Raw genomic sequence first — 288,358 nt, 5'->3', positions numbered from 1 at the left:
ATATTAAAACTGGTATAAATATAAGAAAATATTTTAAAATCCTGTATTATAATTAAAGACTATAGTATGCCTATAAGAAATCAACAGTAGACAAAATATTAAAAATATAGAGGCTTTAAACAACACAATTAACAATTCTTATTTAATAGATAATAAAGAAATGTGTTTACTAAAATCAAAGAATTCACACTTCTAAAGAACATAAATTCAAAAATTCACAATTTAGAAGGCCCCAAATAACAGAGGAAGTAGAATTAACTCTTCCCAAAAGGAAGAATATTCAAGATAGACCAGAGTATTCCAGGCAGAAGGAATAGTATGTGAAAAGATTATCCTTCAGTTTCTGCCCAGCCCAAGTCTCTAAGCACACTGTATCTGCCACACCTGCCTTTATGGTTCTTCAGTTACCTCCATGAAATGTGTTAGATGTTGGAAAATCTAAGTTTGCAGTATTAAAATTGTACTAATGGAAGGAGGATAGACAAAAGGTAAGCATTCATATTTAACTTTTCTATCTCAGCTATCACCAGTGCCCTGCAATACTCATTAAACAATTTCATTTTGACTTTTTTTTTTTTTAATTTATTTTTGGCTGTGTTGGGTCTTCAGTGCTGCATGCAGGCTTTCTCTAGTTGCGGTGAGTGGGGGCTACTCTTCATTGTGGTGCGCGGGCTTCTCATTGCAGTGGCTTCTCTTGTTGGGGAGCACGGGCTCTAGGCACGTGAGCTTCAGTGGTTGCAGCACGCGGGCTCAGTAGTTGTGGCTCACGGGCTCTAGAGCGCAGGCTCAGTAGTTGCAGTGCACAGGCTTAGTTGCTCTGCGGCATGTGGGATCTTCCCAGACCAAGGCTTAAACCCGTGTTCCCTGCATTGGCAGGCGAATTCTTAACCACTGCACCACTAGGGAAGTCCTTGATTCTTTTTATTTTTAAACACCTTTAGTGTTCTGTCTCTCTCTCACCAAGGAAAGGCCATGTGAGCACACAAAGCGATGACCATCTCCAAGGCAGGGAGAGGTCTCTCATCAGAACCCAGCCAGACTGACACCCTGATTCTCAGACTTCCAGCTGCCTGAACTGTGAGAAAAAAAATTTCTGTTGTTTAAGCCACCCTATCTATGGTATTTTGTTATGGCATCCTGAGCTGACTAAGACAGGTGGTATCATAAACCTGTTAAGAATGAGAAAAATATTCTGGGTTAGCTGCTTTACTTATATGAGGATGAACTCACCCAGATGTACATTATTCTACCAAATATATTTTATAACTCATCAGATACCAATAAAAGCCCCAATAGGATAGAGTCACATAACACCAATAGAGGTCTTTAAATGTTAAGCTCTTCGGTAACCTCCTGGATTGCTCTAATCAAGCGGAATAGCATAGGTCCTGTGTCATGTACTGGAGCTTCATAAACTCTGCTCTTGGCCAAATTCCCAGCAGCTCCTTTCACCCAGTTTTCTGTGTAAGACCCCAGAACCAGCTCTCTTAACCTACACACACCCATAAGAAGCACACAGCTCTAAGAAGTTGCTGCCAAAATTTTTTTTTTCATTTTCTAGCTTTTGCACAGATATGAAAGAGGCAAAGTATGTCCAGAGGTGCAGCAAGCCTATTAATTCTGCTTCTGTGGCCAACTAAATAGAATGGACTAGAATGGAATCTTCCTAACAGGGTGTCAGATATCACCAAGTCCACAGTCATCCAGCTCTCTTGCACCCACAGAAACAAACTTTTAAACCTAGATGCTTATGACTGAAAATATGCCCTTTCTACCTGAATCTTTTGTGCTGCACTTCTTATCCTCTCTCCCATCTCTTCTCACGTTTCCATGGTTCTATATTTAATCATCTTGTAGTACTTCTCCCCTCTGTTACCCATGATCCATCTGTTCATTTTTTTCTTTTAAAATCCATTTTAACTAACCCACATTTATGGCTTAACATTTTTTTTTCTTTCCACTCACCCACTGATTTCAAAACATCCTACATTGTTAGTTGAAAAAAATATAAGTGGTTACATCCCATTCTTAATAAAAATGGCCTACTTCTCTTTCTGTCTCACCAAGAATGCCCATTTCCAGTCTTTATGATGCCATGACCCACAAAGGTCCAATTGTTTTCTTGGACTTTGACTAACAGAGATGACTTGCCTTACCCAGATAGAACAAGATTAAGGACTAGAAGTGAAGTGGGATGAATAACCCAATGAAGTTGAAAGAGGAAGTAAGAAGGAAGGGGGAGATACTCTTCATCCCAGAAAGGGTGGCCACTCCTTGGGTACCAGACAAGACTTGACAAATGGTGCTGCTCCACTCCCACTGCCACTCTGCTAAAGCCCACATCGCTTGGGTACCAAAATTAAAGATGTGTGACTTATACTATTCTTCATAGGAATGATATTTGGTTTAAGGATGTTTCCTAAATACGGACAGTACCATAGAGTGCTTAGCTGCAATAACATTAAAGAAAACATAGCTCAGAAAAAAAAAAAAAAAGCAGAACACCTGTAGTCTCTTGATCTGTGGTTCACTCTAAAAGAAAGAAAAAATGTAGACTCTTTAAACTCTTATTCTTACCAAAACTCAAAGCTTTGTGTTTTAGCATCTAGAATCTCCTGCAAGATTGTATAAACTTTGGTTGCTTGCCATTGTGATACTAGGACCTTGGCAGTTACTCTAGAGAATAGAGTCCTAGATTCTGAGATATCACTTTGGTCATTTGTCTAATGAATTAAATCTCTTGGACAAATAATTAAATATCACATTGGCTGAATTTTTCTGACTACAAAAAGTTGATAATCAAGCATAATGAAGCAGTGTGTATAGTGACTGGAGCAAAGCCTGTCCTGTTCCAGTCTTGGTCCTGACTTCTCCATTTATTTGCTAAGCAAAGCCTATCCTATTCCAGTCTTGGTCCTGACTTCTGCATTTATTTGCTATGTGACTTTGAGCAACATACTTATCTTAGCCTTAGTTTCCTCATCTGTAAAATGAGGATAACACTCGTAGGTACTTAGAATTTTCAGAAGATTTAACGAGTTAATGCATAAAAAACACTTAGAACAGTTCCTGGTATATAAGAAGCACTCAATATAATTGAGCTACTATTCTTAAGAATATTTTAGTCATCTCCTTTAAAACTACACTGGATCCCTCAGGCATCATTCTATAACTCTGCTCAGTCATTTGAAGTTACAAAATTCTTCAGTATTTACATTAAAGATCTTAGCACCTGTACAGAAGTCAAACAACATTAAAGCAAAAGTCCTGAAATACACTTTTGTGACTGTGAAGAAAGAGAAATTAAGAATCAGAAATTCTGGTATTTTATTTCAACTTTTTTTTTTAAAGAAACCAAGTTGTGCCCATTAATCAAGCATTTTTGTTCCTTAATTTCAACATTTATAAAATATGAAGCATAGAAGCTGGCCAAGTTCAGAAATCATGTAACATAAGCTTTAAGTTATGAACACTGGTTATATATACATAGATTGTTATTCTAGAAAATCAAAATCACAGTAGCTTATTTCGTACCTACACAATGATGTGTTAGTTATGATAGGTATTTATGCTGCTAGGTAGTGATGCATAAGTAATAAATTACTTTTATAAAATTGCTTTTATAAAATCATATCAAAATTTAGCTTTTTGTTAATATTTAGAAAGAACTGCGTGGATTTAAGATGGCAGACTCTGGAGACTGCTAGCTTTTGGAACACATCTCTACTGCCTGCCAACTAGCATAAGCTTGAGCAACTTACTGAACCCTGCTTTCTACCTCAGTTTCCCCATTGCAAAATGGAGAAATAACTAATCTTCTTCAGAAGACTGTGATGAGAACTAAATTATATCGTATATGCAAAGCACCTAGAATAGTGCCAGGCACCATAGTAAACACTCAAAACTTGTTAGCTTGAAATAAAATTTTTCTATTTCCCACTTTTTTTTCTGGTCAACATTCAATATCAATTATCGAAGGTTTATTCTAAAACTGCACGGCATTTGGTCATCTTTGCATCACCATCACATCATTTACATAGAAAATCCATGACTGCATTTCCTGGTCACCATTTCTGTCCACCCTGTCTTCTCAGTGAGATTCACTGAGTTCATACTCTGTGCTCACTATTCTAGAGTCAAGTATTTGGGGGTAGGAGGGCTCGGGGTACCAGATTCTTAGATTCCCGGAACTTTGAGTCTATCAATTTTCTTCCATGGGCTATCTGCAAATTTAAACATGATGAGAAGACAGAAGAAAGGGTCCAGAGATCTGAGACAAGGAAAAAAAGGATAGACACTAGGACTAGGAGAAGAGAGAAATGGTTACCAGGATGAAAATGACATGATTCCTGACTTCAAAGGGTTTGTAATCTGGTGGAAGAAACTGATAAAGGCACAGAATCACTGCAGTAGAGCCCTGAGTTAATGAATATAAGTACTAGTGGCACACAGAAGGAGGAATGACAAGTCTGCCTGGGGAATTAGGGATGTTTTCACAGAGGATTTAACACTTGAGTAAGTCCCTAAGGACAACTAGGTATTCCCTGGCTTGAGACAAACCATATTTTGCAGAGCATGAGGCCTGCAGAAGCACGATGTGTTCGGGAAGTAGTCACTCACTGTGGCTATAATAGAGAGAGTGTGGGTGGAAGCAGAAGACATAGAGGAAGAGGTGGGGGAGTTGAGAAATCATGTGCCCAAATAGGTTTAATATGTCTCTTTCATCTTTCTTCTCCTCCTCCCACCATCCTCCCTAGTGTGACTAAATGAGAGACGCTTGGAAGTTCCTGTTTCTGGTTCTGGGGAAGGCAGTGAATCCATGCAACTCTGAGAAGAGTGGCCCGGGGTGACCTGAGCATCTGGAAGGGCCATTTTCAGTCTTTAAGCTGGGACAGCTCAGTGGCTAGTGGTGTCACCAAGTGACTCAGCAGGACTGGGGACTGTTACTGAATTTTATCATGTCACAGCTAATAGTGTCAGCAAAACATAAAGCATTGCTCGAAAATTATTGTCAGATGGAATTTCTTTGGTTGCTTTGTTGAAAATTACATGCATGCTGTGTTGGTATAGATAGCCAGCCCTGTGTGTGTGTGCGTGTGTGTGTGTGTGTGTGTGTGTTGGTTTTTATAGCGTGCAGGCCCCAGGAATCCTGAATAACAAACATGTCCTTTTAATATTATTTGTACACATATCTGTGTATTCAGGTCAAGGGTACAATGGAGGCTTTTTATGCCTGTGGAAGTGTCAGAACAGGGATGAGAGGACAGAGCGTTGCTAAAAATCTAACAAGACGCGACCAGTTGTTTCTCTTCTAGTGACAGAGTGTCAGCTTTCCTCTGGCCAATCCTCTTCCTAGCCCAGGCCTTTATGAATGGTGAAACAAACACTCCTTTTTCTTGTATGTTCTAGTCTAGATGGTGCAAAATCCTTCAATCTGGCATAAAAGGGCAGTTCACCCCAGAAAATACTTTGCCTATGTTTTCCTGGGACTCTCCTCAGTAACATTCTCTGCAAATTCTGCCTGCCAAGGCAGTATGAGAACACAGGATAGCTTTACTGCGAAGAAAACTGATATGAAAAGTGGGCAAGAAGTTGACAAAAGAGGTCTCTTTAGAGTATAAGCATAAAAATGCAAAAAAACACAATTCGCTAACTAGTTTTGTAACATATTAGGAAATAACTCAATCTCTGGCTACCTGAAATTGCATTAAATTAGGAGAAAAAAAGTCAACACATTCATTTGCATAATATGAGGTGCTTATTAAGTCTACTGGATGGTGATGCTACACAAAATATACTTTCCATATTTCACTGTGATTTGCTCTTAAGGTATCAGAAGCTAAAACTGGATACACTTTCTCTTGGCATCTCATAAAAATGTTCTTACAGAGTCAGTCTAATAGTTCAGCACCAGCAGCACCAATCTTGTTCAGTTCTCCTGAAAGTTTTCAGCAATAAATCTCTAGAAATGTCCACTTAAGCAGTAGAGGACATAAATACTTCACGACAGCAATAAAATAGAACAGAATTTTGGAAGTTATAATTTTAGTGGATATAACTGCACTATAAAAGGAAGTCCTCTGGGACCCAGAATAAATGCAAAACTCCACCCAAGTGAACTGCAGTGCTAACCCATCTGCAGGTGGTAAATTATCCCCAGTCCCAGGTGTGGTGCATTATCCTAAGTGTGTCCAGTGATTAAAGGTAAGAACGTGGCTAAAATCCAAGGGAGCAGTGAACATTAATGATGGCTGGAAATTGTCAACAATTTCTCTAGAAGTTTGATTCGTTCCTATTTGCTCACATTAGCCATGTCCAAAGTTCAGTGGGTTGTCTATGATCAGTATAGGTACTCTAGTGAGAGAGGCCCAGAGGGTGAAAAAGAGACTTTGGCTCTTCATTTGCCCCGAAAGGAGTTCATACCGGATGAAAGTAGAGCCATAATCCTATTATCTGTAAGCCCTTCAGGTTTCCACAAAGAATAGACACTTACTGTGGTCTTTGTCCTAAAATTCAACTGATGATTGCAAAGCAACATAAAAGTTGCATTACATTTGTGCTCTCTCTGGTACATCACTTATCCCATTTAGTACAGATTTGCATAGCTGTTGTTTTTCATTTAAATCTGTGTTGGGGTCTTAGAAACTACCAAAGGGTCAAGGATATGTTTAATTGGTTTCCTAAGCTCTTCCCCCACTCCCCGCACCCATACACGTGTAAAGAACACTATGCATTGGTGAATGCAAGTGATTATTCTTTCATGATTACGTCCATAACTTTTTTGTAGTGTTTGGGGTCAAAAAGTTCCCATCTTTTATTCTTTTTCACCAAGTTCTTGAATTGTCCCCTATGCCCCAATCTAATTTTGATTGGTGCCATCTAGAAAACTGATGAGAACAATATTGAATGAAGGTGGCAGGGATAAGGCAGTTACATCTGAAGAGCAGATGAAGAAAATTTTTACGCAAGGAAGCCCAAGCTTCCAATTTTTAATCACCATTCGAATGTGGCCTATTAAAATGCCAAATCACTTTGCAATATTGTGTTATGTCTTCAGAGCTTAAAATAGTCACTGTGAAATAGTCATTCCACTCTAGTTTTCGCATCTGAAAATAATAATATATTGCACCTTTCGCTGTTGCTTCTAATTTTTTGGTTTTTATTATTGTGTAACTGAAATGTCAGCCTCCTGCATCTAAGGGTCACCATCTAGTTTATTTGGAAAATAAAGGAACAAAAGGATTTGTCTCATGTCAACTCTTGAGTCACCGATCTGGCAGCTATTGTCTATGTCATGTGCTCCTCTTAGCTTTGCTTTCTGCATGGCCTTTGGTCACTGTTCTGTTCACTGCTGTTTACCACCTGAAACTTGGGTCTTCTAGGTGATATAGTGCCAATTCAAGAGGTTCACACTTTCCATCACTAACCTGTCACTTTGCTCCCATTAATACCCAACCACGAAGTTTATGGGTGTTGCAGCTTTTGATGTAGCTTGGGGATCATTCCAAGTAAAACCCGCTAGTTTCCTCCCAGAAAAAAATTGCCTGATACTTTATGTGGATTGGTTTTACCCATGGCCTTTTCTCAATCTGGACACTCCTGGGATGCGGTAATCATCACCTGGGGCATTTCCCTAAGACTAAGGTTGCAAGTCCAAAATAAAATCATGACAACAGTGGGTGAGACTTGGATGTGGGAGGAGGAGAGCCTCCAGAAAATAATCTATAATGGGTTCTGCAGTTTAAAGTTTGGTTACTACTCAGGTTTGTCAGTCAGTGTGAAGTGAAGCCAGCCTATACTGCTGGGTGGACATGTGTTGTTTCATAACCAGTATCCTTCCCCTTATTCCTTTAATAGCATCTTTACTTTCCTTGGGTATCAACTCCACCCACTTTCATTCCATGTGGTTTAGGTGGGGCTAGCCCAACCTCTGGAATTAGAGGTGAGCTCATGATCCAGATCTGGGCAATCAGTATTGTGGTATGGCCATGGTGATTGGTTAATCACTCTTTGCTCTAATCAAAGTAATCCCAGGAATATTTCTGGGGCAACTAGGAAAGACAAGATTTTTGTTTTTGTTTTTGTTTTTGTTTTTTTTCCTAAGACTGCTAGCAGAGAGGATGAAGTAAATCTGACTTTCCATCAGGCACCATAAAAGCATAAAAATAAGGCCAACCAAGAGGAAAACAGGGCTGACATGTAAAGAGAAATTGGCTCTGATGAAGACACTTGAGACTCTTAGATCCAGCCATGATAAAAGCTGGTACGGCTGGAATTTTCAGTATGGAAACTAAGATTTTTTTTTTTTAACTTAAGCCAATTTGGGTTGATTTCCTGTCACAATCTGAAGTTCCTTGAATAATATATTCTTGAACTTATCCTATGGCACCAGATGTTTCATGGATTCCAGCATAAACATACACACACCTATACACTCTTCCCTGGATAAACGATAATCTCAAAAATATTGCCGTCTAAATCCATATTAAAAGAGAGAAGCACTTTTTTGTGAATATAATATAATCTGCACAGATAGCTGTCTGAACAATGACTATAGTGCTTTATACTATTATGTAAGAAGTTTTCGTTTCCATCTATTGTTTCTAGGCAATAATCTTAAATCTTAGTGATGCAAAAGAAATGAACTCCGTCAGATTTTCATGATAAATAACAGACCTACGTATTTCTTTAGTTGTGCAAACAGTTAGCTGGAATTGAAACTAACATGTTTAAAATTCAAGGTCAGATTTTTAGGCATGCATTCCCCCTACCTCATTATATCTCTATAAACAGGTTATAACAGTATAGAATTTATTTCCCTGTTCAAATTCCTGAATTAAAGGATGAAGGAGAGGCAGGGCAGAGGCTGGTTCTTCTAGTAACATTTGAATTTAGGCAACTTTAGTCAATGTTTATAAAGAACACAAAATCTATTTACATTTTTCCAAATTCATTTATGGTCTTTCTCAGCATGCATATATTCATTTTCATTTATGAGAAGAGAGTAGTTTATATCAGATAGGAATAGAGCAATGGAAGGAAGAAAATTCGAGGGATCACTATACTCCCCTAGAACAAATGGCATGCATTTGTTGGGAAGTCTTTATCACTGGGTTCAAGGCATGACTTAATTATGCTCAACTTGAAGAACAAAGAATTCTAAATGTCTTTATGTAGAGAATATTCATCCAAAGGCTAAATATTTCAATAAACCAGAGCTTAGATACCCATACTTCTATTAACTTGTTCCTGATGTATTGTGTTTGTGTGTGTGTGGTGAAGGCAGAGGAGGAGAGGCAAGACCATTCTATTATCTTTCCATTTGTCCCGGCAAAAATGAATGAGGTTGTTGAATAAGAGATGGAATCCTAGTTTGAGTATCAGAATTTTTTTTTAATTTTTTTAAAGAAATTATTCCCATTCAAAAAGACTCCAGTCTATTTTTCACATTTATATGATACCAAATGGCATGGAGTTTTTTTCATGGTCAGTGACAATTAAGTACACCGCCCACCCTCCAGCATCCTGGTATCAGTATGAAAATTTGCTTGCCTAATCAATAGTTGGCCCTCAGTCCAGTGCATATTCTGATTCAGCATATATATTTAGTTTTTCTTAAGTATATCAAAGTTTTGAAGTATCAGGAACAATAAATTTTGTGTCTTCTTAAATATCCCTTCTGCTCTCTGACACCCCATTTCAGCAATTCTTTTAGCCAGTCTAAAGCGAATACAAGACTTTTAATTTGATAGCAGTAGAATAAAAGTTATTTACTTATTTTAGGCATTTTTTAACTGCCTAGATCTTTTTTTTTAAACATCTTTATTGGAGTATAATTGTTTTACAATGGTGTGTTAGTTTCTGCTTTATACAAAGTGAATCACTTATACATATACATATGTCCCCATATCTCTTCCCTCTTGCATGTCCCTCCCTCACACCCTCCCTATCCCACCCCTCTAGGTGGTCACAAAGCACTGAGCTGATCTCCCTGTGCTCTGCGGCTGCTTCCCACTAGCTATCTATTTTACGTTTGGTAGTGTATATATGTCCATGCCACTCTCTCACTTTGTCCCAGCTTACCGTTCCCCCTCCCCGTATCCTCAAGTCCATTCTCTAGTAGGTCTGCATCTTTATTCCCGTCTTGCCCCTAGTTTCTTCATGACCAATCTTTTTTTTTTTTTTTTTAGATTCCATATATATGTGTTAGCATACAGTATGTGTTTTTCTCTTTCTGACTTACCTCACTCTGTATGACAGTCTCTAGGTCCATCCACCTCACTACAAATAACTCAGTTTCGTTCCTCTTTATGGCTGAGTAATATTCCATTGTATATACGTGCCACATCTTCTTTATCCATTCATCTGTTGATGGACACTTAGGTTGCTTCCATGTCCTGGCTATTGTAAATACAGCTGCAATGAACATTTTGGTACATGAGTCTTTTTGAATTATGGTTTTCTCAGGTTATATGCCCAGTAGTGGGATTGCTGGGTCATATGGTAGTTCTATTTTTAGTTTTTTAAGGAACCTCCATACTGTTCTCCATAGTGGCTGTATCAATTTACGTTCCCACCAACACTGCTAGCGGGTTCCCTTTTCTCCACACCGTCTCCAGCATTTATTGTTTGTAGATTTTTTGATGATGGCCATTCTGACTGGTATGAGGTGATACCTCATTGTAGTTTTGATTTGCATTTCTCTAATGATTAATGATGTTGAGCATTCTTTCATGTGTTTGTTGGCAATCTGTATATCTTCTTTAGAGAAATGTCTATTTAGGTCTTCTGCCCATTTTTGGACTGGGTTGTTTTTTTTTTTTTTTTAATTATTCCATGGCATTTTTTTTTTCCTTCATCTGTTTATTTATTTATTTTTGGCTGTGTTGGGTCTTTGTCTCTGTGCGAGGGCTTTCTCTAGTTGTGGCAAGCGGGGGCTACTCTTCATCGCGGTGCGCGGGCCTCTCACTATCGCGGCCTCTCCTGTTGCGGAGCACAGGCTCCAGAAGTGCAGGCTCAGCAATTGTGGCTCACGGGCCTAGTTGCTCTGCGGCATGTGGGATCTTCCCAGACCAGGTCTCGAACCCGTGTCCCCTGCATTGGCAGGCAGATTCTCAACCGCTGCGCCACCAGGGAAGCCCCGGTTTGTTTTTTTGATATTGAGTTGCATGAGCTGCTTGTAAATTTTGGAATTTAATCCTTTGTCAGTTGCTTCATTTGCAAATATTTTCTCCCACTCTGAGGGTTGTCTTTTCATCTTGTTTATGGTTTCCTTTGCTGTGCAAAAGATTCTAAGTTTCATTAGGTCCCATTTGTTTATTTTTGTTTTTATTTCCATTACTCTAGGAGGTGGGTCAAAAAGGGTCTTGCTGTGATTTATGTCATAGAGTGTTCTGCCAATGTTTTCCTCTAAGAGTTTGATGGTGTCTGGCCTTACATTTAGGTCTTTAATTCATTTTGAGTTTATTTTTGTGTATGGTGTTACGGAGTGTTTTAATTTCATTCTTTTACATGTAGCTGTCCAGTTTTCCCAGCACCACTTATTGAAGACGCTGTCTTTTCTCTACTGTATATTCTTCCCTCCTTTATCAAAGATAAGGTGACCATGTGTGTGTGGGATTATCTCTGGGCTTTCTATCCTGTTCCATTGATCTATATTTCTGTTTCTGTGCCAGTACTATACTGTCTTGATTACTGTAGCTTTGTAGTTTGGTCTGAAATCTGGGAGCCTGATTCCTCCAGCTCCGTTTTTCTGTCTCAAGATTGCTTTGGCTATTCGGGGTCTTTTGTGTTTCCATACCAATTGTGAAATTTTTTGTTCTAGTTCTGTGAAAAATGCCATTGGTAGTTTGATAGGGATTGCATTGAATCTGTAGATTGCTTTGGGTAGTAGAGTTATTTTCACAATGCTGATTCTTCCCGACCAAGAACGTGCTATATCTCTACATCTATTTATATCATCTTTAATTTCTTTCATCAGTGTCTTATATTTTTCTGAATACAGGTCTTTTGTCTCCCTAGGTAGGTTTATTCCTAGGTATTTTATTCTTTTTGTTGCAACGGTAAGTGGGAGTGTTTTCTTAATTTCACTTTCAGATTGTTCATTATTAGTGTATAGGAATGCAGGAGATTTCTGTGCATTAATTTTGTATCCTGCTACTTTACCAAATTCATTGATTAGCTCTAGGAGTTTTCTGGTAGCATCTTTAGGATTCTCTACGTACAGTATCATGTCATCTGCAAACAGTGACAGTTTTACTTCTTCTTTTCTGATTTGGATTCCATTTATTTCTTTTTCTTCTCTGATTGCTGTGGCTAAAACTTCCGAAACTATGTTGAATAATAGTGGTGAGAGTGGGCAACCTTGTCTTGTTCCTGATCTTAGTGGAAATGGTTTCAGTTTTTCACCATTGAGAACGATATTGGCTGTGGGTTTGTCATATATGGCCTTTATTATGTTTAGGAAAGTTCCCTCTATGCCTACTTTCTGGAGGGTTTTTATCATAAATGGGTGTTGAATTTTGTCGAAAGCTTTCTCTGCATCTATTGAGATGATCATATGGTTTTTCTCCTTCAATTTGTTAATATGGTGTATCACGTTGATTGATTTGCATATATTGAAGAATCCTTGCATTCCTGGGATAAACCCCACTTGATCATAGTGCATGATCCTTTTAATGTGCTGTTGGATTCTGTTTGCTAGTATTTTGTTGAGGATTTTTTCATCTATGTTCATCAGTGATATTGGCCTGTAGTTTTCTTTCTTTGTGACATCTTTGTCTGGTTTTGGTATCAGAGTGATGGTGGCCTCGTAGAATGAGTTTGGGAGTGTTCCTCCCTCTGCTATATTTTGGAAGAGTTTGAGAAGGATAGGTGTTAGCTCTTCTCTAAATGTTTGATAGAATCCACCTGTGAAGCCATCTGGTCCTGGGCTTTTGTGTGTTGGAAGATTTTTAATCACAGTTTCAATTTCAGTGCTTGTGATTAGTCTGTTCATATTTTCTATTTCTTCCTGGTTCAGTCTCGGAAGGTTGTGCTTTTCTAAGAATTTGTCCATTTCTTCCAGGTTGTCCATTTTATTGGCATAGAGTTGCTTGTAGTAATCTCTCATGATCCTTTGTATTTCTGCTAACTGCCTAGATCGTAATCTCTAGAAGATTGTTGACTTTAGCCTAAGCTATTATACCATTCTGTGTGATAAAAACCCTCCCCCTGGGACTTCCCTGGTGGCACCGTGGTTAAGAATCCGCCTGCCAATGCCGGGGACATGGGTTTGATCCTTGGTCCCGGAAGATCCCACGTGCTGTGGAACAACTAAGCCCTTGCGCCACAACTACTGAAGCCCGGGCACCTAAAGCCTGTGCTCTGCAACAAGAGAAGCCACCGCAATGAGAAGCCCATACACCGCAATGAAAAGTAGCCTCCACTCGCCACAACTAGAGAAAGCCCGCACATAGCAAAGAAGAGCCAACATAGCCAGAAATAAATAAATAAATTAATTAATTAAAAAAAAAAAACCCTCCCCCTTCTCAGCTAAGCAGGTCTGTTCCAGTCCCATGACTGTTCAGTTTGACTGCTCACTGAGGACTATTCCTTCTTCCTTTAGGCCTCCCTCCCTGCTTATAATAGAGCGCTTCTTTACCTCCCAGAGAAAAATCCAAAGTCTTTAGCATAGCATTTGAGAACTTCCATAGCATGGATTCTCCATTTTTATTAGATTGAACCATCTACGTTTCCCACCCATGCAGACTTCCATCTTCCTGGTTTTAAAAGTTGAGGAAATTCTCTATTTATATAATATCATATACAAATATGTGATCATCTTAGCTTTTTAATCAACGATTGTTGTCTAATAACATGTTTATTATTTTTCCTGCTAATACATTGGATTCTGCTGTTTTTTCTCATGTTATACGTGTTTGCCTGTTAGAAAAAAAAAAAACCTATGGTCACAATGGATAATTATTTCAATGTGATATATTCTGTTTTAAAATCTTATATAGAGTTTTCATTAAAATATCTGTAAGTAAACTTAAATTATATAATCTTTGGCCATTTTGAGTTTTGTGCTAAAACTAAATACAAACTGTCTGTGATGTTTCAACTTATGATTTTTTGACTTTACAATGGTGAGAAAGAGAAATGCATTCAGTAGAAACAATACTTTGAACTTTGATCTTTTCCTGGGCTAGCAATATGCAGCAGGATACTCTTATGATCTGGGCACCCGCAGTGAGTTGCAGCTCCCAGTCAGCTGCAGAATCACAAGGGTGAACAACTGATACACTTATGACTATTCTGTACCCATGCAACCATTCTGTTCTTCACTTTCAGTACAGTTTTCAAATTATATGAGATATTCAATACTTTATTATAAAATAGGTTTGTGTTAGATGAGTTTGCCCAACTGTAGGCTAATGTAAGTGTTCTGAGCATGTTTATGGTAGGCTAGGTTAAATTATGATGCTCAATAGGTTAGGTGAATTAAAAGAATTTTTGACTTAACAATATTTTCAAATTACAATGGGTTTATCAGGATGTAATCCCATCATAAGTCAAGGAAGATCTGTATGTTTCCTAATGTGAATGGAATAGTAAAATATTTTACTTTTCTATATTTTTCAAGTCCATATAACATAAGAGCATTGATTCCATAACAGTTTTTGGAGAAAAGTCTTTAGGGAATCAGAATAATTTTAGGAATAATTCAATTTTTTAAATAATGAATCACTTTGGTAATTTTCTATTTTTTGCTAGAGGATTGCTTCTGTCTATAAAATTGTCACATTTACTAGCCTATTTTCTAATAAAAAGAATAGCATTTCCCTTTCCCCAATGCCTGGTTGGCATATTCATCTGAAAGGAAATAAGTCACAGTGTTTAAAAGCACAGACTCCTGAAACCAGACCACTCGCCACTTATTATTGACTCCTTAGGTAAGCATTAAACTTTACATTAGTATTAAACTTAAAAATGAGGATGATGATAATAATAATACTTCTATTGCAAAGTCGATGTGAAGATTGAGTTACTATATAGAGAACACTTAAAAATGCCTAGGGTGTAGAAAATGTTAGCGATTTCTTTATCTACTGGTTGTTTAATAAGCTCCTCAAGCTTAAGAGGTCCAAAACAAAATTTTGATCTACTCCTGATCCCCAAATCTGCTCCTTCTTCTATAATCTCCTTCGAAATAAAATGTACCACACTTTCACCAATTCACTTAGTCCAAAAAACTACTACCTATCACTGGTTCCTCTGTCTCTCTCATCTCTCACATCTAATTCATCAGTCTTATCTTCTCTAAATTTAAATATCTTCTAAATTGGACAACTTTTCACTACTTCCATCACTGCTGTCCAAGTCTACAACATTGTCACGTGATTCCTGCCTTGGTCTCTTAAATGATCTCTCTGCCTCCCCTCCCATTCCACTTCATTCTCTTCTCTACACAGCAGCCAGCATCTCCTCCTTAAAAGACAAATCAGATCCAATTATCTCCCAGCTAAAAATTGCTCGGGTCTTCCTATAACACTTAGAATAAAACCCGAACACTTTATCCTGACCTAAAAGACCTGCATACACTGGCCCCTTGTCTTTCTGACCTCATCCCCTATCAGATCCTGCTTGCTCCATGCATAGAATCTTCCAGCCAGTGGGTGTCTTCAAACACAACAAGCTGCTTCCTATCTTGGAAGTGGTACTTCCAAGTGAACTTCACTCATGCTTCTCAGGTTTTCTTTTCTCCCCTTAAGTGAGACAGGAGGGCTAGAGGGGCCTGGGGTTGTGTATTTCCTGTTTCCCACATGGAAGGCTGGAGGGAGCTGGTGTTCGGTATTTCCCTTCTCCCATGTGGAAGGCTATTGCTGCCTAGAGCTGGATATTTCTCTTCCCCCAAGTAAATTAGGCTCTAGTAAAACCCCAGCATGTTTTAGGCTTTGGCAAAATAGTTTCTCCTGAGGGAATGTCTTGTTAAGAAGAACAGAATGCTCTGGCACATTTCAAAATGCTTTCTTTTTCTCTCTTTCTGCTGGAAGCATGAGGACATTTTTCTTGATACTCACTGTGAGGACCTGGTGGAGCACCTGGAGGTAAAAGTAACAAAAAGTGTGGGACCCCTCAGATGACTGGGTCCCCCTGGAGTTCTCAACCTGCAAGCTTGTCCACATTGAGCCTCTGGCAACTTGTCAGTTATTTTGGGTGGGCCAAAATGTTCTTTCGGTTTTTTCCATAAGATGGCTCTAGTAGCACTTAGTTGTCTTTAACTTCATTCGAAACAATTTTGTTAGATTATTTGTGACAGCTGTCATATCAGCGTGCGTTTAAAAAAAGACTTATCAAAATTGGTGAATTTTTGTGTAGCCATTTTAGTATTGAAGATGGAAGGGAAAAAGCAGCATTTTCGGCTTATTACGCTTTATTATTTCAAGAAAGGTAAAAACACAACTGAAACGCACAAAAAGACTTGTGCAGTGTATGGAGAATGTGCTGTGAATGATCGAACGTGTCAAAAGTGGTTTGCGAAGTTTCGTGCTGGAGATTTCTCACTGGACGATGCTCCACAGTCGGGTAGACCAGTTTAAGTTGATAGTGATCAAATCGAAACAGTAACTGACAACAATCAACGTTATAGCACACGGGAGATAGCCGACATATTCAGAATATCCAAACCAAGCGTTGAAAATCATTTGCACCAGCTTGGTTATGTGAATCGCTTTGATGTTTGGGTTCCACATAAGTTAAGCAAAAAAAACCTTCTTGACCATATTTCAGCATGCGATTCTCTACTGAAACATAATGAAAACAAATTCCGTTTTTAAAACAAATTGTGATGGGCAATGAAAAGTGGATACTGTACAATAATGTGGAACAGAAGAGACTGTGGGGCAAGCAAAATGAACCACCACCAACCACACCAAAGGCCAGTCTTCATCCAAAGAAGGTGATGTTGTGTATACGGTGGGGTTAGAAGGGACTCCTCTATTATGAGCTCCTTCTGGAAAACCAAACGCTTAATTCCAACAAGTACTGCTCCCAATTAGACCAACTGAAAGCAGCACTCGATGAAAAGCATCCGGAATTAGTCAACAGAAAACACATAATCTTCCATCAGGATAACGCAAGACCGCATGTTTCTTTGAGGACCAGGCAAAAACTGTTACAGCTTGGATGGGAAGTTCTGATTCATCCACCGTATTCACCAGACATTGCACCTTTGGATTTCCATTTATTTCAGTCTTTACAAAATTCTCTTCATGGAAAAAATTTCAGTTCCCTGGAAGACTGTAAGAGGCACCTGGAAGAGTTCTTTGCTCAAAAAGATAAAAAGTTTTGGGAAGACGGAATTATGAAGTTGCCTGGAAAATGGAAGAAGGTAGTGAAACAAAAGGGTGAATACATTGTTCAATAAAGTTCTTGGTGAAAATGAAAAATGTCTTTTATTTTTACTTAAAAAACCCAGAGCACTTCGGTTTTGGCCCACCCAATAGTTCAGGTTTTCCAACCTGACACTGGTTTCCATGGAGGTTTCTGCTCGTAGGTTTCTACACTGGTAAGTTGAGATTCTTTGTATCTTTCTGTCTGTCTCTCCAATTTGGGGGGCAGCAGTTTGCCCTGTGATCTCAATTATCTGACAGATCTAAGAAGAGTTGCTGATTTTTCAGTTTGTTCAAATTCTACTTGTTTAAGGTAAATGGACTCTTTTACACTCCTTACATGCTGGACTGGAAACTGGAAGTTCCCCTTCGTTGGGTGTGTGGGGAGCGCTTTTTCCAAATCAGAATTTCTTTTATGTTCTTCGTTCAACTTATAAAATGGGGGAAAGGGTTGGGGTAGCAAATGTTACTAATCATTAAAAATAAATAAAAGCATTTAAAGAATTGCACTGAGTTGGTGCTTAACTCTGGCTGTAGAAATATTAGGCACAGAGAAGATCTTCTAGAGGGTTAAATTCTATAATAATATATATGAGCAGTGGGCTTACAAAATATTCCAACTAATATTTGCATAGCATTTGTCCCTTGTTTAAGTGAGAGATTTATTGATCATAAACACAGGCTATCTATTATCCCCATAATATGGATGAGAAACCCTGGGCATAGGAAAATTTAGTAACCATCCAAGGTCACCCTCTGATCACCTGGTATACACTATAATAAGCCTGAAAATCTAAATTTATTAGTATTTTTGGCTCCTCCATGAAAATGGGCTTAGAAATATTCCTTTTTTGATTGCTTCCCCACAGAATTTATCTCCTATCGATAGGTACAAGATGAGTTAGGGAGCATGGAGGTAAAGTTAATTTTCTTGCATCTCAGGCATATTACTCATATATTTCTAGATTCATAAACACAACCAACATTGGCAATCCCCCAACTACCATATTTATCAACATACTCATTCAGGGGATGCAAATAAAGGTGTCGAATACATAACTAAGTTCCATAATATAGGGCAAATTATTGTAATTATTTCATAAAAAGTAATTTGAATGAATAAACATATATCTATGTCTATGCCTGTATCTATCTATATCCATTCTAAAACTTCACATTAAAACATTAAATATCACATTAAAACATGCCCTAAAGGAGGGCAAAGATCCAAAGCATTTTGAGACCATGATAATTCTCCTATTGAATTATGAAGGAGAAACAGGCCCCATAAGTGACATTTCTCATTGATAATTTTAAAAAAAGAGTACACAAAATTGAGCCTCCTCCTTTTGTTGCTAAGTGTTTTATTTAACTCATTCCTCCTCCTATCATGAAAATAGAGTCAGTTCATAACACAGGGAAGACAAGAGGTGTTGAGAATCAATCATTTTGCTTGTTGCCAAAATATAAAGGCATCACTGGGAGAAATATGATTCCTTACTCAAAAATGCTTGCTTTACACCACATTAGATATTCTCTAATCATTGACATTACACAGATATCAATCTTGAAAATGCTATGGGAGAATACCAATGGACCTAGTTACTATAGTGGAAAGACAAGCCAAGAGCTCCAAAATGATGGTTTAACATAAGAATATCTCGCTTTAAAGGGACAGACATAACCTTAACATACATACAGTTTTTAAGCACTCATCTTCCTTTATTGCAATTGCCTTTGCATCAATGTGTCTTTCTCCCTGTGGGCATTTTTCATGGCTTGGATCATGGCTTGTTTATCTTTGACCCCCCAATTCCAACAAATTGTTTGCCCTCAAATTTGTAATCACAAAAAATGTACTAAATGAGTAAATGAAGGAATACCTGCATTTGTAAGTCTAAGAAGTATTTTTTCTTCTTTCTCTGGTAAAAATGATTAAACATTTCTTAATAGTTTTCAGAATTTCTTATTCTTTTATTGTATATAGAAGAGTTGCTATCCTCATTTATAAATGGAAATATCGTACATAATTCATAAAATGTAACCACTTAAACTTATTTTAGACAAATAAAACATGCTAGAAAGAAAACATTGGTGTTGGAGAAAAGGAAAAAATATTGTTGAGGTTTGATATAGAAGTTGCTTTTCTCCCCAAGCACAGTTACACAAATCCATGAATTTACTATTGCTTTCTACTCTCAAGGAAACACAAATTAGTTAAGGATAATAAAACCGACACTCAGTTTCATGTTTGTGGGTTGACTTGCTACATGAAATCAGAATGTATTTTCTGTGGCATAATATTTTTATAGTGAAGCAGCCAAAATACCACAAACGCATAGCACGAGCAAGGAGCATTGTGGTCCTTCCAGGCGTTTCTGTGGCTTGGTGTTGATAAATGCAGGTGAGATATGGGTTGCAGTCAGGATCAAATTACAACAAACAGGGACTTTTCCAAAAATATGAGTTGCTAAAACAGCTTCCCTATTACCTTGGGAGAGGTTGCCTATCCATCAGCAAGCTGGGACTTTAGAGCAAGTTCTCACAGTTGGATCTTTTGAGTGAGCAAAAATTCAGGCCCAGAAAAATAAAAACAATAATAAAAGACACTTCACTCACATTTCCACAGTAGCCTTGTGTGGCAAACACCGATGTAGAGTGTGACTTCGTTTTCTCTTTCCTTCTTCTCATTTCCTAATTGTATATTTTTGCCTGCTATTGAATTTAAAAAGGTAAGGTGATTGATTTCTTAATTTGAGAAATGATCAAAAAGTAATGAGTCTAGTTTATGTATTTATCTTATAGAATCATTCTCACTACCTTTCTAGGCCCACCTAAAAATTATGTTTATCACTTAGTTGATTCCCTAATATATAAATCATCATTTATAAGCATGCAACTTGTCCACGAGGGTTCTTTCCTTTGTATTTTTTCCCACTAATTTCTTCTTAATTTGGTTACATCAGATAATAGCATAATGTACCTTGGAAAACACAGTGTGTGGCACATAAGATATGCTCAGTACCTTGTGGTTATTAATAGGTCATCTAAAGATCCTTCTAAAGATTAAGAAAAAGCAGAGCCTCTGATTTTTTATACTCATGTGATTTTAATTTGTTATTCTATAATAAATGTGAAATATATTCTATAGTTATCTAATGCTAATACTATATTCACACTACATTTTCACTTATTCTTTGTGATTGATAGTCTAAGGTAAAATTTGTGTTTTGAGATAATGTGGCTTTTCTGAAGTTGATAAGCCTTAACACCATTTCTCATGTGGATCAATTTCTCAGTATTTTCTAGCATATATCTTGAGAATAAGTATTTATGTGGCTCTTGACATAGCAACTATGGCTCTTGTTTCATTTCAAACAGTCAACCAAGTAGTATGGGGTCCACACATCTGGATCCACACAAATTTAAACAGTGTTGTACCATAGTTCTACTTTATATGAAAACCACTTTAACACAGTGCTGAAAACAATACTAAAACTTTTAGATTATCCTCACAGAATGAAGCTCTCAACACATCATCAATCATTTTCCTTTGTTTCACTTCCCTGTGACGTCCCTTCATACTACTCTCAACAAACTCCCTGTGGATATTTTGACCTTAAGATAACTGCCACCATTCTTATAGCTACACAAAAAGACATTTATTACAGTCAGATCAATGCAAAACTGATGCAGTTAAACCATTTTCAAATTAGTTCCCTCTCCAATTAATCTCTGATGAGAGCTTTCCACTACCTCAAAGGTTCCAACCAACTGATGTTTTGTTCTTTTGTTTTTATTTTGACAAGGACAAATTGAATTTCTCATTGTCCAGGAATGCACTGGCAATGATTACAATTATTCGTACTTGCATTGGTAAAAATTTCATTCCTCCAGAACATTTAGTAATAGAGAACCACTCATGCTGGAAACAGTAGAAAGGCAGTTACCACGTAATCTAATTTCAGCCTTTGTATTGATTATTTCCATTAGCAATGTAGAAAGTAGTATAAGTTGATTGTAATCAAAGTGAAAATGTGAATCAAATGGGACAGGATAGATATTAGGCAATGAAACAACTTTCAAACTTCTACACAACTTACATAGCCCTTTGAAGTCTGATAGATCCTAATGATTCACTGCCACCGATAATGGAACCAAGCACTTGGGTTCTGAAGTTAGGAAGGACTCTGGGTGGCTCAGACATAGTTCTGACAATGCCTAAACAAGCTTGGAAAGGGAAGCAGTAAGACTAACCATTGATTTGGCAGCATAAAAACCCAATGAATATGTTAATCGATGTTTGTTTTAATATTGAATATAGTCAAATCCTTTTAATATAAATCCAACCCATTAAAGAAGACACCCTCTGAAGGAGAACAGTTGAGCAATAGAGGTCAAGTGTGAACTGAGCCATTCTTCCTTAGAAGTAACAAGAGGCTGAACTTTTTTGATGAGTTTTCAAAATGAGATGGAAGGGAGAAGTGTATGAAAACTATGCTTCTCTTTAGGTTGTATATGCCAGCATTATTTAGCATTTGCAGAGTAAGAAAAATTTTCCTCACAAAATTTTGGTGCTCAAAGGTTGTAAAATATGAAGGTTATTAGCTAAGCATTTGCAAAAGACCTTTGAAATATTAAAATCTTAACATTTTATTTCAACAATGATGGTCCCTGTAGTTGTGAAGTGTTATGCACTGAGATTCCAATATTTGGTTTTGGGAATTTGTCTGCATTAAAATATATTCCGAATGAATTTTATTTTTCTCTTAAAACTTTCTCTGGGTTATAGTTGCTAACATGTTGCAAGATGTATAAATTCAGTTGATATAACAAAGATGTGTATAGGTACCCTGCTAATTCCTAAGCATATCCTTCATACTCAAAAGAAACAAATGAAAAAACATTATGCTTGATTCCTGACAGGGTATAGCTCATTCTACTGTGAGTTCTACTAATCAGTGTCTCCTGATAAAACAAGATGAAAGTCATACATTGGAAAATACAAGTCAAGGCTAATAGTGCTTTCACTTAACTAGGAATGAAGTGGAACATAGTTATGATAATAATAATGATAATAACAACCTTATATTGAGAACACACATAGTACCTGGTTCACAATATGGCAATTTGGATATTCTCTTTTATTTAATCATTAAACAGATCGTAAGGTCAGTATTATCATTCCCATTTTATAGATAAGGAAACATAACCAGCCCATCCTAAAATAATCACATAGGTGGTTATGTGAAACTGGAATCCAGATCTGACTGTACTAAAAGCCTATTCTCTTTTCACTCAGCAACCTTGCCTAAAAAACTAATAATAAAGTGAAACACCAGGGCTAAGGAGAGAATATGATATCTCACATCAAGCCTATGTGCTTTCATGCTTTGAGGTCATACTCCCCAATCCCTACCCCATTGAAAACCCAGCAGTTATAAAAAAGAAATTTCAGAGAAAACAATTAAATGATAGAGCCAAATTAAAGACAATTGAGACAGAGCTTTCTGTGGACCTGAAGTGGAAGAGAAACCACCGTGGACTGGTGAGTGTGTGTGTGTGTGTGTGTGTGTGTGTGTGTGTGTACAGGGCGGAATGGCAGGAGGAGGCATGGCTGTCATTTGTCTGTTTGCACTCAAATCCATTCCCTGCTTTCTCCTGTCTATATTGCAGGTAGCCTCATTTCCCAGGCCCCCTTGATAGCTGGCTTTGGCAAGGTTGGGTCAATGAGAAGCGATGGCAAGAAATTACAGAGCAGGAGAAAAGAACATCCATGTTACCTTGCTCCCCCTCTCTGCCTCACTGGCATCTGGCTGTGACTGTGTCCCTCTGGCGGATTCCACTCCTTCCAGACCCATTTCCTCCATGGTCCCACCTCTCCCAGGATGGTTTTTGTTTTGGCCAGTGGTGCTGGTGGTTAGTCTCTGATCACAGCAGCTTGTCCTCAAGTCTCTCCAGTCATAGGGACAGTGTCATCTTCTCACTGTTGATAATCTCTAGGATGACTTACTGTCCCCTGTTTGTCTTTTCAACTCATTGTGTAAACAATTATCTGAATTAAATACCCTTTCTGAAATAACTGGAGTGATTTCTGTTTTCTAGACTCTGACTGATAGTATGAGGTTGTTGAGTGTGGTGGGGAGAATAAAAGCTAAAGTCATATGTCCATTGGTTTATGAGTTCAGAAACCATGGAAAATTTAAGTCCTACATATTACACAGATAATAGTATTGTATATTCAGTGGGAAGATTGAAGAGACTCTGTAGGACGCTGACTTGGGGACAACATTAGCAAAATCCCTAATCAATCATGATATGGGAACCCAGAGCCAACAATATAAGACATGGTGCTTGAGCAAAGGAGCCAAGATGGAGGAGGGACTAAGCAGAGGAAGCTGTAAGCCATGTGGGGTTAAACAGAAAGAGAGAGACAGAGACAGAGACAGTGACAGAGAAACAAGCTTATCCAGATGACCATCAAAACTAAAATTTCAAACTATTAAAACTAAATAACCCTAAGAAAGGGTGTCTGTAAATTCAGGATGTTAATCCAATATAGATAAAATGGAAAAAAAAACCCCAAAACAACAACAACCTCAAAGGGACTATTCTAAAATTATAAAACTAAGATCATCAAAGAGATTAAATTATAATAAGATCAGTTAAAAAGAGAAAATTATGGGAAAAGAACAGGATTGCAAAACTAGAACTGATGGTTATAAAAAATAACAATCAGTAGAAACGGCAGATATTATATACTTCATCTCCCCCAAATCTTGAAATATCAAAATTATTGAACATGTATTACAAAACAAATGTAGTGACTCTGTTTGAGTCTACTCCATTGGGTAAATCTAGACAAATTTAGCATATTGTCATGGTCTCTCCTTCTGATTATACCATGTGGAAATTCAATTCATTAAGTCACTGAAAGCAGCCAACTCATATTGGTGGAATCTCCCTCAAGTCTACTTATTTGACCAAACTAAATGTGGTATAAGTACATTTTTTAAGATTTTCAGTGGCCATGGATGGCATATCATGGCTTCTGCTCTAAAAAATGTGTAAGTGGAAATCAACTCAACTATGCTTTAAGTTGTCAACATTTGAGGATTTATTATTTATTCATATGCTGTAGAGGGTGATGGATTGATTGATTGATTGATTGATGCCTTAAGAGATCCTGGAACTGCCTAGGAATGCTAATGTGGCTGGCCTCTTTGCCAAGAGGCTTGGCTGGCTATTTACACAAGAGTCCTGGTTAGGATCCTCATTTTTCACAATTAATGTGTCATTTACTTCATTTAAGTAAATAAATAGAATTTCTATTGATAAGCAACACACAATACCTGGATTGCAAGCCTATGCCAGAGGATAAATCTTCAAGTATTTGTTGTCCTGTATTTGTCAAAACCAATTGAGAGAAAATATATTTGTGGAAGGAAACATTAAAGATAAATAATCCTCTAGTCTAACTGCTATATATCCTTAGTTCAATCTGCACCATCAGAAAGCCATAAACACCAGGGTACACTATTATCATAGCTCTCTAGAGACCTATTTTTACTGAATTGTACTTTGGTATTGGATCCTAGACTTGTACTGAGAGCTGCAATAAGATAAACAAAATAAAAATAAACTCTTCAGTTAGGTAGGCTAAAGTGCTTTAACAAAGAGACCCAAACATCTATATGTGCCTCAAACATAATAGAAGTTTATTTCTCATTCATATAACAGTCTAAAATGGGTGCTCCCTGTAGGTGCACAATTCTCATCCATGTGATGATTTGGGAATATTTTGATGAAGCCCTAGGCCTTCATCATCATGTGTGTCTAATGGTAGAAGATGATGGAGATCCTGGAGGGGCACACCCCTTCTTAAAAGGCTTAGCCAGAAAATAGCACTCATATCTTACGATCACTTTCCATTCACAGGAGTTCCATTCACACATGAATGGTCACATCTCACTGAAAGGAGTATTGGGGTATATGTGGCCCCTAACTAGGCAGCATCTTCCCATTGATGATTCTACAGTGGAAAGCAGAACAGAATTCGGTGGACGGGGGCACAGTCTCTGCCACACTGTACTTGTTACGTGTAGAGGACATTGATTATGACTTGGAAAAGATAAAGGTGTAAAATTTCTTTCAAATATAAGCCAGAGTAAGCTTTTCTTTTCTTAAGAAATTGATGTACCTTCCGTTTTGAATAATGTAAATCATGTAAATGTGCATGACTTTGTTGGTTGGTTGTTCAATTACTATTTTCTTAATTTTTCTCTTTTGCTTTGAGCAAAGGGAATCTTAAATCAAATTGTGAATGAAATTTAATAACTGGGCAGGATCTTAAGACTTGTATAAAATAAAAATTATATATTTATTGTGTATGAACAAGATAAAGCATTCAAAAGGACAAAATGATGTCAACATTTTGACTCCTTTTTCCAGATTCAACAACTTTTATAAGAGTCTTCAGTACACTTCCAGAGCTATTCCATGCATATATAAGCAAATGCATTTTTTCATTTTCCTAAAACATGGTTTTCTCTGTCTATATACATATTTCTTACATGTTTCTTGTTAACTTTATACTTCTAATTATTTTATCTTTTTATTGCTGTTGTAAATAGGGTCATGGGGCCTTTCTTTTATAATATATTCCAATTGTTTATTATATAATATGTGAATGCTACTAGTTTTTTAGCTGCTTCTTTTAGATTTTACAAGTATACTATACCATCAAATCTTCTATAATAATTACAATATTACTCCAACCTCAACAATGTTATTCCTATTATTTATTTATCTTATTTAGCTAATACTTCAAGAACAATCTTAAATAATAGCTATGATAGTATATTTGTCTTGTCCTAACATTACTGGGAGTGTTCCTAAAGTTCCCCTTTTAGCATTTTCCCCTTAAAATAAGATTTTTTTTCTCTTTTATGGTAGAATTTATTTAATTTATATTCAATGAATTTAAATTTATTTTTAGTGCTATTTGTTGTCAGGTTTGGTTATAAAAGTTATGCTAAGCTGAGTAAAACAATTCAGAAATTTATTTTCTTTTTTTATGCCATAGAGCACTTAAATAAATGAGTTTTCCACTCCATACACTAAAACATACTCTTGGCCAGATGCTTTAGCGTGGCAGGGGAAGACATTAACACAATACAAATTCTTTCCTTGCTTTTATGACATTTGAACTATTTACTCGGGGGTGTGTGTTGTTTTGGAAATTTATCTTTCCTAGAAAATCTCCCATTTTGTCAAGATGTGCTAAGTTTTTGAATGAGATTAAAAGACATTATGTGGACCTTTTAGATTCCTCCCAATCTATAGTTATTTCCCCCTTCTCAATTCTTATCTGTGTATTTGTGCTTTCTCCTCTTGTTTTTCCTTGAGTAAGTTATTTGCTTACCTAATTTTTAAGGAACTTGGTCTTGGATTTATTCAGCAGCTCTAATTTTTTTCTGTTTTCTAATTTATTAATTTCTGCTTTTCTCTTGCTACTATATTCTTTCTCCTTTCCTTAAGACTATTTGTTGTTCCTTTCTACCTTCCTGGAAATGCTCAATCCACTTCTTTTTATTATTTCTTCTTTATGAATATAAATATTTAGGCTGAGAATTTTCCTAGATTCTGATATGGGTGTTTTAATTTCATTTTCTAAGTATTTTTTTATTTTGATTTTCGTTTGTTGTTTAAGGAAGAAGTTTTGTTTGGTTTTAATTTCTAAATGGAAGCATCTGTTACTTTCTTATTTGGTCATTATTTCTGCTTGTATTACATTGTGATCAGACAATGTTGTTTGTACTATTTCTCCTGTTTTACATGTATTTAGATATTTTTAATGTCCTGTATGTAATTAAATTTTGTGAATGGTCATTGAACTTGTAAAAAAGCCACATATTTTGTTTCCAAGCTACATACAAAGTTTGTCATATCAGTTAGCACTATCATATCTTTTGTTTTGTTTTGTCTATGTCTTCAGTACCCTTAAAAATCTTTATCCACTAAATCTATCAAGGGCTAAGAGGGTGAATAAAAATCAGGTACCAATGTTGTCTCTCTATTTTTGTGTGCGTTTAAGTTTGTTTTTGCTCTAAGAATGGCAATGCTACATTTTTGGCAAATAGTTATCCACGTATGTCATATTTTCATTGCAGAGTACAATCTTTATCATCACTGAGGACTCTTCTAGGTCTTTTAGTGTTTGTGCCTGGTTTTCAACCATTTTTGATATAATGATATGTGTCCCTTTATTTTATTTTCTTTTGTCTGGTATGTTGTTATCTATCATTTAATTTTCAATCTTCCTGAGTCACTTTGAGTTAAATAAATCTCTTTTTTTTTTTGCTGGTTTTGCTTTGTGATCCAATTTGAGAATTCTATTCTACTAATAGATGAGTCCAATTCATTTGTATTTATTAATATGGCTTGTATGTTTATTTTCAGTCATGTCACCACACTTTATATTATGTTTTCTGTTTTATAGTATATTTTAATCTTCCCAGTGTTTTATCGTTCTGATCAAACTGTATTTTCTTTGACTCTGGTATATTATTTATTTCTACTTTATTAGATGCATTGTTAAACAATGCTTAAAAATGTATTGTTCTACAAGATGGAGGAAAATAGATACTTATGTGGATAAATGTATGCATGTAGAATATATATTTATTTATGTACATGTGTCCATTTATAAATTTCTAGGTCGATCAAAAAATTTTACATTGTTCATATCACATATGGCCAGAGAGGCAATTCTACAAGAGAAAGAACACTGGAATAAGACTCAAAAGACCTGGATTCTTGTTCTGGTTCCAAATTGTACTAGCCAGAAAACTCTGGGCATATTATTAATCTTCTCTATAATATTGATAATATTTCTTTTATGGTAAAAGTTCTTTAAAAGATAAAGTATTTTAAAGTGTTCTTCTAGAAATACCAGCTCTCAGTCTATTTTTTAAATTTCTCATATAATCACCCAAACAATAAAATTAAAAGTCAAAACTTTAACCTTAACATTAGGAGCGAATCTGACTTGGAAATCCTCACGTACACAGATTCAGAAACATAAATAGTTTATAACCCCATTGAATTTTATCAGATCAGTAACCCTCTGCAATGATTTTGACATTTGTCCATTCAGAGGTCACCCTGACAGGGCATATAATCGGCATAAGCACTTCTGGTGACTTTTAAGTACCAGGGACAGAAGGCACCTGATGATGACCACAATGAGAACACGTCACTGCGTCTGTTATCAATGGCAGCAGGTGCCTTTGGACCTGGAAAGTAATAGGGTGGGAGTCCTTCAGTCATTTAGAATTAGTCATGAGGTGGCTACATATTCACAACGTGAAAATAAAATAGCAAAACTCCTCACACAAAAAAGAAATCAGAAGATGAGCCAGAGTGTGAAATGTAATGTGAGCTTAGCTGGTGTCTGGGCTACTACGTCATCCCTCTGTCCTTTGTTGTGCCTCAAAATAGAAAACAAAGGCCACTGGCACCTCCTGTGTGACAATCTAAATCTACATTAATTTACAATCTCAGTTCCCGTGTCACCTAGGAACCTCACGGATGTAAACCATGGCTGTAATGTTACTGTAAATAACGGCTCACTGGGCTGTTGTTGATTCATTAACTTCTCACTGTTTCTAACAACACTTCATTTCATGACACGGGATATCTACAGGCATAAAGAAAAAGACTCTAAGGATCTTTAGCAGCACACATCACTGTACGTTACATGTAAGGCTGTTCTTTTAGAAGAGAATAGCACACTATGGCTTTTAGAGGTAAATTAAACTAATTGGCTATTATAACCGGAAAAGCGATTCTATCTTGTAAGTTAGTATGTGTACAAGACAAACATATACCTTAAAAGGCACAAGATACTTCTTTAGAATTAAAAATTGAAATTCTACTAAAGAGTAGAAAGAAAGTTGCAACTATTTACTGCCTTCTAAGTGCACTTAGATATGCTCTCTTTTGGGATCCTTACAGAAAATCTGTACGGTGTATGTTAATGTTCTTATTTCACAGGTGAGAAAGCTGAGGTACAGAGAGGTTAAGTATGTTTTCTAAAGCCATTCAGCTTAGGAAATAGTAAATACAGGTATCAAACCCTGGTGTGTCTGATTCCTAAGCCCTCTTTCTTTCCAGTACACCACACTATTTCCTCTAGGGCCTATTAAATAAGAGGTACCCATCTATGCAGCGCAGGATATTTAAAACAGATAATGCAGAGTCTGTAACACTAATTATTTTAAAAGTTAACTGATTAAAGTTCATGAGTAAGTACAAGACAGAAGTATGAGGAGAGGTTTAAGATAGTAGTAAGGGATTTAAATAAAATTGATTTACAAAATTCACAAAAGATTTCATTAGAAATGGCATTTCAAACAGTTTTTAAAGAACTGGAAGAATTTTGTAAGAAGAATCTATAGCATTAAACATACCTTATAAACTGTGAAATTGGATGCGCTGTTTACTTGCTTTTTGTAGACACGTGGCAAACAATTTGCATTTTACCTGGTGTGTTTGTGAAAGAAGTTAAGCCTTTGGCAGATAAGAGATTCTTGAAGGTAAGATTTACTAAGTCTACACTGAGAATGTGCCTGGAAAAAATTTGCAGGCATTTTTCTAAAAATCTAGATTATCATATTTGTACCTTAGCCAAATTTAAAGTAATGAATCTGTTCTTGTTTATAAATGAACACTCCAAAAGTTTCAACAAACCACCGTCGACAAAGAAGAATTTAGCATCAAGGTATGCCAATTAAAGCTCTGAGGTATATATTACAACGTGTATATATTTAACACCTGGATAACTTGTTGACATGTGTTGTTGGGAAATGTCTCCAGCAGTCTGAAATTCAACTGTGTCAAGGTTCTGGGGTTAAAATTGGACTCAAAAGACCTCAACAAACCTGGTGATCTTTAGGACAGTGGGCCAAATTCTTACACACAACTGCTACTGACATCAGGGAAAGGGATCAGACTTCAGTGAAAGATGACCTTGAGTGATTTGGAGTAGCACTTGTCTTCAGATCTACTATTTAATTCATTTAAAGCTAACTGAGCCCATGTAAGAAGGCAAAAGTTGTGTTTCAGCATCATGAATGAATAATTTTTTTTGCATCTATAGAAATCCCCCAACAAAAACATGCATAAATGGAGGTACAGTCATCTGCTTGATTTCTTCTCATGACAATGACCACAGCACTCTCCAAGGAAGTCCATAACAAGGTGGGATACTTCTGCTTGCTGGAGAATGATTTCTTCTTTTTAACTTTTTTTAAAATCAAAATTTCTTACCTGCTTTAGGTTTAAGCTAAACTATATTTTCACTTTTTCTCAGAGTAGCTTTGTTTTTAGTTTAGTTTGTAATTTATGTTCCTCATGCGTTACATGTTTTTATAAATCTCTTTTTCATCGATGTAACAGTGACATGTCCTCTTTCTCAACTGCAAAAGAAGATAGCCAGTTTTTCAATGGGATAGGAAAACATTTACTTACTGCTTGTTTCTTTGTTTCTCTATTTCAGTCACTTTCACATATGCTGGAAGCTAAACACAATGGTAGCTGAAAGTGGCATTTAGTGTTTCAAAGCACACTGGAAAGGTGACGTCCATCTCTGTAGGAATCAGGAAGCTCCACTATCAGGGTCTAGGAACAGTGGTGTGCATCAGAAGTTCCTGGCCAAGTTCACATCTACAATCATCCTGCTTCCTTTAGAAATCTTCACTCTTGTTCTTCTCTCCCCATCCTTGATGCTCCAAACAGACAGAACTGCCCTCACTTCCTATCTATCACATCCATTCTCACTTTTAATCTTTTTTATGTGCCTTTACTCAGATACCATCTATTGTAAATGACTAACAAGGCTCAGTTAGAAGACCTTTATTTCATTATAGCTCATTTCCTATCCTTACTGAGCACTTACATTGCAAATGCCTGCTTACTGGTCTGAATCTCATCCCTTATTGAAAGCTCACTGAGAAGGACATACTTTGTTGGTCTTGTTCACAATTATATATCTCACAGTGTCTGGCGCATGGTAGGCATTCAGTAAATATCTACTAAATGAATAAATGAGTGAATGAATGACTTTCATACCTGTATGAGGAACACTAGAGTAATACTTGCTGACTTTATACATAATTGATATTATTGCTCAAATCTAATGTTACTGTAGTAAAAGATCAGAGAAAGAAAATATAACAGTATTACAACTTTTCAATAAGCTAGATAATAGATCTAAGCAATTTGGGCATAGGTGGAATTTCCTATACAGCCAGAATTTAAAAAATCAGCTTTCTTGATATTTCTGGATTTATCTAATTATTCTAGAGTCCATCTGGTCTAGTCTTTCTTAAGTTATTAAACATTCCAGAGAAGTTCAACAGGAGATAAAGTCCACTGAGCATTCATGCTGATTCCTTACCCTGGCCTGAAGAGCTGGATAGAAAAGTGACAGCTTTAGGACCACACACCTGACATAGTATTCTTTCTCAATACTCACCTGTAACTACACCTAGCCAGAACGTGTGTGACTGCTTCTCATTGGTAGAGTTATGTCAGGCATCCAGCCATATAGATCACTTTTAAAAGCTCCAGTGCACTCCTTGCTAAATACTGATGGATTGAATGAGACATCTTTAACCTTTCCTCTGCTTTCTACTTTCTGACATCTGTTAATGACACATTCACAAATTTAATGCAATTTCAACTCTGAGATAGACTGGAATGTAGAATATTTTGGGATCTTGGGGCTAGGGAAGGGGAAGAAACAAAATGTTGGAGTTTAAAAAAAAAAAAAGGACTGTGAATGGAAAGGGACCAGGACGGCAGGGGAGTAAGGTTGTCATGTATAATGAAGATTTAGTGCTTCAGCAATAAATCTAATTCAGCTAGAAGAGCACGCTGCCAAAACACCGTGCAAGAAATACCCCCAAGGTATCCAAAGGGGTCTCTTTAAACCCTGTTCACTTCACATTGCATATTTGAACACAGACAGTTGGAGTTCAGAGAGCACACATCTGGGTCACCGTGCAAATCCCCACTCTCCTTTAAAAAAATAAAATACACGCACTCCACCTACTCTAGACTTATTCTACTGCTGAATCTGCCAAGGAAAACTAATTCATTTTGGAATACAAAAGCCAAAACACAAAGTGGAACGAACCCGCACAGAGTCATGCTCTGCTACTTTATGTATCCAAAGAAAGAAAAGTATTCAAAGCCCCAGTTCTCAGATTACTACTCCATCAGGCAACTGTACCTAAGATTTTTTTTATTATCCTTGTTTTCTGCGATGAGGACCAGAAGTCTCCAAGAAATCATGAGCTTTAACAAAGCAATATCCAGCACCATTCACTTCTCTTGCATTTAATGTAGAATTAAGCGCCATACTCACAGTTTGACATGGTATGCTTTTTGTACGTTTTTTGGTTCATCGTGATAATTTAAGGAGAACGGTTTTGTAAACTTTAAAATGCTATCTCTAAAGAGAAAGGTTTTATGATTATAAATCGCTCTCCTCTCATTTTTATTTTACACCTTGATATTTTAGTATAGGAAAGCAAATATGTGTAATTGTCTCATTATTTGGATTCTGAAGACCAATTCTTTATATTGAAGTTGCTGTATGGAAAAAATGTCCTCTGAGTTTTCCAAAATCATTCAATTAAAAAAGAAATAGTATCTAAGTAGGTGCTTACTAAGAGAGTTCCATCACAATCATTATAGTAATAGAGAAAACCAAGGTAAAACAACTCAATTTTTGCTTCTAGTAGGGGTGATCCAGGCAATCTTCAATAAACTATTCTCCCTTCAACCTTTATTTCAGATGGCTAATACAAACATCAAAACAATAGGCTAAGAAGAGAAAAGGCCCCCCACCTTCATTTATCTTACTTTTATTTTATTTAAGATCATGTTTTCTTTTAGTGAGAGGGCAAGATAATCAAGAAGTCTAAATTATGGTCCCCACCCTCAAGTTGCTTTCTATCTAGTTGGGAGACAAGTATAAGCACTTGATGAGTTAAATAGCAATACATCTTAGATGTAGCACCCAACAATGTAGAGATATCACAACAGAAATTCAGACAATAATTACTGAAATGGCAGATCATTGTAAACCACAGTGGTTTACACAGTTTCTCTGTGAAATACTGCTGATTCTACAACTTGCACAGAACTGTTCAAACTATTTGATTGATGCAGTTGATGTGAAAAAATGTCCTAAACAATTCTATAATGACTCTACAAATATTTATATATGTAATGAGAACTTGAATCAATAGAAGAGTTGTTGATAGTAACAATACTATTGCTTAAAAAAATGGAGTTTACAAAATATTTTTTACATAATTTATTGCATCTTATCCCTCCCTATAAAGCATCAAGTATCCTTATTTGATGAAAGCTAAGGTTGGGAGAAAATGAAGAGACTGCCTAAATTTACATTTGTTCATGGTGGTTTTGATTCAATTTTTATCTTTTGATTACTAGTTAAATGTCATTTCCCCTATAGAATTATAAAAATTATCATAAGGAAAACAATATTTATATGACTCAATGACATTTTAAGCTTGATGATAACTAAGGACTGACCATATAATTTCTGAATTGTAATAATTAACATTTACAGGGTACTAAGTTAGAGCTAAGAATATTTACATATACTACCTCATTAAATCCTTATAGTAATTTTCTGTTTGGGACACATTTATTATTCCCATTTAGCATATGGAAAAACTGAGTTAGAGTCAAAATTCTAACCCTGGCCTATGCAGGGTCCAGAGGTTTCCTCCATGGTCACCTATGCACAATCTTGGCATGTTGGTTTATATTAATAGGAAAAGGCTCTTCATAGCAAAAAATTTTTCTTTAGCAGCTGTACATTAGATTGAATTTGAACCCACAACATCATAATTATGCTGAATAACTTGATGGCTTACCACACTTCGGAAGTTAGCCTATAATCACTTTACATTCAACCTCAGAATAAAAGAAATCATGTTAATATAAAATATTGGAAAAGCTTTAGAAGAAAAGATTTCAGTTATGCATAGAGTTCACAGGTATATTCAATCTCTAAGTTAGGTGAAGCAAAGCTAGAATGGCATCTAGTAAGATAAAACAAAATAAGCCTCCAGGTATTAAACAATTTTATGACTGTTGGAGAATACTTTCTAAGTCTATCAGCTGTGAATTTCTAGTATCAATCCAAATGTTTTTAAAATGTCAGGAACCATATTTAAAATTCTTCTCAGTTCAATTAAAATGAAATTAACTATGGAAAACATTGTACTTTTCCTATACTTCTAACAAATATTACTATGTTTAATTAATGATTATCAGATTTACAGTTGGTAAAATAAGAAAGCAATCAATGTACACCTGAAAGAGAATTCCGGTCCCAGATTCCATATACTCTAAACCATAGCTTTCTGTGCCCTAGAGAGTTTTCAATTAACTTCAAAATAATTAAAAATATTCCTTAGTTATAATAGAGGTCTATGAGCCAAAAGTTCTTTGAAACCACACAGATCCTTAGTTGTACTAGTAGAAATTCTTATTCAGTAGTTTTGGGGTGGCACTGGAGTATTCAGGTTTTTTAAAATTTTCTCTTATTTAATAATCCAGCATCAATGAGGGAATCTGCATCTGGAAACTCTTGGGATAGAACATTTCATTACCTGACCATACTGATGCACCAGGTGTTATATTTATAGTGAAAATAAATTTAATATGAGCAGTTTAGAGATAGAATTTTATGGTGGGTTAGTTTATGGAAAAAGTGGCATAAATCAGATCTTATCTTAATATGGTAAATTTTGGGATTATTATTACATTCCTGGTCCTCCACTCAGTATTAACAGAATTGACCACAAACACCACATTAATTCAACTACAATGTAATTGTCTCTATACTGTAAAAAATATTTTTTGCCTCACTTTTAGTTATTTTGTTAGTAATCAATATAGCATAACAGGCACAGATAAAAACATAAATGAATCAAAGTAATATATAAAGAGAGAAAATTAGACAGGCCTTAAATAACTAAACCAAGAAGTTTAGACTTAAATGTAACTAGTAAAGATTCAATGCAATATATATTTTTAAGCCTATAGCACCCAGTATTCCCAGGCAGTCTCCCATCCAAGTACTAACCAGTCATTGCAATATTTTAAACAGGGAACTAACATGATTGAACTTGCGTTTTAGAAAAGCACTCAAGAGGCAATTGTGGAGGATGGACTTGAGGAGGAGGAGATTAGCAGCAATAGGAACCGTTAAGAAGTAACATGATGAGAGTTGAAAGCCATGGCAGTGTACATAGAGAGGCAAAGAATAATAATAACTAACATTTAAATAACGTTTACTCTGTGCCAGACCACATTCTAAGCAATTTACACATACTAACTCATTTAATCTTCACTACAACCCTATGAAATAGTGTTATCAATTGGCCTTTTTGGGGTAATAACTCAAAACATAGTGCCTTAAAATAACAACCATTTGTTTAGCACAACAGTCCATAGGCTGGCAGTTCTTCTGATCTTGGCTAGCATCACACATTCTCTGTGGTCAATGTCCAGGTTGGTTGAGGTCTGGCTGGTCTAAGGTGGCTTCATTTGGGAAGGTTTTTCTCTGAACCACATGGCCTCTCCTTCCCCAGAAAGTTGGCTCAAATTTTGAGAGAACATAAGTATTCAAGGCCTTTTAAGACCTAGGTTTAGAATTTACACACTATCGTACCTTCTTCATTCTATTGACCAAAGCAGTTCACAGTCCAGCCCTGATTCAAAGGTGGAAAAATTAACTATCTTTTTAAATTTTTTATATTAAATGTAGTTGGCATACAACATTATGTTAGTTTCAGGTTTACTACTCAATGATTTGACATTTGTATACATTATGAAATGATTACTACAGTAAGTCTAGTAACCATCTGCCTCAAATAATAAGTTTCCTTTGCTGTGCAAAAAATCTGTAGTTTGATGTATCCCATTTGTTCATTTTTGCTTTTGTTTCCCTTGTCTGAGGAGACATATCCAAAAACAACTGCTAAGACTGATGTCAAAGAGCATACTGCTTATGTTTTCTCCTAGGAGCTTTATGGTTGTAGGTCTTACATTTAAGTCTTTAATCTATTTTGACTTAATTTTTGTATACAATGTGAGAAAGTAGTCTTGTCTGATACTTTTGCATGTAACTGTCCAGTTTTCCCAACACCATTTATTGAAGAGACTGTCTTTTCTCCATTGCATATTCCTGCCACTTTTGTCATAGATTAATTGACCATATAAGTATGGGTTTCTTTTTGGGTTCTCTATTCTGTTTCATGGATCTATGTGTATGTTTTTGTGCCAGTACTATACTGTTTCAAATACTGTAGCTTTGTAATGTAGTCTGAAATCAGGCTGTGTGATACATATACCTTTGTTCTTTCTCAAACTTATTTTGGCTATTTGGGGTCTTTTGTGTTTCACAAATTTTATTTATTTTTTAATTAATTTTTATTGAAGTGTAGTTGATTTACAATGCTGTGTTATTTTCTGCTGTACAGCAAAGTGAATCAGTTATACATATACATATATCCACTCTTTTGTAGATTCTTTTCCCATGTTAGACATTACAGAGTATTGAGTAGAGTTCCCTGTGTTATACAGTAGATTCTTATTAGTTATCTACTTTATATATAGTAGTATGTGTATGTCAATCCCAATCTCCCAATTTATCCCTCCCCCCTTTCCCCCTTGGTAACCATAAGTTTGTTTTCTACATCTGTGACTCTATTTCTGTCATGTAAATAGGTTCTTTTGTACCATTTTTTTAGATTCCACATATAAGTGATTATCATATGATATTTGTCTTTGTCTGACTCTTCACTCAGTATGACAATCTCTAGGTCCATCCATGTCACTGCAAATGGCATTATTTGATTCTTTTTTATGGCTGAGTAATATTCTATTGTATATAAATTTTAGAATTATTTGTTCTAGGTCTGTGAAAAATGCCATTGGTATTTTGATAGGGATTGCATTGAATCTGTAGATTGCCTTGGGTAGTATGGTCATTTTAACAATATACATTCTTCCAATCTATGAGCATTGTATATCTTTTCATTTGTTTGTATCGTCTTCAATTTCTTTCATCATTGTCTTGTAATTTTACAAGTACAAGTCTTTTACCTCGTTGGTTAGGTTTATTCTGAGGTATTTTATTCTATTTGATGCGGTTGTATATGTGATTGTTTCTTAATTTCTCTTTTTGATAGTTTGTTAGTGTATAGAAATGCAACAAATATCTGCATACTAACTTTGTATCCTGCAACTTTACTGAATTCATTTATTAGTTCTAATAGTTTTTTGGTGGTGTCTTTTGGATTTTCTTTATACAGTATCATGTCGTATGCAAACAATGACCGTTTTACTTCTTCTTTTCCAATTTGGATTCCTTTTATTTTCTTTTTCTTGTCTGATTGCTGTTGCTAAGACTTCCAATACTATGTTGAATAAAAGTGGTGAGAGTGGGCATCCTTGTCTTGTTCCTGATCTTAGAGGAAATTCTTTCAGCTCTTCACCATTGAGTATGATGCTGACTGTAGGTTTATCATTTATGAACTTTATTAGGTTGAAGTATGTTCCCTCTATACCACTTTGTTGAGAATTTTAATCATAAACGAATGTTGAATTTTGTCAAAAGATTTTTTGCACCTATTGAGACATTCATTATTTTTATTCTTCAATTTGTTAATGTAATATATAGCATTGATTGATTTGTGAATACTGAACCATCCTTGCATCTCTGGGATAAATTGCTCTTGATTATGGTGTATGACCTTTTCAGTGCGTTGTTGAATTTGGTTTGCTAACATTTTGTTGAGGATTTTTGCATCTATGTTTCTCAGTGATACAGTGATATTGGCTTGTAATCTTTTTTTTCCTGTGGCATCCTTATCTGGTTTTGTTATCAGGGTAAGGCTGGCTTTGTAGAATGAGTTTGGAAGCATTTCCCCCTCTTCATTTTTTTTTTTGGATGGGGGGAATAGTTTGAGAAGAATTTTTCTTTAAATGTTTGGTAGAATTCACCTGTGAAACCTCTGGTCCTGAACTTTATTTGTTGGGAGTTTTTTATTATTATTACTGATTCAAATTCATTGCTGATTATCAGTCTGTTCATATTTTCTATTTCTTACTGATTCAAACATAGAAAACTGTACATTGCTAGGAAATTATGCATTTCTCCTAGGTTGTCCATTTTATTGCCATATAATCATTCATAGCAATCTCTTATGATCCTTTGTATTTCTGTGGTGTCAGTTGTAATTTCTCCTCTTTTATTTGTAACTTTATTTATTTGGGCCCTCTTTTTTTTTTTTTTTTTGAGGAGTCTGGCTAAAGGTTTATCAATTTTGTTTATCTTTTCAATGAACCAGCTCTTAGTTTCACTGATCTTTTTTATTATTTTTTAGTCTCTATTTCATTTACTTCTGCTTTGATCTTTATTATTTCTTTCCTCTTACTAATATTGCTCTTCTTTTTCTAGTTCCTTTAGGTGTAATATTAGATTGTTTACTTGACATTTTTCTTGTTTCCTAAGGTAGGCTTGTATCACTATAAACTTCCCTCCTAGAATACTTTTGCTGTGTCTCATGGATTTTGGGTTGTTGTGTTTCCATTTTCATTGGTCCAGGTATTTTTTATTTCCTCTTTGATTTCTTCAGTGACCCATTGGTTGTTTAGTAGCATATTGCTTAGCTTCCATGTGTTAGTATTTTTACAATTTTTTTCTTGTAGTTGATTTCTAGTCTCATACATTTGTAATTGGAAAAGATGCTTGATATGATTTCAGTCTTCTTAAATTTATTGAGACTTCTTTTGTGGCCTAGCATGTGATCTATTCTGGAGAATATTCCTTGTTCACTTGAAAAGAATATGTATTCTGGGCTTTCGTAAGGAATGTTCTATATATATACATGTTAAGTACATCTGGTCTAATGTGTCATTTATGGCTTTTGTTGCCTTATTTTCTGTCTGAATGAGCTGTCCATTGAGGCAAGTGGGGTGTTAATGTCCTCTACTATTATTGTGTTATTCTCAATTTCTCCCTTTATGTTTGTCAAGACTTGCTTTATGTGTAAGTGCTCCTATGTCAGGTGCTTATATATTCATAATTGTTATATCTTCTTGTTGAATTGATCCCTTTATCATTATGTAATGTACAATTTTGTATCTTGTTACACTCTTTGTTTTAAAATCTATTTTGTCTGATGTAAGTATTGCTACCCCAGCTTTCTTTTGTTTCCATTTACATGGATATATTTTCCATCACCTCACTTTCAATCTATTTGTGTCTTTAGATCTGAAGTGAGTCTCTTATAGGCAGCATACATATGGGTCATGTTTTTTAATCCATTCAGCCACTCTATGTCTTTTGATTGGAGAATTTGGTCTATTTACATTTAAAGTAATAATGGATAGGTGTATACTTATTGCCATCTTGTTAACTATTTTCAGGTTGCTTTTATATTTGTTTTTTTCCCCTTTTTCTCTTCTTTTGAATTGATGTCTATCTTTAGTGATCTCTTTTAATTTCTGTCTTTTCTGTGTGTATCTAATATAGGTTTTTGGTTTGTGGTTACTGTGAAGTTTGTATATAAAGTTGATAATCTATTAATTTTGAATGCATTATAGCAACCCTGCATTTTACTCCCCCTACCCATGTTTAATGTTTTTTTCACACCATATTTTACATCTTTGTGTTTTCTGTATCCCTTAACTTCTTATTGTGGGTATAGATGATTTTTTTTACTTTTGCCTTTTAACATTCCTACCAGCTTTTTATGTGGTTGATCTCTTACCTTTACTGTATGTTTTCTTTTAGCAATGAGAAATTTTCCTTCTGTAATTTTCATATTTCTGGTTGTGGTTTTTTCTTTTCTGCTTAGAGAAGTGCCTTTAACATTTCTTGTAAAGCTGGTTTAGTACTGCCAAACTCTTTTAGCTTTTGTGTGTTTGTAAAACTCTCTCTCCTTCAAATCTGAATGATAGTCACGGTGGGTAGAGTATTCTTGGTTGTAGGTTTTTTCCTTTCATCACTTGGAATATATCATGCCACTTTCTTCTGGCCTTAAATATTTCTGCTGAAAAGTCAGCTGATGGTCTTATGAAGTTCCCAGGTATATAACTAGTTGCTTTTCTCTTGCTTCTCTCTTCTCTTTTAATATTCTCTCTTTACATTTAATTTTTGCCATTTTAATTATAAGGTGTCTTGGTGAGGACAGCTTTGGGTCCATCTTGTTTGGGGCTCCCTGTCCTTTCTGAAGCTGAATATCTGTTTCCTTGCCCAGGTTAGGAAAATTTCCAGCTATTATTTCTTCAGAAAAAAGCTTTATCCCCTTTCTCTCCCTTTTCTCCTTCTGGAACTCCTATAATGTGAGTGTTAGTGTGCTTGATGTTGTCCCAAAGTTCTCTTAAACTGTCCTCATTATTTTAATTCTTTTTTACTGTTCAGCTTGGATGATTTTGACTACTCTTTCTTCCAGTTTCTAAATCTATCCCTCTGTATCATCTAATCTACTGTTGATTCCTTCTAGTGTATTTTCAATTTCAGTTATTGTATTCTTCAGCTCAATTCGGTTCTTCTTTATATTTTCTAACTTAAAATTCTCACTGTGTTCATCTATTCTTCTCCCAGGTTTGTTGAGCATCTTTATAATCATCACCTTGAACTCTTTATGGGGTATACTGCTCATCTCCACTTTGTTTAGTTCTTTTTCTGAAGTTTTGTCTTGTTCCTTCATTCAGAATATATTTCTCCATTTAATCATTTTGCCTAAATCTCTGTTTATTTCCATGTATTAGGTAGGTCTGGTGACCAGAGGAGAGTGTGCTGCTGGGTTCTATAGGATGTGTATGTAGATTTAACTATGTAATTAGTTATGTAACTATGTAATTTAACTATGTAATATTAGTTAAATTTCTAGATTTTGAAAAAGTGGCCTTATGTAGGGCACATCCTATAGAACCCAGCAGCACACTCTCCTCTGGTCACCAGAGCTATATACTCTAGGGGTGCCCCTACATGAGCTGTGAGGACCCTTCTTATGGTGGGGCCAACCACTATAGGCATGCTGGTAGGTGGGCTGGCCCCAAGCCCACAGTGGCTGCCAGCCTGGTGGTAGGCAGGGCATAGTCCCAGTGCAACTGGCTGCAAGGCTTGAGGTGGGGAAGGGTTGGCTGGCACTGGCCCACTGGCAGGTGGGGTTGGGTACTAGGGTAGCTGGCTGTGGAATCCAGGGGGCCCAGGGCTGGTGCTATCAACTTCATCTCTTGATGATAGGAGCTTCAAAATCACATTGTCAGGGGAAGAGTAGAGAGAGGAGGAAAAGATTGTGGTGATGGTTGATGTCTACCTTTGGTAGGTATTATTACCATGCCTCTTTTGCAGATGGGGAAACAGAAACACAGATTTGTTAGCTAATTTACCTTAAGTTATTCCCCAAACAGTATAGCTTCAGTGTCTGTTGTCAAAGGAATTTTCTTATATGTCTCTACAGTTTTAATGAATGGAAGATGGTTAGGAAAGTATTAGCAAGAAAAATCAATATAATTTAATGAGTGATTAGATTTGGGAACAGTCAGAGAAGGAAAAAGAGAGGATTCAAATTTTGAAATGTGACACTATTAAGAGGAGTCAGCATTTATTGATTACATTAACCACGAATTAAGTAATATAGAAGTATAAAACATTCAAGACTGAGATACCCTCAGGTTATTCAGGTGGATATGTTTATTGGGCTGCTGGACGTGGAGTGTTTCACTCAAAAGAAAGAGATCTGGATAGAGATACAGATTTCAGCTTCACATAGTTGGCTTGGTAATTGAAAACATGAGACTGGATGAAGAGACCCAGAAAGAGCTTAAAGAAGGCCAAGGACAAAATCTAAAGAAGTATAGAGGCAATGCAGAGGAAGAGGAGCCTTCCAAGGAACTTTCAGATGATAAAAACAGTGCACAAGCTCCTGGCAGAAACACGTAAATTTAAATCCATTTGTGATATGATAACATCATTCTAAGATGCAAATTATTTCTATAAAATATTTAAATATGAGATCCTACACATAATCAGGCATACTAGAAGACAAGGCAACATGAGCAAAAGCAAACCAGCAACAACAATAAAAATTAGACAATAGAAAAAAGACCAGTAGGGGCTTCAGATATTGTCATCCACTGATCGACATTTTTAAATAACTGCAAATGCTGTGCAAGGAAATAAGAGACAAAATAGAAATTGATGAAAGAAATGGAAAATACTAAAAACATCCAGATGGAAATTCTGAAACTCAAAAATACAATAAACAAAATTAAAAATTCAATCAGTGGGTTTAAAAACAGGTTAACACAATTAAAGAGACAATTAGTAACCTGAAAGAAAAATCAGGGAAAAAAGTAGCCAGAATAAGAACTGAAAGTGTGTAAAATACAAAAGAGTACAGAGGACACAGTGAAAAGGACTACCTATAAACTTTTGTAATATCAGACAGAGAAAACAGAGAAAGATACTTGAACAGGTACTTGAAAAAAATAATATCTAAGTGGCCAATAGACATTGTAAAAATGTGTTTAACTTCATTAGTATTCAGGGAAATGCAAAATGCAAATTGAAAACACATTGATAGGGAGGGTGGGAGGGAGGGAGACACAAGAGGGAAGAGATATGGGAACATATGTATATGTATAACTGATTCACTTTGTTATAAGGCAGAAACTAACACACCATTGTAAAGCAATTATACTCCAATAAAGATGTTAAAAAAAAAACACACACACATTGAGATACCACCACATACAAAAACAACTAAAATTTTAAAAGACAAAAGTTGCCAAGTTTTGCAAGGATGTGAAGTAAGAGGAATTCACATACACATCTAGCCATGTAGGAAAAATAGGAAGCCAATGATGAAAAAGACCTAGGAATGGGAAAGAAGCAAGTATACAACTGGAAGTTTACCTTTACAGAGATGAAACCTACTTTTCTTTGAGAGGACGGAATGATGGATGGATAGATTTGTTTGGGGCTAAAATTTTGAGGAAGCTTTATCTGAGGAAGTTCTGAGTGGCTCTATGTTTTTTGTCCATGAGAGTGAGGTCCCTGATGAAGGGGAGGAAAGCAGGGCTGGGTAGTTGAATTTCCAAATGTTGAAGAAAATTTTGGAATAGCTGTTGTGAAGAATGGAAGTGAGACCTGACTAGGCATGTGTAGAAGGGTGGCTGAGAATACTGTTAATGAAAATGATGCAATTTAGGTGAGTCCTATGGTACTGTTTTAGTGATTTCTCTGGTCTTAGTGGTACAGTAACCATCTCAATTTATGAAGTATGTCATAGGTCTTATTCCAGTTGTCTCTGAGGCCCAATTCATTCATTTACTAAGAAGGGTTTCTACACAATACTCACTGTAAAAGGGCATTTATATCTGTTTAGAAACAATTATACTTAGTTATATACAAAAATGTGCAAAGGAAGTGAAGACAAAGCACTTACATTGAATCTAGAATACAGTGGTGAGCTTGACCATGGAAAGCCATTTCATCCACATACTTGGCTAGAGACAGTCAGCATTGAAAGTATCTTAGGCCCTCTAGCATCTGTGTCCCTGAAGCCATTTCAAGCAAAATGATGTAGGCCCTCAAATGTCACTAAACCTCAGCAAGAGATTCAGCCAAATTCTTCTGTAGACCATTCTAGTTTCTCCCAATTCTCATGGCCCAGACATACTTTCTTATATATTTCATGGTCTATTTAACTTTCCCTGAAATCTGGAAAACCTCAAAAGCCTGTTGACAGCAAGGATTTTAAAAAGTCTTTCCTAAGACAGCCAAAACTGTAGTTCATGGCCTGCATAGAAACCTTGATTTTTACAAGCAGACCAGTGATATAGGTTTTCCCCACTACACTCAATTATTATATATTCCCTCATTTCAGTTCCGCTTTGCATATGAGTTTTACAAAGCTGAGTTTGATGAGATGAAATGTTGTTAGGAACTAAAAAGCGAGTTCACGGCAACATCCCACCAGAAATATATTTAATTAAAATGACTCACCCTAACATAGCAAAAGAGCAGGTAATTTTGTAAATTGTCCCCCAAATTTTCTCCTTGCCTTACCACCAAAACTCATGTGGTCTTTAAAAAAAAAGTCTTAAGAAAAGGTCCAGAGTAGATAGAATCTGCAAGGGAATACATGTTTACTTCGTACGCTTTTGCATTTCGTTATCCCACCAAAGATCAGAACAGTCAGGACCAAGTTTGAAAACCCAGGAGAGACTTTCAACAGCAATCTTATCTTGTTTGAAAGTTTGCTCTGAGGTCACATGGGGCGAGCCAGAACCCAGCTGACAGTGTGTCAAAAGGCCTCGAGCTCGCAAAAGAAAGCATCGTGAGTGCACAAAGGTCGAGCATCTTTAGAAATGGGTAAATTGGAACAATATGATATGCCATGTCTAAAAACATATCCCATTCTCTAACTTTGCAAAAGCAGTTTGTGGCCTAGATTCTTGGAAGCAAAGGAAATGAAAATGAATAAAGGTAAGTTAATGTCAGAAGTGCTGGACTTTTTGTTGCTATTGGTGGTAGTGGTGTAAAAAATAAAAATAACACCAATACATGCCTAAATATATAGACAGAAATTCCTTCAAAAGCCTGATAATTTTGGGCAAGCCCAAACAGCGCGCACCTATCGTCCAATTCGAGGGAATCAGGACAGCATTGGATTTCACAGATAGCACCACAGACAGCTATTAAGGCCTAATCCAGTGTCACCTTTCTGCCCAGTGCTGACTAACTACCAGTCCAATTTGCTGGCTTCACTCTCTCTGTGTTTCTTCATTGTTTCAAGCCGGGGGAGACTTATCTTAATAATGGGTCAATCCTCAGCCAAATGTGCTCAATTGAAGGCCACCATGGAAGAATGGCAGGATATTGTCTTTCCAACAGCAAGTGAATTGCAGGCAGCTTAAGGCAATATCCATTTCACTATAATGCTGGTTTATGTTACAGCTCTTTTCAAACTTCTAATTGCTCTATATTGCTGACATTTATAGACATGCCCTATTTTAAATGAAAACACAACACTGAGGTCAGGAGGAGGTGCTGGGACAGCAGAGACCCCAGGTGAAGCCAAAGGGGGAAATTACTTTAAAACTTCTAAATGCCAAACATGTTTGAGAAAAGGAAGAAAAGAAATAAAGTCTTAGGGCAGAAAAAACATTAATCACGGCCCCATGGTATAAATTAATAATAACTATATTTAATTCTCCTATGTAAACATTCTATGGTTGGATTATATAATTTTTAAATGAAAGTAAATATTATTCATTTGGCTTGGTAAGTCTGGTAAGTCTCAGCTTATATGGAATAACTTTGAATATGATTTTTTTTCTTCCAATTTCACTTTTATTTTTTAAAAGCAAACATACCAAGCTAACCAGGTTTGTCAGCTGCTTTTGGCAATCACGATATGTTATGAGTCTTTCAGATCATTCTAAAAGTCACAATGAATAAAATAATATTTCACATTTATATAGGGCTTTTCACCTAGTATCTTATATGGTTTTATAAGCAATAAATCATTCATTCCAGAATTGAAACTAAAGAGCCTCGAGTGCAGTTCCAGTAAGTAAATCTTCCTAGTTAGCTCCAGAAGAATATAGACTATAATCATTCTCATTTGTTTACTCATGCATTCATTCACAGAGTTACTGAGTCATTGATCCATATACTGAACATATATTTATGTCATGTTCATATGTGTCTAAAACTGTGTAGATTTCAGGTTATATAAAGAAGTATTAAAGAGCTTACACTTTAGTTGAGTTCTGGTTAGGAAATTAATTGTTTAAGATACTATTCTGAATAACCAGAACAAATTCTTTTCAACGCTATATTCTCCTAATCTCTCTGTGAATGTCTAATTGAGGAATAAGAAATTATTAAGGAATAGTCAACACTAGTGTTTTTCTTTTTATACATCATATATATTCATAGAAAAATTTTGGAGAAAAAGAAGAAGTCACCATTTAAAATTTTAAAATCACCATTAATTCCACTACAGGAAGATAAACATTGTTAACAATTTGGCATACAAATTTCTTGTTTTTAATTTTTCTTTGTGTGTATAAAATATATCCACTTTTTATGTAAATAAGATACATAAATATGTATGTTGATTTATAACTGATATTTCAGTTATTGATATATTATGAATATTTCCCATATGATTAAATTTGAGCTTTGAGTATTATGAAGTCAGACATAATGACCAAATGATTTTTGTTTTTAATTCCACTTCAAGTTGTGAAAGGACACTGGACCACAACTCAAATTCACATGAAGAAATAAAGAACACAAGTAAAGTTAACTACAGAACCCGGCAACAACTAAAAATGATTATGCAATATGACCAAGTTGGATTTATCCTAGGGATGCAAGGCTAGTTCATATAATGAAAATTAATCAATATAATATGCCATGTTAATAGAATAAAAGTAGAAAACACATAATCATCTCAATAGATAGTTTGACAAAACCCAATACTCTATAATGATTTACAAAATTGCTCAACAACCTACAAATAATGTATAAGTTTTGAATTCCTTTTGTTAAATTTATTCATATAAAAATTATAAAACATTATTGAAAGAAATTAAAGAAGATCTAAATAAATAGAACAACATTCTGTGCTCTTAAATTGGAAGACAATATTGTTAAGACCACAATACTCCCCAAACTGGTCCTTAGATTCACAGAGATCCCTTTCAAAATTTCAATTGCTTTTCTTAAAGAAATGGACAAGCTGATCCTAGAATTCATACAGAAATGCAAGGGACCGGGATAGTCAAAATAATCTTGGAAAGAAACAAAACTGAAGAACTCACAATTCCTAATTTCAAACTATTATAAAGCTACAGTAATCAAGAAAGTGTGATACTGGCCGAAGGCTAGACAATAGGTCAGTGTTATAGAACTGAGAGAACAGAAATAAACCTAGTGTCTGTGGCCAACTAATTTTCAGTGAGGATGCCAAGACTATTCAGTGGAGGGGGGGCGGGTGGGAATCATCTTTTTAACAAATGGTACTGTGAAAACTGCATGTCTCCATGCAAAAGGATAAATTTAGACCCTTAATTCATATCATATGCAAAAATTAACTCAAAATCAATCAAAGACCTAAATGTAAGAGTTAAAGCTATAAAACTCTTAGAAGAAGGCATAGGTATAAATCTTTGCATTCTTGGATTAGGGAATGAATTCTTAGATATGACGTCAATAAAACTTTCCAAACATAAAATAGATAAGTTAAACTTCATCAAAATTAAAAAAACTCTTTTTGTTAAAGATACTACAAGGAAAGTAAAAATACAACCCACAAATTAGGAGGTTACTAAATAGTGGTGATGGTTGCACAACTTTGTAAATATTCTAAAAGCCAAAGCATTGTATACTTTAAAGTGGTGAATTTTGTTGTAATGAATTATATCTAAATTATTAAAAATTGAGACTACAAGATATTGGCAAACACGTTAGAAGTACATGGCTTATTGAAATGAGAAGGTAAAACGTGGGAAAATGTGTAGAAATAACAGGAAAACAGGAAAATAAAATGCATGAAATAATACATTTTCCTAAAGAAAAGATATCACAGATAATAATGAGGTAACACAATCAAGTCAACAGGGAAAAAATAATCCATTGTATTTTCAGTGCATTTTGTCCACTGAAAGAATAGACCTGCTAGGGTATCCATTTGTGTGTGTGTCTGAGTATTAGCAAAACATAAGGCATGAATTTCCATCTATTTTTTTTTTTTTTGGTGACTTTCACTTTTTATAGGTAGGGAAACTGAGGCATCAAAAGGTTAATGTTGATGTCACACACCTAGTAAGTGATAGAGTGAGGCTGAACCCAGGTAGGTCTGGCTCTAGAGACCCTCCTCTGAACCCCACACACCACCACCACTCCCATCTATTTTAAAAAAAAATTTTTGGAGTATAGTTGATTTACAATGTTGTGTTAGTTTCAGATGTACAGCAAAGTGAATCATATACGTATATCCACTCTTTCTTAGATTCTTTTCTCATATAGGCCATTACAGAGTATTGACTAGTGTTTCCTGTATTTTTGAAACCCAGGTAATCCTAGAAATACAATCCACTCACTGAATTTTTACCTTCTGATTATGCTTACAATTTTTCTCTTTATAAGTAACAAAGTGATAACTTGGGAATGTTGAGGGACCAATTGCTTAATTAATAAAATGAACTACTGTGTATTTATTAAGAAAATGCTACAGACACAGCATTCTGAATAGTTTTAAAATTTGCTCCTCAATCTAGTCTGCTAAAGTCACTGATCAGAGTAAGGAACTCTACTATGTGTACATGATTTTACCACAGGACACAGAATAGTGTCCCTATTTTGGAAAATTAAGGATAGCTATATCCATAGTTATTAAATATTAGACACATACAATACTAATTAAATATTGGACATATCTTATATCCTCACCTTTCTCTCTCCTCTTAAAATGTGTTTAAGTCCTTGAACTATGACATATACATCGTGTCCATTAGATTTAAGGTTCTCTGTTGCCAGCAATATGTATTATTCATTTCTGTTGCATTTCAGTAACTTGTGGTAAAATTTAATACACAGCAGTTTTATAGTACACATTAAAGAAGAAGAAAGGAAGGAGGAAGGAAGGGAGAGGTGGGAAGGAAGAGGCAGAAGGGGAGAGGAGGGAAGGGAAGGGAAGAAAGATGGAAAAAAGGAAAGGAAGCTTAGTTGGCTTATAGACTGAGTAGTATATTGAGGTCTCTACTCTCTGGAGAGCTTAGGGCAGTCGTCCTCAAACTTATGAGACCTAATGACCCCTTTAAGAAGTAAATGTTTAATAGTATCCTCCTTTCTATCCTGAAAAGTAATTCTGAGGTAATATAACATTTAAACAAATATGTTCAGGAAAATATAATATGAAATCTTATTTTTAACATAATGGAGAAATAAAATAAAAGAAATTTTAGCAAATGAATATAGGGTTCAATATGTAAATGCTCAGGTGTGACTATACTACAAGACAAAATGAGTTCATCAGATGCTTCACCTACTTGTAATGAATAAGTTTTTATTTAAAAGAACAAGGGAGATCAGAAGTCAGTCTATAAAAGAAGTAAAGGAAAATGAAATGTTGATGGTATTGGTGACATTAGAATAAAAATTACAGTTATGAAAAGTATTGACAAACCCGACTTTTGTACTTATGATAAGAAAAAGGAGGAATTACTAAATAGGTAAGACCAAATTACATCTTGTCAAAATGGAGAGAAAAAGTAAGTACAACATACCTTTGTTAACTTGCTACTGTCTATCTGTAAAATGTTCATTTGGTTTCTTGTTTTCTCTACTTGCTTCATTATTTAAAAAAGAATGTTGTCACAGAACATTGATAACTTTTCAACTGTGAGCAGAATTATAAAACTCAGTTGCAAATGTTCAGCTGAATGTTCTCAGCATTTCTGTGTTCATCATTAAAGAAAACCTCAAAGTAAATGTGTGTGTGTGTGTGTGTGTGTGTGTGCATGCATGCACATGTGTGTATTAGAATCACCATGATTATGAGAGGAACTGGTAAGGGATATGTTGTATTGGCAACTCAAATACTAAAGTGGCACTGCCACTGGTGATTTGATTTTCCAAAATGATAAATTTTTAAAAATCGTATTTCAATTTAAATCTTATGATTTCTGAAAAATTCAGTACATGTAAAAATGTTCCAAAATTCTTGTGTTTACGTATTAAATGATTGTATTAAGGCTCAGATGTTTACAAATTGGTTTTTCACTTATGCGTTTGTCTGATAGAGTGTTCAAAAGCCACGCAGGATGGGAGCCAATTCCCTTTTGTGTGGGATTGCCCCACTCATTGCAGGACATCAAACATCCCTGTCTCCTGTCAAATAAATGTAAATAGCAATAAATATAAAGATGTGGTTTGTATTTGTTTGCCTGCTTCTTGAGAAGATCAATGAAATATGACTCTGGAGACACGGTTTCTAGTATAAATTGATTTGGAACATTCCAAGGGCTGCTCATGTCTCAGATTAAAATCTCATCAATTTAAGATAAAAGGGCTTAAATACAGGATTTTAAAATTAATAGTGCACTGTTATTGAGGAGGAGTAGCTGAAGAATAACAGCTACTTACCAATATTGACTTAATTATAGTCTATTATAATCAATTCTGGCACTAGCAGCTTATAAAACCTTCTATTGACAACTTTTAAGAAGAACAATGAAAATCCTAAAGGGCTATTTTTCTCCTTAAATCAAATTGTCCAAGGTAAATATTGACTAAAGTAAAATGTACTTAATATGTAAATGCTTTATTTCTTCCCACAACTACTATATTGTTCTTTTCCAAATTATTTAAAATGTAAATAAAAATCTGTAGCCTACATTATGATTTCCCAGTGTTCTTTGAAATATTAAGAGAGTCATTGTTAGCTTGGAGGAGATTGGAGCCCAGTAATGTAATTTACCATATATTAATTTTAGGAAAGAATGTTTCTTGTTATTTGGAAAAGACAATGTTATTAGTTCTGTTCTTAACATTGACAAAAAGGTCTCAATTGTTTTGATGTCAGCATCTTAATAGAAAAATCTGCCAAAAACTCATGAGTGAAATAATTCATTCATTTATAGCAAGATCTACCATTTTTAAATCAACAATACAAGAAATGCCAGAAGGACTTATATCTAATTGATTTCTATTCAAACTGTGACATAATAAGAAGAGCAAGATTGTGAAGGGAATCTGATTATCAGGACAAAATAATGGTTCAGTGCAAGGATTGAGCCTAAAGCAGATGGCCCAGAAGACTTTTTTTAGGATGATGGAAATGTTCTAAATCTTTATTGCAGTGATGCTTACGTGACTATACACATCTGGAAAAATCATAGAACTATACATCTAAAAAGGGTCAGTTTTACTTTATAAAATTTTAGCTTAAAAAAAAAAAGCAATTTGGGGGGAAGGGTGTAGTTGCTGGTGTTTGCTCAGTAACTCAGCATTATCAGGGCCAGTGTTGTGTTACGATTTATTTTTGTTATCATTCAATAAAAGTCTCATACAACTTATGAGATGCAGCTAAAGCACTGCTTCGGGAGAAATACACAGCCCCAAATGTGTCCTTTAAAGAAGAAGAAATACTGAAAATTAATAAGTCAATTATTTCTCTCAAGGGATTAGCAAAATAAATGTAAAAATAGTAGAAGTAAATAATAAAGAAGAGATTAATCAAAAGAATCAGCAAAGCCAAAATTGGTTACTTGAAAACAAAAATAAAATTGATAAATTTCTACTGAGATTAATTTTTTTAGAAAGAAAAGGTGCAAATACCTAATATCAGATTCTCCAAACATTATAAACAATTTTAGGCCAATAATTTTGAAAATTTAGAAGAAATGGAAAAATTCCTAAATAAGACAACCTATCAAAATGGATAGAAGAAGAAATAGAAAAACTGAAAAGGCTTAAAGCAATCTTTAGGATTTATTAGTAAATCTTTAGTACAATTTTAGTGAAGTAATTGAATATTTAAATTAAAACATTCCCACAAGGAGAACTCTCAGCCCATACAGGTAAAATTCCATCAAACAAAGAAGAATTAATGTCAACATTATACAAATTCTTGTAGAGATTAACGAAATTGAGAATACTAGGTCTATCAATCAGGGGAGGCTAGTTCTTGACTAAGTTGTTGACAACAAGCAACCTCAGAAATCTCAATAAAATATACAGCATTATTTTATACATACCATATATATATATATATATATATATATATATATATATATATATATATATACACGTGTATTTATATATAGATAGATGCTATATATGCTACATACAGATAATATATATATTATACTATGATATAATAAAGTGCAAACCACAGAAATCTCAATATACAATACCATCAATACTATATATACTATATGCATACTATACAAATAGTATTATATTATAGTATAATAAAATATATATTAAGTATTCTTCTTGGTCTTAATATTTTTATATTTAGGCAATACAAGTAAGTGAAAATTATAAGAATTGAGATGTACTAGGATATTTAACAAAAATTCCTTGTATAAAATATGTGTTAGACTGTGTTATTGTTCCTCAATATTTTTTTCCTCATTGGGGAAAGATTATATTTCCCTGCGTAATTGAAGTTAGGCTTTACTTCAATTCAAAAGTGATTTGTGTTGGCTAATAAAAAATGGGTTATAATGTTCTCTGTGACTTCCAGGCTGCAGCCTTAAGAAACCATTCTTCCTGTACTGTACTCTTTTCCCTCTACCACTATGATAAGGAGTCCTCTAGCCAGGAGCTACTTTTTCAGCCTGGGTTCTAGATTGAGGACAATGACAGATAACATGAACAAGAAATAAACCTTTGGTGTTTTAACCCACTGAAACTGTGGTTGTTATTACAGCATTACTTAGCTTGTTCTGCCACAGCACATTGGAAAGATGGGGAGACTACCCAAATCTTTGGGTATTCAGAGGGACAAACAGCTATCTGATTTAGGAGGAGATATACCTCCTCATAGTTTAACCATCCAACTGCTCTTTCCTTTCATCCTTTCAGAACTCTATACAGACTGCTATCAAAGAACTTATATTTCATTTCTCACATTGGCTCTGCGACTGGGTCATGAGCTTCCCGAGGTCAAGGATTCTAACTCTTCCATCTTTGTATCCCCGACGTCTGTTACCTGGCAGGCCTTCAATTATCAGGTACTGAAGAGTCATGCATGAATGGATGAGTGGATGGATAGAAGGGTAGATGTGTGGAGAAACAAGTATTTAAGTGCTAAGACAATCTGGGTGCATAATTTTCCCTCTAAATTTGGGTAAATAAATTTCTTAAGTAAGTAATTGAAATTAAAATTTCTCTTTTGACAGTAAATACACATTTCCTAAAAGTATTTACCTTATTACTGACATACGACATTAACTAGGTCTTGATTTGGTAAGAGTTAAATTTTGCCGTTAACCACAAAGTGCAGGTAAAGAGAGCCTTAAAGTAATATAAATGGAAAACAGAGGCTGAACCACATTAATCCATCCTCCCTCCAGGAAGGAGGAGCTGGGGTGAGAATAAAAACTGTTGGGTGGAGAAGTCCATGGAAAACATCTGCAGGAGTGTTTCAAAGAGTGAGGAAGACACTTATTGTGTGTGCTATTGCCAAAGCCCCCCAAAACACAACATCAATGAGTGCTGTTTGTTTTTTCTATAGTCAATAGATCAAAAGCCTGAGAGGCAGTGCGATCTGCTCTTTGTAAGGAGAAAAGTTCTATGCAGAGAAATGGGGGAACACATCTGGAAATATCTGTCTATGAAACTGCTTGAAAAATCACCATGTAGCAGCAATAGGAGAAACATCTGTGCAGTGTGCAGCAGCCCAGCAGAGGAAGGGAGCTGCTGGGAAGAGAAGCACATAATCAAGACAAAGATTGGGGTGGAGACAGGCACCCCTTGAATGACAAAGCTTTCCAGATTTCATTTTTAGCCACATGTAGTCAATAAGAACAGTTTTCCTTTCTAAAGAATTTAGATTAGCAGCACCTGCTCCAAACGTAGCAGGGCAAAGGCAGAATACAATATGTTAAGGTAATTTCTCAAAGACACTGTCAAATGTCAATAAAGAGCAGAATCTGTGAGTTACGTGTTCACTGTGAAGTTCTAAACACTAATGTATTATTTTAGAATAAAGTATTGAAGCAGCTCATAGGCATAAATTTTAAACCCAAAATACCTTCAACACAGTTTCTTACACAACTTATGTGCATGAGTTTTTAAACAAATGTATTTTGAAAATATTATTTTTCATCAAAACTAACAAAAATTCAATAATTTTCTTAGAGACCTTCAAGATGGCAGAGGACTAAGACGTGGAGATCACCCTCCTCCCCACAAATACATCTACATGTGGAACAACTCCTACAGAACACCTACTGAGCGCTGGCAGAAGACCTCAGACTTCCCAAAAGGTAAGAAACTCCCCATGTACCTGGGTAGGGCAAAAGAAAAAAGAAAAAACAGAGACAAAAGAATACGGATAGGACCTGCACCTCTGGGAGGGAGCTGTGAAGGGGGAAATGTTTCCACACACTAGGAAGCCCCTTCGCGGGCGGAGACGGGGGGTGGCGGGGGGAGAAGCTTTGGAGCCACAGAGGAGAGCGCAGCAACAGGGGTGCAGAGGGCAAAGCGGAGAGATTCCCACACAGAGGATCGGTGTCGACCAGCACTCACCAGCCCGAGAGGCTTGTCTGCTCACCTGCCGGGATGGGCGGGGGCTGGGAGCTGAGGCTTGGACTTCGGAGGTCGGATCCCAGGGAGAGGACTGGGGTTGGCGGCATGAACACAGCCTGAAGGGGGCTAGTGCGCCACCGCTAGCCGGAAGGGAGTCTGGGGAAAAGTCTGGACCTGCTTAAGAGGCAAGAGACCATTGTTTTGGGATGAGGGGATTCAGAGCGCCGCCTAAACAAGCTCTGCGGCTATCAGCACAGACCCCAGAGACGGGCATGAAATGCTAAGGCTGCTGCTGCAGCCACCAAGAAGCCTGTGTGCGAGCACAGGTCACTATCCACACCTCCCCTGCTGGGAGCCTGTGCAGCCCGCCACTGCCAGGGTCCAGTGATCCAGGGACAACTTCCTCGGGAGAACACACGGTGCGCCTCAGGCTGGTGCAAAGTCACGCCGGCCTCTGCCACTGCAGGCTCTCCCCACATTCCATACCCCTCTCTCCCCCCGGCCTGAGTGAGCCAGAGCCCCCTAATCAGCTGCTACTTTAACCCCATCCTGCCTGGGTGGGAAAAGACACCCTCAGGCGACCTACATGCAGAGGCAGGGCCAATCCAAAGCTGAACCCCGGGAGCTGTGTGAACAAAGAAGAGAAAGGGAAATCTCTCCCAGCAGCTTCAGGAGCAGTGGATTAAATCTCCACGATCAACTTGATGTACCCTGCATCTCTGGAACACCTGAATAGGCAATGAATCATCCCCAAATTGAGGCGGTGGTCTTTGGGAGCAACTGTAGACTTGGGGTTTGCTTTCTGCATCTAATTTGTCTCTGGTCTTATGTTTATCTTAGTTTAGTATTTAGAGTTCATTATCATTGGCAGATTTGCCTGTTGATTTGGTTGCTCTCTTCCTTTTTTAAATATATATATAAATATATATATTTTTTCTTTTTCTCTTTTTCTGAGTGTGTATGTATATTCTTCTTTGTGTAATTTTGTCTGTATAGTTTTGCTTTTACCATTTGTCTTAGGGTTCTGTCTATTCGGGGTTTTTTTTAGTATAGTTTTTAGCGCTTGTTATCATTGGTGGATTTGTTTTTTGGTTTGGTTGCTCTCTTCTTTCTTTTTTTCTATTTTCCATTACTTTTAATTTTTTTTATTTTGAGTAATAATTTTTATTTTAATAAATTTATTTTATTTTTTCTTTTTCCCTCCCTTTTCTTCTGAGCTGTGTGTCTGACAGGGTTTTGGTGCTCTGGGAAGGTGTCAGGCCTGTACCTCTGAGGTGGGAGAGCCAAGTTCAGGACATTGGTCCACCAGAGACCTCCCGGCTCCACGTAATATCAAATGGTGAAAGCTCTCCCAGAGATCTCCATCTCAATGCTAAGACCCAGCTCCATTCAACGACCAGCAAGCTACAGTGCTGGACACCCTATGCCAAACAACTAGCAAGAAGGGAACACAACCCCACCCATTAGCAAAGAGGCTGCGTAAAATCATAATAAGATCACAGGCACCCCAAAACACACCACCAGATGCAGTACTGCCCACCAGAAAGCAAAGATCCAGCCTTATCCACTAGAACACAGGCACCAGTCCCCTCCACTAGGAAGCCTACACAACCCACTGAACCAATCTTAGCCACTGGGGGCAGACACCAAAAACAACAGGAACAACGAACCTGCAGCCTGTGAAAAGGAGACTTTAAACACAGTAAGTTAAGCAAAATGAGAAGACAGAGGAACACACAGCAGATGAAGGAGCAAGGTGAAAACCCAGCAGACCAAACAAATGAAGAGGAAATAGGCAGTCTACCTGAAAAAGAATTCAGAGTAATGATAGTAAGGATGATCCAAAATCTTGGAAACAGAATGGAGAAAATACAAGAAATGTTTAACAAGGACCTAGAAGAACTAAAGAGCAAACAAACAATGATCAACAACACAATAAATGAAATTAAAAATTCTCTAGAAGGAATCAATAGCAGAATAACTGAGGCAGAAGAATGGATAAGTGACCTGGAAGATGAAATAGCAGAAATAACTACCAAAGAGCAGAATAAAGAAAAAAGAATGAAAAGAATTGAGGGCAGTCTAGAGACATCTGGGACAACATTAAATGCACCAAAATTCGAATTATAGGTGTACCAGAAGAAGAAGAGAAAAAGAAAGGGACTGAGAAAATATTTGAAGAGATTATAGTTGAAAATTTCCCTAATGTGGGAAAGGAAATAGTCAATCAAGTCAAGGAAGCGCAGAGAGTCCCATACAGGATAAACCCAAGATGAAACATGCCAAGACACATATTAATCAAACTATCAAAAATTAAATACAAAGAAAAAGTATTAAAAGCAGCAAGGGAAAACCAACAAATAACATACAAGGGAATCCCCATACGGTTAACAGCTGATCTTTCAGCAGAAACTCTGCAAGCCAGAAGGGAGTGTCAGGACATATTTAAAGTGATGAAAGGGAAAAAACTACAACCAAGATTACTCTATGCAGCAAGGATCTCATTCAGACTCAACAGAGAGATTAAAACCTTTACAGACAAGCAAAAGCTAAGAGAATTCAGCACCACCACACCAGCTTTACAACAAATGCTAAAGGCAATTTTCTAGACAGGAAACAAAAGAGAAGGAAAAGGCCTACAATAACAAACCAAAAACAATTAGAATATGGTAATAGGAACATACATATCGACAATTACCTTACATGTAAATGGATTAAATGCTCCAACCAAAAGTCATAGACTGGCTAAATGGATACAAAAACAAGACCCATATATATGCTGTGTACAAGAGAACCACTTCAGACATAGGGACACATACAGACTGAAAGTGAGGGGATGGAAAAACATATTCCATGCAAATGGAAATCAAAAGAAAGCTGGAGTAGCAATTCTCATATCAGACAAAATAGACTTTAAAATAAAGACTCTTACAAGAGACAAAGAAGGAAACCACATAATGATCAAGGGATCAATCCAAGAAGAAGATATAACAATTGTAAATATTTATGCACCCAACATAGGAGCACCTCAATACATAAGGCAAATGCTAACAGCCATATAAGGGGAAATCGACAGTAATACAATCATAGTAGGGGACTTTAACACCCCACCTTCACGAATGGACGGATCATCCAAAATGAAAATAAATAAGAAAACACACGCTTTAAATAATACTTTAAACAAGATGGACTTAATTGATATTTATAGGACATTCCATCCAAAAAAAAACAGAATACACTTTCTTCTCAAGTGCTCACGGAACATTCCCCAGGATAGATTATATCTTGGGGCACAAATCAACCCTTGGTAAATTTAAGAAAACTTAAATCGTATTAAGTATCTTTTCCAACCACAATGCTATGAGGCTAGATATCAATTACAGGAAAAAATCTGTAAAAAATACAAACACATGGAGGCTAAACAATACACTATGAAATAACCAAGAGATCACTAAAGAAATCAAAGAGGAAATCAAAAAATACCTAGAAACAAATGACAAGGAAAAACTGACAACCCAAAACCTATAGGATGCAGCAAAAGCAGTTCTAAGAGGGAAGTTTATAGCAATACAGTCCTACCTCAAGAAACAAGAAACATCTGAAATAAACAACCTAACCTTACACCTAAAGCAATTAGAGAAAGAAGAACAAAAAAACCCCAAAGTTAGCAGAAGGAAAGAAATAAAGATCAGATCAGAAATAAATGAAAAAGAAATGAAGGAAACAATAGCAAAGATCAATAAAACTAAAAGCTGCTTCTTTGAGAAGATAAACACAATTGATAAACCATTAGCTAGACTCATCAGAAAAAAAGGTAGAAGATTCAAATCAATAGAATTAGAAATGAAAAAGGAGAAATAACAACTGACACTGCAGAAATACAAAGGATCATGAAAAATTACTACAAGCAACTATATGCCAATAAAGTGGTCCACCTGGAAGAAATGGACAAATTCTTACAAAAGCACAACTTTCCAAGACTGAACCAGGAAGAAATAGAAAATATAAACAGGTCAATCACAAGCACTGAAATTGAGACTTTGATTAAAAATCTTTCAACAAACAAAAGCCCAGGACCAGATAGCTTTACAGGCAAATTCTATCAAACATTTAGAGAAGAGCTATCACCTATCCTCCTCAAACTCTTCCAAAATATAGCAGAGGGAGGAACACTCCCAAATTCATTCCATGAGGCCAATATCACCATGATACCAAAACCAGACAAAGATGCCACAAAAAAAGAAAACTACAGGCCAATATCACTGATGAACATAGATGCAAAAATCCTCAACAAAATGCTAGCAAACAGAATCCAACAGCACATTAAAAGGGTCATACAATATGATCAAGGAGGTTTATCCCAGGAATGCAAAGATTCTTTAATATACGCAAATCAATCAATGTGATACACCATATTAACACATTGAAGGAGAAAAGCCATATGATCATCTCATTAGATGCAGAAAAAGCTTCTGACAAAATTCAACACCCATTTATGATAAAAACCCTCTAGAAAGTAGGCACAGAGGGAACTTACCTCAACATAATAAAGGCCGTATATGACAAACCTACAGCCAACATCATTCTCAATGGTGAAAAACGGAAACCATTTCCTCTAAGATCAGGAAAAAGACAAGGATGCCCACTCTCACCACAATTATTCAACATAGTTTTGGAAGTTTTAGCCACATCAATCAGAGAAGAAAAAGAAATAAAAGGAATCCAAATCAGAAAAGAAGAAATAAAACTGTCAAGGTTTGCAGATGACATGATACTATACATAGACAATCCTATAGATACTTCCAGAAAACTACTAGAGCTAATCAATTAATTTGGTAAAGTAGCAGGATACAAAATTAATGCACAGAAATCTCTTGCACTCCTATACACTAATGATGAAAAAGCTGAATGAGAATTTAAGGAAACACTCCCATTTACCATTGCAACAAAAAGAATAAAACATCTAGGAATAAACCTACCTAAGGAGACAAATACCTGTATGCAGAAAACTATAAGACACTGATGAAAGAAATTAAAGATGATACAAACAGATGGAGGGATATACCATGTTCTTGCATTGGAAGAATCAACATTGTGAAAATGACTATCCTACCCAAAGCATTCTATAGATTCAATGCAATCCCTATCAAAATACCAGTGGCATTTTTCACAGAACTAGAACAAAAAATTACACAATTTGTATGGAAATACAAAAGACCCCGAATAGCCAAAGCAATCTTGAGAAAGAAAAACGGAGTTGGAGGAACCATGCTCCCAGATTTCAGACTATACTACAAAGCTACAGTAATCAAGATAGTATGGTACTGGCACAAAAACAGAAATATAGATCAGTGGAACAGGATAGAAAGCCCAGAGATAAATCCACAAACATATGGTCACCTTATTTTTGATAAAGGAGGCAAGAATATACAATGGAGAAAAGCAGTCCTTTCAATAAGTGGTGCTGAGAAAACTGGACAGTTACATGTAAAAGAATGAAATTAGAACACTTCCTAACACCATACACAAAAATAAACTCAAAATGGATTAAAGATCTAAATGTAAGGCCAGGAAAACATAGGCAGAACACTCTATGACATAAATCACAGCAAGATCCTTTTGGACCCACCTCCTAGAGTAAGGGAAATAAAAACAAAAATAAACAAATGGGGCCTAATGAAACTTAAAAGCTTCTGCACAGCAAAGGAAACCATAAACAAGACAAAAAGACAACCCTCAGAGTGGGAGAAAATATTTGTAAATGAAGCAACTGACAAAGGATTAGTCTCCAAAATATACAAGCAGCTCATGCAGCTCAATATCAAAACAACAAACAACTCAATCCAAAAATGGGCAGAAAACCTAAGTAGACATTTCTCCAAAGAAGATATACAGATTGCCAACAAACACATGAAAGGATGCTCAACGTCACTAATCATTATAGAAATGCAAATCAAAACTTCAATGAGGTATCAACTCACACCAGTCAGAATGGCCATCATCAAAAAGTCTACTAACAGTAAATGCTGGAGACGGTGTGGAGCAAAGGGAACCCTCTTGCACTGTTGATGGGAATGGAAGTTGATACAGCCACTATGGAGAACAGTATGGAGGTTCCTTAAAGAACTAAAAATAGAATGACCATATGACCCAGCAATCCCACTACTGCGCATATACCCTGAGAAAACCATAATTCAAAAAGAGTCATGTACCACAATGTTCATTGCAGCACTATTTACAATAGCCAGGACATGGAAGCAACCTAAGTGTCCATCGACAGATGAATGGATAAAGAAGATGTGGCACATATATACAGTGGAATATTACTCAGCCATAAAAGGAAACGAAATTGAGTTATTTGTAGTGAGGTGGATGGACCTAGAGACTGTTATACAGAGTGAAGTAAGTCATGAGAACCTAGGGGCAGGAGAGGAATAGATGCAGACATAGAGAATGAACTTGAGGACATGGGGAATGGGAAGGGTAAGCTGGGACGAAGTGAGAGAGTTGCATGGACATAGATACACCACCAAATGGAAAATAGATAGCTAGTGGGAAGCAGCTGCATAGCACAGGGAGATCAGCTCGGTGCTTTGTGACCACCTAGAGGGGTGGGATAGGGAGGGTGGGAGGGAGATGCAAGAGGGAGGAGATATGGGGATATATGTATATGTATAGCTGATTCACTTTGTTATAAAGCACAAACTAACACACCATTGTAAAGCAATTATACTCCAACAAAGATGTAAAAAAATTTTTTTAAATAAAAAATAATTTTCTTAAATGTGTTTGTTTTGTTATATTTTGAGTAATGCCATCACATAACTTTTTAAAAATAAATATGCAAGTAATGAATATTCAGTTGCATGCCCTTTAAAAAACAAAATCATTAAATTATTTCCCACATGCTTAACGGGGCAGCTCTATCATCTTTTGATAAATTAACTCTGTTATTCAACTAAAATATAAAGTTAGAGAGAATCTCTAGAGATGTAAACTTAATTTACATCTACATTTAATAAATACTGTACAGCTGTGCAACTAGATTAAAAGTACATTCAATGTTTTTGTTATTTATGAAATTTGGTCTATAAACATGGTGTTTCCAATATTGGTGTTAATTAGCAAGTTGTCACTTTATATTAGGCTGGAGTTGTCTAATGCTTTCATTGCATCTTGAGACTCTGTTTACATTCCCCATGAAATCATTTTGCTATAATATTGCTCAATTCTTTTCATTTTTCTCAGTCCTTGTTGCCAGAATTTAAAAAGGAAAAAAAATTGATAAATTTTAACTATCAAGAAAGTGTTTAAACAGAATATCTTATACATATAATTTATAAACTAGCTTTATTCTTTGGCTCATTTAATCCTTTCTACACCCCTGTATTAAGGTTTTATTAACCTTATTTGCGAATGAAAAGATTAAAGCACTGAAGAGTGATTTAACTTGCTTCAAGTTACATAACTGATAAATGGTAGAGCTAATCTTTGAATGCAGGTATTCTGATTATAAGTCCAATACTTTAAAAGAAAAATACTTTTGAAGAACCTGAAAATTTCTCAAAAAAATGCTTTTGAAGTACCTGAAGGATCTGGGGAGCTCACAATAATGGTCTCTATGTGTCAGCTCTACAGTCAGTGGTTTATGTGTTATTTAAATTAATATTTTCTAAAATCATGTGAGGTAGGTATTTACTTTCTCTCTTTTAGATGGATAGATTTAGAGAGGATGAGTCATTTGCCTAAGATGACACACTTGATGAATGGCATTCAAATGCCAGCCTGACAGAGTATCCTAACTCTTGCCAGTCAATCCATGGTTGGTCCTCAGACAAGCAACATGGGCACGACCTGGGAACTTAGATACGGAGAATCTTGGATCCCACTTTCAACCTAATGGGTATTTTTAACAAGATCCCCAGGAGATTTGTAAGCACATAAAAGTTTGAAAAAGCATTTCTATGTGCTACATTAGTCTGATACCAAAATTTAATCTATTAAACAGCATCACAGAAAAGAGACCACATTTTTTACATCTGGCTCTCCTCACCAGACTAAAAGCTCCTCAAGACTAAAGTCTAAAACTGCTCCCAGAAACGGCACAAGATTTGGTGCTTGTAGCTGCCTAATATATGTTGAAGTCTTTAATTAATTGCATATATGTAACAGGTATTTGGGCAACAACTGTATATAAATAAGATGTTCTTTGTTACATGTATCAGGGGATGTTAGGTGGGGAGCAGGTTATTTTACTTCTGCTGTCTATGATTAAATGAAATATAAAACTATCTTAATAAAAAGTGATTTTGTTTCAAAATACTGTTTGTGTGGCTTAGGTATTTTTTAGTTGGGTTTGCTTCTTGTGTTTTAGTAAAGAGCATTTATGGTAGGAACTAAAGAGCTGCTCTAATATATGGTTATGACAGCATTTATATTCTGCTATCTAACCCAACAGAAAGGAAGGAATATATGCAGGCAGGCTCATACACAGAGTGACAGAGTTGAAGAAAGGAAGTAGGACTGACAATGGGAAGTGGTGACAATGGTGCAGGTCACTCTAGTGATGGATTCTCAGGGACTGCATGACAGAGGGGCCAGCAGAAATAAAAAAGATATAGACTAGGACTCAGGAAAGCTTTGAAAGACATCCTAAGAAAAGAAGAAAATATTACATTAATATAATACTTCTATTATGTATACCAATATATAAATAAATTATATATTATAGCATGGTATAATATGCGATATAGTATATATTATACACACAATATATAATATAACATATATATTAATGTAATAATTGGTATATATTATATCTAAAATATTTTAATAATTATTGTATTTTGAGAAATTAAAGAATGGAGAAAGAAATTAACATCTATTAATTGCTTACCATGTGCTAGAAACTATGCAAGGTGCTTTCCACATAATAACCTGTTTTAAATTTTATGGTAAGGTAGAGATGCTTCTATTTTTCAGAGGAGGTAATGGAGACTCAAAGAGGTGAAACAATTTGTCTAAACCAAAATTTAACTCCTGCTATTTTCACAATTCCAATCCTGGCTGAGGATCAGAATCATCCAATGGGATTTTTAAATTATAAATACATGAGCTCCTCATCTGTAAATCTCAGTAGTATCTATATATTTGTTTAAAATTCCACAAATGTTTATAAAGTAGAGGAACATTGCATCATAGAATACTTCCTTTGACTTATTATATGCAAAGCACTGTACTAGGAGAAATAGGAAAGAAAAATCAGATAGACATTCTGTCCTCAAAGAGCATCCAGTTTATTTGGCCAGACAAGTCAGGTTCAAAAATAGCACAATATACGGGAAAACTGCTTAGTAACATACTTAAAATGTTATGAGAATCAAGACAGTGTGGTATTGGTGAAAGATTAGACAAATAGATCAATGGAACAGAGTAGAGAGCCCAGAAATACACCCACACAAATATAGTCAACTGATCTCTGACAAAGGAACAAAGGCAATTCAGTGGAGGAAGGATAGTTTTTTCAATAAATGTTTCTGAAACAACTGAATGTTCTGATGTTAAAACAAAAAATGAATCTAGGCAAAGACTTTACACCTTTCACAAAAATTAACTCAAAATGGATCATAGACTGAAAAGTAAAACTCAAAACTATAAAACTTTTTAAAATATGAAGTAGGAGAAAATCCAGGTGACCTAGAGTTTGGCAATGACTTTTTATATACAATACCAAAAGTACAATTCATGAAAAAAAATTGATAAATTGGACTTCCTTAAAATTTAAAAATGTCTGCTCTATAAAAGACACTGTTAAGAGAATGAGAAGACAAGGTACTGGCTGGGAGAAAAGATATTTGCTGAACACCTATCTGATAAAGAACTTGTATCCAATATATAGGAAGAACTCTTAAAACTCAACAATAAGGGGCTTCCCTGGTGGCGCAGTGGTTGAGAATCTGCCTGCTAATGCAGGGGACACAGGTTCGAGCCCTGGTCTGGGAAGATCCCACATGCCTCGGAGCAACTGGGCCCGTGAACCACAGCTACTGAGCCTGCGCGTCTGGAGCCTGTGCTCCGCAACAAGAGAGGCCGCGATAGTGAGAGGCCCGCGCACCGCGATGAAGAGTGGCCCCCGCTTGCCGCAACTAGAGAAAGCCCTCACAGAGAAACGAAGACCCAACACAGCCAAAAATAAATAAACAAATAAATAAATTTATTTAAAAAAAAAAAAAAAACTCAACAATAAGAAAACAAGCAACCCAATTTAAAAATGGGCAAAAGATCTGACAGACACTTCACCAAAGATGATATACAAATGGAAAATATGCATATGAAAAGTCATTCAACATCATATGTCATTAAGGAATTGAACATTAAAACAACAGTGAGATACCACTGCACATTTAAAATGCCTACAATCCAAAACACGGGTAATGTCAAATGCTGAGAAGGATGTGGAGCAACAGGAACTCTCATCCATCGCTGGTGGGAATGTAAAATGGTACAGGCACTTTGAAAGACACATCGGCAGGTTCTTAACAAAACTAAAGATACTCTTGCCATATGAACCAGCAATTGCTCTCCTTGGTATTTAACCAAATGAATTGAAAACTTATGCCCACACAAAAACTCGCACATGGATATTCACAGCAACTTTATTCACAACTGCCAAAACTTGGAAGCAACAAAGATGTTCTTCAGTAGGTAAATGGATAAACTGTGGTAATACAGGCAATGGAATATTATTTAGCACTAAAATAACTATTAAGCCATGAAAAGACGTGGAGGAACCTTAAATGCACATTACTGAGTGAAAGAAGCCAATCTAAAAAAGCTGCATACTGTATGATTCCAATTACATGACATTCTGGAAAAGGTAAAACTACGGAGGAGAGGGAGGGACTAATCAGCAGAGCATAGAGGATTTTCAGGGCAGTGAAAAAATTCTGTCTGATCCTGTTGGTGTATATATAATTTCATGCATTTGTCAAAAGCCATAGAAGGCAGCAAACAAAGAAGGAACCCTAATGTAAAGTATGCATTTAGTTAATAATAACGTATTAATTAATATTATTTCATCAGTTCTAACAAATTTACCACACTAATGCAAGATGTTAATATTATGGAATACTATATGTGGGGAAAGAGGGAATACATGGGAACTCTGTGTTTTCTGCTCAATTTTTTTGTAAACTTAAAACTATTCTAAACAATAAAGCCTATTAGTAGTTTTTTAAAATGCTACGGGAGTTCAGAGGGAAAAAAATGTTTCCAGTCAGAAAAATCAAGGAAAATAAAACTACTCAGAAGAGATGGCATTCCAAATAGACATTGACAGATGATTAAGATTTAGATAATACGATATCCTTGCGTAGGGTAAAGACATTCTGACAGAAGAAAGAGAATGGGTAAAGACAGAGGTAACATTCTCAAAACAACAATTAAGCAAATGTGTAAATCAGTTATATGTGGCTCCTCTGTGCATTATATACCAGTAATCTTTACTATTTAACCTATGTGAGCCTCAGTTTCTTTATTAGTAAAGTAGGGATAGTTGTACATCACAAATTTGTTCTTATAATTAAATTATATGATATACATACACACACAATATAACATGAGCATGAAGTAGCCCTAGAAAAATAGTATCACTACTATTCCTATAATTAGTAGGAATACATTCAGTGGGTGTAGGTTGTAATGGATACTGTGACAGCAGAATGGATTTAGAGGGATTGAAAGAACAGTAGGAGAAAGGATTAATAAAATTTTGTAAAAACAACTGTTAGAACATTTGAAGTAAGCTAAGGACTTTGGACAATATTCTGTTTTTAAGGAAGAGAATGGAGAAGACTCTACTTTGGTCAAATGTGATAACATTTGCAATGAATCTAGTACTGTGCCTGTCACATAGTAGATGTTAAGGATGGCAGAATGTTAAGGAAGTCTACAAAGGAAAGAATTCCAATGACGTGATGATTTTCAACATTGTCAAATACTGAGAGATGTTGAAGAATTTGAGGAAGACTCAAAGCCATTGGATCTGTCAACCAGTTGGTTGTACATGACTTTTGAGAAGATGGTTTTCATAGAGCAGGTAGAGCAATAGACAAAAGTATGGTTTTTAAGGAGTATGTAGAAAGGAACTAGAAAAAGCAGTGGAAACAACTCTTTCTAGAAGCTTAGTTGGAAAAGGAAGGAGAGACCTAGGAGAATAACTCAAAGGGGTACCAAAAAGAAAACTTTATTTTAGGATGGAGAATATTAGAACATGCATTATGAGCAAAGAATTTTTCAATGATACTAAAGAAAGAATAGATAGAAGGTATACAATCAAAGCACATATGATAGGTACATAGAGAGCAGTAGGGAGAAAAGATTAATTTTGAAGGAAAGGAAGAATGGAGGAAAGAGGAGAGAGTAATTGAAGAAACAGACATTTTGAAGTAGAGAGGATAAAATTTGAAGAACCTCCTTCATTCGCAAATATTTTTATGCATCTAAGTATCTAACATGGGTAAGGGAGCAGTAGAGCAAGAACAGAAGCATAAGATGCATAAAATTCCAAGATGGCACAGTAAATTCTGTGATAGAGGTGAGTGTGAAATGCCATAGGAGTCAGGGGAGAATCCACAGATAAGGCAATATTTCAACTAGGTCTTTTAAGTTAATGTAACAAGGTAGAGCAGTCAAGGAAAGGCATTTCAGACAGAAGAGACAGAATGTGTAAATATTATAAGTACAGTATAAATTAAGAAACTCATATTAGATGGTCCTTTGTGGGTAAATTCTTGTTTCTTGGCTTCTACAATAACTGACATGAATTTGTTTTCTTCTAAGCAAATTTGTGTAGGCAGTAGAGATCATCTCCATAGTTGACCTTTACCTAATTCCAGTGTTATTCCTTCAACCTCCCAATGAAGATTGCTGTTTTACTGGTCTGTGAGTACATATAATCAATAATCAGATAAGCACAAAACCAATTCTCCCTTTGCCTGTAATTACTAATGGTAATACCATTTTTCCTACACCCACTTTAGCATTTTTTGTCTCTTCACATACCCCTCTGTTGGCACCAAATACTTTAAATTACTTCTGCATAGGGTTTTTCATTTTTAAAATTTTCTATGTCCACTGACTTGGTTTTAGTCTAAATCATCATTAGATCATGCCTAAATGTTTACAACAACCTTCTAGCCTCTATCTATAATTTCTTACTTTTCAAAACTGTCCTGTACCCCACTGCCAGCTTATCTTACCAAACACCACATTCCCTAGGCTATCTTCTAGATCAAACTCCTCAGTGACTCCCAGCTACTTAATTAAGATGGAGCCTTTAGCCACAAAACCTGGTTCCTTCACAACCTAGTCAGTATTTAGTTTTTGCCATTTAGCTTCTGCCTGCCATACTAAATGTTAGCAAGAATATGGAGTAAGCAGGACTTTTATACATTTTTAATGGAAACTGAGAAGAGATATGGAAATTTCTCATAAAACTAAACACACAACTCCCTTATGATACAGCAGTTCCACTATTAGGTATTTTTCCAAGGAAAGAAAACTGTACACAGGAATATTAATAGCATCTTTTATTCATAATAGCCTTAAAATTAAAACAGCCCAGGTGTTCATCAGTAGACAAAAGGACAAACTATTCATACAAGGAAAGTTACTCAGCAGTAAAAATGAATTAACTACTGATACAATAAAATGAATGAATCTCAAAAACAGTATGCTAAGTGAAAAAAAAAAAGGCAAAACAAATCTATGGTCAACAACTATCAGAATATTGGTTGCCTCTGAGGCAGCAGTTACAAAAACTAACCAACAACAGAAACAAGATAATTTTTTGGAGTGATGATAAAATTCTGTATTTTGATAGAGGCTTGTTTTATAAATGTATGTGAGTAGTCAAACTCATTGAATGGTGCATTTAAGTTATGTGTATTCATTGTATATACATTTTACTTAAAAAAATAACTGTAAACAAATACTGAACCCACTTACTCATATACATGATGAAGTATTTAGGGGTGAAGTGTACTGATGTTTGCAACTTAATTTGAAATGAATTAATAAGTAAGATGGGTTGACTTATAGAAAGATGGATATATAGATGAACAGATGTGTGATAAAGCAAATATACTAAAAATAAGTGTAGAATTTAGGTGGTGGTATATGAATGTTCACTGCACAATTCTTTTAATTTCTGTGCATTTGGAAAGATTTATAATAAAATGTTGGCGGGGAGGGACCTAGCTTCCCATTACTTCCCCATGTATATGTATACACTCTGATCTACTTGACCATCCTCACTCTTTCTCACCTCTGTACCTTTAACCTACAAACACCTCCTTCACCTTCTTTCATACTCAAACCCAAGCTTATCCAAGTCATAGGCTAACCTCTTTAACAAAACTTTTGGTGACTGATTCCATCTTAAATGATATCTCCCTCTTAAAATGAAGCTTAATTAACTCGATGCTTCTCACTGTACTTAATTATAAACTGTAATGAGGAGCATTCTAGCAGAGTGATATATTAGCATAGGCCAGGCTCTAGAGAAAAAGCACCTAGTTTTAATGCCAGTTCCACAATTTACTAAACCATGGAGTCTTAGGCTTGAGAAATCTCATTCATAAAACCAGAAAATTTTTATCTCTCTTAGATATTATTGTAAGGAAAAGATACTTTATTGTTAATATCTTCTGCCTGACACATAGAGCTCAATACATGTTAATAATTATTGTCTTTGTGGTACTTATACTAATATCTACACTGCATCTTAATCCTATAAATTCCTTAACAGCAGAGGTTGACATAGACACACTGTTTCACTGCATTCTTCTGCAAAAATGTACCATATTATCAAACACAAAGTAGCCACTAAGAAAAATATTTCATTAATGAATGAATGAGGAAATAAAAAAATTTAGTATGTCTTACTAGGATGCTATGCTGTCTCGGACCCTCTTTTCCAGAAATAACATCTTTAACTAATCTCTTCCAAGCAGCATGTAACAAAATTACTAACAAATGAAAGACTGTTAATCTAATGCATACTCTTCACTGTTGTTTTAGAAGCACAAATATGTTTTGACTGCTTTTAGAATCATGAAAAGAAATATTTGGTATGTACTGCTATTTTGCTAGTATTTTCTTACGTACTAGGATCCAATTAGCCATTCATCTTCTAGATTGGGGAATTCTGGAGTTCCAGAGATGCTGAATTTTGAAAGCCTGTAGTACAGAGCAGAATCAAACAAACATGAGTTTTATGTCTTTGCTGTTTCTTTAGAGAAATATTAAAACATTGCTGGAAACTGTAATTTTATGAACTTCAAAAGCTAGAGGAAATCAAACATCTTACAGGATCATAGTAAGACTAAGCTTTACTCATCAGCACCACAGTGATAACAACACAATTATTTTTCTGGAATATAGAAGTATAAAAAACTTATGATCAATTGAGAAAATTAGCAAGTTATGTGGCAAGTTGGAGGGTCCTACCTTACCACAAAAGCAGAGGAGCCCTATAGAAATTATAAGCAAATGTAAAGATTTTGGGAAGTCTCTCACATGATTAGTTTCCATCTCAAAAACTTTTCTCCGAATTCCAGAACTATGAAGTAGTTAGAAATCATAAGTGCCCATGTGTGAACACTCTCCTTTTTATATGACATAATGAGAATTTAAAGCTTATGCACAGATGGCTTTAAAATGTCAAGATAACTATTATGTACTTTCTACTACCCAGAACATTTAGAGGAGCTTTCACATCTATAATTTATACAGAAAGCCTGGCTAGAACAGGATTCTAAAGAAAGACCAATGTCTTTGTTCTGCTTTAAGGCTAAAGATGCCTTACTGATGCCTTACCCCAGCCTGGTCTCTTAGAAAGAAGGTTCTGAGTCATGAAAAAAACTCATGAGAATGTAGATGTATCCATGAACACACCACTGGAATAGCTCAAGTTAAAGAGACCATAAAGGCCTGTGGGCAAGTCAAAGGATGCATTTGGTGGGAAGGGGTCATCTGTTCCTGCCCACAAACTAACTGGGCACATTTAGCAAGCAGCAGAAATTGCTCATTCTTCCATCAGAGGAGAAAGGTTGGCCTGAGTCGAACTGAGGGCTCTAAGGGCTGATGCTTCAAAGTTCAACAACAGAGGGGCTATCCAACCAGGGGTGTCAATGTTTGGTGCCTTTTACTATTAACAAGTGCCTCCTGCACTGAGTGTTGGCTCTCACAGGTATTCACCAGTTATTTACCTATGTGAGGGCAAGCATGGCTCATTGCTTGCAAAGACGAGAGGGCTTGCATATCAAGGTAACACCAACCCTAGCATTAAAAAAAATTTTTTTTCAATTAATTATTTATTTTTGGCTGCATTTGGGTCTTCGTTGTGGTGTGCGGGCTTCTCATTGCGGTGGCTTCTCTTATTGCACAGCACAGGCTTAGGCATGCGGGCTTCAGTAGTTGTGGCACACGGGCTCAGTAGTTGTGGCCCATGGGCTTAGTTGCTCTGTGGCATGTTGGATCTTCCCAGACCAGGGTTCGAACCCATGTCCCCTGCATTGGCAGGAGGATTCTTAACCACTGCGCCACTAGGGAAGTCCCCCAACCCTAGCATTAATTTATAAATATCATATTTCATTTAACAGTTAAGTCCCCTAGTCCACTTCCCCATCACCCCAGTAGCATCTAGTTGCCTAATCCCACTAAGAAGTCTGTCCCCTGAATAATCGTAATTATTTGCCCTCAATCCCACTGTTTGCTCTCAGAGTGCTCTCCTCAAATTCAGTCGCATCATTTCTTCTCTCAACTTTTACAGACGAGAATTGTTCTTTATGGTGACTGGCCTTTCAAAAGTTTCTCTCATCTTTTAACGTTTGGAAACCCCCTGCAAAATTTAACCACAAGAAATAGCTGGTAATCCCAATAGTGTATATACATTCATATGTTCCTAGACCCAGAAACACTTGGCAAAGAGCAGCTTTAAGAGCATGTAATAGCAAATCTTAAAAGGGTACATTTCTCTTTTTGTTTCCTGTGGCTACTGAAACAAATTATGACAAACTTGGTGGCTTCAAACAATAAAAATTTATTCTGTCACCATTGTGGGAACCAGAACTCCAACATCAGTGTCATTAGGCCAAGATCAAAGACTGACTAGGTGTGCACTCCCTCTGAAGGCTCTAGGGGAGAATCAATACTTTGCCTCTTCCAGTTTCTGGTGGCTGCCAGCATTCCTTGGCTTGTGGCCTCATCATTCCAGTCTCTGCCTCTGTCTTCACATCACCTTCTCTTCTGCATGTGTATCTTCTTCTCTATTGTCTGTATCAAACCTCCCTCTGCCTCTCTCTTATAAGACATTACATTTAAGCTCCACCCTGATTGTCCAGGATAATCTCCCTATCTCAAAATTCTCAACTTAATCACATCTACACAGGCCTTCTTTTTTCCCCCTTATAAGGTAACATTTACAAGTTTCAGAGATTAGAAACTGATACCTTTGGGGGAGCATTATTCAGCTTACTCCACCCTCCAATGACCCTTCCCCTATTCTGAGTGCTTTCTGTGGATATCAGGGGATCATTTTGCTACTATTAATCTATAAATACCATTCTTATTATAATGAATTGTATTTAAATACAGTTATATATTCAGGACTGCAAGAGCCAAGCTCATCTACTACGTATGGGGAATGGGCTAATCTGATAGATGAGGTCATTTCTAGTACTTCTTAGACAAAACAAACAAGCAAAAATAAAGAAAAAAAAACATAAAGTAAAGCAGTGCCTTCCACTAACTGAGGGAAAGCATCAGACTACCTTTGTCTCAATAGTGGGTGTACTAAGGTACGCCATAGAGAAGAGTATATAAACCATTCCCGTTGGGTAGTTTTAAGATGGTACTAAGTGAAACTGGCTAAGAAATAAGTCATAACAGTCCAAGTAAAGTTGTGAGGGCCCCTTGGGGCCATCTGACTCAAAATGGAGAATGAGATGAGACAAGTTCATGAGCCTAGTGTCAAGGCTGCCATAACAGCTCTAGAAAAATACATACTTCTTTGATTGCACTTTTTTTATCTCCTGAACTCCCTGTGCTTTTCCCCCACTGGTTATTCCTTTACCCCCTCATTTACTCAGCCCACAAATATTGATTGAATGCCCAATATGTGCCAGGCACAGCATTATGTCCCAGCGATGCAACCCTCAACAAAACAGACACAGTCTCTATCCTTCTTGGGCTTACAGTTTAAGAGTGTGGCTCCTTGGTTCTCAGTAGTAGAAAATCACTTCCTTCTCATGTCTGTGAAGAAAAGCCCAGGGCCAACGGCTTAATAGGAGCACATCACAAAGGTGGGAATGGGACTAAATCAAATGTAAAACTAAAGGAAGCAGAGACAGAGACACTCAGTAAGCTGTGCTTCTCCACGTGGACATTCTCCTTCCAGGGAAAGCCCATGGTGTTCCTGAATTTTATTTTAATAAGGAAGTTAGAATTGCTATAGAGCAAGGGTCTTCAGAGCCCTCGGAGAAGTGAAAGAGCGACACAGTGAGCCCCCTCAAGCGCCTGCTTCAAACAGAGCAGCTCTGTGTTCATCTGGTTTACATCTTGGGCTTTTAAACAAAGGGTTCTGCAACCAGAACAATGAAGATTGAAAACTCCTGCTTTAGAGGAGCAGGCCCCACAGTGACCAAGAAACTCCTCCTGCTTTGTGGCATGCCTGGGAAACAGCTCAAAATGTATGCACCAGGAACGGTGGGTCAGGAAGCAGCTTCTTCTATGAAGGATGCGCTCTTAAATTAATACTTAACCAATGACAGGAACCAGTGTAGCTGATGATAACCTGAGTCTTTCTGGTGTTTCATTTCTTCCTTATGTGATGGGAAAGATAACCAGGAAAGGAATGAAAAAAGGCAAACTTGTTTCTCACAATGCTCATCACCTATCAAGTGATAATTTGCCTGCTCATGTTCTGAACATTCTCCATCTCTTCTGAAACATTTTACATCTTTATGAATTTCTGAAGAGCTGTCCATGGGGATTGAAAACATAAGGATCTTGGAATTACATGACAATTTTTTTAAAGGAATTGAGTTGAGATCTGGAAGTTTGATGAAAATTCCCTCTTATCCATTGTATATGTACCATTTTTGTCTTATGAATTTTTAGAAAGATGAGTTAAACTCATATTTCACAGACTATACTAACCTCTGAGTAAGATAAGGTAATAACAACAGTAATCATCAATATGATCTGGTTCTATTTCTGCCTGATCTAGCCTTCAAAAAATTCTTCCCAAATGGTTCTGAGTTTTCTTAGGTGGTATCTTATGCTTTGGCACCTAATACAATCAGACCCTTTCATTCTTGTTCACAGTCACAATTTCTTTAGTCACGGTTAATGTCAAAAGTGGCAGCTACACCATAATGATCGCAAAGTCACTTAAAATGAATTGGTTAAGAGTTCTAGCACTTTAACCAGTCCTGTTCAAACCTCAGTTGTGCCAGAATCTGAAGGGACCCTGCAGACAGAAATGAAGATAGTTCAGAGATGTCTGCAAGCTCTAAGGACAAGATGGGACAGTTGGTTCAGTGTTGCATAAATAGACAAACAACAGTAAGGACCAGATTGCTGACCCCTCCTTCCCAATGCCTTAGCTCCACCTTCTCCAATGTTTTAGAATGCAAATACAACTCTGGGGACAGAAGTGCAGTCAGTGTACTGAGAATATTGTCTCTACCTCCACAGGAATCATGTTCAGGTAGACAATAAAGTTTTATGTTCTGATCACCTGAATTCATTGACCAATAACTCTTTCCCTTTATTTAAAATGAGTAAAATGATTAATCATGGTCAATTAGTTATTCATTAAATCTAAATATGAAATTATAATATAACACATTATTATAACAATATAATAATAATGTTGAATGTTATGCATAATTACTATAAAACACTAATAATTTATGTTATATATAATTGAACTGTATATTTTTCTATGCTATTCTTTTTGGATAATTGACTTAATCAACCAATATTCCCCCAAAGATATTTTTCCAATTTTTCAGCTTTTCAATGTTTTATAAATGGCTTATTAAACCAACTGGGATCCTGCACTTGATACTTACGGAGAAAGAACATATATTCTATTCTTGTGAATCAAGAACACAGGCTATGAATGAGGCAGCCGTGGAAGGGGCCAAACTCTTAAGTCTAAGGCTCCTGTGAGGAAAGGCTCTGGGACATGCATGTAACTTGAAAGTTGCCTTTTCTTAAGCATTGTCCTATTTTATTTAAAGAAGTTTCTAGCAAATCCCTTTAGGTACAACTGAAAACTAGATCGGCATCTGCTAAGTATCTGTTAGAGAACTTAAAATTGTATTACCACTTATGCAGCTAGGACAGCGCCCTTGCACCACATCAACAACCACTGTACCTGAAAATTTCGGCCATGTAGGGCAGAATGGGCAACAGAGTAATGTTTCAGGAGAACAATAGACCTTCTTATAGATTCACTGGAGACAAGAGCAGCAAAGCAACTACTGAAAAGTCTGGTAAATCTTTGCATGCATCTGGAATTGATAGGAATAAATGACACAGGACAATTATTTGTCTTATATGAATTCAAAAAGTCATCTTGTTGAGCCCTGTATTTTTTTTTCCCTAAGAATATTTGTACTTCAACGTAGTATAGCTCTTTCTTGTACATAGATGGACATGATGGATGAATAGAGCAAGGGCCCATGGTTTCAATGTTCTCACCCTCCAAAACTGAATTATACCAAGATGCTGCTAATTACACAATAGTTCTTCTAAATGAAAGCTCACAGCAACAAAACTCACAGTAGAGGGTTTTAAAGGATAGTATTATAACAGTGAATAATTTAATCTTTAGCCCCCGAAGAGGTTCTCAGCTTTTAAAGTTAAAGGCAACAAGACCTGGGATGGGAAGGAGCCATACAATTAATATAAAGAAAAAATAGTACCAGAAACCAAAGTAATTTCCTCTTTACCACATTTCCTCCCCCACACATATTTTGTACATTTATTGCCAAAGAGTGTTACTTGTTTACCATCTCATCAAGGCTTAAGTATTATGTTTGTTTTACAGAAGACATTGAATAGAATATCAGTTGGACTCAGATAGTAGGTTTCAATTTTGCTTACTCTGAATAATTACACTATTACTAACATTAATAATTACTTATTATTATTAGCTAGCTACCATTTTTCAAGCACCAATATGCTGTGGTGGGACTTAAGCATTAAACTAATTTTCTCACCAACCCACGTGGTACAATAACACTCCTACGGATAGGAAAATAGAGGTTCAGGAGTAAGCCCATAGGCTAAGGTTACACAGCTAATAAGTGCTGAAGAGGTATTCAAAGATAGAGCTTTCTAAATCTCTTATGAGACAGGGGATTTTCACTAAACGGCACTTACCTCTCAAATGCACTTGTTTTTTTTCCTATTGGACTGGAAAAGTAGAAATGCTCAAAGCCCTCAACAGACTCTGGGTCTAGATCTCCTATTATGATCTCAAGTTCCTAGATGAAATTAATTGTCCCCTTTTATAATAAGGGTCTGGTTCTCAGGCAAATAATATAGAACCATATTTTCTTTCACACAGAATCTCCTTGGGCAAAGAGGCAAGGTGCCTTTAGGTTGCTTCCTGGCTATTCAGGCCAATATTGGGGCAGTTCTAAATCTAACCTGCTTCTCAGTAGAGTCACTATTGGCTTTTGGGGTGAAACAAATCTTTGTGATGCTGAATTGTCCCAAATGTTACAAGACATTTGCATCTCTGGCTACCAAATATCAATGGTGCCAAAAGGCCCCCATACAAATACAAACCCCATCAGGGGTGATACTGCCCCTAGTTAAGAACCACTGAGCCCATTCTTACAACGTTCTATAGTCAGCAGGCAGCTGCTGTATAGCTGCAAAAAGCAGTCCTGAACTTTCCCTGCAGGGTTACATCATTTTGATCCCAGTCCAAGAATGTTAGGAGCAGATAACATGCTGCCATTGGCAGATTTGGACTAAGCCACTGCTCTGGGGCAAAACTGTATTAGAGCAAGGGAGGGGGGTTGGAAGTCAGATCAGAATGTGTGGAAGTGAAAAGTTGGTCAGTCGCCATACTGAGTCATAATCATCAGTAGGAAGGAAAGGAAAGAGAAAACACATTAGGAGATGCGTGTCTCCAGTTCACTGGAAGTAAAGAGCAGTAGTAAAGCCCAGTTTAGTCTCCATCTGACTGGCTGCCAACTTCCCACACACTGTTGGCTCATGACGTGACAATTTTCTGTCTGGAACCCCTTCGCCTTTACAATCACTCCTCAATCACCTATTAACTACTCTTAGGCCCCATGGAAGACAGGCCAACTGTCTACTTTCAGGTCTGTTGTAACTTATTCTGGAAATATGTCACTACGACGACTAAAAAGCTTGTCACCCCGTTCAGCACATTTTGAGTTGTATTTTTGTAAGGGAATGTTTGGGCAATGACACACAAATTACATGCACAAAGCCAAATTAATTATTTGCAGATATGTAGTATAATTATATGGGTTTATGCTATCCATCTGTGAACCTTAGTCTCCCCTGGTGCAAGTACTGCTTACAATACAAAGGGTTTAATAGCTTTAAGAAAAACTTATTATACTTACATTTGCACAAGAGAGAAGTCTTCATTATTTGATGGCATTCATGGGATCCTGCGGGTGGAGAAGACCTAGATGAGCAAACCGGTCCATTCTCCGGCATTCAAGAGGAATCACTGTTAAACAAACTTGGAAAGATGTTATTGAGGAATTGTCACAGCCACTTGGAAGAAATACTTCATTATTTAGTCTCTTTCACCCTCAAGAAATTTTTCTGTTTCTGTATCTACATTTCCTGTGGCAATTTACGCTATTCACAATCATCTGGTGCTCACTGATGCCAGAAAATGCCCAGTTGTCTCCTCTATGTTAAAACACATCATGATTGAGAGTTGTTATTCAATGATTTCTACCTCCTCTTTGGACTGAGTAATATCAGTACAATTAGCCTTTCCTCCTAAGTCTTGTTTTATAAAACATAATAATTTTCAGTCAATCCCATACAAATTTCCCACACTCATTTTTAATGGTAAAGACAACCATGCAAACAATTGGCCAATGCATGATTTCACAATAATGAGAAGATCATTTCAGAGGTCCTTTTATGCATTTTTCTTTATTTGTATTGGTATCATGGCAGCTTTTAAGAATAGCATTACGTGACTGGCTATGTACCCATCATGCCCAAGTGCCTCATTATTACGGCACAGTGACATAAGAGCTGACTTGGCAACTGGACAAGATATGGAAAGAGGTTTTAAAAAGAGAATGGAGTGTTTACGTTTGTCTTGGGTGTTAGGGGGTGCTTTGCAGAAGTGACCCTGCAGCCTTGTCTTCTAGAATGAGAAGTAACTTTCCAGCAGGAAAGAGGGAGTTACTCTTAGAGAGAATATTATATGACATAAATGGATAGAACCAAAAAATAGATTCAAGGTATTTCATGCATACCAGCATGCTGCCACATAAGGTAAAGGAATAAAATGAGGGAAGGAGGAAAGGAAAATGTATTGAGCATTGTCTATGTGCTGATGCATCACATACATGGTTCCATTTAATTTTCACCATGGTTATATACACTGACCCATATTTTGCCCATGAAAAACCCAAAGTTCAGAGGGGTTATTACTTTGCTCATGGTCAGACAGACAGTGAGTAGCAGAGCCAGGATGAGAACCCAGGACTGGATGATGGTAAAGTACATGCTCTGTGTTTGTCATATTACTCTCTTATTCTAAAACTAGTAGATCAACAGTGGTCAGATCATAAGGGCTTTGACTGCACTGCTATGAAATTTGTCATTTCTTTTATAGACCAAAGAGGGTCGGAAGAGTTTTTATAATTTTATTTTTAGAAAAAAGTTATAAAGACGACTCTTGTGATAGCACAGATCCAAAATTTAAAATAATAGAAATGGTTTCAGGAATATGCTGTCGGAGGCTAAGGTAACATCCAGGTCAGACCCACTGAAGACCTAATCTAAGGTAGTAGCAGTGAGGATGACATGGAACAGATAGATTCATGAGGTTTTATCTCCAGGGCTCGGTGATTGCTTTGATGTGGAAATGAAGGTCCATGAGAAGTCTGAGATCATTCCCAGGTTACTGACTTCAGCGGGGGGCGGGGGGGGGGGCGGTCGGGTGATTAATGGTACAATAAATCAAGATAGTAAATTCCAGAAGAAGTAGCCAGTTTGGAAGTAAAAGATGAAGAGTTCAGTTTTGGGACATGTTGAATTTGAAAGAGAGATGTCCTATAGATAAGGAGCTCTCTGGGATTTGAGTTCATAATTGCTGAGGGTTGGCAGAGAAAAGAAAACTCATCCTGGGGAAAGACACAGAGTCAAGAAAGCACGGGCTGAGGAGTAAACCCCAAAGGTCATTAATTTTTTTTTAAAGTTGGGTATAGAAGAGGGAGTGGGTATAAAAGAAGAAGAAGGAGATTCAAAGGACTCATCCAGGAGGTGGAAAGTGAACCAGGAAGCTTTGTATCTTAGAATCTGACCCAGGAGAATATTAAAAAATAAATAATGGTGAGCACAGACAAAAGCTGCAGAGAAAACAAGTGATATTGGGACTTAAAAGAGCTATCAGTTTGCGCAATTATAACATTAGTGGTAATACTAGTCTGAGCAGCTCGAATGAAGTGATTTGAGCTAAAGAATAATGGTGGTGCATGAGGAAGCTATGGGAAGTGAAGAAGTAGAGATAATGGAATAAAGTTCATTTTAAGAGCTTGGAGCATAATCAATGACTTGAAAGTGCAGAAATCTTAAGATACATTTGTGAAGTTAATTTTATTATCTCTTTAAATGTCTTCAGTGAGGATAATCCTTCCATGCCCCTGGATAAAAACTAGGCAGATTCCATGACTCTTCTTTCAGTTAGTAAAAATTCTCATAGATTCTCATAGATATCTATTCTCATAGATAGATTCTCATAATAAATTCTCTTATTTCAGCCTCAGTTCAATATGTAAAATTGTCCCGACAACATAATAAACAAACTTTCAAGGTTTGTTCAAAGATAAATATTTGTTCCTCCTCCCTCCTTGAAGAGGGGGATTTCAGAGAGGCACCTCCTCTTGCCCCACCTGCCTTTGAAACCTCAGCCACTTAGTCGAGGGCAGCCTCAGCAACCTTCATTGTTGCCTCATACCCTGACACCGTGTTAGGTTTTTCAGCTTCTTCATGTCGGCCATGATGTAGTCGCACTGGTTCTGCACTTAATCCCACCTAACTGGACCTGTGGAGACTCTGACTCTCCTCCCACTTCCACATTCATGAGGAAGCCATGCATTGCAAGGCACAAGGTCTGGCTTTCCTAGTGGCTGTCCAGAGGGGCCTGAACACACAACCTGAGTCAAGGGTCAAAAGTAGGGAAGTTAATGCCTCAGGAGTTGAACTTGAACCAAAGAGTGACCAGATATGGGTAAAAACCAGCAGGCGAATGCCTCTCGATTACTTCTATTGAGGGAATATTCTAAGGAACAGTGGCTCCACAATGCCTGTCTGGAAGAGATGCCCTAGGAACAAGCAACCAGCTCTGCGTCCTGGTGAAGCTATAGCATGCTCAGTGATGTGCCACCTGGTATAGGAACTTCCTCTTTCCCTGCCTGCCTTACTTCCCTGTTCCCTTGATCTTGCCATATTGAGATTGCACCTTCCAATACAGTCTTAACATATAAGCTTTCAATAGGACTTTCTTTTTTAGGGAACCCAGGCCAAGACAGAGGTGGTTGCCTTCTCTTCTTTCCACTTGACAGCAGTTTTTTTTTTCCTAATGCCTTGAGAACAGGTCTTGACTGGTACTGTTACACTCTATATGGCTCTACACTCTGTTAACACTGATTCTTTCTTTCCCTGGGCATCTTGTAGAGACTCTTGGGTGGACCCTCTGACAACAACTCCCTTTACCCAGGCAGTGCCTCTTTTTTGGCTGCTTATTGCAAATTTCCCACTACGGTCTCCAATAACACAACTCACAGCCTCTTACTGCCGGACACCACCACCAGCAGGTCACACTTTCTCAGGTGTGAATCAAGCACAAGCTTACAATTTCCTCCAACTGCAGAGAATACATAAGTATATACACACAAATACACATTTATATTATATATGCATACATATTATGAATCATTCATATATATGTTATCATATACATAATATACATATATATTCACACACACACACATATATATACATGTCTAGCTACATATATATCAGATTCCTTAAGTGGTCCCCTTGAAGCCCCTCTTAAAAGATGTAGAGTTAAGAAGTTGCACCCCTCATTCCTGTGGGCAGAAGGAAAGGGGGAGATAGACTCACAGCACTCCAGAAGTTCTCCTCAAATATCTGTCTCAAAAAAAATATTCTCCTTTATTTCTAACCCTGGATAATTTTATATTCTTAATATGTGAGGGGTTCAAAAATCAAGTAATGCACCTTTGGTTATCTATTTCACATAAAATCTAGCATCTTCTCCGATTGTTTTGTCTAGGCAAAATCCAACCTTATGTCTTTATAATGAAAAGTGTGAGAAGTAAGATATAGCTAAAGAGAGGCATAGAATTTAAGTAGTACTTTTAAATTTTATTTAGTTTTGATGGAAAGTGAGAAAGATTAGTATATAGGTTCAAAATGGACCTATTAGAGAAGAAAAGATTTAAAATATACATTAACAAAAGGATATTTATTTTTCACTTGGTTAGATTTCTAATCTGCAGAGTGGAGCTAATAATATCTACTAACATGGAGAGATTGTGAATATTAAATGAAATAAAAATGTTAAAGGTGTTAGATATACCTGGCCTAGAATAAGAGCATAAAGAATCTGGAATCTGACTATTACTCTGGAAAATTTTTTAAGATTTTTCTAGAATCATGATGTAGATCTCTTTTTTTAATTCAACTGCAGATCTATCAGTCTTCAGTGTTTCAGTAACTTGGATGAGAGTAATCTGAAAGGATTTATTCTTTACAAATATAAAACCCTTTTCTTTTCAAGGGGTCTTCAAATTGACTTTAGTATTAATCTTTCTCTTTTATTCCCTGTAATTTTCAATATCATTCATATATATATATGAATATATATGACACTTTAGCCTAAGTTTTCTCCCTTTTTAGGAACATTCTGATCTTTTATGTGATCTCATAATAACTGGTTTGCCTGGGCTGATTTGAGCCAGTTGTTTTATTAAACTGCAAGGAAGTCATCCAGATCTGCTGACTTCACTTTTCTATTGAAGTAACTGTTGTCTTTAACAAATTGTTGATATTAGAAAAATATCTAACAGACACTGAGTGCCCCATGTAAGGTACTGTGCTAAAGAGGTTACTTGCATTAATATACCCAATGATCTTATGAGACAGGTATTTTTACTACCCCCATTCACAGATGAGAAAAATGAGGCCTAGAGAGGTTAGGTTTTCAAAATGATTCTTCCCCCAAATTTGCTAAGATCTTAAAAGCAACAAATTTCCAGCAAGGATGGGAGTCTTAGTGAGGAGACTAAGAGAGAAGTGGGTTGTAGCCCTTTGCTCAAATATGGTGGCTTCCCATGGTGCAGCCTCTGCCCTCACTTCAACCCTGCCCACCCCAGAATCACACCTCACTCATAATGAATTAGCACAAAGAGAGTTTTTATTGAAGAATTCATGTTACAGAAGAATATTTACCTTGAAAAATTGCATAAAATCCTCTTCAGGCTCTTCTTTCTCTAAAGTCACTTCCCCCAGAACCAGGCATTTCATCTCCCTTCTCTTTCCTCCCTTTATCCCCTATGGAAGGGAATCACCTCGGATTGAATATTCCACTGAACAAGCAAAAACTACATAAACAGAAGGCAGTTCAAGGAGTATCAACTGCTACTTAAGCCCGCCCCTTCCTTTGGGTGGGAAAGTGGTATCTTATCCACCCATCCCCAGTAGCCCATCCAATTTATAAATTATGTACTCACGGCTTATTAAGGATGGGAAGTGGCAAGGCAGATTTTGCTACTAAGAAGAGATTTTTCTCATCAGTCCTTGCTGGACAGGGACCAGAACCAATTCCATAACAACGAAGACCAAAACTTAGAATAGAGAATAGGATGGACATGCCCTCTTTGACGTCTCTGAGCCCTATGTACCGTTAAGTATTTGAATTGATCTTTGTAAACCAACATGTAGAATTCTGAAATTTGATAAGCCTTTTAATATTAACCGTCAGTGACATATTTAGGAGTAGGTTACTACAGAAACAGGGTAAAACCAGAGGAAAAGAGAAAAATGATGCTAACCATTTGGGCCATGTTGTCCTCAAGGAGAAACTCAACAGCTTCCTATTCAGAATAAAAGGAAGAAAATAAAGAGCATGAGGAAGGAAGAGGCTATGATTAAAACATTCCAGAAATGTAAAATTGTCTTTACCAAAATGTGTCTTCTAGGACATGTGTTCAAGTTTTGCTGGCCTCTGATGTAGATGGAGATTTTCCTTAAAAAACAGACATTTTAGAGAGGGTGTGAAAGTAACCCCATTTGATAAGTTTTACCTGGGTATCAAATTTTGAAAACATAAGTGACATTTTCTCATGACTAAATATATATTACTAATAATGATGGAATAATCACCAACTTCTCTTCAATTTCCATACAAAGACTCTTGCCCTATATGAGAATTTATTGACTTGAAGTTTAAAGCATAAAATCCTCATTTTAAAAATGTAGTCAGCATTTCTAAGCATGAAAAAGATATTTTGACCAGGGAAAGACAACTCCAAAACAATGAGATGTTTTTCAGTTTGTAAACTTAATCTTGAGCTTCCTTTTAGAGAAAGGGATATTTTTGTAATTTGTACTATTGCCTTGCAAGTTCAGATTCATGTGTAATAGTTAAGGTCAATCTATTATATTTCTGTTTTTTGAATTACAAAGACTATATCTATATTAATGCAAACAATGCAGAAGAAAAAAAATCAACCAGTAATGTCCACAAAAAATACAGATGCAAAAATGTTGAATCACTTTTCACTGAGATATCATAGTACAATGTAACCCAAGTCAAAAATTATATATGCTGCTTTTTATGACTTTGAGGATAGGAGTAATTAGTTTATTAAACTGATATTATTAAATAGACATTTCTGATTCGCTGTTTAAAATAAATTTCTCTTTATTCAGTATCTCTTCAGTATCTCTTATAAGGCTATTTTATTTTACTCATGTCAGTTATACAAAATGCTGTCTTTTTTGCAACACAAAATTTAAATTCCACTGGAAAACCCATACAACTTATATATCTAAATCACAGCTAATTCTTATATATTTCACGATAAGCAAAAATTTCCATTAAAAATCAATACTCTTCAGCAAGCCAATAGTCACTAGTGAAAATAGATGTAATAATTCTCTCCTTTCCCTTCTTTCTTTATCTCAACACTAACATATCCTTCCGCTTCCAGATTTATTTCAGGGTTCTAGATCAAAGAACCATCAGCCACAATCATTCAGATGCCAGCAACTAGAATTCACAGTAATCCACTCCACACTCTACCATAGCTCTCTGAAACCTATAGCACCCTCTGACTACTCAGAGTACAGCCAGGGCAGCCCTAAGTCCTGCCTGGGAACTTGCATTTGCCAAAAGTAAGGCATTTATCTATCCCTTTGTACAGTATATTCAAGTTTTTCACAGAAAGAGAAATTGCCCTTCTTTCCAAATTGTCTGTGTTTCAGTAATTTTGAGAACTCCCTTAAGAATTCTCTCATTAGTTTCATTCTGAGGGGGATTTACAATTTATTAGAAGTTCAGAGCTTAAACCCTGGAAGACCCTCTGTTTCATGACAGAAACTGCGAGGTTCTAGGGAAAAAGGGAATGGTGAAACAAGGTTCACCATACATTCCAAGTTTATTTTACCATACCTCCCAGATTTTAATTCTCTTCTTTAATTTTCCATCCAGCCTTAACTAATGATCTTTGTTCTGTGCTAATGGGAAATCCTGGGCCAGAGCTTGTGCTAAGAAAAGCTACGCCTGTTGTAGAGGCCTAAGGGAAAGCTCAAAGTCCAAAGGATTCAAGATCATGCTGGTCTTGAAGAGAAATCTCGAACATGAAAAGCACACTGAAGAGAAATCTCCAACATGAAACATTTCCTTACTTGTTTCCTCAGAAAACACAAAACTTCATCAGGCTTCAACACAGAGAATATAATTAAGAACTAAGACACAGAGTTTTCACAAGTGTCTTGCTAAGTTATTATTCCTATCTTAAAAAGTAAGAATAAAAATAATAATTGAAAAATTTCTTAATAAAAAGAAATTCTCCATATTTTATAACATTATTAATATGGAATGTTCTTTGGTAAATTAACAAAAAATACTGGATTATCTACAATAAAATCAATAATATTACAAGTTTGAAATTCAAGTAAGTTCTAAAACTCACTATTTTGAACCAGTGATAGAAAAAGTGAATCATAGCATATATATATGTATATATGAGTGTGTTTGTATATGTGTATTTATACACACTTTTAATTTTTTCAATTTATTAAGGAGGTAGAACCTGTGCCATATTACTATTGTGCACATAGCACTTAGCATAGCCACAGACATGACATAGGAACTCAATAAAAATTACATTAATTAGCTAAACTCTATTGCATTCCTAGTCTGTACCTGAAACTATTCTGTACAGAGTGGCAACTAAAATTATGAGTTATTTCCCATTGTCTTTGAAAAGCTTACAGCTAAATAGGAAAGATGAGACCTCCCACACAAAGCTATTAGAGTCCCATTAGAGAATAAATATCCTGAGATAACAATGCAAGATGATAAATATGTGGTTAGGTGTGAACAACTGCACTTAATAACAGAATCAGACAATGGTGTTACATTTCACAAACTGTAGCATCAGAACAGTTACCTTCCTCTTGTATCCAAAACAGAGGTGTCCATATTACACAGCTACTAGTGGAGTTAGGGCAATTCCAACCTTGAAGTAAAGATGACCGAGCCTCCACTCAAGCCCCAACATGCTTCTTTGCTAATGATACCTAAAGTCTTGATTGAGACTAACAGGTGTCACAGTACTTATTTAGTGACTGTCTGCTTCATCTATGAGGCTAAAATGCCTTCTGATATCTTTAATACTGACATAATAGCTAATAATATAAGCAAACTGAAAGACTATCCCATTGTCCTTGCATGGTATTGAGCAGAATTTAGTGAGCCATACAGCTGGCCATAAAAGTCTTTTTCCAAAAAGCAGGGGAAAGTTCTAGAAAGTAAATAATACAGAAAGAAATTACCCAATTTTCATGAGAAGTTTTATAAAAAAAATAAAGAACACATTTATTTGAAATTTGGTGAAACCACAAGTAATTAAAGATAAAATAAGCACAGACTAGAGCATGGAGAATATAATTTTTATACTCAAATGAAATTGCTTTACATCCAAAGTAGTTCTGTTGAAAGCAAAGTGCCTTGAAGATTTCCCTTTGTTTAATCTAAACCAGTAGTTTTCCATAGAAGCCTTTGGAGAAGCTTCAAGAGTCACACGAATGTTTCATAGAAATATAATTTCTAAACATTTTAAACTAATTTCAAAACTAGAAAAATGCATAAGACAATATATAGCATATTTTAACACACAAGAATCTGTGGAACTCATCTTGACTCCCAAGTTAAATTGTTTCTATGCAGATTTTGGAATAAAGCTTCTTTTGCCATCTCTATATATATTTGACCTTCTTACAAACGTGCAATTCATGAGGAAGTTTTAACTTTTCACTGGTCTTTTTAAGTGCCAGCCCTATGCATGTCCAGTTCTGTAGGATTGAACGAGTGAAGGGAGCATCACAGAGCACCTCAATATTGTGCAAAACCAAAATGGTATTCGAATAAATGGGTTGCCAACTTGAAAGAAGACAGTAGCCATTAATTTGGACCACAAGTCCAAATTTCAAATTTTTACTATCTTTAAAATAGCCTTATTCTTCTCGTGCATTTTCTTTATAAGTAAGTTCTATAAATTTAAATTTATAAAATAAATTTATAGACATATTTTATCACTTATAAAATAAATTTAAACACATTTTATTTACAAATTTTATCATTTATAAAATACACTTGTACTAGTGAAATGCACATTAGATTTTTATTTCTTTTCCTTTTAAGAGAGCTTACTTATAGTTGTTAATAATCTAAAGTAACATAATACTATTAAACATTTACCAAAACCAAATCTCATTCTTTACCCATTTTAGTTTCATTATTCACTCTATTAAAATTGCTCTATACAAGATCAATAGGGACCTTAACAAAATAAATTGTCTTCACTGAGCCCATGTTCTCTGGCTACATATATTGTTCCTCACTGCCCCTGTCAACATCTTGGTCTTCAGTGACAATGTTTCCTAATTTAATTCTGATTGCTCCGATTATCTATTTCCTTCACTAACATCTGGGGTATTTTTCCCTTGACCATTAATACTGGTATCTCTCAACCTCAGTCCTTGACTTTTGTATTCTCTAAACTTCACCCTCAGGAACCTCATTTGTTCTCCTGATTTGGTTCTACATCTCCAAACTTTTATAGTACCACATCAAGCGGATAGTATCTGTGACAGGAATCTACTACTGCATTGTCAAACTACCCAACTACATAATGGCATAAAACAACCATTTTATTTAACTAGTGATATGGAGCTAAGGTGCCCAAGAAGGACTCATCTTTGATATTCTTGATATCAGCTTGATACCTAGGGTAACTGGAGAATACACTTCCTCAAAGGTTTCTTCCCTTACATTTTGCACCTAGGTGCTCCTTGTGTGTGTTATCTTTCTCTCTCCTTCTCTTAGGGCCTCTCCAGATGGTTTTGACTTCTCATAGCATGATGGTTTCCAGGTAGTTGCAGTTCTGACATGGCAGTTGGCTTCCAACAGGCTTCCAGGCTATTCAAAGGTCTGGCACAGCATTGCTTCCTCCATATACCATTGTATTGCCACCTCAATGGGAGATCATGTGCCCATTTTTATTCCCCTGACTTAGAATACCTTCCTTCTTTTGCTCTTCCAATTCATGTCTCTCTCTTCCTTTAGAAAACATTCTCCCGTGATTTCTTTCCAGATTAACTCCATATCTCTGAGTTCCTTTCCCTCAGAACTTAGACACCATCTTCATATATTATGTGTAATAGACATTTCTTGCTTTTTGGCTGTTCATTACTGAGCCCCTCCCTTCTTATTAGTAATCCAAATTCATTTGAGTAATGACTCATTTTGTAGAACTCTATGGAGGTTTTAGTCACTTCCTACAAAATAAGCTGTATTAGTCAGGGTTCTCCAGAGAAGTAGAACCAACAGGGTGTCTGAATGTGTGTATGTGAGAGTGAGAGAGAGAGAGATTTATTTTAAGGAATTGGCTCACACTATTGTGTGGTATGGTGAGTCCAAAATCTAATGGAGTAGACCGGCAGGCTGGAGACACAGGAAAAAGTTCAGTTCAAGTCCAAAGGCTGTCTGCTGACAGAATTCCTTCTTGCTGGGAGGAGATCAGTCTTTGTTCTATTAAGGTCTTCACTGAATTGCATGAGGCTCTCCATTTTATGGAGGGTAATCTGCAATACTCAGAATTCACTGATTTAAATGTTCATCTCACCCAAAAAACACCTTCATAAAAACATACAGAATAACATTTGTCCAAATATCTGGGAACTGTGGCCTGGCCAAGTTGACACATAAAATTAACCATCACCTAAGCCAAACAGACTTGTTCTTCCCTTGCTTCTCCACAGAGCAGACACGTAATATAAGTTCAGTACATCAGATGCTCTTTCTTGGTTGTTGAATCTAAGCCATTAACACAATGGTATCAGGAAAGCAGGTGGTCGTATTCATTACAGCAGCAGTAAGAGCAGTGGCATGCCATCAGATTGTAGTGGCATGACTACCACTCTGTTTCTGCTGCCCAGTCTTCTGTAGCTTCCTTGGTTTCTTCTAGTCAATAATCCTGGTCATGTGTCCTCCATTGAGTCTGGAGCCTCTAGATAATTCCAATAAACTCACTGTTTTCTGTAGATAAACAGGATTGGTTTCTGCTGCTTAGAACCAAGTTACACTTAATACTATATCATGCTACTTATGTTCATGAGTTGTACTGAGGATAAATGCATTACTAAATGAAAAGTATATTGAACAAATTCCTAGCATAGTGGGGTGATCAATAAATTATGTTAATATGTTTTTCTTCATCTTCATTTTCTTCTTCCTATTCTTCCTAATTATTATTAACATTATTATAATAATTATTATTGAACTTTCTATATATGTTTTGAACAAGAAATATGACTCCTAGCATAACACTCTGGACAATGTAGTACCCAGCTCAATTCATTAGCCTGGTTGGCTCATACACAATAAGACTAAAATCTTGAGTTGCTAAGGAACTTAGGTAGTTCATACAATAAGCTGTCCAGTTCAGTGCTGAACTCTCTAAACTCTGCTACATTTTACTACATGCTTGAAATATTTTGGTTATCTACAGAAAAGAATCTTAATAGCGTGGAAATTGGAGATGAAAAAAATATCAAAGTTGATTTTTCAGAGCTACAAATGAACCTTTATTCAAATTGGAAGTTAGAAAGAAGGTACCAGTACTCTGAAACCATCAACAAATCCCACAAAAGGCTGCTAACGGGTACAGCATTTCTTTTTAAGGTGATGAAAATGTTCTGGAATTAGATAGAAATGATGGTTGCATGCTTTGTGAATATACTAAAAACTACTTAAATCGTATACTTTGAAAGCATAAATTTTGTGGTAAGTGAATTATATCTCAATAAAAAAAATTTTAAGCAATTAACCACACTGTAAATATCTGATTAGTGATTTAGATTATAGGTGTCTATTTTTTAAAAGTTCATTATTTATTGCACAGCCAGGATTCCTGTATTACTGGAGGAAATTTCTAAATCACTGTTATTTATTTCTTGGGCAGTTTTTAAACCTGTCAACTTATATATTCACTTTAAATGAAAACTTCGTCATTCAGATTTCAGGTGGAATCTCGTTGTGGAATTCAGTCATTCCTAATGGACACATATTTTATTATATCTGGAGATTTATCTGGCAGCTACTTAGTAAAGTAAGGAGATGGATTGATTCCAACAATATTTGAAGTTGTGTGGTGGGTCAAAGCATCCAAAGCACATGAATAAATCAATGACAACTTTCTATTTCATCGTCATAGCTGAAACACTCAACTATGCTTCAGAGTGGTTACATCTAAACATGTTTAAGATGGAGCATTCATTGTTCTTTTGTTCTACTTCCAAGCATATAACTGGGGACACATAAAGGTTACATGATAATGATACTGACGGCTACAAATAGCACACAAGGAACACACTACCTAAATATCATTTGCCTATACTGCTTTGAGAAACAGAGAGGAAAATATTTCAAAGTCCTCAAACACAACCTTAAGAAGAAACATTTTACAATAATTCACCTGCTTCCATTCAGGGAGTCTGATGTAGCTCCCAAGACAATTCTTTAATAGAGAATATATCTGCAGTCTTACTGCAATATGACAAGAAGGAAGATGAGAAGAGGAGGAGGAAGAGGAAGAGGAAAAGGAAGAAGAAGAAATAGTTGTTAAGACTGGCAACATACCAAGACTCATGTTCTGTACTCCATCGCATACAATGGAATTGGGCCATTTTATCTCATGAGTCTCTGTCTGTCTGTCTCTGTCTGTCTGTCTCTCCCCCTTCTCTCAAGCAATCTACTTATCACTGTGCCTAGGCTTGATTAGATTTATAGTTTGTTTATCTGAGAGCTCAATGCTTTATTGCATCCAGAAGCCAAAATATGTGCACCTCCACAACCCAGCTGAATAAAACAAACTCATTTTGATCTTTGTGTACAAAGCCATCAGCACTGGTTCAAAGTGTAGCGCAGCCAGTTCTGGATGGCAGATGCAGAGTTCAGCTCTTCTCCCGGGCCCTTGGTTTCAATTAGGCTGTCTGCCAAGTGGCCCATGTGCCTCTGTGTGCTGAAACATTTCTTTGAGGCAGCTTTTTTAAATTAGGAAATAAAGACTTCCCATGTGATTTGCTATATATACAATTTATGACAATTGATTTTTATAGTTAAAATACATACATTTTAAACATATTTCTCTTTCTACAAAATAGCAGCTTTCTAAGAAGAGAAGAAAATTAGCAAAACGTAAATACTGCATTTCTTTTACTCTTCTGACTAAAATTTACTCAAACATACATTAAAATGATGCTAAAGACCACTAGGTTTCTAAAATAAATAACTTCTTTGTCTTAAAAGGAAAAAAAAAGGACAATAGCATACAAGCAAGCATTTTCTAACTTCTAGGAACTGCAAATAGGGAAAAAATCAATATGAACAAAAAAAGAAGCTGTAATTACTTGAGATTGGCCAGTTCCTCAACCTGAATAAATGATATTTTCTTTGTTTTCACTACTATTTGGGTCTTTTAACTCCTGAACTTTCCAACACGACTTTGTGACCTGGCAGTAGATATAACAAATTCCAAAAGCCAACTTCCAAGGTGTAGCTGATTCCTGGTAGACGCATGAAATAAATGCACAGCAAATGTCTGTGCTCCACAGCCCCAGATGCCCATATATATATGTAAATATAATTCTCACCAAAGACAGATTCTTATGGCAAAAATCTAGAAACTATGGAAAGCAGTTATCTCATTAACAATACCCTCCTGTTGCTACATAGAGAAGGAGACAGCCAAGTCCTAGGAGGCCTGAGTGGGCAGCAACCATCTCGTAAGGAAGGTCCAGGCTGTGTAAAAGCCAGGAAACCATGATGCCTTGCAACCTCTTGCAAGCATTCAGGTCGACTTTGAAGAAGCTCCCACACAGGCCTAGATTATGCCTTACAGTGAATTCAGGGGCGTTTAAATCCTAAAGACCTGGGCCCACAAATTGAGCCATCACTTAGCAGATGTTAGCCGCTGCCGGTGCCAAGACAAACTGAAAATAACTGGGCACCAACACTAGCAACTGAATGGTAACCAGCTGTTAGTGGTGAGTTTAAGCAGGCCCCCATACCATGCTAGGCCACTCACACAGCAGGGACCCATAAGTATGGCATACAGGTTTTGTTTTGTTTTGTTTTTTAGTGACCAGATGGTTTTATTGAGTCACTTTCCTGTTTTCCATAAAGCTGAATTACTACATTCCTAAAAATCTTCTCTATTTCTAAATTAGTACATTGCCCATTGCCATGGTGCCTAATCTTGAAAAGTACTGAAAACGACGGTACTATGCCTTATTGATGTAGGAAATTCCAATAACAGAGAAAGAAGCAACAGAAAAACATAACCTTATTGAAGAAATTTTTGGAAAAAAAAATTTAATGATAGAAATATATGATTCATGTAAGAGCTAAAAATGTTTTAATTTTTTCCCTTTCTCAAGGCATCATCACAATTAGAAGTTTATAAATTATCTATATATATCTTGCTACACTCAATGTAGTACAAAGTAGATGAGATAATCTTTCTCGTTAGCACTTATTATAAAACATACACAGACAGTGCAGCTGAGCTAACATTTAACAGATATCTATAGTATTTGCCTTTTTTTCCCTCTATTTTTTGAACCCCTTCCTCTTACATCCCACCCCCCACTTCTGGCAATCATCAATTTGTTCTCTGTATCTCTGAGCTTGGTTTGTTGTTTTGGGTTTTTTTTTTTTTTTAGATTCCACAGATAAGATAGATCATACAGTATTTGTCATTCTCTGACTTATTTCACTTAGTATAATGCCCCCAAAGTCCATACATGTTGTCACAAATGGCAAGATTTCATTTTTTATGGCTGAATGATATAAATTATATATATATATACATATATATCACAATTTCTTTACCCATTCATTCATCAATCACACTTAGACTGTTTCTATATCTTGGCTATTGTAAATAACACAGCAATTAACATGGGTGTGCATATATCTTTTTGAGTTAGTGTTTTCATTTTCTTTACATAAATACCCAAAAGTAGAATTGCTTGATCTTATGGTAGTTCTATTTTTAATTTTCTGAGGAGCCTCCATACTGTTTTCAATAGTGGCTGAACCAACTTACATTCCCACCAACAGTGCACAAGGTTTTCCTTTTCTCCACATCCTAGCTAACACTTGTTATCTCTTTTCTTCTTCATAGCCATTTTAAAAGATGTGAGGTGATATTTCATTGTGATTTTGATTTTCATTTCTGTAATGATTAATGATATTGAGCATCTTTTCATTTACCCGTTGGCTATCTGTATGTCTTCTATGGAAAAATGTCTCTTCAGATCTTCAGCCCATCCTTTAATTGGCTTGTCTACTATTGACTTTCAGGAATTCTTTACATATTTTGGATATTAGCTCCTTATCAGATGATTTGCAAACATTTTCTCTCATACAGTAAGTTACCTTTTCATTTTGTTAATGGTTTCCTTTGCTATGCAGAAGCTTTTTGGTATAATGCAGTCCCATTTATTTATTTTTGCTTTTGTTTCTTTTACTTTTGGTGTCAGCTTCAAAAAAACCACCACCAAGACCTATGTCAAGAAGCTTACCAACTATGTTTTCTTCTAGGAGTTTTATGGTTTCAAATCTTATATTCAAGTCTTCAATCCATTTTGTGTTGTTTTTGTATATGGTGTAAGATAGTGGTAGATTTTCATTTTTTACATCTAGCTGTTCAGTTTTCCCAATATCATTTATTGAAGAGACTGTCCTTTCCCCGTTGTATATTTTTGGCTGCTTTGTTATAAATTAATTGACCATATATGCATGTGTTTATTTCTGGGCTCTCTATTCTGTTCCATTAATCTGTGTCTGTTTTTATGCCAATATCATACTATTTTGATTACTATAGCTTTGTAATACAGTTAGAAATCAGGGAACATGATACCTCCAATTTTGTTCTTCTTTCTCAAGACTGCTTTGGCTATTCAGGGTTTTTTGTGGTTCCATAGAAATTTGGGGGTTATTTGTCTTGGTTTTGTGAAAAATGCCATTGGAATTTTGATAGGGATTGCACTGAATCTGTAGATTGTTTTGGGTAGTGTGGACATCTTAACAGTATTGATTCTTCCAATCCATGAACATGTACTATCTTTCCATTTATTTGTGTCTCCTTCAATTTTGTTCATTAATGTCATATTTTTCAATATACAGGACTTTCCTTGGTTAAATTTTTTCCTAGGTATTTCCTTTTCCTGATGCAATTGTAAACAAGATGGTTTCCTTTCTCTTTCCGATAGTTCATTATTAGTGTATAGAAATGCAACAGATTTTTGTATATTGATTTTGCATCTTTCAACTTTACTGAATTTGTTTATTAGTTCTAAGTGTTTTAATGGAATATTTAGGATTTTTCTATATGCAGTATCATGTTATCTGCAAACAGTGACAGTTCTACTTCTTCCTTTCTAACTTCGATGCTATTAATTTCTTTCTCTTGCCTAATTGCTCTGGCTAGGACTTCTGAAACTATGTTGAATAAAAGTGGCAAGAGTGCACATCTTTGTCTTGTTCTTGTTCTTAGAGGAAATGCTTTCAGCTTTTCACTGTTGAGTATGATGTTAGCTATGGGCTTGTCATATATGGTCTTTATTATGTTCAGACAGGTTCCCTCTATACCCATTTTGTTGAGAGTGTATCATAAATGGATGTTGAATTTTGTCAAATGCTTTATCTGCATCTATTGAGATGATCATGTGATTTTTATGCTTCATTTTGTTAATGTGGTATATCACATTGACTGATTTGCAGATGTTGAGCCATCCTTGCGTCCTTGGAATACATCCCACTTGTTCATGGTGTGTGATCCTTTTCATGTATTGTTGAAAAGGATCCTTTATTGTTATGTAATGACCATCTTTGTCTCTTATTACAATCTTTGTTTTAAAGTCTATTTTGTCTGATATACTTATAGCTACTTCAGCTTTCTTTTGGTTTCCATTTGCATGGAATATCTTTTTCTACCCCTTCACTTTCAGTCTGTGCCTGTCCTTTCATCTAAAGAGAGTCCCTTGTAGGCAACATATTGGTGGGTTCATTCAGCCACTCTGTGTCTTTGAATTAGTGAATTTAGTCCACTTACATTTAAAGTAATGATTGACAGGTAAGTACTTACTGCCATTTTGTTCATTTTTTTAAGGCTGTTTTTGTAGTTCCTTTCTGTTCCTTTTTTTTTCTCTTGCTCTTTTCCTTTGTGATTTGAAGACTTTCTTTAGTGGTATGCTTATACTCCTTTCTCTTTATTTTTTGTGTATTTACCATAAGTTTTTACTTTTTGGTTATGATGAGACTTACATATAACAACTTGTATCTATAACAGTTTATTTTAGTTGATAACAATGTAAGTTTGATCTCATTTTAAAGTTCAACATTTTTACTGTCTCCCCTACATTTTATGTTTTTCATGACACATTTTACAATTTTTTATCTTGTGTATTCCTTAAATAATTATTGTAATCATAGTTATTGTTACTACTTTTGTATTTTAACCTTTTACTAGCTTTATAAGTGATTAATCCACTAACTTTACCATATATTTACCTTTTCAGTGAGATTTACTCTTTTGTTGTTTTCTTGTTACTAATTAGTACCCTTTCTTTTCAAATTAAAGAAGTCCCTTTATCATTTCTCATAACACTGCTTTGGTGGTAATGAACTCCTTTAGCTTTTGCTTGCTTAGAAACCTCTTTATCTCTCCTTCAACTCTGAATGTTAATTTTACTGGGTAGAGTATTCTTGGTTGGAAGGTTTTTTCTTTCAGTATTTTGTATATATTGTGCCACTCCCTTTTGGCCTGCAAAGTTTCTGCTTAAAAAAATCTGCTAATAGTCTTATGGGGGTTCCCTTGTGTATAACAAGTTGTTTCTCTCTTGTTGCTTATAATATTCTGTCCTTGTCTTTAACTTTTGGTATTTTAAGTACAATGTGTCTTGATGAGGGTCTCTTTGGATTCACCTTTTTTGGAATTCTCTGGGCTTACTAGATCTGGATGTCTATTTCCTTCTCCAGGTTAATAAAGTTTTAAGCCATTATTTCTTCAAACAAGATTTCTGCCCATTTCTCTCTCTCTTCTCTTTTTGGGACCCCAGTAATGTGAATGTTAGTCAGTTTCATGTTGTCCCATAGGTTCGGTAAGTTATTTTCACTTTTTTTTTCATTCTTTTTTCTTTTTGCTGCTCTGATTGGGTGAATTACACTGCCTTTTCTTCGAGTTGACCAATTCCTTTCTTCTGCTTTACTTTGTCTGCTGTTGAACCCCACTAGTGCATTTTTCAGTTTAGTTACTATATTCTTCAGCTCTGTGACTCCTATATGCTTCAGGTTCAAGATGGTAACATAGGAATACCTGGAAATCACCTTTTCCCATGGATACACTAAGTCTACAGCTACATATGGAACAATTTCTTCTTAAAGAAAACTTAAAGGCCGGCTGAGTGATGACTACACATTGGGAAAACAAGAAGATAACCACACTGAAATTGGTAGATGAGGCTGGCACACAATCTCACCATAAATGCCACCCCCACAACCAGGAGAAAACTCCAAGGCCTGAGCTTCTTCCTAAGGAGCGAATAGTTTGAACCCCACATCAGGCACCTCAACTTGTAGGACTTGCACCAGAGAGAAAACCCCCAAAACATCTAACTTTGAAAATCAACAGGACTTGTGTCCTGCGAGCCATAAAATGGTAGCAAACTGAGAGACAGCTCTTAAAGGACCCATGCTTGGACTTACCCACTCCAGAGTCCAGCTCAGAGGCAGCCAATTTCTCCCACACTTAAAGTAGAGGAGGCTCATTTGCTTATATTAAAGCATTTCCCTGAAGGTCAGGCATCTAATTTAACACACACTCTAGGATCATATTGGAACACTCTCCAGGAGCAGAGACTGAAATGTACTATCTTTTCTCTCTCCCTTTGCCACACTTTAGAGCACAAGTATCTCACAGATAGAAACTTTTATATGTGTCTCGTGCCCTGATCTCTGCTGCTGTTGCCCAGAGGACTTTTCTTGGCTGCCTGGCTCTGGAGGCCAGGGGAGCTTGTGTTTTTGGTCCCATAGAACTGTAATAACTGGGGTCACCCACAAAGGAGTTCATACCCCTGTCTGGCACCCTGATTTTTGTGGCTCTGGTGGCCAGTGGAACTTACACTTGTGGTTCCCACAAGACCATAATCAATGGAAAAAGAATTCTTAAACAGCTTCTACCCCCAGGGCACAGCAAGAGGCAAAGGGCCCAGGATCTCAGTCTTTCTATGAAAGAAGCCTGCTAGCTAATCATCAGAGCTGCAGTCTGAAGGTCAGGTTTCTAATTAAGCACATCTAGGAGTTGACTGCACTCCTTTTCAGAGATCATGGAGGGTAGGCGCTATCTTCACTTTCTCCCTCTGCTGCACCCAGACCACCAGTGTCTACTAAAAAAGAGTTTATATGTAATGGTGCCCTGGTTTTCACATCTGGTGTCCCAGTTTTACAGCTACAATCCAAGGGATACACCCTTGATTGCCTGGCTCTTGTGGTGAAGGGAGCTTGCATTGTTGAGTCCCATGGGACTATGGCAATCAGAAAGATGACTCTTGGCAGGCTGCCATCTCCAGGGCCCTGTGCAGACAGTGACTGAAGCACACCACCTAATCTTGTTGTGAAGAAGCCTTCTTTGCTTGTCCTGGAGCTTCAGTCTGGCTTAAGTTTTGGCACACATCTAGTGCCAAAACATAGAAACACAAGAACACCAGTTAAAGGAATGACTTATTATCACCTGCTGCCTTTGGCCCCAAATATCCACATGGAGCCCTAACTTAGCTTGTGAGTTAGGCTGAACTACATGGAACTACATGTCAAACCATAGACCTAAAACCAGGACTCCAGCTTTCTCTGTGTCTTTCTACTACTGCCAAGGTCATACTTCTATCTCTTAACATAAGAAATTTAACCCAAGGTAAGGCAAGCAAAGGAAAGGTTATTCTACTCAACCCACCAAGCTTCCTTAGGATGGAGGTACAATGTGGCTGTGAAGGCCAAACACACATGACATAACTAACAATAAATTTAGAGAACACTATGGTGGCAATTTGTAAACAAGAGTGAAATAATTAAGAGTAGTAAAGTCTGGACTAATCCAGATGTTTTAGAAAATTACCTATTAGTTGAACTTTCCAGATAGCTGAGTGAATTTCTTTCAAAATCCAAAAAATATTTCACTTTAATCATTGTTTTTTCCAAATTATTTATGTAATTCCTTGATTTTTTAAGTGGCATTAACTCACATGATGAAATCTTTTATTTTAATTCACTTTACCTAGAAACACATAAAATTCTCCTTTAATCTCACTAATATAACTACTTTTTAAAAATTTATCAACATATATAGTAATAGTATGTTCTAGGCATTGTTCTTAGTATTTAACATATACATTATATCAGTTTAATCTTTATAAGAGCATATGGAGAAGATAATCTGTGCTTGTTTATAAGATGAGTAAACAAAGCCACATAGGTTTCACAATTTGCTCAAAGTAAGGCAACTAAAAAGTGGCAAATCTGGAAACCAAACGCAGGAAACCTGGTTCCAAGTTTATGCACATGGCCTCTATATTCTGCCATTGCCTTCCCATTTGTGTTATTTCATTCCAGTCTTTATCGACAAATAACCTTCTTTTAAATAGCAGTGATCTGTCAGATGTCTATGTAATTCTATGATCACTTTTTTCACTTAACACTGTTAACATTATTCCATATTTTTATATAGTTTTCATAATTATAGTTTAAATGACTATGTAATATTCTATTGGGTGGAAGGACCATCTTTCAGTAAACCTTTATTGTGGAACACAGATTTCTTCAGTTGTTTTGGTATCACTTATATTTGTTTTAAATGTTTTTGTGTCAAATTTCATGAATTCTTTGACCACATAGATGGTAATGTTTGTCTGGAAAAGTATCCCAAAATATCACTAAATAAATATAAATTATAATTATTTAACTTATTCTAGAAGACTCAAAGCCATTATTGCAAATTTTAATTATTTAACTATGATGTACCACAGGGTTATCTTGGGAACTACTGAAAGGTACAGCTTGTTTTACCTATACAAAATAAACAAAAATCGTGCTGCTTTTTTGAGTTTTGTCTGTTTTATATAGATTCATTTTTAATCTCTTCTTTTGATACAAAGCTGACAGGCCTCACTTTTGTTTTTAGAGTATGTATACTTCCTCTAGTTTGAATTTGTTGAACATATAATTTTGTTATATTGTATAAACAATGACTAAATAAGATCTGAGTAAACACAGTGCTCTTTTATGAATGAAATGTATGGATTTTGCCACAACTATTTCAGCCACTAATAGCTCTTTAACATACTTGCCTCCTTTGTTTCACACAGGCCAGAGTATTAGACCTCAGATCTACTCAAAGTTGAGCTACTATTAAATTTCAACAGTGGGAGAATAGAGAAAATGACATTGAGATAGGAAAAGATAAGAGTGAATTCCCAGAGACTCATTATTGGTGTATAAAACATGCAAGTAAATAAAGATCCATGATCTAAGGAGTTTTCTCTTTAGGAATTTATAATTTAACTTTTGTTTGAGACTTGTGGTTAACTCCATAAGCTAATGTATAAGAATACCATACTAGGAGGGGGACCTTCAAGATGGTGGAGGAGTAAGACATGGAGATCACCTTCCTCCCCACAAATACATCAGAAATACATCTACATGTGGAACAACTCCTACAGAACACCTACTGAACGCTGGCAGAAGACCTCAGACTTCCCAAAAGGCAAGAAACTCCCCACGTACCTGGGTAGGGCAAAAGAAAAAAGAAAAAACAGAGACAAAATAATAGGGACAGGACCTGCACCTCTGGGAGGGAGCTGTGGAGGAGGAAAAGATTCCACACACTAGGAAGCCCCTTCACTGGCACCAGACGGGGTGGTGGGAAGGGGGAAGCTTCACAGCCATGGACGAGAGCGCAACAGGGTGCAGAGGGCAAAGCAAAGAGATTCCCGCACAGAGGTTCGGTGCCGACCAGCACTCACCAGCTCCAGAGGCTTCTCTGCTCACCCGAAGGGGCAGGTGGGGGCTGGGAGCTGAGGCTCAGGCTTTGGAGGTCAGATCCCAGGGAGAGGACTGGTGTTGGCTGCATGAACACAGACTGAAGGGGGCTAGTGCACCACAGCTAGCTGGGAGGGAGTCTAGGAAAAAGTCTGGAACTGCCTAAGAGGCAAGAGACCATTGTTTTGGGGTGCACAAGGAGAGGGGATTCAGAGCACCGCCTAAATGAGCTTCAGAGATGGGCGTGAGATGCGGCTATCAGAACGGACACCAGAGACGGGCATGAAATGCTAAGGCTGCTGCTGCAGCCACCAAGAAGCCTGTGTGCAAGCACAGGTCACTATCCACACCTCCCCTCCCAGGAGCCTGTGCAGCCCACCACTGAGAGGGTCCCGTGATCCAGGGACAACTTCCCCAGGAGAACACACACCTCACCTCAGGCTGTTGCAACATCATGCCAGCCTCTGCCACTGCAGGCTTGCCCCGCATTCCATACCCCTCCCTCTCCCCAGCTTGAGTGAGCCAGAGCCCCCTAATCAGCTGCTACTTTAACCCTGTCCTGTGTGGGCAGGGAACAGACACTCTCAGGCTACCTACACTCAGAGGCAGGGTCAAATCCAAAGCTAAAACCCAGGAGCTGTGCAAACAAAGTAGAGAAAGGGAAATTTCTCCCAGCAGCATCAGGAGCAGCGGATTAAATCTCCACAATCAAATTGATGTACCCTGCATCTCTGGAATACCTGAATAGACAACGAATCAACTCAAAATTGAGGTGGTGGACTTTGGGAGCAACTGTAGACTTGGGGTTTGCTTTCTGCATCTAATTTGTTTCTGGTTTTATGCATATCATAGTTTAGTATTTAGAGCTTATTATCACTAGTAGATTGTTTATTGATATGGTTGCTCTCTTCCTTTTGTTTTCTTATAAATATATATATATATATATTTTTTTCCTTTTTCTCTTTTTGTGAGTGTATGTGTATGCTTCTTTGTGTAATTTTGTCTGCATAGCTTTGCTTTTACCATTTGTCCTAAAGGCTATCGATTTTTTTTTTTTTTTGGTATAGTTATTAGCACTTGTTATCATTGGCGGATTTGTTCTTTTGGTTTGGATGCTCTCTTCTTTCTTTTTTTTACTACTTTATTTAAATAATTTTTTATTTTTCATTTTAATTATTTTATTTTATTTTATTTCTTTTTTTCTTTCCTTTTCTTCTGAGTTGTGTGGCTAACAGGGTCTTGGTGCTCCAGCTGGGTGTCAGGCCTGAGCCTCTGAGGTGGGAGAGCCGAGTTCCAGATATTGGTCCACCAGAGACTTCCTGGCCCCACATAATATCAAATGGTGAAAGCTCTCCCAGAGATCTCCATCTCCACGCTAAGACCTAGCTCCACTCAACGACCAGCAAGCTACAGTGCTGGACACCCTATGCCAAACAACTAGCAAGAAGGGAACACAACCCCACCCAATAGCAGAGAGGCTGCCTAAAATCATATTAAGCTCACAGACACCCCAAAATACACCACTGGAAGTGGTTCTACCCACCAGAAAGACAAGATTCAGCCTTATCCACCAGAACACAGGCACAAGTCCCCCACACCAGGAAGCCTACACAACCCACTTAACCAACCTTACCCACTGGGGGCAGACACCAAAAACAACGGGAACTACAAACCTGCAGCCTGTGAAAAGGAGACCTCAAACACAGTAAATTAAGCAAAATGAGAAGAGAGAGAAATACACAGCAGATGAAGGAACAAGGTAAAAACCCACCAGACCAAACAAATGAAGAGGAACTAGGCAGTCTACCTGAAAAAGAATTCAGAGTAATGATAGTAAGGATGATCCAAAATCTTGGAAACAGAATGGAGAAAATACAAGAAACGTTTAACAAGGACCTAGAAGAACTAAAGAGCCAACAAACAATGATGAACAACACAATGAATGAAATTAAAAATTCTCCAGAAGGAATCAATAGCAGAATAATGGAGGCAGAAGAACGAATAAGTGACCTGGAAGATAAAATAGTGGAAATAACTACCGCAGAGCAGAATAAAGAGAAAAGAATGAAAAGAATTGAGGACAGTCTCAGAGACCTCGGGGACAACATTAAACGCACCAACATTCTAATTATAGGGGTCCCAGAAGAAGAAGAGTAAAAACAAAGGGACTGAGAAAATACTTGAGGAGATTATAGTTGAAAATTTCCCTAATATGGGAAAGGAAATAGTCAATCAAGTCCGGGAAGTGCAGAGTCCCATATATGATAAGTCCAAGGAGAAACACACCAAGATGCATATTAATCAAACTATCAAAAATTAAATATAAAGAAAAAATAATAAAAGCAGCAAGGGAAAAGCAACAAATAATATATAAGGGAATCCCCATAAGGTTAACAACTGATCTTTCAGCAGAAACTCTGCAAGCCAGAAGGGAGTGGCAGGACATATTTAAAGTGATGAAGGAGAAAAACCTACAACCAAGATTACTCTACCCAGTAAGGATCTCATTCAGATCCAGCAGAGAAATTAAAACCTTTGCAGGCAACCAAAAGCTAAGAGAATTCAGCACCACCAAATAAGCTTTACAACAAATGCTAAAGGAACTTCTCTAGGCAGGAAACACAAGAGAAGGAAAAGACCTACAATAACAAACACAAAACAATTAAGAAAGTGGTAATAGGAACATACATATCAATAACTACCTTAAATGTAAATGGATTAAATGCTCCAACCAAAAGACATAGACTGGCTGAATGGATACAAAAACAAGACCCGTATATATGCTGTCTACAAGAGACCCACATCAGACCTAGGGACACATACAGACTGAAAGTGAGGGGATGGAAAAAAGATATACCATGTAAATGGAAATCAAAAGAAAGCTGGAGTAGCAATTCTCATATCAGACAAAATAAACTTTAAAATAAAGACTATTACAAGAGACAAAGAAGGACACTACATAATGATCAAGGGATCAATCCAAGAAGAAGATATAACAATTGTAAATATTTATGCACCCAATATAGGAGCACCTCAATACATAAGGCAAATGCTAACAGCCATAAAAGGGGAAATCGACAGTAACACAATCATAGTAGGGGACTTTCACACCCCACTTTCACCAACTGACAGACCAACCAAAATGAAAATAAATAAGGAAACACAAGCTTTAAACGATACATTAAACAAGATTGACTTAAATGATATTTATAGGACATTCCATCCAAAAACAACAGAATATACTTTCTTCTCAAGTGCTCATGGAACATTCTCCAGGATAGATCATACTTTGGGTCACAAATCAAGCCTCGGTAAATTTAAGAAAATTGAAATCCTATCAAGTATGTTTTCCAACCACAACGCTATGAGGCTCGATATCTATTACAGGAAAAAAATATGTAAAAAATACAAACACATGGAGGTTAAACAATACACTACTCAATAACCAAGAGATCACTGAAGAAATCAAAGAGGAAATCACAAAATACCTAGAAACAAATGACAATGAAGACACACCAATGCAAAACCTATGGAATGCAGCAAAAGCAGTTCTAAGAGGGAAGTTTATAGCAGTACAATCCTACCTCAAGAAACAAGAAGCATCTCAAATAAACAACCTAACCTTACACCTAAACCAATTAGAGAAAGAAGAACAAAAAATCCAAAGTTAGCAGAAGGAAAGAAATCATAAAGCTCAGATCGGAAAGAAATGAAAAAGAAATGAAGGAAACAATAGCAAAGATCAATAAAACTAAAAGCTGGTTCTTTGAGAAGATAAACAAAATTGATAAAGCATTAGCCAGACTCATCAAGAAAAAAAGGGAGAAGACTCAAATCAATAGAATTAGAAATAAAAAAGGAGAAGTGTCTGCAACTGACACTGCAGAAATGCAAAGGATCATGAGCAATTACTACAAGCAGCTATATGCCAATAAAATGGACAACCTGGAAGAAATGGACAAAGTCTTAGGAAAGCACAACCTTCCGAGACTGAACCAGGAAGAAATAGAAAATATAAACAGACCAATCACAAGCAGTGAAATTGAAACTGTGATTAAAAACCTTCCAACAAACAAAAGCCCAGAACCAGATGGCTTCACAGGCAAATTCTATCAAACATTTAGAGAAGAGCTAACACCCATCCTTCTCAAACTCTCCCAAAATATAGCAGAGGGTGGAACACTCACTCCAGAACTCATTCTATGAGGCCACCATCACCCTGATACCAAAACAAGACAAAGATGTCACACAGAAAGAAAACTACAGGCCAATATCACTGATGAACAGAGATGCAAAAATCCTCAACAAAATACTAGCAAACAGAATACAACAGCACATTAAAAGGATCATAAACTATGATCAAGGAGTTTTATCCCAGGAATGCAAGGATTTTTCAATATACGCAAATCAATCAATGTGATAAACCATTTTAACAAATTGAAGGAGAAAAACCATATGATTATCTCAATAGATGCAGAAAAAGCTTTTGAAAAAATTCAACACCAATTTATGATAAAAACCCTCCAGAAAGTAGGCATAGAGGGAACTTACCTCAACATAATAAAGGCCATATGTGATAAAGCCACAGCCAACATCGTTCTCAATGGTGAAAAAATGAAACCATTTCCACTAAGATCAGGAACAAGACAAGGTTGCCCACTCTCACCACTATTGTTCAACATAGTTTTGGAAGTTTTAGCCACAGCAATCAGAGAAGAAAAAGAAATAAAGGGATTGCAAATTGGAAGAGAAGAAGTAAAGCTGTTACTGTGTGCAGATGACATGATACTATACATAGAGAATCCTATAGATACTTCCAGAAAACTACTAGAGCTAATCAATGAATTTGGTAAAGTAGCAGGATACAAAATTAATTCACAGGAATCTCTTGCATTCCTATATACTAATGATGAAAACTCTGAAAGAGAAATTAAGGAAGCACTCCCATTTACCATTGCAACAAAAAGGATAAAATACCTAGGAATAAACCTACCTAAGGAGACAAAAGACCTATATGCAGAAAACTATAAGACACTGATGAAAGAAATTAAAGATGATACAAACAGATGGAGAGATATACCATGTTCTTGGATTGGAAGAATCAACATTGTGAAAATGACTATCATACCCAAAGCAATCTACAGACACACTGCAATCCCTATCAAACTACCACTGGCATTTTCACAGAAGTAGAACAAAAAATTTCACAATTTGTATGGAAACACAAAAGACCCCAAAAAGCCAAAGCAATCTTGAGAAAGAAAAATGGAGCTGGAGGTATCAGGTTCCTGGACTTCAGACTATACTACAAAGCTACAGTAATCAAGACCCTATGGTACTGGCACAAAAATAGAAATACAGATCAATGCGAAAGGATATGAAACCCAGAGTTAAACCCACACACATATGGTCACCTTATCTTTGATAAAGGAGACAAGAATATACAATGGAGAAAATACAGCCTCTTCAATAAGCCGTGCTGGGAAAACTGGACTGCTACATGTAAACGAATGAAATTATAACACTCCCTAACACCCTACACAAAAATAAACTCAAAATGGATTAAAGACCTAAATGTAAGGCCAGACACTATAAACCTCTCAGAGGAAAACATAGGCAGAACAGTCTATGACATAAATCACAGCAAGATCCTTTTTGACCCAACTCCTAGAGAAAGGGAAATAAAAACAAAAATAAACAAATGGGACCTAATGAAACTTAAAGCCTTCTGCAAAGCAAAGGAATCCATAAACAAGATGAAAAGACAACCCTCAGAATGGGTGAGAATATTTGCAAATGAAGCAACTGACAAAGCATTAATCTCCAAAATATACAAGCAGCTCATGCAGCTCAGTATCAAAAAAACAAACAGCCCAATCCAAAAATGGGCAGAAGACCTAAATAGACATTTCTCCAAAGAAGATATACAGATTGCCAATAAACACATGAAAGGATGCTCGACATCATTAATCATTGGAGAAATGCAAATCAAAACTACAATGAGGTATCACCTCACACCGGTCAGAATGGCCATCATCAAAAACTCTACAAACAATAAATGTTGGAGAGGGTGTAGAGAAAAGGGAACCCTCTTGCACTGTTGGTGGGAATGTAAACTGATACAGCCACTATGGAGAACAGTATGGAGGTTCCTTAAAAAACTAAAAATAGAACTACCATACGACCCAGCAATCCCACTGCTGGGCATATACCCTGAGAAACCATAATTCAAAAAAGTCATGTACCACAATGTTCATTGCAGCTCTATTTACAATAGCCAGGACATGGAAGCAACCCAAGTGTCCATCAACAGATGAGTGGATAAAGAAGATGTGGCACATATATACAATGGAATATTACTCAGCCATAAAAAAGAACGAAATTGAGTTATTTGTAGTGAGGTGGATGGACTTAGAGGCTGTTATACAGAGTGAGGTAAGTCAGAAAGAGAAAAACAAACACCGTATGCTAACACATATATATGGAATCTAAATAAATAAATAAATAAATGGTTCTGAAGAACCTAGGGGCAGGACAGGAATAAAGATGCAGACATAGAGAATGGACTTGAGGACACAGGGAGGGGGAAGGGTAAGCTGGGATGACGTGAGAGAATGGCATGGACATATATACGCTACCAAATGTAAAATAGATAGCTAGTGGGAAGCAGCTGCATAGCACAGGGTGATCAGCTCAGTGCTTTGTATCCACCTAGAGGGGTGGGATAGTGAGGGTGGAGGGAGAGGTAAGAGGGAGGAGATATGGGGTTATATGTATATGTGTAGCTGATTCTCTTTGTTATACAGCAGAAACTAACACAACATTTTAAAGCAATTATAGTCCAATAAAGATGTTAAATTAAAAAAAAAGAATACCATACTAACTAATAATAACAACTGTATTTAAAATGTACTTAAATATATTTATTATTAGAATGCATTGTATGCTATAGTATACAAGGTGGTGATATAAGTATTTAAAAGATGTACATAACATGAAACCTGCTTTTTAAAATCCACATCTTTTTAGGGATAGCCATGAGAAGCAATGTAGGAGAGCCTACAAATGCCAACTAATAACAGTATTGGTATGATTTTCAAATGACAAAGCTTAGTGTTAGCAAATGTATTTGTTAGTAGTTACATATTTATATTGAAATGTTACTCTCTGTAAGTTAGTTTTTCAAGTACAGTAGATCCTCTCTTCGAGATTAAAAAAAAAAAAAGAGAGAGCATGGAGTTTCTTAACTGTGCGGAAAAGAGAAAAATCTCAGAAAAGAAAAAAATGCTCATAATTCTCTGGGAACCCAGCAAATGTTAAAGTCTTGGCCATGATGGATTACATTAGAATGTGGGAAGAGAAATACCACACATTGTTCTGTAGAATTTTTCTTTTAACTATCCCTTTCCCATTTCTTTAATGTTTGCCTTATATTAATATTGACTGATATGAAATAATCAACAGATTTGTGCTGTAAATACAAAGAGAAAAGTGCAAAGAATTCAAAGATTTGGTCTCATCTGTAATTCTGGCAGATAAATGGAAAAGAGCCAGAGAAGTGGGATAAAATTAAAGGAATATTGCAGTTAAATTTTATGCATTATGTCCTTATGTTATGTTTTTGCTGAAAGAAATATGAAAATGTATACAAAAAATACACAAACCTTTGCTGTCAGTAAGAGTGAATTACTACTAAATGCCACTGAGAAGCAAAAGAGAAACAACATAAATTATTATAATCATCATCATCATCAAGATTCATGTGTTAAGTTCACATATTTTTATTGCATTGGTTTAGATGTGTTAAAAGCAAATTAAATAGTCATGGTCCCTGTCCGATAGGAACTTATGATTTAAGACAGGCTACATTACCAAGACAAATGTAAGACAAGTATAGACAAGTATATGCACCTAAGAGAAACCTATAAATTAAGTGAATGAAAGAATAAATAAACTGAATCCTTCCTATTGTTTATAAGTTGAGAAAAAGGGGAATGACATATTCCTGGATTTGGAGTTTAACCATCAGTTGGTCTCACAGGAATGACTTTGGGGATGTACTGTTGCAGTAACGGTAGAAAATGATCTGAACATACTGAAAGATTAGAAAGCTAGAACACTGGAGATTCTGAATCTAGAATTAGGAAGCACTGCTTTGCCCACAGACAGATTCTTGAATAAGGATTCCATATATCATGGTCCCATATTTTCACATGATGGAACATCTCTGGACTATTTCTGAGAAAGAAGTAATGAAATGAAAATGATGGATAGAGAATAAACTATAATTTCATTTATGAAATAAACTTTAAAATTGTCACCTATTTCCCCTTTCAGAATTATTCTATCTATACATTATTTTAGAGATCACATTGTAATTATGTGTTTTTCTTTGAGTCTTGTAATAGTCTTCATCCAAAATCCATACTATTCTGATCTGACCAGAACAAAATTTCAGAAAATACCATTTTTAATAATTAAATTAAAATTTAAAGCATCCTCAAATTAGTTCCTTATGTATTTAAAATGCCTTCACCAATAAAAAGAAGACTGAAGTTGTATGATACAAGCTTTCATAATTTAATCCCCTTAATTCAATTATTAAAAAAGTAGGAAAAAATAGCACAACCAATATGGTTCATTAAAATATTGGCAATGTAAAAAGTGGTTATAGTAGTTGCACAATTTTATAATTTTTTAAAACATCCTTGGTGTTATTCAGTGCTTCTTAGTGAAACCCATTTGTGTTGTTTATTTTTCAATTTGCTCTTCATTGCCTGCTTTGCAGTAGAACATGTGTTTGCAATTGTATTTAGCAAAATTCATGATCTTAACATTGTACACCAAAGTCAATGTGCCTTCCTGGCACAAAACAGCCAGTATTCAAACACTTTTCTAATGTTTGGGGTTTCTGTCTCAATTGACAAAATTGAAAAATATGTATTAGCCAAGCAAAACCACTATCTCAAAGCCATGTTGAAAATTACTCCAACCTGTCAAAGCCAATTGAAATTCCCTTCCCAGCCCAATTCCTAGCTTCATTTTGTATGTGAAATAGGAAAAGTTGGATTTGATTATAACCACATGCAGAAGGAATCAAGAAATCACATGTACCTTATATATTTAATACTATAGACAATTTTCCTTTCAAAGAATTTGTCTTTCTTTTTCCACCATTTATCCCATCTCACCTGTTCCGAATAAGGCACTCATTTCTAGTATCTATACATGAGTAGTTTAATTAGAGTTGTATAACACATTTTAAAAATCCTTGCTGCACCACATCATTCTCACCTTGGAGATGGAACAACCCTAATGGAAGAAATCTAAATCTATCCCTCATGCAGATCCAGTAATTTGGGATATTGCTCAATGTCAGGCTATTTTCTATTATTTATTATGTTTATATACCAACTACAGTGGTCTTCTAACTATGGTGCCCAGTTGCTGTTAATCCAATTTTAACAAAAGGGCATGATTCTGTCCTTGAAGTTCACTATAGAAGTAAGTTCCCTTCTTTAAGAAAAAAAATCAACTTTAGTTCACACCAGAACACAGAAGGGCCAACACAAGGTTATACACAAGATGAGAAACATGACTAAAATATTACCCTGCCCCACTATTGATGTCGAGCAGTACAAACTGCTTGAAAATTAGAGCCCATAAAATCCCTGGCAAAACTTAAGAGAACAACAAAAACAAAGTAATGGCATAGGGGAAAATAAAGGCAGGTTGCTTGGAATAAACAATATGATTTCTATCTATAAAATCACCCCAGAGTCCATTGCATTTAACATTTATGAGCATTATCTAAAGGAGAAAGCAGAATGTGTTCAAAGAAGTCTAAGAGACAAATAAACGCTGTGGATCACATCTCAGTTCACTGTTATTTATTGATGAGATAGTCTAGAATTTTCATCAAGGCTTTGATGTAAATATTTCTTCCTCATTTTAGCTAGTATAATTGAGACTCTGGTGGAATAAATGATGTGTGCAGACAAGCCAGTGCATTACTCTCAAGGAATGAAATGAATTGGAAGCTAATTTTCAGGCACTAGAATGATTTGAGATACTCAACCATTTGGGATGAGTGAAGTTTTGAATTATAGGTTGAGATACTTAGGCTTTTCATCGTTTATACTTGCTTATGGTTGAAATATAAATTCAAGGGAGAAAAGTACCTGTAGGACTGAGCAGACTTTCTTCTCCACTGCCATGGCAATCGGGGAAGGACGTGTTATGGAAGTGCCACATGATCAAGCTAGCCTGGGGTTCTGAGCTCCCACATGGAAGACAGCTGCCCTGGAAAGCTGCCTGTACCCTCAGCAGACCTTGAGAGAGCAAATAAATAAACTGTTGTATATTAAGCCACTGGGATTTTCGTATTGTTTGTTTCCAAATTATAATGTAACCTATCTTGACTGATATATCAACCACAGTTAAAAAACTGTTAATATATTTGTATTTAGCTTTCCAGTATTATTTTCTATTTATAGATATATAAAAATTTAGATCATGTTGTACATGTTATTTTGTAAACTATCCTTTACTAAATAATATATAATGAACATTTTCCCGAGTCATTAAATATTTTTTTTCCAAAACACTATTTTCAATAGTTACAGAGCATTGAATTAGCATTGTACCATATTTTATCTAACCTTTCGCTAATATTGGACAATTTTGCTAAATAGTGCTATACTAGCTAACCTATTCCACGTTCTTTGTGTATATTTCTGATTACTTTTCTGGGATAACATTTCCAAAATGAAATTCTGCATCAAAGTTTATTCATATTTTAAAGGCTTTTGATACCCATTGCCAAATTACCCTTCAAAGATTTTGTATGAACTTATAATTTTTCCAAGTGTGTAATATATCATTGTCACTCTACCTTTGATGACCCTGAGAATCACAGTTTCTAAAATTGAAAATTTGGTATATAAAAACTATCTCACTTCTCATTTTAATTTGAAGGCAAAGTTATTAGGAGTAGCTGACTTCAGGGAGAATACCAGGAATTCAGTTCTTTTAAGAATGGAAGAATTTGATGCTATATATTTGACTCTCTATATCTTTTGTCTCATTCTGAAAATGCTATTATGAGATATTTCATTGTCATTATTTTATAATGACATAGGGTCCTACGGATTCAATTTCATATTTGATCCAAAAATTTCACAGGATAATTTTTAATTCCAGTCTTTGAGTTTCTTTTTAATATTTGCTTACATATGTATTATTGATTACTAGTTTTATTAATTCATGGTCTGAGACTAATTTGCATAATTCAGTTTATTAGCATTAAAACATATAATTTGCATACAAATAAACACCCATTATTTTAAAAGTTTTGTTTCAGTCTCATGGATGTGGTAGACATGGTAAATCTGGTACTGAGTATTCATTCTGTCTATTTTCTAAAGAGTTTTTTAGTACTACAGAGGCTGGAAAGCTAAAACTCATATTTCCAAGATTAATTGGCAATTCAAAATGTAGATGTGAAACAGATCACACTGAAAATGCCCCACTCCAAACCTTGAGATTGGGAAGGTGCAGGTGAGGCTGAGGCAGGGGACTACTTCTTGTTTTGATTTCTGCAGCTGGTAAATAAGGACAGAGATGGTATTGCCCCAGTGCCCAGTCACTAACTTCACAAGCGCTTGCAGTGGATACATCGGCAACAGTTTCCTGATGCCTGGATCATAGCTCCAGGGTTGTGCTCTTGAACTTGACAGTTCAGGTGGTGTTCACGTGATTACCCACTTTTCTAATTATGGCAAAGGTGGCAGCAACCCTGCAGGCCTGTGGAGCAGTGTGATTCTGGGAATCATTCCTAGGGATCATCCTACAGTTCAGTTCTCTTGCCTTTTCAGGCATTTTGTATGAACTAAGTTATCTGGGTCAAATGTCTTTTGCTTAAAATAGCCAGAATGATCTCTATTTCCTAACTGAACCACCAACTGACATAAATAAGTATTTAAGACTTAGCCCTTCTTTGTAGTTTCTAAAATTTGATATATAGATATGTCTAAAATAATGTGATTATATTACTTTTATTATCTATATTCTTTTTTCTTTTACTGATACCTACTTGCTTTTAAAAGATAAGAGAGTATTGTATTAAAGTCTTCTTCAACAGTTGTGGAGGTTTTTTTTTTTCATTCTCTCCTTGATTTACAATTTTTTTTCATCAGTTTTGATGTTCTACTTACTTTACAAAAATTTCATTTTGTTTGGTATTTTTCGCCTACTAAAAAATAACCATTTTGTTCACTTTAATGCTCTGCTTTTTCTTTAAATTTTTTCTCATCTGATACCAATATTGAGACCTGGAGCATCATTTTTATTGCATTTATTTGATATCAATTTATTCATTTTTAATTTTTAACCTCTACAAGTGACTGATTTTACACATATAGAAATCCATTTACAATGAAGAATTAGTTGGTTATCTGAGGTGAGATAATAATGTGTGAATAAAGTAAAAAGCATAGTTAAAGCAGGAACTTAAAATGGGTCCAACTACAAATCAGTGTTAGTAACATCAATCTAATTGGTTTATGTAAGTTTTTGGTTTAAGTAAGTTTTCAAAGGTAATATCAACATGTAACTTTTGCCTTTTGCCATGACATGAAATCTAATTCTGCCTTAAGACACAAAGTGCTGGCCACACTTAGTGAGCAAAAATGATCATGGCTCATGACAGGTAACCTTCCACATAGACAATGACTTTTCATATCAATGCTGTTTCATAATACTAACTTTATGAAGACATTTTAAGCAACAATTAAGGATATATGTTTCATTTATAAAGCAATGGCTTGTGTGATCCTGATGCAAACAACTCAAATGAACTGACAATTGTATAAACGTAAAATACCTACAAGGTTAAGTTTGCACAAGTGCAGGCAATGACAGCTAGAAAATAATTCAGTCCTCTGCCTTCTGGGAGCAAGTTTCTTTGACATCAATTTGAAGCATTGCATCCCAATTTCAGAAACAAAGATAAAATAACATATTATAGTCAAGAAAATATGCAAATGCATTGGGGAATTGTTTAATTAATGGCTAATAGTTCATTTTATAAAATCAATCATTTATAAGGATTGTTTTATTTTCACTAGAAATTCTTGGAATAAAGAACTCTTTTAGGAATTTTTAAAAATATTATATCTGAATTAAGAAAACACACAAGTATAAATGTTGAAGTGGCACAGGTAACAGCACTTGTAGAATGCTGCCTTCACACAAGGTAAGTCACCATTGGTAAGCCACGTTTTCATTACAATTACTGTCTTAATAGGCCATTTTGAGATTAGTCATGTAAGGCTTCTGCTGTTCGTTACATCTATTGCAGAAGAGGAGTGAAAGGAATACAGTAAAGGAAGTCAGATTGTACTAGTTTTCTATTGCTACATAACAAATTACCACAAACTTAGTGCTTTAAGACAACATTCACTTATTGTCTCACAGTATCTGTAGGTCAGAAGTCCAGGCACAGTGCAGCTGGGGTCTCTGCTGGGGTCTAACACGGATATAACCAAGATTTTGGCCTAGGCTGCATTCCCATCTGGGGCTCAGGGTCCCCTTCCAAGCTTATTCAGGTTGTTGGCAGAACTCAGTTTCTTGCAGCTGTAGGACTGAGGTCCCCAGGCAGGGACTGATCTCAGCTTCTAGAGGCAACCCTCAGGTCCTAGCCACGTGGCCCTATCACAATATGGCAGCTTCTTTAAAGCCAGCAGGAGAATCTCCCTCGATACAGCACAACCTAATCAAGGGAGTAATAGCCCCTCATATTCTTAGGTCTTGTCCACTCTCCAGGTCGTGCAGGTCGTGTACACCAACAGGAGGAAACTGGGGGGCCATCTTAGGATTCTGCCTACCACACTATGGTTACAGGGAGATTTTTAATATAGTGTCAAAAGCACGGCCAGTTGCCCTCTGTGTATCAGATGAATGCAGAGGAGACAAGGTTTCTGATCTGAAGAACAGGAATTGAGTCTTTATCAAAAATCGATAAGAAACAACTCAGCAAAAATAAACTAAGGCATCAAGAAGTTTAAACTAAAATTTAGCTGCAGTGTAATAAGATAGATTTTTTTTTCTTAAAATCAGGAGTTAATGTTTAAACGATTGTGTTTTAATATTTTTGAAGCAAAATTGCAATGTTATTGATTTTAAATATACTGCACAACTATACAATAAACAGCCAAAGTGGAATGCTTTGTGACGCGCAGGATGGGGAATCCAATCCAGACCACCTCCCCAGCTTCAGTTTCTTGTCCTCCACAAAGACTAAAAACTGGTTGAACTGACCTGCAAGACCGCGGTTTTGACCTATGCTGAAAAGTGCAATGTTAACACTAATCCACTAACAACTCAACTCAGTAATCAGTAAATATCTTGAGTTAAATAATGTAATGTACCCAGTTAAATAATCTTAAGTGATTGTTTCATAAGTATAATTTGTTTACTCTGTCCTACCTGCTTCTTATTTTGAAGTGAAATATCAAAGGTTGTTACCCTGATTCCTATATTACCATAAAGTATTTTTAATAAAAGCCTAAAGGTTAAAGATCACCTTTATTAAACAACCTCGCAATCCCTTTCTGAATGACATAATCTTCTTAATAATCCAAATATTTTCTAGATAATTATTAATTTTCAATATTTAAAGTTTTTCCTAATTTCTAGATATGTGAAAGTATGTTCTAAAGCATGATTTGCTTTAGCTGTCTTTTCCCATATACCCTATTTTCTAAAACCTTACTGCCAAAATAGTTTTAAAGGCTTAAAGAAATTACCTATGCATGACAGTGTAGTATTAGCATATCAAATAACTTCTGCTTTTATTGAAAAGAAAACTAAGATGTTGAAATACAGAGTAATATAAAACTGAACTGATCATATGCATAAAACTTCCACTAGAAAGGATATAAAACAAAATGTTAAATCTGTATGTATAATATGGTGTGTTATGCTTCAGTTTCCATAGCAACTTCCTTGACAGATGTTAACAGGGATATTGCTGTGAAACATAAAATAGCATAAAACAAAGTTATGCACATTTGCAATCAGTGATTAGGTTAATACACACAGAACAGCAGAAGCTAAACCACATGATATTACTGAACTAAATGCAGAAAAGATTGTGACAAGTCTGAGACGTTTATAGTACAGCATTAACAAGTTGTATATTGGAGACAAATTTTTCAAATATCCAGTTGCATAGCTCTTAATAATGGCACTAGTAATCAGGACAAGGAATTTTGATGAAAAAGCAATTCTTTCTGTGAGCAGAGTTTTGTCTATGTTGTAGACCTGTAAAGATTTTTTTCTATGAGCACAGCATCATTGTAACTGTTACCCTGGAAATCAGCTTAATGTCTTCCTTTTAAAATTAATCGAGCTGCTTTTGCTATAACAAGACAGAAACCCAATTCAAAATAGCTTCATTAAAAAGGAATCTTTTCTTAACCAGAAAATTCAGAGATGGGACTGTCTTCAAGTTTCTCTTTCAGTCTCTCTTGGATGTCCATTACTCTACATATATCACTCTATCAAGGTCACAGATGACCTTCACATTGCAAACCAATAACAAATTTTAGGCTTTATGTCACTTATCAGCACCATTTATCACCATCATTCATTATAGCTTGAATCCCTTTCTTTGCTTGTCTGCCTGGATACTGGTACAGAAAATTGTTCTTGGTTTTGTTTCTCAAAATATTCAGATTATTTAACACATTGGACCAAATACTCTAAATGTTTTGCATGTCACTCAGAATAAAATAATGAGCCCACAAGCCCTCCATAGCCAGTGCTCCCCTCTTTCTTACCCACCACTGCCTCCCCACACTCATTCGGCTTTAGCCGTACAGAACACCTTGCTCCACCTCAGGACCTTTGAAGTTGCTGTTTCCTCTGCCAAGATCTCTTCCCTCAAACATCTAAATGACCTCCAGCCTCATTTCACTGAAATTTCTGCTCTAAGTTTTCCTTTGCAATATTGCTTTCCTTGATCATTCCTCCTTTTAAAAAAATCTGTTGTGTTCATTGTTGTAATCTTAGAACCCAGAACAGTGTCTAGAATAACATAGGTGCTCAATAAATAGTTTTTGAATGAAAGAACAATTCAATCCAGGAGATTAGACAGTGTGGCCCTTCTCACTCTCTACCTCTCAGCAATTCTCATTTCTGCTTAGCCTCATTCTGTATTCATGCCTATTTTCTACACAGCCACCCATACTATCTTTAAGATATTGGTATAAACTTACAGCATAAAATTATTGCCAAATAGGTTTCGACAAATGTGTATCTCTGAATAGTACCATGCATCATGTTATGGTGGCAACATGGCAACATCGATGTTTCTATTAGAACAAGGCACTTATTGTGTCCTATAAATACTAATCCTAGAAAATTACTTTCACTAAAGAGATATTTGGGTGCTCATCTTTTTAAAAGAAAATTTAGTGAGCCAATAACAAGTCAAGACTAGAGAAGAAAACTTGCAGAGCTTTTAAGTTATATTTTAAAAAAATAACAGAATCATGGGAATTGAGCTTAAACAAAGATGGGAGAACATATCTTTATATCATGCTGAATACATTGATGTAGTGTACTAAGCGGAAACTCTGGAGCAAATTTGACACCTGGAGCCACTTGGATTCAGTTGACTGAAACATGGATTCTGTGATGGCTCGTGCAAAACAGTTGAGTTGATTAAAAGTCCTTAGCATAACACAGGAGGTAATCCAAGGCCTCTGGAGGTAAGAATACCAGGATAGAACTATGAAGGAAACATATAGGAAGATCAGGAAAATAAATAGCCTACAAAGGAGACTAAGAAGAATCAAACTGAATGGGGCTGAAATCCATGATAGCATGGTATCAAGGAAAACAAACAGGGAGTTCTTTGAAAAGGAAGAAGTTTGAACAGTGTCAAGTGAGATCAGAAATCATGTAAAATAACTGAAAAATGATGCTGGATTTTCAAATTACTGGGTCATTATGACCTTGGCAGAAACAGTTTATATGTGGATGAAGGCAAAGCAAAGTTGGTTGAAAACTTGCTGGGGTGAAAATGGAGTAAAATAGATAATGCTTTCAAACAGTTCTCATAAAGACAAAAACAACTTAATTTAGGATTTAAAAAATATTTTATATAATGTTTTTATATACATCTAAGTTAATGTATAAACACAGCCTGAATAAGTACTTTACATTAAATTTAACATTTTCCTTAAATAGACAAAATTTTGTATAATACAAAGCCATAAACTTTTTTTAAAAGCATTCAGGTATACAGAATTGTATTATGCATAATCTTTGGTTTATGATACACTCTTGCCACTGATCCATTCAGAACCTCTTTTCAGTCTGTTAGCTGGTTATTTTTAATAAGGTAATAAGCATCTATAAAGCCACAACCCAGTACAAAAACTCAGATCTTGACAACTGACATCTAGTCATATGTACTCCGTCCGTCCTCCTTTCCCTCAGCTAGAAGTAACCATCATCCAAAATCTGGGTTCAATATTCCTTTGATGTGCATATATGTATGTATATGTATATGTGTATACAATTTATAGGGACTGTATATACACATATATATTCCTTAAAACTATATATCTTTATATAACATATTTTTTAACTTTTTCACTTTGTAAATAGAACATTGTACCCTGTAATGTTCTAGACTTAGTTACTTAAATATTTTATTTGATATTAATATTATTATTATTATTATTATTATTATTATTATTATTATTATGGCCACACGGCGCAGCATGCGGGATCTTAGTTCCCCAACCAGGGATTGAACCCTTGCCCCCTGCAGTGGAAGTGTGGAGTCTTAACCACTGGACTGCCAGGGAAGTCCCTATTTGATATTATTAAGCTATGGTTCATTCTTATTGTTGAGTGTAGCTTAATTCCTTAATTTTGCTGCTGTCTTAAAATATTTCATTGTCTGACTATACCCCATCTTTTAATCCATTCTCCTGTTGATAAACATGAGAACTGTTTCCAAGTTTTTGCTACTGTGAATAGTGTCACTAAGACATGTGTCCAGTTGTGCACATGCAAGAGTTTCTTTTTGGTGTAGACTTAGAAGTGGTATATACCTAGATCACAGTGTAAGTGAAAACATTTTCAGGATATAACAGCAAATAGCTTTCCAGAGTAGTCCAAACTATTCTCACTGGCACCAACAATGTGTAAGAGAGGCCGTGTTTTCTACATCCTCTTCAACGTTTGACATTCTGAGACTTTTAGATTTTTGCCAACTAAATGAATGTAAATCATGTGGAGGTCTTGATTTACTAATTGCTAATGATGTTGGACAACTCTTAGATTTATGGTCTCATGTGTTTCCACTCCTGAAAAATATTTCTCATACCTTTTACTTGTTTTTTCTTATTGGTTTGTAAGAGTTCTTTATATATTCTTGATACTAATCATTTCCCAATTATGTGTATTGCAACCTACAAATATGCAGTTTGTACCTTGTATTTTCCCATTTTTAAGGTCTTTTTGATGAACAGAAGTTTTTAATTATTTATATACAGTCAAAATTACCAACTTTTAAATATATTCAATACTTTTTATGTCTTATTTAAATATTTTTCTATCACCAATTTACAAGACATTCATCTGTATGTTTTGATATGAGGCTGACAGTTTTGTTTTTAACATGTATGTGATTAATTCATCTGGAGTTAATTTTTGTATATAATGCGTAATAGGGATTTAATTTTATTTTTTTCTTATTAATACCAATTTTTTCTGTCATAAGTTAATGAGTAATGTCTTTTTTTAACATATATATATTTTTTTAATTTTTATTTATTTATTTATTTATTTATTTATTTATTTATGGCTGTGTTGGGTCTTCGTTTCTGTGCGAGGGCTTTCTCTTGTTGCGGCAAGTGGAGGCCACTCTTCATCGTGGTGCGCGGGCCTCTCATTATCGCGGACCCTCTTGTGGGGCACAGGCTCCAAACGCGCAGGCTCAGTAGCTGTGGCTCATGGGCCTAGTTGCTCCGCCGCATGTGGGATCTTCCCAGACCAGGGCTCGAACCCGTGTCCCCTGCATTGGCAGGCAGATTCTCAACCACTGCACCACCAGGGAAGCCCAGCAATGTCTTTTGACTACTGATTTGTCATGCCACTTCTGTCTTTCAATTTATTTAGGCTTTCTTCGATTTCCTTCATTAGTATATTATTTTTAGTATACATATCCTATACATGTTTAGATAAGTTTATACCTATGCATTTCATTTTCTTTGGAGCCATTGTAATGGTATTGTGTTTACTTTTTGTAACTACATTTCATTGTTAATATATAAAAATAAGCTTATTTTATCTGTGATTATTTTGTATCCTGAAATTTTGCTGCATTCACATATTAGCTCTTCATGTTTTTTGTAGATTTCTTGGGATTTTTTTTTTGTACTTAAGCAACTATATCATCTGCAAATCTACAAGAATAAATCTGCAAAATGAAGTTCTATTTATTCTTTTTCTATCTGTGCTTTTTGTTTATTCTTTGTATTGCCTATTCCACTGGATAGAACATCTACTACTATGTTGAATAAAAGTGGCTTAAACAGACATCCATCCCTGTCTTGTTCTAAATCTTAAATGTTTGTTAGAATTCTCCAGTGGGACTGGCTTGACCTGGAAATTCCTTTTTTGGGAGCTGTAAATTATGACTTCAATATATTTAATGGTTACACGACTATTTACATACATTGTCTACCTTGGTTAGGTTTTGGTAGCTTATAGTTTTCAAGGAATCGGTCCTTTTCCTCTAAGTTCTTGAATTTATGAGTGTATTCCCTTATTATCATTTTAATGGCTGCAGGATCTATAGTAAATAACTCCTATGTCATTCCTGATATTGTTTATTTCCATCTTCTCTCTTCCTATCTTTGTCAGTCTTCCTAGAGGTTTATCGATTATGTTGCTATTTTTCAGAGTGAGCTTTCTGTTTTATTGACTTTTTTGTTTTCCTATTTTCAATGTCAATGATTTCTGTTCTTTTCTTTATTATGGCCTTCCTTCTGCTTTCTTTGGTTTTGTTTGGCTCTTCTTCTTCTACTCTTTTTGGGTAAGAATTCAGATTATTGATGAGGACTTTCCTCTTTTCTAACGTAACTATTTAATGCTATAAATTTCCCTTTCCATACAGCTTTAGCTCTATACTACGTTTTTTATTATATTTCATTTCCATACAGTTCTACATACATTTTAAAATCTCCTTTGAGACTTCCTCTTGACGCAGTAAGTATTTGGAAGCATTGCTTAATTTCCAACTCTTTAGATATTTACCTGTGATCTTTTTGCTGTTGATTTCTGTTTTAATTTTATTGTGGTCAGAGAACATATCTGTACATTTTAAATTCTTACAATTTTTTGAGGCTTAAGTTGTCACAAATTGCAAGATCTCCTTCTTCTTAACGGCTAAATAATATTCATCATATATACCACGTTTTCTTTATCTATTCATCATTGATGGACACAGGTTGCTTCCATTAAGTGATATGTTTGATTTCAATTTCTAATTGTTTATCACTAGAGTATAGAAATACAATCGATCTTGTATATTGATCATATATCCCACAGCCTTGACATACTCACTAATTAGTTCTATGAGCATTTTTGTAGATGCTGTCAGATTTACTACATAGACAATTATATCAACTGAGAATAGTGACAAGTTTACTTCTTCCTTTCCAATTTGAATTCCTTTTTTTTTTTTTTTTTTCTTGCCTGAATGCACTGGCTATAACCTCCAATACAGTGTTGAATAGAGCTAGTGAGAACAGACAACCGTTGCTTATTCCTTATCTTTATCTTTGTCAGAAAAGATTCAGTATTTCACCATTAAGCATAATGTTAGCTGTAAGTTTTTCACAGATAATCTTTATCAAATTGAAGTTCTGTTCAATTCCAAATTTTTAAGTGCATTATCAGGAATGGATGTTGAACTTTATCAAATACTTTTTCTGTACTCCTGACATGATCATATTTCTTTTCCTCTTTTGTTTGTTAATGTAGTGAATTACTTTAGCAAAAACTAATCAAAACCTCAGACCTGTCCTCAAACTAGAATATTCTTTTTAGAGTCTTCAAAACTAAGAGTGGTGTAAATTTAGATTAGAATCTCCTTTCCCTGTACCATTTCCTCAGAGAGTTTAGAGACATCCTTATAAGGTTTTTTCTTTTTTTTACTCCATTAAGCATTTCTAAGTGTTTGACTCTGGCAAGGTGTTACTGGTAGGTAGGAAGGCTATGGACAGGACCAGTAAAGATAAAGAAGGATGGTTCTATTTTGAGTGTCATCTTTCTTAAGCTTTAAAGCACTATTATTTAATAAGAGCAAAGGCAGTAAAGATGAGATTTAAGTTAAGTTTTTGAAATAGGTAAAATAACTGAAGCAGTATCACATATGATATGATTAATACCCTCAATATGGTATAGAATCATGTGTGTTGAGATTGATTTCTCTGAAATGGGTAAATGTTTTTGATGCTGAGTATAAGAGTTTTTCAAAAAGAATGATCAGAGGGCATAATAAGCTGCTTCATGAGTAAATTAGTTTTTCTGATGTGGTCTTTAACAGTCAAATAATTATATATTGAAAATGTTAAACAAATTGTCTTTCAGCATGGAAAATCTCACACAGCAGTTGTCTTTACTAGAGAAACAAATAAAAGATAAAATTAATTCAATGATATACTTTAATTCCACACACACACACACCCCCATTCAAAACGTCAAATATAATGTGGTAAAAACTGAAGCGGATATTGTGTAATTTAGGTAGTTTTTAATCTAGTAGCCTAATACGTAATCATTTTTTATTAATCTCTATGTCTAAGTCTACCTTGGAATATGTTTAAGTTTGCCTTTGTTGTTATATATTTGGGGGAGTTCCAATGAAGTCTTAGTAGAATACTGATACCTTATCTGTTCTCTTCAGTAGCAACAGACTGAGTTTTTTTTACACACAGATGCCAGACTATTCTGTCTGGAATCTTTTCTCTTAGGTTATTATTGTTGCTCTCAGATTTTTTTCAATAAGTCCGTATTACCTGCAGAATAAATCCCAAAATGATGAATTGTACATCCAAGGCTCCTCAGAATTTGCTACTAAACTATGTTTCCTATCTTACTTTCCAAGTTTTTTCAATTAATAACTCATCGTTCTAGCCAAATTGGAAGACTTACTGCATCTTCTGAGAACTTTAAATTTTCACAACTTGGTGACTTTGATCCTGTGTTCTCTCTTCCTGGAAAGTACTTATTGTCATCATTTTATGCCAAAAATCTATCTATCTAGATTGCAGATAATAGCTCAAATGACACATCTTCCAAAAGCCTTCAAATTGTAGAATCAAATAAAATCTAATATTTAAAGAAATTCTGAGTAACTCTCAGAGTGACAGGTTAATTTTCATACTTAAGTAGACACTGAATCATTCTATGTGGTTATGATTATCCTTTAAGGTATAAATTGATGAGACCCTGTTTTTGCTATAGTGTGCTTTCTAGTAAGAGACACGCACTCAAGTTTTGTCAAGAAGATTGCAGACACACACACATTGATAGAGGTAGAGTGAAAATTTAAATTTGCTTATTTTCAGTAGTAGTTTAAATTAATAATTAAGAATATTGCTATTTTCTGTACTCTACATATTTTATGCGATATTAGATGGTCTATCTTACAAAATAGGTTTTAGTGTCATTCTTTTAGAGGGTCCAGCAAGAAGGCCTATGTCTGCATCTACAGTGTAAATACCTTTACTGCCATGTTCACAGCTGACTCTTCCAGATGTTATGGAAATCACAATTTAGGCATCCAAGCTTTAGAAAAGGTTAAGTTTTACCCTAACCATTCCCATGGGCCTGTGGCAGTTTGGCTAAACAGGCATGGGTTCGTTCTGGTGATACTGAACCTACAGCTAGCTCAGACACTTCTATTCTCTCACTTTGGCCAACATGGATGATAATATCAACCCTCGTGTTTTCCTGAGACACAAACGTAACATCAATCTTAACACTAACTGGCATTCTAAGAACAAAAATTGTATCTGATCTCAGCTTCCCAAATGTAGGCTTTCCGAAGCACAAAAATGACAGATGGGAAAATCAAGCTTATCCAAATTTGAAATTCTAAATTGTTTTCCATGTTGATGTCTTTGATATATATCACAAAAAAAATAATTCATTTCATATTCACATAATTTGCTGCATTCTGTTTACTATTAAATGGGTCTAATAATGCTGGTTATATCATCTGACCAGAACTTCTAGAAGTTTGATGTCTTTAACTTATATAAAGTGAGGAACTACTCATTATTTAAATAAGGTTTGGTCGACAAGATCTTCAAACACATATAGTTCAATAGTCAGGGAGTGATCAGATACAACTGATTAAAATTTGAGTCATTGTCATTCAAAATAAAGAAACCATAATTCATACTCTGATAATACAGGTATCCTTGATAGACCCCTAATCTGTTCTATAAATGCTACCGCATCCTACAGCCTAGTTGGCAAAGTCTTTACATCTTGGTATTTTCATACCTAAACTTTTTATAAACTTTTCTTGACTATGCACACACACACACACACACACACACACACACACATGCACGTACTTCATTTCGGGATATTTTGCTTCAATTTCATATCTGGTATATAACTCTACCTAGCCAATCACTACACTGATACATAACCCTAATTAGGTGTTTACATCCCACATGCTACTTTATGCTGCTTATCTTTGTGTTCCCAGTGTCTTCTACCTCAGTGTCTGGCACACAATAGATGGTAAATGCTTAGAGAATGAGAGAATCTGTCCCTTTTACATTACTTTTTTAAAAATAATTGACCATCTCACCACTAGTAACTTACCACCTCAGTGCAAAATGAGTGCCTAATCTAACCACTGAAAACTGCAAATCTTTTGTCTTTTTTCACCCTATTCATATTAGCAAATACTCATTTTAAGTTGACAGCACTAACCACCACCTAGTGGCTAGGTTGGGTAACTATATGATTTGATATATGTTACCTGGCACCTTTAAGGAATTTGGGAGGTCCAAATAGTTGGAAATAGAGGTTACCAATGACATCAGAAGCAGCAAGTAAACCCCAGCAGAATCTGATCAAGGCTCTGGATAGTCTTGTTCCTAGACTCCCTTGTCCTAGGTTTAGATCATTTAATCCTCTTTTAAGATGTCTGCATGCAACAGTGAGGGACCCAATACCAGACTTCCCAGGTTCAAGTCTCATATCTCCCATTTACCCTCTGAATGATCTTAGACAAGTTATTTAACCTCCTTATGTCATAGTTTTTTTATCTATAAAATTGGGATAATAATATTACTATATGGGCCTTCATGATGGTACTATCCACATTGAGGTTCTTGTGAGGAATAACTACAATAACTCATGTGAAGAAATTAATACAGTGCCTGGCACTTAATTGGAACTCAATAATTGGGTATGGTTTCTATATTGAGCTAGTTCATCTTCCTGGCTGGGTTTGAAACCACCCTTGATTATACTCATTATACTCAGGCAATCTTTCTCCAGTTCAGGTCCTGGTTTCTATTTTTCTTGTTTGTCTGCACTGGTATCTGCTTCTGGCCTACCTTGGCCTTGTCCCTTTGTAAGTCCGATGTTTGACTCATCATCTCTTCCCCACAATCTACTTCTTTTCTGAGAAGATTTGTGTCTGCAGTGAAATTCCTGTATTTTCATTTCTGTGGCAATAGACATAATTCCATCTTGGATAATTTTTCTCGTTTATAAATATACCACTTTGACCACTTTACCCCTTCTTATATATCTCTCATTGCACTCTCTGTTTCTTCAGAAAAAAGAAATCATCATCTCGTTCTCCTACTCTTTTCTTCTGTTGTATTGTCATAACTAATAACACAGGTGTGGGTCTGTAGAATATTACAGGAACCAAGGAAAGAAGAGAGTTAAAATTTTAAAATAAAATTAGGCCTAAATTATATGAATGTTGTTAATCTTTAAATATCTTGAAAATGCCCATAAATCCACCTAAAATCCTGCACAAACTTGCCATTTTCTAGCTTCTCATATGATTGAAATATACTTTTCTTCAAGCACCCATCTATGAAGAAATATTTTTAAACATTTCTTATATTTTATTGTGAAAAACTGAAAACATCTTCTGTAAATGTTTATACTTCAAGCATATGTTTTATTTTATAAAGTGGGCATTTGTACCCATCCTGGAAACCTAACCACCACCATAAATATTGTTATCATAGGATAATGTAGGCCAAATGAACTTATGGTACACAATTCATTTCTAAGTTAGGAACTGAATAGAAGAAGAATGAATATGATATCCAAGCTGAATTATTCTGCTTAGCATGTCCTCCTGTTATCTAAGTTATTGAGTAATTTGATACTAGTTTTTTTTTCCTCTCCTTGGTGAAACAACTATGCTTTGAAATTTAGAATAATCAGAACAGCACAATCAGATACTTTTCACTCAGATTCCATCGAATATATCCTAAATATATTACTTAGTGATGACAGTCTTTTGTTTGGGCTGTTCACAGTATGTTGGGCACTGGAAACATCACTCGTGGTGATATTATATGTCTCAGTAACAGGTCAGACTCTAGGAATTTCCTGGTTTGTTACCCTCACTCAGGTAAGATAATTTGTTCTCAAACATTTGGATGAAGGGGCAATCTGTCTCTTTTGATAACTGCAGCTGTACAGATATAAGGTCTCATTCAGTTGGTTCCATTCTCAAATTGGACATTCTCTTACAAATCAGGTAAAAAGGTGAGAGAATAGACGCCAGACTCATTTCCTTCTGATTTTGGTCTGTTGTGGTTTCCGCATCTTCTCTTGGTCCTCTCAAAATGCACTGGGAAGTGGTCCCAGAGTAGACACAGAGCAATCAGCCAGAGGTCTGCTCAGATCACAATAGGTAAAACATAGCTACCTACAATGCAGTGTCCTTGGCTTGTGGCTCTTACTTTTGAATATAATACGGAGTTTGAAAATTTTTATTTTGTGATTTAGGCTTATTTATTCTGTGATCCTAGATAAATCATTAAAATCATGATTTATCATCATGATTTCCTTCATGAAAGGAAAGAAATCCTCAATGCTGGAACTAGAATCCTTATGTTATACATGATGGCTATTAGAAATGAGTTTAGTCACAAGGTTTCTGTGATGTTAGATAATTTTTAAGTGTCAGAATTTTGCACCCAAGGTCTCATACTGTAGAAATGAAAGAAGGAAATTGACACTTTAATGACACTTCTACTAATATCTAAAGCAGGGGGTCTCTTCCGAGGTGCTAGTACTAGGTTCTCCAGGTTCTACCAGGTCCTATTCATTCCCTGCCTAGAATTTGAAGATTTTTAAAAAATTGTTCTTCTTTCCTAAAATTACAAAAGGAAATGAGTTCATTTACCTGGACACCTCTCATTACTCTTGGATAAAAATTCTCACTAAATTTACACCTGCCTTAGAAATATTCAAATTCATGCACTCATGACACATATGCATTTATTTAAAGCACTTTTTTCTAAATGTCTGTCAAACCGTGCAAGTTTTAAAAGTAGGCTGTCTCACTCACAGGAAGGGAAATAATGCAAAAACATGTGATGTAGCCAGACAATTATAAATCAACACAGATGTAAGAATAAGATAATATAAAGCAGTGATCTGAACACAGTATTCATTTTCAGAAAACAAACTATAGAAGAACAGTTAAGTGGTATCCAGGTCAACACTGGACCATGTGAGAATTTAAGGACTCTGGGAAAGGGAATCCAAGAAAAGGAGGTCATGAATTGTATGACAGTGCAACTAGGGAGTGAAATACAAAACCATCATGTTATATGCAAGACAAGGATGAAAGAGTAGTTAAGGTAAAATTCCATTAATTAATACGGAGTCCCTCAGAATCAAGTTATTCAGGAAAATTATCACTGGTCTCAGAGTAACTAGAGATATTTTCTTTATAAATCAAGAGAGAAAATATTTCATTACTTGGAATGTTGTAGGTTACTCTAAACAATAGAATGTAAAGAAAATTTCATCTGTTGAATGTTCTGAAAGGTTTAGGTGGGGTTGTTCACTATGAGGGTTCTTTAATATGTTAAAATCTAATACTAAAAAAACTTAGACACAAATATTTAATCCTGGAGATTAAACATTAAGACATAAAACTAAATGTGAGAGAAATATGTTAAGACATTGTGGAAGTTAAGGGAGAAAATGAGGCTTTTGGCCAATAAAGAGCAGTAATCAATCAAACAAACAGAACTCCTACCAAGATGAAGCACACTGCCATCACTTTTGTGAGCGGGGTAATATTAATTGACTAACTTAACAATAAATTTCTTCTACAGAGCTGATGGAAAAATTACTTGGGATTCAGAGTTTTCCAGAACAGAAGCTAGTAAAAACTCTGTTTCAATAGGAAGTGATATAAACATCCAGAGGAGACGTTCTCATTAGAGATAAGGGAAAGGCAACATGTCCTAGGAAAGTTCCCTAATTCTGGCTTTGATCCATTTGATTTAAAGTGCCACTATTTAAAATCTTGATTTCTCAACAAAAGTTGTTATTCCCATGTTCCTTTTTTGTAGAAGGCTTCTTTGAGGACATTTGATCCCCATCACCCTCACCATCTGACATCTAAAAGAATAATTACTTCATCTTTGCTCCACCTTGAATCTATCTCTGTCATAACGTCATTACCCATTATCACATATTAACAACCAACAAACAGCACTTGTAACAGACGGGGAGCTCCTTGGGACCAATGTTCATTATATCACTATTGCCTCACACAGTGCCTGGCATCTACTAGGGATGTAAAAAGCTGTTAATAAAGAAAAGTAGAAGTTTAAAGTTTCCTTAAAATTAATATTAGCTCTTTGGATAGAGTTTATTATCTTCCTTTGTAGCATTTTGAACTTTTTCTTTTTATCCCTTAAAACATTTGTCATGAAATAATTACCAATGCAAACAATTTTTGATGACTGCCTTCCCCATATATTAAGATGCATGGGAGCAGCGATGCGATCTGTCACATTCATTGTTGTGAATCTCTAGTTTCTAGGACAACTTAATAGGAGCGCAATAAATGTGGAAAGTTATGAATAAAGGTATGAATGAAGAGATGAATTCATATAATTTTTTAAACTACCTGCTGGTTTCTCTTAATTAACTCTGATATGTTTACATATATATAAAATACATTATGTCGCCTGGGCCAATGACATAATTTGTAGGGCTCAGCACAAAATGTCAATGCAGAGTCCTTTGTTCATAAAGTGGGAAAAATATTCCATAAAATTAGTCAAATATAAAACTTTTCCCTTTCTTTTGAAGTTTCTTAAATTGTCATGGCATTTTTATTTCCTATTTAATGTCATTCTAAGTAAAGAAAAATTTGAAATTAAATTATTATCATAAGTGTTACTGTTAATTTTATATTGTTCAATGCCAGTTTTAAAGGCAAATATAAAAAATCTAAAAAAAAAAATCTAACTCTTGCAGAATCATTGAAATTACACAATTCCTATTTTGTAGCTTGTACATGCATATGTATTTTGATGTTGTTAGCACAAAAGATGCTCTGCACAAAACTAATTCAACTGTTTTATTTCACTTCTTGATATACATCCTCTACCCACACTATTTGTGGCTTACCCATGAGTAAGGGAGGACTGAAAGGAAAAGGAACTATGGGTTGCCCTACCTTTCCTTTTCCTTCTATAACACAGCAGCTTCCATAATATGCTTGTCTTGTATTTGCTTTGAATCTTTCTGAACTCCAACACATTGTGAATCCAGTGGAATTCTGCATGGATGGGACATCACGAAGGCTACAGGCAAATGGGATGGCGAGGAACGGTGGACATACATACTGCTCATATCTTCTCTGTTCATGTGCATGCTCTATTTTCCCATCAAACTCCACTTACAAACACAAGTCCTAAGATAAAAGTAGTAAGAATTGAAGGCGCACAAGAGGGCATTAAACCAAACACAGGACATTTCTGAGGGCAAAGCCTCGTGTGACCTGCACAGGTCATAAGCCCATGAGGCCAGCCCAATCTGGGGCCCCTGTTGCCCTTTAGACAACAGCTCAACCATCAGAATTGGCCTATAAATGTCACTAGCATCAGAAGGCAAGTGACTGAAGTTTTGCTGTAAGTTGGAACTTGAAGATTTGGATAGTTGATTAGTTTGCGTCAAAAAATAATGTTATCTTTTAGACTGAGGAGAGGAAAGCTAATAAGGTGATTGCCAAAAATCTCATGAAATTTAAACTTATATAGATGTTATTTGTGGGAGTACAATCAGACAAAGGCTCTGTTACAGAGATGCTTCATATCTGAAATAAAAAATGGGCTAGCACTCCATCAGTGGATCTTAAGATCAAATTACTAGGTTATAACCACTATTTCTTAAAATAATGAAATAGACTAGACAGGAGTAGAAAAGAGTAGACGTCTGTACATATGGCAAATATATGTATAATTTTATGAAACTATTTCATATATACATGTAAGTATAATACATATTATATATATATGAATGAAAGTATAGGTTGTAAAATAAGATTATTTCTTACTGTGGGTCATCATTAAAAAAGCCACTGTCCTAAAAATCTGTGTCCTCAGATGAAGTCTATGGTTTTTAAACTCACAAACCATCTTTCTATATTATACTGAACTTAATATCAGAAAAGGAAGAGCAAGTTCATATAAGACAACCTGAAAATTACTTCCTACAAAATGTTGCCTTTCCAAGCTTAGATTTTGTAGATGATTATGTTCTCAAAGATTCATAGACAATGTACCCAGCAATTCTAACATTTGCAGCATCCATCAAAGACTGGGCATTTGGAAGTAAAGAAAGAAAAAAACACATTTATTCATTTTAATTATGTGATTTAATCGTCACAGTAATCTCTCAAGGGAATATTACCTCTCTCTTTTATAGGTGGGGAAGGTGAAACTCTGAGCATTTAAGTAATTTTCCCAGTCACCATACCTTATTAGTGGCAAAATGAGACTTGGAACTAGGCTGTCTGCGTCAAAAAGTCCAGCATTTAAGTCTCCTGAGGTGCTATAATCTTATAAAAATGCTGAAAAATTCAAATTAAAAAGGGAAATAATATAACTGATGCACAAAAATCAAGGTTTGATTGCGTTACAGTCTAGTGAAATATAATTTAATTTTGGACTCCATTTTCCCACTGAACCATACCATAACTAATAGGTAATATTCTTTTGTGAATCAGAGCCTCAGCATTTGCGTTTTCTTGTGGTTACATTATAAGAAATAATGTGCAGTGTTTTGATTTCTTTGTACCCACAATCTAAGCCATTCAAAAACAACAAAATTCCACAAAGGAGGAGGAAAAAATAAATCTTAGAGAATTTCGGAAAGAACAGTATCAACTTTTTATAGCAATCATAAGAAAATCATCTACATTCGTATCAAATATCAGGTTTCCAGCACAGGAAAAGAAAACTGCGGTACCTGCCATTTTAAATTACTCCCTGTCATGTTTTTATTCCTCCTCCTCCCCTGGGATGTTAACGTCTTGAAGAAGTATGTGTGCACTCTGAAAATATTTCCTGAAGTCAGTGGATTCCATATGTTCCTAGGGAAACAAATTATTCACTCCATGGGTCATTCCTGGTGACATTTAGATCATCTAATCAGTAGATTTAGGCCCTATGTACTTTGTATTTTCAGAGCTCTCTTACGTAGACCTACATAGAACTCAAGAAATATTCGTGACTCAAACCCTCACTTAACCTAAAAGAACACACATGAGCATACACATATGCTCTCTTTCATACATACTTACACATACAAGCACATATACAAAGCTACACAAATATATATTCTTTTCAGTGTAACTATATTGGATATTGGTTTTTGAAAATTAAAACAGCTATTTTGAACTAAGTAAATGATAGTCCCAAATGCAAAGAAAAAATTAGAAATGTACAAGAAAATATACTCAATACCTGTAGCTCATAAATAAAATTGATCATAGAGAAGAAGGCAAAAATAATAAATTATAAGGGACTACTTCTGTTTGATTTGTGGGGTTTTTCATTTTTTGTTTTGTTTTGCTTCTTTACAAAACAAAGAGCAAGAATTGGAGTGTGACTTTTGCTTTCCTTTGAACAACAAAAACAAAAGGTGTTGTTCTTGAAATACATTCCACATTTTGTTTCAGGGCCCTGCTCTCTTCCTGTTCTCGAAAATCTATAATGATTCTTCTCTTTTCTAACTCTGATGTTAGAGCTTCCCCAGATTATTTTATTCGTCCTCTTCTTTGTTGTCCTTAGCAATTTCAATACTATCTCAGGTTTCAATTGTCATTAATACGCTATAAACTCCCAAATATATATCTTATTCATTTATTGTACATATATTTGTTGATTGTTTATATATCCCAGAAAGTCGTGTTATTTAGTTGGGACAAAATAGTCATCACCATCTTGCAACTTAAAGTACAGGAGCAATTTATTAAATATGTAAATAACCCCCAAAATGTAATCAAATAACAATAATACCAGGAAGGAAAATAACAGGACAAAAAGTTAGAGAATAAGGTAGGAGGAGGGAAAGTCATAAGGAAGTCACAATTAAGTTGAGATCTAAAGAATAAGAATATCCAGTCTAGCAAAGATCAAGGAGGAAACTATTCCTGGGTTTCTGGCATGGAACCCCTCATATCCTGATTCTCTCTGAGCTCCGAACATGCTCCAAAAATTACCCAATAGACAAACATTGGAATATATAATTCCTTTGATTTTAAGATGTATATAAATTAACTCTCTAATTTCCACACAAATCCAGTTGCTTCTCTTCCAGGCTGTTTCTGTCTTGGTTAATGGCACCACCATTCACCCAAGCTAAATACTTCAGAAGAGACTTGCAAGAATCTTCCTTGTATCTCACTTTTTATATAATCACTCATCAAATTCTATAAATTCCACTCCACATAGAAGGTGCTTAACAAATGTTTTTCGTAAATGAATGAATCAATAAACCAACGAGCGAAAATCTTTGGGCTTCTGCCTACCGATGAGAAGTTTTTAAGTGCTATCACTCAATCTGTCTTAATAACAAAGTACCTGATTCTTCTTCATTTAGAATGTATACTCTGCCTTTCAAAGGAACTTTGAAACTACTTTTTGTTGAACATATCACATTATTGCAAAACGGGGGAGAGAAATTAGTTCTTATCTTGCCACTGATCTCACTCAGTCTAAACTCAGTTCTTGATAAAGGGGATTTGGTACAGGCCACCTCTTTATATTTGGAAGTATTGTTCTTGGGGAAGAGCATCAAAAAAGGGGAAAATAATGCTCATCTTTCCTCGTCTTTTACTATTTATACAGACAGCTCACCAATTTGTATTTCTGCCCATGACTCTTCTCTGAATTACTCATCTATAGATTTATATATCCAACTGCCTACTTGGAATTTCCACTTAGATGTCCAATTAACTTCCTGAACATATATATCCAAAATGAACCCCTGATATTCTCCCTCAAACCCTGCTCCTCCAACAGTCTTCATTATCTGTGGTAATAACAACTCCATCCATCCAGTTGCTCAAGACACAATGTTCTTGACCCTCCATTCTTAACACTTCTCTTTTCTTATATCCCACATCCAATCTTTCAGGAAATCTTGTTGGCTCTGCCTTCTAAGTAGATCCAGAATCTGAAGTTATCACCACCCTCACCCCTACACCTTGTCCTAAATCAATATTGTCTTTCTTGGATTATTGCAAAATCTTCCCAAAGCGTTTCTGTTTTTACACTTGCTCCCCTACAGTCCTTTCTCAAAAGAGCAATCAGAATAATACTTTTTGCTCAGCACTCTTCAATGGCACCATCTCATTTGGAGTAAAATACCCTAATGAGCCCCATGTGACCTGCCCAGTTGCTGCTCACCTCTGATATTTACTCATCTCTGAGGACTGTTCCCCCAATCCCTCTCTTCTTACCACACCAACTATATATCCTTTCTCCATTGTGTGTTCTTGGCACCCTTGTCCAAGATTAGTTGACTGTGTATATGCGTGGATTTATTTCTGATTCTCTATTCTATTCCGTTGTGCCTATTGTTATGCCAGTACCATACTCTTTTGGCTACTATAGCTTTGTAATATAATTTGAAGTCAGGAACTGGTGCCTCTAGCTTTGTTGTTCTTTCTCAAGATCGTTGTGGATATTTGGAGTCTTTTGTGGTTCCATATGAATTTCAAATAGTTTTTGTTTCTGTTTCTGTGAAAAATGTCATTAGAATTTTGATTGGAATTGCATTGAATCTGTAGGCTGATTAGGGTAGTATCAGACCTTTAATTTTCTAATACAGCACATTCTCATTATTCACAGAGTGTATTTGTAAATTTGCCTACTCACTAACATTTATTTGTAACCCCAAAATCAATATCTACATTGCTTTCCCTGTCATTCACATACATATACAGAGCAGCAAAAAATTTGAGTCCCTGTCTGGCATGTTTCCTAGCTACAGTTGAACAAGGAGATGCTCTGCCTTCTTGTTTCAGCTCTCAGAGTGTAAACAAGTGTCTTTTTCACAGTCTATTTGATACCAAATTTGTTGCATTTTTGTTTGGTTGGTGATTCTGCTATTGAAAAGGCCACCAATTGTAGTGTTGACATGCTGTATAGTCTCCCTAAGTGCAAGAGACTGTGATGTGCATTATAAAGAAAATATGTGCACTGGATAAGCCTCATGCCAGGTATGAGTTATCATAAGTTAGAGTGCTGTTGGGTGTGAATTCAATGTTATTCATCAATAATATATATCAAATAAGGTGCCTTTAAACAGAAACATGCATAAATCAAGATTACGTATCGATCAATTGTTAGAAATATTGTGACCAGAGGAACTTAACTAGTGTTAGCAGCAATTTTTTTAGGAGCATTTCTTTTAGGAGCAATGTTCAGTATTCACTAAGTCAGTGTTTGCAGTAACTTTCTAGAACATAACTACCACAAATAATAAGAATCAACTATGTATAGTCAAAGTGTGCAATACAAGCTTTGGAAGAGACTTTTGAACGTAAAGCTTATGCTATTCCACAGAGCTGACTTGCTAGCTATAGTCTATCTAAAAGATCACATAAAATAGCTACATGTTCCATGCTGCTAATCACTGATGTTTCTAAAGAATCAAAGAGAACATGTATATAACTCCTCCTTTGGTTCTGGACACTCCCCTTTATTGGACAGCATGACAGAGGGGACCTTTCTAAGCAAAAGTTGGAGCACTTTTTGAAAATTATGTCTTTGAGAATAAAAATACTAAGCCACTGGTGAAAAATATAGGGGCTGGCCAAAAAGTGCCTTCGGTTTTTAAGTAAAGATAAAAGACGCGTTTTTCATTTTCACCAAGAACTTTATTGAACAACGTGTTCACCGTTTCGTTCCCCTACCTTCTGCCATTTTTCAGGCAACTTCATAATTCCATCTTCCCAAAACTTACCTTTTTCAGCAAAGAACTATTCAGGTGCCTTTTACAGTCTTCCAGGCAATTGAATTTTTCCATTAAGAGAATTTGGGGTTTTTTGTTTTTTGTTTCTTTTCACATCTTTGAGTATAAATGCTTTACAATGCTGTGTTAGTTTCTGCTGTACAAAAAAGTGAATCAGCTATTTGTATACATATATCCCCATATGCCTTCCCTCTTGAGTCTCCCTCCCTCCCTCCCTGTCCCATCCCTCTAGGTCGTCACAAAGCCCCCAGCTGATCTCCCTGTGCTATGCAGCAGCTTCCCACAAGCCATCCATTTTACATTTGGTAGTGTACATACATCAATGCTACTCTCCCACTTCATCCCAGTTTCCCCTTCCCTGCTCCGTGCCCTCAAGTCTGTTCTCTATCTCTGCATCTTTATTCCAGCCCTGCCACTAGGTTCCTCAGTACCGCTTTTTTAAATTCCATATATATGCGTTAGCATATGGTATTTGTTTTTCTCTTTCTGACTTACTTCCCTCTGTATGACAGATTCTAGGTCCATCCACCTCACTACAAATAACTCAATTTCGTTCCTTTTTATGGCTGACTAATATTCCATTGTATACATGTGCCACATCTTCTTTGTGCAGTCATCTGTTGATGGACATTTATGTTGCTTCCATGTCCTGGCTTTTGTAAATAGTGCTGCAATGAACATTGTGGTACATGTCTCTTTTTGAATTATGGTTTTCTCAGGATATATGCCCAGTAGTGGGATTGCTGGGTCATATGGTAGTTCTATTTTTAGTTTTTAAAGGAACCTCCATACTCTTCTCCATAGTGGTTGTATCAATTTACATTCCCACCAAGAGTGCAAGTGGGTTCCCTTTTCTCCACACACTCTCCAGCATTTATTGTTTGTAGATTTCTTTGATGATGGCCATTCTGACCGGTGTGAGGTGATACCTCATTGTGGTTTTGATTTGCATTTCTCTAATGATTAGTGATGTTGAGCATATTTTCATGCATTTATTGGCCATCTGTATGTCTTCTTTGGAGAAATGTCTATTTAGGTCTTCTGCCCATTTGGGGACTGGGTTGTTTGTTTGTTTATGTTTTTTGCTTTAATTTCCACAGCTGCTTCTTTATTTTATTTTTTTAACATCTTTATTGGAGTATAATTGCTTTACAATTTTTTACAATGCTGTGTTAGTTTCTGGATTGTTTGTTTTTGTGATACTGAGCTGCATGAGCTGTTTGTATATTTTGGAGATTAATCCTTTGTCAGTTGCTTCGTTTGCAAATATTTTCTCCTATTCTGAGGGTTGTATTTTCATCTTGTTTATGGTTTTCTTTGCTGTGCAAAAGCTTTAAGTTTCATTAGGCTCATTTGTTTTTATTTCCCTTACTCTAGGAAGTAGGTCAAAAAGGATCTTGCTGTGATTTATGTCATAGAGTGTTCTGCCTATGTTTTCCTCTAAGAGTTTTATAGTGTCTGGCCTTACATTGAGGTCTCTAATCAATTTTGAGTTTATTTTTGTGTATGGTGTTGGGGTCTGTTCTAATTTCATTCTTTTACATGTAGCTGTCCATTTTTCCTAGCATCACTTATTGAAGATGCTGTATTTTCTCCATTGTATATTCTTGCCTCCTTTATCAAAGATAAGGTGACCATTATGTGCGTGGGTTTATCTCTGGGCTTTCTATCCTGTTCCATTGATCTATATTTCTGTTTTTGTTCCAGTACCATACTGTCTTGATTACTGTAGCTTTGTAGTATAGTCTGAAGTCAGGAAGTCTGATTCCTCCAGCTCCGTTTTTCTTTCTCAAGATTGCTTTGGCTATTCAGGGTCTTTTGGGTTTCCATACAACTTGTGAAATTTCTTGTTCTAGTTCTGTGGAAAATGCCATTGGTAGTTTGACAGGGATTGCATTGAACCTGTAGATTGCTTTGGGTAGTATATTCATTTTCACAATGTTGATTCTTCCAATCCAGGAGCATGGTATATCTCTCCATCTGTTTATGTTATCTTTGATGTCTTTCATCAGTGTTTTATAGTTTTCTGAGTACAGGTCTTTTGCCTCCTTAGGTAGGCTTATTCCTAGGTATTTTATTCTTTTTGTTGCAATGGCAAATGGGAGTGTTTCTTTAATTTCTCTTTCAGGTTTTTCATCATTAGTGTATAGGAATGCAAGAGATTTCTGTGCATTAATTTTGTATCTTGCAACCTTACCAAATTCACTGATTAGTCCTAGAAGTTTTCTGGTGGTGTCTTAAGGATTTTCTATGTGTATTATCATGTCATTGGCAAACAGTGTCAGTTTTACTTCTTCTTTTCCAATTTGTCTCCCTTTTATTTCTTTTTCTTCTCTGATTGCTGTGGCTAAGACTTCCAATACTATGTTGAATAATAGTGTTGAGAGTGGACATTCTTGTCTTGCTCCTGATCTTAGAGGAAAAGCTTTCAGTTTTTCACCATTGATCATGATGTTTGCTGTGGGTCTGTTGTATATGGCTTTTATTATGTTGTGGTAGCTTCCCTCTCTGCCCACTTTCTAGAGAGTTTTTATCATAAATGGGTGTTGAATTTTGTCAAAAGCTTTTTCTGCATCTATTGAGATGATCATATGGTTTTTATTCTTTAATGTGTTAATGTGGTGTATCATGTTGATTGTTTTGTGTATAGTGAAGAATCTTTGCATCCCTGAGATAAATCCCACTTGATCATGGTGTATGATCCTTTTAATGTGTTGTTGGATTCTGTTTGCTAGTATTTTGTTGAGGATTTTTGCATCCATGTTCATCAGTGATAGTGGTATATTATTTTCTTTTTTTGTGATATCTTTGTCTGGTTTTGGTATCAAGGTGATGGTGGCCTCGTAGAATGAGTTTGGGAGTGCTCCTCCCTCTGCAATTTTTTAGAAGAGTTTGAGAAGCATAGGTGTTAACTCTTCTCTAAATGTTTGATAGAATTCGCCTGTGAAGCCATGTGGTCCTGGGCTTTTGTTTGTTGGAAGATTTTTAATTACAATTTCAATTTCATTACCTGTGATTGATCTGTTTATATTTTCTAATTCTTCCTGGTTCAGTCTTGGAAGGTTGTACTTTTCCAAGAATTTGTCCATTTCTTTCAGGTTGTCCATTTTATTGGCATATAGTTGCTTGTAGTAGTCTCTTATGATCTTTTGTATTTCTGCGGTGTCAGTTGTAATCTCTCCTTTTTCATTTCTAATTTTATTGATTTGCATCCTCTCCCTTTTTTTCTTGATAAGTCTGGCTAAAGGTTTATCAATTTTGTTTATCTTCTCAAAGAACCAGCTTTTAATTTTATTGATCTTTGCTCTTGTTTTCTTTGTTTCTATTTCATTTATTTCTGCTCTGATCTTTATGATTTCTTTCCTTCTACTAATTTTGGGTTTACTTTGTTCTTTTTCTAGTTGCTTTAGGTGTGAGGTTAGATTGTTTATTTGAGATTTTTCTTGTTTCTTGAGGTGAGCTTGAATTAAGAGAATTTGTAAAGAGAAAAATGTATGGAAACCCGAAGGTGCAATGTCTGGTGAATCAGAACTTCCCAGCCAAGCTGTAACAGTTTTTGCCTGGTCATCAAAGAAGCATGCGGTCTTGCGTTATCCTGATGGAAGATCGTGTTTTCTGTTGACTAATTCAGGATGCTTTTCATGGAGTGCTGCTTTCAGTTGGTCTAATAGGGAGCAGTACTTGTTGGAATTAATCGTTTGGTTTTCCAGAAGGAGCTCACAATAGAGGACTCCCTTCCAGTCCCACCATATACACAACATCACCTTCTTTGGATGGAGACCAGCCTTTGGTGTGGTCAGTGGTGGTTCATTTCACTTGCCCCATGATCTCTTCCATTCCACATTATTGTATAGTATCCACTTTTCATCACCCATCACAATTTGTTTTATAAATGGAACGTTTTTGTTACGTTTAAGTAGAGAATCACATGCAGAAATACAGTCAAGAAGGTTTTTCTCACTTAACTTATGAGGAACCCAAACATCAAAGCAAAGAATATACCCAAGCTGGTGCAAATGATTTTCAATGCTTGATTTGGATATTTTGAGTATGTCAGCTACCTTCCACATGTTATAACATTGATTGTTCTCAATTAATGTCTCAATTTGATCCCTATCAACTTCAACTGGTCTACCTGACCTTGGAGCATCAGCCAGTGAGAAATTTCCAGCATGAAACTTCGTGAACCACTTTTGATATGTTTGATCAGTCACAGCACCTTCTCCATACACTGCACAAATCTTTTTTTGCATTTCAGTTGCGTTTTTACTTTTCTTGAAATAATAAAGTATAATATGCAAAAAATGTTGCTTTTTTCCTTGCATCTTCAATATTAAAATGGCTACACAAAAATTCACCAATTTTGATTTTTTTTTAAATGCACGCTGATAGGACAGCTGTCACAATACAATCTAGCAAAATCGTTTCGAATGAAGTTAAAGACAACTAAGCATCACTAGAGCCATCTTATGGAAAAAACCCCGACTAACTTTTTGGCCAACCCAATATTACATGGGATTCTACAGGCATTAGATCTGCTAGTATAACTGAAATCTTGAAAGATTTTTCTTTATTTGTTTTTATTTTCAGGGATTTTGGAAAGGGAACAGGACTTGAATTCAGAAGACATGTTTGGAAGCCTTGCTCTACCACTTTCTAGCTGTAGTTATTCTATGAATCTGAGTTTCCTCATGCAAGATAGAGAAATATCTTCTTCACAAGCCTGTTATTAACATAAGAGGATATCATATAGAGAGCACTCTGCAGTCTGTAAGGGTTATACAATCCTGCTATATCTGACCTAATCTAGTCTAATGAAACACATCATAGTTAAATGGAAAGGTTTTTCCTTTGTCTTCATTATTCTTGATTTGGCTGAAACATTTTAGTCTGTTGGTCAACTTCTTCCTGAAACAACCTCCTGTGTTTTTTAAAAGAATGCATCATGTCATTTCTATTTCTTTTCTTCATCATGGTACTTTCTTGATCTCCTCTGGATGGATTATGATTTGAAGGAGGAGAGAGGGGGAGAAGGGGAAGGAAGAGGGAGGAAAAAGTATCTGAATCAGAAAACCCACTTTCAAATAAGACTCCACTGCTTGGTACAAGGCCTTATACCAGTTATTACTTTGTTTTTAATTTTCTTCATCTGTATATTTATACTAAAAATATGTATCTGATAGGATTCTTGTGAGTGTTAAATACAACTGATTATCTACATCCCCTATGACATGACTAGGTTTAACATCACCGTGCCCTACATTCTGGTTTAACTCAATATCACCACTCCCTGTGCATCAACTAGACTTATCTCCCAATTTAGATCTTATATCCTTTAGTCTAACTCAAGCTTTCACATCTTGTCAACATCTTGCACTGTGCCCCCTGGAACTCATGGTTTGTCATCATCAATAAACCCAATATTCTCAACCTCTTCTCCACCAGTTCTCTTCATCATCAGATTCAGTGTACCTTGCATATCCCTCAGTTGAGGGTTTTTTCTTCCACCCACAGGGATGCGGTAGATATTCTCTCTGCCTTTTATTGCCACTTCCAACTTCCAAAAAAAGTTCTAGTTACTTCCAAGTACATGCTATCAGACTCTGATATGTGATAACCCTTCCTTATTGCTGATGCCTATCATCATCCAGTTTGCTCCCTCTCCTTCACTGAATATTTTATCATCTTTCTCTTTACCACCAGCTCTGTATTATGGGAATTTCAATATCTACCCAACACTTGGTGACTTGGTTCATTGACCTCCCACTCATTCTATGCTGTTCTTATATCATAACTTTGAAACAAGCTAAACAATGTAATGTTTCCCAAATATACACTGTGTTTTCCAGCCTCAGAATATTTGCTTAAGCTCTTTTTTTCTGTTATAGAGCACCATCCTTTTTCATTTCTACCTAACAAATTTCTACTCATCATTCATTGCCTACCCTTAATAACATTTTCTTCATGCAGCTTTTCTTGATCATTTAATTTGGCTCTGAATTCTCCTTTCTTAAAATCTTGTGTCATTTTTATTAAAGTTAGTTTTTAATTATACTCTTTTGCATTCTTGCCTTATCTGTCTAGTCTTATGCAGATGTTTATTTTATGGTAAGCCCTTAGATAGCAAGAACTACTTCTTACCAACGGTGGCATTACTTGATGAATCTAATACAGACATTTTCCTAAACATATGCTAAAGAATTCTTGTTTAATTGGAGAATTATTGCTTCTTAATTATAGTTAATAATTAAAAAAAATTTTTTTATCTCAATAGACTGCTGGTTTCCATAAAGAATACAGAGTCAGGCAAAGGGCTAGAGTAGCATCTTTTTCAGATTCTGTTTGCCTAAAACAGTGCTTTTATATTCAAATAATTTTTGTTGAATGAATGAATTGTTCTGTTTTTGTAAGTCAGGGTTTCCTATGCCCAATACATTTGAAGCAAGACAGGCCCTTGCAAGAGGCAAACAACCTGCAAAAGTCTTGCAAGAAAAAAATAATCCTGAGTAAAAGTGGTGACAATTCTCTAAAATTGTAATTCAAAAACTTGACCAGTCATAAGAATCATCTGCAGAATATTATAAAAAATGTAAATGCCTAAGCCCCATCCCAGACATACTAATTAAAATCTCAGCAAGTGAAACCAACCATCCAAATAACTTAACGATCTGGGGATGAGACACTTTTGGAAACACCTCTTGTAGGAGACATGGCTGAGATCTGGTTCCATTTCTTACCAGTAAATATAACTTCTGTACTCTATCCAAAGTAATTATATATAACATGTTTTTTAAAATTTGAGTGTTTGTAATCTGTGCATTGAATAAGCATTTAGGAAATATAATTGAGGCAGAATAATTGAATAAATCTGCAGGTCAGTGATAATTACAAGTAAATACTTTAAATGTGGAAAATTTAATGTGACTCTACTTCATTTAAAATAGATTTATATAATATTCATAACCCAATTTTGGCATATGAAAAAGGAATTTCCAATTTAGTGTTTTTCTGGAGATTTGCTGAATACAAAAGACTAAGCAATGTTAGCACGTATTTGATATTGTCTGTTCTTGGCTTGTCATGTATAATTGTGTCATATGAACAGGTCCAAGCCAAGTAGAGATAATTTAGCAATATAACAGTAACATGACAGCTAGGAAAGATTATTTATGATTACGTAAGATAGTCAATTTTAATTTCTGTTTGTGATTCGTGGGGTTAATCACAGTGGGATAACACTAACTTTTACTTAGCTAATCCACATCTCCTCTATTTTCAGAGAAAACTGAGTGCCACACCTTGTTCTCAGAAAAGATTTAATAACTGAGAACTGAAGTGAGATTGAAATGTCAAGTTGTATTTCTCATATTAAAATTAAAAGCATTAGACTAGGAGCAGAAACACTGGACATTGTTGAGTCAACTGATCTAAGTTCTTCTGCTAATTCTACCTACTGAATTGCTGTGGGGAAAATGAGAGGTGTTTTAAATACTGAAACTATATTTTCATTTAAATAGCAATTAATAGGGACTTCCCTGGAGGTCCAGTGGTTAAGAATCCGCCTTCCAATGCAGGGGACGTGGGTTCGATCCCTGGTTGGGGAACTAAGATCCCACATGCTGCGAGGCAACTAAGCCTGCGCACCACAGCTACTGAGCCTGCACACTCTAGAGCCCATGCACCACAAGTAGAGAGCCTGCCTGCCACAACTACTGAGCCCATGTGCCAGAACTAGAGAAGAGCTCACGTGCCACAATGAAGATCCCGTGTGCTGCAACTAAGACCCGATGTGGCCAAATAAATACATTTAAAAAAAAATAGCAATTAATAATAATAATAAAGACAAGAGAAAAACCTTGCTTCATATGTGCTATACATAGGAAACTTTGACCTATAAAGATAGAAGTCATTCATTCAACAAAAATAATTTGAGCATCAAACGATTGTAGTAGACACTAAGAAGCCAAAAAAAAAAAGAAAAAGAAGCCACTCCAGCCCTTTGGATTCATGGTCTAACAAAGAAGCCAAAAATATTAAGAGATAAACAATGAATATATTTATTAAGCATCTATTGCATAGTCATCTAATATGGGATGAGTTCTCCATGGGCTTTTCTAACCATAGGAAACTTTAAGGAAGAGAGAAAATTTAGTTGGGCTTGAATAATAAATGAAAAGATAATCAGGCATCAGAAAGCATTATAAGCAGTGTTCTGAAGTAATAAACACCATATTTGCAATCACAAGACTTTGGTTCCATTGTTAGTCATGTAATTTTTGAAAGCCAGTTAACCTTTCCAAAACTCAGGTTTCTCACCTGAGAAATGGGGAAAATAATAATATCTACCTATCTCTTATCATATAGGAAGGAACAAATAGAATAATACCTGCAGAAGTGCTCTGGAAGATGCAAAGAGCCATGAATACGCTTCGGATGCTTTGAGCTGGGGAAATGATGTGACTGGAAGATCCAGAGGCCCAGTGAGCCTGGTGTGTAGAAGAAGGAATGTCGACAGTAAGAAAGCCAACTTAGCTGAAGTGGAAGACTTACTGGGAGTAATGTAAAGTCAAGTTAAATAGACATAATTAGGGTCAAACGATTTTGTTTGCAATCTTGAGAAGCTGTTTGGAGTCATTTTAGTAAGCAATGTAAAAGCACTCTAAGCTCTTGCAGTTGAGGGGAAAGGGGGCAAGTCAAAGCTGACTTATTTTCTGCCAAAGCTATGCGGATGGCTCAAAAGAGGGAGAACATATCAAAGAGTGAAAAACTGTAGCATTTTAGAAACGACTTCCTAGCAATCTGTGCTAGAACATTGTCTATGATAATGGAAAGGAAGGGCTGTGTAATGACAGAAACAACTTGGCAGAGTACCTGACTTGTTGTTAATGTGAGATATTCCAAAAGGATACCCAAGATTTATATTGTTGTTGGGCCATGAATAGAAATGGAATACAGGAAAATAAAATCAGTTTAAATGTTTATGGGCGTAGAGAGCCAGAGAGGCAGGTAACTGTCAAAATAACAAAGTTTGTTTTAATCACGTTGAGATACTTTGAAAAAAAAGAATGTAAAATTTGGGTAAAATAGAAATACTGAAGTCATGAGTATAGAGTTGATAATGGAAATGTTAAGAAATTTGATTTATATGTATGAGGGAGAGGGGTGTAGGATATGCTCAGAAATAAGGGAGTTGGTAAAAGTGAGAATGCTTAAGAAATAAATAAAGGATGAGAAACAAGGGACAACAAGTAAAGATTACTACTCTTTTTGTTATTTTAGCAATTAAAAATTTTTAATATTAAAATTATTAAAATATTAATAATTAATTAAAAAGAAGCCCTTGCGTGAATCTTTAAAGGTATTGGGACAACAAATTGTAACGGTGTTGGGTGTGTTTGTAGACAAAGGGAAAACAGGAAATTTAAGAAAGAAGTTCCCAAGAGGGACTGAAAGATGAGATCAATTTTTTCTCATTTTGTTTATGATATAAATATTCCCTTTTCCTTTCTCTCTTTCTCACTAAGTAATGCTTATTTTTTCACAATGGCACCTCGAGGTAGGAGGGGGCATTTGAGGAAGAAAAAAAAACAGGCATTGACACTCTCTTTAGCAGAGTGGGACAAATCTCCAATAGGCTTGGGAAGCATTGCTGATAGTGGAGGTCAGAAGACCAAGGGGGAGCTTGGTGAAGTGGATCTCAGGACTCTTTCACAGAGGATCAGGTAGTTAAGTGGGAAGGGAACTAATTTTTATAGAATGCTTATTAGATACCCAGCATCATTCCAGCTGTTTTACATATAATCTAGTGAGCTACGGTGTGCTATTCGCATTCTTTGAATAGCCTCACAGAAGTTAATTTGCCAAAGGTCAAATATCTAGTAAGTAACAAACATAGGGATTTAAATGTAGATATGTCTGACTACAAAGCTTGTGATCTTTCTTTATCCCACTCTTTCCTTATCTGTAAAATGAAATTATCAGACTAGATACTCTCTAAGACTGCTTCCAATTCTAACATTCTCTGCATCTCCATGGTATAACCACTTCACTGGACAACTCACCTTATTCTTTCATTGCTGGCAAAGCAGGGTTTTAGAATGAGCCCTTGGACTGGTACTATGACTGCCTGATCTTCCCCAACTTGCATTTCTTTCATTTAAAAATGCATCCTTAATTTAGTAAATATGTCATATTTAATTTTGAAAAAAAGAAAATCCCTGTCTGAATCCTTGCCTATTCTTTGAAAAGTACTAGTAGAAGTTAGACATTAAATGGGAAATGATCCAGACGGTAATGAATATATGTTCAGGTGATATTACTTCCTCTTTTATTTACTCCAGAGGTATAGAATACTCCAAGTGTGCTTTAAGAATTCTGTATTCTGCAAAAAAATTTTTAAAATATCTACAAAATGATGGAATTTGAATAAAATTGATAAGACTCTACCCTAATGCTTTCACTTTATAGATGAAATAACCAAGGCACAGAAACATGAAGGCAACGGAGTATTCAGTAAACACATGGGCTTTGGAATGAGACTGTCAAGACTAAATCTTGGCTCAGTAGCAATGGTTTCTAGGAATCATTTTTGGTCTGATTCTCAGATAATTATCTGTAAAATGAGGATAATTATAGTACCTACACGATAGAGTAGTTGAGATGATTAAATAATTTAATGTAAATAAAGCACTTACCATAGTGCCTGACCCAGAATAACTGCTCAATAAAAAGTTATTGTTGGGGCTTCCCTGGTGGCGCAGTGGTTGAGAATCTGCCTGCCAATGCAGGGGACACGGGTTCGAGCCCTGGTCTGGGAAGATCCCACATGCCGCGGAGCAACTAGGCCCGTGAGCCACAATTACTGAGCCTGCGCGTTTGGAGCCTGTGCTCCGCAACAAGAGAGGCCGCGACAGTGAGAGGCCTGCGCACCGCGATGAAGAGTGGCCCCCGCTTGCCACAACTAGAGAAAGCCCTCGCACAGAAACGAAGACCAAACACAGCCAAAAATAAATAAATTAATTAATTAATTAAAATTTAAAAAGTTATGGTTAAAAACATACTGTATAACTCATTTACTTTTTCATTCAAAAACAAGCAAAAATAACCCATGGTTATAAGTCAGGAAAGTTATTTCCTTTGGAGAGGAAAAAGTGAGTAGAGATTAAAAATGGGATGTGATAGAAAAAGGTAGAGATGGAGAGATACTGGAAACATTCTGGTTCTAGACTTGTGTGGTGATTACACATGTGTCACTCTGATAATTCATCCAGCTGTATACTTAAAGTTATGTAGTTTTCTGCATGTATTATTTTGATTAAAATGTTTACAGTAAAAAAAAGTTATTGTTACTACTATCATCTTCATCATCAACAGCATAGTCAATATCAGCAGCATCAGCCTTATTCAGGATTAGTCAGAGGCAAAACTCGAACCCAGGTCCTCATGAGTCCTAGTCAGTAGTCTTTCACTTTAGTTTCAAGGTTCTCCACAGAATTTTAAGTTAATAATACTGCACAAAATTCTTTAAAAAGCGCCTTCTTCTTGGGTACCTCTCTCAACACTGGCAACTCTGTTTCAGTAAACGTCACCATATATGTAGTTTCCACAACCCGACCCAGACCACAGTCAATTAGGATGAATGTCCCGATATAAAGCAATACTAACTCTTCATCACAAATGCAAACAGCAATATTACAGAGCTGAGATAATTCAATGCACGATCATTGAAGACAAATTGAAGTTGACATTTTTCATCAGTCTGGCTGTTTGTGGCACAACTATTCTCTAATCCTCCCACATTCTTCAGATGGTAGTAAGGTTAACTCTCATTCGCAAGGAGGTATACAGTTTTTGGAAAAGTTTTCAACTCACATCTTCCTGTTTGATTCTCATTATCTCATTTTATAGGTGAGGACAGTGAAGCTAAGGAGTGACTTGCTTAAGGCGACCCAGTTGGCAAGCAGCTGAGTCTGCGCTGAAACCCAGAAATTCTGTCCCCAAGTATAAATGTGCCCTTCCAGCTAGAAAGCACTCTCCCCTTAGCTTGACTTCTTATGTATACAGACAATTATTTACAAGACTGTTAAAACGAGACTTTTATTTCCAGACCAGGTTCAAGTACAAAAGAGTTGCCAAGTGAGTTCTTAGAGTAACTGCAAGGCACTAGCATCCTACAAAATAAGTTAGTCTTATTCAGACAGAAATATTCATCTGGTTTTCTGGAGCATTACTAGTTGTACTCCTGCCAGAGAGAATTAGATACCTGTGAAGATAAAACTCAGAATCTTTCTTTAAAGCCTGGAAACATACACAGTAAACTTTCCAGTGGAAAAAAGAAACCTAACAGAACAAGCAAGCAAGCAGCGGTCATCTTTCTAAGTTGTTATCAAGACTTCTGTGCAACGTTTGATTCTGTAATCTGTCATTGCCCAAAGCCAAGAAATAGACAGTGGGAGTCAAGTCCTTTGTAGAAAGCAGTGGAGCTGTTGGGGGCTTTGTTCCCTTCCTTCTGCCAAATGGGATGGGACTCTGGCAGCAAAATTTTGAATAAATCGTGAAAACAGTTTTAAGGGCCAAGAAATTACTTCATAAGGGAGAGGGAAGGAGATAGAGAAGGAGGTGCTGGATCCCTGGAGCGATCAATTTATGTGCTGTGATATGAGCACATAAATTATCTTTATCTTTATAAAGATATAAAATATCTTTATCCGATTTTTATAACTTTATCTGATTTTTATAACTTCAAATGCTATTGGTCACCAAATACCCTGCATTTTTAAGATCTCTGACTCATTTTTTAACCTGGTGACCTGTCTCTACATACTGGTTATTAGCTCTATTTTTCCCAAGTAATTCAGTATGCATCACCTCCACATTCCCTGAGGGTATTATCTTGTCTTTTGTTAACTAGCATTGGTTTCCATTTTTCATTCTTCAATTCCAATTCATTTTTCAATATCAAGGTAAAATAATCACAGCAAGTTATAGTGAAAAAAATGTTGAATTTAATATAGGAAGACTTGAATTGAGGTCCTGGCTTCGTCATTAATTGTATGGCTGTATCAAGCTTAATTGTATCAAGCCATTTTTACCCCTGAGGAGCTCAGTTTTCTCCTTCATTCAGAAAAAAAAAATGTTTATTTCTAATTTCTAAGGCTTTAATATCTTCTGTAGTTCTGCAAATTTCTGACTTCCAAACAATCCACAGGAATTCCTATGTTGCCAAACACTGAGGCAGTATTTCTAAGTAAAATACATTCTCCTCCCACTCTGGTAGGAGAGTAAAAGAATCTATAGGCTACAGCACATAGAGCTAAGGTCACATTTTATTCCAAAGTATTTCCGTCCAGGTGAATTAAATGAGCAGATACAAAAACAGTTAAGATTTTATGTATTTGTTCATATCTTGCTTTAATATGCAACTTAAAATATATATATAAAATAATATGGAAAAATTAATATACCAAAAATTAAAATAAGGAAATTGTGAGTCAAATAGAAGATCAAGACCATAAGGGTAGACAGAACAAAGACTTGTGTAGATTGACAAGGTCCTTTACTGTTATTAACGTTGATCTTCATGTCAGTCCTCACATTATGTTTTCCCCATGCTTAAAGATCACAAACTTTTGTATGGGGCAGTGAGGTTATGTTTATTATTTTCAAAGTCAAATATTTTTAAATATTTGTGGTCTTTTCTTACAAAACATCTACCTTATTCAGGAAAAGCCCTGTCTCACACCATATTTCCTAAGTCTCAGATCATATCTGAAGCACTCAGGATTGGGCAATTCTACATGTCTTATGAAAATAATGTATTCTCTATGCTTTTTAATGCATATATATCTGATCCATACTTAAATAGGTTTTAAATCCAAGGTCTGGATCTTTATTGAAATGGTTTTCAAGATATATCTCCCAGTTATATATTACTTTTTGATTCTTTTGACCCCACTGTCAACCCAGAAAATACAAATCAAGTAAAAGCTTGATGACCATCTTGTGGGGATCTTACAGAGGGTGTTCATGTTTGGGGCAGAGTCTGGCTTTTTTTTCATAAAAGCTGGTGAAAACTGGGTGTGGACTTCAACCCTATGGACCAGTTCTCAGGAATGAGATAGAATCCCGGAGGCCTGGCTAGATCAAATTTGCTCTGCAGAGCACTAGACAGCAGATATAAACCAAGGAGCAAGCACTAGTTTTATCACAGGGATTACCAGTCACTATCTGAAGAGTATTATTAAACAGAAGATCCAAGAGAAAAATGTAGAGACGTAGACAGGAAATAAGGCAAAAACTCAGGAGCTACAGAGATCATGAGCAAGTCAGAAATCAGTGTGGATGGTGGCATGTAGTGAAATGTTTATGATATTGCTATCTGGTCCATGAATGAGTGAGGCAACGCTGCCAGGATCTTTTTTTCGGGGGTGGGGAGGGGATGTTGAATGGTACATAGATTAGTCAGCTTAAAGGAGCATTAGGTTGGATATATATACCACCACAGCTATCCAGTAGAAAAGACAAAAGTGTCAAACCCTCTTTAGATGTTCTGGACCCTCTGAGGCCACCTTAGCCCCATTGCTTTGGCAAAGTAATCATAAGAGGCCTCTCAGATCACTCAATAATTTAAGTGTAGAATATCTAGAGGAGAAGCATGTTTTTGTCAAATTTTGTTTTAGGAGACAATTCTCCATGAGCCTCTTCCATTTTTCCACATCTTATGAGCTGAGGCACTTTCTATTATTATTCCAGACTGTCTTTTCAAGGATATTTGTGAAACAAAGAGCCTTTGGAAGATAAAGACAGGTTACACACCAGAGCAAAGGGCAGGCTTGCCTATTGTTTCGTATAACAAAAATTGTGTCCATTTTCAGAGTAAAGGGCAGGAATTGTTACCATCCATTATAAAAGATTCGGGTTTCCTCATCTCAGGACCTCTCTCCTTTAATACAACCCACTGCATGGACAGATATTACCTAATACTTGCACTGTCTTATGAGAATGGGGTGTGGGGAACCAGCACAAGTAAATGCTCAATACTCTGGCTGTTGCTGTTACTGCTAATAAGGTCCTTTGTCTCTGAAGCAGGAGTCCTGTATCTTCTGCCAGCATCTATGAAACTGTGGCAGGTTAACTTAGCTTGCAAGGAGTATAAAATCTCAAAAAGAATAAAGATTAATTTAAAATAACTTGCTTGTAAAAGAAGTATCTTGAGAGACTCATCTCTGTTAACTGCTTCCATGTGAAAAGTGATACTTTACCATAGGCTCTGAAGAATTTAAAAGCTTGAACTTCATGTGATGTTTATCTATTATATTTTATACACCAAAAATATTGGCTTTATATAACTTTACTTCAGAAGCATAGGCATACCTACCCATTCATACCTAAGCAACCCATTCATACCTATAGATACATTGAATACATTATCTCTACCCTAAATGAGATTTCCTCTTAACTGATAAAACTTGGATTTAGAAATCTCACAAACTTTCCCCTTTGACTTTGAGTTTCACCTCAGTTATCCTTGATCTCTACTCCAATTTGCAATGAATTTTTATTTATGCCCTTAAGATATTCAGTACATTTGCAAGTCTCAAATGGTAACCATTTATAATTGAATTATACCAACCTATTGTTTTTCAGTTATCACATCTACAGCATTTATTTGTCCGAGTCAGTACTGTAAGGCTTTCATGAAAAACTGGAGGAAACATGAGCCACATCTACATGGTACTCTTTACAGAGGTCTCTTGTAATTTTTTTAATTCATTTTTTTAATGTTATTGGCATTATAGCTGGATTGGGGATGTCATCCTGGAATACAGTTTGAGAAAGATGCAGAAGGGGAGGATGAAGGATCATAAAATACAGACATGAAAGAAGAAACAAAATGTAGGGTCTTATATTTAATTTTAAGCAAAGAGGTCAGTAAATTCAAGAGGATTCCATGATGGGAGGAAATAGAAGGAGCAGAGGTGACAGGGCAGGTGGTGGCCTGAGGCAGACATGCTAGTACACCCCAAACTTAGATTATTCTATTTTATCACTTTACTGTCCCAAACAACTCCATCAATACAAATGCACCACCCTATTCACTTCAGCAAATCTTGCCAACACTCAGTAAGTTTTAGTTTAAACACATCACACAGATGTTTACATTCAGCAGAGAAATTTGAGAATTTTCATCAGGATATACAAAAATTGAGTCTGGAAGTTTGTGGTCTAACAAGTCCTCCCACTCAAAAGCAAAGGCATTATCGCTGAAAAGGCTGTTGACGAGGGGACAGAAGGACTGAAAGGTTTCCTAGACGATGGGAAATATCACACCCACCCAACTAATCTGTGTTATGAATCAAGTCATATTTCTGGCCACACCAAATTGTCCAAAACCAGATTTTTGTGCTTCCTCGACTTGGTGTCACAAAAAAGAGGAATTGTTTATTTCAATAACTGCACATTGGAATTCATGGTTTTGGTTTTTTCTAGGAATGCATGACAGCGCCCTGAGTAAGCAGGGCTCTTATTTCTATCAATGGAAGTTTCCCCTAGAATATACATTTTAAACTATAATTTTTCTTTTAGTTTCTAATTTTCCACTTTCTGCTATTTATGCAATAAAAGTCATTGATCACCTACTATATTGAAAACATTTTACACAGCACAGAGTACCAAATGATGAATAAAACAAAACCTTTGCCCTAAAGGAACTTAAAGGGGGCAGTTATCTTTGGAAACAGACCATCATAGAAACAAACACATATTGCCACGCCAACAAAAATATTTAGGTTGTTAGTTGGTTTAACTTGCCGCATTTATTAAGTGATTTCACCTACCAGAATGAAAGACATTTTATAAATATTACATATATAACATATATAAAAAATTGTTACTATACTTTTGCAAAGTTGAAAGTGATACAGAATCACAGTGGCTAGGCTCATTCTTGTCATTCATTTTTATTAAACTAGAAATATAAAGGTACTAGAAATACAAAAACTAGCTTGGATTAAACAAATAATAACAATAACAGCTTGTGGTTTTTCTATAACCACTATAAACCCCATTCTCCAGTCATGCATCCAGCACTTGGTCACTCTTTTCTGCCTGTATAAAGGAGCAGCTAAGTCATTCTTATCTTATTGTGAATTTACTGCCATCATGAGGTTTGCATTTTTTAAAAAGTGAATCCAAGGAAAGTAATCCAAGGAAGGTTTCAGACAGCTTGGCCAGGATAGAGATAATATAGGTGTTGAAGACCCATCCTACAGCCATCAAACAGCATCACACAGTCATCTGATAAATTTATTGTTGGGGTTTATCCTTTCGACAGCCACCCTCTGTTGTTGCCCACAGGATAATTATTACAGTGACGTTGCAGGCTGTAGACAAACTGCAATTGAGAAATCTGTATCAGATCTGTTAGGAGACATGGACAAAAATTCAAAGATCATATCCTCGAATGTACCTCTATCCTATCGCCCTCTGCTTCAGACAGTAAAGCCACCTTACGTTCATTCATATATGGTCTGCACTTAATATCTGGAGCAGCCCTAGAGGAGAAGAGAACCAGTAAATGAAATCTAAATACAAGCCTCTAATTTTCACCAGTCATTGTGACTCTTACCTCCTCTAAACTTATTTTACAAAAGCGAAGATACCTCATCTTCAACCAAATTCGGTCTCTGTTCCCTTTACCCATCTTTTCTCTCCTAGAATATTAACTCCCTCTCCCTACCTCCAGCATGCATTGTTTCAGTTGCTTCTGAACACAGCCTATGCGCCCATGGCCTCACCCTTTTGTTTTCGCCCATTCATGGTCCCTAGTCCTCCTGTGGTTCCTAGCTGGAAAACCTCCAAACTTGTATCAAGGCAACAAATCCCCCTTCTTATTTCTTGGCAACAAATCCACCTTCTTATTTCTTAACACCCAGGAAATAAGGAGAAAGCCACTTACTGTGAAAACTGTGGCCTCTACCTATTTCTGGTTTCTGGCCTCATCTGGGCCTGCGATGTTTCACTTGACCCTGGCCTTTGCCTCTCCCTCCTGGTTGCTCGTATTAGGCATCCAAATTTTCACATCTTTCCTTGGCCTTTATGTTTCATCCCACTCGCCCCAGCCCCAGCCGATGGCTTCTTCCTAACTACCGCCCCTCCTTATTCTTAACTGTACATTCACAGTGAGCTTCCTGAAATGTGATCTTTCCTTCCTTTTACTTTGTTGCTGTTCTGAAGAAATCAGTGATCATTTCTTTCCTGGACTAATGCAACTTTCTAACTGCTCCCCCTGCCTGCAGTCTTGCCTTTCCCTAGCATCTGCCCCCTTATATACAACATATTTTCACTCAAATCCTATTTCCATATGCTGGTAACTCTCAAACCCATATCTCCTGTCCTGACTGAGCTTCTAAACTGCAGGTCCATAGTTACAACTACCTTCTGAATATCTCCAAGTGGACATTCAGCAGATTTCACATGCTTAACATGTCAAACAACAAACTTTTAAATTCCCACCCTGTAACCTGCTCTCTCCTGAACTAAGGTATTGAATCACTAGTGCAAGTTAGAATCTGTTACTCATTGTAGGCCCTTTCCTCTCATTTACTAGTCTCCCCCAGACATCACATATAATCGATTACTAAGCATTGTTACTGAACCTCTCAAATACTTTTTGAATCTATTCTCTTCTCTGTAATCCTCTTGCTAATGTTCAAGTTTTGTCATTTTGGGTCAGAATCATGCAAGTATCCAACTAATGACTCTTGCTTCCTCAACCTCACTCCCCATCAATGCACCTGCCATGGTGATGCCAGAGCAATATTTCTAAAACATACATGGGTAATTCAGTATGAAAAGGCTGGAAGTCGCTGACAAATCTTCCCACCCTTCACCATCTAAAAGAAATGAAAAGATGACATACACTGGAACTTAAGACCAACAATGAACTAACACCAGAATTTAGGAAGCATTTGAGAAGAATCCTCACTAAAAGGAAAGTCAGTGGCACTGCCCACCATAAGGAGGAGGAAAGAATATACATTTGTTGAGTACCTACCATGTGTCAAGTCATCTAGTGGGGGCTTTAGACAGGAATCCAATTCATCGCAACTCACTGGATCCAATGTGTACTATCCAGAGGGAACACCTATATATCCCTGGTGGTAGGTGCACGTTTTCAAAGCAGGCAGGGGGCTTCTTCCCAATTCTACTGCCCAATCAACCATTGGGACCTCCCTTTCTACATCTGGTCTAATCCTGAAAATCTAGGAAACTGGGTAGGAAATAGAGTGTGAGCACAGTAGTAACGGCACATTTATTTCTAGAACGGATACTTCTTACAAGTGAGTCATTATAGACATAGGTAGAGACAAGATTTGTGGAAGCAAAGTATATTGAAGATTGTAGTTTTTAATGTACTTATGTGCTCAAAATGACATATAGCAGACAGTGGAATGTAAAGGTAGATTAGATCTTAGATAATGACACTAGATAAACAGTTGCGTAGTGAAAACTAGTCAAGAACTCTCTGTACCAACCAGCCATTATGGCCAGAAGTCTAAGAAGCAACCATCACTAAACCAAACAGACTCTGAGGCCCAAGGGGAATGCACATACCCAGTGTGTTAGCAAACACCAAGAGTAAATAAACAGGAAACTAAAACAAAAATAAAGAAAGCTGGACTTCAGGAAAAAACAATAAAAAGTAATGGTAACCTGAGAGAAGTTACATCAAATTTAACGCCCAATTAAAGAAAGAGAACTTTGAAAGAATAAATTTAAAATGTGTATATTTGGTATTTTAAATTAAGATACAAGAAATTAGAACATTTATGAAATAGAGGAGAAAGCCATAAGGGTGAGATGAAAACCAGCAGAGTAAGAATCATAAAAACAAAGATATAGGTAAGATAAGAGAGGATTGCTTTCTTAAGCTAAAATGCAAAAACGGAATTAAAATTCACATTGGAAGACACAAATTATGATATTAACACTGTGAGAAATAAAACCAGTAATGTAGTGGACATCCTTGAAGCAGTCTTCCAAAATACTATGAAAAAGGAAAAAAACTAAATGGTGGATATGTAAGCAAGGTAACAAATATCTAAACATCCAATAAAAGTTAACACTTACAGAGCAGCTTTCAAAGCACTTTACATGCATTCCATCCACTCAGTTCTCTCAACAATCCATCCCCATATTTACAGATTTAGAAATTGAGAGGAAATGACTAGCCCATGGTCACAAAGCTAGTAAGGAGAGACTTACAACTAAGGACATTTGACATCAAAGTCTGCTGTTTATTCGTTGCTATGCTATAATATCCAGGGAAAAAAACAGTCACATAAAAAAGAGAATTTAACTGATAAGGGATTTAAAAAGTTACATTATGGATTTATTATCCATAAAGATAAACATAACCTAGACAAGAAATTTACATGATGACTACAAAGAAAAAGAATAGCTGACATAGATCTTTTCTGTAATAATAACTGGCAAAAAGAGTTGAGGGAAAACTTTTTGTCCCAATAATTTAATATTCAGCCAAGTTAGTATTCATCTGTGAAGGCAATTGAAGATAGGCAAAGGTTCAGAAACATACCTTCCTTACAACACTTATTAAAAAAATATATAAACATGCTTAAGAAATGTTTACATCATACAGTTAAGTGGGAAAAGTAGATTATAAAACAACAGGTATCATGTGTCTTTTTTTGAAAAAATGTATATCATTACAAACATATTCACGGAAAATATTTAAAAAGTTATATAGCAAAATGAAACATGTATGAAAGGATTTTTTTTCATGTGAATTTCCTATTTGTATTATGTAATTGCTTGTGTCATAAAAGAATAATAAAAGGTAAAATTAAAAAAGGTTTCTGGAAACTAAGGGATGAATCAAAACTTCATAGGTAATCGTATTATTTAAAAAGATGGTAAGTGCTGAACTCTATTAAGCATAATATCAAATTGAAATACTCACTTGATAATAAAACATAATGAGAAACCACATGAAAAAATAATTATTTGCTAATAATAATCTTATATAAAAGTCAATAGTTTTTAAAACATCAGTACCTCAGTAGCAGGAAGGGTTAAAGAGTAAAATATTCCCATAGTTCATAACACATGCGGGTCCAAAAGCTATCATGAGGAAAGAATAAAAACAAGCACTTTTAGAAGAAGAAATTTTAGTGGCTGGGAAACATGGAAAGCTAATTGTCTTCTTCAATTAAGGAAAAATAAATTAAAACAACAATGAAATTTTTTTTCACACATGGGCTTGGCATAAAATAAAGATTTATACTATCCAGTGCTGCTGAGCTTGAAAATTGTTGAAACTGATCACAGTAAAAATGTGTGCAGAAGAGGCTTCCCTGGTGGCGCAGTGGTTGAGAATCTGCCTGCCGGTGCAAGGACACGGGTTCGAGCCCTGGTCTGGGAAGATCCCACATGCCACGGAGCAACTAGGCCCGTGAGCCACAACTACTGAGCCTGCGCGTCTGGAGCCTGTGCTCCACAACAAGAGAGGCCGCGATAGTGAGAGGCCCGCGCACCGCGATGAAGAGTGGCCCCCGCTTGCCGCAACTGGAGAAAGCCCTTGCACAGAAACGAAGACCCAACACACCCAAAAATAAATAAATAAATAATTTTTTTAAAAAAATGCGTGCGGTTGATGGGAGATGTAGGATTTGGGAGTAACCAGTAAAATTTACACTGTGCATAACATTCATCTCCAGCAATCTCACTCAGTACTTCTGTATCGCAGAGAAACATCTGAACATGAGCACATAGCACATAGAAGCACCTGCAAAATATTTATTGCAGCATTATTTGTAATAGCAAAAAATTGGAAGCATGTAAATGTAAGTTAAAAGGGAATGGGTTACAGCAATCCACCACTGGGCATATACCCTGAGAAAACCATAATTCAAAAAGAGTCATGTACCACAGTGTTCATTGCAGCTCTATTTACAAGAGCCAGGACATGGAAGCAACCCAAGTGTCCATCAACAGATGAATGGATAAAGAAGATGTGGCACATATATACAACGGAATATTACTCAGCCATAAAAAGAAATGAAATTGAGTTATTTGTAGTGAGGTGGATGGACTTAGAGACTGTCATACAGAGTGAAGTAAGTCAGAAAGAGAAAATCAAATACCGTATGCTAACACATATATATGGAATCTTAAAAAAAAAATGGTTCTGAAGAACCTAGGGGCAAGACAGGAATAAAGACGCAGATGTAGATAATGGACTTGAGGACACAGGGAGGAGGAAGGGTAGGCTGGGACGAAGTGAGAGAGCGGCATGGACATATATACACTACCAAATGTAAAATAGATAGCTAGTGGGAAGCAGCCGCGAAGCACAGGGAGATCAGCTTGGTGCTTTATGTCCACTTAGAGGGCTGGGATAGGGAGGGTGGGAGGGAGACGCAAGAGGGAGGAGAAATGGGGATATATGTATATGTATAGCTGATTCACTTTGTTATAAAGCAGAAACTAACACACCATTGTAAAGCAATTATACTCTAATAAAAAGATTTTTTTAAAAAAGGGAATGGGTTAGATCTTTATGGTACATCCATACTCTGGAGTACTGTGTTTAAAAGAATGAGATAGAACACTGTGTACTGGCATACAACAATGTCCAAAATCATAGTTTATGAAGAGATCAAATCTCAGAAAGATGTATACAAGATTATTTCATTTATTACAAGACTCCACAGAGCAAAAAATGTGTGTGTGTATATATATATATATATATATATATATATATATATATGATCATCTGTCCTAAATGTATGAAAATGTCTATTAAAAATCTGGAAAAAGGAAAAAAATGTGAATTTTTAAAAATTCCTACATTTTTATAGTTCTATATGGGATTTATTTTAAAATAAATAAATAAATATATATATATATATATATATATATATATGTCAAAACCAAGGTTTCCTATAAAACAGAGGCTACGTTAAAGATTAAATCTTTGGGACTTCCCTGGTGGCACAGTGGTTGAGAATCTGCCTGCCAATGCAGGGGACACGGGTTCAAACCCTGGTCCGGGAAGATCTCACATGCAGCAGAGCAACTAAGCCCGTGCGCCACAACTACTGAAGCCTGCGCGCCTAGAGCCCGTGCTCCGCAGCAGGAGAAGCCACCACAATGAGAAGCCCATGCACTGCAACAAAGAGTAGCCCCTGCTCACCGCAACTAGAGAAAGCCCGCGTACAGCAACGAAGACACAACGCAGCCAAAAATATAATTAATTAATTAATTAATTTTTAAAAAAATCTTAATGCTTCACTTGGGAAAGAGTGTAATCAATGACTGCAAGAGTAAATGAGAGAAACCAGAAAATGAAGCAGAGAAAGCAAAAACAACATGGGCCTGTATGGAGCTGGCACAGTTTCACAGGAAAGCATAGCCAGGGACATGTCCTGGCAGGCCACATGGAACATCCATCCCACATCGGAACAGCTGGGGGTGGGACGAGGAATGAACTAGAGAATCAGCTCTCTCTCATCTCCTATTCCTCATTGGTCAACTTTTCCCTCACAAGTTAACTCTCTGTACCTCTGGGTTGTATTAGTCGTGACATCTGAAGAGCCTTTGGGAAAGGCAAATCTCATGCCCAATGCTCAGTGCTCAACTGAACGCAAAACCAGCGGGAAGAGATAAAATTGTCATGCATTTAGTTGAGTTGAGCCTGGTTTAGATGCTGCTGTAGTTCTGCCTTCATCAGGTGCAGCAAAATCTGACATCTTGCCAGGGGAACCTGAGACAGTAAGGGATATTTGGGGATGAGGTGACTCCACAGTATAATGGCCAAAGATCTCCACTGAGCAAGTAGCCAAGACCCCAGGAAGTACATGACATCAAGTGAATGTGGGAAGATGCATGTATGTTTAATTCTACCACAGATATATTAAATTATGTAAATATACTAATTACAGAAATAAAAATAAATAACTAAACAAAATAGTTATTAATACATTTTTACCTTCAATATAAGGGAAACTAAGAAACTAAAGCATATTTGAAAGTGTTTTAATTTTACTAGTTAACCAGGAGTAAAATTTAAAATGGGATGCTTACTTTCCAAATTCCTAGACAAGTTAAAACCAAAATATAGTTCATCACTAATAAAAGGAGACTCCCAGGAAGCACAAAAATCAGAAAATATAAAACAGAATACTAAAAAGGGAAAATCATACATTTAAATTATGCTAAATGGTCAACTTCCTCATTAGAAGACAAGGATACATAATTTTAAAGCAAACAAACAAACAACCAATATCCAAATATTTGTTGGAAAAACCTTCCTCATCAGTTCTGATACCTCTCAGAGCACAAACTAAGGTATTAACTTCATTTAATGCAAAACATCTCCAACTGTCAATAGAAGAAGAGCCCCCAGATGAGTAGATGAATATAGATGAATAGTCTTAGAGTCTGTGCATGAAATCTAATGGCCAGAACTGAGTAGTTTGGAAGTTTGAATATAAAAGCTTCATTTAATTATTTTAATGGAATTTATCTTATCTATAGTTATGGAAATATGATTCTACTTCCTTGTTTTCTAGTATGAAAAAAATTATTTTATAAATCATGGAAACGACAGTGGCATTGAGATTTTTTTGGTGGGGTGAGGAGAGAAAAAGTGAAGGAAGAGTGTGAATCCTTATGCTTATGGAGAAGATTCTTTGAGAGCTTTACTCCTCTATGTGTTTTGCATTTTTTAAAATCTTGGCACAAAATTGAACAGAAGTATAAAGGCAACAAGAGAAATCTACCAGTAATAATTCAGATAAGACTTTTGAAAGAGTTCATTATGATTAAGATAAGTTCTTTATTTCTGTGCCTCTGCCCCAACATAGCTTTTTCCCCTACAGACGTTTTATATATTTTTCTGCATTATTGTAAATAAAACTTAATCTTTTTTTTCCTCTCTAGTTCAAAGGTCTTCAGTGGGTTTTCCAAAGTCATATCTAAATGTCTGAGATAATTATTGCACTACAGAAATTTACATATGCCATCAAAGTCTTTACCATTTATCCTCAGGATATATTACAGTTAAAAGAAAAGATATTTTTTTCTGTTCCATTATTTCTATCCTTGATATAAACTGCACCCCAAAACATACAAAATATGAAGAATTAAAACCATACATCCAGCATAAAGGCAACAGAGACTCATGAGTATAAGTAGTGTATAGGTTACTATGAAGACTACTCTTCTGGCACTAATTTTTTCCCAAGGAATGGTCTTGGCACTGGCTTTATATGTCTTTATAGATAAACACATTCGCTATGATGTGTTCAGTTCTAGATTCTGAACATTTTTATGGTATTAGTGTCTTTATTCCAAGATATTCAAGCACTAGCTTTATCAGCCATTCATTTTAAGAGCTTCAAAAAAGATTTGAGTTCAGTACACATAAGCACATCAATTTGTCAGTTAATCCATACTTTTCAGACATTAAAAGAAAAAGAAATGAAGAAGGAAGGAAGATGATGACACAATCTAAAATCCTGAAATACTGAAAGTAGGTCAATTCTATAATAACATCATAAAATTTATGTTCACTTTATCAATATTGGCCATAAATATGTTATACTTTACCACTTATATTATTATCAATAGCATAATGTGCCAGCCTGAAATCCAAGTCAGCTCTGAAGCCAAGAGAAAAGAATGATACCAACCACATCATGAGGGCAGAGAGCCAGCTGCTCCTTAGTAGAGTCACAATGGCTTTAATATTCAAAATATTCCTCTATCATTTAAAGGTACACCTCAAACTGTGAAAGGAATCATCAAAGAAGATACAGAAACTGAGACTCTAAAATCATAGATGATACTAATTATCTCTATTATGAAAATCTGTTCAGAGTTTTGAGGTAAGGGATAAAAATATTTTTTGTTTTCTACCATATCAATAGTTTGATTTCATAAATGAAAACATCTTCATTCTACAATGAAGACCTAGAAATTGCACAGGGAGATCAGCTCGGTGCTTAGAGGGGTGGGATAGGGAGGGTGGGAGGGAGGTGCATGAGGGAGGGGATATGGGGATATATGTATACATATAGCTGATTCACTTTGTTACACAGCAGCAACTAACACAACATTGTAAAGCAACTATACTCCAATAAAGATGTTAAAAAAAAAAAAGACTTGGAAATTAACCTGGAAGATAAGTTATCACAAAGCCTCTGCAGTCTATGTGAGACATTGCACACTCCACACTGCTCAGCCTTATAGAACTCCAAAAAAAAGCAGCTGAACAAAACATAAATCCAAAGGACAAAACTGAAATACAGAGTGCCATGAACTCCTACCAGAGCTCATCCTTGCAAATGGCATTTATCCCTCTTTAATAGTGTATTTCAATCTGGCCTTTAACGTCAATCTTTTTGACACTACTGACTCTAGTATACTATAGTACCATTAATATAACAATTTTCAGATATATTTTTAAATGGAGATAAAGTTTTCTTACCCTAGTCATCACATCAGTCCAGAGGAGGCAAAAAGAATTGGGGGGGAGGGGGGAATGGAGGGATTGGAATTAAGCAACTTGGATAAGAACTCTGCCTTCCGCCCTGAGCTGAGCTGAGAGATGAGGAGGCCACCCCTATGAGAAAGAGATTCAGCATCAGGGTAGAAGGAAGAACACTCTGCCCACGGCCATTGGTAAAGCCATATATGTTCATGGCATGATAATATGAAGGACATTATGATACACAAGGCCCTCATGTCCAGAAATCTCAACCCCACCACTTAACATTTTATCATCAGGGATTTATGCCTTTGCAATTACCTAGGGAAGGGATCCCACAGCGTAAGCTGACACCCAAGAGGAAAGAAATGGCAGCCACTTGAAGAAAGAAATACGGAAAAGCTAAAATACAGGATGAAAGGTTTGTGATGAAAAAGGCCACTGAGAGAGCAGGTAATTGTAAGTTACAAAAAAAAAAAAAAAAAAAAAGACAAATTCCACATGTGTCACTCTTTTCCCTGGATAAAAAATTCCATTTCCTGGTAGAGGAAAAGGACCAGTAAGACTCAAAGCAAATAAAATACGTATTGAACACCTAGCATATAAATGTCTTGTTGTAGCTGTGGGCTCTAAGGAAGAAACAAAATGTAGAAATCAAAGTAGGAAGATAAGAAGGAGGCATAATAACAGAAATCAAAGTTACAATAATTAAGAAACTGTGAAGCAAAATTCTAATACACATTTTGTACTAAATGTGAGAATTTCTAATTCCACGTTCAGCTCTATTTAGAGATGTGATCCTGTTGTGATATGGAAATAAATTGGTACCTGATGAGAAAAATGCTGGCTACTCCTCATCTCCAAGGGCTACATCTACAGGAAATTAACTACGTGGAAACGTTATGCAGAGCTTAAAAAACATTCACTCAAAATCTGCTTTGAGTAGATACCAATTTATAGTTGCCAGAGAATAAAATCAAAGCTGTGTGATTTCTTAGAAATAAATATGTAAAGTACAAAGGACAAAGAAATACAAAATAATTTCTCCTCCCTCAATCCCTAAAGAGAAAATTTCCTAAAACTATTTCCTCACAGATACAAGAGCTGTCTCAGCATTCAAGCATGAAGCCTGAAGAATTGCAATTAGTGATACTAAAACATGTCTTTTTAAATAAGTTTTTAAAACTAGGTGTTTTTTATTGAATAGCATTCTTTTATTCATGTTTAAATAAATGTTTGTTGAGCATGTCCCATGAGCAAGCCATGTTGCTTAAAATGAAGAATATAACCAGATCACTTGATCCCTACACTTAGGGAGCTTTAATGTGTGTTGAGGTAAGACATGTCCAAAAAACAACTATAAGGCAAGGTAGAAGATGATAATGCCGAAAGAAAAATGAAAGCAAAATGCCAGGAAAGTTCAGAGGAAGCAGAAATCATTCCCATAATGTTGGAGGGTACAAGACGTTTTTCATGGACCACACACCAGCTGAGTAGGGCCTTGAAGAACATGTAGGATTTCTATAACTGTAGAGAGCACTGGAGGAATTCCAAATGAAAGAAATAGTGCAATAAAAGGAGCAAATGTGAAAAAGCCCAAGAAGTGTTTAAGGGAAGAACATGTAGTCCAGTTGTGTATTTAATGATGGTACAAGTATTTTAAGAACAAAACACTAGACTTCCACAATTCTTCTAGAAGTTCCTGGCTCATACTCAGATTTTCAAGGCATGCTTTTATACAAACGATAAACTATATTCTATTGAAATAATATCATAAAATTTAGATCTGGGCCTTTCTAACTCAACCCTCTATTTTAGCAGAATTGAAAAACTGACTTTCAAAGAAGATAAGTGGCATTTCCAAGTTCATACAGCTAATTAATGGCAGCGTTGAGACTCATAGTGGAGCTTATATTCAGGTCTGGAAGGAAAGATTTTCCCTGGTCCATAAATACTCTCTCACTCCACACCTTACCTCCCCATTCATGCCAAAATATGCACTGGTTCACAGGCTGACCCATGCAATCTGTAAGGAAGGGACAGGGTATTTTCTCTGGAAGATGCTAATTGGCTCACACAAGGAGTCATTCCCTACCTTGGCCTCATTAGCTCCAGGTTCTCACCAACTCCTGGATGGGACCCTTATTAACAAAGAGGGTCAAACAACGATGTCAGCAAGAAAAGAAATTTCTAAAAAGAACCAATAGCAGTTGAAATGCATGAAACATAACTTTCTTAGATTTGACTCCCTCTAGAGTATGTTGGAGGGAAAGACTTGATCCAGGGAATTCTTTTTCAATACACATTTTAAAACATGGAAAGTTCTTGATACAATACTCCCCCTCCTCCACAAAATCTACAAGTTTTCTTTAAAAAGAAAAACCAAAACAATTCAGTCATTCTTAATGGAGAGAGCTAAAATGTTTCTGGCTGAGTAAACTCCTGATTTATATCTCTAACTCATCACCTGCTGACACCAGGACCAGAGACCTCTAAAGTCAAGTCATTAAATACTGGCTCTGTGATTTAAAGCATTAAAATTCCAAATTCACAGTAATAGCTTTAGTGTGAGGCAGGTAGTGGTTTTTTCTAATGGGCTAGCATTTAATAAATGCTATCAAGTAAATCTATCATGAAGCCTTTATTTCTACAACTTAAAGTTCACTAACCAAATTCAAATGATATTCAGCTTCTTCGCATGTATAACGAACATACATTCATTTGTAAAATGTGTAAATGCTATGTGTTGTTTTATGGCAAGATATATATGTATGAGTTCCATACTGCAAAAAGGAAAATCCGGGACTTGCTTAATTCTCCTAAAATCTTAACATCTGAATACATTTAAGAGATTCTTTCACCCGTTTTGCATTCTCAATCTCAGGTAGGCTTATTCAACATAGAAGTTTTCTCAAGGTCATTGAACCATTAAGTATCATACATCAATAACAATGGAGGTATTTATGAAATCCCTCAAGGGAATGATACTTATGCTAGGATAATCAAATTACATCTAATAATTTTTGTTCTTTCTAGCAGAAAACCTACATAAAGTACATATATATATATGTGTACATATATATGTATATATGTATACAGATATAGATGGAGTTATGGATATAGATAGATATTTTAGTGACCTGTTTAATGAGCTTCTGCTATTCTAGGTTGGTAGGCCCTATTAAAGTGTTATTTTAGTATCTACCACCCCAAAATTTAAATAGCATATTTTTGGGAGAGGCATGATATGCAGCTTGTGGGATCTTACTTCCTGGACCAGGGATCGAACCTGGGCCCCAGCAGTGAAAGCGCCGAGTCTCAACCACTGGACTGCCAGGGAATTCCCTAAAAAGAGTATTTCAAGAAACTTGAAAATAACATGAGAGAAGAAACCATAAAATCTTAATTTGAAATACCTTAACAGTATTTACGTAGGAAATTTACTACGAATTTATGTCCGAATTTACGTAGGAATTCTACTCTGCAGGAAAACACGTTCCACTTTAGGCAGCTCTCATGGTCCAAAATGACCCTTATGTCCTTCTCTCTCAAAAATGCTCCTCTCGGTGAAGAAATTTCTCATTAGACCTTGGGTCCCCAGCTATTAGTTGATTAGTAAAGTACTTTGGCTTGTCTACTAATATTAATAATTAACTTGATTGATTAATATACATTAAAGGTGCAGAGGAAAGTCATGCTGGTGGGAACCTGTAACAAATTGGTTATTTATTTGGACACTCTGGTACATTAGAGTTCATTTTGACTTCATTGAATACTGCAAAGCAGATAATTTCTCACTTTCTGCAGGAGTGAGAGAAAAGAACTCCTTTTTCACAAGTTGCAAAATGTAGTGACTAATCTTTATTATATTGTATTACACAGTTGTGTGATGACTCCTGACGTCCATAGACCATTTTCCATTCCACAGACTGGACTCACTTGACTTTCTGTTTATTTAAGTGACACTTTTGTTTGAAATTCTGGGTGCTTCTTATCCCTTTGAGTCACACACTGTGTCTGGGAGCCTCTGCTCTGGCACTTTTAGCACCTCATTAATTACTAACTGTAGCAAAGTCCTGCTGTTTTGCAACTCCTCTGCCTTTGTTGGGAAAATCACAACCCCTTGTTAGAATGAGAAGGCAGGACAATAGTTATCTGCCAAATGTCCAGTTTGGAAGCATATTACAAAGGCTAATTATCTTAAGGTCTTGTAATTTCCCTAGATATTCAAACTTGGTAAGATAACTCATTGTGTCTCTGAAGTACCTTTAAGTTTAGCACCAGGGGAAATCCAGGGAGCTTTTGCATTCAGCTAACTAATCTTAAGAGAAGTTAAATGATTGTTAAAGCTATAAGTGAGAAAAAGTGATGAAATAGAATATAGTCTCCTAGTTCACATAGGCTCTTTTAGAGGGAGAGGCCCAAAGCTCAATACCCACAGGCATAATAGCGCTCCCAACTTCTTTAGCACTTATTGTCTGAATCTCCAATTTGGCTTTCAGTATGTGCTCTGCTTCAATGTTGTTTATTTTTTTGTGCATACAAGTTCTGACCATCCCCCCACATCCTTCAGAGGCAGGGGCTGTATCCTTTAATATTTTTTTTTTTAATCTGTAGCACATAGCAGAGTACTCCACACATTTCTCTGTGTAGGTATTTAAAATACACGGTATTTTCCTACTACAAAACTATAACAAATAAAAATCTAAATAATTATATAAATCAATGCAAGGTCTTAGAAAAGAACAAGGTCTTAGATGACAGCTAACAATTTTATGAAGGATTAATCTGTCAGACCAATTTGGTATTCTATGCCAAGAGGGCAGATATATTGAACAGATGCAATGAGCATAATTCACACCAGTATTAGAAATGTGTGGTTGCCCTTTGCGTCACATATACCAATAAAAAGACTACATATTCTTGAAATCAGTATTCCTCAATTTGGGGGTTAAATAAAAGAAATCCAAAGGATAGCTTTCCACAGTACTGAAGAACACCTACTCATTCCCTTCGTGTTGAACCCTAAGACTCTCAGTCATGTTAACCATTCTGATTTGCTCTCTGTCTTCCCTTAAATACTCTGGTTATCTTCTCTGAAATGTTCCCTTTCAGCACCACCCCTTTCCCAAACAAAGAGATTTAGAGTTGCTGAAAATTATTCACTGATCTAGGTACAGCAGCGGCTCTTGATAAAGTTAAGGGGACACAGACTGATTTGAGCTCTACCCACCTCCACCTCTGCTTAGACCCTATCAGATATTTTGGAACGTATATCTCATCCCACATTCTCTCCTTTCCATGTTTACCTCCCTGCTTTGTGGGTCTATTCCCTCTCGTCATCTGGTAAAAGGATATAGGGGCACTGACTAGAACCTCCTGGGAAATGTTGAAATCATACAGATGCCCAGCAACCAGAGATTCTGCTTTAATTGTGCTGAAATAGAGCTCGTTCATCAGTACTTTGAAAAGGTCCCTCAAATGATTATATTGTGAAGCAGCTTCTCAAACCTTAATGTACACGCAAATCACCCAGGAACATGGTTGAAATGATTCAGTAGATTGATTCAGCAGGTCTAGAGTGGGCCCTGAGATTCTGCATTTCTAGCAAGGTAATCTCTGGGGTGCTGCTCTGTGGACCACATGTGAGCAGCAAGGCTTATTAAACTGACATCTTTGGGAACGGAGCCAGAGCTAGAGCTAACACTTACTCACCCGCCTTCCCTTCCGCTCTCCTTCTCCTCCACATACATTACTTATATATTTTAGATTCCAGTGGTGAGTAAGACTAATAGCATGGAGGGGAAGATTGAGAATAACCTGGCAACCTGCCTCGTTGGAAAAACGATTAGATGAACGAATGTGACAACACGCCATAGTGCCTTGTGTGGACACTGGAACGTGAGCTCTCAGGAATTGCTGCTGAAAGGGAATCTGAATGTTCTGAAGGGGCAGATGCACAGACTGGGTCATTCAATTGGTCTCAAAGGAGAGAGAGAAAAATTCAAGCCTAAGTCTTTCTTTTGAACAGGAAGAACTTCAACACCTGAACTACCCTTTCCCTATATCTTCATCAGATTTGCTTCAGAATCTGGCTTAACACCCAAGTCTTTAAAGACTGATACCTTGACTGCACTGACCTAGTTCTGCTCATTTCTCTGTAGTCTAAAGAGTAACCTTTGTAACCTCTTTCTGTCCTCCTCATAACTGAATTATGAGCTCCTGGAGACCTGTGCCCATCATTTCTTTGGTATAATTTTCACAAAAGTTAATACATTTATGCTTTTTGTCCACGTAGCAGGCATTCATCATTCTCACTAATCGTTAGTCTGGAAGCAGAATCCAAGTGATTTTCATACATTGAAGTAATTTGAAAATAAGTGACAATTTCAGCAGTACAAGTATAGGGTATTACATGGAATAAACACAATGCCGTATTTAATTGAGGAGGGTATAATTTTTTTTCCTTAAGTACAACTGAAAAAAAAAAAAAAACAGGGCCACTTGTATAGCAAATCCATATTGGAATTTTCTATTATAAAAACAAATATGGGCTTCAGTTAGGAAAGTCAATACAAAAATATTAGATCTTCCTTCTATTATATTCAGAATTCATCTGACCCTAGACTTTGCAAATGCAAGTAAATGAAAGTCTATGAGGAATTATTAAAAGAACCAGAATTAAAGTGTTTAACCCAGGGAAATGGGTAAATTCATAATATTTTAAACTGCATTAAGAGTTCTTCCTTTGAAAATGGTAATGAGGAACAAGGGCAATGCCCAAAGAAGGTAGTAAAGGAATGTTGAATAAATGTGAGTGAACAAAAGAATGAACTAGTGAATGAATGAGTTGTTCTCAGACTCCACTGATGTGAAACAAAAGGATACAGATTTCTAAAACAGCACGAGTGATGAAACACTGAATGCTAAATGAAACTGCATTCAGAATCTTGGTGTGGTCAAAAATATCCTAGTAATGAGAGTGACTGGGCTTTAGTCTCAGCTTTGCCAGTGTGACCTTGGGCAGGTCATCTCATCTTTCAGGTCTCAGTTTCCTCATCTACAAAACACAATTATATATATATATATATATATATATATATAACTAAGTGATCTCTAAGAGCCCTTACAGTTCTAGAATTCCATGAATTTGGGGAGTCAAATTAAACTAAAACTTTCATTAAGAACCAGATGTTTTACCAGTTTCTAAGCAAAGATTCTAGTTTGCTTTTGAAATTTCAATTCAGTACAGAAAACTTATGTTGGCATAAGCTGCATTAGAGTGAAATAAAATTTGTTCTGTATTTTTTAAAGCTTGCAAAGAAGATTGTAAGTTCTTCCTTGCAAGGTCTTTAAAAACAATGCAGGGCTTCCCTGGTGGCGCAGTGGTTGAGAATCTGCCTGCCAATGCAGGGCACACGGGTTCGAGCCCTGGTCTGGGAAGATCCCACATGCCACGGAGCAACTGGGCCCGTGAGCCACAACTACTGAGCCTGCGCGTCTGGAGCCTGTGCTCCGCAACAAGAGAGGCCGCGATAGTGAGAGGCCCGCGCACCGCGATGAAGAGTGGCCCCCGCTCGCCGCAACTGGAGAAAGCCCTCGCACAGAAATGAAGACCCAACACAGCCAAAAATAAGTAAATTAATTAATTTAAACAAAAAACAATGCAGACTTTTGCATCTCAAGGATGCCTTATGTGTTCTCCTGCCTCAAGTTCAAGCGGCAAACAGGTTTCCCTATTGTATTCCAGCTCCCATCTAATGGCGGTCACAGCAGAGAGCCCTGTACGTAAAGCACCCTGAAGCCCCTTAGGACTTGGTGTTCCAGGGTGCCACAGTCACAGCAATAAGGTGCGCTTCAGTGGGAGGGAGTCGTAGCACCAGACTGAAACATTGGCCAAGTATGAAAAATTAGATTAACTACCAAACCCTTCAAGTTCTCTAAAACACATATATATTAATTCATCAATAGCAAACATATCTTACTCCAGGGGATTCAACTGTGCCATCTTTCTGTCGATTTTGCCCATTATCAGTAAGAACCTATTGAATCTTACCCTGTAAATTATCCATTATTTTTATTATGATGGAAATTGTCTATTTTAATTCTCTTATTTATTCTCCTTCTGCACACTTATCTTGACTGACATATGCTCGGACCTATATTGACTGAAGGAATCAGAATCTGACTTAAGGGAAATCTCAGTAGCCCAATAACTACAAAGCTGTATTTCTTACTCATGCCGTATGTCCAACAGAGTCAGCAGCGCGTATGGAATGAGAGGGCTGTTCACCATAGTCCCCCAGGGACCTAGTCTGAAGAAGGTTTCATTTTGTCCTGTGCTTCCATGAACATCACAGCACTAGAAAGAAAATGTGGTAAACCTGACTCTGGTTCTTAAAGCTTTTATCTTGAAGTGACTTAGTGTCACTTCTACTCTCATTTCTTTCCACGTATACATTCTATGCCTAACTTTAAAGGGAGGGAGGGCGAGGGATATGAAATCTCTGTACATGTCTAGAAAGCATAGCAAAGGGAGATAAGACTATTTGCTGAATGTTCACGTGGCTACCACATGAAGCCATGCCAGGGCTGGCATTATAATTATTATAGGAAAACTCCTGTGGTCACTTTCAACCCATACTTGACTGCTGTATAAGATGTCTCCGGCCCCCAAGAAGGTCTGTCCTTGAACTATTATGTTAGGTCCCACCAGTATAGGGAGGAATTTTAGTTCATTCTCTGATCTTTGATTATAAGTTCCTTATGAACTTTTAACACAAGGCCCTAAATATCCGTAACAATTGTATCCCTCCTATATGAAAACAGACATGAATGATTGCCTGTCAAGAGGAGACTAGACTGTGACTTCTTTGTCTTACTCTCCTACTGTATTTCTTCCTGTTCCAGAAGAATTCTCCACGTCCTCTTCCTTCTGACAGGGAAATCTTTAGTGACTACACTGTGACTTTCAGTGGAACTCTATATTTGGATCTCCAACCTTGCTTGTATACATAAAGGGAAGTTTTAAAGTATAGAAATATCTTGACTCTCAAAAAATCTATGGCAAGGTGAATATTACTGGGAATTCAAGAAAGGCAACATTGAGACTCAAAGCAGAACAATGAAATTGTGGTCTAGGTGATATCTGCCCTAACCCACAAATAATAAATGGCCTTGATTCAATAGATACAGTAGCCGCAGGGCAACATAATTTTCAAGAGAATGAAAAATTCATGTGCTTAACATTTTCAAAATTGGTATCTTCAAATTAAGCAATGTAGAATATTAAACTTCAGGGCTATAAATTAAAATGTTTTTCATTAGCTGGTACAGTCTTTATTTAAAATGTAGCATGGGTCCTAGTATACAATCAGAAATATCTATGTTGTCATTGAGGGTTCCCCCAGTTAAGCATTTATAAGTTATTCATATCAGAGAAAATCCTTTCATTTAATTCTCACTAAAAAGTATCAACAATAGCAGCAATTTTGATAACAATTAATTTTTAAAAGAAAATGGATAAAACGTAAAAATGGCATAGTATGTTTTGCCTCACCTTTTTGTGTTCAAGAGTATATACTCATCTATTTTCAATCTTCAGAGCACTTTCTGTACAATTTTTCTTCTTTCCTAAGTCATAGGACATGCCTACTCTCAGGTGAAGCTGTATCAGGGAATTTTAAATTACTTTCAGAACAATCCATTGTTCAATCTTTGCCATAATCTCCTCCTATGGTAAGGGAATTGCAATAAGGTGTCTAACTTACATTTTTGTTAATGCTTCATTGGGTCACCCCTAGAAAACTAAGTTCATCCTTGAAACAGTCACACCGCCCCTTCTGCTGCTTTTTCTTTCAGCTTCTGTTTCTGCCCTTACTTTTCAACCTCCCATAGTCACTGAGCGTCCTTATTCAACACAAGTCTCCACATACTCACGTTTCATAATGCCCTGCACATGTTGGACCTTCTTCCCTTGCCACATGTCAGAGATCTGTTAAGAAAAAACAATCTAATTAAAATAATTCACTCATTCTTAACTTTCTTGGGAATATTGCATTTAAATAAATTTTTAATTATGATGATTTCAAGTAGTATACATGTGAACAATTTCAGCAATGGGACTAGACAGATGAAAAATATGTACAGTCATATGCCCACATAGAGAAAAAGTAGCCTTACATCTTCCCTACATCTGGGGCATACCACCCAGGCCAACATGAAATCAAAATCAAAATATGTTTCTAGAAAGAAAGGTTTATGTGAGGGTAGAGAAGAAAGAAAGAATGGCAGAGCTAAGCTAATCCTTTACAGCGGTCCCCAAGCTTTTTGGCACCAGGGACCAGTTTGGTGGAAGACAAGTTTTCCACGGTCGCAGCGGGGGGAGCATGGTTCAGCCAGCAGTGAGAGCGATGCGGAGCGGCAGGTGAAGCTTTGCTTGCTCGCCCTGACTCACCTCCTGCTACTCACCTCCTGCTGTGCGGCCGGTACCTAACAGGCCACAGTTGGGGACCCCTGCCATCACTAACGTGTGAGCTAGGGTTAGGTTTCAGAGTAGGGCGCTTCTAAAGCGGGGAGGGCTAGATTGCCCGATGGACGAGACTCAGCAGGGGACGTTTGGGTAAGATTGGGTGACCAAAACCCTGTCTGGGAGAACATGTTGCAAAGAAATACCAGAATGTGTAGCGGATGGTGGAGCGCTGGGGCTAGGGTGGGAGAATGAGAGCTGCCAGACACCTAGGAAGGCTGACCTTCAGTTTTTTGTTGCTTACTCTAAATATACTCAAACACTTAGAAGAAATTGGAGAAATGACATGTCATTTTTCTCCCATGAGAGGAATCCACCCACAGTGCAGCTACAGTAAACTGGTCAAATCATTAACCCACAAAGACCCCTGCATAGGTATCAGCCATTAACAACACTCCCACGTAGTCAATATTGAGCCACATTGAATTGCCGGAGGAGGAGGAGGCCTGATACCACTCCAGGAGCATGGCTGCCTCCCTAGCAAGCAGGCAGCCAACCTTGACCACCGACCTTCACAAAACAAGATAGAAGGAGAGCTTATCCTTCCACCTTGGAATTAGGGCCAGTCTAAGCAAGGGAAGGAATCCCTCCTTATCCGCATTTTAAGACTCACCATTAGTCCTTTAAATGCTGCCCGTCTTAGACACAGAGTTTATCTCCCCCCCCCTTTCCCCAAAGCATTGTTCCTTTTTTCTCTTCCCACAACATACCACCAGCCTTATCACATAGCATTTATCTCGTGGAAGCTTTAATGGTTTATGTGGCTGTCTCCCTCACTGAGGGTGTTCTACTGGAGGGCAAGGCCCTAGTCCTCATAGTTTTGTATCCCTGGAGCCTAGCGTGGTGCTTGCCACATGTCCAGTGAATGCTGAAATAAGGGTAACCAGCTGACCAAAAGTAGCCACCCAAATGCATTGGTAACAACAAATGTAAACCATAAATGATAGGTAAATATATAGCTAGAGAGAGGTTGTTTTTGTTTTGTTTTGTTCTTTAATAGAGTTGCTTTGATGAATGTTTCCTTAAAGCTTGTTGTTGAACATGCCCTTTTATGCCTCTACATGCCATTTTATTTCTGTCATAAACCATAACATTGTTTTTAACCAGAGCACCAATACAACCTATAAAGTCATCCCTTCCATATTCTTGTCTTAAAGACCGTGCATAAGTCTCTGCTTCTTTGTCCAGCCCAGAGTCACTCATAGCAGGCACCATCAATATACATTTGTGGAATGAAGGGATGACTGATTTACCTTAGCTGCCACCCTTCACTACCCTTTCCAATAAAGTACCCTCACTCACCTATGGATTGTAAAAGACTGGTTTTAGACTTAGCAGGAAAAAATAAATATAAAAAATGACTTATTCAAAACAGCCTTAAAATCAACATTATCTTTTGCTACTGCTGTATCCTGATTACCTTGCTCCTTCCCTTCCTATGTATCACCTTGTTGCTGATGCCTGGCTACAATTTTGAACATGAACTTCGCTTTGCTCCTTGCCATTCTGATTCTAGTTTTTCCCTCTGGTTTAGCCCACAGCCATGCTCTGATGTCTGCTGTATGCCTGCTTCTTTACTTGCGAAGCCTTCCTGGCTTGTAACCCTGCAGCCTCCTCTATTTCCCTCCCCTTCACCCAACTCAGTTTTAATCAGAGTGCATTCCTCTGGAAAGGCCAGACGACATGGTAGAAAAAGCACTGGCTTTAAGTCAGATGACCTTGTTTCAAGACCCAGCTCTGACACTTATGTGTCACTTCAGGACCCCGCAAGAATTTTTGGAAGATACTTTTAAAAAGGACTATTTGTAATAGCACAAAGTGAAGGGAAACAATAGGAGATGTTAAGGCACCCAGGAACTAGCCATTTCCACTCCTAGGTAAAGAGGCAGGGAGAGTCAATGGTGTTATTGAAATCTGGTTAAAAACTAGGGCCACAGATAAGGGGCTGCTTGACGGAGCTGTGGTCACCCCTAGGGATACAGCCATTTCCAGAATGATGCCGAAGAAGGGAGGGAGCAGAATCGCTCTTTCCTCCCATACTCTGATCTCCTGCTGGTGCCCTCACTGACTGAACTCAACCAGGAATCAGAGGAAGAAAGCTCTGGGGATTTGTCCATAGAAATCAACATCCTGGGGGTCAGGGAAGGCAGAGAAAATAGATGTTGGGGTAATATAACCAGAATAGTTTCTATATAAATTTAGGCAAGCAACTTTATCTCTCTGGCTTACGTTGTCTCATCTAGGAAACAATGTGTTTTGAGGCTGTTTTGAGATAACACATGCAAGAGCAACTGCAAAAAAGTTGCTCAATAAAATTATCCCTCATGTAGCCTTGCCCACGACATCTTATCGGACTTGTATGTCGTCGACGACAGTAATCCTTCAGCCTAAGTCTGTGACCACAGCCACTCAAGCTTCACTGTTGACTTTCTGAAGCGTTTCCTGGGACAAAGGAGACATGGATATCAGTCCTCATCCAAAGATATGAGTAGGAAAAAGAAAGGACTAACACAGAATAAAAAGGAAAGGCTGCACTCAGTAAAATCCATGTTCCTTCCTCACTTACAATTCCTAAAAACAAAAGGAGATTGAGTAGTATCTCCATGAGGTGCAAAAGTCCTTTTCCCTAATCTTTATGGGCGTCTGCCCAGAATCCGAGGTTTAAAATGTGTTCTTCCTTGTCCCAAAGTCTAGAGACATCTAGACAGATTAAACTAGTCCTGGACCTAATTTGCCAGGCCAGCGTCATCTAGGATTCTTGTAAGGGTTTAGGCATTTCCAGAAAATCAACGCGTTTACAGGCAGATTTCTAAATCTGGACCTATTCAGTTAAACATAATTCCGTAAGTGAAAGATGTGATGTCACATAACTAGAAATAGCGTTGACATTTGCAGTTACAAGTCTGTCTTTCTTTTTTGGATATATTGCCATTATTTTCAGAGCTGAAAGGACTTTGGAGATGATTTACTTGAATTCCCTCATTTTTCAGATAAAGAAAGCTGAAACACAACAATAAATTCAGAACAAGGACTCACCTTGATCCCTAGATTTCTTGCCCTTCTTACCACAACACACAGCCTCTTTCTGTTAAAACTCTGTAGTCAAACAAAATTTTCTGAGGTAGTAAATAATTTATCTTAAGTACTACCAGATACTCACTTTTTAAATGAGCCCAGCAAAGAACTGATTCGTGAAAGTTTTTAAAAATAGGCACACCAGCCAGTGCTCACCACAATTTTATAAGTGTCCCATAACTTCATCTGGGAGGAAGAACATTCTTTCTTGTTGACAGAAAGTAATTCATCATGGGTCTTGATTTTCTCATGTTCTTAGTGCTATATAACCATTTAGTCATTTTTAAAATTGCTATAATAATTCTGTCTCCTTTATTTCTCTCTCTAAAAATAGTAGTTTCCTTCATCTACTCATTTCAATGGCTTTTAAATACTGCTGTCTGCTCTCTATTTCAGGGATGACTTCTAGCTGCATCAGTTACACAGACACCACCCGGAGGACCCTGCTTGACTTACTCACTCATATGCCTCCGGATCTGAGTAACTGGAGAGTTGAGCATTTTCAGGATCTGCATGTTAGCTCTGTGGTATAATGACTGATGTCAGCCCGAACTTTGCCAAACATCTCTCATCACTACCAGTTATGTACCATTCCAAACTATTGGGCTTGCTCTCTCTTTCTGGAGCACAGCCCCCTCTCACATATTTGCAGTATGGATTCAACAATATGACAATCATTTTCTTTCCTTAAAGTGCCACTGCTGCAAGTGACAAAAATAACTTGTTACTGTTGTCACTGCCTGGTGGGGGAGGTAGAAAAAGGAGAGATGAGAAGTTGCCGTAACTAGTCTGGATGTGTTTAACCCTCTATCTTTGTCCAAAACTATTCTATTCTCCTGGCCCGACTCAAACTCCTGGTTATCTAAACTCCCTGGGACTTTGATGTTTTCTGGAGAAAAATAGCAAGCAAATGTTGACTTCTATGCTGAGCCTATGGTTTTTAACTTGCTTTAGGCTTGGGCCCTGGAATTCATTGGCAGCCACAGGCTTCTGTGAGCGCTGTTTTCTTGATTTAAAAAAAAAAAAAAAAAAAAAAAAGTGCTATGTTGCACAAAATAGGCCATGGCAAGCTTTCCATAAGCTGCAAGGACAGTCGAGGGACGCAAGGCTCAGCCAGGCAAGTAAATACACATTTAATAGAACAGTAACATGGATCAGGAAAAAGTTATTCTAAAGCATAGTGTCAAGAGAGAAAGAATACACTCGCCGTTTATTTAATGTTTTCCTTATGTTTCCTCAGAGCAGCACTTATTCCTTGACAAGCTTTTCCTGCCCACTGCATCTAGTTCTTTTCTGGGATGGCTCAAGAACTGCAGCTTCTCACTGTGTGTGTTTATTTATTTACACGCCCATTCCTGTCCTCATCCAAACTAACATATGTCTGCACAACACACAGTGAAAAAAGTAAATTCTTTCTTCGTGTTTATTTCCCTGAACTTGTTCACCAAATTGCTTTTTTACATCCCCTTTTGCAATCTCATCCCATCCGGCTCAAGTATCCAGGATTAGAAAGGCCGTCTCTGGAGTCCTTTTCAAAGGGAGCCTCCCACAGCCTTTAAATCCCCCACGTTTTATGGTGCAGATATTCAGGATCTGAGGTATTAAGAAGGAAAGCAAAGCTGACTGAGACGGGCATAGAAAAGTAGAGTAGCTTCTTTTTTGGATAATCATTATTGGAATTGTCCTGTTGTCTGCAACTTCTCTGGTTCAAAGTAATAAACTCGGTCATTCTCAACTGGACATTATGCAACAGATAAAGGAAGGGAGTGTGTGTGTGATGTATGGAAAATACAGTTCCACCACAGAAACACAAAGCTTGCAAATGGGAATTTTTAATTAAGCCCCAAATCATAATCTTGATGGGTTGTTGTCTTCCCCATAATAAAGAACCTAAAGAAAACTATTCCTGCCTCCAAAATTCCAATACAGGTATACAAAGTAATAAATGATATTTAATTAAGGAATTCATATGGGAAGACCCAGTCTCTCAGATTCTAATTTTTAGCACTTTGACAGGAGTGCCTATTTCATGTTCCCTTCCTTTTGCTTCCAGGCCATTTCACCTCCTCAATCCTCACTTTTGGGATGTATAACAGCTACACCATTGACGTCTTCACAGACACAACAATTTGAAGCACTGCAAGCTTGAAAATGGAATGGCTAGACGCAATCACCTTTTTCTCTCCTCTCATTTATCAACACAGAAATTAAGGCAATCCGGTAATAGGGGTTACAAATAGATAAAAGAGAGAGAAATACAAATCTTAATTGTTCCTGCAAGGCTTTAGCTATTTTCTAAACCTAAATTATTTGAGCATAAGAATTAGCAAGGTGTCTTTGAATCAGGGACTTTTTTCAAAGCCACCTCTCAGAAGTCTGGGGCTGTGTAAAACTGTAATGCTGTAGAGTGCAGTCCTTGCGACAGTCTGTGTAATAGAACACATAGGACAGATTTACGTTAAAAATCACTTTGGGGGCTTGTGACTTTCAACTAAATACTTCTTCAGAAACTACTGGAAGCTCTTCGACTTGTGCTACTGGCGAAAAGAGGTGGGAAGCTACCACCGACTAATAAGAGCCAGGGTGTGTACCCCGCTCTGAAGGGCCGGCCCTCGGCTTTCCCACCCCGGGGTGGACCAACGAACCTTATTTTTCGCTGCCAAGGGCCCCTACCTGAACTTGGAACAGAAGGAAGTAGTGGACCCTCTCCTCTCCTCCCCAAGCCGGGAAAAATCTTTCCAAATCTCATTCCCAGTCCCCCAGATGAGAAACCAAATTGCACAAGAGATCTCGAGAAGATTTGAGAGACGGAGAGTGAGAGAGAGAGAGAGAGCGGCGCTGGGCGAGGGCAAGCAGACTGCGGAGGGAACTGCCTGAGGGGAGGAGGAATCTTCCAGAGGCTCAGCAAAGACTCCGTTTGGGAGAAAGTCGCAGCACAGTTGGATTTCCAAAGGTGTGTGAGCGCACACACCTCTGAGTCCTACCCGCTCCGGGCAGGTAACGGGCGGCCGACCTGACCACCAGTGCCCACTGAGCTTCCCCCGGACCACCCGCCCGGCGCCCAGCTGCAGCTACTTCTGCTGAAAGAAAGAAAGGAAAGGAGAAAAGCAACAGAGGAGGGGCTCAAGAAAGCTGGGAAGGAGTCCGCAGCCAGAAACCCTGCAGCAATCTGCCAAGGGGGCGAGAAGCGAGCTTCCCTGGGGCAGTGGTTGCGCGCCGGCGCCGGGAGTGGAGGCGCGAGGGAGCCGGGACGCGGGCCCCCGGGAGCGGGGTGCGCCCAGCCTGAGGCGGTTGAGACCGGCCGGCGTCGGGGGCGGGGAGGGGGGAGTCTCGCGGCCGCTGGACCGTCCACCTCCACGGTCTCAGCCCGAGCGCGCCCGCCTCTCCCCGCGACCGCGACCCTTCTGAAGAGGGGCTCTTCTGGGCACGCAGTGCCTCCCCCCACTCCCTCCGGCTCCTGTTCTCCCGCCTTCTTTGCAGTGTCCAGAGATGCTCCGCCGCAGACCTGGGACCCCTTAGGCGCCTCTTCCCGTCCCTCTGCCAAATCGCGACGCCTGTACTTTTCCAGCTCCCTCTTTCCCTCTTGAAATTGAAAGTTATTGAGGTCGCTCAGGGTTGTTGCTCCAGCAGTTTCCTTCCCCGCCCCCGAGCTCCCCCCGCCCCCAGCAGCCATCCCCCTCCCCTCCCCCCTCCCTCGCCCCGTCCCTCCCACCCACCCTCTCGCCCTCCCTCCACCACTGGAGCGGCTCCTGCTCGCGAACAGCAGAAGCAGCTCGGGGTCTCTCCGCCGCCCCTTGGCCATGGCCGCGGTGCTGACGGCGCCCGCTCCCCTCCGCTCCCGGGGCCCCCGCCGCTGCCGCAGCAACCTCTAAGCCCAAGGGGCCGCCACCGTCGCCACCGCCCACCCGGATCCCGCCCGCGGCCGCCGCCGCCGCGCACCATGCTACCTGCGGCCGCCCTGGCGAGGCCGCTCGCTGCTTCTGGAACCCTCACTTGCGGCACTGACAGCCACCGTACGGGAGCCCCCGCAGCTCAGGGCTCGGACAGTTTGAAAGTACAGTAGTTGGTTTCCCTGACCACCCGACCCGCTTCGTTTGCCATCCCAGCTCGCCTATCGGATCTGAGTGGAGGAGTCCGCTGCTTGGATTCTCTCTTGCTCTCCATATACGCCTAACACCTACGTGTATTTCTAAAACATTCAATATTAATTAACAATCAAAAGAAAAAGGAGAAAAGGAAGGGAAATATTACTGGGTTACTATGCACTTGCGACTGATTTCTTGTTTTTTTATCATTTTGAACTTTTTGGAATACATCGGCAGCCAAAACGCCTCCCGGGGAAGGCGCCAGCGAAGAAGTAAGTGCAGGCTTTTTTACGCATTTGCTCCCTCCCGCCGCGTTCACCTGTCGGGTCGCTTTGCCTGTCCTGAGTCGGCTCCCAGAGGCAGCGGTCCTCCCACCCAGCACCCCACGCCTCGAGAGGAGGTAACAGTTTAGGCTCCTGTGTTGGCGTCTTTCACGCCTTTCTCTCCGCGCCCCTCTCTTCCCCCGCATCCTTCTGGGTGCCAGAGTCCGGCGGACCCGGCGCTAAGGTGGCTCCCGCACCCTCATAATTTCAGGTTCGCGGAAAAGTTCGGCCCTTCGTTAGACTAGCTCGAGGGATTTGTGCTTTCCTCCCGAGACTTGGACGGGGGCCTCGAGCCCCCAGGCATCACGGACGCCCGGACGGCTGGACGCCCCTGACCACTGAGTTCCCGCCGGGGAAGGCGCGGCCGCGGCGCCCGCTCACCTTGCGTCGCCGCCTCGCTTGGGGAGACCTCGCAGGGTCCTCCCGCGGCGCTGGGGTCGCGAGGAACTCTCCCGCCCCTCGGGAAATGGCGAGCGAGCGCCTGCGCGGCCGCTCTACCCCCAGCCACGCACGAGTGGAACCGAAGGGCGCGCGGGGCGCTCGGGGTTCGCGTGCCTGCGCGCTTAAGGAGACGCTCGGCGTCCCAGTACGGGGGATGTGAGGGCTGCCGAACCGGCCGCTGGGAGCTGGAGGTGCCAGGTTTCCAGTTACAATCTTGCCTGTCACGCGTGAGCGCTTTTACCGTCTCAGACCCTTTCAAGTGGGTCCCCTGGGGCAGACACACACACTGAGGGGTGGGGTTCCCCTAAAGACTCAGGCTCGCCTCCTTGCTGCCCCTTATCCCGATCCCAGTTACTTGGATGGTTGGCTTGTGAAGACTTCCTAGGACAGTGCCCTAGCTGGGATGAAACGGGCACCGCCCCCCCACCAGGGCACCCTCAACCCGGGTTGGTCTGTTTCAAGGTGGCGTCTCCCGTAGATGAGGAGACAGACCCGAGAAAGGCACCTCTCCCTGCCCCTGGGTAGCCCGGCGCGCTGGCCGCTCCGCTCCGGCGTATGTGCAGGCGTGGGGAGTTCCTTCGCAGATAGAACCGAGGGCGACCCTGGCTCCAGCGTGGGGTCGCTGGCGGGGACTGGGAGGGAGAAAACTTCCCGGGGCGCAGAGAGCGATGCTATTGCCTTGACCGACTCGGACCTCCGCCGCCCAGGAGCCAATGACGCTTGGCGGCGCCTGGTCCCGCGCGCAGAGCCACCTCGGATCGCTGGCCCGCGAAGCCCCTGGGGGCAAGCTCGGGTACAGCGCAGAGGACACAGCACAGTCTTGTGTGAGATGGAGATTTTAGAAATCGCTTCTCCGCCACAGTTTGTGCCCTGTCTCTGGACGTGAGGGACCCCTGAAAGCTCCCTTTGTGCCGCTTGCCTAGGGCAGACAAGGTTTGATTCACCTGAAAACTGCTTCTAAGAAACGCTGTACCAAAGCGCCAGGGGCTCCCGCCCGGCCTCAGCGCCTCTAGGATCGCGTAGCGGGGGGCAGGAGGGCCTAATCTAAGCACGTCGGGGCATCCGATTTATTATGCTTGGCCTCTGGATGGTTGTATTCTTCGAAACTCCTCCACTCACCCTTTCACTCGAGACTTGCGGCCGCCTCCCAAAAGAAGTGGCTTAGAGCTCGAGACTTGCCCTCGCTTCTGGCGGTCCCCAGGTCCCCTTCTCGCAGAGTCCGGCCAGGGGAACTGAATCGCAGGTCGGTGGGGAGAGAGAGGCATGCTGGGCACAAGCGCAGCCTCCTGCTTTCCATCCCTCTTCCAGCCAGTGCCCACCCGGTGCCCATGGCCCACACCCTCCTTCACCCCACTGAGGACCCCGGGGCCAGGAGCCACACAATCGCAGGGGAGGGACGGGGTCCTGAGTGTCAGAGTGGTCTCCGATTGCAGTTTGGGGGCCCCTGTTTCTGATGGAAGACACCGGAAAGAAAGCTGGCCATCCATTCGTTCTCACTTCCCCCCAGCAAGGACAGCGGTGCAGGAAGCTGCCCAGTGGTCCTGCCCCAAGTCTTCTGGGAGCAGAGGGGGGATGGAGCACCCCTAGGCTCCGATTAGAGAGGATTTACAGAGTCCAAAGGCGAGCTGCTTTTTGATCTGCCTTAATCTTCTCAAGGCCAAGTCAAAGGCGCCCTCTTGTTGTGTAGTGGGGATGAGAAAGGGAGTGGGTGGAATTGTGTTGAAATTCCGATTGTTCTGTGGGTGTGGGGCCGGGAGAGAGCTCCCCTAGCAGGGGATGCTCCTTGCTCCTTCACACTTGAGTCTGCCTTTGCTCCTGGGGTTTGCTGATGCAACCCTGGGAGAGGGGCGACCCCTTGCGTTCTCCGAGGAGACAGAGGAGACTCTCTTGGCAGGTGCAGCATGGGGTTTGTTCTTGTTTGTTTGTTAGGTTTTGGTTTTTTTAGAATGGGGAAGGAGTAGAGGGTAAGGTCCAGAAAATCAAGGTCAAATTGCAGGTGTACAAACTCGTTTCTTTGGAAATCTCTGAAAAAAACGTTTTCTCAAATAGGGACTGGGAAAAAGTTGTTTAAATGAAAAATAAGGTAGTAGTCAAAGGTATTCTAGAAAGAAACGGTCTTTCCTATTTTTGCTTCAAGAGACAATTAAAGTATTTAACCTCTTGGCCTATAGATAAATATCTTCACTCTCCTAAACTTTTAAATCTTAACTAATGATAGAAATTTGGGGTGTAAGAACTATTTTTCAGAGTTTTTAAAGTGGTCTCTTGAATGTTTTGGTAGAAAAGTTTCTTGCAAAAACATGTTCATTTGCAGTGTTAAATATTATCAAGTCTAAGGAACCATGGCTAATCCGCAGATAAAGCAGATACAGCTATCTATATCAGTAATCTCCTGTTTCCCTCAAGGAACTGCTATTCCATTTATCTCTACTTTGTTGCAAACTAGTGATCCTGTTTCCTCTTATAGAAAAAATAACATTTTAAACAGGAGTTTTGTACTTTAAAAAAATATCTATTATGTTATGGATGAATAAATACTCAATAACTTTTTTACCTGCTTGGATTCATATACAGCTCCTAGAGTTGACTAAGTTGAATTTACTCAAGATAAAAATGAAATGCAATCCTTATTCAAAAATCCTCAACCAGAAATGTTTTCAGAGGATGTGAAATAAAGAATCCTGAATGGAGTTTTGAACTCATTTCCAGCTCAGCCTTTGCTGCTTGGTACAATCAGCTGCTGAATTCTAGCTTATCTGCTAATAAAAGTAAAGCTTATATGTGCCATAATAACCGCAGTACCGTACAATTGCACCACACTTTCACTTGAGTTATTCACTTGGGTCCCTAAATAGCCACTTGAAGTATAGAAGCAGGTATTAATATCCCCATTTTACAGGGAAAGAACCCAAAAAACAGAGGCTAAGTAACCTATACAAAGCCATACAGCTACTAAATGGAACTTATCTCCTGCTATTTATGCCATATGTTGGCCCACGTCAGAGAGAAGATGTCAGGCGTGTTAAATAATAAATCTGATGGTCTCAAAACCACCATTTATCCTATGTTTGTAGAATAAGCTGTTCTAATTGGAAATTTTTGAACGATATTTATATGTATTATACATTAATGACCAATGTCAAAGAGTTAAATACCTGATAGTGATAATGAAGCTTGCTAAATATAATATTATTTAGTTATTAAGAAGACATTGTAGGATCATATTATGCCAGAAGACTATTGTGAGAAACATCAGATGCCACTGTAGTACCCTTTTTATTTGATGCCATCTATTAATTGGTTTTTAATTGCTTAGATTCCAGATAGATCCAGCTTTTGAAAAGCCATTGTAGGCATAATAATTACCAAGCACTCATTGCACAATCTATAAAACTTTTAAAAATCTTTCATAAAGATGTTTGAAATAAAGGAGTAAGAACATAAGAGAAATCATTTTAATGGTGATAAAATGAAAACCGATTTACTGGAATACAGTGGTCATTGCTCATGATACCATTTTGGATGTTAAGCCATTCTTTGAGATTCTGATACACTCTTGATGATTACACAGCTAACCTGGAAAATAATAGGTTAACTACAAGACAGAAAAATCTTTCATTCTATTATGCATTTTGTCATATTAATTTTGAATGAAAATGTATAGTTTGGATATTGGCTACAACGCATTTTTTCACCTGTCTACTTTTGTCACCAGTCTACCTTGTTTTTGAGTGAAACACTGTTTAATAGATGAAGATATGAGTAAAATTTGCTAGAGAAAGTATATTCTGCAACATATCATGTGATATCTGTATGAATCCAAGCCCCAAATTCAAACTCTTAGGCATTAATGGCAACATCTAAATATAAACAAAAGACACTTATTTTTGTGAATTCTAATTTAATCATCATTACACTATCAAAATTGTTTCTTAAAGTATCTCTTTGTTATACTATTTTAATTCTTTATTACTTCAATAAAAGGATTTTATTAAGAACATTAAGGATGATAATTTTTGAATATTGTCTTTTTAGTCCCAAGTTATTCTATGTAAAGTAATTGAGAATATAATAAGCATAAAATTGATTTAATGGCATTACTTCAATATTTTTAAGGATGAAATATGAACGGTATTTTAACTTGCAAGTAGATAAGTTTTGTTGAATCATTTCTCCATTAAATATTTCCTGGAATTTAATATTCTACAAATTAGTTCCCCAGAAAGTGATGAATGGGAAATTACAGCATGTAGTTAAATTTGATTTTCAAGTTATTATGGGGAAACTCTTGCCACACTACTACAAAACAAGTGTATTAGTCATCTGATCGTTTTAGTCTGTTTTAATCTGGACAGAGATCTCCAGATTGCTACGGAGTATCTCAAATATTTTCTAGTTAAATGGTTAATCTTTTTTAAAAAATGCAATAGTTCTTTTGAATTCTATATATTATTGATAGAATACTGTGTGTTGTCAGAAACCTTTGTAGAGTTAAGACCACATGATCCCTCTGCAATTATAAGAATGAACTATCAAAAAATAAAACTATTCCACATACAGCAGTTTTCTAAATCATCTTTCCCCTCTTTATCTCTATCCAAATGTTTCATTTTGGACGTTGTCCTGACCTCTCTTCCCACTTCCTCACTATTCACTCTCCCCAGCCCCCAAAACATCCTTTTCCAAGCAGTGAATTCTTGAAATGCCATCAGAGTGGGTATTATGTTTCATGAAATGTAAGAATCAACTTTGGTTACCATTAGGAAAACATCATTCAGTTTTGAGAGCATGGTAAGGATCATGTAAGACAGTGTGTTGAAATTATATGTTTTACTTGGTTAAGACTATTTCTTCTCTGAACCGTGCATCATACACTGGCATTCTTTTGAGAATGATCATTTGAAAAAGTGTCGCATCATAAGTTATATAGATATTTTTTGCCTTGCTTTTGATTTTGAGGAAAAACGTGGGTTGCTTTCTTGACTGTGAATTTTTTCTTAAGGTTTAAAATGATTCGATTATCTTAAAATTTACCGTTTGTTGGCCAACCTAGTAAATTTGAAATGCTTTGCAGTTATACCTTAACAAAACATGTAAAGTATAAAATACACATCTGTAAAAGACGCTGCCCATTTTTTCTATTTGTTTAATTCTGTCCATCAGATCTTTCCATTCAGGACTATTACTAGCATTCCGACTAAAGTACTTAACCAGCAATGCTGAAAAGAATGGAATGTTCCATTCTCAAGGATTGTCAGGGTGCTGAGGATGCCATTGAGTGCTAAGAAATCCCATCTTCTGCTCCAAAGATGTTTCAACAACATGCAACTTTTAGGCAAAATACCTGAATTCTTTTTACATATAAAAAGTTTGAATAATTTCAAAAACTCATTTAAAAAAAAACATGGCTGCAGGTGCCTCTTCTCTGATAATATTTCTGCCTTATTTATATTCTTGGCGAGGTAACTAGGTAACTGGGTAACCTAGGTAACTAGGTCTAGTTACCATCTGCTGTCACTAAAACTGTTCTGGAAGTTTTTAGGGAAAATTCAATGGTACTAAAGGAGATGATTGCCCAATTAAATACATATTTAATGGCCTTTAACTGCTTTTATGCTTTATGCCTTATGCAAGTATCTAACCCAGTCTTCAAAATACTACCTTATTAGGTTTCCATCTGACCTTTAAGAATTTGATGGATAGCAGCAAACATCATAAAATCATGGTACAGACTGAGACCTAAGAAGTCACTGAAGGAGAATTCCCAGTGTGTGTTGAGAAAAGTAGGCTAAGAAGTAGAAGACCTGGGTTCTACATCTAGCACTGCTAGTAATATCTGAATAACCCAGACAAGTCCCTTTACCACACTAAGCTGCAGTTCCTCATCTGTGAAGTGAGGTGATTGGTTAAAAATTTAGATCTAAGCAATTCTTATAGGTTCTTCAACTTTTAATCTTTTGGTATAAGAACATGAACCAGGAGTAGCGAGTTAGTTCTTCTAAACTTAGTTGTTTTATTCAACCAAGTTTAGTGGATGAAGATTAAGAATACAAAAAGGGACTTCCCTGGTGGTCCAGTGGTTAAGAATCCACCTTCCAATGCAGGGGATGCCAGTTCAATCCCTGGTCGGGGAACTAAGGTCCCACATGCTGCGGGGCAACTAAGCCCTCAGTCCGCAACTAGAGAAGCCCGTGCACCACAATGAAGAGCCCGTGTACGGCAACGAAAGATCCCATGTGCAGCAAATAAGACACGATGCAGCCATTATTAAATAAATAAATAAATAAATAAAGAGTCAGAGGAGGAAAGAGGTCATCTTAAAAAAAAAAAAAGAATACAAACAAATATAAGTATTCACTTATTATAAGTAAATCCATCATATAAAGATTAATAAGTAACTTATCAACATAGAGACTGAATTAATTATGATATTCCTCACCCATCGCAATATCTAGTGCCTGAAAACCATAGCCATAGCGTAAATCCACATACTCCATTTTTGGCAAGTCCATTTTGTCCTTGGGCTTAGAGTCACAGGGAGCTGGTTTGGAATCCCAGCTAGAAAGATGCATCAGAACTCCCCTACCATGACAGGAGTTTAGAAGTGGCCCTGTGATGGGACGGAAGCGGCAAGTACAAAGGCCCAGGTTTAAGCTTATAAGACCCTGTGCTATGACAGTGACTGATTGAGCACGAGAGTGCATATGAAGGGAAAAGAGGAAGAGAGCCATACTTGGCACTAAACTTTGGCTTATAAGGACTCATGTCTGGGTGAAAAACAATTATGTCTATCTTTTTGATTAGAGATAATCAAAAAGAACAGGAAAGTAAGACAAGCAGATTTGTTAGGAAACTTATTTTCCTTTTGCGCTGTCTTTGAGGGCCAGCAGGGCATTTAGGAACTCTGAATCAAAGTTGCAGAGAGTTTCAGGAGCTGAAGATAAGCATTTTTGAGTTACTCCCATAAAAGGCATAGTTGAATACATGAGATAAAAATCTGGCAGTTTCTTGTTTATTGTTATTAAAATGTTTGCTGTGCTGACATTGAGACTCACTTTTACTGGTAGTATCAAAATAAGATGAATTACATTAAGGTACTTTGTCTATAGAATCTAATATATCATTTTCAACTGTGGTTTCTCATTTTTATAGCCCTTTTTGTGCTACGTAAGAAAATGGTCACTGGTATCAGGAGTGGTAATTTTACGTTGCCAAGTCTTCCACTTGAAGGTCATACTTGGAAGTCTCATCACCTGTGGAACGATATTCCTTTGCCACAGGATCTTAGGTAGACCTGAAAAACTTTATAGTAAGGAAAGATTAGTTTCCTTAAGGTGTAAAAATGATTTTTTATATCGTTCCACTTGGATCTAGCATCTACTCATAGCATTCTACTTTCAAGCAGATTTCTCAACAAAGTGTGCTCTCTTAAAATAAGAAATTCTCAGGATGGAATGAAACTTGAAGGAATTCAGTCCATCTATATAATACGTGAACTACTTCTGCAGCATCCCCACCGAGTAATTGCCTAGCCTCAGTAACAACCAGGTTCCATGCCCTCTCTTGCTTCTTCTAGGCAAGTTGGGTCTTCTGGATCAGGAAGCAGGTTATACTTTCTAGTGGTCTGTTCTCCTACTTCTCTTCTGAGCACTTGGCTGGGGCATGGGATTACATTTAGTCACCTTAAAACATCTTTCTAAAATGAATACATAATAATTCAATGCACTATATTCACTCCCAAAAATTGTCCTTAGAAAACTAGCTGGTAAGCATATTTATAATTATACTCCAATACAAAGCACATTCCTGAGAGTAAGTGGTAAAGCAGCCCCCATTTTATAACCACATAATACAAACCACCACCACACAATATAAAATAACAGAATTTGTGAAATGCTTATTTTAGAACACTATTTTCTTAACATATGCTTGATAAGCTGGTAAGAAAAAGTGCCGCTAGTTTCTCATTGTTAGGTACAATGGGACCTCACATATGTGAACACACAGTCATCTCGACAAAGGCTGTCATATAAGAAGAGACAGTATCAGCCACATTTAGATGATAAGAAAGAGGTACCACAGTTCTCAGAACCACTGTTATATTCACATACATTCTATCTTAATATGCATTTATATTTATATGTTAAAGTGAGTATTGTGATAATGATTATCGTTTAAATAGCTGCTGTGTTTTAATCACCTGTGAGTGCCAGACTCTGTCCTTGATGTTTTTGCAAATATTATCTCAATTAGTCCTCACACTTACCTTGTAAGGCAGGTGCCAGTAGTCCCATATCAGTCGCCTGAGGTCATTCAACAAAGATGTGGTGGACCTAGGATTCCAGCCCAGGACTGACTCCAAAGCCCATGTCCTTCTTTGATTTTTTCATGTCACTTCAACTACTGGGATTGGTACTTGAAGCAATCATGGGAGTGTTTTCTCAAACGCTACCCCACTTTTTCTTTCCTTTACTCTCTTTTCTCATTATCTCTTCCTCCTCATTTAACAAACCACAAGTCTTCTTCAAACATTTACTCTAGAGGTTGCTTCTGGTATTCTAATACTCCTTCCCACATCTCTCTCTTTTCTCTGTCCTTTTTCCTCTCTTTCCTTAAACCTGCCCTATTGATGGTTTTTAAACATAGAAAGTTGCTGATTTTTTTTTCATTAGAAGCAATAGAATAGCACAGTTTATATGAAATAATCTAAGATTATTCTTCCCATCTATGGTGCACAATTCCAAGAGAAGACTAACTAAGGCATGAGAATGTGGGCAAAATCTATAATTTTGCAGTTAAATATCAAAATCCTTCTCTGTAATTTATAACCACAATAGATATTTCACTGGCTAGTTTTTGCTGTCCAGAAAAGTTATCTTTATGGTGCTTCATAAAATCTCTTATTTATATTACTTTTACTATGAGCATTAACAGTAACCTCCACTCCGAATTCTTGCTTTATGGGCCTTGGTACAGTGATTTTTCAACCCTGATTTCCAATTAGAATCACCTAGGGATCTTAAAAAAAAAAAGCCAGACTCTATCTTAGACCAAATGAAGCAATCTCTGGGGATGGGGCCTGAACATCTGCATTTTCAAAAGTAGTCCTGGTGATTCTAAGGTACAGCCAAGACTGAGAAGTACCACTGGATCCTTAATTCAAGGATAACTCTTACAGCTAAGCAACTGTTGAAAACAATGCCAGTTTCATGAGAGTTCGACAGAAAAAATAGGCTTGTGTGGAGTATGATAAGAGATGAGATATGTGTCGTTCGAACAGATAGTAGTTTAAAATATAAAGCAGTCTGATAGCCCCAGATTGTTGATCAGTTGAGTACTGTTTAACTTGTGGCACTGACTGGTGCAGACAAGACCATCTGATTGAGAATTGTCTCAGCCAGAGGGTCTAAGAAGACATAGCAGAGTGCACACAGTAGAACATGATGGTGAGTTTAGCAGATACTGCTGCTGTTTTCACAGATAAGAACCCTGCTGCTAGGAGAGGTGCGATCAGGAGTGAGGGTGCTTGCTGCTGAACTATACCAGGGGTTAGGGAGGCAGTGAATAGAAGATGAGGTATCAGCCATACCCCCAATTTTTTTTTCAAAGCTACATAATCATAAACAACTGTTTTCATGTCTTACCAGATGACGGTGCCCTAGAGTCCTCTTTGTTTTCAGGAAAAATGAAATGGTTAGAGAATGGCCTCTGATAAGAAATAAACATCCTTTTCTTTTATGGTTTCTACAATTACTGACTAACTTTATATTGACTACTGGTGATCAGTAAAACTACTATAAATAGCATAGTTGTAACTCTATCTTAATGGGTTAAGTTTTGCAGTAGGTTGTTTATTCTTGAACTTACTGTTCTTACTTCTCTCCTAATGTGCTCTTCTTTAAGTGGTTATCTTCATTAAATCTTGTTTATTATTCTTTTCTAGTCCATGAACGATGTTCAAACCTTGCCATAAACCAGGGAAAACTCCATGTAAAAGTGAGGTGGACGTCTGGGCTTCCTGTCAGACTTAATTCTGTTCGTTAAGGGGGCTCCTTGGGAGAATTTGGGTTCCAGTGAGTCACTAGGCCAAATCCCAATAACCACAATTGCCAAAAGTAATTAGACTGAGGAAAGCCAGGCTTTTGGGGAGGAGGGTCATCAGAGCACGCTTGAGCCATTGCTCCGTGGTCAGACCTAGTTACTTGTCCCTAGGGAATGGGAGCAATCATGAGTTACAGAGAGCAGGAAACCCACCAGAAAACAATGCTTTTCCACCAATTTTTTTTTTCCTCAATAGGTTATTCATCCTAAGCATGCAAGAGATGGAAATGTGTCGCCAGTATACGTGCGCAGTGCAAATCACCGTCATCTTATAAACCACCTTGTCTGCCTGCATGAGGGCAGACGCACACATACAGAACTCCTGCTGTCATCACTGCAAGTTCTCCTCCTCCCTTCCTGAGTAGATAAAAAGAACCCAAAGAATGTAGTCTGAGTCTTTGTACAAGAGGTGTCTGATTAGGATGGGAAGGGACGGGGGAAAGGATCTTTGTAAACATCCTAAGGTCAATTTAGATATAATATTCCTGACGTAACATTTGGAAATAAGAAAATAGTAGTATATTGCACAGGACAGGAGCTCTAAATCCTGTAGATCTAGGAAAAGGCCAAGAGCAAGCTTAGGATTTCTTTTACTGAAAACAATACCATTTTGAAATATGGTGCTGTAAGCAGCTAAATCAAAATTATTAAGAACTAAGCGGTGCTTTGATTTTAAGTTTTCAATATGCTAGAAATTAGAAGATTGTTAAGACTTTCTATAGGAAAATATTCAAGTAGCACAAATATATCTATGCTTAATAACCTCAGTGAAAGTTCACCTTTGAAACTATTGACACTGCCTCAAATACCCAGCAAGGTTACTCTGTCACCTCATGTGCTGGATCTTTAATTGAACAAAGTCACAGAGTTCCCACTGTCCTTAATGTGGTAAGTTTCCCATTCTCTTATGATTCAGAATGACGTCAGTATATTTTAGTACTCCTATGACCTCAGACCTTAGACGCCTGTGGCCTTAGACTCTCTTTGTTTAAACATGTGGATGGGTGATATTGCTTATTTTAAATCCACAGAAAGGCACGCAGTCAGATTCTTATTCTGGCCAGCCTTCTGTGGCAACTGGCAATCTCCAGGTAACACTGGACAAATAAACCCTGACCTCATGCCCTGTGTACATCAAAGAGTTATAATGATCTGCTATCAATATGATATTACCAGTTTAGTGGAATCATATATTTGATTTTATCTGGTCTTAAATTTGACCATGAGCTGATTTAAGAATTGAAGAATCTTAACTTTTGGAAATTTAGCAGCAAAACGGTGACCTTGCATTTACTTGTATCACTCACTACCTTTTGATGGCATGTAGTTCCTGCCATGCAATACAGAAGATGTAGACAAGTGCTGCTTGGCCACAAACTAAATGAGCACATACTGAGCTGCTGAAGATTTGTTTCGTACAGAATTCAGTCTTGTTTTCCAATTTATGAGCAATTTGTTGATCTAAGTTTAACAGGACCCTCATTACTGTTTGGTAACAAGAAATAAAGCCTGAAGGCGGTATCCTTAGCCCCTCTGACCTCAATTCACAGACTCATTTCATGCCACCCTCAAGATGTTAACTCTTAGCCCTCTCCACAAAGACTAGTATAATTTAAAAGGGGCAGTCTCTCCTATAGCATATTTCTAAGACATCCATCCAGCATTCCATTTCTGTCCAGAGCTTGATGTAAATCCAAACTTTTAACATAGATCAGTGGGATTCCCTTGGAAGCCAATTAGACTTGCAAGATCATGTCGATGCATCCTTGGCCCTAGTACAATCAATAGCATGTGCCATTCTACCTAGCCCTGAGCCTCCAGGGCCCAGCCCTGATTCATGTGTGTTTTCAGACTTGTGAGCATTATGTGCCCATACCTCAACGTTTAATTTCTAATAGAATAAGGGAGATTTCCAGCAAGAGTAGGTCCAGACCATTTCAGGCTACTTCTACCATTTTCAGTACCCATGTGGACACCTCATTGACGTTCTAGGAATTCATCATGAACTGTTTGCCTTTGAACTTAATATCTTGCCCATACTACAAATGGAGAGCTTACAAACCCAGAAATCTTTGTGTAATCATTTCTTAACCAAACTACTTAATTCACAGACTTTGGGGCAGAAGTACCATCGTTCATCAGATAAGAACACATTTCAAATGAAAATTGCCAAGATTTTCCAATGCAGGATATTTTCTCTACCCTTCCTAGCCCAAACTTACTTTCTCATCCACTCCTCAAATTCTAAACCACTACTAAGATGAGTCGAACAGTCTTAATTTTAGGCTCTTCCAAAGAAAAAACAAACACACAGACAGCCGAGTTAATTTATGAAACACTGCTGCATTTATCTTGGCATTTATCTTGGCAGATTTCACGTCTCTCCTGTCTAACTTTTGCATGCTGACTCTCTCACTCAGCAATTCATGGAAGGAACAAGTCATTTCTATATATTAAGCACCTTGAGGGCCACTGCATAGAATGATTGCGGTGTTCCTTCACACTTCCTATACAAGTTTCTTTCCTCATATACAATTTATTTGCTGGGTCTCTGAAACCGAATCCATCCCTTTACTTTAAACCTGAAGCAAATGGAGAGCCATTTTTATAAGAGCAATAAACGAAAGTGGCTGTTCAGATACTTTACTTGAATTTGTCTACACACTGAAGTACCTTTTTGTTAATACAGACCCTTCATATTCTAGCAAGCAGCTTCCTGAAAATCTAGGGCTGCTTAAAATTATACGACCAGGAACCAGGAATCTCCCCTTCCCCCCACACCAGCCCCTGCTCCTGGGAGTATGCCAGCAGTTTTGCAGGATTCATTCTGACAACTGTTCTGGTGTAAATATTTAGAGAAATCCTTTCCATTAGAGATGAAACAAAGTGTAAGTAACTGTTCCCAAAAGATATATCTTATTAATGTTTGCAACAACAGGCCTTATGCTATCTGATGCACAGATTCCAATATTGTACACTGAAGAAAAGACTAAGGGAAAAAAGAATCCAGATAGGAAGTAGATTGAACTCTGTGTAACCTGAACTGAAAAATATTATACGTTATCACCAGAGAGATGACATGTTTTAATGTGCACAGAATGTAGGGGAAATGAGTTAAACTAAATTGAAAATAGTAAAAATTGGCTACTAGTGTTTAATAAAAAGTGAGGGGCAGTTACAGATTTTTCTATCACCCTGTCAGTTCAGTGTAGTTCTTAGCTATTTCTCCATATTCCCAACAAAATGAAGTAATACATCTGAGATCCTATCTGATGTATGTTCTGGTTTCTGTGTTGTTATTCAAGAACTATTAAAAGGGATAATAGCTAAGCTCTAATACTTGTATCAAATATCACTTGTTAAAACAGGGTGGTAACCTAGCCTCAAGGGGTGGAAGCGCACCAGTGTTCCACTTCTGCACGTTACTGTTTGCATGGCATTTTCAAGTGTTTTATATACTAGGGGATTACACAGCTAAGTCATTTAAAACATCGGAGGCTTCATTGACTGAATTTCAAATTAATTCTACTGTATTGATGATTACTGTGATACTTGACTAGAAAAGGTATACACTACTTATTATTTCCTCCTTCGCTTGATGATTTAAGGCCTACACTAAAATATAAAAAGCCAAGAATTTTAATTCAGTTTCTTTATTGATAAGTCACAATCTAAGATTTCTCATTAGTATATGTAGTTTTTTCTTCTTTACAGGAGTAAGATTTTTCTTTTTACTTTACATAGAATCTTTTTTCTGCTGAAAAGCATTTTAGAGAAAAGATGCTATATAAATAATGTTGTTAAAATATCTACAATGGGATTTTATTCCTCCTTGTTTTGCTTCTAACTTATAGTGACAACCATTCACTGCTGAGTCTCCAGTTGGATCCCACTTGAATCCTATATTTGTTGATGATTTTGCAAAGAAAATAAAAAGAGATTTAAGGGAGATGACATGGAAACTTCATAAACTTCATTGTGGGAGAATAACATCTTTCTCGTTGCCTTTTTACAATCTTGATCTTTTTGAGTTTGGACTATAGCTAGAGAAATGCCACATTAGAGGGTAGGTGGGTTGATTTCTCATTAACACTCTGCTGTATAATTTAGACAAGTCATTTAGTCTGTGATTCAGTTGCATCCACTATAAAATCTGACTCTTAATCTTTCATTTATTTGAACAAGCAAGAGACTGATCTTGAAGTCCCTGCAACAGTAAGATCAAAGAGCTTTCCCTTTCCTTCTTGTAGCATGCTCTATCCTTAGACAACTATCTGTCAAAACTTCAAGAATGTGGAGTTAGAGCTTGAATTCAAAAGCATGAGATTTTCTTTATACTTTCATGGAGTTTTTTAGATCATATTTTTAAAAAGCTAACAAATGAAAAAGAAGTTCTGTTGGGGGGGAAAGTACAGGGAAAATTGAAATTAAACTTAGCCTAAAATAACATAAATTCATTCATTCATTCAACAGCTATTTATTGGACATTTAGTATGTGCTGAGATTACAAAAGTGAACAAAACACACGTGATTTGTAGCATGTCACAGTCGTTAAGGAAAAAAACAAACAAACCATGAAACCAGAATTAAACAGTATTTGGCCTAAGATAAGTGAAAACTGTTAGGCACTCTTTCTAAGCTGTATAACTTTTCTTTTTAAGTCTTGTTTAAATAGAACTGGAAATCAGATTGTTCACAAATAAGCTTAATGAACACCCAGATTTTTCTCTGGAAAACAAGGATACTAGACATCATGTGGGGAAGACGCAGGAAGGTAGAGGAAAGATCAACTGAAAACACTGGAATTTATTGGGCCTCCCAGTATTTTCTTGCTTGAAAATTTATGACCGATGAATAGGAGTCATGGCTTAGCATGACGTTTGTGACAATCATAGGAAGTTTGCTATGCAAACTATAAACGTGGTTGGCATTGTTAGGTAACGCTTGTAATGGAGCGGCATGGTTTAGCTGAGCGAATTTCCTTTTTTGGCACTGAATAATTTCTATAGTTGAACTTTCACACTAGTTCATTAACTGGAATCACTTTTATCAAACAAACATTAAAATATTGTATGTTTAAACATTAGTGCATTTTTGTCCATCTCTCAGAGGCATTTTTCAAACCTTTTATGGTAACCCTTGACCACTACATGGAACATACAATCCGATCTACTTAAAGCACCAGTTTGGCAAATGCATGTCAACAAGTTATTTGGATTTCTTATGTGATCTTTCCTAACATCAATTGAAAGCTTTAAATGTCAGTTGCCAGAATTCAGAGTCTTGAAAATAATATGATCCAACTCTTTTCTGTATGTTATTACTAACTTGTGAAGGATTTTGCATAAGGAGAGGTGACTATCAGGTGTTTTTATATATGTTATCTCATGTAGCCTTCACACCAATCTCGTGATATATAGTTAACTATTTTAGAAATGAAGAAACTGAGGCTTAAACTAATTAGGAAACGGATCAAAATGACATAGTCAGAAAGGGTAGAATTAAGTGTATACCCAGATCTTACGGCCTAAAGCACAGCTTTCCCCATTACACTCTGCTTTTCATTAAGCCCATTAACAGAGAAGGCCAAAGGAGGTTTAAATGAGGGAAATTCTCTTTCTGCTACTGAGGCAGAACTACTGATGCCTCCTTAGGCAAGAGAGTAAACTGGGCTAATTGACAGAAGTGGTTAGTTGGGAAGTATAATGAGAAGCCTTTAAACGGTTGTTAAAGCAGGGGCCTGATAAGATCACAACTACTGTTCTTCAAAGTTCACTGTAATTGCTCAATGGGAGCAGAAGTGGGGGTAGGAAATGAAAGATGTGAGCTCTGTTCATAGGAAAGGGTGATTGATGAGGGTGGGGAGGGCACCCGGCTCTCTGGCTTTAGCCAATGAATGGTGCCATTTACTGAAATAGAAAACACTAGAGAAAGAGCCATGTGGATTAGGTGTACAACATGTTTTATTTTATTTTATTTTTTTATAAATTTATTTATTTATTTGTTTTTGGCTGCGTTGGGTCTTCATTGCTGTGCGCGGGCTTTCTCCAGTTACGGCGAGCGGGGGCTACTCTTCGTTGCAGTGCACGGGCTTCTCATTGCAGTGGCTTCTCTCGTTGCGGAGCATGAGCTCTAGGCGCGTGGGCTTCAGTAGTTGTAGCACGAGGGCTCAGTAGTTGTGGCACACGGGCTTAGTTGCTCCGCGGCATGTGGGATCTTCCCAAACCAGGGATCGAACCCGTGTCCCCTGCACTGGCAGGCAGATTCTTAACCACTGCGCCACCAGGGAAGTCCTACAGCATGTTTTAATAGCTAGGAAGATTGCAGGGAATAATGCATGCAGCATAATTCCCTCACGTAACTGAGGAGGAAAAAGAGAGGCAGAGAAGTGAATTACTTGACTGAAGTCACTTTGCAGTGGAGCCAAGAGTAGAAACAACTCCTGTGGCCATTCTGTAACACCAGACACCACATGGCAGATGGTTCCAAGGACGGACGTTCCAGAGAAGTGCTCTGTGGATCTTCTGGCAATCTGATTTCTTATTTGTTTAATTAACGGTCGTTTCAAAGAGAATTATTTGTTCACTGGATATTTATTTCACAATCTCTTCATTTTCTTACTCCATGAGATCTAAACATTAAAAAGTTTCTATAACCTGTTGTCCTAGTCTAACAAGACTCACAATAGGGCACAATTTTTAAAAAACAAACCAATTATACATACTCTCATCAAATACAGTTGTCAGTTTCCTCATCAAATATATTCTTATTCTATTCCTGGGAATGGTTAGGTTCAGATTTGGCCCTGAGATGGTAAAGTACCATTATGCCCATTATTAACAATAACATATCAATATAATTTTGTACAGCTTATAAACACATGCATATTTGTACGCATATTTGTCTTACAAGTTCATGGCCATTCCTGCATTACCAGAATCCCCATTCATCTCCTGTGAAGTTCCTACTATTAGTTTAATTTCTTTGAGTTTGACAATAAAGGCATGCAAATTAGGGGAAATCTTTGTTATGGATGAGATGATTCTTATTGGCTGACAAGGTGAATTGGTGGCTCTTTAAGGTTCTTTCCCATTTAAATACCCATGTGTGAACTCATCCTGGAAGGTGGGGTGGGGGAAATTCCAAGGGGAAAGGGTACCAAATAAGCTATTTTAAAGACAGAACAGAAATGCTTTTAAATCTAAGAATAAAATTCTAAGCCCATGGCTCCCCTGATAGTCCTTATAAGCTAAAATAAATTAAAAATAAAGATTCATAGTGATACATTATTTTATAAAATATTAAGGAAAACAACTTACCCATTTTGCTATTTCACTATAATCATTTATTTTTGTTATATATCGAGTAATGAATTAGGATCTTGAAATTTGCTCCCTGATTAATATTCTGGTGATACAGTATCCAAAGTAACATGCCTATAGAGGGTATGATGGAAGATGAACCAAGTTGGATCTCTTTTTGTTACTAAAGATTTGGCTGTATAGTCTCAATGTAGAGTGATCATTATCACGGACCACAGGAACATTTATTTCATCCAGTGAGGAAGATGGAAAATCAGAGGAATAACAGTCAGGTGTCTCTGCTCCTACTCTGGGCAAGATTCATGACTAACTTTCCAGAACCTGTCTCCACAATGACTAATCACGAGGAAATGAACATCAGGGAATGATCTTAAACACTGGAAATGTAATGGGATATTGATGCTGTAAGAAATCACGCTTAGCTTCAGCATTTTAGTTCTCTTTGGTTTTGGAGAACTCTTAGATTCCATATGTAAATGCGTGCACACTCAGGTGTAATGATTGAACTGCCGGGTTGCAAGCATTCCCCCCAACTTTGTTTTCTGAACTCCTATTACGCATGAACAACTTTTCCTAAAGTCCCATCACCTTTCAAAACCATGACGTTTCCTTGTTACCGGCACAGCCAACTCCTTGGCCCGCTATTCATGCTCCTTATGTTTAGTCTTAACTTTCTCTCCCCTCTAATCCTCTCCATAAATTTCACATTCCAGTCAAACCAAAAAAAAAAAAAAAAAAAAACCCTGAAAAGTGCCACTAATGCTAGGTGATCCTTGTCAAGGCACCAAAACTCCATAAGCCTCAGCTTTTGTTTTTGGGGGGATTTGGGTTTTTTTTTAATACAATGAAGGGGTTTAGGGTTTTATTCTTTATGATGCATTATGAACCTGTTAATGTGCCTTGTCCTGGGCTATGTGTTTGGGATACAGAAGGGAGATAAGACAAGTCCAGGCCCCAGGACCTCAGAATAAAACAATCATTTTCACCTGCTTTTCTCCCTCCCTCAATCACCTATCCTTCTAGTTTGATATCTGAATTCCTTTATCTCAGTTAACCACATCATTTTATGCCTGGTCTCCCAAATTAGAAACCCCCAACTCAATATGTATTACTTTTTCATTTTCCCATTGAAAATTGATTGTCAAATCCTGTCAATCCTGTCCAGTCTTCTTTGAAAATAACTTAAAAATCCATGCTCTCTTTTTGCATTCCATTAATACTATTCTAATTCAGCTAACAGCAATGCCAGGTACAGAACACAACATCCTATTGACTCTCTCAACTTTTAGTCTCTCCTTCCCAGTGATTCTTTTCTCCACCATCATAGAGGATTTACTTAGAACCAAATTAGATCATGTCACTGATTTGTCCATAAACAGTTCATCCAAATTACATGTAAGATTAAATTCAAATCCCCACCCAGTTTCTCCTTATTTCTCAATATCCAGCTCAAATGTCAGGTCTCCCAAGTAGGTGTTTCCAGGTGGTTAGTTGTTTCCTTTCTCCCTGGCCTTGTACACAGTGTTTACCACGCTGGCTTGACCTTGTTTATAGTCTCTAGCCATACTTGGAACTCCTAGGTCTTATCCATCTTTTCATCCAAAGCACCAAGCATTGTTTGACAAACTGTCTGAAGGAAACCAGAAAGCATATTGGGTGTGCTCTATGGTAGTACAACTTTCTGAAAGACAGATTAACGTTCACTGTGGGAGATGTTTTAAGATGTTCAATATGAGGGGATGCAGTAAAATAATTATGTTGGCTGCCCCCAAATATCATAAGATTTGTTTTACTAAACATGATTAAATAGACTGTTCTGGGGAAGCTGTTTGAACTAAATCCCTCTAAAGTTCCAAAGGTTTATGATTCTATCAGCTGGAAGCTAATTAACTGTGTGGATGTCAGTGTTCTCATCTGAAATCTAAGGTCCCATAAAATTCCACAGTTTTATATTCACCATTATCCCAAATGTTCTTTATATATTCCTACATAAACATTCCTGTTCATAACATTCCCTCTCTTTCCATTCGTCTAAGTTCTTCTCTTCCTTCAAGTGCCATAACTATTCCTAATCGTTCTCTACAGTCTTCAGATACCTCAGCCATCAGTTATTGCCCCTACCTTTTAATTTCTGTTGTAAATTTCTAAACTATGTATTTACAGCCCTCAGAATATAAACAGACTATTCTACTAACTGTATTGTAGAATTCTTGAGCCAGGGACCGTGTTTCGTCTCTCAGTCCCTACTAGAGAATTTCCAGTAATCACTGAATAAATACTTAGTTGTGAGGATGGCCATGATGTGATACTGAGAGTGTGGTATTTGTATCACCTGCATCACATTCACCTGGGGTGCTTCTTATAAATGCAGCTACCTAGGCCCACCTCTTCATTCCCAAATCAAAATCTTTTGGAGTAAAACCTATGCATCTGCATTATTAACAAGTACTCCAGGTCATTTTCACATACAGTAAAGTTTGAGAACCACAGGCATAGAACTTCACGTTCTCTATACCATTCTGGTACCATTTCCATGGCATGCCTGACCTCCTTCAGTCTGTTTAAGCAGTTTCTTGTCGTCAGTGTGTTGCTAGAGTCCCAGAGGACTTCTTGCTCAGAATGTTGTTTGAGACCACCATTGATACCCATTAAAAGCTGTGTCTGCAGTCCTTAAAATGTAGCCCCTCTCTATGACTGTTCGTGAATCCTTGGCTCCTCAAGTTTCCCCAAATCTGTGTTAGAAAGAAGCTTCAGCATCTGCCCTCTCTCCTGTCTCCTTGCTTGGAGGCTTTTGAGGAGTTGTTATTGACTAAAGCTTCCAGCTACCTTGAATAAGAGTCGAAATAGTACAAGGATGTGTTTGGTACTTCTTGAGTAAAACAAAATGTCTTACACTTACTGATCTGTAACGAGTGCCTGTAAGAGTGCTAGGTGCTCACACATGGTCTCACTTAATCCCCCCAGTGTCTATCGAGTAGATATTTTCAGGTTGCAGATGAGGAAGCTTAGGCTCAAAGAGGTTAAGCAACTATTGTCTAAATAAATAATCAGACTCTTATTTGTGAACTCTTCGACACAGATTATTGGTTTTTTTCATCTTTGGATGTTCACCAACTAGCCCAGTGTCTGGATGTTAGAAAACTTAATTGTTTAAATGAATAGCTAGATGAAGAGGTACCTTCTGGTTTTTCAGTTAGTAAACGTCAGAACTCTGTTTGAGTCCAGAGCAAGTTCTCCACCGCCCATTTCCTGTGCTCCTCTAGGGAACATGCAAGGCCCGTTTCTGAATGAGGGGGTACCACAGTGAATCATGCACATAAATACAAAAATGCATCATACTCACAAAGGTGCATGTCAGCTCCTGTTCTGTCAGCAATTTTGTGAATCTAGGAGAAAAATCCACTTATTTTTTTCTGCTCAGGACTTTAGATGTCACACATAAAGCTGGATTTATTTAATGGTATACCCACTATTTGCACATCTTGTGCCTGTTAAAATATCACAGGTCCCTTGCCTGCTGTTTGCTTATGCTAAGACTTCGGCCATCAGATATGCTACTTTAGCATGCTATGTGGTGAGAAGATTTAGGTTTATTCAGAATATAACAAAGTGGAGCTTGTTTTTAGCACAAACTGAAGTTTGTTTCGTTCAAGAATGTGAACTTAGTAGTTACAGAATCACACCCATGCAGATTCATTACCATTAAACTATCACATTTTCTGTTTATGTTGATTTCTAATTAATTCTCTCCTTAAAAAAAAAAAAAAAAAAAAAAAAAAAGAATGGCTCTCTCTCAGCCAGACCGGAGCACATAATGATTCCCACTGTTGGATCTGTCTCATGAAAAACGCTGTTATTACCGCCCACTAACTCATCAACAGGTCCTGGCTCTCTACAGAATCTGGGTCTCCATTACCCCTGTCCACGCCTTCTTATCCTCTATTCACCTCCGCTTGGGAACATGGCCACTTGGAGAAGGGGAAGCTTTCCCCCCAATCAGCAACAGCTGGAGATGCTGATTCAGTACCTTACATTTTACACCCGTAGCAGAGTACTTCATGATAGATTTTCTACTTGTAGTTAGGAAAAAACCCCACTATTTTTGGTTCTACAAATGCTTTTTGTTGCAGTTTCAGCAGTAGTATCAACTATAGCTATCTGGTAGCTCATAGGAAAACTAATATGGTTTTCACTACTTTTGAAGAATCAACTTTGGAATTAGCCCTTAGGTTATTTAATTCATTTAATGGAAAAAAAAAAGAACATAATAGTGGGATTCTAAAAGGAAGGTTATAAGTGAAAACTATAATGCTGTTGCTCTAAATTATTTAGACTGTGTCAGTAGGCGTCACTAATGGCAAGAATTCAGAAAAATACAAAAAGGATTATATTCAAGATTGCAAAATGTTTTACTTTTTTACTCTTTTTATTTATTCTTATGACGTCTTACATATTTCATAACTTTCCTGTTTCTTCTCACCACCACCAACGCCCCCTCCCCCTCCACACACACACTCCAGTACAAGAGAATGAAAATTTAAAACCCCAAAGCAAACTAAAATTACTGCTAGAGGGAGGTGGGAGTAACAAAAGAGAAATAACATGTTCCCAAGAGCAAAGTACAGGTAGATCAATGTACAGTCTCTTCCAAGATTGCAATCTGAATGTAAATTCCCAAGTTATGTCTAGTTAGAACATTATCCTCTAATATAAAAATTAATAGGAAAACATGTTTTCGTGGAATACAAGATGCTGGTTCTGTTCCATGACCCATAAAATTAACAAAAATTAAAGTGAATAACTAAATCAGGCAAAAATATGTTCTTTCCTTTCCTTCTGATATCTTCTTACCAATGCAGAGTCTAAAGGTACTCGGTAGATAATCCCAGCTATTTACTTTGGTCGAAAAGGGTCTGTAGGATCTGGCTCTAACCTCCTTCTCTAACCTCATCTCATACCAGTCACAGCACTGCAGCCTCATTGGTGTCCCTTGTGCTGTTCCTCATGCCCTGTTCCTTCCCACAGTCTTTGCACTGGCAAAGGAACATGCCCTGTTCCTTCCCACAGGCTTTGCACCTGGGGTGCTCTCCCACAGGTTTTCATGGCTGAATCCTTCTCACCCTCCAGGTCTCAGCTAAAGGGTAAACTTCTTAAAGGGGCCTTTCCTGACCAGCATATTTAAAATAGCTTCCCAGAGTTATTCTCTGCTTTACCCACCTGTTTATTTCCTGCACAACACTCATCACAGTCTTTAATCATTTAATTTTTTGTTTACTTGCTTATTAGCCGATTAACGTCATGAGATGGGGAACCAGATGTCTTATTCATTCCTACGTTTTCTGCACCATGTGTAGCGTTGGGCACATAGTAGTTACCAGAAATTTTTGTTAAAACCTTAATACTAGTCTCCACTATATATATATATACACATATATATGTACACACATATATATGTGTGTGTATAATATATATATAATCTATGTATATTAAATATATATTATATATAATATTATATATACTATATATAATATTATGTATATAATATACATATATATATATATATACACACAATGCAACCCACTTTCATCTTTCACTTCTAGTTCTGATGCTATAGCCTGTGGATAGACAAAGCACAGCCATTGTCCACCAACTTGGCATCTAGTTCCAAATATTCATCGTATCTTAGATTTCAGGAATTCTATATCTGCCATCATTTGCTAGCCATGTTCTTAATATTTTGAGCTGGCTTGATTTTAGTGGAAAGTCTAGCTAATTGCTACTTAATGTTAGGTCTGTTTTATTGCTGTGGTTTTATTTTAAAGTATTTATAGAATATAAATATTAGACTCCCTTCAGGAAATTATTATTCAGTAAGAGAAAAAGAAAGATTTTCCAAGTTTTCCAAGAAATAGTTTCCATTAAAAACAGTATGTTTCCCACATAATAATGGTGGAGCCCTAACTGGGCTGTATTCAGCAGCTGGTGAATACATTCCTCTCTGAGACTGTTAGGAATTTTGTGAACCCATTGGTCTGGGCACAAACTTTCAGAGTATCAGAAGCTGGTTCACTGGGACAAAAGATGTGGCAGACTCAATGATTTTAACTGCTTCAGGTCAGTTCATGTCTGTACTATTGATTTGACAAAAGACCAAATAGAATGTGTGGGTGTCATGTGTCTAATACGGGCACACACACATACACACACACACACACACACGTGCACGTACATTTATATATTTAAATAGCATAGGTGAATTTTAATTCATTTAATGATTAAAACATTGGTATATGAAGACATTAAAATCATCGGATGATACACAGTACTTCAAAAATAGCAAAATCTATACATGTATATATATAAATATGTTGCTCTTTTAACAAATTATTAGTCAAAAATAATAATAGAGGACTATGATAGACCTCTGTTCATTCAGGTATCATTGTTGAAGAATGTAAAGGAGTATTGTATACCAGTAAGCGATTATATTTATTTAAGCAGCTTTTGATATTTTGCTGTCTATACCTAATACTCCCAAGTTGCCCAGATGGTTCTAGAGATCTTAGCCATTGTCAGTTCTGCCCTAAAAGCTTTAACCTATGAACAAATAAGAAACATTGACTCTCAATATTTTCTGGGGTTGATTCAATAGAATTTGAAAGAGACTGCCAAGTTATACAAGTTTTTAACATTAGATTTTTCTTAAAGTGAATATTGCCAAACATTCCAAAGGAAACATGAAACATCTCTTTCCACGACCAAAAGATTATATTAAACTTAAAAATGATTCTGTAACAATCAAGTCCCAAGATCTGATAGAAATGTGCTGTCCTAACTTAGGCAAGAAAAAAGTCTCCATTTTCACTAGGTGAATGGATAACTGAAGTAAATGGCACCTAGAAAAGCTTTCATTATGTTATTTTGAATGATTTATTTCCTAATTAAGCATCCTCAAAATGTATGTGATTTAAACTTGGTTTCTGTACTATGTGTTCATAGATATAGTTCACTTAAAATCAATTATTATAGGTACTTTCTGTTAAATATTTACTGCTTTAACATTGTTATTTTTTTAAAAAAACACAAATAAATGGCTTATATTTTATATTTTTTGCTTTCATCCATTCAATAATCAAAAACTCTTTAATGAAGGGACTTCCCTGGCGGTCCAGTGGTTGAGACAACGTGCTTCCCCTGCACGGGGTGCGGGTTCGATCCCTAGCCGGGGAATTAAGAGCTGGCATGCTGTATGGCCAAAGGGGAAAAAAAAAAAAAAACAACTCTAATGAGGACCTATTCAGTAAGCAGCTACCCTGTGTAGAAGCTGAGAATTATCCGGAAAATTACGAAGAAATTCTCTAGACCGACTATATTTCTGCCTTCGAGAAGCTTCCAGTCAATGCGAACATCCTTGTAAAAGGAGAGGACATGGAAGAAAGGACAGATGTACAAGTAACTTTGATTATAGAATTTCACCTGTCTCTTCTCCCTAACCTGTCTCCTAAGGCCACTATATGGAGAAGAGCAGACAGTGAATGTTGTGAAGACAAGAATGCTTTAGGGAGAATCTGTATGTTTCATTGGTTAAAAATAAATTTATCAAGTTGGTTAATTTATTAACTTTTGATTATCTGAATTATAAAATCAATGTTACCTTCATGTGTTTAGCACTTCCTTTGAACTTAGTCGAGCCTATTATAAACCTAAAGTCTGTTAAATTTTGTACTTCTGGAAATTCTCTAGCCACAGATAAATGACTCTCAGAGGTAATTGACAGCATGCAATAATGGATTTCTTCTGCATAGCAATTTACAGTAGGTGTTAATATTTGCAGTTGGGCTGTAGAAAGGGATTAAAGTTAGGGAAATCCTTGAAGTTTACACTTAAATTGTTACAGAAACAGAACTTAGATTCCAATGCTGCAGTTGGTTTGGTATATCATAAACATTGGAAATAACAAAGATTGTGTATTTTCCAAATGCTCTAGTACCATTTAAAACTCTATGTTCTGCACATTTTATCAAAAAAGTTGAATTAACTATCATGACAATAGCCTTTAGGAACAGTTGCATCAGTTACACATCACAAGATTCAAACAGAGAAATAGTAGGAAGACTTGCCTAACAGCTAGAGAAATTGAAGTCGCTTACACAGGGAGTATCGACAATTCAGACACTGAAAATTGGTTTAAGTTATGCATTAAGGTATACTCTTTACATTTAACTTTCGTATACAAGTTAAGAAAAGATACTTTCCTCTTTCCCAATTTTAGGAAAAGATATCCAAATTTGACCATGTATTTGAAGCATTTGTAATCAGAAGGTCCCAATTTAAAGTTCGCATGAATTCTGCCCATTTTTTCACTTTATATTTACCCATGTTACACACCTAGAGTTTACTTATATATAAACAGATTGGTACCAGATATCAAAGATCTAGGTTCTAACCTTTGATCTAAGTTCACTATTTGTCCAGCAGTTTACAGCATTTCTTTGAGTCCTCGTTTGGGGTTCCAAAATAAATAATTGTGATAGCTTCTACCCTTACTAACAGCAGTTTCCACGGTTAATTTAGCCTTCTATGAGATGCATGCAAAAGTGGTAAAAATTGAAAGCAGAAGTGGTATAGAAACACAGAGAATCACTAAAATTAGCTGATAATATATCTTTTCCTTATTTGGACTACTATTCCTTCTTCTGGCATCTTCGGCACCTCCCCCCTTCAAGATCTCTTCTCTAATTAAAAGACTCTCACGTACATCTCTAGCAACCATCACGATATTAAACTCCATCTACTAAGCGTCACGTTTTGGACAGTTCACAAAATCTGCAAAATCAGTGATCCCAAACCACGTTTATATTTGTAGACCTTCTTATTCTATGTACCTTGCCACAGCCCTCCAACTGTGGCTTTTATTCAGCCGTCCCTTTCCTTTCTCTTCACTGGCCACAACGTAAAACACAAATCCTCCTACTTATTCAGTCCACATTCTGTTGGTCAGCATATTTGATTGAGTCCACCTCCTAAATATCCTTGGAACATGCACCCCTCTCTCACCACATTGCACTGTCTCTGCTATGTTTTAAGCTCTCATCGTCTTTTTACCTTGATCCTTACGTTAGTCTCCTAGCTTCCATGCCTGCCATGCTGCCAGGGAAACTGCCTTTCTGATACAGATGGGGTCGTATCACTCACCAGATTCAAGTCCTCCAAATCTACAGAATAATTTCTTTGGCAGAGCCCACAAGGGGTTTCATAATCTAGATCTATCCTGTGCTTCCAATTTTCTTGATGTGCCTCATACCTCCATTCACCACTACTTAAGCATCAGTTGCATGGAACTCGTGCCAGTCTCCTTGATGGGGTAATTGTGGTGTTCCTGCTTCCAGCCCCATCATGGCCACTTACATGCTCATAACTTCAACACATTTTCTAAGATTAAGTTCAAACGTTAGATATTCTGTGAAACCTCCCCACCACCAACCCGTCCAATGCTCATATAAAATAGTAGTACAAAACATTGTTTGCAAAAAAAGTGATTCAGAAATAGAAAATGAAGGTATAACTAGAGTGGGGAAAAAAGAAGCAGCATGACAAAGTAGAATTCTATTTTCTCCCTTAGAATTATAAGATTTTAAGACTGAAAGGGCTGTTACAGTCAATCCAGACCAAAGTTTTCTGTGGTTTCCATATAAAAAGTAAAAACTCTTGCCTTAAGATGAAGTTTGGGAAATTTCTATCTAGTTGTGTCATACCAACTGCATAATTTGAGTGATCCTTGTACAGGGTTCAAGAAAGCAAAATGTCATGCTACTCAACTGTAAAAGAATCTAGAATCATGGAATCTGAGCTTCATAGTCTCAATTTTTCTTACTTCCCACAGCATAATACTTAACCCTTCCTGAAGAAATAAAGTTGGCCATTATTTGTACCTGCCCATATTCAAAATTCCCTGATTAAAAACAAACAGAAATTTTCTTTGCCAGTTAGGATAATCATATCTTCTTTAATTTTTCAAAACTCTGCTTTGTCAAAAACTTTTGTCTAAAAAGGCAAAATATGGGGAAAAAAAGAGTGATTGTAGTACCATGTGTGAGTTGAATGTGCTACAGTTCATCAGCAAAAGTTTTAAAGAGGGAATTAAGCAAAACACTTCGGTACATCTCATAATTTGGGGCAAAATTGTTACTAATCCTGGGATCCATACAGAGGTATCTCTGGCAGAAGTTTCCAGACATTCAAAACCCAAATTTTTAAATAAAATTTATTTCAAGATATATCAGTTTTTGAGGCTCAGAATATGTAAGTCATATTTATTTTCATAACTGATCAATTTAAAGTTATAATTGACAAAAGTCTCAAGGTACTTAAACTTACAATTGTGTTCCTTTGAGCAATTGCATTTCAGAGATGAGACAGATTGATGTGGGTCAATCCAGTCCATCTTCATTTAAATTCAGTCACTTACTTTCCTGAGCTTGGAGTGATTTTCTTTCAAACTGAGGTCCTATTTTCCACCAGTAATTCTTATGAAAAGGTTTTACAGGTTTTGACCTACACCTCTCACTTTTTGAAATGGGTTGATTAGATTCCGAACACATGGAGCTCTCCTCACCCCTTTCTTTTTTAGGGTCTTTCCCAGATTAAAATATGTACACATTTTCTGTAAGTCTCCAATGCTGGAGTTCCTGGCATGAAAAATGACCCTGTTCCTTGGAAGGCAGTATTCATTTACAAGTCCCCCAGGTCCTGTAATGTCTAAACCTCCTGTGCCACTTTAGATGTCCGCCCCACCCCGCAGAGGAGCATGTACAGGAAGAGCCGACTGCCCTTCCCCCACACATTTCCTCAGTTTATTTACAAAACGTCTTGGAATGAGAATGAGCTGCTTGTGGTTCCTGTGGCTGATTCAGGGATGGTTTCCTCCAGGCAGAGAATGCTGGGCAACCAAATGACCTTTCTGCAGCTAACCCGTGCGCCCCTGTGGTAAGGCTGATCGGGCTTATGGATACCCCTTTTAACTAAACCTGGTGGGATTTGTTTTTGCAGTAAAGAACTTAGCAATAATCAGACATCACTGTGAAGACAGACTTAGTAATTGCAAGGTCCCTCCCTGCACCAACAGTAGTCAGAGAAGCATGGGGATGCCTTTGCACGCTTGTGCCTCAACCTTGCTTCTCATAGGGTCAGGATTATTCCCTTCTGAATTCCTGAAGGGACAATAAAGCTATTAATATTGTATATGAATAGAGAATACATTAGGAGAAGAAATCATCCCAAACACCAGGTACATGAGAGATGCACCTCAGTCAGCAATTTTCCATCAGCTCACACATAGGTGTCTATGACCAGTTAATAGTCATTAAAAAGGTTTAAAGTTGTGAAGATCTCAAGTAAACATGAATCTTCCAAATGTTTGTATTCGTTCAGACTTGCTAATGAATATTCTCACCACACATATTGGTGACTCTTAGAAACCTTGGGATTCTCAGGGATACGTGTAGTAGTAGCCCTTAGAAAGGACTGGTCGTGTCCTCACCAAATATATATTTCACTTAAGTAAATGAAAGATGAGGGCACAAAAGCTATAAGACTTCTCTCCCAAAAGATCAAATATTGAACATAACTTATAGTAAATATTATTATAAATACTTACATATGATCCACGTGGAACTACTGATAAGATAATTCACATTTTCACCGTTATATCAATTTGAACTGATAAATATTAAACTCATGTGAGAAAAAATGTTTCAGGAAAGCATTGGCAGGGAGTGAGGTGCTGAACAGCTACATAGTTGCAGAATCAGTTTGCTTTGAATCAAAGAGTGAAATGGTGTTCTCAAATAGACCAGAGTTGAAAAAGATACCTTAAAAATTAGTGTCATTACTCAGATTAAGCCCCAGTCTACGTTGTCATCCTTATTTGAAGACATTAGAGACATCCCCCACATAAATGAAAAGCAAAACTAAGATGTATTGATTTCAATGAGTGAGCACAAAATACCCGTCTCTGATCTGCCAGGGTGCTAGCTCAGTGAGGATACTTCCACTAGGTATATACTATCTATAAATATTTTGAGGCAATATATTCTTATTTTTCAAATGCTCAAATTTTAAGAACTTTGAAATTAAAACAATATATGTATGTATTAAAGGGAAATACCAGATCACAGAAAAGAGGGAAAAATTCCCAACTCATTCACCCATTACCACCAAATTGAAAGCTAATAAAAGAAAATGTGTATCCTGCCCAGAGAATGTCATTGAACTTCTATATCTATGATTTAACTTTCATTTTTGTCTTTCTACATTTGTCCCCCTAGTGCATCCTAACGTCAGTCAAGGCTGCCAAGGAGGATGTGCAACGTGTTCAGATTACAATGGATGTTTGTCATGTAAGCCCAAACTATTTTTTGTTCTGGAAAGAATTGGCATGAAGCAGATTGGAGTGTGTCTCTCTTCATGTCCAAGTGGATATTATGGAACTCGATATCCAGATATAAATAAGTGTACAAGTAAGTGTCTACACAAAATTATGTTTTTATCTCATCCTTGGGGGACTTTCCAGATTTGAAATGGCCTCTAGCCATATTTGTAATATTCAGTGTTACGTAAATAATAATATTTACCTGACACTTAGGCTAAACCATACTTGAACTTAGCCCTCAGGGCAGGAAGATTTTCACCGCTATTAAAAAATACTCCAGTTTTGAGGGGTGTTTTTTTGTAAAAACAAAAACTGAGAACGTGGTTATCATTCACTGAACCTGTAGAAAGGTACCGCAAGCACCAGTGCCACCTGAGTTCCCACCACCATCACAAAATCCAAGTATTTAATGACTGAAAGAAGTAATTCAGCTATTTTCACTTCAAGAAGGATTCCAGTACAGCAACTGAGGTATTTATTTATCAGTTGGAATTAAATGTTGGAAACACTCTCAGATCACATCTCATCTGGACTGAAAGTTTACTCTCCACACTGTAGACCCAGTAACCTTTCGAAATGTAAATTAGGAAATATCACTACTCTAGCATACATCACATGTGGCCCTGCCTTCCTCTCCATACTCAGCTCCTACGACTGCCCCTCAACCACTTTGCACTAACCTCACTGGCCTTCTTGCAAGATCTTCCCACTTCAAGGCTTTGGAAATGACTGTTGTATACTCACCGTCCTGGCAGTTTGGAAAACTCTTTGCCCACACCTTTGCTTGGCGGGCTGTCTCCTTTCATTCAAGATTCTGCTCAAATGTCACCTTCTCACAGAGGCACTCCATGACCGTCTTGTCCAAAATAATCAACCTCTTCCCCTCATCAGTCATTTTTTATATCTTTTTCCTACCTTTTGTTTTTGTCGTTATTTTTTCCAGAGCACTTATCACTCTGGAAGTAGACTGCCTAGTTTCAAAGACCACTCTGCTCTGTGGTCCTGAGCTAATTACCTAACCTTTCTGAACCACAGTTTCCTTCTCTGTAAAATGAGAATCATAATAGGGGCTACCTCACTGGGTTATTGTAAGGTTTAAATGACAATATTGTAAAATACTTGTAGCAGTGTATGACATACAGTAATCACCATATAAGGATCAACTATCATTACTGTTTATTGTACCTCCCCTCCTAGAATGTAAACTTTGTGAAGTATGGGCCTTATCTCTCTTTTGTATGCTGCTGTCAATGTACCTAGAATAGGGCTTGGCAGACAGTAGGCAGTCAAATATTTGTTGAATTAACAAATAGACCTCAAGAACAGCATGAAGGCAATACCCTAGTACATTTCATTCAAGTTCTAATGAAACATTTTCACTATCATTTAATATAAATAGATGCTTGGTCTTATAAGCATTCTTGTCAAAATTTTTTTCATAAGGCAATAAATACAATAATTTTGAAATCAATGACTGGTGTACATCAACTAAATGACTATGGAGGAATCTTTAATTTGGTTTGGCAAAATAATTTTGAGCCTAAGTGTTTGTTTGACATATAAGTTGCATGTGCCTGTGTTGTAAGCATACAGAACTGGACCAACAATAAATAGTTAACTGATGCTAATGGAAGCATATTTCTCTTTTCCTTTTTCATTTTCAGAATGCAAAGCTGACTGTGATACCTGTTTCAACAAAAATTTCTGCACAAAGTGTAAAAGTGGATTTTACTTACACCTTGGAAAGTGCCTTGACAATTGCCCAGAAGGGTTGGAAGCCAATAACCATACCATGGAGTGCGTCAGTATTGGTGAGGAGGAGCTCTAAGACTTAGGAGGGATGAGAAACACCAGAGATAATGTCAGTCTCCATGGAAATGCTGCTCAAAGTCCTGTCTCACAAGAGCCTGAGGGACCACCTCTAAGAGGCTCGCTCCCTCCTTCTTTACAAAGATAACATCCTAATGGGCCTTACTATCGTGTATCACAGTAAATTTAACACCCTGAGCGTGCACTGTTATTTCTTAGGGACCATCGATAACTGTTTCGACTATTGTGATCATTACAGATTTATTCTGTATCATTATCTAATGAAGTTTTACTTATAGTAATTTATATGTATACACGCACACTTACATATATATATATATATATACATACACACACACACAAATTTGATCTTGAACTAAATTTCCACCTTAGGTTAAGAGTTTCCACCTAGATCTAATGTCAACCAGTGACCAAACTTATTTTCCAAAAGGAGGAAACATATTCTCTGGATACAGCCCTTTAATACTCAGTAGATGGATCAAAGACTTAGAGAACTGGATCTGATATGGTTAAAAAAAAATCTCACTTTTTTCTCTCACACTGCTTTGCTGAAACGCCCTGCTTGCACAGGTATTCAGAGACAAGGAGAGGATTTTGGACTTAAACTGACAGAAGCACACAGTCCCAGGGCCTGATTAATTGCAGGCTGAGTTTCCTGGAGGGGAGGTTCCTCAGACAAGTTGTTTGTCTAATAACGGATCACTGTCAGGCTATATTTTCCCTGTTTTAAATGGTGTGCAGCTACTACAGCTACGAGCTTGGTGAACAGTTGGGGAGCAGATGCTAAACCAAATGGGGAAACAGCATACTAAATCTCAGAATCCCCTGGGCAAGAGCTGCAAGAACCTTTTGATGCTGTAGTGCTGTTGGCAAATGCACACAATTGTCCCCTTGATTCAGTACAAGATAGTCTCCAGGACACCCCTGGGCTCCCCACAGACAGATCCATTAGAATCTTAAGTACTGGAGTAATAACTCTAAAGTGGTGGTTTAACCATTTCAGGTCCACATGAGACATTTATTTCTAAACAAAGTTTTTGTGAGAAGGAAACAAATAGATGATATTTTAAAGATAATCTCAGAAGCATCTGGAAAACAACTTTCCTGAAACAGCTCATGGCTCAATTTGGTTCAGTCTTATTTTTTCCTCTAGTCAATAAAAACACAGAAAAATAACTTAGAAATAGGGTAAAAGGTACATGAGAAAGCACTTCAAGTTCATCTCTCTGTAGGTCCTGAGGGCTGATGATTAGAGGTGATAACTTCCAAACTGTGGAGAAAATAGGCAACAATTCTGAAAATATTCAAGGACAGAAATTCAGGATAAGTTGCGGAAAGTCTGTGATATTGCTCTACCCAGGAAAGGGGCGAATGTTTAGATTTTCTTAGTTGTTGAAGGTGTAGCATCAGTCCTTCAAAGCCCATTTATTTAAATGTGTTAATGCTTTCCTATCAGAGAGCATTTAACACCTGGCACTGTTGAATTAGCTATTAAGGCTTCCTGCTAATTTATAATACTATTTAGACAAAGACTGTTTGGTTAACACAATTACGTTTAAGAAACTTATATATTTTAGAATAGGGGTTAGCAATCTAAAAGCCATTTAGTGAATCAGGCTCATTGAACAGATAGGTGTAAATGACCTAGGACATAGGAATAGGCAAATCAACAGCTTCAGTTCCCAGCTGGCTCTTGTTGCTTGCTCCATACGGGATGTCTCCCATCACGTGGTGTCTGGCCTGCAAGCACTGTGTGGGCCATGCCCGTGGGCTTGCCTCAGAATTTCACAAAAAATGATGACTTGCTTGATGATCACAAAGGACCATTAAAGGCTGTTCCTTTAACAAATATGAAAACTAGGACCCAGAGAGCTGAAATGGTGATCCCAAGGACACAATGTGAGTTATCGTCAGTGCTATAATTAGTACCTCTACTCTAGCTCTCCAGGGCAGAGGTTGAAGAATGTGTCTCTCCCTTTGCTAAAATCTATACTGCATGACTTGTTTCTTACCCAGATTTTAAATTGAGAGAACATGTCATAAACAGAGAAAACACCACCTTCATACAGAGCTAGGGTAAAAGATTTATGTCACAACATACCCACTCCTCATGGTTTGCAAGTCAAATTAAGCAAAAATGTCGACTGAAGCCAATTTTATAGGAGAATGTATTTCTTCCACTTTGTGCTCCAGAAATTTGCTTCCTTTCTGCACTGTCATTCTGCCATCCTCATTGCTCTTCTTGGAGAGTTGGTGCTGTTCAACTAGTCACAGAGGGAAGATATCTAGCTCCAAACAGTGAGTAGCAGAGAACATGGCCTTGCTATGTTCTCTCTGGAACTGTGCAGTCAGGTAGCAAGAATGAGAACAAATGAATATTACTGGTGAAATATCCAATTCAACTTTTCTTCCAATTCAAGAATCCCTTTTACAGCATTCCAGGCTGATGATCAACCACACCATGACCACTTCCAGGGACAAGGAGCTAACTACATTTTTGAAACACTTGTTTCATTAGTGAACAGTTAAACGTTCCAATGTTAAGATTGTTCTTAATACAGAAGATAGAAGAAATGCAGTTTCTGTTGAGCAGTTCTTTTTTTTTTCTTAATTACCTCTTAACCAGACAGAGCCCCAGATCTATATTGTTCATTTAATGACCTGAATACTACTTAAATCAACCTCTTTGTTGTCTTTACATGATCAACAAAGTGTCCATTCTTTCCAAAAATATTTTTTGGATGCTAACATTAAAGGTTTATTCGAAAGTATTTAGCTAAGAAAATTTCTTCTCCTCTCAAGGCCTTTTAACTATCCCATCTTATTAGAGCTCTTTATATCTGAACTCGCTAGTTGTGAATATTTTTCCTCCTTCTTCTTCAATGGAATAATCTAAGATTGGCACTAAAATTTCATTTTTAGAACCATTCATCATCTGACTAAAGACTCATAGCTACCTATGTTGTAATTTTTTATATCTGTTTTTCTTAAGTCTAGGTGTACATTTGCCTAGACCACCTTTGCTCTTATGAAAATCACCAAAGTTTGGGTCATTTCCACATTATGTAATTTTTTTCTAATTTAGTCCATGTAGTTCTGGCATTAAATGAATACTGGACAAAGTTACAGCTCACAAACTTGGATTTTTATTTTTCCATTTGCTTTCTTGGAGGTATTTTTATTTGTATGTGCAAAGCTCCCCTACTTTTTAATGACTAATATTGGGATCAGAGATATGACCTTAACTGGCAAGAGATTATGATATCATTAAGTGATTTGGTTGCTCTCTTCTTTAACCAACTGAACATGAAGACTCCTTTGAAAGTGGTTCAGTAAAGTTCATTTAAGTTCATAGAAACTTAAATTCACTTATCTAATCATTTCCATTCAACTCTGTGTTGCATTCAGATACCTGAAAGTGACTGAAAAAGCATGTGAAAAAAATGTATTGTGAATGGTTTTAAATTTCTGAAACATTTAGGTTATATTTCTTGAGGTTGTATGAAAAATAGTACTCTGCTCTAAAATAAGGATTCTTTAAGTCAGAAGGCAGCAAGGTTACTGGGAATTTGTTTTTGTGGAAAGAGAGTCATATCATCTGAAAGAGTTACTGTTGCAAGCCGTTTCTGTTGTAAGTCAGGAAATTTTATGAACATAAATATAAGAATATCACCTTGCAGGTGTTTATTTTTATTAGAAGTGCAAAAATCTGTTATAATACCTTGTAAAGTCAAGATTGAAAAGATTGATACACACAGAAAAGGGGAAAAATCTACAAAAGAAATTTTAGAAAAAGTATATCAGTTCATCCTAGAAATCACCCAGTCAGGTGAATTCTAGAAGCAGTTTATCAGATGAAATTGACCCAGAATTCACTTAAAATAGATACTGCTATGCCTGATCTACACCCATGAATAAATGACAATATTGAAGTACTCAAGAAAAGGCACATGAAGTAGAAAAAGCAGTGAGTTGTAGGCCAAGGACCTGAATTCATTTTTTGCTTAATCATTCTCTAGCACAGAAGTTCGCAAAGTGTGTTCTCAGTACCTGCAAATGTGCATCACGTGTATCATTAGAAATGCAAATTCCCAGGCCCCACCCCAGGCAACTGAATTGGAAACTCTGGGAGGGGAGAGGTCCAGCATTCTTTGTTTTAGCAAGTCCTCCCTGCAGGTGATTCTGTTGCACACTAAACTTTGAGAATCAATTCTTGAGTATGTAATAATGACTAACCTATCAAGTTATGGTCAGGATCAATCAATAATTGTAGCAGTGCTCTAGAAATTGTAAAGCATTGGTCAGTTGTGAATAATTATATTCATGCCTGGGTTAATCAAATCTACAGTGAAAAGTAAACCCAATGCAAGAGTGAGTTTACCTGATAATATGAGGACCAAAAAGTGGAAAACATTCTATTCCTGCTTTCAGTTTCTCTTTGTTTTATCTTTAAGTCATCTTGCCCAACTTTGTTCTGCAGGATTTCTGCTCAGAATTTGGGCAAGTATTGATGGAAGCAAGCCTTCTTGTTTATTTAACAATTGTGAAACTATGTGTGAGCGAACTGAGGCTGTTTCTGGTGTTCTGTTTCAGTGCACTGTGAGGCCAGTGAATGGAGTCCTTGGAGTCCATGCACGAAAAAAGGAAAAACATGTGGCTTCAAAAGAGGGACTGAAACACGGGTCCGAGAAATAATACAGCATCCATCAGCAAAGGGTAACCTGTGTCCCCCCACCAGTGAGACAAGAAAGTGTACAGTGCAGAGAAAGAAGTGTCAGAAGGGAGAACGAGGTACAATCATACTAACAACATGTGCTTGTTTGAATCCTCATGATTTGATGCAAATTTCACTTTATTTCTTAGGAAACATTTATTATTATCACTCATGTCTGAAAACCCTAAAATGTGTACCAAACAAAGAATATGTTGGCTGTAAATTACAGAATATCGATGTGGTAATTTTTTAAAATGGAGCTTGATATCAGAACTTTAAACTACACAAAAGTGTGCTAATTGATTCTTAGGAAAGGGGGCTGCATTATAAGCATATAATATATGCCTATATCTTCCTTTGGGACTATTATCTTTCCTATCATCCACCTTCCTAGTACCTGGAAAACTTAGGGGAAGCCTCAGAAACACAAGGTCTAATAATAACATTTGGTACACGAGCATGGTGAATACCAGCCATCAGCTTACTCCTTTCTTCATTGCCTACAAACCAAAGTAGCGCAATTAGGTGTTAAGCTTTTGTAGCTAAACATATTTTAAAGGTTACATATTTTATAAGTATAATACAAGCATTCGTGACATTTTATCCCCAGATTTTTTTTCATATTACAGTAATTTCATACATCAGATTATAGAACCTACCAAAACAATATTAAATAACTCTGTGTAAGGGCTGTTCTGAAGTCATATGAGTGCCAAGGAAAAATATGTCATTTAATCTGATGCTTTAAGGTGATTAAACTTCCATATAGAAGATCTGCAGTTGTTGACTTTTAAAATATAATTATTCCATCTTTCTCACTAATCCTCAGCACCACTGCCTACAAATATGTTATGTAGCTATTGGTGAGCCTATAAATGATCTTCTCATTTAATTGCAGCTTGGCTGACTCTGTAGTTGAACTTCCTTTGCTTATTTCATTCATTCATTCATTCAACATCATTTTATTGAATTTTTATTTTATGGCCACACATAGTGCTAAGCCCTGGGGATTCACAACTGAATAGGGTCCCATCTCTATCCTGAAGTTCTACTCAGAGTCCAGTGAAAGGTTGAGATGTTTAAGCAGATAATCACAATATCACATAGTAAGAGAGGTTTGGTGTGTGGAAAATTTTGATGGAAACACAGAAGAGGGTGCTGTGAAAACTTGAACTTTGCTCATACAAGAAAGAACTTGGGTCACCCATACTTTGCAGTGTCTTTCACTGTACCAAAAGACCAAACTGACCATCATCAGGATGGATACAGCCTGTCGTTGCCATTAGTAATCAAGTAGTTAATGTGATAAACTTTTTGAATACATGGATTATTTTAAGGGAACTTCAAGTTTTTGTAAATTTATAAGAGGTTTTGATTAAAATTAGGTTTAAGGAATGAAAGTTGGCTAGTGAAAAAGGTCTTTCTGGCATTTGTTACCAATTAATTTAAAACATCTTAGATTTTAAAAGTTGGATTTGGAAATCAAATATTTCATCACTCTACTTGTTGGTAAGCTCCCATAGCCGTACATTTACTTATGTTTACTAAATTTTCTTAAAATTTAATGACTTACAGGTGGTCTTTGTTCATATTATTCTTTCCACAAAGATTCTACATTACTAATCAGTATTTAGTATACTTTGCTTTTAAAATATAAGTGAAGAAAATCTCATCCAATAGAAAAATTAAATTATGATACTAATTACATTTTTTTCTTTTATTTGAGGATGTGGTCTTCTAATATATTTTGCTAGCACTGACTTAAACATTAACATTGAAAATGTTAGTTTTTAAACTAGCAACAAATAAGATAAGTAATGCCATAAGAAGTTTAAAATAGTAACCTGTAACATAAGCTTGACTTAGAAGTTTCTTTCTGGTCCTTGTTTCTTCCCCTCTGAGTAGGATAGAGTGACATTTTATGTTTACAAAGAAAATGTTATACAACTAGAAAATTTTAGGTGCTTTATTCTTTTTCAAATTTGATAATCCATAGACTACTAAGTAGGAAATGTGGATTACATGTATAATTAAATTCAAGATTTAGTTCCAGTTTTATTTAATTTTCATTCATCTTTTTATATATCTGTCAAAAATGATTTCTCAAGTAGCCTAGAAATTTAAGATAGGAAGGTAACCACTTCTCCCTTCATTCCTTACTTCTCTAACCTATTAGTTTTCTTAACTTCTCTTAATGGTAACTGAAATATCAAAAATATATCTATTTGAATATGAAGAAACCAAATAGAAAAGTAATTATGACCCCTGGACATGCCACTGTATCAAATATCACATCAAAATAATAACACTACCCAGAATCTTCTTGTTTATATTGTATATCTCAGAGCTATACAATACTGATAAACAATAAAGTGATGAAGACATGATTTCTCCTACCACTAGAATAGCTATTGCTTGAGTTGCACCTAAATGATTGTAGATTCATAAAATAACATCATTTAGGTTCATGGCTGAGCATTTTCAGATGAGAAAGCTAAAAGATAAGGTTTTTAAAAAAAAATTTAGCCTAAAAATCTTGAATTTAAACTTACATCTATCTTCCCTGCCTAAGAGGTTAACAATAGACAGAAGTAGATAACTCATATTTGGAAAAGGTATGCAGCATGTGTGCAGGATTTTTTCTGCTGTGTTGTAATTGCCAAAGGCAAGGTCTCCAGGGAAGAATGATAAGATCTAGAAATGACTTTCTAAAATGTACACAAAGAAGAAGCTGAATAGGAGGAACTAGTTTTTACTAACAGAATGGATTATTCTAGTTGTGAGATGCATATTTATATATATGAACTTTTCATATATATATGAAAAATTGGTTGCAAAATCTTACACATACACACATTTTTCTTTACTAATATTCTTCTCATGCTTAGAATAGTTATAGTAAGTTAATCTGAGGAGATAAATGTCATTTCTGTAGCCCCAAATCTAAACTTTTATCTGATGTACTACTTGTTCGCACATTTAGGATTATTTCCCTTTACCTGGCATGCTGCCTTTTAATATCTTAAGTTCTCCATCAATTACTAGCTTTAATAAGAAGTTATTACCATTGCAGTAGTTTCTAGCTTGAGACTATCTCAATTGAATTATATATCTGAAATGTCAAAGATATATAACATTTATTTTAAGAGATTATGAAGGCTAACATATATACTAGTATCACATATGCCTTAAAACAATATATTTTAAATAGAAGTAAACAAGGAGAAAATGCACTTTTAATGGCCACCAACTCATACTTATTAACTCTTTTGATATATTGCGTGTAACCATCTTAGATAAGGGGAAGTGAAACAGAACAGGGGAGCGTATATGTGTCTGCATTTGATGCAAAAGAGTGATTTTTTTTTGTTTGGGTTTGAAGACAGGGTGCAAAGAAAGGAAGGTCACCAAAATGTTTCTCATTCATTTGTACATTTCTTTAATTAACTGAAGAGAATTTCCTGTAGGTACTGGGTTTTGAGGCAATTCACAAAGAATGAAAGAAATTTTGTTCTTTGGTGAATTGCATGAATAAGATCCTAATTACATGTAGTACATGATCTTGGGATAGAAAGGAGAGAGAAGAACAGAGTCATGAAAGAAATGGGGCAGGGTTTACTTTCTTGGTGTAAAGAAGAAATAGCATCCTTCCTAGCAGAGAAGGAGAAAAAGAATCCATTAAAATATAAATAAATAAAATGTCCAGAGACATTTCAAGGGAAGAAACAAGTGTGGGAATTATTGCATTATTTGAACATACTGAAGGTCATCTTATGTGCCTTCCCAAAATTAAAAGTACAGTTGTAAAATTCTACTAGGTTTTACATAGAAGAAAAGTGTTATATGTTAACTTACAAATTGCTATTAATCATGTTTTCAAATACCAGTATTATAAATATGCATTATATTTATCATGAGCACTATATTTAAAGTTACAGAAAAATTTGTTTTTAAAAAAGGAAACAAATAAAAAATGAGTCTGCTTTGTTCCCAGGTTTGCACCTCTGTCTTTTAGTTTACTTCTTAAAATCTTTATAACAACTACTCCAGTGATGAAGAGTTGAGTTTTCTACAGGAAGGATTCATATTAAAGATTCAGTCAAATTCAAAACAAGACATTTAGCCAAGATTTTCAGAACAGTTCTCAAAATCCAACTAGAAGGAGTCATTAGCTCAAAATTGTAGGATGCCAACTGGCTTGGAGAATTTTGATGATGGCCTCTCACCACCATCACCTCATGGAGGAGGACCAGCTGGCCTACAGACACTCATTCTGTTTAAGCACTGGAGGATGGGAGCTTTCTTCTCTTTCCCTACACCCGATCAGTACACTAGCCCTTTAACACAGGTCAGAGAAAATTCAACAAAGTACAGAGCTGAGATAAGAATGGCATTAAAGACTGTGGTTTTCAACCAGGCATGTATTTTGCTCCCCGGGGCACACTTCTCATTGTCACACTTGGAGGAGGGGAATGCTACAGGTTATCTAGTGGGTAGAGGCTGCTAAATATTTTACAATGCACAGGACAGCCTCACACATCAAAAATTATCTGCCAGTAGTGCCAAAGATGAGAAACCCTGGTATAAACTCAACAATCTCTCTCTGTTATCCCTCTTTGAGGCCATGTTGGTCCTTACCCAAATGGGTTTTTTGTTTAGATTCTGGGAAGGACCAGTGAAAACCTTTCATTGCCACCAATGGAAACCTGCACATGGTGCAAACCTTTGGTAACGAGAACGATTTGGTGAAACAGAGGGGAAATTTTTGCCCCCCAATCATTACAAAGGTAATAATCAATTTTATTAAAAATTAATACTCTTTGATTTTCAAATATTCCAGTACCACACGAAAATATTTAGCTATGTTTAAAACCTCCAAGAAAGGTAGTCTATTGCGAATAAATAATGCCTTTCACTCTGAGCAATGTTCCTTAATACAAATGTATGGACTTTCTCTTAAAGGCTGAGCCCAGTTTTTCATTTAATGTCCCCAATGGAGAGGCCTGTCATTTGTTTAATCGCTATTTAGCTCTCTCTCCACTGAGACAAATTATGTGGCTACAGTCATCTCTTGTTTTTTAATACACTCCTATCTACTAGGTTAAACCATATGAAACTGCCATTTTTGTTGATTATAAATGGTCAAATATAAGCAGTTTCATAGGGTTCAACCTAATACTCCAAAATTTTCTCTCTCTGAATTTTGTAAATACTAGAACTAGACCTAGAGTACCATTGTTACTGATGAAAACATTACAGTTTGTATATGCCACAACTTAATTTAAATATTAGGCTTTTAATATTAATACAGGTATGCTATTGTTTTTGAAGGATGTAGGCACTCCTAACCTCTGAAGATCCCCATAAAAACATGGTTCATCTTTGGGTCCTTTTCAGTTATGCTCACTCATGGCCTATGCACTGATTTATTTGATTACATATTTTCTCCTTTGCCATATTACTCAACTCTTACTCTTCTTTGTTTCTTTCCCACCAATTACAACTTAATCTTTGAAGCATCAAATGAGCTTGCAAATTTCACAGCTGTGTGTCCGAATTTATTATCCATATAGTTAAAAGAGTGTTATCACCTCTGTGACAGGCGCCAGTTTCTTTAATTGATTCTTCTGACATTGACATTACAGTGGCAGGATCTTTGCAAGCATTCTCTGTTGCCCAGGTTTGTGGGTTGAAGACAATGCTAAGACTGTTTATATATGCACAGTTTACTTCCCTCTGTAATAATGGAGCTGAAGGATCACATCCAGCACCTAGATAGATTTTTGAAAAAAGTAAAATGACAGTTACTAGGTTTCTGGCCTTGAGCACATTTTACAATTACATTGTATGTTCTTAAATTTCTCAGTGTTAATGAAAAAGTTCTGCAGAAAATAAGAAGCCTTTTATTTCATGTTTTGCAATCCCAGGTACTATACCATTTTTTATAATTCAACCAGCAGTTATTATCTTTTTATAATCAATACCAAGTTCATACCATTCCATTTCCATAGGCTCTCTAAGATTTTGGGGACATTCATAGTCGTCAAAATTCACGGTGGGCATTATTCACAGTGGGAAAATACTTAAGTGTTGTTATTATCTGTGTAGTCCCTATCTTGCTTTGGTGGTAGAAAAATCATTTTTAGGCTTCTGTGCTGTGTTGGTGTGTATACTGCAGCATCTCTATTCTAAAACAATCTTTATAATAAATTATTCTTGCAAATACTTATACTTTCTGAGATTTCCTTTTTGTGATTTTTCTAAATATCTAATGCTTTTCAACCCATTGGTATGTGTAACATAACACACACTGGTCAGTCTGTTGAATAGAGTAGTAGCTGTAGTAAACAAAGCATTCTTCAGCCCCCAACCAAACAACGATCTTGCCATTGTTTAGCTCCTGTGCATCGGAGTAAAGTTGTTTCAGTTGGCTTTTGCTGCATAAGAAATAAACCCCTAACATACAGGCTTAAAACAACCACCATTTATTTAACAATAAATGTGGGTGGGTAATATGGGCTGGGATCCACTGTGCAGTTCTGGCTGGCTCCCTAACGTGGTGGACTGGTTGAGGACAGAGGAAACTGCTGTTTCTATCATCCTCAAGGTGGCTAGGGGTTCTACACGGTTCTAAGAGGGAGAGAAGAAGCAGTTCCTCTTGAGTCTGGGCTCAGAACTGGCACAATTTTACTTACACCATGTTCTGTTATTCTATGCAAGTTACAAGGCCAGTCCTGATTCAAAAGTTGAAATAGATTTCACCTCTTGGGGGAGAAGTCCCATAGTTACTTTGCAACTTGGCATGCACATACAGGGGTGAGTGGAGAATTGTAACCATTTTTTCCATCTCCCACAGAGGTCTTTCTCTTGTTTGCAATTAGATGAGTGTGATTGCTCCTTTATTCAACATTCTCTTCCTATCTAATGTAGTGTCTCTTCCTTTGTAAAAACACTCAGTGGTTGATACAGGAGATGGTATATAGGAGATTATTTCTATTGTATTTTCCAGTTTGTAAGGTCAGAATAGGAAGAATAAATAAAAGGCCAGGCCAGGATACCTTCATACATTCAACACATGTTTATTAAAGCACCAGCTATGTGCTAGGCACTTTTAGGTGCTGAAGATATAGCAATGGCCAAGAAAGACAAAAGTCCCTGCCATCATGAATCTAGATATTGGTGCCATGGTTTATGTTGGTCCACAAAGTAAAGACAATCGATGATCAGCTCACTTGTAGCATATGCTTGTGTGGACGGTTTTCATCTTTGCGATTTTTTTCTGTCGGTAGCTGCAGTTTCATTAGTTTGCTAACACATTTACAAAGACATTTGTTTACGCTGGCAAAAACGAAATATCTCTGCCTACTTTTTGTTTTGGTCTCAAGGCAAATCTATTTTTCTGTGACCACCATGTTGATATGCTAATATGTTTTTGTGAGATGGCTAAGTAGGGTTAAAGGTACAGCTTGTGGCTGTGGAACAGAGCTGAGTTAACAGGCCCTTTGGAGAAATGACCCTGAGACCCTGGCTTCATGTGCAGCCTGTTCTAGCCAACTGAGATCCCTGCCAATTAGGAGGGTTCCCCAGAGAGAGCCTCAGAGAGCATCAGCATAAATTTAAATTCTGGACCCCCAAGTATAGTTTCCAAAAGGGCCTTCTTGTCCTTTGCTAATTACAAAGTAAACATTTCTCCAGCAAAAAAGACACTTCCTCCTTTCATGCTCCTGTCCTCCTTCCCACCTCCCTAACACAGTCACTCCTTGAAACTGCTGGTGTTGCTGAAACCTCTTTGGCAAAGAAGACACCCCACATTTGAAGGCACAAAAGAATTATTCTTTCCATAGATCATTATCTTATTCTCTTTTTATCTACTCCAGTAACTTCTTCATAGACGTGTTACAGACTAACATCGTAGATTGTTACAGCCTGACAGAAAAGACTGGTTACCTCGTCCACAGGCCTCCCAAGAGGTGTGACCAAGCAAATACAGCCAGGTTACAATTAAATTCCCTGACAGTCATTGAAACAGAAACATTCTCAAACTTGTTTACATTAAAACCGTATCATTTTTAGCATCACGAAAGGGAAAGACCACTCGCATGGTTTAATTCTTGTACATTGCTGTCAAAGCAGACCCCAAATAGAATGTGGTATATTTTTGTACTAATGGACAAATCCAAGCATAAAGTTTTCAGCACAGTGGCTGGCATCAGTGTACATTAACATGTACAAAATGGGTGTAAATGAGAAATTCTTCAAAACTTGTTATTCCACTAAGTTTCTGCTCTCTTCCACAGGTACTTCACTTTCCATTTAATTTTCTATTCAGTTCCCTTTTCCTTTTGTTTAAAGCACCCCATTCCTCATGCCCTAAATTGGAAATGCTTTTCTATCATTTTTCTTACTGTTTTTCAGTTTTTCTAAAAACTTATTTGCAAATGTGTGTAATTATTATTTTAACAGAAAAACAATATCTGAGTGTTTATCTTTCATTGACAGTCCTTTTTCACCAAGGTCACTGTTACCTTCTGTGTATTCATCAGGATATTTGAAAAGACAGATTTCAAATTATGTTAAGCAAAAAGAAAACTATTTGCTGAAGACACAGTTTGCTCTAAGTGCTCGAACAATATCATTGGCTCTATCTTCTTCTCTCCTCTCTCTTTCTTGCCATTTCAACTCATCCTGCCTCTGTGACTGTTTATTGGCCTTGTTCTCCCCTGCTACAGTGAGTCTGTCTCTACTCACAGGGAAAGCTGGCTCTGGGAAGCCCTAAATCTATATCCACGTTGCTCTTGGTCCAAAAGGATAGTGCGCTCTCTCCTTCAGTGTCCATTCCTCCAATCTCATGGAAGGTGCAAATTGACCCAGCTTGGCTCACATGTCTACCCTTGAACCCATCACTGTGGCAGAGGAAATGGAGTACTGTGATTGGTCTGCCTCAGTCACATGCTCACTATTGAAGCCAAGGGACACGTGGGCCACTTTGAGTAGCAGTTCTATGTAGAAATGAGTGCTAGGCTGACAAAACAACAGATGCAAATGATCTTCTTCCAAAAAAAAAGCTCAAAATCTAGAAGCTTGTACTCTTCTATAGGGTAATCCCTGTCCAATATTATTTATGGAAAAAAACATTTAAGTGAGAAAGTGCAACCAAAGTTTTACTCCATCTGTTTTAGACTAGAGAGGCATGTCTAGCATAATGCTAATAATATTTTAACTAATTTTTTTTCTGATTTCTCTGGTTTGCTAGAAAACTTTTTTTGTGAGTAAACTGGCTCTGAAATGAATAGAAAAAGAATCCAGTACTCATATGAAGGGTTTCTGGGATTGATTTGTGCAAGCTTAAGTAAAGACATGTCCATTTCCATTTCTAGCTGCTGAGGTTCTGTGTGAACCAGCGTGGGTAATGACCTTTTGCTTGATTATACATCAGGCCACTGAAACTTTAAAATTAACTCAAACCTAATTACTGAACTCTTGTGTTTATACTGTGTATACACCACCCGGTCATAACTCTAGCCTCTGTGAGCCCAAGCTGCCATAATTGAAAAATATATCTTGTAAAGGCTTGTTTTGTTTATTTGTTGTTTCTGCTGGAAAAGCCTGCTTTTCTTTTTTTTGCAAGAGATCAGATTTAGGAAATAGTTTATGAACAGAGTCCAATTACAGTTTATATCTCAATGCAAAACATACATTTTTAAATGAGATATCCCTTTTACTTTTGTATGATGTGAAATCTAATGTCTGGAAGCACAATGCAACTTATTTTTCACTGATTTTTGAATAATATCACATTTTAGGCAAGGAAATATCAACATACTGAGCTCACACTTGGAAAATATGAATAATTGCTAATTCCAAAAATGAGTCATAGAAATGTATGCATACTCAGGATCAGTAGTTAAAATATCTAATTAATTACAACCTGTGAACAAAAATTATTATCCTTATTTATAGAACGCTAATTAGATAGCTAATTACTTTTTTATGGACCATGGACATATGAAATAGTGAAATATTCCTCAAAATAATAAGTACAAGCTGTTAACATCTGATGTCATGCTCCTCTGGTTTCCAACCAGCACCAAAATCATAAAGGAATTCTGTTTTGTTTCAAATTGGTTTGTTTCAATAGCTAAGACGCAGTTTACTAAAGTATTTCTTGGGCAAACTTGTGGTGGATTCACGCTTGTCCAGTTTTTCTAATTTTGCTTTGAAATGTGTAGGAGAGGGAGTTTTCCTATTTAATGTCTCTCCCTCCGCCCTTCGGCGTCCTACCATGTTGTATGCCCTTAATGCCCCTCCTCCTGCTTTGTTTCCTGCCTTAACACTCTTTCCTTCCATTCCTGCAGGATTCCTCCATTTTCAAAGGATTATATGTTCACAGAATCATTGTTTCGTCTGTGTTCACAGTCTTCAAAGTAGTTTAATATTTGCAGTGTCAGCCTAGTTAAGTAAAAGAGTACTGAACTAGTTTGGAAACCAAAACCATCTCATTTCAACTCTAGATTTGGTGTTTATTTTTTTCTTTGTTTAATGTTCAAAAAAGCATTATTTTTAACGTCAGTAATGGTATATATGATATGGTACGTATGGATACCATAATGGCATACTACCAATATAACATAATGGTATACATGGATAGCAAAATTTTTTCCCCTTTTTGCTCTTAGTACTACAATAAAAATCTCTATAATGTTAATGAACTGATGCACTCCCTTTCTCTCAGGAGTTAAAGAGGTAATAGCGATACATCATACGTAGTATTTAGAACACAGGCTCTGGAACCAGAGTACCTGTTTTCAAATCTTAATTGTGCTTTTAACTAGCTGTATGACTTTAAGCAAATTACTTAGGCTTTGTATACCCCATTTTCCTCATCTGTAAAGTGGGGATTATAACAGTAACTACCTCACAGATTTGTAGTGAAGGAATGATGTAGCAAGGAGTTAATGTGTGTATAAAACTCTTGAGACTTGTGTCTGGCATCTGGTAAGTGCTCAGTAGTTGTGAGATCTTATATAAAATAGAGTCCCAAACACTGGATGGAAAAACCAAAGGATGTGCACATTTAAAAAATTAATGTGTTCTACCAGATTACTTTTCAAAAAGGTTTGAACAGTTCACATTTGCAGTGTATCAGAAATGCCTATTTCCTTATAAATAGGAAATGCCTATTTCCTTATGCCAAAACTGGATGTTATCAGTCCTTTGAAGACTTGCCATTCTGATGGATTAACAATGGTATCCTTTTGTTTTTCTGACTACTAGTAAGGCTGATCATGTAAAATGACAGAGCTGCTATGGAAAACATCATGGTGGTTTGGCAAAAAAATTAAAAACAGAATTACCATATGATCCACCGATTCCAAGTATGTAGGTATATACCCAACATAAATGAAAGCAGGGTCTCAAAGAGATATTTGTACATCCATGTTCATAGCAGTATTATTCACAATAGCCAAAAGGTTGAAGCAACCCAAATGTCCATCAACAGATGAATAGATAACAAAAAGTGGTATGTAGACGTACAATGGAATATTATTCACCTTAAAAAGGAAGGAAATTCTATCACATGCTACAACATGAATGGACCTTAAGAATATAAAGCTAAGTAAAATAATCCTATCACAAAGACAAATACTGTATGATTCCACCTATATGAAGTACCCAGAAGAGTCAAATTCATAGAGATAGAAAGTATTGGGTTGGCAAAACAGTTCCTTCGGCTTTTTCTGTAACAACATCTTATAAAAAACCTGAATGAACTTTTTGGCCAACCCAATAGAATGGTGGTTTCATGGAGGGGGGAATGGAAATTACTATTTAATGGATACAGAGTTTCAGTTTTACAAGAGGAAAAGATTTCTGGAGACTGACGGGTGGTGATGGTTGCACAAAAATGTGAATATACTAAATGCCATTGATCTGTGCGCTTAAACATGGTTAAGAAGGTAAGTTTTATGTTATACACTTTTACCACAATTTAAAATAATAAAAGAAAATAGCAGTGCTGGTATTGAAGTAAAGGCTAACCAACCAGTAGCCCTGTGCTAGGGTATTTTATTTGAAACCGTTAAACAAGATGGTTTATAAAATCTTTTATGTTTTTCAATTAGACTCAGGTAAAACCTGAACTTGACATTTCTATGAACCCTCTGCTACATTATAGCACAATATTTTTTCTTTGGAAAATTGCTTGAATCTCAGAAAGGAAAAATATGTCAGTGTGCTCCCCAAGGCACTGTGCAGAGGTCATGTCAGATGTCTTAGGGTATATGTTGCTGTAGCTGTAGGATATTTAGGGTGACAAGAAATAAGTAGCTGTGAACGCTAGCTCTCTTGGGAGATACTAATATGCCTGGCTTTGTATTTGTTTGTTTCTTGACTTTCTCCTCAAATTTGTATTCTCTTATACTAATTTATGGAAGTGTGGCTTCCACATTTGTCATCTGAAGCAACAAAACTATGGAAAAGGGACATGACATTTTTAATGTTCCTAACACATACACTGTACACATAACCTTTAGCTTGTAGTAATAGTTAATGAATGGCACCATATCACTTTGAACATCTTTTCTTGTTATTTGTCCCACCTAATCCCCTAGCACAATGCTTTTTTCAGGATTTTTGTCATTTATCATTTTTGTCAGTTTGTCATTTTTGATTGCTAGATGCAGAATCTAAAACACTAGGTTGCAAACCAGCCTTAAATTGGCTAGGAGCTTAGGAGAACTACTCTGAACACTTTTTGTATAAACTCTAAGGAGGTCAGATTTAGAAAAATCTCAGCTGCTGTACTTGGATCCCATGAGCCACTGACTATTTATAATTAATATTAATAAATGGCAGATGACAGATGTTTATTGCTTAACTAAAAATGTGTGTGCAATACTAAATTTAAAAAAACAAGTTAGTTTGAGACCCAAAGGACTTGAATATATGTATTTAGAATACTGAAAAGAATAAAACTACCAACATGTGATCCAGAATCTTCTAACTGCAAAAACTCAAAGTTCCGTAGGAAACATAAAACTATTTTTAATTAATGATATTAAATATTCGATTTGCCATGAAATGCTATTCCTTTAAACTAAAAGGCCTGTTTCACAAGCCTACATTTCTCTGGAAAGGAAGCTTATGAATAATTAAAAAGCCCTTAACTATTGATCTTATGCTGTAAAATCAAGTTGTTTAACATATACAGCTTTTATAGTCAAATTAAAAAAGAAAAATCCAAATTCTGAGTTGGTTTAAATCCTAATATTCCATGGAGCCCCACTAAATAGTACAACAACTACAAGGGAATTTTCTCACCACTGGACCCTAAGGGGTAAAGCTAGAGAAGTTGTTACCTAGTTATATTATTCCTGGGAACTTGATAAGACGATTAAAATGGAGATGAGACTTCTAGTTATTAAAGAAGAAGTAAAAATGGTTTTCCAGGGTAATTATAGTGGGCCCCAAATCACCTTACAAAAAGCCAAAGAAAATACTTTGCTTGGGTTGTATAGCCTTACTCAAATCCAATAACCATATCCATTGACATAGATTCTTTATGATTGGGCTGTGATTTAACAATATGATTTGTCTAAATCTTGGCAGTTTTGCATAATTATCTTACGTAGTTCTTCAAATATTTTGGGCATGTCTGCATTGTTGTTATCTACTTCATTTTAAAAATGAGGAAACTGAGGCTTTGAGTGTGAGTAGTTGACTTTAAATCACACATAGGAAGCAACAGACACAGGACTCAAACCCAGACCTGACTCCAAGTCCAGTGAGATTTCAAGTAACTGAGGCTGAAGAAAGTTTATAACAACCTTAAGAGTGTCAGCTAGTAAATAGATGAATCAGGACTAGAATGTGGATCTTTTGTCTGTTAATCCAGTCTTCTTTCTACACTGTCTCTTTCAACACTTTTGCCACATATTCAAGATGACCATTTATTTCTATTTTTCTGACCTTTTTAAATTATACACACCACACATGTGGTTGGCATTAGCCATTATTTCTTATTATTGTCATTTTGTTGCTGACAAAATTGAGAACCTTCTATTTCTATCATGAAATCTGCTAAATCTTTCTTTCTGTTTTACTGTCATTTTGTTGTTCAAAGAACAAACTTGAACTTAATGAGCAAATTGGCCTTTTGCCTCAAATCACACTGCTGTTTTAAAGCCAAATGGTTTTCACAAATTGCTAACATCGTATTCAAATGGAGTAAATGGTTATGTTAGCAGCCTCACACTGTCTAAACAAAGACACTGTCAGTCAGTAGAGTCAGTGACCTTCAGGCTCTAAGTGCCACGTGCAATTTTCACAGGGTTATGTTTAAATATGGGACCTAATAAAGATCCTCATTTGGTTTTTTAAAAGGTTATGAAAATTAATACCCCATCCAACTACTATAAACTAACAATGAAGACGTAAAATGAAATTTACTAAAAAAATGTATTTCGGAGGTTCAGATTTTCAACTCAATCTACGAAGTATACATGGTCTCCTAAGTGTCGTATGAATCAGTGGATATGCCAGACATGGGGCAAAGTTCCCAGCCCAGGAGGCTTCCAAGCCTGAAGCAAGCTGTAAGAGGACAGAGTTCCAAGAGAGAACACAATGTGCATGTACGAATAAAGCAGATGCAGCATGACTTTTGGTTTGTTCTTTGGGAACTCACGACTATATGGAAAAATCACATGCTGCTCTCAGTTGCTGTAGACATCTGCTGAAGGCACGTGAGACTGAGGCTAGGGCGATGGTGCAAAATTCCTCCTAGAATATAGTAGCTTAACTTTGAAAACAAGGGAAATTGACTGTTAGCAGAATAAGAGTTTCACTATAACATTATAAATATATAGCATGCTCCTCCAAATAGGCAAAGAGAGGGCAGGGAGCTATTTGTTTGCAAAAGGATAGGAGCATGTATTTCCTCTAGTAGTATTATTAGATAGCTATTTACAGACTTTAGTTTGGGCTGTCAAAGACCAGCCCATCAACAGTGTGTGTGTTTATGATACCTTGTTCTTGGCAAAAGCTTAACAATTTAAAGAGGCTTTTAAATATTTTTTAGACATGAAATTGAGCTTACAAAATAAGCTTAATGGCAAGTTAGTCAGAAACACATGGATATGTTTTCTTTAAATTATATACAGATTTTCAGAATTAAGATGTGGTAAAAACCTACTAGTGATCTATTAAGCCTTCTAAAGCACTTGAAACATAGTTAGAGATTTTCGAATTCAAGGATGGCCTAATGGAAATAAGAACAAATTGGTGGCTGCCATTTTGGTCTTGCCTGTGTGTTTTTACAAACACTTCATTAAATCTCATTTTTGAATAGTGGATATGCTCCCATCAGGAAAAGACCAAGAGGTGTGAAGAGAGCAAAAGAAACATGGGATGTTAAGACATCAGGGTTACAGATACATTATGAAACTGCTTATATGCTGGATTTTACTTTGTTGCTGCTGTCCTGTGGGAACATGAGGACCATGGCTTTACAAGCTGACCTCACTGCCACCATATTCTCTAGAGCCATTAGAATGTAACTAGCCTAACTTCATTCTCCTCAAAATTTAAGTATGTGTGTGCTACACGGTAATTAAAACTAATAACATATGGAGTCAGAAAACTGGGAACATCGTCACCAACACATTTTTCTTTAACAAAGCCCATTTTGTGATCTATTTGTGTTTATTCTCAGCCATACAATGGATTTACATTTGAAGTACTCAGTAAAATTTTCCTAGGCCAGTTTGCAAGGATGTCTGATAGAAATAGTGTTTAGATTTATGGAGACACTTTCTACCCTTGGGCAGCTTTATCTTAACTCTTTAAACTAGCCATGGAATCATATGAGTGAGTAACTCTTTCATTTGTATTCCTGAATTTAGGTACAAATGCATGAAGATTTATTCAATTTTAAAACTTTATAGTCAATAGATTTTGTAGCACATTTCAATACATAAAGAAGTGATTTTCCCAGCTTGTTGAAAACACTCTCACTCTCTTTATGTTCTATAATTCATTTGTCCTCTAACATATATATTTTCCTAGTATGAGTTATTTATTGATTTGTGGTTTTATCCCTATAATTGACACTTAGCGTCTCTTATCTTGGGTATGCACATTTGTTTTGTTTTGTTCATCTGTCTAACTTAGAAAATTGAGTTCTTTTACTGAAGACAAAGTTCCAAAGCATAGTATTTAGTTTTTGTTAGGGTTAGAGGGATGCATCTTGCTTAATATTGAAAATTCAGAAAATCCAAAGGAATAGCGTGGCTAGTGTTTACAGAATATGTTCGGAAAACACGCAATTGTGATACTTTCCTCAATTGCATATGATTAATCTATTGCAGTCAATTGGAAAATTGGTTAGGTGACTGCTTCAGTTATCAAATAATACGTCCTCGTAACATTGATTTTTTTTCATAAATGATATAAAGGGCTGGAAAAGTTTATACTTTTTGATAATTTAAACACCTCTAAAAACAACTGTTTGTTCCAATATTAATTTGCATAACAAATCCTTTTTCTCCCTGAAGATATTACAAAGGTCAATTTTAGTACATTTGCCATAGTCCATTCTAAATCGTAGATTCCAAATTCATGGACTTGAGCTGCTTTTTTTTATTACTTTGCCTGATTTCTGTTATCTCCATACTGGTCTCAATCGAAAACTAGTAGGAACAGATCTAGTATTAAACCCTGAATATTCTTAAATACTGTATTAAAACTGGCTCACCAAATTTTCTAATACTGGTGAGTGAAGACACTTCATATTGAATGAGGGTATTGTTAGCTGTATTCTCTCCAAGATTCATCTTAAATTTTTTTGTTATAAGCAGTGTGTATTTATAATCAAGAAACATCACTATTATTTTAAAACACTTATAAAGTGCCCATTTGAAAATGATATGCTGTTGGATATGCTTCGTAATGTTAAACAGATGCAGACATAAAGACAAAAGCAAATTCCAGAGTATTTTTGCAGCCATGAAACCACCATAAAAAGAGGTTTGTGACCCCAATGTTACCTTAACATTGTCTTCAGCATTTCATATTTAATTATAGTAGATTACTCACCAATATAATAAATATAGATTTATGAGATACTTTAATGTTCTTAAAACAAATGAAAACCACCCAAGAGGAGCCTCACCAACCCTGAGGTTGTCCAGATTGCATTGGCTAAGATTAAGTGGAAGATCATTCATCTCCAAGGGTCATGCAATTAATCTCAGAGTGGGAGTTAAAGCAATGACTAAGCAAAAAAAGAAGCTGAAGTACAAGCCTGTAACAAGAGGAATTGAAGCTCCAGTGTCAGAGAACTTGTTATTTCCTTTTTCTTGGTGAATAGACCTAAATGCTCACTCCTTACTATCCGCTTCTTTGGGTCCTAAAATCCCACTTGTTTTAGGTCAGCCATTTTTCATGACTATTCTTAATATGGTCAAGCAGATGGAAAGAATAAGCCTTTAAAAGAGCACAATGTGTTTTAATGTCTAGGAAGAGGGGGGAAAAAAGCACTTTATCTTAGGAGTCACCAGAAAGAAATTTAGGATGAATTTACGATAATCCAGGGTTTGGACAATGAAAAACCTCAAGACACATTTTAAAGAAGAAATATTTTACTCTAGGGTTTATATATTTATTTAATTTTAAATAAAAGTCAAAGTTCATCTTTGTTTAACTCAGGTGACACCCGTTACAAGGTATGAATTCCTTGTAGCTGAATTACTATACTCTTGATAATCCCTGTGATTCTCTGTGGCAGCAAATTTTTATTTCTAATAAACACTACCTGTTTCCACCCCTTCCACTCTACTAAGATTCTCAAACCTTACATTTTAAGCCAAGACTCTTTCTGAACTTGCTCTTTTCCTTCATGGTAGAGTCTTCCTCTAACTGGGGAGAATTCTGACCCAAGATTGGCCTGCGTTTGGGGTTTTTAATGTAATGTGCCACGGCTGATGGCTCACAAAAGTGACTGCTAAGTCTGCTGCTCATGTCAGTGTTCCCACTGGATATTTTGCTCATTCTTTGGGAATTTAGAAGAATAACAAATAACCAACAAATCATCAAAAACTATAACATGTTACCCAATTCTTGGGAATAAGCCAATGAGACTAAAATCTGCTTAAATATCACAAATGTGAATTCCCAGCCTTTCAAGCTACCAAATTGTACCAAACACTCACTGATGACAATTCCATACCTCAGCTGTACAGAAGAGGCACATTCATCTGGTTAGCTGTCAACCATGAGAGTCCGTCTCCTTCTTAAACCCAGCTGGCCATCCATCCAGCAGGCAGGACCTGTGTATTTGCCCAGAGACAGCAGAAGATAGTGCCCTGTCAAAAAGAGGACGTGGATACAAATGTAATCTGGAATTCGTTGGAGGTTGGCACCAAATGTTCCATGCCAGTAATAAGTTCTGGTCACAAGAACTTAACTCTATATTCTATTAGAATTTTTGATAAGGTGTGAACATAGTAAGTCAGGAAATATAAAGATGAATAACCAAAGCTAGGTGAAAAACTAAATTGGTGAAACAGGAACTGAAAAGAAGTTTTTAAAAATGTAAATTAGAATGATTTGCATCTACTTTCTCTTTTTTTATAACTTGAGTAAAAGAGATGAAAGACAAAGGGAGAAAGGACTCACAAGAAGCCAAACTTTTAACAAATGTGCTTGTTTTTCCTCAAAAGTCAATTATTTAATGGCTGTCCAGGGAAGGGAGTCAGAGAGAGCCAAATAGTGGTCTTAAAGTTTTGTTTTTGTTATTGGCGTTTTGCTGGGTTTTTTAATGATAGAATAGAATAATAAATTTTATTTCACTAGTATTAGTCTCAATCTGTTGGATACAGTCCTTTGACTCATTTCTGAAATAGAAATGAAGTGTGAAATGAAACTGGTATTAATAGAATATTAAAAGGTATTTACTTAGCTGCTCTTCTAGGGCTTTACATCCTATGACAGAGTCTATAGTCATCTTTAATCCAAATATTGAAATGTTAACTAATTCTATTTCACTGTATAGATTTTTAAGCAGTAGATTATATATTAGAGTTGACAAGTAGTAACATTTTATAGAATTTGGGTTGGACAACAACTTTAAATATTACAAACAACTCCTTGAGATTCTCTAACATATACACACATGCTTTTTAGTTACTAAACTCATAACAGAATACATGTCTTAAGGCAGCTTTGAGTCCTACTTTTTTCACATAATAATAAAAATGAAAGATAAGTAATATGATTAAATTTGGGGCAACTTAGTTTTTAGGTACCTCTTCGAAGATTTTCCTAAAATGATTGGAAGTCTGATAAATTAAAAATATTCTCCATGCTATAAATATGCTCAATTATAAGTCAGAATAAATAGTAGAATATCTGTTTACTATGAATTTTCAAAGAAAGACATGCTGGGCTAAGGGTCAACATCACCATGATACAACATTTATTGCCTTGTATTACATATTATGTATAATATAATAATATTATATATATAATCTTAGGCATTTCCAAAAGATATTTATCTTTTGTGAGCGTATATAAATCAATAAAATACATGGATATACAAAATACATGTTGTTCTAGATTTCAACTAGATTTTTTCATATTATACTTCAAAAGTATGAAAATATCACTGAGAAAGGAACATCTGTGTCTTTTCACATATAACTTTTCTTGATTATTCCTAAGAAAGCAGACTAAACATGCAGTTCTGACAAAATGCAGCATCCCATTTTGATTTCTGGTTAGCTCAGAAGCCTTCACTGGCTGAAAAAAGTCTCTGAAAAGGGCAAAACTTTCTGACCTCAGGAGGTTCTGATAGGAAGAACTGAAGCAATGAACACCATGAGTACAGAAAACATTGGAATAAATTCCCCAAAGTTCTGTAACCACATTGGTGTGGGCGCATGGAGGAAGGCATAATTTCCTTCTTAAAGAATCTCCCTGTTTTCACATTTTTTTCATTTCTCTTAAAGCAGATCTTGCAGATGATACACTCCAGATGAATTTCTGCTTAATAGGAATCCTTGTTCACAAATTGACACTGAAAATGTATGCACCATATACATAAAAATAAGATGGGAAGGACCCATCTTGTTTCACAATTTGTCTTATAATTAATCAGATCATTTTTAGGAAAAGCAAATTTTCGGTTCTCACAAGACTTGGATAAATATTAGAGGTATGACTTTTTTAAAAATTAGTATTTCTGACACAGCTGCTTTTTGCAGGCTTGGTCACCAGTAAATTCTATTTCTCCAAATTTCGAGGAATGAAGTTGCCAGAAAGAAATCTGTGGTGCTTATGTTCTAACAGTCTGTCTAGACAAGTTAGATGCTATTCAGAGCCAAGATGATCCATTCAGGTTACCTAGAGCATTTGAACAGTTGGATAGTGGTCTTCAAAACCATTTTTGGCGTATATTTATGAACTGAAATATAAGAAAACCATTACAAAGTTTGGGCTCATATTAGTTTTCTACTGCTGCTATAAATTACCAAAAATATAGTATCTTAAACAACACAAATTTATCATCTTACAGTTCTATATGTCAGAAGACAAACACATGCCTAATTAGGTTAAAATCAGTGTGTCCACAGGGCAGTGTTTCTTTCTAGTAGCACTGGGGAAAATTCACTTCCTTGCCTTTTCCAGCCTGCATAGACTGCCCACATTCCTTGGCTCATGGCCTCTTCCTTCTTCAAAGCTACAAATGGCAGGGTGAGCCCTTTGCACATAGCATCTCTCTGGCCCTCTCTTCTGCCTCTTCTTCCTTTTAAGTTCTTTTAAGGACTCATGAAATTAGACTGGGCTTACCTAGATAATCCCAGATATTCTATCCATCTCAAAGTCAGCTGATTAGCAACTTTAATTCCATCTGCAACCTTAATTCCCATCTTCCATGTAAAGTAGCATATTCATAGGTTCCAGCATTAGGACATGGACATCTTTGGGAGGCTATTATTCTGCCTGCCACACGGCTGTTCCAGCAAAGTAGATCATGCTTCTTAGAAATTTGAAGGGCTCCCAATTTACATAATGCTCTCTGAATGGACCCTGGGTAAATGATTACCAAGCCAAGGACCAAACATCAACTAGCATTGCTCCTTTTTATGAAGTGAACACTTACGGTGATGATTTCCTCCATAAGAAATTGTTGACAGATTCAGCTAAGTCTGCCCAGTTCTTTCATTACTCTGCCTGTGTGTCCCCTCTGACTATCTCTCACTGATTTAAAAAGGAAAGTTAATCCTTCTCATAAACAGACTGTAGAAAATATGACTAAATCCATCATCCCTAACTCATCATGCATGTGTTGTGCATATTAATCAGTGGACAAACTGAAGCTTAGAAAATTGGAAGCTGGATGTGATGGAACCATGAGTAAGCCTTGTGTCCTCACTGCTTCCAGCTGGGGTGACGTAATGATGCCACGCCTCATATAGAACAGTTTTATTTACTGGATCACATCATCACCAAAAGCAAAGCTTCCTTTACTAAAAAGAACATAAAGAAACTGACAAAGCAATATAATTGTGGCAAAGGCAAACTAAGTCTGATAAATAACTTGATGTCCTACTAGAAAATCTGTTTTTATGAATAGAATTGTCGTTAAACTCTTTTGCTGTTTAAGCCTTGTGGTATCACCGCTTGTCTAGCTCTGCGTGATTCTGGCATTGAACACTCTGCCTATTCATCCTTTCTTGTGACTTTATGTGTTGAGTAACTACTGTATGCCAGGAACCATGCTAGATGCAAGAAGTGAAAATGACAAGGAAGATACACAAATCTGTATGAGACTCACTTGAGAGTTCACAACTTCATGTGAGAGTTAGTTGTAAACAAATAATGGCAAAATAGACAGATGGGTACAGTGTTCAGGAAACAGAGGAGGTAAAGTGTTATTGGCTCTTGAAAAGCACATAGAATTTTTCCAGCTAAAGAAGCTTTCCATTAAGGACGAGCATCTAAGGCACGAAAGCAGGAAAGAATGTGATGTGATCAGATAATCGTGAGACATGTGGTGTAGCTGAAGCAAAGGCAAATTAGGGTAAAAAATAACACTCTATAAAATAGACTGGAGTCAGATTCTGAAGGGCCTTCTAAGTCATGTATTCCCAACTTTGGAAATACAGGCACTGGGGAGATTAAAAAAAACAAGAGACCAACAGGAACAGCAGAGCAGCCCTCCGTGCTATAAAGGGGTAACCTGACAGCAAAGTGGAAAACATCTGGAAGCAAAAAAATGCAGTGTCCCTAGTTTTGCAGCATTACACTCTGGAGATGGTAAGAGGCTTGAGCTAAATGAGAATGAAGAGACAATAACATGTTTGAGCGATACATAAGGAGTAAGATTTTTAAAATTTTACTGAAGCAGATGGACTTGAGTGGGTTAAGTACTTCCACCAAAAGTCTTAAAAAATTAAGTGCCCCTGAGGTTTTATTTTAGTCAAATTAGGGCTCTTCGGTTTTCAAAGGTGACTTGATTTACTCAACTGTTTTGTATTTTCATAGAGACCACCACCACCATCATCATCATCATTATTTTAGGGGTTATAATTTTATTATTTTTTCAATTTTCTAAGTAGTTATATATCATTTGTTTCTCACACCTATCCCAAGTAGTGAGAAGAATAGGAATTATCTGTTCATGTTTATAAATGAGTCAACTGAATCACAGAAAGCACTTCACTTAAGGTCACATTGCTGCTAAGTAATATAGCCAAGTCTAAAATACACGTTTTCTGATACCCATTTCAGATGTTTGACATTTAATTGAATGCCACACATATTTTTAAGCACATATTTTTTTCAACGAGGTCTTGAGAGTTTAAGCAACATCCCCCAAGGATAGAAAATGACTAAATGGTTTGGCAGAGAATCAGACTCAGATCTTTCTAACTTCAAAGTCCAAGGTCATAGAAGCTATACTTTACTGCATCCCTACTCACCTGCTGGAGAATAACTGGGAAGGCTTCATGGAGAAAGTAGCCTTTGAAATGTATCTTAAAGGATGTATATAGGCAAGGAGCGATTTTCAAAACATTTAACAACTAGTACAGCAAAATATGCTAATATATTAATCCATGTATGAATCAAAAATGTTAAATATATTAACATACATAAAGAATACAACTGCTTATTATGTGTTGTGAGCAGTAGCAAAAATCATCTATTAGGGCATTCAGTGATGTCTGAAATATTTGCTGATTTTTAGAAATCATGGGTATTGTTTTCTGTTAGGACAGATTCATCCCCCACACCTAGACCTGTTCATACTCAGGGAAGGTTGCCCAGGAGACAGCCTTTTGTGCTTCACTCCTCAAGGCCTGTGCAGCTAAAAAGTACCAATAGAGTTTACAGGGCCCAAAAATGTACTTGATTAAGGGTGGCTAATGTGTAATAGAGAAGAAAGGATTCTTCTTCCCATCCCCTCAACCCCCAGCACAGCAGAGACATAAATCTGCCAATCTTACTCCTGCCATCCTTAAATATTTTTACTCCTCAGCATTTTTAATCACCTCCTGACTACTACCCTTTTTCCTAAAAGTTCCCTGGAGATAAGGGAAGGGTTTATATCAATCGTTGGACATATATTCCCCTTTCTACCTTCATATGGTCTTCAGGGACACAGGAAGATTGTGCACTTTGCTCAGAAGGTAAAAAACCAAAACATGGGATATTAAAAACTATTTATTCCTTTAAAACATTTTTTTTCTATTTCATTTGGCCTTTTTATTTCCAAAAGCATCTTATTTGATTCTTAACTACTCAATTAAACAATAAGGATTCATTTTTGTGGAGATGGTGTAAGACAGATTTCATTCCTTCAGAAACTATTACAGTTTCTTTCATTTTCAGCTCATTTGCTTAAGTCTTTCCTAGACTTTCTCTCGTTAATTGCATTACACGTGCCATTTGCTGCCCTTGCTATACCCTCTTAAATTGACAGTTTCATCATATTACCCAAGGGCCCTTCACTTTAGTGGAATTCCACCGAATGCAAAATTCAATGGATTACAACAAAAGCCACAGTCAGTCAAAACCCAAGGGGAAATCAAGCTTCTGAGACTGTGCAGTACCACTTCAAAAGCCCTAAGATTGGGCCAAGATGAGCCAGGGTCAAATTTCATTATTTTAAAAGAAGACAACATTCCCTAGTCCACCAAATAAAGCATCATTTGTGCCTGCTATAGACGATAATTTAAGGAAGAAAAAAGCTATTTTGTCATCTTTCAACTTTTCATCATCCAAGTCCCTTCCTCTCCTCCTCCATTTCCCCACTCTGTCCCTCTCCCTGACCACCTCTTATTCTCCAGTCTCAGAAAAATTTTCTTAGGCCACTCTTTCCCAGTTTTGGGCTGAGAGTTTGTCCACATTCCCAGCCTCAGGGAAACCTTAGAGCCTTCAAATCCCTAAAACTGTTCTAGAATTTAAGTTCCTTCTCACAATAGAAGAGAGGAGGATCCTCTGTAACCTCTCTGCTGCAACCTAGACTTCTAAGTTCTCTACCTGAAACAGCCTTAGGGATACTCTAGTTATTCATCATTGGTTTGGTCCCAAAGATGATCTTCTAGAGCATAACAAGTTAAAATTATTTCCCTGCAACCATGATGTAGCTCTCTGGAGTGGATTGTAGTCACTTGAAACCAATACTGTATGGAAATGGCTAACTGGCAGAGGACTCCATAATAATAAATGTCATTCATTAAGACAAGTTGTTCAGAATACTGGGTAATCACAGCATGCTTGCATATGTGATAATAACACCAAAAGCATCTCTCTCTATGTCCGTCCTTCCCCATCTCTCCCTCAAATAGAATGACAAGCATTAAATCAAGAAAAAAGAGCATTATTCATCTTTTCATTTAATTTTTTCAACCAATATTTATTGAGTCACTACCGTGTACAGGCTCATGCCAAAGAGAAAGGCAAAGCTGCCACATTCTTTGGAGCAATGGTAGCAATGCTTACCTGTGTACCAGGTATGGAGGTCTCCTATGCCTCCAGGTTCTCTGTGCACAGAATTATGCAAATGAATCAGGAACCCACTGCTGGAAGCCCCAACGTTATCCACCCCACCTGAAATAACCCATCCTGTGAATTGTATTTTCTTTCTAAATATTTTTATAGGGAAACAAAATTAAGGTTGAGTTTCTACAAAAATAAGTCCATCATATTTACAGTTATTACTACATTGTTCTTCCTATTTTACAAAAAGTAGAAGCATAATTCAATATCATCATGACATATTACAAAAGGGCCTGGAAATATAGATCAAAATTCAGTAGATAATATATGTAGATAATACATAAAATATACACTTAGGGACCCAATCAAAACAATGGAAGGAAATGAACTAATTAGTAGCAAAGAAAGAAGAGGGAAATTGGACTTCTCATGATAACGTCAATGTTAGGAGGGGAAGTCCACATGTAAAAGTTTGAGTATCCGAAGAATGAACATAATTCTTTAAACTCTTCTGCATTAATCAGATGCTTATTAGAGCACCACATTCTATTTTTACCACAACATTTTGAAAGTTTGCAAAGAAAAAAAGAAAGGGTGCAACTTAATTTAAGTTAAATTTAATTTAACATATGGAAAATATGTTTTATAAGAAAAAGGTAAAAATCACATAACCTAGCAGAGTCTCTTAATTTTAAAGGTTCGGGTTTCTGAAGAACTCTTGTAATTGGCTAAATCTCCTTTCAAACTTACTGAAAATTAAATTGGAAAACAGACTTTCTGTCTTTGAATTAATATTTTTAAATCCACCAGAAAAACAGAACTTCTCCATCTGTGGTGGGAAGGGACCTATAAATAAATATGTGCATATATATTTATATATAGACACAAACATACACACACATTTGTTGCACATGTGTCTACTCTCCCAACTCCTCCCCCACCCTAACGTGCATCAATACAATGAAAAAGGAAGCACAGTGAAAAACTGTAAAATGAGATATGGTAAAATATTACTAATCTCAATTATAGGGTCGATATTTCTAGATTAGTGAACGCTCAACTGCCAAAAACTTTTAAAGAAATTACATCATTTGTATTCCATTCAAGTATATGTAACCACTGCTGATGAAATAATTACAAGGAGCTACCTTGTTGCTTATGGAAATGCATGTGAAAAGTATTTCTAATTAAGAACAGATATTCACACGAACAGAGTGAGGAAAAAAAGTACTTAAAACAGCTTGTGTTATCTGCTACAGGTGAAATACACCCCTTATTATCTTATTTACATTAATGAAGAAAATCTATTTCTTGCAAATTTTAATATAGTAGAGGCTCTATGGGGTACGCTATGTTTTCTAAGCTAGTTAAGAAGTCAATAGTTTGAGATAGAACCTGTAACAAAAAAAGAAAGAAAATACTAAAACTAGTATTACTGAAACTAGTATTAATAGTGAAAACATCTGCGAATGTACTGAAGTTGCATAAAAAAAATTAGCTTTACATAAGTAATCAATAAGTTGCTGAAAATACTAAATTATAACTATAAAAGAGTGTGACATCTTTACTAAAAATATGGAGTAGCACACACTAGATAAAACACTTGGTAGTTGTTTTTCCCCCTGTGATGTAATTCCAGATTAGAGTTACATTTTTCCTCCATCAAGCAGTAAAAAGCTTCAAAGGAAAGAAAGAGTGGGATGTGGTAGAATGAGAATTAGACAGCACAGTCAACTAGTGCATAAAATGATAAAAGTGACTAGAATAATATCAACATTTCTTGTATAATCAATCACTGCCAATGTGTCAGCAAGTATGAGGCCATCTCCTCCTGTCAATACAACCGAGTACACAATTTGGGTAAGGGAGGAAGTACAGCACAGTCAAACATGCCTATCAACACTTCTTTTTTTTGTCTCAGAAGAACAAAATTCTGAGACAAGTTCTTGGAGCAAATGGAAATTTATCCAAATGAAAGTCAAATGATAAATGCCAAGAGAATATTCTTTCTTTGGAATTCTTTCAGTTCTTCAATTTAACCAGCTGGAATGAATTTTCAAGTAGCATTCTGTTCAGACTTTTGAAATGAAGGACTTTCCTGTTAATTGGAAAGCTATATTTCATGAAAGATGAAGACAGTTCTCTTGGCTTAGTGATTCTCTTTAAAAAAAAAAAAAAAAGCGTTTGGTGGATATTTACCATAAACAGATTCCAGAACCTGTATTCAAGTATGAAAGACTGAACTGTGAACCTACACACCTAACTGAAGAAAAATGGGAAAATTCAAATACCAGTGTTATTTTGACTAAGCTCTACATGAAAACGCACTGCCATTGTGTTCTCTCATGAGAGGAATATGTGAGGATGAAAAACAGTTTTAAAATATCAATTGTTTATTTTCAGAATCAAATATTGATATAACTGAGGTTTTTGGTTCTCTAAGGTAAATGTATTGGGTAAGTCAACAAATTTAGGCATTCTTTATTGTGTTACTTTAGCATGTGTTAGTGGGGCTGAGGTAGGATGGTTGTCAACTCAGAAAGATTTAGAGCAAGAAAATGAAAATTCACCAAGAAAAATTCACCAAGAAAAACATTTTAAGACTCAGATTTTCAAAGCAGTCTACACTTCAGGCAGTACTTTCAACTTATTGTTGACTAGTGATATATTAAATAAAGTTGTTACATTTAAAATTTAAATTGAGGACTTCCCTGGTGGTCCAGTAGTTAAGACTCTGCACTTCCAGTGCAGGGAGCCCAGGTTCGATCCCTGGTCAGGGAACTAAGATCCCACATGCCGCGCAGCTCGGCCAAAAGAAAAAAAAAATTTAATTGACACAAAATTAGGAAAAATAATTTATCACAAAAATATGAAATGTTTTTTAAACATTAATTATAATGAAGTATTAAAGAAATCATTGTCCATATTTCTTAAAGGAATCACTCAAAAGATGGTCTGACAATTGTGTATTCTGCTTTTAAAATAATTTTGTAGGAAGTCCTATCCATAATAAACTATCTTACATACTTTGAGTCTGGCAATATGCATATGATAGGAATTTTCAAAGAGGCTGTTCCTAGAAAAAAACTGGGTGGTTTTTTTTATATTTAAATTGCTGCAATAGATTTTTTAAAGGATGATATGAAAAAAATTTTGACGTAAACATTCCATAGACTCATACATATTCTCTACCTTGATATATAAGATGGTAGCCTATAGCAGCAGTCAACCTGAGTTGAGGGTGGGCAGTGAGGAGGGAGACAAGGTAGAGAATGAGTGTTACTACAAAGATAAACACATCAATTAATTTCCGAGATACTCATTAATACTTCGAGAAGACTGGTCTCTACTGAAAATTTTGGGAGGACACTCGACAATGCTACTAGGCAGGTTTCAACGGTTTTTGAAATAGCGGTGCCGGCCATATCACTGTCTAAATTTCTGAAGATAAGCAATATACACATATCCTCATAAATTCATAAACAGTATGTGAAACAATAAAAATATCATATGCAAAGTCATTCGTTGTAAAGAGAGCAGTAATAGTCATTTCACAAGCTAGTCATGAATTTCATGGCAAAAGTAATGAACAAAATTTGACTGATTTAATAGGTGAAATTTACCAACACATTCTTTGACAGCAAATGAAAATCAGAATAAGTTTACTTGCTTATCCAATAGATGAAATTGTATAAGACCCAAGATCTACTTCAAAACACACTATGCAAACATGCTTAGATCAGGAAATTTTCAACATGTAAATTGTATGTGATTTAGTTTCCAAGAATTTTGTAATCTAACCTAATATGCTGGGTAGAATTTCAAAGTCAAGTTAAGAAATTTTGCACTGAAAAAAAAAACAACACTGAACTTACTAATTTCAAATGAACTTTCAAATAAAAGGTAGTTGATTCAAGAGAAATTAGCCCACATAAAAGAATACTAAGCTTAAAATAGTTATGTAATGTAAATTGTAATGCACTGTTACATTTTTTAAATATTATAAAATAAAATACAGGATACCCTTTACTTTTATAATGAGTAAATTATAAATATTGCAAACAGTAAAACATTTTGGGTTTCTTTTTTCTCCTTGCACTTTTAACTGTTCCTTTAATACTGACGACTTACAACAGGAAGGCATCATAGTATGCAGTAGCCAGTATCTTTCACAGTTCCCTTGGCACTCTAGGTAATGTCCCTTCTGAGCGCAAGATGTCCAGGTAGCATTCTGGGCAGCAGAAGCATGAAGATGGACTGGAGTTACGTTTGGGGGAAAGGCACATGGAAAGTTCTATTAGGACGTGGAGCCAAGAAGTCAAAATTTCAGATCCTGAATCTTCAGTGAGTAATGAAACTATTTAAGCAACACAGGGGAAAAAAATCTGTAAAGGCCTATCGGCAACAATCAATTCATAAGGAAAGTATTTGATTTGGCAAAAGCAAGTTCATTACGCTGAAGCATATTATGGAAATACAGATTCTGAAAAGTTGTTATTATTGGTGTTTATGATATCTGCCATAAAATGAAATTATTTATAATGAGACTGCCTTCAAGCCTCAGTGGGATTGTGAAATTTAAATTCATACAGTTTTTCTTTCTCATTTCCTGATATTAAATGTAACAAAATATAAAAATCTCTGATAATTTTATTAGAATTTCAAAAATGTAATAGTGGTAGTTTTAAAAGTCAAATAAAGTTTCTAAGTTAGATATGAATGATAAGATATATATATGTATACAATATCCTACCTCTACATGATTGGGAGACGAGTGGAAATAATGAAAACTGAACAGACTTGTAGCAATAAAACAGAAGAGGGTAGAGCATGAGGTAACTGGATGGTGAAGACACAAAACATCTACTGCAAAGTGCTCTTAGGTTCTGAGAAGCAGCTGGCAGCTCAGGAAACTGAAGTTTCAAGAGGTCAAGTAAGTATGTTCTAATTTTTACAAAACCTCTATGTTTTCCCATGTTAGTCCACACCCGCACACTGTCTTTTCTTTTTTGTTTTTTTGTATTCAGTAGTTTAAGTGTGAAATAAAACAAGAATACAAGGATGTCGTGTCACATTGTGCTCTACTGAGACACAATTGCGGAGGCAGAGGAGCACGGTGGTTAAGAGCCCTCGTTTTCCTCATCTTCCCATGGAGGTTATAATAGAGCTTACAGACACAGTGCTTGCTCTTAGAAGTATGCCTGGCACATGGAAGTGTTCATTAATTTTTAGTTATCTGTCATTGCTCTTACTATTTTTAAAAAGAGACAGCCCAAGTCATCTTCTCCTTGATTATTGCAACAGGATTAACTAATTGGGAGTTTAAGGAGAAAAGAGAGGAGAAACATAAATAATCCAGCCTAAGAAAAAGTTAGAAGGGTGAGGAAGATTTCCCTGAAGGGGTGATACGTGAGTACTTAAGTCTGAGTTAGAGCAAGGGATACTAGAGAATGCATTCTAGGGAAATGAATCAAACATATGGGATCTGTAAATGCTGTGGGCTGTGGCAGGTGAAGTGCGGAGGTGACTAGGAAGAGAAGGATGAGGGCTTCAAGGTTGCTGACTACATAAGCAGGGGCCAGGTCACAGGACAAGCACCCTGGGCGCCATGGCAAGAAGTTTGGGTTGATCTTCTTTCACGTCCAAAAATTTACACTCAGTGCCTTTCACTCAGGACAGACTTGTTTCAGAATCCCCAAAAGAATGACTCAAATAGATTAACGTCTCTTACATTAACCATTTTCAATTGGTGGCAAAATGTTACTTCAATCTTAATATCTTTGCAAAAATGGGCTCAAGGTAACTTCCCAAATTACAGCACTTAGCAGAGCATGTAATGATACATCAGATTATTTTTCTGTGAATAGTTACTCAGAAGCATCTTGGAAGTGAAATGGAAATACAATTGAACTAATTCGTGTATTAAACTACGGTTGACCCTTAAACAACTTCAGAGGGTTAATCCAAGTATAATTTATTGTCGCCCTCCATGTCCATGGTTCCTCTGCATCTGGGGATTTAACCAACCAGAAGCTATAGTACTGTAATATTACTGTTGAAAAATATCCATGTATAAGTGGATCTTCACAGTTCAAACCTGTGTTGTTTAAGGATCAACTGTACAGAGTAGATAAATCAGGTAGCTTAAATCTCCATTTGGAGAAATTGTCTGCCTATTTTTTTTTTTAATCTACCATTCTTTCATATTTTCACTGTATTTGAAATAAATTCCTGAGTTAAAATAATAGCAAAGAAATAAGTGTTTCTATTTTATGAAAACAAAAACAAAACAAAACAAAACAAAAGGTTTTAATGAATTTCTCAAGTCAGTTCTATTTGGTAATAATATAGCTGAGAAGGAATTTGGCCTTGCTGACTTTCAGCTCTGTTCTTCACCACTGGGTCAAGCTGTCCTGTCCTGTGCCCACAGTTCAAAGACCCTTAAATTATGTATTTACACGATAAATCATATTTGCTGAAGAAGTTATACTGTAGCAATTTCCCCTCCTTTGGGAAATTTCTTCAGTGATCTCTTAACAAAAAGGAAAAAAAGTTGGAATTTTCATCCTCTATACATAAATTTCAGGTCCAACTCTAGATCCCAAAATCATCAGATTAACCCCATTTTCACACCACTTATGTTCTTTTGAAGGTATAAAGCCTTGGCTTTCCAGTTGAATTTCCTTCCACACCCAATAAAGAGAAAATACCTAGCAATAACTTTTGTACTTTTGATGGGATATTTATTTAATTAGTTTGAATCATAGATTCAGTGATATTTAGTCCTCAAAGTGTAGGATACATTCTCAGCTTTTTGAAAGGCTTGGAAGTGGAGCTACTTAAGCTCAATAGCTCCCCTTAGTGGTATCTTGCAAGAAATTCACCAAGAAGCAGTTTTTATAAAGACTTGGACACAGATATTTCTAAACATCTGGAAAACTGTGAACTGATATTCATAATTTGAATAATTCTCAATAAATAAATTATATTTGTGATTCTAAGGAGAACAACTCTTTTATTTATAACCGCATTATATTTAAAAGGGTGATTGAGCATTTTCTGTGGTTTTTATTTTTACTTGGAACTTAAAATATGTTATATGTAATTTAGGAGATATAATTCAGGATCATTTCCTTCTCTCTTTGTTCTTTTTAATATGTTTATTCTTTTCAGTTCATATTTCCTTGATATATTTTAAAAAGACTATCTGCAACTAATTTTTGTTTTGTATCTAGGTGTCTATTCCAAATGTACCTAATCAGAAAACTTGACTTAAAAATTAGTAGCTACAGTAAGTCAAAAAACATATTTGACATCCATGGGAAAAAATATAAGAAAAGAAATGATAAGCCATGTGATATGAAATAAACTTTTTGAGAGTATATGTTTAAGGAAATTGGATCTTCTGTTGATCTACAGCTATGGTTCTTAAATGAAGCTGCGCATAAGAATAAACTGGGGGTGAACATGTTTTTAACTGTAGGTTCCTGGGCCCATCATGAAAACTACCGAATCGTAATCTCCAGGAGTGGCACTAGGAATCTGTATTTTTCAGAGTCATCTGCGCTTGGAAACCTGGTCTGCAGAAGGCCCTAGGAGGTGTTTACATAAATGGCTATATACTATTGTATTAATAGAAAATAACTTCAGAATCTCAAAAATGTCAATCACCTACTCAATTATGTGACACTGACTTGCAACAAAATCTTAAATAATACGCGGCTATATGGTCTTCACATAGACTTTAGCTACTCTTTTAAAAGTTAAGACTCAAAAATAAACACCAGTCATCACCAGTACTCACTTCATGGGTTCTTATTACTTATAGAAGTATTTCTGAAATAGAAAATAAGGTCACATGTTAAACTGGTCACAGAAACACCCAAACTCTGCTTTGCTCTCAGATTCTGATACTCGCCCTTCTCCAGTTTTCAGTACCACTGGTCCTCAGGACAAACTCCCAAAATGGCAATCAAGTCCTGTCTATTGTTCCAGCTTCTCTGGGTAATATACTATATATAAACTCTGATCAAACCAAGGAAGTCTACTTCAGTTCCCCAGATTCACCATGTCCTTGCATGCCTTCATGCCATTGACATATTTTTCTCTGCCTACCGTGCCCTTTTTCCCTCTTCAGTCTGGCAAACTCTCACTAATTCTTTAAAGCTCAGCTCAAACATCACCCCATCTGGGGAGTCTTTTTCAATCTCCATTGGCAGAGTTCAATGCTTTTCTTGCTCTGCAACCTGTAGATCTTGTGCATGCTTCTATTTTTGCATTAGTGTGTGACTATATTTATTGTGTCTCTCTCTATATCTCACTTGTATCCCCAGGTTTTAGCCCAGTCTTTGGCATGGGATAGAGGTTTAATTTGTGTTTGTGTAATGAGTTAATAACATTTGCTTTCATTTCTCCCATGGTTAATGTGTGCCGTGCACTGTGCTAAGTGCTTTACAAGCATCTCACGCAATCCTTAAAAAGTTTAGCAAGTAGTAATGATTATCCACATTTTAAATATCAGGCAATTAATCCCGAGAGATATCAACAACTTGCCAAAAGTCACACAAATAACTGGTGACAGACCTAGAATTTGAATACCATGTTTTTTTTGACTCTAATGACAGTGTTCTTTTTTTTTTAATTTAACTTTATTTTTTCTTATACAGCAGGTTCTTATTAGTTATCTATTTGATACATATTAGTGTATATATGTCAATCCCAATCTCCCAATTCATCCCACCACCACCACCCCTGCCCCCCGCTTTCCCCCCTTGGTGTCCATATGTTTGTTCTCTACATCTTAAGACAGTGTTCTTAAACATTACAGTTCTATGCAAAGGCTCAGATTGTACTTGATTGCTAATAGCAATTTCTTTTTGATGGTTTCTATGCAAAGTCCGCCCATGAGGGTGGAACATCGAGGGAAGATGAACATTCTTTTAATCATTGGAACACTCTACAACACAATTCTGGTGCGCGTGTGTGCGTGCACACACATAATCAATGAATGGCAAAACACAAACATATATATGTAAGATTGTGATAACTGGAATGCTTAGTTTGCATAATTACCCAAAAAAGTATAAAAATAACTATTGACCACATTAATGAAAAGTCACCAGAATAGAAAGAGAAATCCTCTTTAATGAAAACCTTACCAAATTTCCCAAATTGCATGTGATTTTTTAATGGACTAGAGTCACTCTTCTGCATTTCTATTTCTTGGACAAGAGGAAAATATATTACTTACGCAAAAGGGTAGTTAGCATTTCCAACCACTAACACATGGCCTGTAAAAAGTAATAATCCCATTTTTCTATTGTGCAATAGCCCTCTGTTGGGCAACAACAATGTACAATGTGCTAGTTTCCTGTTACTTTAGTAGAACCTCCCCTTTCACTCACCGCCCAGACTAAATAGTTATTCCTTGGATAATAAAACTATGATACTGGGTTTCAAGCTACTTCCAAGAATGTTTCTGCCCATATTAAGAAATAATCATATCAGTTTGCTAATAAGCAGAAATGCACTATAAGTTTGAGTACGTTGTCACATGTAGCTAGAAAATATATAAATCAATCTCTGACCAAGAAAGAAGCAATATATTTTTTACATATCCAAAACTTTATGGTTGGGATCACAGCTGTAAGATGTTGGACCATCATCAAGAGAACAATGTTAAACACTGAACTTTTGGATGATTTCCATAAAAATAACATTTTGTTTGGGGTCAGTAGTTTTTATGGAACTTTGGAATGATTTTCACTGACAATATTTTTAGAGCTGAACTTGAACACCTCCAAAATGCTCTTCAGAATGGAAATATTATGTAATCTAACCTTTGCAGCCATGTCCTTCAGAAAATCAAGCATATACCATAAAAACCAGCATTGCTCTCTTTCAGTTCATGCAGATTTGTGAAAATTAAATTATGGTACATATTCAAGAAAGTAAATTAACTCTTCAGTTTTCTCTATTTAGTTACTAAGTTTATGTCAGCTCTTCAAATGTGTAAAGCCAGCATAAAAAAAAAAAAACACCCTGAATTTCTTCTTTAGAAATCTTATCAATCCAGCAATATTCTTTTAAGTGAAAAGAAAAATGGAATTGGTGAATCAATATACAACTAGTCAACCCTAGACATACAGTCAACTCTAATATTTTTTGCTCATCTCTACATATCCAAAATAATTTGACTGATATTTATTTTACGTGGTCTGAGTTCTCATTTTTGTTAACTGTCCTTTTAGAGTCCAAAATTTGGAGGTGTGTTATGTTGAGCCCAACAAGGCAAGTTTTCATAAAGTAACTGGAAGGTTTTGTAAATACAGTCTCAGGCAAAGCTAGCTGTGGCATAAAATCCGAGGAGACTGTGTTGGCCGAGTTTACGAATGCAGTATTAATGTTGGTTCCTAGAATTCCATAACCAGAGCTCAAGAAAAGGAAAGCCAAACCACTGAATTCAATATTTGCAGCCTATTTCAGGATGTGAAAATATTTTGGTTCTGTCATGCAAGTAATTTCTCCAAAATACTTTTGTCCAAAGTGACTTTTTGTAGACCAAAACTAATTTCAGATTTTACATGGCTCAGTGTGTAGGGATACACCCAATCAGAATTTCTCCCACACCAAGGAGTAGTTTGTTCCTAGTTTTCATTTACTATATTGATTTGAATCAGTAATTTTTCACTGGGATATGTGTATGAATGGAGGTTACTAAAACCATGCCCTTGAAATTATTTTACACTGTAGGTTGTATATGTAAAATGTTAACATAATAATAAAATATCTAGTTAATTCACTAATTTGAAATTTAAAAAAACGATTCATCTAATTTGGTGCCAGACTCACGCATTTGGATCAAATTACTCTCTCCTAAAACTGTTAACAGTTCCCCAAGGCCAATAGAATAAAATCCATTTCTTCACCCTGGCTCCAATCTTTCTTGCAATATGCTTTCCTGCATCAAAACCTTTAAAGTCGTGTTGATTCCACTTTTTAAAATGCCTCAGAGTGTGAATCTGAATAAATCTGTGCTTCAAACCCAGTTCAAGGTCAAGGTCCTCCATGGAATCCAGTATATTCCAATAAATATCTACTCATTTGGTTGATAGAGACACAAAGTCCCTGCCCTCGTAGCTAATACCATAGGGTTATCGATAAGTTATAGACACAGCTACCCCTGCATGTAGAGAATTTGTGATGGAAATTACTTTCAACATATAAATACTTGCATTAAAATATAATTATCCTGGTATTCCTCATGAACCTTTATTTGCATATTTGTTATGCAAATTAATTCTGTTCTAGTAGATGGCATACAGATATATCAGCATATTGCAAGTATGTAACTGCTACTTGGACAATTTTGAAAAAAAAATAGTGCCTTATGTAGGAGCCAGATAACGTATAGACATTAATAAATTTCTTAGATGGCAAGAAATCTATTCAAAAATTTCTATTAAATATCCATAAATAGCTATCATGTAAAATAATATTCATATCAAACTTACAGCAATAGAACCCTCTGGAATTCAGAACTATCATATATTAATTGCTTCATTATATGTTGTATGTGTTTCATGTTTACATTTCTTGAAATATAGCACAGCCTTAATAAAGACTAGTTGAATGAATGATTTAAATAGTAGATATTTGGTATCTGTGGGCATGGTATGCAACCTAAGAGAAATTCAACTAGTTTTTAAAAACTTATAATAACCAAATAGAACATGATTGAATGTTTTTTTTTAAAGGTGTATGCTTTCATTTCAGGAAAAAAAGGAAGGGAGAGAAAAAGAAAAAAACTTAATAAAGAAGAAAGTAAGGATGCAATACCTGATAACAAAGGTCTGGAGCCCAGCAGAGAAACTCCAGAGCAACGAGAAAACAAAAACAAACAGCAGCAGAAGAAGCGAAAGGTCCAAGATAAACAACAGAAATCGGTATCAGTCAGCACTGTACACTAGAGAGTCCCATGAGATTGTTGTAAACTCGTGATGCTGCTATCTCCACCAGATGCCCAGGACAGGTGCTCTAGCCATTAGGACCACAAATGGACAACGTGTCAGTTACTGCTCAGTCTAAACAACATTCCAGATAGTTGCTATATTCTTCAGACCAGCATAGTTAACAACAAAGAGCTGAAAGTTCAAAGAAGGGATGTTTTTGAATGGTTATCTTACGTGCTTCTGTGCATTTTTAAGAGACAAGAAATTTTGTACATAATCGTCAATAGGCTATAAGATGTAACAACATAATGATGACATCTGGAGAAGCAACATCTTTTCCCTATAAAAGTATTTTTTCGAGCTATTGTTTAAAGAAGCAAACGATAGTTCTGCAAATTCAAAGATGTGGTATCCCTTCAAAAGAAACAGGAGATCAGAGGAGAGAAACATCTTTCAAAGGACAGTGTTGTTTTGTGCAGGAAATCTAGAGAGTGCTCAGATATTAGGGCCTGGCATTTGGAATCATAGAAATTATCACCACAGAAACAACTGTTTTAAGCTTGATTCTCTTGCCCTCATTTGTCCTTCTGCAAGAAGCATGAGAGTGCACATATTTACAGAATTAAATATACTGTATGGGATTGGCAAAATGTGGAAGAAACCATAGAGTTGGAGATGACTTTTGGGCTTTCCAAAATCGTGAAGGGTTGTGATTACCTGGAACAGGTCTCCAGTCTATGTCAGCATCGTGTGGTTCAGCCTCTGCTACCCCTTGGGTTATGTAAGTCTGTAAACATGTACCTGTAAGTTACTTCCAAAAACAAATCATACTTATTAGAAGAAAATTCTGATTTCATAGAAAACGAAAACTAGAGCAAGGAAAATATAACATGTTTGCAAAGTCATGTGTTTTCTTTCTCTCTCAACGGAGGGGGGGTGGGGGTGGGGAACAATCTTATTACCTGCTTAATGGTCCACCTGGAACTAAAAGGGATACTACTTCCTAACAAAGTGTATCTAATGGGGGGAAAGCCACCACAATAAATATATTTGTTGATAGTTTTTAAAGCTTTGTTCATTTTGTTTTATTAGAAAATTGGTACTCTTAGAGACTCCTGAATTAGGGAGGAGGATTCTGTATCCTATGTAATTCAGAACATATTACATTTCTCAGTGTTTGCTTTTGGAATCCACTTTTATCTGAGCCATTGGAGATTTACTTACAAGGTATTGGAAGATATTTATTCAATTTTTTTCTTATTTTGATCAAAAAATTCTAGTTATAGGTGCAGGGGCCTCCCTAAATGATTTCACTACTCCCCCTTCATTGCTTCAAAGTTAGCGTCTTTTCTTGTGTGTCGGCTCCTCCTGCATCTTGAACATTTGGCCTTTTCTTCTCCATATTTTCTAAGTCTGTGGATCTCTTCTGGGGATTGAAGTCACCCTAGCTGGAGGCCTCACCAGTATTTCAAAGAGGACACAGCCAGCCCAGGGCAAAAGGAGGCATGTGCCACAGAATCTCATGACCCACCATAACCTTCCTGTTGTCGTGGAAGGGCACACAACTAGCCTGTCCACCAGGCTTCCTAACCCTCTAAAGATCACTGCTTTCTGAAGAGCTGGCAATGAATCTGGCTTCTGGCTGCTTATTTCTGGTCATTCTTTCTCCACCAACTGTACTGTTCATATGGACTATTTGGCTTAATTCTCTTTTCCTCTTCCAAGATATAAAATTTTTGAATGATGTGTTCCTGTTTCTTACTCTGGTGTTTTCTTTTCTTGTCCACATGAGATGTGTTTCAGCTAACTAGATATATTCCCAATGTATAAAAACAATTCTATCTTCACGTATAATTTATGTCACTAAGGAGAAACAAATCTTTTCCTACTGAGCTATATTAGGTGGAAGTATATTCCCATCTTCTAGAACTTAGGGGTGGTCTCTATCACCATCTTTGTCCTCAATCTTTTATAGTCAAGCATACGTGGCCAAATTATTTTTGTGTATTTTCTATGTTTATCATTGTCTTCATTCTTTCAACAAGCAATTACTGGGAAGGTCTATGCCTGCATATGCAGTCCTGGGAAAAAGCTTAAATAAACCAGGACACAACAATCGTGGCAAATGACTATCATGTCTTCCCAGGTGTTTTGACTCAAGACTTTTACCCTGTGGTCCCCCAGACAATGGCAGATAATCTAAATCCTTGATGCAGCATGTAATTACAAGTAGAAATATTACAAAGGAAAAAGAAATGAAAACTAGCATTAATGGTCACACGTTGGGGAAATATAAGTGAGGACAAAGATAACATCAATTTTAACTGCAATTCTCAATCCACACGTAATAGATCTTTAGGCACATGGAATCATTATCGTCTTCAAACTAGCAGCCTACTCAACTTTGAGCAAAATCTCCTGTTTAACTTCTGGTAAAATTCCTGCACTAGTCACAGAAGGCATTAACTTTCTGCTCTGATTCTGTCTCTAAGATCTGGTAAACTGTTAATGGTAACAGATGGCTGGTAAATTCTTGATACAAAGAAAATCGAGGGAGTGCAGCAACGGAAATCTATGTCTGATCTACACTCCTGTTCTAGTCTCCAGATTATAATAGAGAGGAGGTCTCTCTTCTATCCAGTCAAAGGTGTTAACCACTGCCAAGTTACTTAACTGCTCTGGGTCCCCATTACTTATGTGCAGCATGAAAGAGGTAGACTAGAGATCATCATTGGCAGGGAAGCATGTGACCTTTCTGTTAGTTCAGGGTGATATCCCTAATAACTCTTCATTAGTGACAGTGTCCTTTGGGTTCCCCAACCCTGCTTTTCCAAAAAGTGGGAATGTATAGACACTTAGATGAGAATTAAAAGGTTCACTACTCAATATAATAATTATTCTATATATAAATAAATATCAATAAAAATAATTCCACAAGCCACACACATAAATCAATTTTATCTTGATTAATATATGATATTATCCATATAGGTTCACACATGTAATAATTTCAAGGAATAAGTATATATGTGAGAATCATGGAAATGAAATGAATAATAGGAACCAAAATGTAAATACCAGTTTTGTCTTGGATCTTCTTAAAATTAAGAAATCACCTATTCTTTAAAGTATGCATTTTTTATAAATGGACATAAAGATACTATGTCTTTCTCATAAATATATTTTAATAGAAGAACTGACTAGACTCTATCTCAGTCAGACTGAAACTATTTCTGGGCAAATTAGTCGGGGACAAGGCCTCTTTCTAAGGCTGATTTGTTACTTCTTGTAACACGGAGTTGGTCTGGAAGCCAGTATAAATTCACCCTCCACTGAAAGAGTAAGATTACATAAAGCTGGTGGCTGGATCAACTGAGACTTTTCCTGTTGCAAATAGTGACATTTCATCTCACTAACTTAGTAGTATTAACATTTTTTATTATATTCCTACTTCTAGAGTTATTAGAAAAAGAAACAAAACCTAAAAATTGTACCTCCTTTGTGCTAGCCACTTACCCTTTGACTAAGTTACATCATGTAATTATCCCTAAAGCCCTCTGAACAGGTTACTGATATCTTTGTTTTTAATGTGAGGAAACTGAGGCCCAGCGAAGCACCCAAAGTCACAGAACCAGCAACCAGTAAGCCTGGAAGTCACTCCAGCTCTGCCCCTGCTCCTTCCCGTACCTCATAGCTCTTAAAATCCTATTTATTCTTAGCTCCAAAAATGTCCATGAACACATTATGAGAGTATTTTCTTGTGACCTGAACTAGTACCTCATAAAGAAGAGGCTGAGAAGTCAAATCACAGAGGCCTTAACCCAGGGTAAGACTCAACTCTGAATCTGAACTCAAATGTGACTACATGTGTGAGTGTGAGTGTGAGAGTGTGTGTGTCTGTCAGAGGGCCTGTAGGCTAGCTAGTAGGAGAGTTGATGGGAAAAGGAGAAGTGATAATTATGTTCCATCAGTAAAAGACCAACATTCAGACAAAAAGGGAACAGCAAGTGTGGCTCCTTGGGAAAGTCCTGGATTGCTATAGCTCTTCATGACTGCGGAATGACTCACAATTCAGTTCTCTTTCATTGTAAGCAGAATATTGGCCAGCTCTATCATCTTTTCCCTGAGTCCTTGTGCAGAGTTAAAATAATACAGGAAGAAACATAAACAGGTCTTTTTCACTATTGGAATTGCCAAAACAACTTATTCAGATAATGCCTCACTTTCTCCCAGCTACATCAGACATTCAGTATCAATATTTTAATTGTCACACACCTTTTCTTGCCCATCCTGTCTCTCAAATGTAGCATGTCCATCATATAAACAGGTTTTAAAAAATGAAGGAAAGAAAGAAGAAATGGATGGAGGAAAGGAAAGGGGGAGGCAAAAAAACAGTAAACACAACTTTATTCATAGTCCTTAAAATACAGTTGTAAGAGAACCTCAACTAATAAGAATATTCCATTAGCTGGAAAATTGGCAACATGATAATTTCAGAAGACAGAATTGCATGACCATAAAATAATCTGATATATAAACAGTTTGAGAAAATATCTTACACTTTTATATCTGCATTGACGCAATGAAAAGTACTGTTCAAAATGATGTTGAGACAATCCAAGATATTGAATCATCTACTAAAGATTAAGTTTTACTTATAAAAATAGAAAATTAGTAAATACATATTAGAAAAGTTTTTAAGGAAAGGTGAATAATAACTTTAATTACAAAAGATTTCTGGCTAATTGAGGTTTAACTGGTATGCTAGCTTTTATACTATTAATACCAGTTACTATTTTAGTTATCCCTATCAAATTTCCATTACGAATAGATTTTAAGCGAGAGAGTTTTTTTCAACCAACTCAACAACCCATTAAAAATGTTACAGAGGCACCTACTTTTATAATAAAATCTGAAATAATACAGTACATTTATAAATGCTTTGAAATTATAAAGCACAATAAATATATACACCACTATTGTTGCTAGCTAGTCACTAACTAAAGCAACACATTGCCTTTTCTTTCTCCATTCCTCACACTGTTGATCCCACTGGAGAGTTTATTCTTAGAGGAAATTATCCATATCACTCCCAGGAAGGGATTAATAAAAGCACAAATTCCTGAGTTGACCCCATATTTGAGAATTCAGCATGCAGTTTTTCCTTCTGGCTTATTTTTCTGTAGCTGCTGTCAGTGGAGCTACATCAAAGGTGGGGCAGGAGACACCAATTCACTTTGTAAATTTTGTGGTAGCCAAATACAATAACATAAGCTACCACTAAATCTTGATTTTATACCAGAGACATTTTTGAGTCAGTTGATGCTACCATGTGTGCTCTCTGTCCCCGGACCAACCACGCACGCTCTTGGCGAGTCCCAACCTCCCAAGAGGTAGAAAGTTCTTTAACAGATCAGTCGACCGTCTGGCCATGACAGTCTCAAGGTTTGAAAGAAAGAAAATAAAAGAAAACTTATGATCCCAAAAGAATGGGGACCCTTAGCTACTCAGTGACAACCATGTACTGCCTCACCCCTCTCCCCCAGAATGTTAAACAAACAAACAAAAAAAGCCACATTCCTAGCCTTGGGGCATGGGTACTGGGGTCTCCATGATGGCAATACCAATCATCCTAGCCAGTAGCCTCTTTCCTTGCTTTGGTCCTGTACTTTGCTTGGTTATGTTTTTTTGGTTGGCTACCTTGAGAAGGAAAAAATGATTTTTAAATCATTAAGCAGTGATGATTTAATGACTTGATTTAAAAAATTAATCTCAGAATAAGTTGGAGGAGAAATAATTTAGTAAGTTCCTCTACTCAATATAAAACTAAGGAAAGACATTATTTTACACTTCTTAAAGAAGTAGTTTAATAAAATCAAAACAAAGAACACAGAAAAACAAAAATAAGAACACTTGGTATTTAACATCCAAGGGATTTTCCTCATGTGGTAACTATTTAGAAGCAGATCCTATTTATCACTAAGCTTGCCCCTACTGATCTTTTTCCCATAACCATTAAGAAACGGTTATGACTCATTTTAGGAACACACCAAATACTACAGGAAAATAGATTGTAGTTTATCCAAACCAGCAGTGAGAATAATTTATGAATCCAAAAAGTCATAGACAAGCAGAGTCAGTTTAGGAAAGTCGGTCATTTTCATGCAAATGAGTCCTAGCTTTCTTGATTGCCATCTTAGTCTCCTTTGAAATGTTGAAGTTTTTAGGGTGGGAGGGGGGAAAATGAATTATTGTTGTAAACCAATATTTCTGCTTGTTGACTGTGGAATATTTAAAGCATAGCTTAATATGCAACATGTGAAAGGAAGGGTCAAGAGAATAGAGCTTAATTTGTATCCATATGATCCAATCAAATGCAAAATGCTACAATTTATAGAAAGGAAGAGATCATTAGAATGTGCTGCTCCAGGTCTCCAGATTTTTCAAATTTATTATGAAAATTATTCTTTCCACAATCATCAAAATAGATTGTTTGGTCACAGCCATTCCTGCAGGCCAAAGCAACTTGAAATTCAGGGCCAGTATCAATTTCCTTGCCTCTACCCTTTCCACCCCGCCCTCCCCTTAACAACCAGTCAATTAGATAATAAATAAATTAAGACTAAATTAACAAAGAATAATTAAAAATTAATAAGTTTAAAGAAAAATTACTGTAGAAAAGCATCAATTGTTTCAGGTTTAATATAGTCACTATGGGAGAGTAATATAAAACTAGTCAGTAGATGTATTTCCTGTCTGTCTTAGTCCATTTGGACTGCTGTAACAAAATAGCAGCTTACAGATAACAGTTCTGGAGGCTAGAAGTTCAAGATGAAGGCACTGACAGATTTCGTGTTTAGTGAGGGCCCGCTTTCTGGTTAATAGATGGAAACTTCTTGTTGGGTCCTCACATGGTGGAACAAGTTAGAGATCTCTCTGGAGCCTCTTTTACAAGGGCACTGATCCCAATCATGAGGGCTCCACCCACATGACCTAATAACCCTATCTCCTAATACCATTACAACAGGCATTAGGATTTCAAGATGTGAATTTGGAGGGGGACACATTCAGACCATAGCACCATCCACTAATTAGGTATCATTTAAATGAATAAATAATCAAATGATAGATTCCACCATTCTTATTGTATTGCTAATTAGCAACAGTGCTTTGAGGGGCCATTAAAGCTACCCAATTCGATTTAGTATTTCCATGTGTACAGGTTACATATTCTCTTAAACTTTTCTGTCAGGTCTCCAGGTAGAGGTTAAAGCCTTGTATTATTTTGTATTAATTGCTCTACAATCCCTGGCATCTATAGTAAATATTAATGTTTTCCAGCCTGTAAAAGCAATAAGAAAACATATTATTGCTTTTGTAGTTATATAACTTTATGTTTTGATACAAAAAAAAAAAAGAAAATTTGAAAATACAGAAGTCTAACTTTGCAAAGAAAGTGATTTAATTACCAGTTTGAAGGAAAAGTCTTTATCTATGAAAATAAGACTGAACTACCGAACTAGCTAGCAAAACTACGCACTATCCAAGCAGTGCTTCAAAAGATTGAAAAAAATAAAATACAGCTTTGAGTAGCATTTCAAATGGAGAAGTAGGTAGGTGTAAGATTATTTTGGACCCTCAGAGAAAAGTAGCATATTGCCTTGCTTTTCCTAGTGTCACTTAAAACACTATACAAAACTCAAATATTAAGTTAAAAGTGAATTGAGAAGACAAATTCATTCCCAAATCACTTCTTAAAGCTTGGAAAGAAAAATAATGCTAAAGTAGAAGAAAATAATTAAAAGTGGAATCCCCTGTACATTCTAATTTGCAAGATGAAACTTCAGTTTTACTACGAAGTGCTGCATTATGGTTCTAAAGACACCCCACCAGCCCTAATCCATAACTGTCCTCAGTGCTTCCCCAGCCTTCATTGGATACCATATTCCCAGCTTCTTCTGTGCACGGCCTCCAACCTGTACTCCCGCAAACTCAGTGCTAGATTTCCCAATAGAAAGTCTAAGGGATTCGCAAAGCAGAGGTAAAGAAAAGCAATCTTTGAAAAAAAATTGCTGTTTTATATTACAAAACAATTTTTGAAGGAAAAATGTTATTCAATATTACCGAAGTGGCAGTGAAGTAGTCACAATGAGAAAAATGAGAACTTTGTTGAAATTTCTCACCCCTGTTTTACAGTTTAATATTGTTTTACTTTGTAACACATGAAGGAAAGGAATGACAGCATCGTTCAGCACAGGAAGCCTCCACAACCTTGATCCAGCCCGACTGCAGTCATAACCACCTACTGCCCACCCTCCTCCACACCTCCCTGGTCCTAAGCCTGGTTTGAGAAGCACCAGTGATGCTATCCAAACGCGAGGAACTGCTCTCCATCCTGGGTGCCTTGGGAAAATCTCCAGCTATTCCAGTTTCAACCTGGACAGGAGCCAGATTTGTAAGCAAATGCTCAAAGTCCCAGTCACCCCTTCTGCCTTGTGTTTCTTTCATTTCCTGTGTGGGATAACTGGTCCAGAAGCTCATCTTTTCCTCCCAGGATGAATCATGTAAAACCTTACAGGACTGGAAAAAAATAAGGAAAAGAAAGAAAAAAAGGAAAAGAAAATTCCAGAGTCCCCATAATGAAAGAACATGAGAAGAAGGAGAGAGAACATACTGGAGGTTACCAGACGCCCCCATTCTTTCTAGTGCTGGGTAGCTTTAACCCACACCCACGTCAATTGTCTTTACTTCAAGAAGCTGTCTCTATAAATAAACTGACCAGTGTATCTTTAAAACACAAACGGCTTGGACTGTAAAAATAAACTTTGCAAAATAAATACCAAATAACATCTGGAGGCAAAGCTTTGGAGGGGATGGGGTGAGAGAGAGTGCTAACTTTTCTTAGTTCTATTACTAAAGTATGGGTTTCATTTTTTTGTTTTGTTTTGTTTATTTATTTATTTTTGGCTGTGTTGGGTCTTCATTTCTGTGCGAGGGCTTTCTCTAGTTGTGGCAAGCGGGGGCCACTCTTCATCGCGGTGCGCGGGCCTCTCACTGTCACGGCCTCTCCCATTGCGGAGCACAGGCTCCAGATGGGCAGGCTCAGTAGTTGTGGCTCACGGGCCTAGTTGCTTCGCGGCATGTGGGATCTTCCCAGACCAGGGCTCGAACCTGTGTCCCCTGCATTAGCAGGCAGATTCTCAACCACTGCGCCAGCAGGGAAGCCCTGGGCTTCATTTTTTTTAATTTAGGACATGCTTTCCATTATTAATCAAACACAAACCAAAGATGTACTAATTTTACTTTAAAATCCCAAATAATGTAATACTGTCTGTAATTATGTCTTTGAGCTAATCTTAGCAATATTTTAGCTCTCTTGTTTTCTACTATTTGAAACTAAGTGTTCAGTTACTAAGCCACTTCATTTAGATATGAAAATGGTTTGTATTTAGCTCTAATTATTATTGGTGCTGGTAGACAAGAAAAATACCCCCTTTTGGCTTGTGAAACTAAAATCTCCAATGTAATGTACTAGAAAGATGCAACATTTCCATCCTAAAAGAATACAATAGTTATTATTACATTAAATTATTTCTCCTTGCAATGACAAGCAAAAAGACCATGTTCCGTCTGCTTCTCATACGCATCCAACTTGTGGGTAGTGATTCCATTCAGTTAATATTTATAAAGACAGCAACTGGTCAGACACTCTTCATATGCAAGATAATTGCAAGGAATGCTTGAGTCTCTCCTACTGAATTTAAGGATTGTTGTGTGGATACTTGCCCCAGAGTCACTTTGCTTATTTTGTGTAAAGCTCTCATAAAATTTTTGTAGGTGACATAGGCATTGTATGTCCAATGCCAAAGAAAAAAAACATTAGAAACTTCTGTAATTTTGTAAGTAAATTGTTAAGACCTCCAAAAAAAAAAATCTTCATGCCTAATTTATAGTGAATAATAATAATCAGCTTAATTATTCCAAACTTATATACCCTCAGTTATTTCTTCTTCCTAGTTCATAAATCTTGTTTTTTTTAAAATAATGAAACAAACCTGTTCATTACTAGTGGGATAATAAATATTTCTCATTAGTCAAATAAATATGTAAGGATGTTTAATCTCACATAAGTGTTTTTTAAAAGTGCACTCGTTTCTCTTTCCATAGGGACTAGAGTTTGGCAGAGGATATTGCTGAGATATGGCCTGAGGTATCATCTCATCTGCTAACAGTCTGCTCCTGATGTCACATATTCTATTTTTCACATATGGCCTAAACTATACCAGCAAAGTGGGGAACTCAGTTTTCCTATCTAAAAAAAAAAAAAAGACCCCATTTGACTGCATCACGAAACACTCCAAATGCACTTCAGAAGAAACAGCCAAGATGGATAGTTAGATGGACTCGCTGGAGAGCACTGGGCGATAAGTCATCAGACATTTCATTACTTTTTTTTTTCTTTCTTTTTCTGATTAACCAAAATGCCAGTTTTAGGCAGGCTGCATAAAGGATGTTTTAAATTCCAGTCTCTTCTATCAGGAACTGTAAATGTTGGCAGTAAGTCAAAGTTACCCAGGCTACAAGTTGTAATAAATTTAAAAGACTCTTCCTCGGCTTTGATGATTAACCATTTCCTCTCTTTCAACAAACAAAACTTCAGCAAACAAAAATAAAAAGGTATTCATATTGCAAGTTTCAAAAAGAGCATTTGCTTTTCATTCTACAAGTTTTTAAACGTCACAAAGTAAAACATATTTAAGCAAAAACAAATATCCCATAGCTCCACAGAAGGGAAGAGGAAGTGCAAACATGGGGGGCACAGTGCTGGCCATTTTTCCATCTCTCTACCTCCACTGCCCCTTGACTGCCCTCTTCAGTGACTCCTGGCTCCTGTTTCTCTCCCGATCAATAGACGCCCATTTGTCGGCATCAAGAAACAATCCAAATGTGCTTCAGAAGAAAAAACCAAGACGAAGGGTTGGATGGAATCATTGGCGAACACTAGGAAATAAGTCTGGGGTTACCTTGTTGAGTGAAAGTTAGTGGAAAGGGCACAGTCTTTGGAGAGTGGAAGAGTTGCCTTTAAATCCCTCCATCACAGACTAACTGTGCAATCCTGGAAAAATAATAATTTAAGTTCTTTCATTCTCATTATCCTCTTGTATAAAATGACTATATTATTCCAGACTATACAGAGTTGTTGTGAGGATTAAAGGAAACAAAGTATATGGCTTGCAAAATAAATAAATTAATTAAAATAAAGTTTTAAAAAAGTATATGACTTGCCAGGCACATAGTGGGTACTCAGTAAGCTGTTGCTGTTATCGTAAGATCTTATATGTGCTTTGTTTAAAATATTTAGAATTTCCAAATCACTCGAAACGGAAGTTCTTATATATACAGGCATGTTCTATTGCACTGTGCTTCACTGCACTTCACAGATATTGCGTTTTTGACAAACAAGGTTTGTGACAACCCTACTTTGTCAGATGATGGTTAGCATTGTTTAGTAATAAGATATTTTTGTTTTGTAGATATCAGCAATGTATTTCTAAATATTCTTTATTTTATTTTATTTTTTTATTGAAGTATAGTTGATTTACAATGTTGTGTTAGTTTCAAGGGTACAGCAAAGTGATTCAGTTATACATATATATATATCTATTATTTTTCAGATTCTTTTCCTTTATAGGTTATTACAAAATATTGAGTAGAGTTCCCTGTGCTATACAGTAGGTCCTTACTGGCTATCTATTTTATGTATAGTAGTGTGTATATGTTAATCCCAAACTCCTAATTTATCCCTCCCCCCTTTCCTCTTTGGTAATTGGTAACCATAAGTTTGTTTTCTATGTCTGTGGGTCTATTTCTGTTTTGTATATAAGTTCATTTGTATTTTTTTTTTTTTTTTTAGATTCCACATATAAGCGATATCCTATGATGCCTCTGTCTTGGTATCACAGTGCTTGTGTTCAAGTCACCCTTATTGTATTTAATAACAGCCCCGCAGCACAAGAGTAGTGATGCTGGCAATTCAGATACGCCAAAGAGAAGCTGTGAAGTGTTTCCTTTAAGTGAAAAGGTGACAGTTCTCAGTAAGGAAAGAAAAAAATTGTATGCTGAGGTTGCTAAATTCTATGGTAAGAACAAGTCTTCTATCTGTGACATTGTGAAGAAGGAAAAAGAAATTCGTGCTAGTTTTGCTGTCGCACCTCAAACTACAAAAGTTACAGGCACACTGGGTAATAAGTGCTTAGTTAAGATAAAAAAAGGCATTAAGTTTGCACAATAAGACATTCAGAGAGGAAGAGGAAACAATCACATTCATTTAACTTTTATTACAGTATATTGTTATAATTATTTGATTTTATTATAAGTTATTGTTTTTAATCTCTTACTGTGCCTAATTTATAGATTAAACTTTATCGTAGGTATGTATGTATAGGAAAAAAAACATAGTATATATAGGGTTTGGTACTATCTGCAGTTTCAGGCATCCCCTGAGAATAAGGGGAGACTACTGTAGTTCTTTGCCAGTGAGACAAGGTAGGAGAGAAGTGATGGAGTCATAGGCCATGAGAAGAGTCTGGCATAAAAGAGCATGCATATGCTGTTTGCGGAAGTCCAAGTAGATTTTGTGTTCTCTGGCAAGAGATTTGGTGGGTGTGTGGGCAGGGAACAGGTGACAAACGGCCTTATAAGCTATGTGAAAGACTTAGGACTTTATCCTGAAAAGAGTGATGAGTCTGGGAAGGGTTGTAAGAAGGGCAATGGAATGATTCTATTTGGCTTGCAAAGATGCCTTTGGTGACAAAGAAAGGATGAACTTTTTAAAAGAATGAACAAAAGAAGACTCAGATGAGCAGCAGTTTTAAGTATGGGGTATAAAATTATATTACTGAACTCAAAAATAAATAGAGCCTGAATTAATGCAGAGAGAAAGGTGAAGGAGAGTAGGGAATAGATATCAAACATCATTTGAAAGTAGGAGCTACAAAATGCGGTGACCAGTAGGAGGAAGCTGGTGAGTGAAGTGAATCCCATGTTTCTCTTGGTGTGTCTGAGGATAGAGGTGTCACTACCCAGAGGATCGACCACAGGTAAAAGTGGATTGCTTCTTTGCTTTGTTGATTTTGAGATGTGTGAGGCATTCAATGGGGATGAACTCAAGGGAGTCTGAAACACAGGTCTGTCTCTATTAAAATGTATCAAATGTAGAAATGTCGAATTAGGAGTAATCATCGAATAAATAAACCAGAGGGCATGAGTGAGTGGATCCAAGCAGAATACATTAAAAGAAAAGAAAAAACATTGAACACACTCAGCAATATTTAAAGAGTGAGTAGAGAAATGGGAAGATATGAAGGGAACTGTGAAAGTCAGTCTATGAGGTAAATAAAGAACAAAGAAAGTGACAACGTAGAAACCTTAGGGGTGGGAATCAAAAGAAGCTGTGATAATATAAAACGCTACAACAAAATCAGTTAATCTAAAGGCCCCATGTGGCCAGGGTTTGCAAATCTGGTAATCTTTCAACTTGTTTCCTCAAAGTTGCGCGGACAGAATTCAGATTCCAATGTGCTGAGAACAGAATGGGAAGTAGGGAACTGCAGACGTGGAAGCAAAGCAGTGGGGAAGCTCTCCTCTTGGTGGATGAGAAAGGGAACTCAGAGCGGGGCCCACATAGAGTCAAGTTATCTTTTACCTGGGTCTGCTTTCAAAGAAAGAAATTGGACTAGAGCATGTTCACCTGCTAAAGCAAAGGAGACAAAGGATTTTCCTGGCTTAACAGACAAGGAGTACAATTATGCTAACCTGTAATAAAAGTAAAAGTGCAACCAAAGATATTGTAATAAGAAGCATGGAGGACAAATACCAATTTAAACAGTATTTCCATTTTAACATCCTTCTCCCAACACATCTTCCAACTCTCTCTCAAATCACCATATCACTTTATAATTCTCAGCAAGATCTTTTTTTTTTTTTGTCTTCTCCTTTATTTGTCTCTTTTTCCACAAAAATGCATTCGGTAATGCTATTTCACCTTAACTGATTTTTCTATCCAAAACCAATCTATATCACTGCCCTCCTTAACACCCAGGTCAAGTTTCTCAACTTTTAGACAATATTGCCTACTCAACTTTTTGCCCAAAACTTGTATATACTATATTAATTTCTAGTTTTTGTATGTTACTTTATCAATGAATTACAAGTAAAATCAAAAAGAGATGAGTCCTTTTAAAAATATAGAAGACTGCAAAACTTGAAGTATAATAATAAAGTATAAAAATATAAAGTATAATATATTATTAGTATCACTTTAAGGATGCCATATCTCCTCCTCCATCAAATTGTAAGTCAGTGTTTGAATCATGAGTACAAGTCATTGATAAGAAGGAAAGCTGTTCAAGTCAACTTATCACTACCTAGTAGAAAATTTTTACAAAGAAAAGTTTAAACCTACTAGGTATAATATATAGTCTATGAAGCATAAATTTTTGGCTCCATATTTGCTTTCCTTTTTTCAAATACATGCAGCAGCAGTCCAATGTATGCAATCCTGTTTAATGAAACCAGTTATATTTTGTTGCAGTTTGTAACTCTGTCTTTCACATATTGGCACAGTTTCATCTATTCAATTAAAAATTAGATGTTTTACTCATGTGTTTAGTTGCTGATAGGAAGCATCTTGTGCTTAGCATATTCAGCAAAAACTCGGGCTAAATTGTCTCCATTAACTTATTTGATGTCTAGAAACAGAAACCTAATGTAATGCTTATTGTATAGATCCAATGGTAAGTATAGAATTCTAGTCTTCTGCCCGATAGAAACTCAGATAGCCAGTAAAAATCACGTATCTTCACAGTTCCTCATAAATAAAAAAAAGAAAAACTTGCTTTCAAGTCAGATTTTAAGAATTTTCTTAAATCTGTTGTACATTCTTTTGAAAAACAACATCAATTATGTTTTATCACCTCCTCAAAACAGCTCATTTTTTAAAATTACTTTATTTTCAAAACATATTTTCTTTTGCCTAAGTAACAGGGCCTGCCCTGAGGAACAAAATGTAGATTCTGAAGACTACACCAAAGTCATGCGTTTATATCTAACAAAATTATAAAACTAATATTAAGCTATTGACGCAGAAGCAAGAAGACCAGACATTACTTTCAGGGGAGACTGTACAGGCCACTGTGGAATTACCACAGCTCTCAGACATCAGGCTCTGCCTTACAAATCACACTTTTCCTTTCCTGTTTTATGGTGTAGGAGATTTTGGGGGTTTTTGTTTTGTTTTGTTTTTAGAGTTTATAAAGTAATAAATTAGGGAAATTTCCAACACTATCTTGAATTTCAACAGAGTTTCTCTGGATATTTTCATGAATAAATTTATAGAAGTGGCTACAATTAGATGGATCCATATCTAGCTGAGCAACCTTATAGAAGGAATATTGACAAAATTCTCTGTGTCAACCTGCAGTTTCTATGATGGTGCACCAAAGTCTTTGTCCTTCATCCTTTACTGTTATTTCATCTCAATAGATTGGATGAAGCTAAAGAAATTTGAAAAAAAAAAATAAGAGAATGCTGAGAGAAATAACTGATGCTTTGGATGAGAAAATAAGAATTGTAAAACAGTCAAATAAACTGCTATGTCAGTCTGGCACCAAAATGATAAAATCAAGAAGAAAAGAAAGCATAGACCTACATTAAAGTACAACAAACTAAAAAGGAGCAAGGGAATTAATAGCCATTGGCATGGAAAAAATCAACTCATAGAGGTTCTAGTTGACCACAAGCTTCATAGGGCTAAGAGTTTGATATAGTATGTAAAGGAGCTAATGAAGGATGGTACTGTGGACCAGCCATCCCTCAGGGCTGCTGCTATTTCCACCTCAAGGGCAGGTCCTGGGAATTAGCTAATCTGAGTGTCTGCACACCTGGACTAGAATGTCTTCAGACACCCACAATAAAATCCCCTTATCAGTTAGCTTAGAATCTTGAAAAGTCACATTTCACTCAGGTTCTCAAGCCACTGCCTGTTCAAGTTCACCCCTGAGCTCTATGGGGAAATGGGAGGTCAGTGAATCCCAGAACAAAGGTGGGATTTTCTCAGGAGGGGAGAGGATTCAGGTTTGCCTGATTAAATACCCACTCTCTCTCTCTCCAGGCCACCCCTGTCTTTGAGAAAACTAGTCAAATTTCAGCTAAAGCAAAGAAATGGAGAGCTCAATTTATGAAGAATTTGGTAACATGTTGGATTCTAAGTATGGGGTTGGGAGAGATGAAAGGGAGGAGTGGATAATTCAGACTTGAAGCAACATAGATTATACAGAGAAAGGATCCAGTTTGGGGGAGGTGACCAAGGATAAGAGGGATGTGCGTGAAGGAGGAAGAGCCAGAAGAATGACATTTCCTGTCACTGTTTTTAAGCCTTAACTTCTCCTTAAAACTCAGGACCTCTAGCATAATCAAGCTTCACACTTACAAGCAATTGCCATTTTCTTATGTCCTACTCACTTCCCACATGCTTATCAAAGGCTTGAGCATATCAATCATAAGGTCAGGTTTTTACCCCTATTTCTACTGCATCCTGGATGACTGCCACTTCTGTGCAGACAGCATACCCAACACTCCAACCTCACTGTCTATATATCTCTATATGGACACCCTGGTCCATACAACATCCAGAATTCTTCCAGCTCTGAATTTATAATTTCTGGATCTCCACAATCTTTGGTGATCTCATCTTTTCTGCTCCTTCAACCTGTTGGTCTACAAAAAATATTCTTGAATCTCATTAAGGACTCTAATCCTTTGTCCTTCAATTTATCTTAATCTTTCATCCTCCTCATAGCTTCATTAAATTATTCAGCTGAGCTTCATTTTCCTCATTTGTAAATGAGAGTAGTAATACCTATATCACATATTTGACGTGAAGATTAGATATAAATTGTGTAAAACACATAACATTGCTCCTTGCTAAGTGTAGGCATTCAATGATCATTATCAACTTCGATCCATCTAAACTTCATTATTTATTACTTAAAAAACTCTCTTGCCAAAACCATCAGTGTCCTTGCTCTTTTATCCTTCTTCTGCACCAAATTAGCAAAACTCTAGCCCGGGATCAACCAGTCACTCCCTTTCTAGTCTCATATCTGGCTGCCAAGCACTGCTAAAAACAAATGCCACAACCGCATGGATTGATGTCACTACAAATTCATGGTCTCCCACATCAGTAAAACCTCTACCCCTAGTCCACTTCCTCTCTCATTCTCCACAACAATGTTTTCAAACCTTCACCACTCTGATTTTTTCCATCACTCTGAGTAAATGAACTCTCCTTTAGAGAGAAAAATAGAGACCATAATACAAGACCATTCTCCACTCCATGTGTCTCCCCAAAAGACAATCAAATGTAAATATAGTTAGAGCCACACTTACTCCTTTTCTTTATATTTTAGCTATGTGGTTGTCCTTCTGCATTTCAAATGTTAATCCTCCCATCTGTTCTTTGAAGTACATCTTTCCATTTCTTTGGGAACCTTACTTAAATCAAGTGTTTTTCCCCTCTTCTGTAACTTTAACTTCTCTTTTTCTTCCAGCATCCCCCATCTTGTCTCTTTATCTCCTTCTAGTGATCACCTTACTTTCCTGTTTCCTCTTAGAACCATGTTTCTCCAAAGAGCAATTAGTACTTACCTCCACTTCCCCATTTCCTAGGACTGTCCAAACCACTGTATCTATGCTTCTTTACCTCCACTAAATCCAATCTTACAAATGTCTCTCTAGGTACTAAAAACAGTAGACATTTCAGTCCTTACCTTACAGGACCTCTCTACTACTCCTGATGTTATTTATCATTTTTCTTCTTGAAACTCTTTCCTCATATGATTGTTATGACATCACCTACTCTTGATTTTCCTCCTTTATCTCACATAGAGAAAAATCTCATTCATTGACAGGATTTTAACTACCATTTAACATTAATACTCCAACATCTAAATCTCCAACCCTGGTCCACTCCAGATCCATGTAGCTAATGGGTAATTCAAGAAAAACAACCAAACAAGCAAACAAACCAAAGGTCTTGACTTGGATGTCCTATAGCATCTCAAACTTGTTATGTACCAAATTGAACTCACTATCTTCCGCCTACCTTCAAATTTGCTTATCACTTTTTTTTCCTATCTTGGTAAACTGCCACTTCCCATCCATTTTTTAAAGTCAGAAATGGCATTCAATGTTCACATTTATCCAATGATTAAGTCCTCTCAATTTTTTTCTTAATGTTCCTTAAATGTTCCTTAAAGCCATAACTTTGTTATTATTATTACTCCATGATTACTGTCAAACACTGGCCTTCCATGTGGTTTTCTACAAGACGTTCCTCATCATTTCTGCTGAAAGTCACTGGAGCCATATTCAAATAAATATTGCTATTTATCCTTTGTTACTTTTATAAGTAAGTACTTATGGGCCCCTTTGCCCAGAAGCCTCTGGAGAGTCTCATAGTGTGAGAGACTTCCCTTCTCATGCAACTCTGTCCAAGCACTGCCTAATAAAACTTGCCCTGTGTTACGGTCTCTTGTGAACATATTTTTTTCCTTGATGAGCCCCAAATTCATTTAACCTGGGCAATGGCCATATTATACTTCTTTCAGGATAAAACCCAATATTTTTAGCAGAGCATATCAGAGAACTCATCATCTGGTCTATTTCTCCAGCCTCACTTCTTGCAGATACTTTTCTTTATACCTGCTACAATCCAACAGTACCTTATTAATTGCATTTCCTCAAATGGCTATATTCTGTCTCATGTTGGTTCTATGATAAATTCTTCATTGGGATAATAAAATAATACCCAAATATCAGTAGAAAAATGTAAATCAACCAAGGTTAATAAAAGGTTAGTTAACTGTTTATGCTATATTCTTCAGAGGCTCAAGTCAACAATCATTCATTTATTCCTTCAACAAATATTTAGCACATACGTACTCTGTGCTTGGCATTCTTCTAGGTACTCAAGGTAGATCAGTGAATAAAATGGACACACACACACCGATACCTGTGAAGCTTCATTCCAGAGGGGGGATAGGGTGAGTTGGCAATTTTAAATAGATTTCAGAGATTTCAAGGAGGAGACACGTGAGTGAGTTTGGGATTCTACTCTGGGATGAATGGGGAGCCACTGGAGGGAGTGAGCAGAGACGTGCCATGATGTGACCAAAATTTTAACAGAATAACTCTAGCTTCTAGGTTGAGAATAGATTTAGAGGATAAAGAACAAGGGAAGCAGCTGAGAAAAGATGGTGTCCTAGAATAGGATGATACCAATGGAGCTGGTGATAGAAGGACAGATCCTAGAGTATTTTGAAAACAGAGCTACCAGATTTGCTCATAGGTTATAAGTAGGGTGTGAAAGAAACAAAGGAGTTAAGAATGACTCCAATATGTTTTGGCCTCAGCATCTAGAAAGATGGAGTGGCCATTAACTGTGATAGGGAAGACTTTAGGTAAGGTCTTAGCATTTATTCTTTCTCTTCAAGCTTAACCTTTCTCCTCAATGAACAGTAATTGTTATTGTGTACCAAAGCTTTGAAAACATACCTTGACCCCTGGAGAAAAAAATAATCCAAACCAAGCAATCCCATCTCAAATTGTACAGTGAAATAATTACAAGTTGGGTGGATCAGTGTGTTCTAGATACTCTGATATTCCATATGGTCTAAAGCACAGTACAATCCAAATTGCATCCATAATAATGAGTCACAAACAGGAACTGTTTAAGACTTGGAAAAAATACAATATAAATACCAGAGTGGATTTTGAGATTTATTGTGAAAAATCTATTTTTCTTTAGTTTTGTTTTATAACCTTCTTTTTCCTCTTCATCCTCTCTTCTATTACCTTCTACTTTGTTATTATTTTCTCCTTTCTAAAATTGCATTTTTTTTTCTTGGTTTCTCTTTGATCTATTAAATTTTCAAGGCATTGGTTTTATACTTAAGTTAAAATGTGATTTCTGAAGCATGTGTAGATTAGAGTTCATCCAAATCATCATGTTTTATTTTCATCAGCCTCTTTCTGTTAGAGATACAAAAAGACCCAAATCTACTACAAAGCCTAACTGGTAACAGAGGGGCACTGATGATTCTTTTCATTGAGAGTAAGCAGAATAGATACTTGCTTTATTACTTGCTTGAGCAAAATACACAGACTGCTTTAAAAATAGAAAGTCCCAGGATGAGGCTAATCAAATATTTATATCAGTCTGGAAAAAAAAAAGCATAAATTTTAAAGTCAGAAGACTTGGAAACTGCACATTATATCTTGTAAACTAACTTTGGGCAAGTCATTTAACCTCTCTGAGTCATAGCTTCCTCAGCTACAAGGCATCATTCTATAGTTTTTGTCTTTTTCTCCTTCCTGTTTATCTTATTTATTTCTTCCATTCATCTTTACTTTCTTTCATTTCCTCTCTCCACCTCTTCTCTTTCTCTCTCCCTTCCTTCCTACCTTCCTTCTTACCTTCTTTCTTTCTTCTTTTCCTGCTTCCTTTCTTCCCATTATACTTCATGCTATATAGAATTTGAGAGAGATTTCAATAAAAACATGCCCAATAAAAAACAGAAAAATGAAAATAGGAATAGGAAGCCAAGAGTACAAATAAGTAACCTAAAAAGCACCAACAGAGCTGTAATAGTTGATCTCTAAGCAATTAAAATTGAAAAGATTTAGCTTAGGTTACTATGCTTCGATTAGAATAAAGATATTCAATCAACACTGTCAGCTGGAGAGAAGCAACTACACCACTTTATGGAGGTGTTTGCAGCCTCAGTTCTCAGTCTACTCCATCACTTGCACACATGATGTAAGTATTTATTTCCATTCCTAATATGGTCTTTCTAAAACTCTCCCTATCCTTCCATACACTTACAAGGTCGGTAAACATTAAGTTGTTTAACCTCTCTGAAATCAGTTTCATTATCTGTAAACACTAAAATAAAAACATAAATCTGGGCATTTCTACAAGAATGAAATAACAGATGTGAAAGTGTTTGTAATAGTTCTCTATTACTATATAATCATACTGCCACAAACCTAGAGGCTTAAAACAACCCAAATTTATTATCTCAAATTCTCCAGGGTGAAGTGTCTGGGCATAGCTTAACTGAATCCACTGCTTAGGGTCTCATAAAACTGTAATCAAGGTGCTGGTCATGATGCTGTTCTCATTTGGAGCTCAGGGTTCTCTTCCAAGCTTAGTCATTGTTGAGAGAATTAAGCTCCTTGCAGTTGTAGGACTGAGGTACCCATTTTCTTTCTAGCTATTGGCTGGTGATCAAAAGCCACTCAAAGTTCCTTGCCTTGTGGCTCCCATAGCCAGTTCACAGCACAGAAGTTTGCTTTCTTCTAAGTCAGTAAGAGTGTATTTGCTGATGCTTCTTATCTCTTTTATGAGCTCACTCAGTTAGGTCAAGCTCACTAAGGATAATCTCCATTTGAGATTTATCAGTCAACTAGTTAGTAACCTAATCATAAGAGTGATACCCCATCATATTCACAGCTTCACCCACACTCATGACCCATGACTATACAAGGTCATGGGTCATTGGGGATTAGCCTAGAATTCTGCCTGTTGTACGTAACATACCATAACACCCACTCCCCACATATAAAACAATTACAACAAGTTTTTATAAAAAGTGCAACTTGGTTTAATCTTTTGGCACACCAGATCTTGACTGGTTCAGTCTGGGTACAACTATAGAACAATATTACCTTAAGGATTTCTCCAATTCCTGAATTTTTTGCTTTCTTCATTCATCTCTGTCATTCATTTAGCAAATATTTGTTGACTATCCACTATATGCTATGCACAGTGCTAGGCACTGGTGTCATAGTAAGACAGGCATAGTCTCAGCCTTCACGGAGCTTATAGTTAGTCCTGAGAGAATAAAAAAAATAAACAAAACAAACAAACAAAAAACAAATAAGGAAACAAATAGATATAATCTTTGCAAATTATGGTAAGAGCTTTCAGTCATTAAAGGGATTTTAGCAGAAAAGTGACGTTATTCAGATGGCATTTTTAGAAAATGACACTGAACGTTATTGAGATTAATGTTTATTGAGATTGACTGGACCCATTCATGAAATGAGAATTTGGAATTATTTACCCCAAATAAACATAAATATGTTGGCCTTAGGGAGAACTCAAGACTCTTTCATAAGCCGACCTTAAATTCTACTCACAATGAAGAATAACTCTAGTCTAATTTTAGTCAAGCCTCAGAGCACTGAGCTTGGGCCACAGTCCTAGTAAGGGGATTAAGACGTGTCTGCCCCAGTCTAGTCACTCAAGTCCCTCTTTAATCTCTGTATATTTTTGCCCGTAAATGTGATCTCAATTAGAATTTTCTCCAACTGGAATGGCTCATCATTTAGGATTAGTTTGGTTGCATATAACATAATAATATTGACTTAAACAAGAAATACATTTATTTCTATCTTGTTTAAAAAAAAGCCTGAAGATATGTGTTCCGGGCTGATATGGAGCTCCATGATATCATAGACCCAGGTTTCATCAACCTCAGCTCATGCCTTCCACCTCATGGTCCAAGGGAATGGGTCAAATTCCCTGGGAATTGGTACAAGGGAACAGCCAGTTGAAAAGAAGGAGGCATGAAGAAGAAATAGGCAAAGAGCACATGCCAGCTGATCGTGAAAGAAGGTTTTGGAGAAGCTGTAAAAACAAAAACAAACAAACCAAAAAACCTTCTGCTTACATATCATTCACCTCAATTGCATGCCATACCTAGCTGCAGGGAAGATTAGAAAATGGAACCTTTTTTCCAGGCAGTCATATTTCCAAATAAAATCCAGGGTTTCCATTACAAGAAAGAAAAGGGAAATGAAAACTGGATTAGGCAACTAGCAGTCTCTGCCATGTGGTCTAAGCCAAGACATGAATTTGAGTGGGATAGGCAAAGTCCTCTGCTTTGGGCCAGTTTTATTTTGGGCCACTCAGGCTAACTCAGTCTAGACAAAAGGAGTGCTCTACCTGGGCCAGCCCCATCAACTAGCACTCTCAATATAGAATTTGAAGTTGAAGCCCCAACTAGGACTGGTAGAGCAACTTTTTATGTAAAAAAAAATAGAACAATTGAAAGTCTTGATGTATTAGTCAGGATTCTATCACATATAAGTGACAGAAATCCACCTTGAACTAGCTTAAGCAAAAGGGGAAGTTTTATTGGAAAGATATTTGTCTAATGTTCAGAACTTAGAAAAATACCAAACAACATAGACTTTGGAAGAACAAGGGTTGAACGTGCCTCAGGAATAAACCAGATACTGGAGGACTCTTCTGTATATGGTAATAGTCTCAAGACATTCTCCCTACTTCTCACCTCTATTTTAGGGGGTGGGAATTAGCTTTATTTTCCTGGGTTTCTCATTATGGTCAATATGTAGAATGCCTCCTGACTATTCAGTCACATCCTACAGTTTCTGACTAGAGAGGAGATAGAAAGAGATTAAATTCCTGGAAAGAGACTCTGATTTGCCCAGTTTGGGAAATATTCCCATCCATGGACCAATCACTCTCAGCCCCCAAGTGAACCAGGTAGATGAAAACAGGAATGAATGGGTGCTTTACATGAAGAAGGAGGAAAGCAACTGAGCAAATAAACTCAACAAAGGTCTGCTGGACTTGGAGCTGATATACTAAAGTTTTGGAAGTCCTGAACATCAGTTCAGGCAAAAAGAGGCAAAAAGAGAATAGATGTTTCTGTATATATTTTAGAATTTTAATATTTCTTCTTCAAGGTGCTGGTCATGATACTGTTCTCATTTGGAGCTCAGGGTTCTCTTCCAAGCTTAGTCATTAATGAGAGAATTCAGCTCCTAGAGTAAGACCTATTTAAGGGACTTTTCATTTCTCTGTGGGAACAAAGGGTGTTCTTGATTAAGAGAAGAAGTTCATTTTGCTTAGTTTTATAGAAAGAAAACAGTTTTCAGACACTTTATATTTCTGGCCTCATATAACTGAGATAAATTAGATAAATTAGGCTTTTATCTGGTGTATGTTGCATAACTGGTTAGTTCTTCCACCCAGCTGCCTAAGAAAAACCAAGGAAGGAATCTTCCTTGAGTTCCTCTCCCAGCCAACCCAAAAAAATGCAGAGGGAGGGAATCCAAACAGCTCTGCCCTATGCCTTGGGCCAAACACTTTCTTGGTTTTTGTGCTTTCTTCCTGTTTGTTGCTTGATGGTATGCTTTCCTTGACTCAGAGTGCTGACATTCAGAATTCAGATTTAAACTTTGGAGTAGAAGCGAAGAAAACAAGTAGGTCTTCTGCTGGACTTTGTCACTTAGGACCAATTAACCAAGTCAAAAGAATTAGAGTATGGTCTAGGCTAGCCCAGCCACTGAAGCTCTCCATGGGAGTTTGGAACCAACACCAGATAGCAATAAAGTGTTCCTTTGTTTGTTTGTTTCTGTGCTTGGTTTTTTGTTTGTTTGCTTTTGTTTTTGTTTTGTGAGTATGGGTACCTGTTAAAAATAGAATCAAAGCACTTGGGATGCTCTGTCATGGCTAACCTTATCTTTTTCCATAAAAGTTGCAGTTCACACATACGTATATATGCACACTCACACACTCATACACCTTTTTACAACTATATGTATGCATACATATGGGATTCTGATATACTAATATAGTAAAGTTCTAAACTAGACGTTTAATTCCTTTTTACTAAGGAGCTTATGAGAGCCCTTTAACCAGTGTAGATGAGAATATACAGTATATGTACTGCTTCAATCTGGAATCCTCTTATATTCTCTTCTACGGCTGTGATAGTTTTTATCAGGCCACCTACATTGGGATTTGTGTTTTTCTTATTTAAAAGCCCTCATTACTATTTTCAGAGTATCTTTTTTTTTTATATCTACATACTCAAATTTTACTACCAGTTGATTTCTATGGGGAGTTGATTCCTCTAATTTGTTCCATAAAATACTTTCAGCCTGTTTTACTTCTTAACCTTGAAATGCTCCCTCTCTCCCTCCCTCTCTCTCTCTCTCTCTCCCCCCTCTCTCTCTCTGTCTGTTTCTCTTTTGGATGGATGGATGGATGAATGGATGGCTAGTGGATGGATAAGAAGAAAGGGAGGAAAGAAGGGAGGGAGAAAGAGAGAGAAAGAAAGAAAGAAAGAAAGAAAGAAAGAAAGAAAGAAAGAAAGAAAGGAAGGAAGGAAGAAAGGAAGAGAAAGGAAGGAAGGGAGGGAAGAAGGAAGGAAGGGAACAAAGACAATAACAAAGAAAGAGAAAGTTCTCGGAGAGCACTGGTATTATGTTCCAAAAACATTGGTAACAAGGGTTATCTCCAGATGGGTTGATAACCACTTTGATATTGACTAAAACATGAATATCATATATGACATGTCCTATGTCAACACTGACTACAGCATTTGAGCATGTGTCTATTTAACAATTTCACATACAACACCATACAGGTTAAACATAGTTAATACTCAGTTTCTTTCTCTATTGGTTGAGGATAAACACAAAGGTGATAGATTCACAGGAGCCCCAGCAGTGGCAAAAAGAGGCTCAGAAAAAAGAGACTGAGGCTGTTGAGTACAAACTTTACTGCCTCACTGCTTGGCCTTTTCAGGGCCTTAGCAATGAGTCGGGGAAAGGCTTTGCAGGACCTAGGAGTGAATTTAATGGTCCATTTGGCACCTTTGAAATCAGGGAATCAGTAAGAGATGGCATCTCCCTTAGCTTCCATTGTTTCATGGTGGCCTGGGTCATGTCAGAGAGCCTAACATAGTCAGAACAAGTTAGCTATTGCCCCCTCATTTAGAAGTCTTCTTGACCTGAAAATGTCAATGAGCCTGTGATATGTGTTAACCTTGGAAAACCTCTTCTCTTTATTACATCATTATTACTTGTGCCAACTTGTAAGTATAATTAGAATGTAAGAAAAATGAGTTTGAATTAAGTTGCAGACAGACAATAGTTACTATTCTTAAAAAAAATGGACAAACTAGTGTCTAATCTAGTTACATATAAACTGTGTCGTCATGACACAAGAAGTAGAGCAAACAGATGTGGAAAATGCCACCTGCTATCTGTTAAAGCACCAACGCCTATGAGGGACTAAAATTTAAATGTAAATTTGAACCAATTCAAATTTTATTCCTAAAATGTTATCACTCCCATTTCCTGCATTTTGATATGTGCAGGGCTGGGGACACTCTCAGTGTTCTGCCCAGAGCGCCTTGGATCCCCACTACCTGCCCTCTGCCAGTTGCCTGTCTGTACCTGAAACTCTTTCGGAAACTGCCTAAGGCCAACTGAAGCTGCTTTGCCCACAGACTTGGAGCAAAGGAGCTGAAGGTGCCTGAGAGCTTATGTACCTCCCACAGCCCCAGTCCTTGGCCATTTAGTTACCGACACAGAACTGTGAAGGCCTAGCTCTTTCCCCTTCCAGTCAGGACATATGTCGAGGTGGATTTCACCTTCCAGAGAATTTGACGTTCCCCCAGATCAGGCTAAGTCCCCTCCCTGGCTTCTTTTGCTTCCCTGTCCTGCTAGCCTGACTCTCTTCCCTGTGTCTCCTGAGCACTTCCTGTACGAATCACATGGCTGGGGCTGCTATACTTCTGAGAAACCTAGCCTAAGACAATATGCTGTCTTGAATAGAAGAGAAAATGATAAACATGGAGATGGTCTGTCAGAAACTGCACAGGGCTCCAAGTTCACCCACAGAACCATCCTTCACAGGAATGCCATCTGTTAGACATGTCACTCCAAAAAAAAAGGGTTGAAATCCCTCCACGAATTAAGCCTGGTTGAGGAATCTTTTTATATATTCAGTCTTTGTGCCTCAGAAGAGAGAAAAAAAGTTAGTGTCCTTATGAGCTTAAAGATTCTTATATCAATTGAATTTTTGAAATTTTGAAGAGAGAGAAATGTATCACAATCTACTTATTTTTTAAAATGATTAATGGGAATGTTGAATTCTATGGATTTATTCTGAAAATAATTAAATTGCCACTTCAGTTACTTTCTAGAGAAAGGTGAAAAACAGAGGAGGAAAAGAGCAGAGTACAGGGAATGCAGACAAGGAGACACAGTGAGAAACAAAACTTATAATCCTGCCTATGCTTAGAGAGTGCTTCTTGGGGACCAATTATCATGTGCATATGCACACACATTTGTATGTGTACACAGACACACATATACATATACCTATACACATGTATGTGTGTAGGTACAGATTTATCCTCCCAATAATTCTGTGATTGGGCACTATTATCATCTTCATACTTCAAATGGGAAAACTGTAACTCTGAGATGTGAAGTTATTGGTCCAAGGTCATCGTTCAGTATGTGGCAGAGCTGAGGTCTGGTCCCAGGCAATCTGGCTCCAATGTCTGTACTCTAATCTGCTATGCTGTACTACCTGTCCTGGTAGAGAGTGAGAGAAGTTAAGTAGAAAGTGGCAGAGACAGAAAAGGAAAAATGGAAAGTGAATTAAACATGTAAATATTGACCCATACATAAAGATAAAGGATTGGGCAGAAAGGTATCAACAGAGAGAAACACACACACACATCCCACAGAGGCAATGGGAAATTGATATAAAAAGATTCATACTGTAACACAATCACAGAGAGAGATCCATACTCACAAAAAAGGCATGCAGACTTTATAAAGACAGACCAATATACAAACCAAGGCAGGAAAAGGCATGCATATAAATAAGCAGGACTCAGGAAGAATGGGATGGACCAGCTAAAGGAGACTGGGAACTGGAATTCAGGCAGACAGACCTTTACCTATTGCAGGAATGGCTTTGTTGGCGTGATTTGAAGGGAATCATCCATCTTCCTGGATAGAGAGAGGAGAACTGACATTAACTATCCTAAAAAGGAAAATTAAGTCCAAGATTCAGAATATCCATTATCTACTGCTGTGTTAAAAATGACTCTGAAACTTATTGGCTTAAACAATAACCATGTTGCTATATGTCATCATTTTGTGAGTCAGGAATTTGCATACACTCAGCTGAGCAATCGTTTTGCTCCACAGGGTGCTGACTCACTGGTTTTCACCTGGTGCTGTGCTGGGCTGTGCTGGGCTGTGCTGGGCTGTGCTGGAAGATCTAAGGTAGCTTCACTGTCACTCTTACTTAACATCTTGCCACAGTCAATGGGAGGGCTGGGCTCAGCTAGACCCTCTGTCCCTCTCCTTGCATTCGCAGGCTTTGCCATGTGGTCTCTCCAGCAGTGTAGTCTGACTTCTTATTTTGTGGTCTGTGGCTTCAGGAAACCAAAGCAGAGGCTGCTAGCCTCCTAAAAACAAGGTCTAGAATGGCCATAGTCTCTCTCACTGCACTCTATTAGTCAAAATAACCTCATGCCAGCCCAGATTCAAGAAGAGGGTAAGTAGACCCTATCTCGTGATAGAAGGAGTGTCAAAAATTTTGTGGCTGTCATTCATCTGTCACACCACCCAAGCAGAAACAGGCTAGTAATGCACAGGTGTTGGAAAAACCAGCAAAAGCTCAAGCCTTGGACATTTTGCAGAAGGAAGTGCCATGGGAAGCTAGAGTTTAAGAGCAGAAAATGTCTCTGAGGCAACTAGTAAACCTGAGGTTGGATAATTATGAAAAAAGAAAGAAAGAAAATGACAGACTACGTGGTTGCAGTCCCATACTTCATTTAGAACTAACTAAACATGCTGCATTACTTGGCCCAAAAGGTTGTCTTCAGGTCCTAAATCACATGTTTACATTGTGCATATTGGCTTGACTTCCTACATAGCTTCCTCGTTCAGACTCTACAGCCATGTTTTTAAGATTGTCAGTTCTGGTATGTTTCATTGTCCTTTGTATTTCTGATACATCTTCATTCTGTAAATATATCTGGGCACATGCGATTCATTACTAGCACATAGCACTATCACGAGAAGGCACACACAAAGGAAGGAGTGGATACGTGCCTGGTAACAGGACTGACCGATAAGTAATTAAATCAGCAGACTTTTCTTCTTCCAAGGCAAAAACAGAATAGTTCGAAATAAAGTAATTGATGTGGGCAAAGTACTCACTCTGGTGTCAAGTATAAATCTACCATACCATTTGAAAGGTGACTTGTTTATTCCATATTTAATATGAAGTTAGTACTACTTATTTTCTGGGATTGTTGGGATTATTCAAGAAAATGTATATTATGTGGATAGCACATAATAGTCATTCAACAAATTATAGCAATCATTATGAATATCACAACAATTCTTAATATCATAAAGCAAGTAGAGAACTAGAATAAAAGAATAAAACTCATAGGTGCAGCCCTAGGATCTGGTTGAAACTCTTTGCCTCTAGAACCTTAATTTCTAAGTATTTTATTTATTTTATGTGTGTAACTCATATAATTACACAGATATTATGTGACTAGTTTATATGTATAACTCATATGATTATGTATTGTATTAAATCAGAAAATATATGTTACATTGTGGTTTCTACCAAAATTTATTTTTAGAAATATCGTTCATTCTACTGTAAATTTGATTTGACCAGTGTCTGAGTTGACTAATTATGTTTGCTTATCCTCTTCATGAACACGAAAATTTAGAAGACATTATTGTTAATGATTTAAAATCTTTAAATCTTTGTAATAGATTTAAAAGTGACTTTTTATGACCGCAATGACTGCTTGGTGTTATTTCTTAATTTTTCCTAATGTATTTAAAAGTAATACACTTGAAAAATGCATGTAGTACTGCAAAAGAAAGTTCCAAATATGTTAGTTGCCTTCTAATATAGAAGAGAATTTAAAATAGGTCCCCATATCTATTATATAGGTTCCCTTAGTCTGGCAGTTCCTATTTTCTTTATTAACAGAATCTGGTCATCAGGTCATAACATATTATTTGTTTCCTCCTCTCTGTACCCTCCAGTTAGAATTAATCTCTCCTTCATTCTCCCTTGTTTGTAAGGGGGGTTATGTTGTGCTTTCTTAAGAACTATTTTGACATCTTAATTTGATGCTTTATTTAAAGTTGTTTGTGTTTTTGCCTGCCTTCCCCACTTGCTAATGAATTCATGAAAGATAGAAGACCCTTAACCTATGTTCAAAATACAAACCAAAATACAAATCAAAAGACTTTGTATATAAAAGTTATTCAATAAAAGAGATTAAATTTGCTAACATACAAATAAACCAATCATGTACTTCATTAACCAGCCAAAACCAGATGATAATATAAAACAATAAATACTGACTTTTTATAGCAACAGAAATATTTTTTTATGATGGACTATTTAAAACACATATCCTTACTAAAGTATTTCTGACTAGTTTTAATGCAAAAATATATCATCTAGTGTCTTGAAACAGAATTGCAACTAGTATAATTTCTAGAGTTTAGACAAGAGTTACTCCAAGTGTAGTCTGAAGACCAGCAATAACATCATGACCTCAGAACTTGTCAGAAATACAAAGTATCTGACTTCACCACAGATCTACTTAATCAGAATCTCTGGATGCAGGAATCAGGAATCTGTGTACAAATTCACTGGGTGATTTTGAGGCATGCTAAAGTATGAGAGATACTGTTCTAAGTACTTATTAAAACAAAACAAACAAACAAACAAAAAAACACCTCTAACCTGGAAGAGAATTAGAGGGCCTTTTAGTCTAGCCCTTTACTTATTTATTGGATGAGAAATTGAGGCCAAGAAGGGATAAGGTAATTGCCTAAATGGTGGAACCAAGACCACAATCAGAACTTTTGATTCCAGACCAGTGTTTTATTAATTTTTTCACTGTAACCTCCCTAAAAAAATCATTTTCTCTTAAAACAAAACACATAGGCTTTGGGATAATACTACATGGAATTTGAATCAATGCTAGGTAGAATTTGGGATACAAAATATATTCATCATTTGTTACAAATTGTCAAGTTAACCAAAAGTTATTAAATAAAGAAAGCATGGAAAGGTTGTATTCCTTTTTTACATATATGCATCTTTATTGGAGTATAATTGCTTCACAATGCTGTGTTAGTTTCTGTTGTACAACAAAGTGAATCAGCCGTATGCATACATATATCCCCACATCCCTCCCTCTTGAATCTCCCTCCCACCCTCCCTATCCCACCCCTCTAGGTCATCGCAAAGCACCGAGCTGATATCCCTGTGCTATGCTGTTGCTTCCCACTAGCTATTTTACATTTGGTAGTGTATATATGTCCATGCCACTCTCTCACTTCGTCCCAGCTTCCCCTTCCCCCCCCACTCATGTCCTCAAGTCCATTCTCCATGTCTGCATCTTTATTCCTGCCCTGCCACTAGGTTCATCAGTACCGTTTTTTTTTTAGATTCCCTATATATGTGTTAGCATACGGTATTTGTTTTTCTCTTTCTGACTTACTTCACTCTGTATGACAGTCTCTAGGTCCATCCACCTCACTACAAATAATACAGTTTTGTTTCTTTTTATGACTGAGTAATATTCCATTGTATATATGTGCCACATCTTCTTTATCCATTCATCTGTTGATGGACATTTAGGTTGGTTCCATGTCCTGGCTATTGTAAATAGTGTTGCAATGAACATTATGATACATGTCTCTTTTTGAGTTATGGTTTTCTCAGGGTATGGAATCTGGCAGTATGTGACCTTTCTATTCATTCTATCACTGAGCAATAAACAATTAGGCACTTGCATGTGCTCTCACAGTTATAAATGAGGGAAATTTCACTCCAGATATGCAACTCCGTCATGATGTAGCCCTTCCTCCCAATGATGGATTTAGGAGGAGCCAATATTTATGTCTTGTTTCTGACCTTAGAGGGAAAACATTTGTTCTTTTTCCATTAAGTATTATGTCAGCTGTAGGTTTTTATGGATTTCCTTTTCAGGCTCTGGGAGTATGCTTGTGTTATTTCTTTGCTGAGTATTTTTATCAGGAATAGATGTCGAATTTTGTCAAGTGCTTTTTCCATTTGTTGATATGTTTTTGATATGATTTTTCTTTTTTATCTTGTAATTTAGTGAATACATTGATTTCTTTTCGGTTAAACCAGCTTTATATTCCGCGGATAAAGCCCACTTGATTATGATGTATTACCCATTTAATATATTTAGGGGCTCAATTTGATAAAATTTTGTTTGGATTTTTTGTATAGATGCTTAGGAGGCATATTGATGAGTGGTTTTTCTTATTTGTTTGTTTTGTTTAGCTTCTTGGAATGCCTGGTTTTGGTATCACTTTAATGCACAAGTTGGAAAGTATTCCTTACTCATTAATTTTTGGGATAGTTTGTGTAGAATTAATGTTGTTTTTCCCTCACTAGGTAAGCAAGATGAGGCTGGAATTATCTTTGTGGGAAGTGTTATAACTACAATCTATCTCTTTAACAGATACAGAGGTATTCAAATTTATTCCTGCTTGAGTGAGCTTTGGTGATTAATGTCTTTCAATTTAAAAATTTCCTCCCTTCTTCATGGCCTGGAAATTGCTCCCCCCAGCCCTTTGGGGTTACTTTGTCCCCAGGCTCAGCCCCCATGTGTCCCTGCATGGCATATGGTGTCCACTCCCAAGCTGTGAGTATACGTGGCCAATAAACCTCTGCCAATCTCCTCTGTCCATTGTTGAGTGCCATGTGTTTGGCTACCTCATAGTATTTAGAGTGAAGGATACTGTTGAACGGTATCCAAAGCAGCCTTCAGTCTAGGGCTAATGTAGTCCCACTAAGGTGATACTCTACTGAGAATTCTTTCTGATGAACTCTGTGTTGTATGGTCTTTACATGTTTGTTGATATGAACATAAACAATTCCCAACCCTGAGTGATTTCTAGGAATTATTCTGCCTACTCCTTCATGGTGGTTCTTTCTATGTTCCTCAGATAGTTTTTCTCTTATTTATGTGTAGGTCACTTCTCAGCTAAAGACTCAAGAGATCCCTCTGAAAACCTCTGGAACTCTTTTTGCATAGGTTTTTTCTCTTCAGAAATTTCACGAGCAAATTCTAGCCAACTCAGCCCCCCAAACTCTTACTTTTTTTCTCCTCAATTTAGCAAGACTCTTAGGCTGTTCAGGTTCCTATAACTGTATTGCAGCATGAAAACTGTCTCTGGGCAATAAGCTGGTGAAAACGTAAGTCTTGCACTGCTTATTTCCCTTCTCTCAGGGGTCATAGTCCTGTGCTATTTGCTATCCAATGTCCAAAAACTTGCATTTCCTGTGTGTCTCTTTTTGTAGTTGTTTAAGACAATAGATGTGGGTAAAATCTGGTCTCTATTAGTTCATCTTGACTAGAAGAGGAACTTCTAGTTAAAAATTTTAAAGTGTATTTTTAAACAAATAATTATGTGCTCATAAACTTTTAAAAACGTAAATAAAAGCTAATTTCCCCTTTTAAAATTCTGAGAATTTATAGACACATGAAGGACTTAGCTTTTAAAGATTTACTTTGAAACTCTGAAAACTGTTAATTTTCACCAAGATGTATGTGATATTACATTTGCAAACAAAGCAACTGACAAGGGATTAATCTCCAAATATACAAACAGCTTATGTAGTTCAATATCAAAAGAAACAAACAACCCAATCAAAAAATGGGTGGAAGATCTAAATAGACATTTTTCTAAAGAAGACATACAGATGGTTAAAAAGCACATGAAAAGATGCTCAACATCACTAATTATTAGAGAAATGTAAATCAAAACTGCAATGAGGTATCACCTCACACTGGTCAGAATGGCCATCATCAAGAAATCTACTAAGAATAAATAAATGTATGAACAAAAGGGAACTCTCCTACAGTGTTGGTGGGAATGTAAACTGGTACAGCCGCTATGGATAACAGTATGAGGTTCCTTAAAAAACTAAAAATAGAATTACCATATGATCCAGCAATCCCACTCCTTGGCATATATCTGGAGAAAACCATAATTCGAAAAGACACATATATCCCAACGTTCACTACAGCATTATTTACAATAGCCAGGACATGGAAGCAACCTAAATATCCATCAACAGAGGAATGGAAGAAGATGTGGTACACATATACAATGGAATATTACTCAGCCATAAAAAAACACAAAATAATGCCATTTGCAGCAACATGGATGGACCTAGAGATTGTCATACTGAGTGAAGTAAGTCAGACAGAGAAAGACAAATATCATATGATATCGCTTATATGTGGAATCTAAAAAAAGGTTACAAATGAACGTATCTACATAACAGAAATAGAATTGCAGATGTAGAAAATAAACTTATGGTTACCAGGGGGTAAGGCGGGGGAGGGATAAATTGGAAGATTGGGATTGACACATACACACTACTACATATAAAATAGATAACTAATAAGGACCTACTGTATAGCACAGGGAACCCTACTCAATACTTTGTAATGGCCTATACGGGGAAAGAAGCTAAAAAAGAGTGGATATACGTATATGTATAACAGATTCACTTTGCTGTACACCTGAAACTAATACAACATTGTAAATCAACGATACCCTTATAAAAAATTTTTTAAAAAGATGTATGTGATATTTCTTGGCAGTGTTTCCTTTTTCTCAATTCTGCCTTACAGCTCTCTTGTCATCATATATCTCTAGATTAAAAAACAGATACAGAAGAACAGACAAAGAGCAATGCTACAAATGGAAACTAAGAAAATTATATTCAAGACATATACCTCTCCTTAAAAAATTCCTCATAGAGAAATCAAAACTCTTGAGTGCTTTCACAAAATTAGTACAAAATAATGACAGGAAAATAAGGGTCCAATCCAAGAGATTAGAAAAAAGAATATAGTAAATGAAAAGAAGATACAGAGGAAAGGAATTAATAAAGATAAAAGTTGGAATTTTTATCTTAGTTAAAAGAAATTCAAGGCAGAATTGGAAAGCAGAAGAAGAGCATGCACAAACACAGCGAACTGAGCTGGCATTAATGGCTTCCCTCTTACCATAAAGAAAATTCCGAATGAAATATTTTTTAAATAGCTTAACACAACTCTCAGCTTGAAAGGAAGACAAGAAGACTCCAGGAGCCATAAACATAGAACTAAAGCAATAGTAGAGAGAGAAGTTGAAGCTAAGTCTTGGCCCATGGAGTATTCAACGAGATATATCATAGGGGCTGGGATTCAAAGGCAAAGAGGAAGATTGAAGTGTGACAAAGTGTTGCACAGTGGAAAATTTTAACACCCTTCTCCCAGAAACTGACAGTTAATGCATAGTTACTGAGAGTTAATGTTAAAACATTTTTTAAAGAAGTGAGCAACAACATTAATAATTTAGACAACAATTAGGGAATGCACATTCTTTTTAAGCTCTAATAAGACATTTTCAAAGGTTGATTAGGCTTCAGACAAC

The 288,358-nt window shown here is 36.7% G+C and overlaps 2 protein-coding genes and 2 long non-coding RNA genes across 5 annotated transcripts; 1 reads left to right on the top strand and 3 right to left on the bottom strand.

Annotated features, from left to right (window-relative positions):
* Window positions 1-65,324: 65,324 nt before the first annotated feature.
* LOC309635275 (uncharacterized protein) lies at window positions 65,325-179,820 on the bottom strand. Its single transcript, XM_082406302.1, has 4 exons — window positions 179,525-179,820; window positions 171,072-171,126; window positions 110,194-110,343; window positions 65,325-77,519 (listed from the first exon to the last, which is right to left on the bottom strand). The coding sequence occupies exons 2-4, from the start codon at window positions 171,115-171,117 to the stop codon at window positions 77,380-77,382; spliced, it is 336 nt and encodes a 111-aa protein (XP_082262428.1). The 5' UTR covers window positions 171,118-171,126; window positions 179,525-179,820; the 3' UTR covers window positions 65,325-77,379.
* On the bottom strand, window positions 135,678-156,275 carry LOC309635289. The gene is made up of 2 exons (XR_014248730.1): window positions 152,355-156,275; window positions 135,678-152,169 (listed from the first exon to the last, which is right to left on the bottom strand). It is a non-coding gene; the product is annotated as an uncharacterized lncRNA (long non-coding RNA).
* Window positions 178,433-278,221, top strand: RSPO3 (R-spondin 3). Of its 2 annotated transcripts, none has more exons than XM_082406273.1 (5): window positions 178,433-179,092; window positions 209,334-209,525; window positions 211,102-211,248; window positions 215,861-216,058; window positions 263,099-278,221. In XM_082406273.1, exons 1-5 carry the CDS (start codon window positions 178,996-178,998, stop codon window positions 263,158-263,160), a joined length of 696 nt encoding a protein of 231 aa, XP_082262399.1. In that variant the 5' UTR covers window positions 178,433-178,995; the 3' UTR covers window positions 263,161-278,221. The 2 variants fall into 2 exon arrangements, with proteins under 2 accessions (XP_082262399.1, XP_082262398.1); XM_082406272.1 differs by lacking the exon at window positions 263,099-278,221 and adding an exon at window positions 252,756-253,999 and having other exon boundaries at window positions 178,441-179,092.
* LOC309635306 lies at window positions 217,827-248,982 on the bottom strand. The gene is made up of 2 exons (XR_014248750.1): window positions 234,205-248,982; window positions 217,827-221,752 (listed from the first exon to the last, which is right to left on the bottom strand). It is a non-coding gene; the product is annotated as an uncharacterized lncRNA (long non-coding RNA).
* Window positions 278,222-288,358: the final 10,137 nt, after the last annotated feature.

This window comes from Balaenoptera borealis, assembly GCF_965194805.1.
Source record: "Balaenoptera borealis genome assembly, chromosome: 9".
NCBI classification, from domain to species: domain Eukaryota; kingdom Metazoa; phylum Chordata; class Mammalia; order Artiodactyla; family Balaenopteridae; genus Balaenoptera; species Balaenoptera borealis.
Note: the sequence above shows the minus strand (reverse complement) of the source record. Positions and strands in the feature narration are given on the sequence as shown.

Excerpts from the sequence above, each read along its gene's own strand:
- LOC309635275 (XM_082406302.1), bottom strand. The coding sequence starts at position 171,117 with ATGTGGCAAGGGAAGAAGGTCCAACATGTGCAGGGCATTATGAAAC. Across the intron at positions 110,344-171,071 it reads TGTGCAGGGCATTATGAAAC|GTCTGCTGAGGGTACAGGCA; the intron begins GTGAGTATGTGG and ends TGCTCTCTCAAG. Across the intron at positions 77,520-110,193 it reads AAGTCTGCTCAGTCCTACAG|GATCCCATGAATGCCATCAA; the intron begins GTACTTTTCTCC and ends CTCCACCCGCAG.
- RSPO3 (XM_082406272.1), top strand. The coding sequence starts at position 178,996 with ATGCACTTGCGACTGATTTCTTGTTTTTTTATCATTTTGAACTTTTTG. Across the intron at positions 209,526-211,101 it reads AGATATAAATAAGTGTACAA|AATGCAAAGCTGACTGTGAT; the intron begins GTAAGTGTCTAC and ends TTTCATTTTCAG. Across the intron at positions 216,059-252,755 it reads GTGTCAGAAGGGAGAACGAG|GAAAAAAAGGAAGGGAGAGA; the intron begins GTACAATCATAC and ends CTTTCATTTCAG.